The sequence below is a fragment of the Labeo rohita genome, chromosome 11 (assembly GCF_022985175.1).
Source record: "Labeo rohita strain BAU-BD-2019 chromosome 11, IGBB_LRoh.1.0, whole genome shotgun sequence".
Lineage (NCBI taxonomy): Eukaryota > Metazoa > Chordata > Actinopteri > Cypriniformes > Cyprinidae > Labeo > Labeo rohita.
Window position 1 is genome coordinate 7,948,011 of NC_066879.1, and position 288,358 is coordinate 8,236,368.

The 288,358-nt window shown below is 34.7% G+C and overlaps 8 protein-coding genes across 10 annotated transcripts; 3 read left to right on the forward strand and 5 right to left on the reverse strand.

The window, feature by feature from the left end:
* Nucleotides 1-5,828: 5,828 nt before the first annotated feature.
* Nucleotides 5,829-23,347, reverse strand: plppr3b (phospholipid phosphatase related 3b). The gene is made up of 8 exons (XM_051122777.1): nucleotides 22,727-23,347; nucleotides 15,083-15,186; nucleotides 14,511-14,696; nucleotides 13,840-13,969; nucleotides 12,716-12,911; nucleotides 12,446-12,503; nucleotides 11,821-11,994; nucleotides 5,829-9,195 (listed from the first exon to the last, which is right to left on the reverse strand). The coding sequence occupies exons 2-8, from the start codon at nucleotides 15,161-15,163 to the stop codon at nucleotides 7,924-7,926; spliced, it is 2,097 nt and encodes a 698-aa protein (XP_050978734.1). The 5' UTR covers nucleotides 15,164-15,186; nucleotides 22,727-23,347; the 3' UTR covers nucleotides 5,829-7,923.
* Nucleotides 23,348-26,222: 2,875 nt separating this feature from the next.
* On the reverse strand, nucleotides 26,223-38,167 carry med16 (mediator complex subunit 16). Of its 2 annotated transcripts, none has more exons than XM_051122776.1 (14): nucleotides 37,725-38,167; nucleotides 37,416-37,523; nucleotides 35,325-35,494; nucleotides 34,814-35,245; nucleotides 33,895-34,000; nucleotides 32,549-32,704; nucleotides 32,248-32,465; nucleotides 31,970-32,176; nucleotides 31,661-31,871; nucleotides 29,782-29,915; nucleotides 29,497-29,689; nucleotides 29,191-29,404; nucleotides 27,195-27,278; nucleotides 26,223-26,537 (listed from the first exon to the last, which is right to left on the reverse strand). In XM_051122776.1, the coding sequence occupies exons 1-14, from the start codon at nucleotides 37,864-37,866 to the stop codon at nucleotides 26,411-26,413; spliced, it is 2,502 nt and encodes an 833-aa protein (XP_050978733.1). In that variant the 5' UTR covers nucleotides 37,867-38,167; the 3' UTR covers nucleotides 26,223-26,410. The 2 variants fall into 2 exon arrangements, with proteins under 2 accessions (XP_050978733.1, XP_050978732.1); XM_051122775.1 differs by having other exon boundaries at nucleotides 37,683-38,167.
* A 3,007-nt stretch (nucleotides 38,168-41,174) lies between these two features.
* Nucleotides 41,175-57,730, forward strand: tmem259 (transmembrane protein 259). Of its 2 annotated transcripts, none has more exons than XM_051122880.1 (11): nucleotides 41,175-42,187; nucleotides 45,454-45,750; nucleotides 47,919-48,081; nucleotides 48,623-48,733; nucleotides 51,366-51,488; nucleotides 51,569-51,669; nucleotides 52,325-52,382; nucleotides 52,510-52,593; nucleotides 52,743-52,875; nucleotides 55,140-55,239; nucleotides 55,322-57,730. In XM_051122880.1, the coding sequence occupies exons 1-11, from the start codon at nucleotides 41,966-41,968 to the stop codon at nucleotides 55,991-55,993; spliced, it is 2,064 nt and encodes a 687-aa protein (XP_050978837.1). In that variant the 5' UTR covers nucleotides 41,175-41,965; the 3' UTR covers nucleotides 55,994-57,730. The 2 variants fall into 2 exon arrangements, with proteins under 2 accessions (XP_050978837.1, XP_050978838.1); XM_051122881.1 differs by having other exon boundaries at nucleotides 47,919-48,027.
* A 4,551-nt stretch (nucleotides 57,731-62,281) lies between these two features.
* grin3bb (glutamate receptor, ionotropic, N-methyl-D-aspartate 3Bb) lies at nucleotides 62,282-160,145 on the reverse strand. The gene is made up of 9 exons (XM_051123403.1): nucleotides 159,555-160,145; nucleotides 96,546-97,174; nucleotides 88,804-89,896; nucleotides 86,114-86,259; nucleotides 84,391-84,506; nucleotides 77,312-77,463; nucleotides 67,829-67,993; nucleotides 65,472-65,539; nucleotides 62,282-62,816 (listed from the first exon to the last, which is right to left on the reverse strand). Exons 1-9 carry the CDS (start codon nucleotides 160,011-160,013, stop codon nucleotides 62,282-62,284), a joined length of 3,363 nt encoding a protein of 1,120 aa, XP_050979360.1. The 5' UTR covers nucleotides 160,014-160,145.
* Nucleotides 160,146-179,950: 19,805 nt separating this feature from the next.
* On the reverse strand, nucleotides 179,951-261,884 carry wdr18 (WD repeat domain 18). Its single transcript, XM_051122300.1, has 10 exons — nucleotides 261,621-261,884; nucleotides 259,278-259,388; nucleotides 255,530-255,663; nucleotides 246,219-246,360; nucleotides 231,748-231,891; nucleotides 224,147-224,211; nucleotides 220,399-220,523; nucleotides 195,280-195,446; nucleotides 188,020-188,088; nucleotides 179,951-180,135 (listed from the first exon to the last, which is right to left on the reverse strand). The coding sequence occupies exons 1-10, from the start codon at nucleotides 261,828-261,830 to the stop codon at nucleotides 180,007-180,009; spliced, it is 1,296 nt and encodes a 431-aa protein (XP_050978257.1). The 5' UTR covers nucleotides 261,831-261,884; the 3' UTR covers nucleotides 179,951-180,006.
* Nucleotides 261,885-263,209: 1,325 nt separating this feature from the next.
* On the reverse strand, nucleotides 263,210-267,063 carry si:ch211-1a19.3 (uncharacterized). Its single transcript, XM_051122315.1, has 5 exons — nucleotides 266,634-267,063; nucleotides 266,037-266,133; nucleotides 264,140-264,293; nucleotides 263,815-263,960; nucleotides 263,210-263,732 (listed from the first exon to the last, which is right to left on the reverse strand). Coding segments are annotated over exons 1-5 (723 nt in total). The 5' UTR covers nucleotides 266,958-267,063; the 3' UTR covers nucleotides 263,210-263,730.
* A 7,561-nt stretch (nucleotides 267,064-274,624) lies between these two features.
* Nucleotides 274,625-275,483, forward strand: sid1 (secreted immunoglobulin domain 1). Its single transcript, XM_051122322.1, has 2 exons — nucleotides 274,625-274,759; nucleotides 275,079-275,483. The coding sequence occupies exons 1-2, from the start codon at nucleotides 274,699-274,701 to the stop codon at nucleotides 275,411-275,413; spliced, it is 396 nt and encodes a 131-aa protein (XP_050978279.1). The 5' UTR covers nucleotides 274,625-274,698; the 3' UTR covers nucleotides 275,414-275,483.
* Nucleotides 275,484-277,447: 1,964 nt separating this feature from the next.
* si:ch211-1a19.2 (uncharacterized protein LOC100142650 homolog) lies at nucleotides 277,448-278,587 on the forward strand. The gene is made up of 3 exons (XM_051122319.1): nucleotides 277,448-277,752; nucleotides 277,832-277,899; nucleotides 277,981-278,587. The coding sequence occupies exons 1-3, from the start codon at nucleotides 277,691-277,693 to the stop codon at nucleotides 278,328-278,330; spliced, it is 480 nt and encodes a 159-aa protein (XP_050978276.1). The 5' UTR covers nucleotides 277,448-277,690; the 3' UTR covers nucleotides 278,331-278,587.
* The last annotated feature ends 9,771 nt before the right edge of the window (nucleotides 278,588-288,358 follow it).

The following is a 288,358-nucleotide window of genomic DNA, read 5'->3' on the forward strand; positions in this document are numbered from 1 at the left end:
TTGAGCGTTGTGAAATTAGGGATTTTCCTCAAATCATCAGCCATCCAGATTTTGCTGAGTCTCAGTTTCTGTCAGGAGGAGAGGGGGCTGAAATGGCTGCGGTGTGTGTTTGAGGAGGTTTTGATGCTGTCTGTCAGGCCAACAGTGTGTATTGAAAACCCTTTTTGAAGTCAGGTTTGAGGTATTATGTGTTTTCCAATAGATCTGCAAACATGACTAGAGTGAAATTTAAGGTGGCATGCTTACATAAGACACTGTCTAGTGATTATCGCATATAGAGGACAGTAATGAGTCTGCAGTCATCAGTTCACATGCAAGCCTGAATATTTTAATTGTAATGGAAGATTTTACAGAGAATATTTAGCTGTATATAATTTGACAGCAAAAGCACTGTAAAGTGGTAGTCTTGGTCCTGGGGTTCCTGCAGTCCGCAAGACAGACAGATATTAAAAAATATTCAAAGAAATGAAAATACATATTTGTGACCCTGGACCACAAAAACAGTCATAAGGGTCCATTTTTCAAAATTGAGATTTATATATCATCTGAAACCTGCAGAAATAAGCTTTCTATTGATGGTTTGTTAGGACTGGACAATATTTAGCCAAGATATAGCTGTTTGAATATATGAAATCTGATGGTGCAAAAAAAAAAAAAAATCAAAATTGAGAAAATATTGAGAAAATTATGGGATAATTTTTGTGCCAATAAGAATGAACGTAACTTTATTAAACTGAAGGTAACTTTCCAAGAAACAATCAAAAATATGCCACTGCAAAAGAAGAAAAACACAATGAAAATGAAAAAATGAACTCAGTCGCACGAATTTAACATGCTCTTCAAATATGCTTCATTCTTTGTTAACGATTTTCAAAGAATCGTTTTCGCGAATCATGGATTCTGAATGCGTTGCCACAACTTTCGCTTACGCTTCTCAAATTTTCGTTTGCTGTTTTGGCACAAACCTCTCGTGGGGGCGGGCTTAACAGCGATCTACTCTGATTGGCTAATGAGCTTTTGATGGACAGTTGCTCTCTGACCTGGAAGCACGGACGGTGACGTCAGTGGCGCACATATTGGAAAGTTGTTGCGGTGTGCAATACGTCGTGCTTTGTTTATATTAAGTATTAATGTTATTAGTATTTCACCTATGGTCGTCTCTTAGTTTCTAAAGATGAGCTCCCAGGAAAGACACGGAGCAGCATCATCTTCCACCTCAGCTTGTCCCTCAGGGCAGCTTGAAGTAGGTTCGTGTTGCTAAAGTAACGTTAATCAATAACATCGATAAAAGTTTTATTCATGTACAGTGTGCAACAGTTCTGATAGTTTCTATAAACAAAGCACGACGTATTGCGCCACTGACGTCACCGTCCGTGCTTCCAGTTCAGAGAGCAACTGTCCATCAAAAGCTCATTAGCCAATCAGAGTAGATCGCTGTTAAGCCCGCCCCCACGAGAGGTTTGTGCCAAAACAGCAAACGAAAATTTGCGAAGCGTAAGCGAAAGTTGTGGCAACGCATTCAGAATCCATGATTCGCGAAAACGATTCTTTGAAAATCATTAACAAAGAATGAAGCATATTTGAAGAGCATGTTAAATTCGTGCGACTGAGTTCATTTTTTCATTTTCATTGTGTTTTTCTTCTTTTGCAGTGGCATATTTTTGATCGTTTATTGGAAAGTTACGTTCAGTTTTATAAAGTTACGTTCATTCTTATTGGCACAAAAATAATCCCATAGGAAAATCGCCTTAAAAGTTGTCCAAAAACAACTGAAAAGTGAAATACTTAATAATGCACGTTACTAATCAAAAATTAAGTTTTGATATATTTACAGTAGAAATTTAACAAAATATCTTCATGGAACATGATCTTTACTAAATATCCTAATGATTTTTGGCATAAAAGAAAAATCAATTATTTTTAAACCATACAATGTATTTTTGGCTATTGCTACAAATATATCCCAGCGACTTAAGACTGGTTTTGTGGTCCAGGGTCACATTTGCTATTGAAGTTTCATGATACTTGTAGGTAAAATATTAAGTGCTGCAAACTTGTCAAAATTCACACATTGAAATTCAAAATAGATAATTACATTATATAATATTATATTTTATTATTTTATATTATATTATATATTTTATAATTTATATAAAATTATAATTAATGTATGATTTTCATAATTTATATATATATATATATATATATATACACAATTTAATTTATATTATATTATATTTCATTAGTCATTTAATACCATTCAGTTTATTTTCTCTCTCTCTCTCTCTCTCTCTCTCTCTCATATATTACTAATATTAAATTATTAAAGGAAAATTAAATATAATATGAATTACATTTTACACAGAAAGAATAGATTTAATTATATTAAATTACTAAACAAACACACACACACACGCACACACATATGTATATATGTACAGTGTGTATTTATAATTTATATATAAACATTATAGAACACACAGTACACACACATATATTAGGCAAACTCAAACTTTTATTTTGTATGCGATTAATCTCAATATACATATATATATATAGTTTTATTATGATTCTCTAATATTGTGTATATATACATATATACACACATATACTTTATATTATGTAATATTTAATTTAAGAATTAAATATTTTTAATTATTTATTCACTCTCTCTCTCTCTCTCTTTATATATATATAATTTTATTTTTTATTTTATTTAATAATTTAATATGTAATAATAATAATAATAATAATAATACTTATTATTATTATTATTATTATATGCTCATGGCAGAGCTAGAATATAATTTATATTATAACATTTATTCTTTCATTTATTCTTTAATTAATGACAAAAATATATAATTTGGGAATTTTTACCACAGCTGAAAGCTGCTTCAAGGATTCTTTTGATGAATAGAAAGTTACATTTGTCACTTCTGATCAATTTAATGCAACTTTGCAGGATAAAAGTATTAATTCAGTTTAAAAAATCTTACTGACAGCAAACTAGTACATATACTGTATGATGGGATCCATTTTGAACTCCCCACATTTCATCATGACAGTTTGTCATGTCACCTTATCAACAATGCAGAAGTGGTCCACTCCTAGAAGCTGCTACAAGTCTGACATTTGGCCACTTGTGTTGGTGTAAGAGCCCAGGAAAAGTGCTTTGCAAAATAAAAGCCTTAACACCATGAGCAGTCGAAGCACCTGGAGATCAAAAGGCCGCTGTCTTCATTAAAGCTCTTGAAAATTTAATCAGGATGAGTAAACTGAATACCAGGAGGGGACGAGCGAAAGTCATCACCCACAATCTCCTGGGTTCTTACGCCAGATGACTCGTTGCGTATTTTTCTTTCTTTTTTGGATTTCTGGAGGGCAAGCTCTTGCCAGTAGATGGAGAACAGGATGGCTCATGACTAAAATCCAAAATTCATTTGATAAGAAGTTAGTAGCCAAGAAGAAATATTTCCACCCATCTCTCATCAATCAAATTGAAAATATAAAATGAATAAAGCTAAATTAAAATTTTCAGTTTAATAATATTTCCACATGACATTATTCCAAAAAAGAACTACATCGGATATCCCATAATAAACCCAGCCTCCACCTCTCACAGCTGAAAATAAAGGAAACTTCGTCAGTGCTCAAAATCCATTTCAACCTCTCATCTTTCAAAAGCATTCAACGTGATCAAATGAATCGAGTGTCTATGATTGTGAGCCCAGACCCGCCCCTATGAAACACACATATAGTTCTTATTAAAATGATAAATTGCTCCGCACTGGAGGCCCCCACTGCTCAACCCAGTCTCCATAGCAACAGCCAGAGCTCTGTTTGTGCTTTTGCAGACTTCACGATAGTTGCAGTGAATGGCGTGGGCACTGCTCATGTTTGGAGAGCGTATGTAGGCGTCAGAGTTGACTAGATGGTAGAAGCACATACTGGTGCCAGGTAGATTTCATGATACCAAAATGGGCCCAAATGCACTGCTGGCTTTCTGAGAGGTCACAACATGACACAAAAAGACTTGAAACATTATTACATATAGCTGTAAGCCAGCATAATCCTGCCTAATGTTCAGAACATTTATTCATTTCACACTCTGTTTGAAATGTAGCAGTGCAATACTGAGAGATCTGTAAACTGTAGTGTCTTAAAATGTCTAACATTCATTTTGACTGACAGCCAGCTAATTGTTGATGCCTCTAGAGGAGAAAAGAACATCTTTTGCATCTCTGCAGTACTCACTCAGAGCATTGCATGGCAACAGTATAATCAAACCCCAGGTGTGGGATGCTGTCGAGGCATCATAGATGTCTCATATATTTCATCATTCCTATTTTTTGGTAAAATCACTGCAATCATTAGTCATGAATCGCTATTTTCTATCAATCTGTCACAGATGGTGCACTTTGCAGTAGTAGAAATATCTTTTAATTTTTCTTTCTCTGTATTATTGCCACATCCTGCATCTAAAAGTTTCATATTCAGACTGCTCTTCGTATTTTTGGTTTAATTTGCGTTTAATAAGAATTTAAAGTATGACCTCAGCAAGACAGTCTTGCAAATGCTGTAAAACGCTCTGGGCTAGAAATTATCTGTGGTGGAGAGATTAAAAAATCCAGTTTTAATGAGAAACCAAGCTGTTTAAAAATCAGCTTCCAAATGCAAGCATGTCATGTTTGAATCAAACTGAAAAGCCCAGCATTTTGCAGATCTTGGTTAATGTGTTCGGTTAATTACTTGTAAATATTTGTCAGGGCTGTGCTGAGGTTAAGTGTGATCATTGAGACCTCCGGAGTCAGTGTGCTTCTGGGTGTTTGCTTACACTCTAAAAAATGCTGGGTTAAAAACAACCCAACAAGCGCTGGGTAAATATTGGACAGAACACATGCTGGGTAAAATGTTTTTACCCAATATGCTGGGTTGTTTTATATAAGTCAACTATTGTTTAAAGGGGTCATCGGATACCCATTTTACACAAGTTGATATGATTCTTTAGGGTCTTAATGAAAAGTCTATAATATACTTTGGTTAAAACTTCTCAATGGTTGTGTAAAACAACACCCAACCTGTTTTGTTGCCTGTTGCTTTAAATGCAAATGAGCTCTGCTCATCCCGCCCCTCTCTTCTAACTGTGGAGTGACGAGCTGCTTGGAGAGATTGTTTACTTTAGCCGCATTTAGCGCATTTGGCCGCTAAACTTGCTAACTAGCACGTTATTAGGAAAGGTGATTGCAGAGGTTCATAAGAAAAACGTATTTATGTAGATCGGGAGGCGCATTCCCTTCACAAACAAACATAATCTACTGCAAATGACGACCACTATGTTCATTATTACATCCAGCAAGACCTCAATCGCTCAGTCAGAGATATTCTTGTCTAACTTGCATCCCTGTTTCGGCATCAAAATAATGGAGGTTGGACTTTTACAGCTGATCTGAGGTAGTTCATGTCAATCAACTATCGTGGGAGCAGCCTCTGTCTGTGTGACGCTGCACCGACAGGCATCTGAGAATGGCTCAATTTGAAAAAGGGGATATTATTTTTACAGATTAATGAAAAACCACTGCATGGATTTTTATCATTATAGGATAAATTTGTACATACACTGCCAACACACATTAATGTTCAAACAACATGTAAAAGTGAACTTTGCATCCGATGACCCCTTAAAAAAACATTATATTGCTGGCTTAAAAAGGCCTGGAAATTAAAAATCAGACAGAACTAGAGGAGAGGCAACAGCAATAATCAAAAGATGAACATTTATTAATAAACACCCATGGACAACAATATAAGACTGAATTTATTTCGGTGAATACAGCATAGTTTACAATATTACATACCATTAAAACATATTTAACAATTGCTTTAGAAATAAAAAATGGAACATTTAAAGTAGCATTTTAATTTAAGTGTATTCATTCATTCTCTGTAATTACTTTTCACCAAAATATTGCTAATTCTCATGCCGGTGTGTTGCTGAAATCTGAGCCAGTGATGGGCTGCCTGGGGAACTGTGAACCTCAAACCGCCACCCCGCGTTTCACTCTCCGAAAAATGCTGTGACTGACTCCATAACCTGCCCATAAACAAACAGTACTGAGATTAGAAAACATATTTTAACATCAAATTAAATTAAGGTCAGTATTATAATGAATAAAATCAGTTTATGTTAAGCAAGGCAAAAGGCGTTTGCATCGTGTGAAACGACTGGCATCTCGTCCTGGTATGTTGCGTTGTTTAACATAATATAATTTACAGCACAGTCTTTATAAATTAAATAAAATATATACAAACCTTATTTCATTGAAGAAGTGCACGGCACTGAGAACCGCTCTCTCTTGTAGAGGACGGAAAAAGCCAGCACTCTGACTGTAACACAACAGCTGGGTTGTTTCGTCGGAGACAGACTCAACCCAGCGGTTGGGTAGGAAAAATAACCCAGCATTAAAAAATGACCCAGCACCTGGGTAAAAATATTAAAAACAACCCAATAAAATGACCAAAAAAGGTAAACCCAGAATTTCACCCAGAGGGTAGTGTAACAATCAAATGCTGTGTCAGTTGCGTTGCTGTCTATGCAGGGTCAGAATCAATGGTGAAACAAACGGTGAGTAATCAATGAGAGAATTTTCATTTTTGGGTGAACTATCCTTTTAAATTGAGATCATTGAAGACACCTCTCATGCACATCACTCTCAAACGTCTACCGATTGGTTTAGAATCTATATCTCCACCACTAACTGTGTTACAGATTACAATTTGCATACACTAATTTACAGCAGCTTGTTTATTGTTGTCATTTACGATGTCTTTTTCAGAAACTGCATCAACAGCACGAAGCATCCATTACGGACAACCATCTACAGAGATCCAAGAGCAGCTCAGAGCACCGTGAAGAGTGAGCTGACACACACAGAATTCAACCTGCAGTGACAGCTGCAAATGTACATTGGAACAGATTGGAATTCTTCACTGACAAGGCTTCACTTCCACCTTGACAACACTCACATAACATGCATCAAGTTCATTTAGAGGAGAACCTCTGGGAAACAGCATGACAAGGATACCGCTAACTATTACAGATAAATCCCAGAGAATCTTTTTTGTGATTTACACCAAAAATGTTCCTTTCACATAAAATGTGCGACCTGCATTGAATTCTTCACACTTTAAGGTACATGATCGATGAGAAAATACTTTCCTTGAAGAGTCCAGGTCAGTCTAATATTCCTTTGGAATACCTCACAAACAATCCAATTCATCTCACTTGTTAACACACAAAGAGATGAAGTGATTTATAAGTGCTTGTTCAAAGTGCTTCCATATTTCCACCACTTTTCACAGGGTGACTTCAGTAGATTTGCAGAATGTCCAAAACAGTTAATCAGCAATTATGTAAGTCAGATGTACAATGAAGGACGCTACCCTTTTGCAAAGCAATTATCATTCATAAAGAGCCAACAAAACATTGTTTTTCACCATGAGTGTTACAAGGCAATCAAATGTTTTCTAATATTACTGTATCACCACAACATACACTAAACAATCGTGCGTAAACACACATACACATAAATTCAACTTGACATCTCAGTCACACGTTAAGTAAAAACAAAAAGAGCAGCAATAAAAATAAACCCAAACCTTACTTTAAAATCTGCCTTGTAGGAATTTGATAATATGAAGATTACGTAAATACAACTGATGAGAATTGATGATGGAGTTTGGTTTGCCCTCAGAGGGCAAAAAACCATTGTGCTCTTAAGTCGTCAGAAGCAGCATCCCCCGAAAGCTCTACTGACTCAAAGTGTAGTGTGTCCGGTTATTCTGATATTCCTTATGGAATCAAATCAATAATTAAAACCAAAAGACCAAAAAGTGTAGTTGTGCTTATATATAAGCACATTGTCACTCTTTGAAATGCCTGCCACTTTGTAGCTTTTTGTAGTAGTTGTCCTGTTCAGTGTGGGTTAGATTGCCCTCCCTATCTAGAAGCACTAGAGGGGTCTTGCGGCGCATACTGCGACCCTCTGAGATTTGACCCACGGGTGGGAGTTGAGGGGGAAGTGGTGGCTGGGGAGGTTGAGGAGGCTGGGGCAGCCCGTGGTCAACCTCACTGGCGGAGGAACAAGGAGAGCTGCTCCTGACGTTACGGTAACTGCGGGAACCGTCGCGGTTGAGGTTTTTAAGCTCGTATGACTCGGCCATGTTTCCGTCAGAAGATCCTCTCCACTCCCAGGGGTTGTTGGGGTTGGAGGTCATGCGAACTACAGGGTGGTGGGGGGCGTGAGCATCAACGGTGATGATCCCTGAACCGCTGTCACGTTCTGAACGATTAGGCGATGACTCTGTGCCCGTGATGGATGAGGTACCAGAAGAGGACGAAGTCTCTGAGGATTTGGCCGATCCAGACAGGAGTCCCTGTTGCTTGGACATGGCAATGACCTGCATGATCCGAGGCTGATTTCCTGCCTTGAGAACTGGAATATTAGCACCACTTTTCTCTGTGATGGACAGCCATTTGGCCCGAGTGCTGGCGCTTTTAGGAGACACAGGCGGAGGGACAGAGGGCTGTGCTGGGGGACGAGGGGGCATCACTACTCTCGCACCTGCAGGTGGGTTAACCGGCTTGGCTGAGGGTTGAACAGATGAATAGACTGAAGAGTGGACGCTGTCCTCCTCTGTGGTTGTGTCGTTTCCACCATCTGAGCCTGCCTCGCTGGTGTCCTCATCGGGCAAGCTGCCACCTCGCATCTCCATTGACTTCTGCTTCCATTCGGACACTAATTGCTGTGAGCGCATGGGGTCCAGTGGTACTGGAACAGGTACTGTCACCAGACGTCTTGTTGGCTCCTCTGGAGCTGTAGCACGGGGTAATGTGTTGCTGAAGGTTACCATGGTCTCCTTGCCCATTGGGCTGCGAGGCGCCAGTAGCTCCACGTCCACACTGGCTCTCTTTAAGCTTCCCAGTGAGGTTTTCTCCCGCTGTACAGGCCGGTTTAACCCATCTAGGGATGCTGGTGATGTTATTTCCTCATTGCTTTCAGAAGCATGGCCTTTGTTATAGACAGAGTCGTGGCCTCTCTGGGCCAGAGCCCTCAAAGCATCCTTTTGCAGAGGAGGGGGTTGTGGGATGACAGCGTCTTCTGGAGATTTGAAGTTGGCAACAGCATGGAAAGCCTGGAAAGATTTCAAGTTTTAAACTAAAGTCGCTTCATTATATTATTTAGTTCACAACAATAAAGAACATTCCTATCAACCAGTTCAGTTTAGGGTTAGGCTTAGTGCTGGAGTGGGAGCTTAAACAACATTCATATCAAGCAACCTCTGATTTTAGGGGTAGTTAATGGTTAAGATTAGGGTTGGCGTTAAAGGATTAGTTTACTCCAGAATTAAAATATCCTAATTTACTCATCCCCATGTCATCCAAAATGTTCATGCCTTTCTTTCTTCAGGTGAAAAGAAATACAAGTTTTTGAGGAAAACATTCCAAGATCTTTTCCATATAGTCGACTTAAATGGAGATCAATGGGTTGAAGGTCTCTAAATGATCCCAGCCAAGAAATAAGCGTCTTATCTAGTAAAACGATCTGTCATTTTTTAAAAAAATTAAAAATGTATATACTTCTTCACCACAAATGCTCATCTTGTCGGATGATTTTGAAGTTGGACGGGAAATTGAGATGGAGTTTTTCACCCCTACCTTTTTGAACCGGAGTACACAAACGAAGAGATAACCACGTGGGACCTTTCCAACGTGATTACGTAATGCGTGAAGACATGCATGCGCATCACAGAGCTAGCTCAAGATGAGCATTTGCGGTTGAAAAGACTGTACATTTTTATATTTTTTAAAAAATGACCAATCGTTTTGCTGGGCAAGACCTTTATACTTTGGCTGGGATCATGTAGAGCCCTTTGAAGATGCATTGAAACTGCAATTTGGACCTTCAACCCGCTGATTCCCATTGAAGTCCACTATATGGAAAGAAATCCTGCAATGTTTTCATCTTAATTTCTTCTCCACTGAAGCAAGAAAGACATGAACATCTTGGATGACATGAGGCTGAGTAAATTATCTGGAAATTTAAATTTAGGCGTGAACTAATTCCTTTAAGGATAGGATAAGTAGTATGTTTGTTAAACCTGGCATGTTGTTTTTGGACCAACAAAAGTTGGCCAAATCACAGTCACTCATTTGATGGATGTTTTAATCCAAAGTGACTTATATTGCTTTCAGTGGCATTTGTATTTACTTGCAGAAGTCAGTTCCAACCCTACTTTAACACACCTGCCATTTCGAAAGGCTGCACCCTCTGGAGGTTGCATTTGTTGGCTGCATACATCATTGAGAATGTCTTGCTTCAAAAAACATTATAAAACTGACTTTTATTATTTGTGAGGTATCAATTACTGTAATTTCTGTCTTACTTTGGAATACAGTGGGCTGAAAAGAGATGTATGCAGCCAACAAATGCAATCTCCAGTGGACAGGCCTTCGAAATGAGGCACTGCAAAAGAAAACATCCAAAATGTGCTAGGGAGGCTCCTGGATATTTGTGGAAACCCCTAAGCTACACAAATGCCCAAAAATGTGATTTAGCCATGTAGGATGTGTTCCTGGATCCTGGTTCCTTGTGGTTGTAAAACAAAATTACAATCAAGCAGTGTCCATGCAGCTCAGGGGTCCAAACTCGGTCCTGGAGGGCCGGTATTCTGCAGAGTTTAGCTCCAACTTGCCTCAACACACCTGCCTGGAAATTTCTAGCATGCCTAGTGAAACCTTGATTACCTGGTTCAGTTGTGTTTAATTAGGGTTGAAGCTAAACTCTGCAGGACCTGGCCCTCCAGGACTGAGTTTGGAGATCTCTGCAGTAGCTCAAACTGTAAAGCAGTGGTTCCCAACCATGGTCCTGGACTCCCCCCAACACTGCTCATTTTCCATTTTTCTTTTTGTCTGACACACCCATTTCGGGTCTTGGAGTCTCTACTAAATAGCTGATGATCTGAATCAGGTGTGTTTGATTAAGGAAACATGGAAAATATCCAGTGTTGGGGGCCTCCTGGAAAGTGGTTGGGAACCACTGAATAAAGGGGTGTCCACCCACTTGCACAGGGGTGTCCAAGCTCAGTCCTGGAGGGCCACTGTCCTGTAGAGTTTAGCTCCAACTCCAATTAAACACACCTAAACCAGCAATCAAGGTCTTACTAGGTATACCAAAAATTTCTAGACAGGTGTGTTGAGGAAAGTTGGAGCTAAACTCTATAGGATAGTGGCCCTCCAGGACCGAATTTGGACAATTCTGCATATATATCTTGAACGCACTGTATGTTGTACACTTGTTATTTAGGATCAAATTTTCTGCCAGATGTACAGATGTACACTGTCATAGCTCTAATCCTGACACAACAGTGGTTTAAGCCCCTATCCTGAGATGTAGGCTTTGCCCAACCCCAAACCTTAAAATTTAATTAGTTGGTTATAATGTTGCTCCAGAACCAACATGGAGTTTAATGCAGGAACATCTACTTGGATAACATTAAGCTCCACAGCAAGGATGATGGCTGACCAAATAAACTACACCAGAGGTGTCCAAACTTCGTCCTGGAGGACCAGTGTCCTGCAGAGTTTAGCTCCAACTTACCTCAATGCACCTTCCTGGCTAGTAAGATCTTCAGGTGTTTAGGTGTGTTTCATTTAGGTTGGAGCTAAACTCTACAGGACACTGGCCCTCCAGGAGCAGGATTGGACACCCCTGCACCACACCACCTCATTAGAAATACATTAGCAAACCAATAACTCACCAGGTATGCAGCAATACCAGCGCCAATGCAGAACCCAACGTAAACATCGATAGGGTGACTGCGGTACTGGGTGATCTGAGTGAGTCCCGTCAACGCAGCCGCAATGGCAAAGGCAAACACCAGAACGGGTTTGAGCAGCTTGGTGCTATCAGAGATTGTTGAGTTGAAGTACATCTAGAAGAGCAGAGAGCAGTAGAGGTCTCCAGCTGTCATGTGCAAATTAATAACATGCTGCCTTGCAGCTTCTGTCAGTCTGACAAGCGCAAGGTGGGAAGCAGTAACAACTTATCTGCACGTCTGTCGCTTGAAGTGGATCTTGCCAAATAGCTAGACATGTGAAGCACTTACCTATAATTAGACTTTCTCTAATCTAGCAACTGAGCATATTAAATCACACCTTACTGTGTTGAAATTTATTACTTGTGTCAGTGCATATTATGTTTTTTTCATGCACATCTCCTATGTTGGTTGCTCATCTACAGTACAATGAGTTTAAATTTTACTAAACACTCTCTGTTTCTTTTATAAAGGAGTTTACCACAGTAGCATATTAGTTTTATATATAAAGAGTGTTTGCTGTAAACATTTAGTAAGCACGCATTGAGACGATGTCGAAGAGACTTACTGAAATATAAACAGCAGCAAAGGAAGAGAGGGTTGCATGCTGGGAAGGAAAGGTTTTCCTGTCACAAAGGAAAGCAAACATCTAGAGTAAGTCTAGACCAGATATGCAGCAGAAGTCAAAGTCAAACGTTTATAGGTTTAAAAAAAAGAGGTGAATAGGGAGTGCTCTACAGGAAGAAAACCACAAAGGGAGAAAGAAAATTGTGATTGTATAAGGTCGATCAGTTAATCACATAATCAGATGTTCTTCTGTAGCTAAACACGCAGTTACCTGGCAGACAGAATAGCATGCTGATCCTGGCCAGAGCAAATGTCTTTGGTGATGTAAGGGTTCTTGTCACAGGACACACCTGGGACAGTATAATTGGGTTTGCACACTGTGAGAAAGAACGGTGTGTGGTAGCCAGTGGCTAGCTGGATGACATCAGTAACCAGTGCTGTTGCACAAAGACCGAACACATGAACCCCTAGAAGGAGAGACAGATCATGAGGGATGAAACATTGATGACTCATCGCATCACTTTCATGCAACACTCTGTGCCTGACGCATGTTACATAATGTTCATCTGCATCACTCCTGTTCAGATTTTCAGTGTTGCAGTTTCAATAAGTGGAAGATTTCCCTAGATTTATAGTCATTTTGTATAATAAAATGCTATAGCTGTATACCATTTTACAGCACATCAAAATAAAAAATCATCTTAAAGGGATAGTTCACCTAAAAATAAAAATTACCCCAAGATTTACTCACCCTCAAGCCATCCTAGGTGGATAGGACATTCTTCTTTCAGATGAATATAATAGGAGTTATATTAACAAAAAAAATCCTGGCTCTTCCCAGCTTTGTAATGGCTTTTGAGATTTTGAAATCCAATAAAGTACATCTATCCATCATAAAAAGCACTCCACATAGCTCCGTTTTCTTACACAAACACATCAATTCACTTCAAAAGGCCTTTAACTCCTCTGAGCTGTGTGGAGTACTTTTATGATGGATGGATGCACTTTATTGGACTTCAAAATCTCAACAGCCATTCACTGCCATTATATAGCTTTGAAGAGCCAACATTTTTAAATATAACTCAGACTGTATTTGTCTGAAAGAAGAAAGTCATATATACCTAGGATGGCCTGAGGGTAAATCATGGTTTAATTTTCATTTTTGGGAGAACTATCCCCTTAAGTTGGAAAATACAATTAATTGTCATTTATTTTTAAGCTTCTACAGTAAAATTACAGTGTGCAGCCTTTAGAATTATACTAGTCTATATTATCTATATTATTTATTATATAATTATACTGTAAACTCACACTAAACTTATTAGCTTTCAGCTTTTTTATGTTTTAGCTTCAAACACTATAAAATTGATTTACAGTAAAAACAGTGTTATGTACCAACAAAACGAACGGTTCTCCGCAGGAAAGAGTTAAAATTACATCCACCAGCATTTATGCTTCCCTCAATCCCTGGACGGACCTTCAGTTTGGACTGCATACAATACAGCAGACCTTCACCTATCATGATCTAGACACAAGGAAACAAGAGAAAATTACAGAATTATACAACTGTTAATAAAAAAAAATTGACTTTGGCTTGTGTAACAGTAATTTGAGGATGATTAAATATAACTCTTATATAAGGTTTGTCTTTTCTGTGAAGAAGCAAGTTATTACATTTTGATAGAAGATAAAGAAATTTGTTTTCTTTAGAGGGATGTCATTATTTATTAACATGTTCCAAACCTGTATGAACTTCTGCTGAGCACAAAAGAAGATTTTGTAACCAAACTTTTGACGGTAGCCACTGACTTCCATAGTATGGAAAAAATACCATGGAAGCCAATGGAGACCATCAACTGTATGGTTACCAACATTCTTCAAAATATCTTCTACTGGTCTCAAGAAAATTGGGAAATTCATACAGGTGACATGACAATAAGTAAACATTGACCTCTTTTTTATTTTTGGGTGAACTATCCCTTAAACAACCCTGACTATTTAGGTCACAAACAAATATTGCAGATTCAAATGCTATAAAGTTAAATTGAAGAATGCTTTTATCTCACAGAGGCAGCAGGGCCGGCGAACGCCAGACTCAGGAGCATGAGCAGAGGGATGAGCTCATCGCCGCTGTCCACGTATGGCATGCTGAGTGAACGGTCATGGCAGCGGAATCCCACCTGTGCTGGCTGGAGCACATCCGTCAGTTCCAGGAAATACAGTGAAACCATGGAGGACGCCACAATGGGTAGCTATTTTCCCAAATGAGAAGAGTATATGCATAATGCAGGTTTTATCAATTTTAAAAAAGTACTAAATTGTCTGTCTTTCTTAAGTACAAACAGATATTAAATATTGATAATACACAAACATATCAACACCAGAGCACAGTTTAATTACTGTCAAGCAACTGTGGCAGATGGCTGTTAAATGTCAACACAGAGTACTGTACTCCAGGGCTGACAATGTGGTGGAAGGTAAACACAACAGCACACTCAAACTGACTGCTGTTACGCGTTTTCAATTATGTCTTCAAAGAAAATGAGGAAGCCCAGTTGTTTAGAGTGTGTCATCCAATTACCTGAGACATTAATTGCTCTATTGAAGTATTAAACTGGTAATAAATGATAGCACACACCTCTACGAAATAGAAGCAGGGTAGCAGCGTCAAACTGTCTTTAGGCGGTTTCTTCTTGATTTTTTCACGTGCAGTCATCATGGTGCTGGTCTTCTGAAGTTATTCTGTCAACACATGAGTTCATTTTAAAGGGATCATGACATGAGAAATCAAGTTTGCCTTGATCTTTTGGCATATAAGAGGTCTTAACATTAAAACATCCTGCAGGTTTTATAGCGTAAATAGGTTTTATAAATAAATAGCCTCATTATAAATAAAGCATTTATTTAATCAAGCTCCAAAAATGGCTCATTTGGACTGCAGGTTTTATTCTAGAAAGCATTTGATTGGACAAAAATGCTAAATTATATAAGGGCTGTGTCCGAAAGCTCTAAAGGCAGGAAGGCATCAAAGCATGTCCGAATCCAAATTCTGCTTCACTTCCTGTCTCCGAAGGTACCTTCTAATCAAATTTTGAAGGCAGCATAGATGTATCATTCGTTGCCGTTGATATCCCACAATTCTGTGCGTTCCATTCTGTGACAGTTGAGTTCAAAAAATAAAGATGGCGTCTGAAAGTTGCATTTGGTGGTCAGTTTGTGAGTAAATCTATATTTATGACTTACTTTTTGCACTTCTCATGTTATTTCTAGCGAGAAATCAGTATTATAGTAATTAAATATTTGTTTAGTTATCATCAAAACTCACTCTATTTTGTTGCAGATCATTAAACCATTAAGCTGCCTCAGAAGCCTGTCCGAAATCAGTTTCATGAGGTGACTTTGTGGAAAAACGCTGCCTGCAAAATCACTCCAAGGCTGCAAGTCAGCTGCCTAGGCTTTTGGATGCAGCCATGATATGATATATATGGCATAGGCACCATCGAACACTAAGAAGGAAATAGGTGACTTTGAATGGGTGACTTGCCTGCTTTGCAGGAGCATCTGTAACCTTAACCAAAGACTTTATATTTAGGAAGACTGTGTACTCCTATTACTTATGAATGGTAGAAAGTGCAACGCCCAATATGGCAAATAAGCCCCGCCTTCTAAATGAAAGAGCCAATCGTTGATTAGTAAAGTCATCGCGTTACTGCCCGTTAGACGTTCCAGTTCATATAGACGTTTTTCCCGAACGTGGAAGTCACGCCTGACTTTTAACTTGAAGAATGCTTTGCATTTCCGGTCTCCAGTGTTTCTAGTCAAATTAGCGTATATTCCAATCTGATAATATAATGTTAATGTAGTAAAATGTTTTTAAAATGCACATGGCTCCATAGCGCCATCACTTTGCAATGTCGCAATGACTGTCATTTGTCAGTGCCTCATTCCTCAGAGTTTAATGAGTGTGTAGATGACACGGAGCTGCCGACGTTAGAAACAGGTGGACGCTATTTGAATGGGTTCCTATGGAAACCGGAACAGAAGAGCATCCAATCGGAAGTTAGAATTCGTAATGGCGGCGCTCATCGTTTACTCAGGAAAAAAGTCTATAGAAACTGGCAGCGTTCGCAAACTTGCACTCATGACTGTGCATGTACATTGGCTGGTCTAGCATCAAAAACAAGCTGTTTTTAACAGTATTTAAACATAAGAAACAAGTTTTATGAGCCTGTTGTCATATTTCATTGGTGTTTTCAAATATAAAAATTAAATCGTAAGCTTAGTGAACAGTTTTGGAGAATTTGATGTTTCCCCACTGCTTACACAAAGCATGGTAAGACTCCATCGGCGGGGAAGAATAGTGGTTGAAAACCGAAATGATATGCACCATCGAACACTAAGATTGTGTCCAAACAACAGAGCTACTGCAGCAGAGTGACAGCAAACCTTAATATTAACTATAAAGACCCTGTTTCCACAAAAACTGACCACAGATAATTTCACAAAGCCAACATCCATGAAAGAGCTGATTTTAATCACAGATACCAATGCTTAAAAGCAAAAATAAAATGCAGTAATGATGATGAACATCTATCCTGGCCAGACAAATCATCTGACTTGAATATTTTTAAACCACTGTAAACAGTTTTGGAGAAAAGAGTGAGAAGCCGTTTTCTTCCTTCAACATCTCTAGGCAACTGGCAGATGTTTTTATAGATGATATTCAACTGGAGATAATGCCGGGCGATATAGACTACCATTTTAAACGGTAGAGCGGTTTGAATTACGCACACGGTATGAATTTTCAAAATACCGGTACAAGGAGCTGAGCAACATATACAACATTGTGAACTGAGAGGTAATCTCTGTTAACTGCATATACTTCTGACTAATGGTTGGAAAACTTTTAGAACTATTAATAATGCACAACTAATTGTTTTACTGAGCAAGTAAACAATTGGAAATGTTCATTAACGACACTTAAAGATGGATGCAAAGCGGGGAGAATATAGGCAGAGGCAGAGTGAGAAGCCGTTTCCTTCCTTCAACATCTCTAGGCAACTGGCAGATGTTTTTATAGATAATATTCAACTGGAGATAATGCCTGGCAATATAGGCTACCATTTCAGATGTGAATTACGCACACGGTATGAATTTTCAAAATACCGGTACGAGGAGCTGAGCAACACATACAGTGGGTACGGAAAGTATTCAGACCCCCTTAAATTGTTCACTCTTTGTTATATTGCAGCCATTTGCTAAAATCATTTAAGTTCTTTTTTTTTTCCTCATTAATGTACACACAGCACCCCATATTGACAGAAAAACACAGAATTGTTGACATTTTTGCAGATTTATTAAAAAAGAAAAACTGAAATATCACATGGTCCTAAGTATTCAGACCATTTGCTGTGACACTCATATTTTTAACTCAGATGCTGTCCATTTCTTCTGATCATCCTTGAGATGGTTCTACGCCTTTATTTGAGTCCAGCTGTGTTTGATTATACTGATTGGACTTGATCAGGAAAACCACACACCTGTCTGTATAAGACCTTACAGCTCACAGTGCATGTCAGAGCAAATGAGAATCATGAGGTCAAAAAAACTGCCTGAAGAGCTCAGAGACAAAATTGTGGCAAGGCACAGATCTGGCCGGGGTTACAAAAAATTTCTGCTGCACTTAAGGTTCCTAAGAGCACAGTGGCCTCCATAATCCTTAAAGACGTTTGGGACGACCAGAACCCTTCCTAGAGCTGGCCGTCCGGCCAAACTGAGCTATCGGGGGAGAAAAGCCTTGGTGAGAGAGGTAAAGAAGAACCCAAAGATCACTGTGGCTGAGCTCCAGAGATGCAGTCGGGAGATGGGAGAAAGTTGTAGAAAGTTAACCATCACTGCAGCCCTCCACCAGTTGGGGCTTTATGGCAGAGTGGCCCGACGGAAGCCTCTCCTCAGTGCAAGACACATGAAAGCCCGCATGGAGTTTGCTAAAAAACACCTGAAGGACTCCAAGATGGTGAGAAATAAGATTCTGTGGTCTGATGAGACCAAGATAGAACTTTTTGGCCTTAATTCTAAGCGGTATGTGTGGAGAAAACTGCTCATCACCTGTCCAATACAGTCCCAACAGTGAAGCATGGTGGTGGCAGCATCATGCTGTGGGGGTGTTTTTCAGCTGCATGGACAGGACGACTGGTTGCAATCGAGGGAAAGATGAATGCGGCCAAGTACAGGGATATCCTGAACGAAAACCTTCTCCAGAGTGCTCAGGACCTCAGACTGGGCCGAAGGTTTACCTTCCAACAAGACAATGACCCTAAGCACACAGCTAAAATAACGAAGGAGTGGCTTCACAACAACTCCGTGACTGTTCTTGAACGGCCCAGCCAGAGCCCTGACTTAAACCCAAATGAGCATCTCTGGAGAGACCTAAAAATGGCTGTCCACCGACGTTTACCATCCAACCTGACAGAACTGGAGAGGATCTGCAAGGAGGAACGGCAGAGGATCCCCAAATCCAGGTGTGAAAAACTTGTTGCATCTTTCCCAAAAAGACTCATGGCTGTATTAGATCAAAAGGGTGCTTCTACTAAATACTGAGCAAAGGGTCTGAATACTTAGGACCATGTGATATTTCAGTTTTTCTTTTTTTTAATAAATCTGCAAAAATGTCAACAATTCTGTGTTTTTCTGTCAATATGGGGTGCTGTGTGTACATTTAATGAGGAAAAAAAATGAACTTAAGTGATTTTAGCAAATGGCTGCAATATAACAAAGAGTGAAAAATTTAAGGGGGTCTGAATACCTTCTGTACCCACTGTACATCGTTGTGAACTTGAGGGGTAATCTCTGTATACTTCTGACTAATGGTTGGAAAACTTTTAGAACTATTAACAACACACAGCTAATTGTTTTACTGAGCAAATAAACAACTGGAAATGTTCATTAACGACGCTTGAAGATGGATGCAAAGCTGGGAGAAAATACAGAGGCAGAGCAAACTAAATAAATACTGAATTGGGGTTGTGGGTTTTTATGAATGTATCTCTGAGGGGAACATACTCTTCAGAAAAGTTTAGATGGTATTTTCTTTTCATCTTACCTCTGTATAATGCATAATATTGTAGTATTTAAAGCAGCACTGCTTTGTTTGGAGAAACCATGTATTGTGTTGTTCCATAAGCGCCACCTGCTGTCAGAGAGTGAATTTGCATTCTCAGCTCGTCTACTGAACTAAATATTTTATGTAGCATAATTTCACAAAGCTAAAGTCATAACATTCTCTTTTCGCTCTAAATTTTGAAATCATACAAAACTAATTTACATCAAAAACTGCTCATGATATATGAAGCATGTTTGTTTATTTTGTGATTAACATGCAGTGTTTCTGCAACCATTTCATTCTGATTCAAAGGCACAGTCAGGGGAAAAAAAACATGATAAACCATGATAAACCACCCAGCACTAATAGAGACTATTCAATGGGTGTATGAATCTATTCTAAGAATGTTAGAGGCTGTACTAAAGGCAAATGGTGGTAAAAGGTTAACATCTTAATGAAGAAATATTGGCTATTTGTTTACATTACTTTGTCCAACACCTACATCCACTTTATTCTCCAATGCGGCAGTGAGCCTATGGGTGAGACTTCTGGTTCATTAGCCACTATAAAATGGAAATAACGAAAAGAATAACAACGTCTAGTAAACAGTAAAACTTTTTGCACTACAAACCTGTGTGCTCATTATTAAGATAATACATTAAAATAATATGGTAAGACACACCAGTTTGCAATATCCAGCAGCAAAATTAGCTGTCTTGTACAGCTAAAAATAGGACCAGAAGCCAGACCCATAAAATTTACAAATGGCTGAGCCCACTCTTACAGGAAAAAGGTGGATATATACTAAAAATATGTGGGCTTTGGTTAAATACTATCCACAGGAAAAGGCCTGCACAAAAATATTCAAGTTATTTTTTTCTCATTTGAAACAGAATGAGGCCCTCCTGAATAAATGGATAACAGACTGTGTGCCTGAGGAAAAAAATATTAAATAAACAGCTCCTTTCAGAATATTCTCAAAAGAGCATAATGAACAAATGTTGATGTGGGCTATTGTTTGAGCAGGCATTGAGAGAATAGTGTTTCGTGCTTTCTGCCAAATCAACAGTGACTAAACAAGGCACTTGTCCTGAAGACACTCTCCCAAGTCTCGAGTGGGAGTGAGCAAGGCTCTACTGAAATTAGCAGGGAGCCTGTTTTCAAGAGTGGGAGCTCTGTTTATCTCGCAGAGCCGCATATGTCTCACAGGCAAAAGATTTCTGAGTGTGTGTGTGTGACTTTTAGGGAGGAATCCATAGGCGCTGAGTTCTCTCCAAAAAAGACAGTGTTTGTGCTCACACATACTCGCAGCGTGAGGCTTTGACTGTGGAGAAAGTTAATTAAACTTGACTGGGTTTCTCACACAATTCTGTTCCTATGAAAGTGGGGTTAAAGAGGGAGTTGTGCAACACAGCTACTTTCTGACCCTGGTTTGTCACAAGAATCCAAGCAACACTGCGGAACAATACATGGGTCGATAAAATTTTCATGTCACAATAACTAGTCAAGGCAAAATCATTATACACTTGAAGTGAAGAGACTCAGGAAAAATCAATAATGTAATCAGATAAGAATGAGATCGATCAGTCTCACTAATGTCCACACATCATGAGAAAAGTCACTGTTGATGAGAAAGATGGCGATGATTTCAATTACACTGGCAATTCTATTCAATTCAGTTGACACAATGTAACACCCTGATTATTTTTCATGGAATAGAAATGTAATATATATATACAGACATGTTACATAACATTGAACATATTCATTATTATAAAAATAAAAGTATTATTATTATACTAAATATAAATATTAAATACAGTAATATAAAATGTGATATAATAATATAAAATAACATACAATTAATATAAAATAAATATTCAAATATATGATTTTTATATAGATAATTACATTTATTATATATATATATATATAATAAACTTAATAAACATATATATTTATATATATATATATATACATATATAATATGTATTATTATATTTAACACATATTATATATTATTTAACATAAATAAATAAAATATATCATATCACCAATAAATAAAATAAACTATCAAAATAAATAAACATTAATATTATTATACTAAATATAAATAGTAAATGCAGTAATATATAACTTGATATATTAATACAAAAGAATAAAAATCTATATAAAACATTAATTCATATATAATATTATGAATTTTATATAAATAATTACATTTATTATATATATATATATATATATATATATATATATAGTAAATATAAAAACAGAGCGTTATTTTATGATATAAGATATGATAATGTATATATATTTATATTTACTATTTTTATTGCTATATACATAATTCCAATATTAGTACATTTATTAAATATAAATAGTAAATACAGTAATATAAACTTTGATATATTAATATAAAATAAATCATATAAAAGTAATATAAAATATACATTTCAATTTAATATTGTGAATTTTAGATGGATAGGCAGACGGATGGATCTATCTATCTATCTATCTATCTATCTATCTATCTATTTAAATAGATAAATAATATATGCCAATATTATTCCACGTATTAAATATAAATAGTGAATACAGTAATATAATAAATATTGGAAATTGATTAGTATAAAATAATATAACATTTATATAAAATATTAATATTCATGTGTCATATTTTACGTTTTAGCTTGGTAGTGTGATTGTCTGTGTGATTGTCATGATTGCAGTGGTGAATAGAATGACAAGAGTTTTTCAATCACCCAGGAATTGATCAGGTGTGAGTTCATTGATCAGCTGCCAGATGAACTGAGAGCTTGAGAAAATCAACTGCCCGTCGGTGCGCTGATGAGCTGCAGTCGATAACAATATCTATACACATGTTTACATAGATTTGCCTGCCCACCATCATCTTGACTCACACTGTAAAGTGAGACTGAGATGTTGTTTATTATGTAAAACTAGAATCGCTGCCGTACAGCAGAGTCACTGCGACAATCTCATGATCATTTATCGTAATTATACTGCATCTCCACTGGACGCGACGCGACCGTACCCGCGCGTGCTTTAATTCCCACACATCATTACAATGGCAGCGTTCTGGTCGCGTCGCGTCGGGAGTACGTTGTTTATTCTGCTGCTGTTCACCATGCAGGTAGAAAACCGGGCAAATCTCACCTTGACTGCAAAAACAGGCGATTCCCTGACGGAACGGGGATATCCTGAGTGAAAATTACCAGCGTATTCCTTCTTCACGAGGTTCGACTGCGGCTCCTTCAGTTCATATTCCTCTTTCTGCTCACGTTTTCCACGGAGCAATCACGCAGCCGTGGACTCCTGTTATATGCCTGACTGCTGGAGCCAACCAGTATTCCTCAACTCACTGAGCTGCTGTTCCAGCTGCTCTTCTGCAGTCAGACATCCAGTATCTAATCTTCAATAGCAGAGGGACCGCACTATCAGAGATAAAAAATGGTTTGTCAATGCTGTATGAGGCTGCGTCCATTGATCTTAATGTAAAATCGTTCCATTCTCAGCAGTCATCAGGTGTGGCAGCATTCCTGAGCATCTTCTGAGTGTGAGCTGCACTGATCTCCTCCAGCAGTGGCAACATGGTACTGCACAGGTAACTGTTTAACAGGATGGGGTGAAGAGGGAGAGGGTATGAACTGGTTTAACTTATCCCCGATAGCAGAATGAAACATGAGCACCTGTAAACCTCACAATGTCCTGAAACAAACAATTTCCCTTCCAGCCTTGCTAGGGATCACTGAATAACCAAATATGTCAATTGCTTGTGTTTTATTCCTTTAAATTGTGAAGATGGAATAAATGACACAAATCTGTTCTACAGTGTGTCATCCAATTTATATCAATTAAACACACACTGCTATTTCTATCATTATGGGAACATTCTATAGAAGTAATGGGTTTTGTACTGTACAAACTGTATTTTATCCCCTTAATCTAACCCTACCCCTTAAACTGTCCCATTGCATTTTTAGATTTTCAAACAACTTAAGCATGATTGATAAGCTTTTTTCCACAAGGGGATCAATGGAGAAAAACAACTTCTCACAAGGTCAAAATTTACTGGCATTACTATCCTTGTGGGGACATTTGGTCCCCAATAACAGAGGGAATACCAATACACACAATCAGAGATGATCCTTGGGAGGTGCCAGCAGCAGGGTTGCCATGTTTTCACATCAAAACCTGTCCAACTGCTACTCAAAAGTAGCCCAATCGCATTTTGGTGGGGGGGCCCACCATAAAAATTGTGTTATTGGGGTTGCTTAAATCCGTGGACATGATAAACAACCCACAGCAGCAGTGTAAAAGTTGTCATTAAAAATGTTTGTTGTTTGGCTCTTTGAATATGCTAGCCTTATGGTAGTATGTAATTTAACAGATATATGCTGCTAAATTACAGTTGTATACTGTAGATGACAAAACGGCATTTTGCTGTTAATTTAAAAAACAGTAGCACACCGTATTTTTACAGTAAGATGCTGGCAACCACAGCTGCCAGTAGATTACCGTTTTTTTTACAGGGAAATTTTTTACAGTGTAAGCTAGTGTGTTCCGAAACAGCAACACAATTCGCTTTTACAAGATATAAGCATTCAAAACTTAGTCTCTAACTTCCACCAATATGGATAAACAATTTTGATGACATCACCCTGCACTTCAGCTTCTCATCAAACTTTTTGTCCAGTCAAATGCTCTCTAGAATCTGAAGCGTCCCGCCCCCTACACTTTAAATAGACAATGAAGCTGCAGTTGAAAACCGTCCCTTGTTTACAGAATTAGTTCAGTAAATGACACATAGTGCACTATATAGGGGGTAGGGAACAAGACAGTGTAAATATTGTTTCCACTGGGGCAGAAGTCTGGTCTCGCGAAATACCTCAGCGCGCACACAGTCTTCTCAAGTCCAGAGAGACGATAGCACAGAGCGGATCAAATGTGTGAGTCGGCACAGACCATAAAACATATCAGAATTCTACACAAAATGCCTATTTTATAGCAATATGAATAAGATTGTGACTGTCATAAGCTGTCAAATGCAACTTCACTGCAGGGTTGCCAGGTTTTCACAACAAATAGCCCAAAAGTAGCCCAACTGTGTTTCGAGGGGGTCCCCCAGGAAAAAAAATCGCATTCTGGGGGTAAAATACACGTTTTTTTGGCTGGATAGCATACCAAATCCATTCTAAATATTACGTTATTGGGGTCGCTTTAACAGTGTTAAAGTAGCCCAATTCCACAGGAAAACCACGGACTTGGTAACACAGCTTCACTGAGCTCTGATCCAAGTGGTGAAATAATGGAAATGCTATTGGCTTTTTAAAAAGTAAAGATAATAAAGATTAAAAAATCAAGTGGGGCTGTCGACGTGATAGCCTTGTGGGCAGTGCACTGACATACAGCGTTGTTGCGCTACGGGCGTCTCGTGTTCGAATCCGACTCGAAGACCTATCCCAATCCCGCGCCCTATCTCTCCCACTTTGTTTCCTGTCCATTCTGATCTGTCCTGTCATAGTAGAGGCTAAAAATGGCAAAAAAAAAATCTTAAAAAAATATATAAATAAATAAAAATAAAGCTGCGCTGCTTGATGCCTGTCTTCCCGTTTTAGTTGAAATTACATCAACACACAGAATAACGCTGCGTGTTTCAAAGCACTTTAGTGGAGCTTAAAGTTGCCCAATTCCACGAGAAAACCGTGGACTTGGCAACACTGACTGGCAGAGTGAACGAAGCTTGAGAATCTTGTGAGTGGTGAGGGCGAGGGGCCCACCACAAGTACAAACAGTCGCTATTATGTCACAATATCACAGCAATCCTGTCACATTTATGGAAAATAACATCAAAAGCCCATTATCCATGGTGTTACTACCAAAAAAAAAAACAAAAAAAAAAACATGGTTACTATAGTTAAACCAATATGGTAGTAAAACTGTGTTCATAATTAAGGTAATACATTAAATTAATACGTAAGACACACCAATGTGCAATATCAAGCAGCAAAACCAGCTTTGTACAGCTAAAAATAGCCGGATGCGAGTCCAAACTTAATAAAAAGAGTTGAAACATTACAATTAATATAAAATAGGCTATATTTATTTTTCAATTAACTTTGGTGCATTCTGTAACCACTGATCTTGAAATGTATATTTTTATTTTGTGTGTTTTTATACGGTTTGCATATGGGGATCAACTGCGGTTTCATTGAAAGCAAAAAGTGTGAACCCCCAGCAAGCTGCTGCCGCTGAAGGCCTGGAGAGATGCCCGACAGCCCGCTGGCCATGTCTCTGCTGAGCACCCCGTGCCGTGATGACCTCTTGAATCAAAGCCAAAGAACAGTGGCTGGCCGACACACTCTTCCCCTTGATTTCCCATCGATTCCTGTGGACACATCCTCATACTGTCCCTGCAGTTAAACAGTGCTGTTATTGAAGTGGCTGTCAACAGATAAGTGATCATTCTAATGGTGTGTTGCGGACGGAATCACTAGGACATCCTTTGTATCTAATGGTGTAACATGCTGATTTGTCAGTGAATAAGAATGATGGATATATAACATGGCTGTGTTTGTCAAGTTCAGCACCTCCCTATGGTTGTCATAACACTTGAAGAACAACATTTATTTTATTACAAAAATTTTATTACGTACTACAGCATTACAAAACAAAATGCACGGTTTATATTTACAATAGGAAAAAAATAAGACATTCACTCTGTGGCTGAGAGAAAACAGGCTTGCAGGACATGTTTCTATGAAAATAAAGGTTGCTTTGTTGTTTAGATCTATACGTTGTTCACAATAAGAGATCCATGCATTTCATGCATTCTGGTCCTTATGTTAGTGTGGAGGGGATTCTTCTCCAGAGACCTCCACACAGACAGTTCTTGATCCAGCGCTGCTCCCACTGTCTCATGGCGTTGGTTTTATTTGGGGATCTCAGCATGGTGACACAGCCACACCTAAACATACCAGAGAGACAGGAACTCATTGAGGAGTGCTGCTAAATATAGTCTGTGAAGGCAGAGTCTTGGTACAGATGCCAGCATTATATGTGAAGATGAAAGATTTGCAGGCTCAAAACCCACAAAAGAACATAGCACAATGCAGTCTGTTTAAAACTCTTATTTTTGTATGAAAGGTACTTTCATTTAGCACTTTTATCCTTCACAAACTCTCTTTCTCTCTCTCTCCGATCAGTAACATTATTTTTTAAAGAAATTCATACTTTTATTCATCAAGGATGCATTAAAATTAAATGGATCAAGTGATAGTAAAAACATTTATAATGTTACAAAAATTCTATTTGAAATAAATTCTGTTCTTTTGAACTTTCTATTTATCAGAGAATCCTGAAAAATGTATCACAGTTTCCACAAAACCAATAAACAGCACAACTGATTTCAACATTGATAATTCATGTTTCTGGAGCAGCAAATCAGCATATTAGAATAATTCCTAAAGGATCATGTGACACTGAAGAGTGGAGTAACGATGCTGAAAATTCAGCTGTTCCATCACTATAGCTATAAGTTAATTCACATTTAAATTAACATTTAAATTAATAGTACTAATAGTAGTCAACAGTTTATACAAGTAAATTTCTTTTCAAGCGATACCTTGTGCAGGCTTTGCTGTCCTCTGTTGGAGAGATGCCCAGATGTAAACATCGCAGGTGGTCCATCCTCTGAGATGCTGGACTTCTGAAACAACAACACCAAAACGGAAATGAACTAACCACTGGCAACAATTAAAACTTATTATCAGACAATTTTCTGTCAAATTAGTCTGCCATTTTGGAGCTTGGCTTCCCAGTCCTCAACTTTAATTCAATTGAAATTAGTGTTGTCAAAAGCACCAGTATTTTGCTAAACTTCGTTCGATACCTGTATTGCAAAAATGTGATGATACCAGCCTTTCCACTGTGTTGAGTACCAGGTTGCTCAATACGCCAGGGTATGTTCAGTGTGAGTTTAATTATAACTATTATAACTAACAAAATGTAAACAATGTAATGAAGAAATTCATTGTGCAGATAGACAGATTGAGTTTTAGTCAGTGGGCTTGCGCTGCAGCTGGACTGAAATATCAGCATCATTGATTATAAAGGGAGCGCTTTTTGCTCAATTTCTGTATATCACTTTGCCCACTTTCTGTATGTAACCCTTTCATGATTTGAATAAAGTTTAAATTTTTCATACTGCTAAGTACACACTGCACAGTTTCATACAGTATATAAGCCTGCTTCTTTTTGTAGTTTGTTTGTATCTCGCAATTCTGACTTTTTTTCTTGTAATTCAGATTTTTTTTTCTTGCAAAATGCAAGTTTGCATCTCACAATTCTGACTTTTTTCCTTGCAATTCTGATTTTTTTTCTTGCAAATGCAAGTTTGTATCTTGCAATTCAGATTTTTTTTCTCGCAAATGCAAGTTTGTATCACAATTCTGACATTTTTTCTTGCAATTCTGACTTTTTCTCACAAATGCAAGTTTGTATCTCAAAATTCAGGCTTTTCTTGCAATTCTGAATTTTTTTCTTGCAAATGCAAGTTTGTATCTCACAATTCTGATTTTTTTTCTTGCAATTCTGATTTTTTTTCTTGCAAATGCAAGTTTGTATCTCACATTTCTGATTTTTTTTCTTGCAATTCTGACTTTTTCTCGCAAATGCAAGTTTGTATCTCGAAATTCAGACTTTCTCACAAATGCAAGTTCGTATCTCACAATTCCGACTTTTTTTCTTGCAATTCTGATTTTTTTTCTTGCAAATGCAAGTTTGTATCTCACAGTTCAGATTTTTTTCTTGCAATTCTGACTTTTTCTCACAAATGCAAGTTTGTATCTCGCAATTCTGATTTTTTTTCTTGCAATTCTGATTTTTCTTCTTTCTCGCAAATGCAAGTTTGTATCTCGCAATTCCGACTTTTTCTTGCAAATGCAAGTTTGTATCTTGCTATTCTGGCTATCTTGCAAACGCAAGTTTGTATCTCACAATTCTATTTTTTTTTCTTGGAAATGCAAGTTTGTATTTTGCGATTCTGACTGGCAATTGTGAAAAAAGTCTGAATTGCCAGTTTATGTCAATAAAAAAAAAAACTGTTTCTACTGCAGTTTTTCAAAATATTCCTTTTTCAAACTGGCTAACTTTTTGTAATATATGGGAATTTTTGCAAACTTGACGTGTTTACATTGGGCATATTTTCAGATCAATTTCAGAAGACAATTTCATTCTGTGCAATTTGAAGGGTAATGGAAACATAACTAATGACACAGCAAAAGATGGGACAAAAAAACTGATGTCAAAATAGATTTGTGCATTAAGTCTTGTAGTGCAAGTGCAATAGAGCTGATAATTGTTCTGTTACCTGTAATGCATTTCTTTGTTTTTCATTTCATTACTAACTTTTCAGTTGATATTTTTAATGTAATGTTTGTGAATAATTAAATAAAAAATATTAAAATAAAATAGTTACATTAGTCTACAGTACCAAAATTGGTATCGAGAACATTGAAATTTTACTGGTATTGGTATCAACTACTGAAATTTTGATACTGTTACAACACTTACTGAAATTTTTGGTGAACTATCCCTTGAAGAAACCCATAAAGGCTCACCTGAACACCTCCACCTGTGCATTGGGGTTGACTCCAGGCAGTGTGTACGGTTTGCCGAACTGCAGTCTGAGCGGGTGTTTGCTCTGGATCTTAGTGATGACGCCATCGTTGATGGGCAGCCAGTCCATGCTGGGTACCAGGAGCTGACTGGGCAGCAGACAGCACTCATCAATCAACGTCTCATCCGGGTCCTGCGGGTGACTCTCATCTCGAGCTGCCAGTCAAAAGGAAAACGCAAAACAGACTTAATTTTTTAATAACTCTTCTCACTTGTTGCCTCAAAGCATGACAGAGAGTCTAACTCACAGCAGAGCCAGAGTTTGGTGAGTAGACGGAAGAGCAGAAACATGCTGTCCTGGTTGTCAGATGTGGCCGTGTAGATGGGCAAACAGCCTGGTTTCAGCAGGCCCCAAATACGGATCATCACCAGCATCTCTCTGAGCATGCCCAGAGACGCACCGTCCCGCAGGAACCCAAACCCTGGACGCACAATGGAGCCCTGCAAAGATATTCAGTCATAAAGTACCATGTTAAACACAAAACCTGCAGGACAATGACTGCTAAAGGTAAAGGTCATCCAGTTGAGCTCACCTGGTTGGGCAAGTTTGCCAGCAGATAAAGAACAAAGTCTCCCACCCACTGAATGAGCTGCTGGAGGGACTGAAGGGGCGGACCATCCAAAACAAACTCCTCCGTCTTCAGGTTGATCATCACCTTATCAATGTCTAAACACATTAAATCACCAATAATTGCCACTGAGGTGCATTCACATTCAGAAAATTTCAAAAAACAGTCCGTTTTCTATTGTCAGTAGCAGTGTTGGGGGTAATGCATTACAAGTAACATGAGTTATGTAATCAGATTTTTTTTTTTTTTCAAGTAACTAGTAATGCATTACTTTTAAATATACAATGAAATATCTGAGTTACTTTTTCAAATAAGTAATGCAATTTACTTTGTTTTCCCATTTAATCACTGTTCCCGTGATGAGAGAAATTGGTATTGAGGTTCTTATTCATTTTGGTGTGAGAGGACCCTGATGGTGTGTGCACATCAAAAGCAAATTTAGTTATTTCCACGAGTAAATTACATACGAAGTCAATGCAAAGACACGGATAGACATGAATTTGTGCCAAGACAATGCAAATCATGTGATTTGGGCAACGCAATTGGCACAAACGCGTGATATCAAGTCTTCGTGTGACGCGTTGTAGCCAGTCAGAGAAGAACTTGACGGACATGTCTAGTTTGACAAGTCCAGTTGTATCAGAAAACAGAGGAAAGCATTATGCAATGATTTTATTCACGTGAGTGACAAGATAACATCCTGCGAGTAATCTATGCATTGAGAATTTTCGCTTTGCGTTTGGTGTGCACACAGCATTACAGTTGCCAAAAATATTTGAAACTTTTGGGTTTTTTGTTATTAAAAAATGCCTCCTCCAACTCTCATGCTCCTCTATTTCCCTCAGGGATCTATTTTGGGTCCTCTTTTGTTTACTATTTGCATGTTACCCTTAGGTCAAATTATGCATAGTTATGACATTGATTTCCACTGCTATGCAGACGATACGCAATTGTATGTACCGATAAAGCCTAGTATCACCAATACATACTATATAATTTCCTGCTTCACCAAGATTAAAAACTCTGTGTCGAAAAATAGTCGTAGTAGTAGAATTAATAATCTCTCCTTTAGTCTGAATGCTCCTAAAAAAACAGACTGCGAGAGGGTAACTGTAAATGCATGTGCCTGCTGTGCACTGTTTTCCTGATGCCACTGGGCCGGCAGTTGCAAATTCACGAGACCAACGCGAAAGTTAGCAAAATCTGCATGTGGAATTTTTTCGCCCTTGGACAGAACTCCCAATTGCATACATTCCTATTGCAATTAACAGAAGTTGACTGAAATTTTCAAATTAGTGGTAAAAGTGACCTAACCTTTGTGTCAATTATTGTGATTATCTTAAATCAGTGGTTCTCAAAGCGTGGTACGAGTAATACTAGTGGAACGCAGAGGAATCACTAAATTAAATATAAATTAAGGTTAAAACACAATGCAACTTAATTTAATCTTTATTTACATGTACAGTTTTTATTTAAGTTTTAGGTACAACACATTTTAATTTAATTATGATTTAAGTTTTTTATTCACCTGTTTGTCAGCACTGTGCAAAAGTTAAAGTGGATGACAACAATAAATATTCTTATTAGGAATAAAACTGCCTTGCTTTTGAACTGTGCAGAGCAGTAGCTGAATAGTTAGGCCTACTATGCTACTGTAAATTAATGCTGTCATTATGGTGGTATTTGGAGAGCCGAATATTTTCTGAGTTGGTACTTGGTATAAAAAGTTTGAGAACCACTGTCTTAAATAATTGTGATAAGATGAAATAACGACAATGTGACATTTAATTAATCATTACAAAAGGCCTACTCTGAAGCATATTTTACAGTGGCAGGTTATTACCAGTGTCAGTGTTTTTGGCACAGATCTCAGAGAGTCGGTCTCCAGGACTCTTGTCGGGGGTGTTGAGCACATGAGGTCTTAGTAAAGACTTCAGCGTGGAGCTGATGGCGATGAGGAGCAGTTTAGCATGGAAATCACAGGCTCTTGCTGCAGTGGCTGATGACAGTTTACACAGAGATGCCTTCACTGCTACAATACGGGTAGACAAAACCTTCACCGCAAGTCATAAAAGAGAGAAAAAGCACAATACAGGTTAAAAAAAACCAACTGATTTGAAGTCAAAATCTCTATAATAGCAGAATGATCTACCTGCTGGAGTGCTTGGTTTTGTCTCATGTACTCCTCGTGAAGCTTCTCCAGAAGGTTATGCACCATGCTGGGCTGAGCATGCAGCAGGACGTCCCACCAGTCGTATCCCGTCACCATGCAGTACTCCAGGAGGAACAGCAGGTGCCGGAGGGATGTGTTAATGTCCAACATTTGCCCCATGGATGGAGACACTCGGAGCATGTGCAACTGAAACCAGAAGAGATGAACTATAAGATCTGAGGGTGCTTCTGTCATCTCTAGGTGTCATGCTGTCATACCTTGCCGTGATTGTCCACTCCCACCAGAGCCAGAGATGTCCAGGAGAACTGAAGGGCTTTGAAGTGCAGCGTCGGGCCGCCGGCTCTCTGACGTTTAATGGCAGGTTCTTCTCCGACACGCTGGGAGGAACCAGACGAACCGTAGAAGACTCCCATGGTGTGCAGAGAAAGGCGATGGAGAATCTGGATGCTGCCATCGTGGAATGCAAGAGCAAGACCTGAGGACCACAAAATAATCATCAACCTAAGCCATGTTAAACCTATGTTCTTTAAAGTAGTAAAAAGGATAACATAGCCCTACCGAGGCCTGGGAAGAACTTGGTATCTGAGGCGACTTTGAGATCAGTGTTCGAGATGGAGATGGGAAGTTTAGGCAGAGCAACAGCAGACACACGGTCCAGGTCATTGGTCGCCGAGAGGATACGCCACTTCAGAATCATTGGCTGCTTTTCACCCACTAAAGATGGTGAGGAAACCAACAACAAACATTTGACTTCTGATGACATCAGCAAATTATCAGACAGAGGAACAAACTTTCACCCGAGCATGTGGATATTTTTGTTTTTCTCAGCATTAACATGCGAAACAATGTAAACACAGGCCGTCTTGAGTGCATGTATGTACATTCTGTACTGCAATTGGCACGGTTTGCTTGTATTTTCTGTTTTCTGTATATAAAGTTTATATATATATATATATATATATGTATTTTTTTTTTACACGTTTTCAACCAAAATAAAACATTGAGATATTTAACGTAACGTTGTAGAACATTGTGTATAACTGCTAATCATAAGCTTGTCCAGAAATTGTGACAAAAACATGATAATTAAAAATAACGTCTTTCTCATTAGACCTCATTTAAATAAATGCATATTTGAATATTTGATATTTGAATATTTGAGATTACGGTTTTTAAAGTTTTAAATATGGATATTTTTCTTACACAAAGGCATCGACTCACTTCAGAAGGCTTTTATTAACCCCCTGGAGCTGTGTGTACTACTTTTTATGATGGATGGATGTACTTTTTTGGACTTCAAAATCTCAACACCCATTTACTATTATAGGCTATTATAAGGTGGGCAGTCTTTAAAGAGGTTAGTTGTGGGTTTGAGTCTCGTGGGGGTGTCGGTGCTCTCTCCACCCTCAATACTACGACTGAGGTGAGACCCTTGAGCAAGTCACCGAACCCCCAACTGCTTCCTGGGTGCCGCAGCATGCTCTGGGTGTGTGTTGATGGTGTGTTTTCATGATGTGTGTTTACTACTGTGTGTGTTCACTTGGATGGGTTAAATGCAGAGCACAAATTACGAGTATGGGTCAGCATACTTGGCCACACGTCACGTCCCTTTCCTTTTTTTTTTTTAAATCTTGGAAGAGCCAGAACATTTTTTATATGTAACCTGATTGTATTCGTCTTAAAGAAGAGTCATATACACCTAGGATGGCTGAGGGTGAGTAAATCATGCGGTAATTTTCATTTTTGGGTGAAATATCCCTTTAAATTTCATTCCAATCCAAAGAACTACTGCAGAATAAAGAAGCTTAGTGTGTATATATATGTATATTAAAAACACTGCATTACAGTAATTTTAACATTTTAAAATTAAAAAACACTTCCACATCTGGTTTAATGTAACTTACCCACAGGTGATCGATGTTGGAAGATATTATTAACTGGGAGACCCTCCTTTCGCAAAGACCAGCACTCTACAATGCTGGCCATCTGACTGGATGCACAGAGAAGCACCTTCAGAAACACAGGAATCACACACACATATAAAAGAACTGGAAAACAGCTTATAGCATGAAAATTAGGGAATTAACATCTAATTTCTGACAGACATTGACCAAAAATGATACAACTTGTATACTAGATTATGACATTGCATTATATACTGTTGTAACGTTTGGGGTCAGTAAGACTTTTTTTTGGAGAGAAATTAATACTTTTATTCAGCAAGGACGCATTCAGTTGATTTAAAGTGACAATAAAGAAATAAACGCTGTTCTTTTTGAACTTTCTATTCATTAAATAATCCTGAAAAAAAGTATCTTGGTTTCCACAAAAAACGTTTTCTACTGTAATAATAAACATGTTTCTTGAGCAGCAAATCAGCATATTAGAATGATTTCTGAATGATCATATGACTGAAAATTCAGCTTTGCATCACAGGAATAAATTAGCTTATAAAATATATTTAAACAGAAAACAGTTATTTTAAATTGTAATAATATTTCACAATATTACTGATTTTACACTATTTTTTATAAAATAAATGCAGCCTTTTCTGTGCACTAAACATAAAAAAATCTTACTAATCCCAAATGTATGAAAAATAACGTATATACAATTTTATATACTAATCTATACAATTTTGTCTAAAAATTACAAAAATGAATTGTAATAAAATGAAAAACTACTTTTTTCATTTTTAATATTTACATTTTAAACAATTAATTCTTATTACTACAAGGGAACTTTACGCATCACAAGGTTATAACGTACAGTATGAAAAATGAAGTTCTTCTTTGAAAGCATGGATGATGTCGGTAATCTCACCTGTTCTGAGTTTTCACGTGTGAGGAATTTAAGGTGTGTGACTGCAGGATATTTGTCCCTCCGGACCGGGTCGGTGGTGCAGCGCATGAACAGCGAGGGCAAGAGCTCGGTGTCGATGCGGCACTTTTCGTTCACCACGCTCACGCACACTTTATAGAACTGCACCGGAGAAGAGCTGCTGCCATCGGTGGCCGCCACTACTATGTTCCCGCCGCCCGTGAAGGCGATGTCAGCCAGCGCCACACGGCCTCTCAGCCTGCACAGGCTCTCGCTGGCCGTCAGCAGAGTCCCGTTTGGCTTGAGCAGTGACACGGTCACCAGACCACTCACCGTCACTGCTAACCAGCCCTCCATGGGCTTCCCGCCAAACAACGTGAGAGAGGGAGAGAACTTCACCCGGGAAAACTTCTCTCCAAAGTTCGTAGAGCCAGACTGAAGAGAAACAAAAACATCAGGGTGTTAGTGAGTTAGTTATGTTTGCGTGTTTAGTTAAGTATGGAGATTTCCTTGCCTTTTCAACATGCAGGGCGAGTTTAACTCCGTTGTGTAACCACGAGAGGGCTACGATCGGGTCTCCGTCCACTGAGCTGCTCTGTGTGCACTCCCAGCTGTTCACCAGGTGCTCTGCCATTCCCCAACACTTGATCTGACCATCACCATCTGCGGACAACAGCCTCGAACCTGGCGTACCACAAAACACAACCACATGATCATAACAGTCAGATCTATTTAGAATCATCAAGAACATGTCTGGACCACATTTAATAGCCAATTTAAAAGAAAAAAAGAATATATATATATTTTTTGCATTATAAAAATATATATATATGTTTTTAATTATTTGCAATGTGACATATTTACTACAATAAAGCACATTATTGATGGAATTGATTATTTCTAAATAAATAGGTACATTTAATTAATTTATTACATTTAGTGTCATTTCGGGATTATTCGTATGCTATTACAGTTGTTATTAATATTTTGAATTCGCTTTAATTTATATATTTTTAGCTTTCATTTTGATTTAGTTTATTTTTGGTAATTTTGTTAGATGTTTTTGTCATTTTTATTCGTTTTTATATATTATTATTTAGGTTTAATTTTTAGGTTTTTAATTCTCATTTCAATTTTAGTTATTACTTCCAACGAGTAGTTTTAGTACATATTTCAGTTGTTGCAAAGGTGATATTTCTAACAATAAGTAACAATAATTACCGTGATTTGCAGTATTTTGGTTCTATATTTCATCATATTCTATATATTTTCTTATCCAATCATAGTTTTTATTAATTATAATTATTATTTTATTAATTATAAGTTTATTTTTTAGTAATTTTGTCAGCTGGCTGTCAATTTTATTTATTTATTTTTGTTGATAATTCTAATTTCAGTTTTAGCTATTATTTTCAATTAGTAATTTTAACGCATATTTAAATTATTTGCCATAGCAACATTTCTAATTTTTGTTTAGTTTGAGTTTTTCCATCTAATATTTATTTTGATTTATTTTAACAGTCTTAGTTTTAAATAATAATAGTCCTGATCTGCAGTATTTTGGTTCTTTATTTTACATTTCCCCTTACATTTTTCATTAATCTATAATGAAAACTTAAAGATTATTTCTGTTAAAAATACAGTAAAAATAAATTAATTAATTTAAACCTTGTTTAAACTGCAAAATATAGTAGCATCTGTCTTTTTTTGAGATTATTTGTATTGTGACATACTTACGACAATAAAGTGCATTATTTATGGATTTAATTATTTCTTATTAAAATGGTACATTTAATTATTAACTCAATTTAGTGTTATTTTAATATTATTCATATCCTATTATAGTTTTTATCAATATTTGGTATTACTTTTATTTGTTTTTTATTTTCAGATTTCATTTTAATTTTAGTTTATTTTTCAGTCATTTGTAAGGTGTTTTTGTCATTTTTATTTATTTATTTATTGTTTGTTTGTTTGTTTAATTTTTATGTTTTTTAATTCTCCTTTCAGTTTCAGTAACTATTTTCAATTTGTAATTTTAACACATTTTTTCATTTTTGTTTAGTTTGAGTTTTTCATCTAATATTTATATTTATATTATCATTTTATTTTAGATTTATTTACATAGTTTCAGATAACAAAATTACTGTGAATTACAGTATTTTGGTTCTGTATTTTACATTTTCCCTTATATTTTTCATCAATCTATAATAAAAACATGTGAAACATTTTAAAAGACATAAAAAAAACAATTAAATTAATCTTCATACATATATAATATATATCATTTATATTCTTTATATATACACAATATAATTGCATCTATTGTTCTGTCTCTAATTTATGCAGATTAAAAGAAAATGACATTGCAGTTATACACTAAAATGACTGTATTACAATAATGGAAATACAAATTTAGAATAATGAGGGGGAATAAATTAGTAAATAATAGGAACTAATAATATTTTGTAAATAATGTCACAGGCACAATGTACCTTATGCAAAATATAGTTTTCCATTTGTCCTTTTTGAGTGAAATATGATCTTGACATGTTCCAGAGGTTTCACTCATTTCATTATTAATAAATGAATCATGATAACTGACCTGACTGGTCCCATTCCAAGCAGGAAATGACCTCGGTGTGACCGGAGTTGATGGAATACACATCCCAGGGGTGATCAGTGTCAATGATGTGTATCATATGACTCAAATCTGCAGCAGAAAAAAACATTAGTTCATAAATAAAACATTCCCTTATTATTACTGTTGCGAATACAGTCTCAGATCACAAAAACACTGATGCTCCAAGTATCTCTAATTCAGAACCAACTAAAAGTGTATGCTTTTCTTCATCATTCATTTATAACTCACCAACAGGTCTGGTAATATTGGTAATAAAGGCATTGTCCAGACCTTTGTCATCCTCCTCATTCTTCAGGTCAGTGGTGAAGGCGATCAGGTTTCTACATGACCAGGCGCACACCAGAGGGATTGACGGACAGTGGTTGCTCTTGGGTCTCTTCTCCCACTCGCAAACATACGCGATCTCCATCATACAACGAATTAAACTGAAGGTTTATGAGCACAGCTAACGTTACCTTTACTGAAGAGCTTTAGTGTGTAGACAATTACTGTGCAAGTCAATAAAAGCAAACGCTTAGCATGCAAAAAACTAGACAAGAACAGAGCTAAAAGATGTGAATAACTGCTATAAAACTACATGCTCGTACTTTTAAGTTAGAAAAGAAAGAAATATGTTTGGGTAAAACTTCCCTGGCATTCCGAAATCTATTTTATTTTCAGTAATATTATCTGCACTTTGAAGCAGCACATCACTGAACGTCTATATTCGCCGCTTCTTTCCGTGTTTAGAGACTCAACTGCGATCTGTCGCCCCCTAAAGGACTGGAGGACGACTATATATATATATATATATAAAAAAAAAAATATATATATATATATATATATATATATATATATATATAGTATATATATATATATATATATATATATATATATATATATATATATATATATATATATATTGATTACTACATTAAATATTAACATGGAGGACGACTATAAATGAAAAAAAAACATGAAAAATGTAAGAGGAAATGTAAAATATAGAACCAAAATACTGCAAATTAGGGTTATTATTATCTAAAACTATTGAAATAAATCTAAAATAAAATAAATACATTTAAATATTAGACAAAAATGAGAAATGTTAAATATGAAATATTGAATAATTGATTAATAATTTAATATTGAGTACTGAATAGTTGGATAATAAATTTATTTATAATAAATAAATTGAAATATGCATTAAAATTACTAATTGAAAAACATAACTAAAAGTGAAATGATACTTATAAACCTAAAAATTAAAACAATTTTTCAAGAATGCCTGTAATATATTAAGTGATTACTACATATATATATATATATATATATATATATATATTAGTTTATAGTCGTCCTCCATGTTAATATTTAATGTAGTAATCAATATATATATATAGATTACTACATTAAATATTAACATGGAGGATGACTATAAATTAATATAAATATATATATATATATATAGTAATCTTGAAAAATTTTAACATAACATAATGAAATCTTATATTTCTATTAAAATACTTTATAAATAAATAAATAAATCTCCATAATAACCTTATTTAAATTGCAAAATATTTATACTATATAGTAGCATCTGACTAAAAGAAAAAAAACATCATATTTTGCATAATAAAACTAAAGCTTTTTTTTTACGATTGTTTGCATTGTGACTTACTTATGACAATAAGGCACATTCTTTATGGATTTAATTATTTCTTATTAAAATAGTACAATTAATTATTAACTTAATTTATTTACTTTAGTGTAATTTTAGTGTTATTCATAACTGATTATTGTTTTTATTCATATTTTATATTTGTTTTCATGTTCATTTTATTTTAGTTTATTTTTTTGTATTTTGTCAGGTGTTTTTGTCATTTATTTATTTATTGTTTTACTTTTTAGGTTTATAATTCTCATTTCATTTTTAGTTATGATTTTCAATTAGTAATTTTAATGCATATTTCAATTTATTTATTATAAATAAATTTATTATCCAATTATTCAGTACTCAATATTAAATTATTCAATATTTCATATTTAACATTTCTCATTTTTGTCTAATATTTAAATGTATTTATTTTATTTTAGATTTATTTCAATAGTTTTAGATAATAATAACCCTGATTTGCAGTATTTTGGTTCTATATTTTACATTTCCTCTTACATTTTCCATCAATCTATAATGAAAACTATAAATATTCAAAAATGTCATAAATATTAAAACTATATTACTTTATTAAATCTATCTATCTATCTATATATATATATATATAGTAATCACTTAATATATTACAGGCATTCTTGAAAAATTTTAACATAACATAATGAAACCTTATATTTCTATTAAAATACTTTATAAATGAATAAATAAATAAATCTCCATAAAAACCTTATTTAAATTGCACAATATTTATACTATATAGTAGCATCTGACTAAAAGAAAAAATACATCATATTTTGCATAATAAAACTAAAGCTTTTTTTTTTTTTACGATTGTTTGCATTGTGACTTACTTATGACAATAAGGCACATTCTTTATGGATTTAATTATTTCTTATTAAAATAGTACAATTAATTATTAACCTAATTTATTTAATTTAGTGTAATTTTAGTGTTATTCAACTGATTATTGTTTTTATTCATATTTTATATTCGTTTTCATGTTCATTTTAATTTCAGTTTATTTTTAGTACTTTTGTCAGGTGTTTTTGTCATTTATTTATTTATTGCTTTAATTTTTAGTTTTATAATTCTCATTTCACTTTTAGTTATGATTTTCAATTAGTAATTTGAATGCATATTTCAATTATCCAACTATTCAGTACTCAATATTAAATTATTCAATATTTCATATTTAACATTTCTCATTTTTGTCTAATATTTAAATGCATTTATTTTATTTTAGATTTATTTCAATAGTTTTAGATAATAATAACCCTGATTTGCAGTATTTTGGTTCTATATTTTACATTTCCTCTTACATTTTTCATCAATCTATAATGATATATATATATATATATATATAATATATATATATGTACATATATATATATATATATATATATATATACTGCCATCAGGTTCTCTCAAAACTGTACACCTGTAAAAATATTTTTTATTACTGTATTTGAGTGTATTATATCTAGTTTTGTTGCCTGTACTAGTAAATAATAATAAATAATATTTTTGTTTCACGTGTTTAAAAAACGTGTTTAAAATACTTTTTTGATCCTTTCCATTTATTTGTTTTAAATTTAATTTAAGCTTTTTTATGTATTATCTTTTCATCTGTGTCATTCGTTAACACTTTTATGTGTTTTTATTTTGTTCTCTTTATTAAGCAAATAAAATATATACATATTCTGATATGTGACCTGTGGTCATCCCACCACAACCATGCGCTATAACAAGTTTAATGTTAGAAATGATACTTCCACCGAGTGACATGTACCGTAGCTGCTGTACTGACTAGCCATTCCACTCTTGAATAGCTCGATAACGTATTTTAAAATAACTTATTTCCTCTCAAACAAGAGTAAACAGTTGGTACTTATAAACAAGGTGCTATTTTACCTTAGTACTTAAATTAAATTAAATATAGTACTGTGATTCCGCAAAAACGTATAGAAAAAAACGTGCAAATGATTTAAGTTCTCTGTTTTGCTTGGTCAAAATCACGTGACTCGATGTCATGTGACTAACCGCGGAAGCGTGGCCAGAGTGGAAACGCTTCCCTAGTTAAAAGCTTCTTTACTGCTACTCCCAAGTCCGCTGCGCTCCAGAAAATGGTTGTGTAAACAGATGGTCTGTAACACAGGTTGCGGTCGTTGCCATCGGCTGGTTCTGGCGGGATATCGTCAAGTATCTGAGGCCTTATTTAATCGAAAAGTGTCAGCGTTATAGGAGTAGTCGTTTGTTTAAAAGTAAACCGAACATACGGGTTCTTCAGGGGAAGCTCGGCTAACTTGTTAGCTTATTAGTGTTAGCAGACGTGCTGTGTGTGACATACTATTTGTTTTTCTTTTTAAACACATCTAAACCAGATTTCAGTTACAAACTCGAGTTTATATTATGTATTCAGCTGGTGTTTCTAGGAATAAATGCGTGGGTTAGCAAGTTTAGCGAGTTTGGTTGGGGTGACAGTGGATGCAAGAGGCCTGAGTCACATCTGCAGGAGATATTTAGCCTAAAAACTGAACTTAACAGTCTGAAGTGCTCCTCTGGTCTTATATAAGATACATGATCAGCAGGTGTGTCAAATGATTTAAAGCTTTAATAGTTCGCTAACTTGCTAGGTTATGACATGGTAGGAGTGGAAGGAGCCTTGCCTACCAACACCCTGACAAAATTCAGCATCTTTTGGAGCGATATTTGAAGGTCAGTCCAGTTTTGGAGAAGTTGGGTCATCATCAGTTTGTGCTGATGTTGTGTGACTGGCCTGCTCATCTGGATCTGCGCGCGTTGCTGTCTGCTTGACCCCAGCTGCTCTTTCCACTTATCAAGTTACTGAACAACGACCACCATGTCCGACAACCAGGGCAATGTGAATAACAACAACGTCCCACTGAACAACAACAATAACGGTGGGCCGAACCGGATCCGGAACCCCGCTATGAACCAGAACCCCCTGATCAACGTGAGAGACAGACTCTTCCACGCTTTATTCTTTAAGATGGCAGTCACATATGCCAGACTCTTCCCACCATCCTTCAGACGGATATTCGAGTTCCTCGTCTTGTTAAAGGTAAGCTTTGACATACTTATGATGTGTGTGTATGTATATAAAGTGTATTAATCCTTCCCAGAAGCCCTGAACACACTCTGTTTTGAATGCTTATCTGGTCTCATGCTGGTCATCAGCATCATATTTGGCATTTAACCCAGCAGTAGTGTGTGTATATATATATATATATGTGTATATATGTGTGTGTGTGTGTGTGTGTGTGTGTATATATATATATATATATATATATATATATATATTGTGTATATATATATTGTATATTTATATATTTCTGTTTTTATTTTATTTTCAATTTCGTTTAATTTGAACTTTTTTTTTTTTTCACACATTTCTTGTCATTTTTTTTGAGTATATATATATATTTTTTGGTAGTCTTTATTTATTTATTTATTATTTTTTTTTTTTAGGTGCATCAAATGAAAATCTGAAATGTTGCCTTGACCGCTGGCTGAAATATTTTGGTTTTATTTTCAGTTAAGATTTATTTTACTTCAAGTAACATTTTTTTTTACTTTAACAACGATGTAACAACCCTGTATCAAACAAAAGTGTTGTTTATACATAATAGTATAAATTATAATATTATTATTTTTTATTATTTTGTTTTACAAAAAAATTCCAGTAGTGTTTGAAGAAAAGTTTTTTTTTTTTTGCATATTAAGCTACAAATGTGCATTATCTATCGACAAAGTTGTTGGTAGAATATTGAGCTGACAGAAGTGTCGACACAAACTAATTTTTATTTATTGTTATTATTATTATTATTATTATTATTATTATTTTGTCCTACCCTTAGAGGTGGCCAAAATGACGAAATCCTATGTCATGATATGACTAATTTTACTTCACGATAACTATATATACCACAATATAGGTATTTTTGCTTTAAATAAGGACTTTAAATAAGGCATATTTAATACCATGGAAATTTCATAATTTTTGTCACCATAATTCTTGTCTTGCCTTATATACATAAGGCAAGACTAGTTTATTTATATAGCAAATTATATACACAATGGTAATAAAAAAAGTGCTTTACAAAAAGAAGATAAAACAGTAATCATAAAAAAAGAAAGTAATAATTCTGTAAATAAAATAAGAAATAATTATGTAATGTGAGTAAAATGGTATTTACTCAATCCACAAATAGCTTTATAAACATTTAAAGGAGAAGTCCACGTCCAGAACAACAATTTACAAATAATGTACTCATGTCTTTCTTTCTTCAGTCGTAAAGAAATTATTTTTTGAGGAAAACATTTCAGGATTTTTCTCCATATAATGGACTGCTATTGTGCCCCGAGTTTGAACTTCCAAAATGCAGTTTAAATGTGGCTTCAAACGATCCCAAATGCGGTTGTAAACGATCCCAGCCAAGGAAGAAGGGTCTTATCTAGTGGTTGACACGAGTTCTTCCTCGGCTGGGATCGTTTGAAGCCACATTTAAACTGCATTTTGGAAGTTCAAACTCGGGGCACCATAGCAGTCCATTATATGGAGAAAAATCCTGAAATGTTTTCCTCAAAAAACATAATTTCTTTACAACGGAATAAAGAAAGACATGTACATTTTGGATGACAAGGGTGTGAATACATTATCTGTAAATTGTTGTTCTGGAAGAGGACTTCTCTTTTAATGTTCATTGGTTAGGCTGTCATCAGACTTTGGAACTGAGACAAGGCACCAGAAAAAGGTTAGTTGGCCAAACGTTACGGTTATCAGTCAGCGTGATATTTTTAACACAGATGGGTATTGGCTGATTGATCACCCTGAACTGTCGAGCAACATGTAAATTCAGTTGTCTCATCTTGAAAACTGCAGTAGCCTGTCATTATTACTCAGTTATGACCACAGAAAGCACCGCAACAGTTGCACACAGGAATGATGGTATCTGAATGTCGTTGACGTGGATCTGCTTCAAGAATTACCTGTTAAGTTAGTGAGGAGCCTGTGTCAGCTAACCACAAAAATGTTGTTGCTGTTTATGATCGTTTAATTATAAAGCTGTAAAAGAATTGCACAAGTTGTGGGATTTGTTGTGGGAGATGAAAGTGTTTGATATTATCCAGCCAGTTTTATTTAGTGTCATTGAGATACCGTTAGTATCTAATAGCTTTTAGTAATATTTTGAGTCAGTTTGTATATTTATTTATTTCTGTTTTTATTTTATTTTCAATTTTGTTTAATTTGAATTTTTTTTTTTTCCATATTTCTTGTCATTTTTTTTTTTGTTTTTTTTTTTTTTTTTTTTTTTTTTACATATATTTTTAGTAGTCTTTATTTATTTTATTATTGTTTTTTTATTTTGGTGCATCAAATTAAAATCTGAAATGTTGCCTTGACTGCTGGATGAAATATTTTGGTTTTATTTTCAGTTAAGATTTATTTTAATTCAAGTAACAAAAAAAAAAAAAATAATAATAATAATAATAATAATAATATATAAAATATATATATATTTGTACTTTAACAACCATGTAACAACCCTGTATCCAACAAAAGTGTTGTTTATACATTTATTATTATTTTTCATTATTTTATTTTACAAAAAAATTCCAGTAGTGTTTGAAGAAAAGTTTTTTCTTTTGCATATTAAGCTACAAATGTGCATTATCTATCGACAAAGTTGTTGGTAGAATATTGAGCTGACAGAAGTGTTGACACAAACTAATATTTATTTATTGTTATTATTATTATTATTATTATTTTGTCCTACACTTAGTGGTGGCCAAAATGATGAAATCTTATGTCACGATATGAGTAATTTTACTTCACGATAACTATATATATCACAATATATGTATTTTTTTGCTTAAATGAGGACTTCAAATAAAGCATATTTAATACCATGGAAATTTCATAATTCTTGTCACCAGTGTGAATATCACAAAAACAAAAGAACTAATACTAGCCTAAATGAAAAAAAAAAAGAAAAGGTAAGCTAACTGAAGACAAATAAACAGTCAGCGATTAAATAAGAATAAGAAACTAATTACAAGCAATAGGACAAATTATAAAAGGTTTTCTGTTTTGTTGTTTGAGTAACATGAATGACAGACAGCAGGAATATTAGACTGCTGTCACTTTAAGAGCTGCCAGGATGCAACAAACTGTTGCACATGTTTTCTTTCTCAGCAGTTTGCTTTCACTTAAAGACCTAAATCACCGTGTTTACAAAAATACTTGCAAAGATTCTGTGGTTTTTGTATGTATTTCTTTGTTTTTATTCACTTTATTCAATGACTTTCATGCCATTTGATTGGCAGGCATTGTTTATGCTCTTCATCCTGGCCTACATCCACATTGCTTTCTCACGCTCTCCAATCAACTGTCTGGAGCACGTGCGGGAGAAATGGCCCCGTGACGGCATCCTGCGTGTGGAGATCCAGCGCAACTCCAGCCGTGCACCCATCTTTCTGCAGTTCTACGAGACCGAGGGAATCCAGGGCCTCGTGAAGGAACCAGAGGAGGACGGAAGTGAAACCAGACAGCCAGTGGTGCCCACAGACGCTGAAGAGGAGGAAGAGATGACCATGGAGATGTTTGACAACAGCACAGTACGGGTGAGTTTATTACACAGAAACAGGAAAACAAGGATAGGAAACCAGGCATAATTCATTTATTTATTCATATCCTGTTATGTTTTCGGGGGAACACAAAGTTAGAAATATGCAAAGCTGTCTTGCAGCTCTTTTCTATGATGATATAGAATTAAAGGAGTAGTTCACTTCCAGAACAAAAAAATTTACAGATAATATACTCTCCCCCTTGTTATCCAAGATGTCTGTGTTTTTCTTTCTTCAGTTGTAAAGAAATTGTTTTTTCTGAAGAAAAACATTTCAGGATTTCTCTCCATATAGTGGACTTCTATGGTGCCCGCAAGTTTGAACTTCCAAAATGCAGTTTAAACGCAGCATCAAAGGGCTCTAAATGATCCCAGCCAAGGAAGGAGGGTCTTATCTAGCGAAATGATCAGTTAGTTTCCAAAAAAAAATTACAGTTTATATACTTATATACGCTGGTCTTGTCTAGCTCTGTGTGAACTGTTTTTTTTCCGGTCATTAGGGTACATCTAAAAACTCCCATTTCAACTCCCATTTCAAAAATCGTTCTACATTGCTGTTTTACCTTTTCTTAATTAAAAAGTGTTTGACCTTCTTTGCATGTTCTCTTTGTAAATTCTGGGTTGGTACTTCTTCTGCGATGTAGGATGATTTTGAAGTTGGAGGAGAAAATGAGATGGGAGTTTTTAGACGTACCCTAACTGTCATGACTGTCATGAGTTCACACAAAGCTAGACAAGATGAGCGTTTGAGGTTAAAAAGTATATAAATAGTAATTTTTTTTTTTTTTTTGATAATAACTGATCGTTTTGCTAGATAAGACCCTTATTCCTCGGGTGGCATTGTTTAGAGCCCTTTGAAGCTGCATTTAAACTGCATTTTGGAAGTTCAAATTTGGGGGCACCATAGAAGTCCATTACATGGAGAGAAATCCTAAAATGTTTTCCTCAAAAAACATTCTTTCTTTAGTCATAAAGAAATTAAGACATGAACATCTTGGATGACAAGAGGGTGAGTACATTATCTGTACATTTTTGTTCTGGAAGTGAACTAATCCTTAAAGTAATTAATGTGAAAATAATAGAATTTCACCAGTAGTTGCCTAACTGTAAAATCAATATTATTAAATTTATTTATCTATATATTATATATTATATTTATATAAATGTATGCATTATAATGTATTTATATTAATATAATAATATTTTACTTTATTATTATTGTTGTTGTTATTATTATTATTATCTAAAATGTATTGTATATAATATTAACTCAGTTTCTATCGATTTTAGTTTCTTTTTTTTACTTGACAGATTTCTATAAACTGCCTTTGTATAGAGAAGATGCATTAATATTCCTGAATAATTATTTTGTGTGTGCTCTCTTCAGCTGTTTTTTTTTAAATTAGATAGAAATAATGTGAAAATAAGAATAGCATGCCGTCGCCCAATATTAAATTAATATAAATTTCTAATATTTGTTAATTCAGTATTTTTATTTCAGATAATTGTAATTGTATTAGTTTTTAAAATATAAACTGCTGCTGCTACTACTAGTAGCAATATTAATGTTTATATAGAATTAATTAATATGACAATTATCATAAAAGAATACAGTTGCCCAAGAGTAAATCAATATGAATTTTTAATTTAATTCAATATGTGTTCACTGAGGTATTGTATTAGTTCTTATAACATAATAACATATTAATTGATTGTATTATATCGTTCCTAAGTAATATATGAGGTATGTAATATTATGGAATAGAATTTATTATTTATTATATTAAATTAACAGTTTCAGCCTGGTCCTCATACAAGTTGTATGGGCTTTTACAGTGTGAGCTGTAAAAAAAATATATATATAAAATTGTCTGTTGTTTGGAATGCTTTTGCCACTAGTATTGATTATTATTATGTATTTTAATTTTTTTTAATCATGCAATTATTTTTATGCAAGTTCAGTGTTTAATGCCTTGTTGCCTATTCTATGGTTTTTGTATGAAAAAGTTACTTTTAATATTCTTAAATATTTTTTGTGTGTTGTTTGGAATGTAATGATTGTCAGTAATTTTACTGATTATTATTTTATTGTGAATTATTCCTTTAAAATGGCTCTTTTTCTCCAGATCGTTCTGACAGATTGTTCCCTTTCTCTCACACATGCAGTTTGAGCTCGACATCGAGCCACGTCTGAATCCGTCGATGAGTGGTGGTGTTCCTGGCTCCAGCCTGAATGAATCCCAGGATCTGTCCTTCAGCCAGGCCCCCTCTAAAGGTATGCAGCCGCTGAGGGAGACTGTCTCCGAGATTGAGATGCTAACTCGAGCAGGTAAACATCTCAAATACGCCCCACTCCGTAGCCATCTGGTGCACTCCTTCTCCTCCTCTTCCTCCTATGTGCATTCATTCCCTCTCCTTCCTCCATCCAATGCAGCCTTTCTCACTTCCTCTGGTCAGATTTCCTTTCTGCTCCCACACTCTTTTATTACCTTACCCTTCCCAGAGGCCACGTGTGCTGCGTCTTATAGCTTCAGAAACAATCACAATGGCCTGTTGTAAGATAAGTTGTCTGGAAGCTGTAATTTGTTACAGTTTCCAAACCTCACATCGGGATCCAAATTAGTTATTTAAAATGTCTAAAGTGAACAGAGTGTAATTTGGAGAACAGTCCCCCAAATTAAAGCTTGAAACCCCTTTTGCATATTTAATGTTTCTGTAACCACCAAAAATCTATGATGGCATAGTCAGACTGTATTTTTTAAAAAAAATACAGGAACGTTATAGAACAACTGGTTTGAAATGACAGCTTTTTAGATTAATGGTAGAATTTCTCAATTCATTTGTTAGTGTTTGTGTTTGTTTATGTGTAGTGTGGCCTCAAGAAGAGTATATTGTCGAATATTCTTTGGAATATGGTTTCCTACGGCTGTCCCAGGCCACCCGGCAGCGACTCAACATCCCTGTTATGGTGGTGACCCTGGGTGAGTACATCACACCCTCCAGGACATCAACAGAAAACCTGGCCAAAACCCACAGAAGGATAGAATATTCCATTATAGTCTAATATTCTTGAGAATATTCACCCGATAATTGTCCACTTTCAGAACAACAATTTACAAATAATTTACTCACCCCCTTGTCGTCCAAGATTTTCATGTCTTTGTGTCTTCAGTCGTAAAGAAATTATGGTTTTTGAGGAAAGCATTTCAGGACTTTTCTCCATATAATGGACTTCATTGGTGCCCCAATTTTTAACTTCCAAAATGCAGTTTAAATGCAAAAACAATCCCAGCTGAGGAAGAAGGGTCTTATCTAGCGAAACGATCTGTAATTTTTTTGCGAAAAATACAAATTTGTATACTTTTTAAGCACAAAAGCTTGTGTAGCACAGGCTCTGAGATGCGTGTCCATGATGCTACGAATTAGTAATGGGTCGTTCTTGAACGATTCTTTCATTTTGAACAAATCTTTAATATGACTCAGAACAAGTCGTCTCGGGGAGTGATTTGTTCATACACAACATCCTATTAGGTTCTGTACTGGAATTTGTTCACCTGTTTTGAGTCTTCGGGTTTTTCGAGTTGTTTGTTCATCTTATGGGCCTGTCACGTGATGAATGAACGACTCAAACCAAAAAAAAATTGTCAGATAAGAGGTGACGTGAGCTAATCATAGACTAAAGACTTTCTGTTTCTTATAGCATTAAAGTTTTGTCTTGTTTGTAGTGTGATCAACGTTTGTGTAAGCAGTAGATGTGTTAGGGAAGTAACACGTAACATTTTAAATATATTTTGCTAAAATGAACGAAATGACTCAAAAAAAAAAAAAAGATTCGTTCGTTTAGCTGAACGAGACTCAAAGGTCCGAGTCTGTAAAATTATCTGTACTTCCAATCACTACTACGAATCGCGTGTAAGTTCATCGTCTGTGTACTGAGTGTGGTGGAAAAACTCCATCTTATTTTCTCCTACAACTTGAGAGGAGGACATCGTTGTACCTTTTTGTTTGTAAACAGCGTTTACAAACTTACTTGCACTTTCTTAGTCTTTGCGTGTTTGCTTTGTAAACACTGGGTCTGTAGTTCCGCCTATGTTCCACATGACCTTTCGACATGATTCAATAGTATGTAGCATCGTGAACGTGCATCCCAGAGCCTGTGCTACACGAGCTTTTGTGCTTAAAAAGTACACAAATTTTTGTTTTCCGAAAAAAAAAAAAAGACTGACATTTTGGAAGGTAAAAATCGGGGCATCAATGAAGTCCATTATATGAAGAAATTCTAAAACGCTTTCCTCAAAAACCATAATTTCTTCACGACTGAAGACAGAAAGACATGAACATCTTGGATGACAAGAGGGTGAGTAAATTATTTGTGAATTGTTGTTCTGGAAGTGAAGTTCTCCTTTAAAACGGTGAATGTTTACTGTTCTTCATGCTGTTTTAGTCACTTAAAACTTTGCTTTTGTGTGATAAACATAAATATATATTTTTTTTATATATTTTAATAATTTATCAATTTCTGCTTCTTTCGATTTATTAAGCATAATCGTCTGGTTATTTTTCCTGAAATTGTTTAGAACATAATTAGCAATTCGCTTTATCTTGCATGTTATAAGCTTTAACAAGCTTGTATGGTTGTGGTTGCTAGATGTCAAACATTTTAAGTAGGGCTGTCAATTATTTTGGCAATCGAGTAGTCAGTCGATTATTCTGGCGATTAATCGAGTACTCATCATTTTTGTGGCAATAAAAATAGACCTAAGCAAACAATAGGCTTTAAAATGACTTAAAATGCATATATAATAGCAGTGAGGCAATAGTAATTGATTAAAATAAAATATGAAAAGCAAGTAATCAAGGTTTATTGAACAAAACAGTTAAAATACGTAATGTAATAGCACAATATAACTTGTGTACGTTATGTATTACATTAAATGCCTGCAAATGGCACCAACAGCCTGACAGCCTTGTTTAATATTGACTGAACAAAATTTAATTCAGATGCCCACTTAATCTTTAATATTTAGCCACTTATTTATGATAGAAATGCTACAGCCACTGTCATTTCTTAAACAAAAACGTGTGGACATTAAAACATGCAAACTCAGAGCGAGAGTTTAAACTTTTATTTTGAAGTCGTTATGAACTGTTAGCATTTAGAAAGATGGTATATTCTCCTGTGTTGGCATTTTTGTAACCGAGTGCTCGCGCTTTCTCTACATTACAGTAAAAGTGATTATGAGCTGAAAACATCAGCAGACATGTACATGAGTTTCGTGATCTCTATTGAGAGATTCTGCTCACATAAAAGTTTTATACAACTTAATCATCTGTTTTCTTTAAGTCATTGGCTACGACTAAATCTGTGAGCAAATCATGCGAGTTGACATTCTCTTGATTTGTTCTTATTTGAAAGTGCAGTAATTCTGATATAATGTTAAAAAAACAGTAATAATGAAATGATTAATAAATTCATTGACAGTTATTGTGCAGTTCTATAAGAAGGTCATAGAAGTTTTGAATGACAATATTTTCTTTCCCCTATAAAACCAAATGACTTCATACCGTTTTTAAAAAGGAAAGCATTAAGTGGTACTTTATCTCTCTCTGCAGACCCCATGAAGGATCAGTGCTTTGGAGACGGTTTCAGTCGCTTTCTCCTGGATGAATGCCTGGGTTATGACGATATCCTGATGTCCAGTGTGAAGGCTTTAGCAGAGAATGAGGAAAACAAAGGTAGTTTAGATCCTCTCTCTTGAGAATGCTGTTTTGTTGATACCGTAACTATGAAGTGAGCGTGATTTGTTTGTTTTTAGGATTTCTGAGAAACGTGGTCTCTGGAGAACACTACCGTTTTGTCAGTATGTGGATGGCTCGTACTTCCTACCTAGCAGCCTTTGTAATCATGGTTATCTTTGTAAGTACTTGTATTGAAAGTGTGATATTTTATTTAATCACATTAGTTCAGTTTGAGCATTTAGGTAATTAGTTCACCCAGAAATTAAAATTGAATGATTCATAAATGAAACACAAGTTTTTATTTATTTTTTTTTATAACTGTGTTCTAGTTACAATTAATGGTGACTAGAGCTTTCAGACTTGGGGAAAAAAAAAAAAAAAAAAAAAAAGTAAAATCACCCTAAAATATTCTAAACACAGCCTATGCACTATAGCCTAAAACTCATATGGGTGAGAAACGGACTGAAATTAAAGTCATTTGTGACCAAATCATTAAGTCAAGAAGTTGTGTTTGGGGAAAAAAATAAAAAGGTCTGATATTGTAAACGTGTCTTTGAGATTGATAAACTTATTGACTAAAAAGATCTGACTGAAACTTGCAGTAAATGGCTTCAACTTTGGTCTGTTTGCTCCTTTTGATGCTTTTTTAATAGCCTGGTTATTATTCACTTACATTATATTAAAAAAAAGTGACCAGAACGTTCTTGAACTTTTGGGTTTCATTAAGGAAAAGTCATACAAGTGAGTAAATGATGACAGAACTGTAATTGGGTGAACTATTCCTTGCTGAATCAAATGGAAACTCTTGAGTCACTTCTTGTTTTCTCTCTCAGACTCTGTCCGTATCCATGCTGCTGCGGTACTCGCACCACCAGATTTTTGTGTTTATAGGTAAGTTCCCATCACCCTCTTTAGTCTTGATCACTGAATAACCATTCATTATGATGTTCCAAGTCCATAAAACAGTAAAAAGCCATTATTTTAACAAGCCTCTCTCTGATGTCTTCTTTTTCCTCAGTGGACCTTCTCCAGATGTTGGAGATGAATATGACCATTGCCTTCCCTGCCGCCCCTCTCCTCACTGTCATCCTGGCTCTTGTGGGTAGGTAGAGCTCCCTGTTAGGTTTTGGAAAGATGCTCTTTACGTATCTCTTTCCACTTCTATTTTGCTGTCTTGATATATCACACAACAGTTTCTTATTAAAGTGTTTTATGAATCACCAAATACCCTCTTTTTGATCTTGTCTGCAGGGATGGAGGCCATCATGTCTGAGTTTTTCAATGACACAACCACTGCCTTCTACATTATCCTCATTGTTTGGTTGGCAGACCAGTATGATGCCATTTGCTGCCACACCAATACAAGCAAGCGCCACTGGCTCAGGTATGTTATCACATTGGTACAGATAAATGCCAGTGGTTCATGTGTCTTACCAGACTCCTCTAGTGCTTCTCTAGTTAATTTGGCAGATGCTTTTGTCCAAAGCGACTTGATTCAAGGTATACGTTTTACCAATTCATGCAAGAAGTATTTAAAAAAAAAAAAGAAAAAAAAGCCTTTTCTAGTAGTCATTGGTCAAAGAGAGTGGGACCCAAATGTTTTTTTTCAAGCTTGAAGTATCATGTTGTTAGCATCTCATTAAAAGGAAAGTTCACCCAAAAATGAAAATTCTGTCATTAATTACTTGCCCTCATGTTGTTCCAAACCCGTATAACCTTCTTTCATCTTAAGAACACAAATTAATAGTGGAGCAACGGATTACAAAACTCACGGTTCGGATCACTCACGGTTTTTGAGTCACGGATCGGACCATTTTTCGGATCAGCAAAAAAGGGGAGGAGTCAAATGTTATTTGCTTTCCATTTATAACAAGAACAGTATGGCAAGAAACTTTTGGTTTTATCAAAAATAAAATCAAGAAATAACCAGCTGAACAAATAAAATTTTTAAATAAAATTTTCAATACTTAAATACTTCAGTGCAACAATTGAAAAACAACCTAAGACCTGAAAACAGACTAAACCTTATAATGACAAATTTGCGGGGGGGTACGGTACGGTACAGCACGGTACTTTTTTTTTTGTACATTACTCTCTGTGTAATAACAAACATTTATATAAAAAATAAGTCAAAAAATCTCAATTTCAACATTTTAAACAATAGGGCCCTACAATCTTTTTTCTCTCTCTCTTTCTTTTTAGAAATTCTTGTTTTAATTTTTCTGATAATCAAATACAGGAATTAAACATTTATTTATTTTTAATGAAATGAAAATTAAACCCTTTTATTTGCTGCCAAACAAACATTTTTTCTGTTATTTCTGTTATTATTATAATTTCTGCATTTAACTGTTTGATTAAATTTGCCATAAATAGGAATATTTAAACACCTACATTATACTGTACAAAAGTAATACAAGACTAACACATTTCTGTTACATGTTAAACATTACTGCCGGTTACAGGCTGCCTGCACTGTTTTTGTGTGTATACACTATGATATGATGCTAATTTTCTCAAATGAACCGGTAAAATTTACATGAAGTGACTGGAGATTAAGTTCATGCGTTTGTGTCGTCATATAATGAGACGCAGAGGCCGAAAATAACCGCGAGCGTCACATGTGCTTCACTGTTTGTCTAGTAAAGAAAGCAGCGCTTTCGCCATTCATTCATACAGAGCGGAGCGGAACATGGAGGATTCATATTTAAACCGTCTTTTTACATTTTAATATTCACAGACACTAGTCCATATCGTGATTCGAATTAGGCGAGAGACCTACTTTTGATTTATTCATCCAAAAATTGACGAATTCTGTGGCATCCCATGCTATAGAGTAAATCTGTTTTCATGAATGGACTCTGTGATCCCGTCCGCGTTTTACCGGAGGAGAAATTGTAGACGCATGACTACGTAACGTAACGTTAGAGAGAGAAATGACATGCCGTTGTGTAAATAAGATAAATAACATAAGGCTATTTCGTTTGTTTAATAAAAGAACAAGGTATAGACCTGTTCTATAGGAAAGGTAACCTTAAATGATGTCTGTTGTGATCTGGCGCTATATCGAAAATAAAGTTTACTTGACCTCCAAAGGGGCCGGGGGCCACCCCCCCTAATATAATGGCACGGGAAACACTGTAATCTACAAGTTTTAAAAAATGAGTTAATCCGCCGGTCACGTGCGTTCTGAACCGTGGGTCGTGATCCGCACGGATCACGGATCAGCCGCGATCCATTGCACCCCTACAAATTAAGATATTTTTTATGAAATCCTAGTGCTTTCTGATCTTGCATAAACAGAAATGCAACTGACACTTTCAAGGCCCAGAAAGATAGTAAGGACATTGTTAAAGTAGTCCATGTGACATCAGTGGTTCAACCTTAATTTTATGAAGCTGCGCAAAGAAAACAAGAGAGTGAGTAATTAATGACAGAATTTTCATTTTTGGGTGAACTTTAACATTAATTTTATACAGTGTACTGAAATGCTTCCTATTGAATCACACTTAGGAGGTTCCATGTTAATGTGAGCTCCCTATGTAGGGAATGGACAGCTCACTAGGTTGTTTTGGTGGTTAATGCCACATTGTACAATTGTCACATTGAGGATAACACATCTAAAAGACCTCTTGTGCTGTTTTTCAGATTCTTTTATCTGTATCACTTTGCCTTCTATGCGTATCATTACCGCTTTAATGGCCAGTACAGCAGTCTGGCTCTGGTCACTTCCTGGCTCTTCATTCAGGTATCTCAATTTAGCTTTTTTCAGTATAACCGGGCAATCTGTGAAGTTGCATGCAGCTCATTTTCTTTTTTATCTTCCGCAGCACTCAATGATCTATTTTTTCCATCACTACGAACTACCGGCCATCTTGCAGCAGATCCGGATCCAAGAGATGCTGCTTCAGAACCAGCAGGTGGGTCAAGGAAACCAGACTGCATTGCAGGACAATCTTAACAACAACACTAGCAGTGCTGCGCCTGCCGGCCAAGCTAACGCAGCTGCTAACGCAAACACTAACGGCCAGGACCGGCAAGCTGCTCAGGACCAACCTCAGCTCGAAACCCACAACGGCTTGGTGATAAATACCGGCCTGCCCGTCGACCCATCAAACTCCGACCTTGACTGGATGGCCGAGATCGCCATTGGCCCGGACGTCTTGTCAGTTCCACACTTGAGCGACTCGCTTTTAGAACCAGGAGGGAACCAGGAACCATCGTCGTCCGGCACAGGGGTAACAGAGCTGCGTGGTCCGAGCACACCAGGAGAGAACCAAGTCGGAAACATTAGCACAGCCAGCGTTCCTGCAGGACGGGGTTGCGCTCAGGGTCTGGGTCCCCCTGGTGATGGAGGAGGGCAGAGTGAATCCGAACCTTCCTCCCCAGGGACCTCACACACAGACTGCAGAGTTGCAGAAACACTTAAAGGCACCACGGACTTGGACGACAAGACGGAGAACAGAAGCGAGAGTTCAGATTCTCACTCCGCCCCGGCTTGAGTCACGCACCCCCGTTCTGAAAGAATGAATCCACGCTCTACAGTCGCCACCCCTCTCTGTAAATTAATCCAGAAGGCATCAAGAGCAGAAGCCGTGATGGAGCTTTATGTAATTACATCCTGTAAACCTCCAACGTGAACATGAGGAAGGCCGAAGCAGATTTCCGCCGTCTAGTCATGTTCTTAAGAGTAAATTCGTATTGAATTGTCGAAATGATGCCATGTGTGAGGGTGTGATCATTTGAAGTCTTTACATGTGATTTTCTCTTTTCTTTTTTTTTTTTTTTTTTTTTTTTTTTTTTTAATGATTGAAACTTTTAATACAGGGAGTATTCAGTTTAAAATGTGATGTATCGCTTAATAATGGTACTTTTTGTTGCTCCCGATTATGGAGTTGCAGGTATCAGCGGGCCGCACTGGCGGCAATCTTCAAATCTGAATACACGTACTTTGCACATCTTGTGCAAGGGATTGTTTCGGCTTCCTTTCCATTCCTCTTATGATATAACGTTAATGCTGCCTACTTGAAGCAGTGAAAGTTTATTTAGTCATGATAACATTTTTTTTGGTCCCTACTACCTTTGTTCACTACAACGAGCTGCCAAAATGTTCCTTACGCGATTTGAAATCTAGCTCACGACCCGTTGCGTTCAGGCATGGTATTGTCATGTGTGGAGCAGCTTGACTCCTGAATCCAATGCTATTGGTGGTCATAGTGCTTTGTTGTAGTTCATTGGTGAGTGTAGTCAAAAGAAGTGGGCAGGTGACGTCAGAGCAACATTATACTCAGAGTAAGTCCTCCTTCCACATATTCTATATCAAACGTTCTGTCATGGGGTCATTTCTGTACTTTCCAATCCTCATCAAGAGACATTTTTGTAGTTAGTTTAGACGGACATGTCTTTTGCACAAACTCATCAGCAACTCGTTTGTTTTTTCTTCAGGTCAAGTCAGGCTTTGAGAGAGCAGGTGTATAGATTATTGCCTTATGCTTCTAAAACCGAACATTAACCTTTTGTTTCCGTCTTTGGCCAAGTACACTGGGGTCGATAGCCTTACCATAGGCTTCGAAGCTAGTAGAGCAAATAGCAACTGGTAGTTACTTTAGCAGAATTTCAGGTCAGAAGGTCAGACTGTGCTCAATTCACAGCTTTGCAGCCCATTCACTTAAGTCACTGATCTAGAACTCTGTTGTCTTTACATATTCTGTTTTTGTAGACGTTTCTCCATAAGTTTGACTTGGGAAGATCATGGCTGTCTAATAACAAGATTTGTTGATCTTCATGACCATGTGTAAAAACTTCACTAAATGCAACGCAAACTAAGAGAACAAAGGAAACTGTTGTGACGTATGACTGTGGATGGGGAGGGTCATTTAAAGGCTATGCAACATGGCAAGTAAAAGCCAGGCTCTGGATATTTTTTTTTTTTTTTTTTTTTTTTTTTTTTTTTAATTCAAATTGTGCAATATTTTGTAAGGCTCAGATCCATAAAGGATTCCAGGTCTGAAAGAGTGATTTATGGTTTCATGATCAGTTCCTCAATATTATTTTTTTGTGCCTATTTGCCATTGTCAGAGGAAACAGATGATTGTAGTGTTTAGATGCATCGTGTAGGATGTCTAGACAGAAACTGAAAAGAAAATAATTCTCAGTTCTGTGATAAACTCGATTCTGTCATTCAAATGTATTTAACTGTAATGTTTAAAAACTGCATAAAGAGATGAAATTAATTTCCACTTACGATTTTGTTTGTGGTTATTTCATCTTTGAGTAGCCTGTTACACAAAGCTAGTTAAACTCAGCTGGTTTAGATCAGACACTATAAACTTTTTTCAAGGTTTGAGTCAGAGTTTATGATTAACTCTAGAGCACACGCAACTGAAACATAGATCTCCTTACTTTGATTTACTTCAAACAAGAGTACACGTCTCTGATGAAGATTAACGAATTATAAAAAATATAATTAACACGTTTACAAAGTAGAAAAACCTTATGCTGCCATGAAAGTTTGAGAAGGCAGTTGAAGGAAAATATTTGACTATGTTGAAGGGATAATTCACTCAAAAATGAAAATTTGTGTTGTTCCACGGCCATACTGACTTTGTTCATCTTCAAAACACAAATTAAGATATTTTTGGTGCAATCTAAGAGCTTTCCGATCCTGCATAGACAGCAACACAACTGACACATTCAAGGCACAGAAATGTAGTGAAGATATCGATGGTTCAACTGAAATGTTATGAAGCTATAAGAATACTTTGCATGTAAAGAAAACAAAAATAACAAAATTTAACAATTTCTTCTCTTAAAGGCTTAGTTCACCAAAAAATGAAAATTCTGTCTTTAATTACTCACCCTCATATTGTTCTAAACCTCTAAGACTTTTGTTCATCTTCGGAACACAATTTAAGATATTTTTGATGAAATCCGAGAGGTCTCTGACCCTTCATAGACAGCAAGGACCACGTTCAAGGCCCAGAGAAGTACCAAAATTATCAACAAAGTAGTCCATCAGTGGTTCAACTGTAATTTTATGAAGCAATGAGAATACTTTTTTGCGGCAAGAAAACAAAAATAACTATTTTGTTCCACATTTTCGTCTCTACTGTGTCACGTGGACACGTGTTCATGGGAGTACATTAGCATGACGTATGCATGTGGCATCGCCAGCGCTGACCCAGATCTGCCGTTATGACGTTGAACACGCACGTGGAGAACGACACACGCTGTTTGAAAGCTATTGAAATCTATTGATCTGGGTAAGCACTGCCACACGCATGTGTTGGGGTGCTCTCGTGAACATGTGTCCACAAGTGACGCAATAGAGACAAAAATGTGGAATAAAGTTGTTTTTTTTCTTTGCTCAAAAAAAAAGTATTCTCGTAGCTTTGACTACTTTGTCGATCATTTTCGGTACTTCTCTGGACATTGAACGTGGTAGTACCCTTGCTGTCTATTGGAGGGTCAGAGACCTTTCGGATTTCATCAAATATATCTTAAATTGTGTTCCGAAGATGAAAGAAGGTCTTACGGGTTCGGAACAACATGAGGGTGAGTAATTAATGACAGAATTTTCATTTTTTGGGTAAACTAATTCTTTAAGTGTAAGTTTTCGCATATGTGTGGTGCTGTCATCGCAGGAGATGGCATTCTGACGTAACGTTCCAGTTGTGTTGCTCTCTATACAAGGTCTGAAAGCTATCGGATTTCATCAAAAATATCTTAATTTGTGTTCCGAAAATCAACAAACGTGTTACGGGTTTGGAACAACATGAATTTCATCATTTTTGAGTAAGCTAACCCTTTAATGTGAGTGAATCAACTATTCAATAATTTACATGGGTTAACAGGAAAGCTTAAAACGCAAGTTTAGCCATTTTAAAAGTTTTATATATTCTATAATTAATAATTATATATTCTATAAATAATTAAGTTAGCCACTGAAATAAGCTTCATGAAATAGGCCAAGGCAAATTTAATGAATAGGATAGTTTACTTAAAAAACTTTAAAATACTTCAAGTGTTAATGACAGCTAACTGTATTTTTTTTTAATATCATAATTTTCCATTAATTTTTAAAGGAAAACAGTGTTTTTTTTGTGTTACTTCAGCAACATTATTTAGACTTTTTCCACAGCATAGTGAGACAACAGTAGTTTAATATTAAAGTTAATACACATATTTTAGTGTTTACCGCATTTGTTAAACTCAAAAGTTACTGTAAGGAAAAATTAAAGAATTTAATATGGCTATGGCTAAATTTGCTTATTGTGTGGTAAGTTTATATATATATATATATATAGTTGTGCTCATAATTTTAACAAAATAGGAGGGATCAAGAAAACTTTTTTTGTTAGTACTGTCCTGAATAAACTGTTTCATAAAACACATTTATATATACTCCACAAGACAAAACAATACCTGAATTTATATAAATGACCCTGTTCAAAAGTTTACATACCCTTGAATCATAATACTGTGTGTTTCCTGGAAGATCCATGACCTTCTTCTTTTGTGATGATTGTTCATGATTTCTTTAGTTTGTCCTGAGCAGTTCATCTGCCTGCTGTTCTTGAAAAATCTTCAAGCTCCTGCACATTATTTGAACACTTTCTAAAAGTGACTGATTTTGAGATCCATCTTTTCACACTGAGAACAACTGAGGAGCTTGTAACTATTACAAAAGGTAAAAACATTCGCTGATGCTTAAGAAGGTAACACAATGCATTAAGAGCCAGGGGTTTAAACTTTTAAACAGGAATATGTGTACATTTTTCTTATTTTGTTTACAGATTTTTTTCTCCCTCATTTAGTATTGCACTTCAAAAGCTACATAAATATTTACATGTCTCACAGAAGACAAGTACAATTTACCCTGATCATCCAACTCAAAAAGTTTTCTCCCCCTGGCTCTTAATGCATTGTGTTGCTTTCCTGAGCATCAGTAAATGTTTTCATCTTTTGTAATAGTTATGTATGAGTCCCTCAGTTGTCCTCAGTGTGAGAAGATGGATCTCAAAATCATACATTTGGTTCAAATAGGGGTTCAAATATGCAGATGCTGCTGGAAAACCAAAGAATGTGTAGGAGCTGGAGGATTTTTCTGAAGGACAGAAGGCAGCTGAACTGCCCAGGACAAACAAAGGACTCGTGAACAACTATCACAAAACATAAAATCATCCAGGAAACAACACACAGTATTAAGATTCAAGGGTATGTAAACTTTTGAATGGGGTTATTTATATAAATTCAGTTATTATTTTGTCTTGTGGAGCATATATAAACATCTGTTACATGAAATAGCTTATTCAGGACAGTACTAAATAAAAAATAACATGCAATTTTCAAGATCCCCTCGTATTTTCACAAGATTCTGCAAGGGGTATGTAAACTTATGAGCACAACTGTAAATATATAGGTTGTATCATGTTGTAACCTATTCATGGAAAGTGGATTTTTTTTAATTTTTACATGAATTTACTAAAAAATACATGCATAAATAAATAAATAAAAAATCCACCATCATTAGAAAGTATTACACTGTAAAAAACAATTTGTTGAGTCAACTTAAAATAATTTGTAACCTGGCTGCCTTAATTTTAAGTTCAGTCAACTCAAAAAAAAAGTTTATTCAACTTGAAATGTTAAATTATACTAAGTGACAACTTAGATATTTGAGTTAAATCAACTTAACATTTTAAGGCAGCTGGGTTACTTACCATCTGTTAAGTTTAGCAAACACAAATATCTAAGTTGTTACTTAGTACAACTTAACATTTCAAGTTGAATAAACTTATTTTAGTTGACTGAACGTAAAATTTTAAGGCAGCAGGGTAACAAATTATTTTAAGCTGACTCAACAAAATGTGTTTTTTATTTTTTTACAGTGTACTGTCAACATCTATTAAAGTGAATATCCTAAATGTTTGCCAGCCTCATAAAAGCAATCATAAATTATAAGTGCTTTATCTAGAGCTTTAATTTCTAACTTCAATTACAGAAACAACTAGATGATGACTGTGTTTCTCTCAACTATAATAATAATATTTCTGATAAATACTTAAATGCTTTCATAATTCAGTGCAGTATTCTCTCTCTGTTTGTGCCTGTGCAACCAGCCAATGTTTGGTGGTTCATCGCTGGAAATGTAATAAAATCAGCATTACGTTTAAAGATATTATCCAGGGAACTCTGAGCTGAATGTTTTCAAGCAAGATTCCGAATGTATGACAAGATCACATTTATTTCTTGAACATCAAACGTAATTCAAACAGGCAACCTGGCCATTCATATGTCCACATGACTGTATGGAGAGGAAAATGGTCAATAACAGTAGCAGTTTCGAGACACAACCAAGCTATAAAATCATTGCCAAAGCAGCAAAGTCAGTGTTCTGTTCTACCTTTGACTCGGTGACGGGGCCTCGGGTGCAACGGGGCTTTACTCAGATCCATATCCACCAAGAAAACAACAGCCGGGCAGAGAAAGCTCCTTCTGGGATGTGAATAAACAAAGCTCTGAGAGAAAAGCAACGACTTGCTTGGTGCTTTTCAACATCCAAATGATTTGAAAAAATCCAGGGGCTCCTGCTCTTATAGCAGGGATTTAGAAAACAACCCACATGAGGCCCTATTAGCGGTATCATTAGCAAAACCGTACCAAGGATCAATGTTGCCTTAGCGTGATGATTTTAAAAGAGTCCAGGTAGATATGAAAGTTTTTCTGGGAGGAGAAAGATAGAAAAACATGTCTATTGTCATATGTGTTCACTTCAGTCCGTGTGAGCATCACCTTTTCAGATCTGCTGGCTCTTTGGTGAGGGCGGGGCAAATGGTGGCTGTGACTGTGGGCGGAGCCGTCGTAGTGGGCGGGGCGATGACTGCGGCTGCGCGTTCTTTAGCCAGTGTAGTCTGAAGCTCCGCCCTACGAGCCAGAGCGGCTTTCAAATGCTCGCGGATCTCCTCGATCTTGACCTGGAGCTCCTCCAGCTCGCTCTCTCTGGAGGGGCTCGAGGATCTCACTGAGGAGGAGGAGGAGGAGGGGGCGGGTCGCTGAACGGGGCCTCCGTTTTCACACACTCTCGCCAATAAACTCCCAGCTCCGGAGCTCAACGCTGAGGCGGAACCGGAGCTGGCCTGACTCCCCTCCGACATGACGCGCGGCAAGAGTCGGCGCGTGTTGAGGGTTTCCAGGTTGAAATGGACCCTCTTGTTGTCTTTGGGCTCCTGCACCGCTTTGGTGCTCTCGTTGTTCCATCTGGCGAAGGATCCGAGCGGAGCAGGTGGAGGTGGTGGATGCGGCTGGGCTTTCTGGATGTTGCAACTGGGAAGACAGAGCCAAGATAAGTGATTTTGTTAAAGGGATAGATGCAGATAAATCCTGTCATTGTTTATTTAAGGATATCCTTTTCTGTGTGCTCTTAAGTTTCAAACTGACAAAAAACACCATATGATCCATATGACTTGGGTGCTATATTCTTACTTTTCCTGAAGCTGAGTCACATCGACTACTTTTATGATACTTTAATTGTGCTTTTGGAGCTTCTCAGTTCCAGTTCCCATCTACTTTTATTATAGTGAAAAGAGCAGCCAAAATATTCATCAGCAATCACCATGTGAAGAGAAAGTCAGGGACATGTGGAAAAATTGTGGAAAGAAAATAAGCACATAAAATTACTAAAACTAAACAGTTAAAAACTGAAAATATAAAAATCAAAATATGAAAAAATTCTATAATAGAGCTACTCTAAAGAAACTCAACAGCACAACGTTGTTATGGTTTACTATTAAAAATGATTTTCATTAAATGAAATAAAGCTGAAATAAAATATTACATGAAATATTGAGAATATTGTCTTGGAAAATAAATAAGAATAAATATATGTCAGCTGAATTACAAAATTACTAAAAATGAAATAAAAATAAATGGGAGCTAAACAGAAATATAGAAAAAAAAATGTCAAAAGCACATACAGTTACAAAAACTAAACAACTGAAAATATAAACTGAAAATGAATTCAAAATATGAATAAATAATATAATAGAGCTACACTAAATAGTCCTTTATTACAAGATCCTCAGCTTGCTGTAATAACTTCAACAACACTAATTAAAATCATTTTCATTAACTGAAATGAAGCTTAAATAAAATATCAATATTACATGAAAATCAGTAGAAAAATAATTTTAAAATAAATATATTTTTAAAAAAATATGTCAGTTGAATTATAAAATTGCTAAAAATAAAATAAATATAAATGAAAGATAAACAAAAAAAAAAACTTAAAAATATAAACGTAGAAATATTGTAGAATATTGTCTTGGAAAATACTTAAAACAAATATGTGTCAGTTGAATTACAAAATTACTAAAAATGAAATAAAAATAAATGGAAGATAAACAGAAATATAGAAAACAAAAATAATAAAACATGAAAAAAATCACATAGAATTACTAAAACTTAAAATTAAACGAAAATAATTCAATATATTAATTCAATTATTGTCCATTATTAACAGAACTGCTGTAAAAACATCAACAGTTAACTACTAAAAAAAATAATTTTCAGTAACTGAAATAAAGCTGAAGTAAAATATAAATATTATCTGAAAACCTAAAATAAGATATATATATGAAAATAATTTAAATAAATGTGTCCGTTTAATTACAAAATTACTAAAAATGAAATAAAAATAAATGGAAGATAAACAAATAATAATATCAATGACAAAAGTACATAAAATTATTAAAACAAAATAAAATAAATGGAAGATAAACATAAATACAGAAAACAAAAAAATATATAAATGACGAAAGTACATAACTTTACTTGAGAGGCTTTACTTAATTTACTTACTTTACTTTAATTACTGAAACTTACAAGTAAAATAAAAACTGAAAACATGAAAATACAAATAATTCAAAATATTAATTAAATTGTTGTCCATCATTAAAAGATCCACTTGCTGTAAAAACATCATCAGCACAGTGTTATTGTAAACTATTAAAAATACATTTAATTAATAAAGTGAATATATAAATATTATTTATATTATATAAATAAACAGAAATAAAGCTGAAGTAAAATAAAATAGAAATATTAGATGAAAAATTAAAAAAGCAGAAATATTGCCTAAAAAATGAAAATAATTTAAATAAATTTGTCAGTTGAAATACATAATTATTACACAAAAAAAAAAAATAAATTGAAGCTAAACAAAAAATAATAAAAAAATAAAAGCACATAAAATTTCTAAAACTCAAAGTAGAATGAAAATTGAAAATACAAATATACAAATATTAATACAAAATATTATAATAATATTTTTGGATGAACTATAACTACTAAAAGAGATCCACTAAATTGTTCATTTTCAATTAAATTGGTAAAGGAATAATTTTCAATAACTGAAATAAAGCTAATTAAAATAAAATATAAATATTAGATGAAAACCTTAAAGTAGTAGTGTTGCCATGAAAATAAATTAAAACACGTTTCAGTTGAATTATAAAAATGAGTAAAACTGAAATAAAAATAAATTAATGCTAAATAGAAATATAAAAAATAAAAACTAATATAAAATCTTTATAAAACTAAAACTTAAAATTAAATTAAAATGAAAACAAAATTTTACAATACTAAAATATAAAGATAAAAAATAAAATATAGGTCTCCACGATCCACAGAAAATCACTAGTACATGAGTTTGATCAGGCTTTGAGCTGAACTCTGCAGGGCACTGATTTGAGAAACCCTGAAATACTATAACAGTATTTATTTTTGGGTGAAATATAACTATTAAAAGAGCTCCACGTTCATAACAAGATCCTCATCTTGCTATAATAACATCAGCAGCATTCAGAGTAAAAAACAATGAGACATATTTAAACCCAAGTGTATTCTTGACATTCAGAATGAAATAAGCTGCCATAAGCTGCTGTTAAAATGAATAATAGATTCATAAAACAAAGTCAAAACCTTTTCTCTGTGTTCGCCCGCTGTCGTTTCACATCCTCATAAGTCATGTTCAGAGCTCTGTGGATTTTCTGCAAAAAAAAAGAAAGAAAAAGAAAAGAAAAAAGGATTTATCTCAGCAAGGGATCAACATCACGCTTTTGATTTTAAAAATCAATATTCCAGAGATGGCAATTACTGACTCGGCTTGGCAGTAATCCCTCCACAAGCCCTCAGAGAAAGACCCGGAGAGATCAAGCACAGCTCATTTACACAGTCAAAGCTTCACCCCGTGAATTACACAGCCCTGCCATTCTTAATCTCACTTATCAGTGGAAGGAAGAAAGGAAACATTTTGATAGAATAATAAACTTGGCGACAGCTAAAATTATGCAGAAAAACCAGCACAGATAATAGGAAATATCATGAGCATTTCAAAGGAACAGTTCGTTCAACTATTAATATTTGGCCACCTACTCAGCCTCACATCGCTTCAGACATGTATGTTAGATTCAGTGTTATTATAGTATTATTTTATAACTAAAAAATATTTTGTAAATTATTTACATTTTTTATATATTATTTATATTTTTTTGAACTTCAACTTTGGTAGATTTTATTCGTTTTTTTTTCTTTCTTTTTTTTTTTGTTTTTTTTTTATATATTTTATATATTTTTAATATATTTATTTTTTATATATTATATATTTTCTAAGTACATCCGCTGGCTATTAAAAATTTAATAAAGACTAGGCTAAGTTCTGATTGTATGTATTAACTTATTACCTAAGATACCTCAGATTTAATAATTATTAAAACACGCAAGTTACAATAATTAAATAAGTAATTAAATAATAATTAAAATAAATAACACATTATTTCTTTTTTTATTTAGTATTTATTTTTATTTTACATGTTTAATGATTATACTTACTAATTACTTCAAATAAATATGTTTCAGTTGATTTACAAACTGACTAAAGATGAAATAAAAATAAATGAAAGTATAAATAGTAAGTATAAATAATAAAAATGACAAAATATTGATAAATACTATAATAGTATTTATTTTGGGGTGAACTGTAATAAACTAATAAAAATGACAGAAGCACATAAAATTACAATAACGTAAAATTAAAGTAAAAATAAAAACTGAAAATATGAAAATGAAAATAATTCCAAATATTAATAAATGCTATAATAATATTTAAAAACACATAAAATTACTATTACATAATATTTAAATAAAATAAAATAATATGAAAATAAAAATAATTTAAAATATGTATAAATACTATAATAGTATTTATTTTTGGATTAACTACAATAACCTAATAATAATGACAAAAGCACATAAAATTATTAAACTTAAAATTGAAATAAAATGAAAACTGAAAATAAAAATAATTCAAAATATTAATAAATAATAAATTCTACATTAGTGTTTATTTTTGGGTAATATATAATAAACTAATAAAAAAGACAAAAGTGCATAAAATTATTAAAACTTAAAAATTAAAGTAAAAATAAAAACTGAAAACATGAAAATGAAAATAATTCCAAATATTAATACATGCAATAATAATATTTATTTTTGGGTCAACTACAATAAACTAATAAAAATGTCAAAAGCACATAAAATTACTATAACGTAAAATTAAAATAAAATTAAAATAATATGAAAATGAAAATAATTTAAAATACGACTAAATAATATATAATAGCATTTTTGGGGTAAACTACAATAAACTAGTACAAAAGACAAAAGCACATAAAATTACTATAACTTAAAATTGAAATAAAATGAATACAAATATAAAAATAAAAAAATATAAAAATAAAAAATTCAAAATATTAATAAATAGTATTTATTTTGGGTGAACTACAATAAACTAATAAAATTACTATAACAAAATTAAAATAAAATGAAAACTAAAAATATGAAAATAAAAATAATTCAAAACATTAATAAATACTGTAATAGTATTTATTTTTGGTGAACTATAAGTAACTAATAAAAATGACAAAAGCTAAATTTTACAAAAATATCTTATTTTATTTTAGTGACCTTTTTTTTATTTACTTTTGTTTCTTTTTCCATTAACAATAATAACACTGTCAGGTTTTGTGGAACATAACAGGAGATATTTAGCTAAACTCCACACTTGACAAAAAGCATGTTTACATACAATAACAGAAGTCTAAATCTTACAGACGTGTTCACCATTTACTTTCATTATGAAAAAAAAGAGCAGCTTGGACATTCTACAAAACATCTCCTTTTGTGTTAAACAAGAGAAACAAAGTCAAACAGGTGAGTAAAGCATGGCAGAGTTTTTAGTTTTGTTTGAACCGTCCCTTTAAATCAGGCTCCCGGCTCACCTGACTGGTGTGAAGCCAGTATTTGAACTTCTGTCTGCGACGGATGTGTGGCAGAACCAGGCGATAGAAGGCGTGTTCTCCTGCCAGAGTGAGTAAGGCCCCGGTCACACCCACACACAGCAGCACGAACAACCCTGAGAAGTGTCGAATGCCCATCTGCAGCGTCTGGACAGAGACACAACCAATACAGAAGAAATGAGACATCGTAGCTTTAAGGACCAGCGCAGTGCAATGCAACACTTGCACACAGGAGGGCAGAATAATCCTGCTGACCGATATGACATTAGCCGGAGAGAAGCCCGTATCCTCCCCGCAGTGTCTTTGATGGAGAAGGATTCCTACCAACTTGAACTAATTGACATTAAAAATCATCTTATTAAAAGCGAAGCAGGAGCCACATCAATATTAGACGGGCAGAGCTAATCTGTATGTACCTCTAGAGCTAAACCACCGACTCTAAAACACACAAAAATCAATCAAATCAAAGAGCTCTACATAATAATGCTGTTTTTAATCATAAATGTAGGTTTTCAAAAGTGATTCACACTGCATTGTATAATAAAGATGACTGTAAAGAAAATGTTGAAATGTAAAGGTACAGTAAAGTGTGTAATTTAAAAAAAAAAATCCAGTTCCCTGTACTGTGTTGACTTATTTCTGGAGTTGGTAAAATGATCTGAACTTCTCATCACTAGTTCTACCTTTTTTTTTTTTTTTGGGTGAAAACTGGCTGCAGGCAACATTAGAGGCGGGACATTCTCATTCTACAGAATGCTTGATTGGATGAAATCCTGCAGTTCAGGATGAGTCATCAAAATGTTTGGTTAATTTTCCTGGAAAACAAAGACTGTAAATTTTAAATGTATACACTGGATAATAGATAATTTTAGCAGTAGAACTGGATATATACAGTGTTTTTGATGTTTTTGAAAGACGTCTCTTATAATTATTTGAACATATTTCAGATGTAATGCACTGCTGTGATGCAAATATATCCACGATACCAGAGATAAATAAATCATTTATTTAATAATAATTAATTAATTAGTAATTTATTAAAACAAACATAAATAATAATTCTTAAAACAAATATACAGATTTAACTAATATTACTTATGATTTTATTTATTAATATTTAATTAAAATAAGTTTCAGTTGAATTACAAAATTACTAAAAATGAAATAAATGGAAGCTAAACAGACATTAAAAACAAACAAAAAAAATATTAAAAATGACAGAAGCACATAAAACTAATACAACTTAAAATTAAAATGAAAACTGAAAATATGAAGATAACATTTATTTAAAAACAAATAAATATAATAACATTTATTTTTGGGTGAACTATAGTTAATAAAAATGACAAATGCACATAACACAATTAACAAAACTTAAAGAAAAAATAAAATGAAAATTAAAATATGTCAATAAAATTAATAATAAAAAAAAATTATATTTTTGGGTGAACTATATTAAATTAATTAAAATGACAAATGCACATAACAAAATTAAAATAAAATGAATACTGAAAAATTGACAATAAAATTATTTAAAAAAATAAATACAATAATAGTAAATATAAAATTAAAATAAAATAAAAACTAAATTATGCAAAATTAATTATAAAGTACATTATAAAGTATTATACAAAATAAAAAATAAAGACATTCTATAATAGTATTGTATTTATTTTGGGTGAACTATAATAAACTAATGAAAGTGACACAAGCACATTACAAAATTAATAAAACTTAAAATTAAAATAAAATGAAAAATAAAAATATGTCAATAAATATATATATATATATATATATATATATATATATATATATATTATTTTTTTATTTGTGGTAAAACTTTGGTTATACAAACGATAAACAATCCACCAAAAACCATGGTTCATTTCCATAAAGAAGTCTCCAGTGTCACATGATCCTTCAGAAATCATTTTAATATGCTGATTTGCTGCTCAAAAACATTTATTTTTTAAAAGCATTTATAAAAAGCTTAATTATTTTATGTAGAAACAGTGATAGACTTTTTAAAGTATTCTTGATGAATTCTTGATGCTCTTAAATAATTTCTCTAACTTTCTGTAGTAGCACAGTCAACCTTAACTGAACTAAATGTTTATTTACCTGAAAAGTGTAAACACTAAGACTCAAAACAGCCAGTTGTTTGAGCTATCTAAGCAGTTCTGCATAGCAACAGCAGCTCAGCCAATAAGCTGAGTCTGGGGCGGAGCTATACGTTTGTCAACCAATAGAAAATGGGGGAAACCTTTTGAAAACAGTCCCTAGTTTTGCATTTGTTCAGTGCAGATATTAAACACTTCACCTTTAATGACCTGAACACTCCTCACAGAGAATCTCTTACACCATACTGTTAACAAAAACAGCGACTCTAAAAATGAAAAAAAAAAAAGAAAGAAAAACACATGAATAAACATCTAACTCTTTCATCTGTGTGTTTAGACCGCAGGGCACAAGGCCTGCATCTTGGCAGAGAAACTTTTCGACTGCTGCACAGCTCTAGCAAACTCTTTTTCGGGTACCTCGTGTTCTCAAAAGCGATGAGAAAGCAGGTGAAGCCTGGTTCACTGTGTGTATTTTACTGATCCACGAGCGCGAATCCAATCCTGTAAATCTTTGTAAGGCCGCTGCGTACTGCCAGCAGCATTCTGGGAAATAACACATCCTATTAGCTCTGTCTCAGACATGTTCACTTGTCGGATCGATTCAAAAGCGAGTGTATCTCGCGTAGGTTTTATCCAGCTCACAATGCGTCGTCCTCGTGTTCTCGTCCTTCTGCGAGCCTCTGATGCCACAAGAGCGCCGCGATTTGAAATGGAAATGAGGAATAATCTTTTCTGCTCAGGCAATGGTAATTTTCCCCCCTGAAATTAAGAGATGGGGGAAAAAAACATGCCCTGCTGCAAGCTTAACGCGTTCGGGAGCACTGAGAAATCTGTGTTGTAGGAGGAAGGGATAGTCCGGCCTTTCTTCCTCTGGATGTCAGCCGTCAGCCGATCAGCACGCTCCAGAAGTGTCATTTACTCTGGAAATCTTCTGAGGATTGGAGCAGATCTAACGCACACCTCTGTCAGCACCGGAGATAATGACACGAGATAAGTTAGTGAAGGTACAGAGCCGAATCGACGTATGAGAACTGAAGCCCCTCTGCCGCTGATCACTAAAGCAAACATCACTTACTCATATCAGCCCGTCAGACTTAAAGGGGCTCTGTGGAAATGATAAACATTTGAGCTCTCTATTGGCGCTTTCATATGAAGAACGACAGGACGGTGTCAGCGGCGTGATCTCAGGAGCTTTGTTTGATTGGATAAAACGTCGAGTAATTAATTAAAGGAAATTGTAATTTGGTAATACATGACAGGCTGGAGATTTGGAGGTTTAATTGATTGGCACAAAGATTTTGTGTCGGAGATTTAGGAAAGGACCCCATGAAATTAGGGTGACCACCTCGACACCTGGTCAGGACTAGGGCTGAAACGATTAGTCGACATTATCGATAACGTCGGCAATAAAAAATGGTGGACATATACTTTTGTGGTCGAGTCATTTAAGCTCATATGTGACCCCTGGACCACAAAACCAAAAACAGTCTTAAAGGGGTCATCGGATGCTAAGTTCACTTTTACATGTTGTTTGGACATTAATGTGTGTTGGCAGTGTATGTACAAATCTACCCTTTGATGATAAAAATCCATGCAGTGGTTTTTAATTAATCTGTAAAAATAATATTCCCTTTTTCAAATCGAGCCATTCTCAGATGCCGTCACACCGACAGAGGCCGCTCCCACGATAGTTGATTGACATGAGCGTCTTACCTCAGATCAGCTGTAACAGTCCGTCCTGTTTGTTTCGATGCCAGAGCAGGGATGTAAGTTAGACAAGAATATCTCCGATTGAGCGATTGAGGTGTTGTGTTGCTGGATGTAATATGAAATGAAAGTAGTGGTCATCATTTACTCCTGACATCTGAGCCGCTGAAAGTGCAGTAGATTACGTTTGTTTGTGAAGGGAATGCACCTCCCGATCTACATATATCCGTCTATGTTCGCGCAAATCATTTTTGATCCAGCTTCACTTACAGCAGAAGTGAGTATAAGGTTTTTTTTTATGAATCTTTATGAATCTTTATGAATCGCCTTTCCTAATAAAGTGCTAGTTAGCAAGTTTAGCTGCTAAATGCGGCTAAAGTAAACAGGCTCGTCTTTCCACAGAGAGAAGAGAGGGGCGGGGCGATCAGAGCTCATTAACATTTAAAGCAGCCTCGACCAGAATGAGACGATTTTTGTAGAGTTGATTTTGGCAAGGTAAAAAGGGTGTGGTTTTACACTACCATTGAGAAGTTTTAACCAAAGTATATTAGAGACTTTTCATTCAATTACCCTAAAGAATCATGTCAACTTGTGGAAAATGGGCATCCGATGACCCCTTTAAGTAGCACAGGTATATTTGAAGCAATAGCCAAAAATACACTGTATGGGTCAAAATGATAGATTTTTCTTTTATGCCAAAAATCAATAGGATATTAAGTAAAGATCATGTTCCGTGAAGATAATTTTGACATTTCCTACCGTAAATATATCAAAGCATAATATTTGATTAGTAATGAGCAATATCACACTCGTAGACTTGAGATATAGCTGTATATCGGCTGTAATTCAGACGTAGGTAATTGTTTATACAACAGTTTGACGGCACGAGTATGTAAATAAACAAAATAACAACGGAGTGTCTTTAAAGGAGAAGTCCACTTCCAGAACAACAGTTTACAGATAATGTACTCACCCCCTTGTCATCCAAGATGTTCATGTCTTTCTTTCTTCAGTCGTAAAAAAATTATGTTTTTTTGAGAAAAACATTTCAGGATTTTTCTCATTATAATGGACTGATATGGTACCCCAAGTTTGAACTTTTAAAATGCAGTTTAAATGCAGCTTCAAACGATCCAAGCCAAGGAAGAAGGGTCTTATCTAGCGAAACGTTTGGTTATTTTCATAAAAATAATACAATTTATATACTTTTTAATGTCAGACGCTTATCTTGTCGTACTCTCCCTGAACTCTGTGTATTCTAGCTCAAGACAGTTAGGGTATGTCGAAAAACTCTCGTATTTCCTTGAATGGCTGCTGAAGACTTTGAATGCAACACAGCTTGTTTGTAATACTTTTATAGCACTTTGGTCAGTTTTTGCAATAAATACCTTTAAAAGTGGGTAGGTTTAGGGTAGGAGTGGGGTTGCTACAAAATATCTATGAAGGTATAAATGATATGAAATGATTTGTATTTTTAAAAATGCATGCAAACCATTAAATGCATTTTGATCTGACGCATGAGGCATACAACTAAAAGCAATGGAGTATCCTGCACATCGAAAAGTGGTACACTGAGCGTTATAAAAGTGACGCCAGATGGGTTCTGACCAAGCGTCAATACAGTATGTGATGAGTTAGGAGTGAGAATGTGTTATCATATTGCTCTGTTGCAAATTTGATTTCGCTGGGGACAATGTAGGACATGTGTGAAAGAGATAAATTTACTACTATTGTATTACGATTGATTTACATTAATTGTAAAGCTTTATTAAATTGTTTTGTATCACCAATAAGCTTTGTGACTGGCACTCTGTTTGGTTAGGTAATTTCCAGGCTCCAGGATCTTTTCAATCTACTAAATATAATGAACTACGTAACAGGCCAGTAGGTAAAAATTACATTCTATACTAAAATAAATTTCCTAGTAGCAACCAGTTTATTTTCCTTCGTCAGACTATGCAAACGTTAAAGTGCCCCTATTGTGCCATTTCGAATATTGCCTTTCATGCAGTGATCAACTGGTTCCTTTATCCCATCAGCTTCAAGTGTCTAAGTCAACTGGGCTAGATGATATTGCAGCTAGATTTTAAAGAGATGCTGCAGATATTATAGCTCCAACATTTATTGTTACATTTATTGTCAATCTTTCTCTAAAAAGCGTATAGTCCCATCTGACATGAAGTTAGCCAAAATCATTTCATTATTCAAATAAGTAAATTGATAAAAATTAGCATCCAATCTCCGTTCTTAAAGGGGTCATCGGATGTCCATTTTCCACAAGTTGATATGATTTTTTAGAGTCTTAATGAAAAGTCTATAATATGCTTTGGTTAAAAATTCTCAATGGTTGTGTAAAACAACACCCTTTTTACCCTGCCAAAATCAGCTCTGCAAAAATCATCTCATTCTGGTTGAGGGTGCTTTAAATGTTAATGAGCTCTGATCGCCCCGCCCCTCTCTTTTCGTTGTGGAAAGACGAGCCTGTTTACTTTAGCCGCATTTAGCCGCATTTAGCAGCTACACTTGCTAACTAGCACTTTATTAGGAAAGGCGATCGCAAAGATTCATAAAAAATACTTATAATTACTTCTGCTGTAAGTGAAGCTGGATCATGAATGATTCGTGTGAAAATAGATGGATATATGTAGATCGGGAGGCGCATTCTCTTCACAAACAAATGTAATCTACTGCATCTTCAGGGCTCAGATGTCAGGAGTAAATGATGACCACTGTGTTCATTATTACATCCAGCAACACAACACCTCAATCGCTCAATCGGAGATATTTTTGTCTAACTTACATCCCTGCTCCGGCATCAAAACAAAAAAGGGCAGACTGTTACAGCTGATCTGAGGTAAAACGCTCATGTCAATTAACTATCATGGAAGCGGCCTCTGCGGGTGTGACGCAACAATGACAGGCATCTGAGAATGGCTCGATTTGAAAAAGGGGATATTATTTTTACAGATTAATTAAAAACCACTGCATGGATTTTTATCATCAAAGGGTAGATTTGTACATACACTGCCAACACACATTAATGTTCAAATAACATGTAACAGTGAACTTAGCATCTGATGACCCCTTTAATGAAGCCTAAAAAGATGTTTAAATATTGCCTTTCGTGCAATGTATAATGTAGCTCTATGTGAATGCAAACGATCTACAAAGTTGTAAAGCCGAAAGTGCATGATGAATAAAGTTCTTGTCTCCCAAAAGAAAGAATCGACTCCAAACAGTGTAAACGAGTCTTCACAGAGAAACACATTCGCATAAGGCGTTGCATAAGGCCTATGCGCTATGTTGGCCAGCCGTGAACAACTTGACCTGTCCTCAAATATCACTTTACTGACGTCTGTTTCTCTAATCTTGGGGAATGCAACGTGGGATTCACAAAACGCTTGCTTTTGAAGGTTGGCTCAGTACCTAGTTTATTTGGACCAGCTGGTTCCATTGACTCACAGCCTGTATGTATGTATGATAAATGATAGATGTTTATATTTTCCGTTAAGCGTTCAGAATACATGACTATGGCCGTTTCTCAGTATGCGTTCTTATGCGATCTTGCATCCTTGTGTTCTTGCTCCACGTCATCATTAACCAAGTAACCAAAATTCAATTCCAATATTTAAGAACGCAAGTACAGAGGACACATGACAAATTTTTTTTGTGGTGTTATTGTGCATTGCATGCTGCTTTCTCGCTCCTTATAACCTGCTGGGCGTGTCAATTGAGCAGCAAGAGCACAGCGCATCTCAATTCTCACAAAGACACGTCCTGTGTTCTCGCGTCCTTCCGAGTTCTTTCAAGGAAGCCTGGCAAGACCGGTCTCCACGAGAACACAAGTCTGTTCTTTGCATTCTTGGAATTAAGAAACAGCCAATGACAATGGGTGTATCGTTTCTGACATGTGCGGTAGACAGATCACAACAGACTAGGCTATCTGACCAATCAGAGCAGAGTAGGCTCACAGAAAGGAGGGAGTTTTTTTTGACCTTGCATGGATGTGTTGCAGGAGTCTCCCAAAACAATATTAGGAATATTAGGCATCTGGCAGGTTTGTTTAGGATGTTCTCATCAAGTGTCTCTAGATGAAGTCCTGGCTGGTGTAGCAACTTTTGATGAGGTCTACACTGGTTCATTCGCTCCATCCAGGTTCAAGTGTCAAGTCAACTGGGCTGGATGATATTCCAGCTAGATTTTAAAGAGATGCTGCAGATATTATAGTGCAACTATTACATTTAATGTTAATCTTCCATTGGAAGAGGGTATAGTCCCATCTGACATGAAGTTAGCAAAAATCATTCCATTATTTAAATAAGTCAGTTGATACGATCCTGAAAAATTACCATCAATCCATTCTTAATAAGGCTTCAAAAATGTTACAAAATAAATGTGTATAAACAGATGTATGAGTATGTATGCAAGAGTACTTTAATTTATGATTTCCAATCAGATTTCTGGAGATCTCTTTCAACTGCTACTTTTTTACTTTAACAGATTTTAGAAAGAAGCAGATTGATTAAGGTAAAATGTGCGGTATGGTACTTTTGGATCTCCAAAAAGCCTTTGACTAGTAAATCGTTCAATACTCCTAAATAAATTAAGTGTTATGGGTTTTTCAAGTAAAGTGATAGCCTGGTTGAACTCGTGTTTAACTGGGAGGGTAGAAATTGATGGGGTTCTTTCTGAGGAAAGTGTTTTAGGCCATCTTTTGTTTCTGTCATACATTAATGACATGCAAGCAGTTTGCGATTGTAATTTGTTTTTATATGCTGATGATTCTGCTTTATGGATGTTGGTAGGATACAAGTGTATTTTCTAGTAAGATTTTAAACTTATTTTTTAGACCATATTACTTTTAAAAAGTGTTCAAAAATAGATAAAAATGCAATTCAGTGCACCTCTGCAATCTGTTTTACATTTCTGCTTCATTCAGACGAACTTATGAAATATTTAATTTACATTTACTTATTTATTTGATAAGTATTCCTATAATAAGTGGGATAATGTTGAGTTATAAAATAAACATTTTCCTTCATAGATTATGCATTATTTATTTTCTGTATCATTTAATGATCTCTTATTTCCCAATGATATAAGTTTGATAATGCAGTTGTAAAATAAAATGTTTAAAAAATTATAAATTATGCATTATTTTTTTAATGTATCACTTAATAATCTTCACTTCCCAACAGTGCAAGTGAGATAAAGTACAGTTAATATATATATATATATATACACACACAGATACATTAAACCTTATTTATTCACTGTATCACTTAATAATCTTCATTTCCCAACACTAAAACATTTAGGTGAAATCTAAATGTAACATACAACCACAAAAATCTAATTAACACAAGTGTACGCCATTGTCATTTACATGGCATGGATAACACCATCAAACGGCTCAAATTTATGAGATCGAAAAGTGACACCGCCAACCATGAATTTATTACATGCTTCTAATCCGGTAAAAAGGATTGAACTGATATAGGAATTATGCAAATAAATATTTAATTTGTTAATATTAAAACCAAATGATCCAGTTCTGTTTTGGGTCACCTCTGAAGATTTCTTGCACTCTACACCATTGTTCATTTTTCTTTACACTTTCAATTCAAATCCTGCTCACCTCTGTAACAGCAAAGACTCTCTTTCCGCACGGCACCACCTTGTACCACTTGTCATGCAGCATGTCCATGTAGCCGTCTGACTTGTAACGGCTGATGAATTCAGATATGTTGGAGGTGAGCGGTGAGTTCTGGGGTAGTCCGATCCCGTAACCTGAGGGGAGGAAAAACCACTCAGTCAGTCCAAGTCATCAAAACATCACCAGAACAAACAGAACGTGCTACAAAGCTTCATTAAACTGTCTGTCTCTGAATCACTAATAGAGTTTCTAACAATTTCTTTAGGAAACAATCATTACGTGCCCACTGAGCTGAAATAATGGAGGGACGAGGGAAACGAATACATGACAAACAGCAAATGTTCGCAAATTTTGTGTTTTGACAAGCTGCGTCAATAAATGGCAACTGAATCATGTTAATCTTACTGGAGTTAGTGCAACACGCTCTGGAGTCTGGAAGGTATTATTTTTCCACCATCTCATTTTCATCACTTCTTTAAAATCTCAAACAAAACATGCAAAATAGATTTTACAAATAAAAGGACATTTAGGAAAACTATGAATCAAATCACAGTTCTTAAAGGGCCAGTTCACCCCAAAATTAAAATTACCCCATTATTTACTCATTATTTACTTTAAGGTCCAATAAAGTGCATCCATCCATCGTAAAAGTGCTCCACACAGCTCCAGGGGGTTTATAATGTTACTTCTCACTGGAGCTTACGCTACGCATACGTCCTACGTCATCCGCTGGAACGCCATTCTCTCGTGAACGCATGTATGAAAGTTAGCTAGAGATTACGGTTTAGAAAGTTTTAAATATAGATATTTTTCTTACACAAACGCATTGATTCGATTCAGAAGGCCCCTATTAACCCCCCAGAACCACACTGAGTACTTTTTATAATGGATGGATGCACTTTATTGGACTACTGAATCTCAACACCCATTCACTGCTATTATAAGGCTTAGAAGAGTCAGGACATTTTTGTAATATAACTCCAATTGTATTCATCTGAAAGAAGAAGGTCATATACACCTAGGATAGCTTGAGGGTGAGTAAATCATGAGGTAATTTCCATTTTTGGGTGAACTATTCCTTTAAACTGTCAGAAAATGGATATTTGACTTCATAAATGTGGATAAAAATGGACGTAGATGTAAATGACTGCATATGTAATGTAATGACAAAAGGAGTGTATCACTCGGGACCGTCCTGTAGGTGAGTTATGATGTGGGCAGGGTTTTAAAAGTCCTATCTTTCATATATCATTTCATAGACCTGTGTTCCTAGACAAGCATGAGTTTCACTCAATTAGCACACAAGTGAAAGACGAATTGACACAGGAAATTGGACGACAGGCATACGATAATTAACACGGTCAGGAGTCCTGCACAAGCCCAGAGGAGTCTGATTACGCTGAACCTCAATTACTGTTTTAGCCCAGATAGCCAACGAAGGGTCAGGCCTGGAAATGGAGAAATTATAGCTAGGACAAAATATAGGGAAAAATCAACTAGGCGTAAATATAGCCTAATACTTGGTCCAATTCGTGGGCTGTTTTCCCTCCAGCTCTCTGCAGTAAATCTGTCACTCAGCAGCCCCCACTGGCCCCTTAGTGGCTGACAGATCACAGATATTCAAATGCTGACATCTACGCATTTCATCACTGCCAAACTGTAACATACACACACACAAACACTAATACCACTGTAGCTCTGCATTTCAGCGTTAAATGTAGACTTATATATTAAAGAGATAGTTCACCCAAAAATGAAAATTTTATCATTAATTATCACCCTCACTTCGTTCCAAACCCGTAAGACCTTCGTTCATCTTCAGAACACAAATTAAGGTACTTTTGATGAAATCTAAGAGCTTTCTGACCTTGCATAGACAGCAATGCTACTGACACGTTCAAGGCCCAGAAAGGTAGTGAGGACATTGAAAAAATAGTTTACTTAACTTACTTTACTTAAAACACGGTAATAGTAATTATAGTAATAATAACAAATATAGCTGCAAGCATTAATTACGGGCAATTACAGGTCAAGCACTAGGCAAGCAAGGCAGCGAGCAATAATTAAAGCAATTTTAAGATTTTAGTTAAAACGGTTGTAAAATCATATAAACAACCACTAGCAATATGATTTAATGGGTTATCACTTTTGGACAATAGGTGGCGCTGTTATCAAATCGATGTGGTGTGTCCAGTGTGAGGTGACAATGACATACACAAAGTTTTGGTCAATATGTTTTGCAGAGATAAAGCGTCAGTCATTTTGGCATCATGTCTCAAATTTGTTGCATTGCTATACAAAAACGGTTTCATCATTTGACACAAAATCCATAACTTTGCGTCAGCACAGTCTGAAGATGACCTGACTTGATTTTGGTGAAAATCATGGATGAGTTCGAAAAAGTAGGTTTTCAACATAAATTAAAGTGGTGGACAGGAAGTTTGGCTAACTATGGTAAAATTGTTATCTGTGTTCTCTGCATTAACCAAGGAATATTTTGAGACCAGTTTCATTACAAAAGGCTAATGCAAACAAAAATTATTAGCATTTCTGGAAATTTCATTATTAATAGTTAATGAATAACATATTACTTTTGACCAGTAGGTTACCAAATTGATGTGGTGTGGTCAGTGAGGTGACAATGGCACGTACAAAGTTTGGTGTAAATATGTCAAAGCTTTGCAGAGATACAGCCTCAGATGCAGTTTGGCATCTTTTTGGCAAATTTGTTGATGTGTTAAATGAAAACCGTTTTGTATATCAACACAAAATCCATAACTTTTTGCTAGCATGGTCTGAAGATGATCTGAGTCAAATTTGGTGAAAATCGGAGCAACAGTCTAGGAGGAGATCAAAAAAGTATGTTTTTCAAAATTAATCACAATGGTGGATAGGAAATTCTGCCAATTTAATCAAATGTTATCAGCATTTTTTGAATTACTTTATAACTTTTGGCCACAAGGTGGCACTGCCCCCAAACTTTTTTAGTACTGTCAGGGCATGGTGCCGAAGACACATACCGAGTTTTGTAACAATATGCCAATGCATTCGTAAAACATAGCATTTTACAATAAAATTCAAAATGGCCAACACCAAAAATGTCTGACATGGGAAAACTGGGTATGGTTCAACTTGAATCTATGCTCCTTCGAATCTAAAGAGACCAGTTTTGTGATATTTGGCCAAACCTTTCAGAAGTTCTAAGCATAATTTTGGTGAAAACCATCTAGGACAAGTTCGAAAAAGTAGGTTTTACAAACTATTAAAAATCGCAAAAAAAAAAAAAAAAAAAAAAAAAGAAACCTAAATCTTATGATTTTTTAAAATTCTGGTGATGATTTGACTCGGCATGAGCCAAGGAATCAGAGAAAACAAGAATTTTCCTTCTAGACCTTACGGTTCAAAAAGTTATTAGCATAAACATGAGTGAAACTTTGAACAAGTGGTGGTGGTAGAGGGTTTGAGTTAGAGACTCCAATCTTGCTATGGTTAATGTTATGACTGACCTCTATCTGTGTGCCAAATTTCACAACTTTCCCGTAAGCGGTTATATGGGCTGCCATAGACTCGAGTGGAAGATGAAATGGAAGAAGAATAATAAAAAGAACGCCAACGAATACAATAGGTGCCTTCGCACCTTTGGTGCTTGGCCCCTTTTAATATAGTACATAAAAGAAGTATTAACTCATGCAGTGGTGATTATGACAAATTTATCTTTATACTTTTTTTCCCTTAAAACTAGACAAAAATACAGATTAAGAAAATGATTTTGTGCAGCGTATCTGAGATATAATGTTTAAATATCTCCAGTGCCTCTCTGCAGTCATAAATGCTGAGCAATTTCGTGAGTGTGACAAATAATTTTGCACCATTTAAGGGCAGAACTGAAGGGCAAGACCTGTCTGTTAAATTACAGCTGATGCATGAGAGCATGCTTATTAATCCATTAAAAAAAACATGCATAACATCATCCAGCACGGACACAGAGGTATAATACGTGCTGAGGGAGAAAGAACAGACATGAGACATGTGACAACAGGCATATGATAATTAACACGACACGAGCGGGGCATGAGCTCAATTACCCTGGGCGCCCAGCTCGGGTTTTGCCTGGGAAATGAAAATATCACAGACTGGACCACAATTACTTTACCGAGTGCTCTCTTTTTCCTCCAGCGCACCTTTCAGTGCCGCCTTCAGGAAAGATCTGTGCTTCCTGTAGGCAGCTCAGGAAAACAGCCCAGGTTTGCATTTAAATTGGCTTCCCCACTAAAATGCATGACAGCAGGAGAGATCTCTGCCAAGTTGACTTCTTACTTTTTCTCCCCTTGTCAGTTATGGATTTGTTAATACATTCCAAAAAAAATGCAGATGTGAAGTTTGAATACTTCCACCCAATTTGTCTCTCATTTCTTCTCTTTATTCCCTTCAAGCACAGTTTCTACCTCCTGATTTCTAATGACAGTCATTTTGGTCAGTGAATAACATAACACAGCAGTTTTCTCTGCATCCAGAGAGAAAACATACACTATTCTGAAGCTACTTTTGCAATTTCCACTGTTCCAGTAAGTATTTGTTTAATGCTAAATGGTTTAGTGTAATTATCGAATCACAAAGAATGCTTTATAATTACATAAATATGTAATCTGATGCGCTGCATGTTTCAGACTGAAGCGCTGTGATCTTTTCATGGTTCACAGTAAATGCTGCTCCATATGAACTGCTGTGAGTCACTTATAATGTGAATTTAATAATGCAACAAGCTCATAATACTGTAATGAGAATGCATTATGAATTTGTTGTCAAAAAAAGAGAAGCAAAAGAAGCAAAGAAAAAAATATTAGTATTGTAATTGTAGTGTTATAAAGTGGCCAAGTACAACAGAAGTAAAATGAAGAGCTAATGAGCTGTATTTAATTACTCAGTAAAGACCAGTGTTGACCAGCGCTGTTCCTGGAGAGCTACCTTCCTGCAAACTTCAGTTTCAACCCTGTTTCAACACACCTGTCTGTCATTAAGTAGCCCTTAACACCTTCATTATCTGCTTCAGGTGTGTTTGATTAGGGTTGAAGCTGAAGAATTTTACTTCCAAACTCAAAGTGGCCGATGTCCAAAAAAGGCCGCCATACAATTGGAAATCGCTCAATTTAGTATGCCATTCTGAATCTTACAAGACTAATCTCATGATTTTTGGCCAAACTGGTCAGAAGTTGAAAGCAGAAATGTCAATTTTTAATATCTTTCAACCAGTAGGTGGTGCTGTTCCAAAACTATGTAATCCAGGTCATGCTTGGTATAACATGTACCAAGTCTGGTCTGAATCTGCTAAAGTGTTACAAAGACCTCATTAGCAGAAATATGACTGCAAATTTGGCCTATTGGTGGCGCTATAGAGTTTGAGTTAGAGACTCCAAATTTGCTATGGTTAATATTGAGACTGTCCACTATCTGTGTGCCAAATTTCACAACTTTCCTGCAAGTGGTTCTATGGCTGCCATAGACCCCCAGAGTGGAAGAAGGAGGGGCAGAAGAGTAAGAAGAAGAAGAAGAAAAAAAAAAAAAACAATGAATACAGTAGGTGTATTCATTGGTTGCAACCTGTATGTTTGGTCATGTGATTTCAACATGGCAACTGCCATGTCCGTACAATGACAGTCAGTGGGGTCCAAAACAACGTTTAGAAAGAAAGTCATACAGGTTTGGAATGACATGAGGGTGAGTAATCAATGACAATATTTTCAAATTTGGTTGAACTATCAGCTTAAAGGAGAACTCCACTTCCAAAACAACAATTTACAAAAAATGTACTCGTTGTCATCCAAGATGTTCATGTCTTTCTGTCTTCAGTTGTAAAGAAATTATGGTTTTTAAGGAAAACATTTCAGCATTTTTCTTCATATAATGGACTTCAGTTGTGCCCCCGATTTTGAACTTCCAAAATGTAGTTTAAATGCAGCTTCAAAGGACTCTAAATGATCCCACCCGAGGAAGAAGGGTCTTATCTAGCAAAACAATCGGTCATTTTCTTCGGGTAAAAAAACAAAAAGTGTATACTTTTTAAGCACAAAAGCTCGCGTAGCACATGCTCTCGGATTCACGTCCACAGGTCGTTCTTGAACGATTCATTCATTTTGAACGAATCTTTAATGTGACTCGTGAAGAACGAGTCGTCTCTGAGACTGATTTGTTCAGTCACGCATTCACAACATCCTATTAGGTTCTGTACTGCAATTAGTTCACCTGTTTCGAGTCTTCAGGTTTTTCGAGTCGTTCATTCAATTTATGGGGCTGTCACGTGATGCTGATTTTGCTCAAATGAACGAAATGACTCGAAAAAAGATTCGTTCATTTTGCTGAACGAGACTCAAAGGTCCAAGTCGGTAAAATGATCCGAACTTTCCATCACTACTACGAATCACGTCTAAGTTCATCATCTGTGTACTCTGGCTAAAAAAGGTAAAGTATGGCGAAAAACTCCATTTTATTTTCTCCTACAACTTCAAAATCGTCCAACACGTTGTACCTTTTTGTTTGTAAACAGCGTTTGACTTACTTGCACTTTCTTAGTCTTTGCGCGTTCGCTTTGTAAACACTGGGTCTGTAGTTCCGCGTGACCTTTCGACGTGATTCAATAGTACGTAGCCTCATGAACGTGCATGGCAGAACCTGTGCTACACAAGCTTTTGTGCTTAAAAAGTATACACATTTTTATTTTCGGAAAAAAATGACTGATCGTTTCGCTAGATAAGACCCTTCTTCCTCGGCTGGGATCATTTAGAGCCCTTTGACACTGCATTTAAACTACATTTGGAAGTTCAAAATTGGGGCACCAATCAAGTCCATTATATGAAGAAAAATGCTGAAATGTTTCCCTTAAAAACCATAATTTCTTTACGACTGAAGACAGAAAGACATGAACATCTTGGATGACAAGGGGGTGAGTAAATTATTTGTGAATTGTTGTTCTGGAAGTGGACTTCTCCTTTAATTTTAAACAGACCTATAAATCACATAATCTGTCCAGGTAAATAGTTCAAACTCAATTTGTACATTCTGCTTACCTTCAATAGCAAAGGGTTTACCAACGGTCAGCAGCTTGCAGTCGGCATCAATGGACACCTCGTAGTCCAGCAGTGCTTTGTCCATGATAAAAGCATCAAGTTGAGGCGGATCTGTCCTTCACAACATAAAAAGAGGGGGGCTACAAAACTACACACACAGGCGTGCACACGCACTTTCATTAAACATGCACAGTATGATTTTTCAGTATGAAGTCAGATTGTGCATCTCATTCTGGTGCAAATGGAACACAGATATCATTTGTCTGAGCTAAATGTTCATAAACTGCAGCAGCGGCCATAAATCAGCAGCAACGGGAACTAGATGCAAGCTGAATAGAGCCCAAAAAGGACTTTTAATGGATAGTGACACCTTAAGGGCAGCGGCCCACCCTTACTTAATATAACGATAATAAAAGATGTCATTTATCAAAAGTTCAGCCAGCAGCAAATTCCAAGTTAAACAAATTCAGCAGCACAACTTGTGGTTGATAAGAGCAGTTTCTTTTTCACATATGTTTGTCAGTACATATCAAAATGATTATTGCCAAACGAAAACTGTTAACATTTCACCACCAGTAGTTTCTTTTGAAATCTCGAGTACAAACACAACCGCATATAAACGGCATCAAAAGGCAAAAGCAGACAGACTGTGGAATAAATTTAAAAAAGCCAAATGTTTCAGAAATGAATTGCTTTGCTGCTTTCTTGCGATACATATGGTCACTGATACCTCTGATCCTCTTCTCAAAATTAAAAAAAGGATTAAAGTGTTTTCAGCCAATTCAAATACTTCATGGATCTTTGACTCTTTTGAAGACGTTTGTCTCTTTTAAGTTCTCTTCCAATTACATTCTGAATGATACATCCAAAAAATTAAATGAAGCAACTTCTATGCCATGATTTCAAGCTTAATTCTGCCATCTGTCATACAGACTCAAAACTTTACTAAGGAATTATTGAGGGAAGTGAGACGCGGCGACTCTCGAAATGTTAATATTTTCTGCAGTTCCTTCTAAATTCATCTCTGGTGTGAGTGCAAACTAGGCTAGAAGTCTAAGTCCTGCCAAAAAAAAAAAAAAAGGAAAGAAATCAAGTTTTGTGGTTTACTTTCATTGAAAAGAAACTTGTTAATTAGGCTTTAGATAAAAATCACATAGGAATTTTTAATTCTCCTCCTCGTTTTTTTTTTTTTTTTTTTTTGTATCCCAGCTCTCCTCTCTTGATATAGCCCAAAAATAAATCAATATTTAAATAAATAAACAAACAAAAACACACTCTTCACAACGTGGTATCTGTGTGACAGGCTGTGGCACCGCAGCTGGCAGGAAACAACAAACTGCTCGCCTGGCGGGCAGCAGTGAGAAGAATCTCAGAACTTCGACTCAAATACGCTGAGAGAAAAAAAATGCTTCGGGCAAACGCCTCAAGAGCGTTATTCAAAAATTGAATTCATTTGGCCGATACATTGACACCTGTATTGTAAACAACCAGCGAGTCACTAAGTAGGACTGTTAGAGAAAAGATTCAGCATACGCATTTGCATTGTAATGAACTGGGTGCAACTACCGTTTGAATTATTGATCACCATGCACAAGATTTTTTTTCCATGTGTTGTAAATTTCACTTTGCGCTAATAGGGTTTGGCAGTGTAACTACACCAGGAGAACTTGCTACCATCTGCTAGCCGATTTCATGCATTCTGTTGGGTGAATTGATCTCTTACTTGAGGGTGGCGACACCTTTGGGCGTGGTGGGCTCGTTGAATGTCCGCATGTACTCGTGCATCTCAGGAAAACTCTTTTTCATGTAATCCTCTGCACTGCTTTCCCGAACAGTGCCGAATCGAAATCCCTGAGATGGGTGGTGGAGCTGAGGCCAAAGGCAGGGAAAAACAGCAAAGCCTTAGATTAAAGTGCAACACACAAGGGCATCTGTTTTAGTGTAGTGTGTATATAACTTTAATATGTAACAGTTTATTTCTACAAAATAAACTGACTTGAAAATAAATTGACTTAAATTTTATATACATTGTTCGTTTTACTCTCTGTCAACTATGTTACCAACCTAACACATTGTTATGGTTTGCAATTATTTTCATGACTTTAATTCAAATAAATATTAAAATTTGAAGTTAACCTGATCAAGAAAATGATGTTTGGTTGACTAGACAAGGCCATTGTCATTGATTGAGTCAAAATAGTGAAACTTAAGTGTTAGGGAGTAACTAGTTACATGTTACAGTGTTACATATTTTAATTACAAAATAAATGCAACTGTAATCTGTTACAGTTACTGAGAAAAAAAAAGTGTAATTAAATTACAGTTACCTATGAAAATGTTAATGATTACAAAGAGGTTACATCTGAATACTTCTTGTTATGATTTTAAAGCTGTTTAACCTCAGAATGATCTGAAAGTAAAAGCTAAAGTCTGATTTTGTGGTGGCTGTGCTTTAAAATTCATTTATTATAATCTTAACTCAAGAGATGAAGGATTTGACCTTATTTATAAGTCGCTCTAAATAAAAGTGTCTGATAAATGACACAAGTAATCGAATGTAATTAATTACATTACTTTAATAAAGTAACTGAAATAGTTAAACTGTTTAGAAAATTGTTCAATAGGGTAACTTGTAATCTGTAACCCATTACATTTCCAAAGTAACCTTCCCAACACTGGTTACCTGTCAATCCATACAGTTTGTCCTTAACATAGTTGATAAACTTATCACCAGCAAAAACATGTAATATCAAAATGTGTTTAATGATTAAGCTTGGTGACTAGCAGATAAGTTAGCATTCAAACTAAATGCGTTTTTTCTATTCCAATGCACTACACTGTAAAAAATAAAAAGCATAAGAGTCAACTTAAAATAATTTGTTACCCTGCTGCCTTAAAATTTTAAGTTCAGACAGCTAAAATAAGTTTAGTCAACTTGAAATGTTAAGTTGTACTAAGTAACAACTTAGATATTTGTGTTTGCTAAACTTAACAGATGGGTAAGTAACCCAGCTGCCTTAAAATTTTAAGTTGATTCAACTCAAATATCTAAGTTGTCACTTAGTATAATTTAACATTTCAAGTTGAATAAACTTTTTTTGAGTTGACTGAACTTAAAATTTTAAGGCAGCCAGGTTACAAATTATTTTAAGTTGACTCAACAAATTGTTTTTTACAGTGTACTTTTCCATTTTTTTCTTTGTAAACACATGCTCGATAGACGTGTACGACAGCTGTGCTCGCGTATTTTGCAGCATTTTGCACATGAGCGCCGCATTTTTAAGATGGTGTCAAGTTAAAAAAATTTGTCAGTTCCAAAAAATTGACCAGTCAGAAGACCTGTATTTTGACGTATAATATTTTGGACTGGGGGGGCACAATTTTTTGGATGACATGAAATGGTTGTACTCGGTGAGCTACTGGAGCTACCTGTCACTATTTTTACCACAACACAACTCGGAAACTACTGAAAGAATATAAAGGTGGCAATGGATATAAATGTAGGCTTAAACCAAATCTTAAACCAAATGTCGTACCATTGATTTTTCACCAAAAGAAGTCTAAGTCTAAATGCCCCATTATCGAGTGAAATCCATGCTGAGAAACTCATTCAGTGGCTGCTGCACCATGACAAGCATTGGCATGTTTACATCTGTAAGCATCTGTTGTTTATAAGCTCTTTCAGTAGCTGTGGTCTACTAAAAGCCTCAAAGGCATCAGGGCTAAAGTGGAGAGAACAAAGATGTGGGTCTTTAGGAAGTTTTATTTGTCCACAGGCATCTTTCCATCCTTTTTTCTTCTTCTTATCACCAGGAAAGCAGTGAAGACTTACATTGCTTCTCTTGTTGCCCTTCGACTGAAAATCACAACCAAAAGCCACAAAATGTGGTCATTGTATCAGTATTTTATTTTCCGAGTTGTGTTGTGGTAAAAATAGAAACAGGTAGCACCAGTGGCTCACCGAGTACAACCATTTGATGTTACCAAAATGATTGTGCCCCCTGTAGTCCAAAATATGTATAAAACAATGTGGATTTTTTAAATAATGTAAATCTTTTATCGGCGCCAATAGCCTTGTGGGTAACGTGCCGACATATGTCGCGGTTGTGCTTTGGGTGTCCCGAGTTCAAATCCTGCCTTGTGGACCTTTCCCAATCCCATCCCCCTCTCTGTATCCCACTTGCTTTCTGTCATATCTCAACTGTCCTATCACAAAAAAGGCAAAAATGGTGATTACGACAAAAAAAAAAAATCTTTCATCGGTTTCCTACTATATATTTCAATAAGAGAGATCATTTACGCTATATTAAGCCATACAAGTCTTAATACCCAGGGTTCCCTTTAAAAAGACGAAACCAAATTCTGATTTGAAATGTACACTGAATTATAGCAAAGCATGTTAAAAGATCTCACCTTGGCATCATGTATTCCAGAGACCTCTTCGAAGGTCTTTTCCCCAACCATAACTGCAGCCAGGTTTGCTGTGTAACTAGACAAAACCAGCAAGCAGAATATGGCCCACAGGTTCATCAGGAAACGTCCAGTCCAACACTTGGGTGTCTTACTGGAGACTGTGCGGCCGAAGAGGATGGCATAGCAGAGGTTGAGGGCTGAGGAGTAGGAGAAGACCTTAACACGGTTACGTCCATGAGGCGTCATGCCGAAGGGACTCTTCCATTCATAGAGTGTAAGGAAGAGTGCTGTAATATGCAGCGCCACAAAGATGCCCATCCACATGGACCAGTGCAACGGCCACATGAACGCTCCGATGGGTGCAGCCGTGTCCTTACTGCGCACTAGTATTCCTAAACTCGTGGAAAAGAACGGACTGGTGAAGTCGATCACTTTACTGCGAGCTGAGTTGATGCTGAAGCTGGTAACAGCCATATCGGCCACCCCGCTCAGCAGGTCGCCCACCAACCCCGTCCACTGCCCATCATTGACAGCTCCGTATTTCCCATCCCCAACTATGTACAGGTCAAACTCGAAATTCATGTCTTCTGCCAGCTTCTCCAGCAGATCAATACAGTATCCATAGCAGCACTTGCTGAAATCCCGTGGCAAGAAGCTGTTGTTGCCTTGAGCCCGCTCGGTGTACAATTGGTCCAGGGTTTCCGAGCTGTTTGTCCTTGCATCTAGACAGTACTGCCCAGCGGGACAGTTCCCATCCTCATCTACCTCTCGAGTGAACACGAACGGGTGCTCCACTAGAGTGACCACCCGCAGACGATTCCCCGACACGGGGAAGCCAGCCCGCCATCTACGACCCACCTTGCTCATCTGGCCCTCGGTGCGCTGCCGAGGGGGCGAGCCCTGCCATAATCCCTGCTCCTCTACATCCAGCCTACCACCTTCCCAGCTGCCTACAGTCACCCACGTGGGCTGACCGACGGCATCACGGCGCAGACTCCAAATGTGGACCCTCTGAGAGGTGTGTACACGGGAGAGGTTGCGTTTAACGCTGACAGGGCCCGTTAACCCTACAAAGGATGTATTAGAGAGGAACCTGAGGGTGAAAGAATACAAAAGTCAGATGATGATTGGCAGAGGCCTAGATACAGCTTGTGCAAACCTGGTCCAGGACCAAGTTTGGGCACCCCTGATCTAGATGGTCTATAATACCTTGAGAAAGCTATGTATTAGCATTCCTATTCATGCTGAACCTTCCAGAATAATTAAACCATCTTTGCTGATGGGTGCCTGAATTGACATTTTGAGTGAACGAAGATGCTTTTGATGGAGCTATGGCATATACCAGCATGAGCTAATGGGCCCATGCTAATCAGGGCTGCAAAATTACTCAGACAAAGACTCTGGTTCAAGTGAGAGTAAGTAACAGGATGAGATACAGGTTAAGTTGGCTTCATTCTCTCCAGCAGCAGAGCAGACTGTACAGTAAATATGACTGCGGCAGAGGGGGGAGGCCTGGGAGAGGGATTGCCTTGCTGGACGACTGACACGGTCTGGCATCCGTCACACCATAAACTACAAATGTTGCTTTCACAGAGCAATATATTTGATTGTGAACCCCCACCCTCTCACTCTTCAGAATTACGGCCATTCTGCTGCTGCTCCGGTGTGCAGCTCGGGTCACTTAAGGAAATGCTTTGACATTGAGCTTGAAGATTAATATCTGGAGTCATAAATAATAGATATGACATTTGACTAATGCTGGGCTAGTTAATGAAAAACTGAGGAGAAAAGCTTAACATGTAATTTGTTTCTTTTATTAATGGTTTTACCTGTCACAGGAAGCAAAATGGCCCACCTCAGCCAAACAATGACTGACAGTGTATCTAAGTGACATCAGACTTACAGTATGTGTGTTTCAGCTTAATTAGAATGACATGTTGCTATATACTTAAAAGCTATCTTTGATTCTACTCTTACATTATGATCTTTCATATATAGAGAAGAGAGCTGGTGAATTGAGAATGAATGGGGGAAAGTCACATGAGAGGATTCAATGCCTTCATTGCGATTTGATTGGATATGGTTATGTTCAGCTGTGATTGGTTCATGTGATAAATCCGGCCTCTTGTGTTCATGCGTGTTCCTTGTTAACAATACAGTCTGAATGAACAATGTAATGGCGCTAATGGGAAGACTAATTAAAAAGTAAGTAAACAACTTACTCAGATAAACCACTTTGTTATGTCAAAATAAGACTTAAAATGACATGAAAACCTGATCTGTGGGAGTTTTTAGTGAGTAATCAGCTTGGTGAAATTTAAAGTAAATCTCTGTCTGTGACCAACATTTACAGAGCTTTGATGACAGATCTGAAAAAAAAGAAAAAAAGTAAAAGTTAACTATTAAAAAGAAAAGCTGAACACAAGCTCACAAATAAAATATATTGTTTATACTGCTGCTGACTCGAGTTATTATTTTGTAATAAATGCTTAAAAACACTAACTTGATGACATTACTTGGCTTTAATAAATAGAATATTGATTACATTGTTAATGTAAAAATATGAAACAATTGTGTTTTTTTAACATGTATTCACAAAACTGCACACAAAAGTCTGTCACAACTCAAAGGGTAAATTTCTTGAAGATTTTTAATTTCAGTAGTCATCCACAGTATGTGGGAACTGTCATATGTGGGTAAAATAATGTTGACTAATAATCTCCTCACTAACTCATCTCCTAAAGGTAAGACAAATGCATGCAATTGCAAAATGATTGTTAAAAGTGAAAACCTTTCCTCTTTTATAGTACTACAATGTGGCTAAAGTCTCGCCTGAGTCCTGAGCTACTATATGTATCACGCTCCTGCAGCAATGCCCTCGCAATTGTCCAGCATTATGCAGCATGGTTAGGTCTGGTTGGCAGATTTTCAGCCTTATCCTGTTGTGATGAGAGGCCCAGGCTTCCCACACAGCCACATTTCACTTCTGTTTGTTGTGAGAGATATAGTGGTGTGTGGCAGAGTGCTGGCATGATCCACACAAAATGACGGGCCTGCATGGTAGGCGGGTGCCAGAGCTTTTGATAAGAGTGATCCCTCCTCAGGGAAAGGCAACTGAGGGGAAGTCATAAATAAAGCTTAAAGCTCTAAAGCATGTCTGCATTCCAGCTGAGTGTCTGGGCAAACACCAGTAATTTGCCGCAGCATGAGAAAGTGGCCATGCGTCTGTTCTTAAGCATGACACTAGCTGTCTGGGATATCTCATCCAGATGGTAGGATGTTCTACTGATGAGTGTTTAGAATTAAACATCAAAGCAATTTAGCCTTTCCAAATATGTGACATATAATAAAACAAATGTGACAGTTTTATTCCTATTTAGCTATTATTGATGAATCTAATTCATCTATCCAATTATTTATGCATGAATTTCAGTCTATTTGAAAAAAAGCAGTTAACTTAGCACACAAATAGCAAATCCTAAAGCCTCCACCACAAAACTTGAGGAGGGACAATTGTGAGGTATTGCAGGTAAAATAATAGCAGCATCACAAATAGAAACAACATGGAGTAATTCAGCAACTGTACAGGGGGTTATTAGCACAGCAACTCAGGGAACATCCTCACAACTTTTACTATACCTTTTAGTTATAGGAATGTTAAGACAAAAATGTTCTTTTGTAATGTTTATGAAGCATTGTTATCCACCTTTTTCCTGAAGTGTCGCCCAACTGGAACAATGCTTTACATTTCCCGTCTCTGGTGTTTCTACACCCTTAAAAGTAAAGGTGTTTTAAAAGGTTCTTCACAGCGATGCCATAAAAGAACCATTTTTGGTTCCACAAAAAACATTCAGTCAAAGGTTCTTTAAAGAACCATCTCTTTCTTACCTTTTTATAATCTGGAGAACCTTCTTATGCCACAAAGAACCTTTTGTGAAACAGAAAGGTTCTTCAAATGTTAAAGGTTCTTTATGGAACCATTTAGACAAAAAAGGTTCTTCTATGGCACCACGAAACACCTTTATTTTTAAGAGTGTAGTCAAAGACGTATTTTCCGAGCCGATAACATAACGTTAAACCTATGAAAGTGGCTTTTAAAAAACACTTCACAGTGTCTCAACAACCATCCTTCTGCAGTAACTCGCCTGTCATAGTTAAGCAAGAAGATGACATGAAGTGACGCAAGGCTCATTTTGAGTAGAAGCAGAAACACGCTGTTTTTGTGTATGTCGCTTTAAATGCAAATTAGCCTCTGTTCCCCGCCCCCTTTTCCAGAACAGGGCTATACCTTTATATCTGGTTCCTCAGATACTCTGCTAAAAAACATCTGTTTGGTTTTGATTATCATGCTGAAAAGGGTTTCTGATTTGTGATTGGTCTTCTGTTTTCTCATATAGGGTCTCCTGAGAGCACACATCCGAATCATGCGCACAGAAAGCGACTGTCACACGGCATGTGAGTACTAAACTAAGTTCTCATTCATGTCTTATTTCCCTTAAACGTCAAATACACACAAGGTTTTGATAAAAACACACATGAAAAAACAGTTATAAACTGTTATGTCTGTGAAGGTAAACAGCTGGGAAATAAATTGCATGTTTACAGTAAATAAATCAGTACGTTCTGAGATCAACATTCTTGGAACATCCTTATGATGTAATTTGTACTTGATGAATATTCTAAGAAACATTTCTATAGTCTTAAAATAATGTTCTGATCATGACAAGAAAACTGGACATTTTATTGTTCTTAGAATATTAAAAATAAACGGTCAAATAACATTATACTGTATTTTGGGTAAAAATGACAGTGATAGAATGATGGTAAAAACATTTTTGTAACCTTTAAATAATGTTTAAATCACAATAAGAAAACTTCAACACTTTAGAAACATTTCAAAACAATGTTACCACAACCTTTTTATAAAATGGAAAAATGTGCCTCTGCCTAAATTTTTGCTAAACGTATCAATTAATAAAGACTTTTTCGTGCAGTTCTTTGCACAATATTACACTATGACCTCAGATCACTTTTACCATAGTGCAGGATTTGTAAACTAATACATTTTGACATTTGAAGAACATAACCAGCTCTATATGTATAGCTTTTCTGTTGTAGATATTATAGTGTATAGATATATAATAGGTAGTAAAATACCTCAATAGCGCACCTGGTACAGCACTGTATTTGCGATTGCATTGCACTCGGGTCCAATTCTTGATAAAAAAAAGCTCATAGACTTGTAATAGCAAGGAGAATTGGCTTGTTTACTTTAGAAATACAAAGTTCTGGCATGAAACTCTGTAATGACGCAGTCCAATAGGTTTAATTCAGTCTGACATAATGACAGCATTATCACATGGCACAGCTGATTGGTTCTCTCCTGTATGGGTAGCCAATGAGCTTGCTGCTCAACATCCAAATATATGACTAGTGCTTGCTGTAGCAGTTTTGTAGCTTGCTTCAGAAACCCTCCACCTTCCCCAGCTCCACCTGTATAGATCTGATACGAGGTGATTCATGTATGCTATATGGGGGTTATTTCATGTATGTTATATGTACGGCAGCAGTATTTCTTACATGCTCACAGCAGCATGTTGTGGGTGTATTGTCAGAAGCAAGTCTCAGTACTTGCTCTGCTGCAGCAGCGTAGCAGATCTATTCCGCCAAGACCAAATACATTAACATTTTCAGGTGCCTTACCATGCCAATCCCTCCAAGTATATGTTTTTATCTTAGGTTTAGTCCATGTTAGAAGTAACCTTTTAATGCTCAAACAATGTTTTTTATACTGTCACTCCACCGTGCCACTCCAATCAGCATGTATGTAATTTTCATTTTCATATTCAGTCACATGATACATTAAGTGATCTTTCCAGTTATGAGCACAGTGAGTTACTGTATAAATTACAGTTCAGTATGATTCTAACATCTAACTTTTCAGCTCAATTAACAAACCATATTCATAACAGGTGATCCATGCTTTAGTGACTTACGATTGGTTACATGTATTCCAACACTGATTTTACAGCACCATTGAAAAGAAACTGTTACTGTATCAAAGATGGCTTGGTATAAAACGGCAAATTTAGCATCTGTAACCATTCAGCCTGATGGTGGAAAAGCACTAATTGTTTATGTAATTATTTAGCTTTGGATATACACAGCTTTAAAAAGTCTTTTTATATTTGTTTTATATTTATATTTTTTACATTTTCCACTTTGATGTGGCTTCTTTGAAGAGGAAAGCACTTCTAATTTAATTCATAATCTAATTGGCTCATAATGCTGTAAGAAGGCCCCCTGCTTTGCGAGTGTGTGCTGTGCACTAATACGAACACCCTGTTCTGTTCTTTTACCTCAATTCAAAAGCTAAACAGATGTCTTGAAACATATTGTTTCGCAAAATATAATTCATTTTTTAGCTTGGGGTTCAGGGTGCATTTTTGGAAGAAACTGAACAGCTTGCTGTCTTTTCTATCAGGGTACACTATTACTGTTGACATCTACATTTGACAAGCATGTTTCAAAAAACATTCTGCAGTGTATGAATAAAGCATGTAATGCTGGCCTCACAGGAGGCAACTTCTCCCAAGAATCAATGAATAAACAGATTAATTTATATGGTGGCCCAGACTGGTGCCAGTTCAATGCGAATCTACAGTAGCTGATTGAATAATAGTGACCAGGATGAGTACCAAGACTTTTTAAACTGTTAACTGAGTTTTTCTGACATATGCAGTAAAAGTGAATGAGAAAATCCACTAGAATCCAAAGTGTATCCCAGCTAACAATTTTTAGTTCCCAGAATGTTTCCAGAACGTTAGTTTTTATGGTTTGTTTTTGGTTAGTAAGTTATGGATATGGTAAGTTTTCTTAACGTTCCCAGAACATTTGAGGAACATTATTCTAACATTCTTCAAACATTTCCAGAATGTTTTTGGTTCTCAGAAAGTTAGTTTTTGGTTTTTAGAACATTATCGTAATGTTCCCAGAACGTTAGTTTTTAGTTTGTAGAACGTTATTCAAACTTTAAAAATGACCATTAGGCAACGTTCTTTGTATGTTATTTTTAGGTTATTTAATAACAACCACCATGCAACGTTCTGGGAACGTTATTTTATGGTTACAAAAAATATAACCTAACAAGAACGTTCCCCCTAATGTTAGTATTTGGTTCCCAAAAACATACCCAAACGGGAACCAAAAACTAACGTTAGAGGAACGTTCTAATAGCGTTTTAAATTACATTCTTAGAACATTAATATAACAAGCTACTGAAATATTTTAAAAACATTTTGAATACCGTTCTTAGAACCAAACAAGAACGTTAATGCAACGTCTAAACAACTGGATGTTTTGAACGTTCTGAGAACATTCAAAAATAATGTTTTCATAACTTCATGGGAATGTTATAGGAACGTTTTTGACTATGCAGGGTCAGAAAGCTCTCAGATTTCATTAAAAAACTCTGTATTTGTGTTCTGAAGATGAACGAAGGTCTTGCGGGTTTGGAACGACATGAGGGTGAGTAATTAATGACAGAATTTTCATTTATTATCCTTTTAATAAAAAAAATACCGGCCAGCTGGTGAGTAATGCTGTTTCATGTATTCTCCAATGCTTATTTTTACTTTTGCCACTTGGCAAGTGTTGATTTTAGGCCCTGCTTATGACACAACACACCTTTTTAACAGAAAGTGTATTAAGCTGACTGATATACTGAGAGAATATGGATTTACCTGGCAATGTACTGTCCTGATGAGGGCAGCTCATGTTTGTTGGGTTTGTCAAAACAGTTTACCATATTCTGGATGAGGGCTAGATCAGGCCGTACAACCGTTGCTGCAGTAACAGCTCGGTTGACCAACTGCAGGGCATCACGAATGTAGTAGTCCAGCGGTTTGCGGTCGACCTCTCCGTAGGCTAGCAGTCCTAAAGGCAAACCAATAGAATGAAGGGCATCCGGGCTTAGGGGTTGTCCCATAATCCAATGTACAGTGGGCAATGTCAGCCCCAGGTCATGCGCACTGCGCAGAACAGAAGAGGCACACTCCGGGTCGGCCCCAAAAAGCAGAACCGAGGCGGGTGGAGAATGGTCCTGATTAAAGTGCTCGGACAGGAAGTCAGAAATATTAGCCACGTGAGGTGTGCTGTGGGAGAGGTTCAAAGCGGCCCGCATGTGCCAGTGTGAGGGTCCCCAGTCTGAGCGGCCTTGGAGTTTTAGGAGATCCAGAAGACCAGCATCCTCCCAGCCTTGGCAAAGCACCGCCATGCTCTCCTCCCAGCCACTGCGTTGCAGGACGGCCAGAAGCAGCTCCACCAGTCCTGACGAGGGGATACGGGTTGTCATCTGCAAGTGGAAGCGATTCTGAAGACAGAAGAGGCAATAGAAAACATGTTTATTAAATTATTAGACTCTGTCGTCACAATGTGACTTTATATCTCACGATTTTTCAGTTTTATTGAGTTTTACAACTTTATTTCTTGTAATTGAAATGTTAAAGCTCACAGTAGCTACTCTTTATCATAATTTCTTATAATTGTACCTTTAATTATTGTGATTTTTATCTGAATTTCTCGTAACTGCATCTTTATTGCTCACAATTGTGACTTTTTAATCTTTATATGTCAAAATTATGACTCTAGGTCTCATAATTATGACTTTTTTAAAATTTTATTTCTCATAATTGTGTCTTTAGGTCTTACAATTGTGACTTTCATTTGCATCTTTATTACTCGCAATTGCTATACTTTAGATCTCACAGTTGATACTTTTTATCTTTATCTCTCATAATTGTTACTCCGGGTCTCATAATTCTGACTTTTAATTTTTTATTTCTCATAATTGCAACTTTATTTCTTATCATTGTGACTTTAGTTCTCATAATTGTTACTTTTTGACTTTATTACTCATAACTGTGACTTTAGGTTTGGCAGTTTCTCATTACTGCATCTTTATTACTTGCAACTTAGAACTGAGACCTTAGATCCCACATTTGTGAGTTTTTGTCTTTATGTCTCATAATTGCGATTATTTCTTGTAATCTAGGTCTAGGTCGCACAATCGTGACTTTTTATTTCTTAAAATTTTGACTTTATTTCTCGTAATTGTGACTTTAGTTCTAACAATTATTTAACTTTATTACCCATAATTGTGACTTTAGGTTTGACAATTCTGATTTTTTTTTTTTATCTGAATTTTTCATTACTGTATCTTCATTATACTCACAGTTGCATCAGATCTCACATTTGTAAGTTTTCATCTTTATTTTTCATAATTTCTTGTAATTGTGAATTTACATCTCCCAGTTGTGATTTTTTTTGTTTGTTTGTTTCTCATAATTGCAGCTTAATTTTATGCAACTGTGACTTTACATCTCACAGTTGCTACTTTTTATTTTTATTTCTCATAATTGCAACTTTTTTGTTGTAACTGTGACTTTAGTCTCTCTTTTTTACTTTATTACTTATAATTGTGACTTTAGGTTTGACATTTTTTTCTCATTACTGCATCTTTAGTACTCACAATTACAACCTTAATTAGATCTCACATTTGTGAGTTTTTATCTTTATTTTTCATAATTGTGACATTATTTCTCGTAATTGTGAAATTAGATATTACAGTTGTGACTTTTTATCTTTATTTCTCGTAATTGCAACTTAATTCAATGTAATTATGATTTTAGATCTCACAACTGTGACTTTTTATCTTTATTTCTAATAATTGCATTTATTTCTTGTAATACAGACTCTAGGTTTCACAGTTGTGACTTTTTATTTCTCATAATTGTGACTTCTTTTGTAATTGTGAAATTAGGTCTCCAACTTGTGACATTTATTTCTCATAATTGCAACTGTATTTCCCGTAAGTGCGACTTTAGTTATCACAATTGTGGTTTTTCCTTTTTTTTCCTCATAATTGCAATTTAATTTCTCTTAATTGTGTAAAAGTGATTAAGAGGTCTCACAACGTCTGACTTTTTAAACCTTTATTTTTCATAGTTGCAAAAAAAAAAAAAAAAAAAAAAGAGAGAAAAACGTCACAATTTAATTTCTTTTAATTGTAATTTGAACTTCTTTTGGCTCAATTGTGCTCCCAAATGTGACTTTATAGGTCATATTGTATAAATACATTAAGATGTGTAAGAATATACCAGAACCTAGAAAGAGCAACCATGCCGCAATTACATTTTCTTTTGTAAACAAGGTCCAAGTTATTCATTAAATGGCAGTTTACCCAGGAAATTTAAGTCCCCCTTAACGTCAAAAACAGAATAAGTGCTTTGCTTTCTTTAACACAGTCCACATCCTTTCAGCTTCACTCATCCTTAAATTCCCTCCTTCCTCGTCAGTATGCCACTCACATGAAATAACACCACATTTCCCGCCATCTTGTATTCTTGGCCACAGTTCTGCATGTCCTTCCACAACACTGCTAGTTAGGCTATTGATTTTGTACTGTAAAACCAAAGGCCATAATAAATTTCCCAGTCTCTAGCATGCTCCTGACAGACAGTGCTACACCAGTAGTTTTAATGCCACGGCGAAAAAACGGCCCATAGCTCTTCAACGACTACTTATGTACCGTTAAGCACAGATCATTGCACACTCTCAGGATGTGCATCTCAGGACTGACTCATCTCGGAATCGACAATTCAAAAGGCCAACGTTTATTCCTTGACCTGTCTGACGAGTTAATGTGGCGGCCCTCCAGAGTCCAGACTGCAGTGACAGGAGCAAGAGAGAGAGACTGCTGTTCATGGTTTCTGAGTCACCTCTTTCTAAGTCTCTCAACACAACTGGAGAAAATCAGAGGTCTGATTTCAGTGATGATGCAATGCATTTCAACACAGTTTATTGAACTAAAGATCAGATACAAGGCTGGAGAACCTCCATGAAGAGTTCAGAGGGTATACTGGGAATGGGAATACTATGAGATGCATGATGAAAACATACACAGAAAATGAAGATGTAGAGCAATAAAGCGCTTTGGGGAAAAATAGTTGGGGTAAGATGTGCCATTGGGAAATCTATGGTAGCCTGTTAATCCAGCTAACTTACAAAATAGCCCTTCAATTGATTCCACACTCATCAAAGTTGCTGCAAAGTGTTTTATTATGCCAACTGCACAATTATATAATCATATAGTACACTGATTCAGTGAAACTACCCACAACTCTCACATGTGCCGATTTAGTGTATGTAACGTATATATACAGTTGCTTTATGACTGAAGCACAGAAACCAAGGCACCTGTCTCTGCATGATGAGGATAAATCGCTCTAGTGTCTAATTCAGTCTCTGCACATGCAGCTGAACTGATGGGACCCAAATCAACTCAGTCCAAGTCCCTACAGCTGTTGTGTTTAGTCACTTGAGACTCATCAACACTATCATCATCAGAAACACACACACACACACATATCATAATATCCGGTGCAGTATGTGCATATGCATGCAAAAGAGACCATGTACAATTGTTTCAAGTCTTTTGGTCATGCTAAGAATCTGTTTGCAGTTAATTACGTTGTTCCAAAGTGAAAGTCTGTCAGTCACTCACCACTCTTTCTTCTGTTAAACATAAAAAAAGCTATTTTAAAGATATTTTACCAACAGTGGTACACAACAGACAAAAAATAAAATGCTTAAACCAGCCTAAAACATTCTGCTGGTCTTCCAGACAGGCTAAGCTGGCTAGTTTACTAGTTAAGACCAGCAAAACAAATAAGTGGCAAGGATTTCTGTATTCTGAATGCATACTTTTTTTCTTTTTTCACAAATGCATCATAAAATAGGATAACGATTTATGCAGGTATTGTCCAAAACCTCAGTTTGCCTAGGGCGCTTCCAAACGTTTGGAGGACACTGTATATAAATATAATGATATATATATATTTGTTCCAAAGAGCTTAGATTTCAGGATACTCTCTTGGGAGGAACTGAACAGCGAGCTGTCTTATTCTGGCAGGATACATTTTTTCAATGCTGCCATATCATGTACATCTGACAAGCATGATTCTACATTCTTGCCATGTACTGTATGAATAAAGCATGTAACACTGGCCTTACAACATGTATGGAGCAGGAGGCAGCTTTGCTCAATGAAAGATTCAGTACTGTTGGAACTGATTCAACACACAAGCATTGATCTTCACCAGTACAGTAGCCCGTATGCTGGGTTTTTAAAGCCGATGGTCTGGTGTCCCTATAGGAATCTTAACTAGCATAACCAGCTTTTACAGAAAATCCATGTTTATGTATTAGAGTATTAAAAAAATATGTTTTATTAGTGTCTCTAATTTTAATGTTACAATGTGGTATGTGCGCACCAAAAGCGAATATTTAATTATTCGCACAAATAGATTACATACAATGCAAAGTCAATGCGAAGATGCATAGACGCAAATTTGCACTGGACGACACAGATTGGGCAACGTGATTGCCGCGAACGCGCGATATCGGATCTTCCAAAATAGAAAAATTTCAACTTGAGCAGAAAATACACATGACACGTCCAGTTTGACACATCTGGTTGTATCAGAAACTGGAGGAAAGCATTACACAATGATTGTATTTATGCGAGTGACATGAAAACATCCAGTGAGTAACTCAAGCGAATAAAAAAAAAAAAAAAAATTCTGATAGAACCAGACGTGTGCTAAGATCTTCAGTAATTGACCTACGTGACAATGCGTCATGCAAAATTCGCGCTCCAGCTAAAAAATTAGGATTCCGCATTGAATTGTATATCGCGCCCTCGTAGGAATTGCGTCGCCCAATTTGCGCCGCCCAATTTGCGCCGCCCTGCACAAATTTGCGTCTATTCACGTCTTTGCATTGACTTTGTATGCAATCCACTATGCACACACCATATGGAAAGACTGAATAATTTTTATGAATCAGTTCAAACTGTCTGTTTTAATTAATCGATTCAGAGTGAGAAGTCTTTCTTCTCATTTTACACACACCAAATGCGAAGCAAATATTTTCATCAGGTTATGGCTCTAGATTACTCACTGGATTTTTTTTTTTTTTTTTTTTTTTGAACGTGTCGAGTTTTTTTTTACAGTCTATTGTTTGCAGCAATTGCGCCGCTCAATTCGCGTCTATTTGCGTAAATGAATTGACTTTGTATGTAATCTACTCGAGCAAATAATTAAATTCGCTTTTGTTGTGCACACACCATTACTTGCTCTAGTTTACTCACAGGATGTTTTTCGCGTCACTCGCACAATAAAAACATAAAAACAATTTTATAAAAAGACGCGATTAAAACGTTGCCTCGGTGCATCTTTCACATAAGTTCAGACAACCAAGTCGCCCCACGCGAATTTGCGTCTGTTTGCGTCTTTGCATTTACAATGTATGTAATCTACTCGCGCATATAATTAAATTAGATTTTGGTATGAACACACCATTTTATTTATTTGAAGCGTTGTTGTTTTTTTTACACCCGCTCAACCAATTACAGCGCACCATTCCACGCATTGTAAACAGTAAAGGCGGCACTTTGAATACACCTGGCATCCTAGTTTTCCTCATCTACTTCGTACTTTATGATCAACAAGCAAAAAAAAAATAAAAAAATAAAACAAAATAAAATAAATAATAATAATAATAATAATAATAATAATTTTGACGGCACTGATGAACCTGTGGTGGTTTCTGCAGTGGGGGATAAACGTAAGCAGTTTAAGAAGACTAGGCACTCATTTTATTGCATATGCATGATTTATTGCATTTTGAAAAAAAGTGTCATGGATTTAATGCATTTTGGGAGAGAAAAAAATCGTTTTTATAATAAATCTTTGAAAATCTAAATCTGGCTTTGAATTTTTTATGTTATTGTAACCTAAAGATTAAAGTTTGAAACAGAAAATAGTGGTTTTTCATCTTGCCACTTTCTTGGTAAAAAACAACAACACATTTTTACTCAAATGAATCAAAATGGATTTATAGTGTTTTGGAACCAAACTCTTCATTTATTGTTTGTTTGTACATAAACATGTCTAAACTGCTTGTTTTAAAGTTCCTTTTTAGATGCATGACTATGCAAAAATCCTTCATGTTTTCCAGCACTTATGAGTTCATCTTGCCTTAAAAGGATGATTTACCAATGAAACCTAGAACAAACTTTGGAGATGGATGCTTAGCAGATGCCTTTCGGTTTGGTGTTTATTGGAGGTGATTCATTAATCTTAAAGGAGGCAGGAATCCAAAATGCATATAACAAAACCAGCCATAAATTTCAATTTCTCCCGTGTCAGACACCTGCATTATTCTGAGGATGTCTCTTGTTATATTGTTGTGGCCACTTGAATGTTGCAGTAAAATAAGAGGATGTTCACCAAAAAATACAACAGACTTCTACAGGAACAGACTGTATTCAAAGCATTAGTGTTTGTTTTGATGGATAAATGTAAACATAAGAGACGACAGAATGTTTACTTTCAATTTATAGCTGTCTGGGGAGATGTATTTGTTTCTATGTTGAACACAGTGCCATTTTCAATAATGATCATTGATATATTATACACTAAAAACACATCTGAGGCTATCAAAACTCATTCTGCTTTCTGTTCATTTGCTCTGTCCTTCTTACATAGAGTGATATATTCAGCCCCAGCCGCAGCAGTTCCCTGAGGCTCTGTGGTATAAATGTTTGAAATTACTAATGTCCAGATAGATACTCAAAGAGCCAAATTACGCAACTATTTCACATGCAATTCAGCTTAAAGGCAGCAGCAAAAACAGCTAGGGCTTCTGTCTACATGTGACTTCGTCAGTCAAACCTGTGAATATGTAAGCAAAAACTTTTTGTAAAGTGAGATTTCTACGGTAATTGACAGAGAAAGGGGAATATTTTAATACCGCAGGCTGCCATCATAATGTAAAGTGCTGGCATCATAACGGCAGCTAATCAACATTTATGAAGCTTTACGGCTAATGCCGACTCTGCATAAGAGGGACATTCTTGTCTCATTTCCCTAGGAAGTAAAAGCATAAATTGTCCCTAAACCTCCATAAAGCTCTGTTTTAAAATTCATAAGATGGTGAAGGCAGCCACAAGAAATGGACAAGATGTTTTTTTGTATTGATTATCACGAGGATGATGTATCGAGGAGATTTTCCTTCAAGGAACAGGAAATACTCATCAATGGGTCAAAGACGCGATGTCCCATTTTGGCGTCTGCATCAAATTTAATTTACAAAAGTGATTTTATATACATAGAAAGCATATTAAATGCAATTAAAAACTCTAATTTATTGTTTCATGTTCCATCATCATTCAGCGTAACAGATATATTTTCGTAAAAACGAAACAACAGTTAAATATCAGTCAGACGGTCTTTTCCAGTCTAAGCAAGCTTTCTTGGCTCAAATTCGCTGCAGTGTGAACCAGACCTTTTGCCATTCAGTCAAACCTACGCAAGACTAACTTGTAAGTAGTTTTTTTGGTATGAAGCGTTTGCCAGAAACATAAATGTGAATGTAAATGTAAATGAGTTTCTCTCTGCCAGACGCCATCCTTCTTAATGCATCATTGTGATTATAAGAACGCAACCCCTAGAGGGAGAAAAGTTTAATCAGCAAATACACTTGGATCAAATATTTTTAGTCTCCAGCTAATTGGGTATGTCATGAAAATACATTATTTGGAACACAATCCCTGGAACCATGCCCGGCTCCACAGACAGAAGCTCGGCCCACCCTGGCCCCACACTACATAGCCTAACAGCCAATCACAAAATTGAAGCGATATTCAGTTGAGCAAGATTTTAATTTTTTTCTTTTTTTTCTTACCGCTTGCACCCCGAAACATTTTAATATTGTATATAGTTTTCGCGCTATTAATACGCAGGGTGTTGAAATAGCTTTTGCACTGTTTACTTTCACTTTCGATGAGCCCCAGAGACGGATCCACATTAAAGACCACATCACCTAGACGGCTGTCGGCACAAGACCACGGGAACTTTGGCCAGAGGAGAACTGGCCCCCCGACTGAGCCTGGTTTCTCCCAAGGTTTTTTTTCTCCATTTGTCACCGATGGAGTTTTGGTTCCTTGCCGCTGTCGCCTCTGGCTTGCTTAGTTGGGGACACTTTCTCTTAACACAATATTGCATTTTATTTTATTGTTTTTGATTAACTACCTTTACCTATAATGTGAGTGTTTAATGTTGCCTTTGGCATTGTTGATGTACTGTTTCCTATTTAATACTGTACAGCCGCCTTGTCACAATTCTGTATTGTTAAAGGCGGTATATAAATAAAGGTGACTTGACTTGACTTGACTTGACCTTCGTGATTAACCCGCACTCCCCGTTTTATACCTAATATAAAAGGATATAAAACGTAACTGACCAAAATATGCAGGAAAATGCCTATTTTAATAACAATAGCATAAAAATATTTTTACAGATGCTAATCCCACTCCTACCTCTAAACCTAACCATAACTCTCTCTGTACAGTAGTACAGAAAAACATGACAGATAAGTGCAATCACAATCATTTATTTATTGCAAAAATGTCAAGCAGTACCAAAAGCAGTCCAAATGACGTTGCGTTGCAGCCGCAGTCCTCTCTGGCTGAATACAGTATGTTTGTGAGGTGCAGAGCAGAATTTAGATTGTTAATCGCTGAAAATATTATCCAGATCATTTCCCTATTCATTCCGTGACACCTCATTTGAGACGAATGCAAGCGAGAGCCAATGAGCGTTCGATTTTCCTGCTGTAAAACCTGTAGTTTCTTGATGCGGCAATATTTGAGCTTGTAAAATGCACTTCAGCGCGGGTTTATTGCTGTTGCCTACGGTCGCTGGACTGGCTGCTCGGGATGGAGATGAAGATCGTCAGATAAAGGCTTGAATTTGGGCCTGTTCCTCGCAGTCGTATGGATTCTGAATGTTTGGAGTACAGCGTGTTTTAACAAATAATGCTACCTGTCAGATTGTGCTACCAACACTGTGTTTTTCATACTGTAATGTTATGTTTAGGGTTGGGGTAGGTGTACACGTTAATAAAGCCTCACACAATATTAATATCATGCTGGAAGCAAAATCTGATAGGTAGCATTTTCCGCTGTCGAATTATGCTACCATCTGTTTTAATGGGAGGTAGCAAAATCTGACAGGGTAGCACAAATTAGGGTAGAACACGTGTTAATCGCTTAATTTTGTAATTATGTTGCGCTTTGGTGTATTGTATGGTTCTATTGTTAGTCACAGCATGTCGGAGCCCTGGTGAAAAAACCAGCATATGCTGGTAGGTATGTTTTGATGCTGGGATGCTGGTTAGGTATGTTTTGATGCTGGTTTAAGATGGTCCTTTGCTGGTTTATGCTGGTCCTTAGCTGGTTTATGCTGGTTCATGCTGGTCCTTGACCAGCAACATGACCAGCAAAAACCAGCAAAGGACCAGCTTAAACCAGCATCAAAACCTACCTAACCAGCATCCCAGCATCAAAACCTACCTAACCAGCATCCCAGCATCAAAACATACCTACCAGCATATGCTGATTTTTTCACCAGGGAGAAAACGCCTTTTGCGTTCCACCACGGCAAGCAAAGTAAATATTACATGAATGGTTAAACGATTGCTGAAATGTTATTTATTTTAAGGGTTTACAGTGTAGGTGTAACTTGTTTAACATGCGTCTTGGAAACGAGCTGGCAGCAGAAATCACACAGAACGAAATATCATTTCACATTGAGTAAACGATTAAACAATTTAATAATGCAATTGAAAACATAAGGCCATATGACAACTAAAAACGGCAATAATAATGAAATTAATACCGTGATTTTAATATTCATAAGGATTCAATTTTTGGAGTCGTCAATACGTCAGTATTGTACGTTTAAATGCTGAAAATACGTCAGTATTGTACGTTTTTGTGTCCGGAATAACGTAAGCAAATGCACGTTTTATAGAACCACTTTTTATGTAAAAATACATACGAATTATCATGAGATAACGTTGGTACAGCAGATGCTCAGTTTAGAATTGTAGGGTATATTTTCCAACTAAACTAAATGATTTCAACGTCACTGAAGGTGGTGCAGCGGTGGTCAAGTAATGTAATCAGTGTTTGACCATACACTGTGTAACACCAATTACCCCAGGTGAAAAAAATGTGCAGTTCCATAATGTATAGTGCTCTATTTTCACACTATTTCACACTAATTTTGTACTTAATATACTAAAATTATTCTTTAGTAAGATAATCTTAAGAACATCTATAGTGTACTCAGCTGTGCTATTTTGAGACACTATGAATAGGCCCTATAAACTAAAATGTGCTTTTAACACACTAAAATAATGTATGTATTTACCACTACTTTTTTTACCACTATTTACTGGTCTTGCAGATGGATCCACAATCAGAAGACCTGCTGCAAAACTCTTGTCATGTCTAAACCAGAGTTGTTGGCCAATGTCTTCATGACCTTGAGCAGTAAACAGAACAAGATCCAGATAAGGACCTGATACCTAGACCAATACCAGACACCATTTGATCCAGATCAGGCCCAGATCTGCACGAGTTCTGAACACTTCTATCTCCACTCATTCAGAAAATCCTTCACTAATAGCCAGTGAGTGATTGTGGAATGATCTTCCCAATGCTTATCTGAGCAGCTGAGTTTGTCTAAAGAAACATCGAAATGTAAAAGTCTAAAACATTGGAGCCTGAGTCTACGCAGTAGTGATTCATTTGGAGCCTGAATCTGTGCAGTATAGTGATTCATTTGGAGCCAGAGTCTGCAAAATATTGATATATTTGGAGCCTGAGTCTGCTCAGTAGTGAGAGATTTGCACATAAGTTTTTGCACAGTAGTGATTCATTCAGAGCCTGAGGCTGCGCAGTAGTGATTCTTTTGGAACTGATTTTTGCACAGTAGTGATTTATTTGGAGCCTGAGTCTACGCAGCAGTGATTCATTTGGAGCCAGATTTTTCACAGTAGTGATTCATTTGGAGGCTGCACAGCAGTGATTCATTTGGAGCCAGATTTTGCACAGCTGTGATTCATTTGGAGTCTAAGGCTGTGCAGTAGTGATTCATTTGGAGCAGGGGTGGCGAACTCCGGTCCCGGAGAGCCACAGCCCTGCAGAGTTCAGCTCCAACCCCAATTAAAACTCACCTGCCTGTTGCTTTCTAGTAACCCTTCAGACCTTGATTAGCTTGTTCAGGTGCGTTTGATTAGGGTTGAAGCAAAACTATACAGGGCTGCGACTTTCCAGGGCCAACGTTCGCCACCCCTGATTTGGATGCTGAGGCTGCGCAGTAGTGATTAATTTGGAGCCTGAGTTTGCGCAGCAGTGATTCATTTGGAGCCTGAGTCTGCGCAGCAGTGATTCATTTGAAGCCTGAACAGTAGTGATTCATTTGGAGCCAGATTCTGCACAGTAGTGATTCATTTGGAGGCAGATTTTTTGCAGTAGTGATTCATTTGGTGCCTGAGGCTGTGCAGTAGTGATTCATTAGGAGCAGAGTTTGTGCAGCAGTGATTCATTTGGAGTCAAATTTTGCACAATAGTGATTCATTTGGAGGTAGATTTTGCAAAGTAGTGATTCATTTGAAACCTGAGGCTGCGCAGTAGTGATTCATTAGGAGCCTGAGTTTGCAAAATAGTGATTGATTTGGAGCCCAAATCTGTGCAGTATATAGTAATTCATTTAGAGCAAAATATTGATATATTTAGAGCATGAGTCTGCTCAATAGTGACTGATTTGGAGCCTGAGACTGTGCAGTAGTTATTCATTCAGATTTTCCACAGTAGTGATTCATTTGGAATCATTTGAAAAAATTTAATAATTTAGCCTAAAGCCCAAAGCATACGTTCACAATCCGTGCACTGTCCATGTGCTTGAGACAAAACGGAAAGCGGAAAAAGTATTTTACCCAGTCCTTTAAGGTTTAATTACATTACAGAAATTCTGACAAAATTTCACGAACAAAAAAGTTGCCTATTGTCAGTATTGTTGTGATGAATGAAGCACAGCTCACAGAAGTCACTTTAAGAACTCCCCTTTCGTGCAGATTCCTATTGAAATCCCTGGACTGTGCCTACAAAATCTGTCAGAGCAAGGGTAAACCTGCAGTCACATTAGCGAAATTTCAGCAAAATTTGGCGAACAAAAAAATCCATCGCCTATTGCCAATAGTGTAACAATGTATGAAGCACAGCTCACACTATCAAACCAAGCAAGTTTCTGTTGATAAACATGACCAAATTGACCAACTGTGCAGGGAACTTTTTCACCCTCATATGAAACTCCCAATCACAGAGTACAATCACAGTAGAAATGAATGAACTTTGCCCACAAAATCTTAAAAATTATACTTTTACTTTTTGCCACTGTCATTTCAATCAGCACATTTTAGTACGGTTGTTGATTCTGTGTCTACAAGCATCTTTTGGGTCTAAAATAAACATTCAACACTCACAAAGCACCAAATGTGAGTATAAAGTTGCAATGTCACCAGGACAAAAATTATATTTTTAGATAAAATTGATGCTAAATAAATGAAGAAATACGTTTTTGGAAACTAGTCTGTACCTGCATCCCCCTAGCCCCAATGCTCACAAGTCTATGCTTAACGGACAGTAGACATTTCGTCCTGTGGATTTCAGTTGGAGGTCATGATAGTTAAAGTGCGCAGCGAAGATTCAGGGTGACAGGATGCAGAGGGCAGCTGATCTCCAGAGACTTCTAATGATTGCTGCGATGACTCTGGAGCTGGGCGTCCCGCGGGTCTGACCGGCACTGATTGAATTCCTCTGATCTCTGCTCAGTTCAGGCTCAGCTGAGTGCATCCGTGAGACAGTGTTACTGGAGTCAGGAATGAAGTATTGATCAAGGCGTGGGCTTCTCTTTCTGTCCTCTATCGACTGAGACGCTGGCGTTCCTGTTTGTGCAAGTCATTACTTTCATTTTGAGCAAAAAATTACTAAACGGCCATGACTGACAACTCAACTTTGCGTGGTGCAATGCTGTAAAAACACACATGAGTGAAAAAAAAATAAAAAATAGAATAAATCAGACTTTTACTTTATGTGGCAAGCTTCCACATCAAAGTGCAAGAAAGATGGACCTGGAGTTTTCTGATGTTTCAGAAAAAAAAAATATTGCTCTCTGTCTTATGTGTGTCTGAACTCTGTCTTTGTATATTTTCTACAGAGTAAGCTTACTCAGACCGCATACATCACCATGTCAAACATCTCTGAAGCCTGAAACTTCAAGGTTTTTACAGAACCTTAGCAGCAAAGTAAAAAACCCATTCCTATACCTACAACTTCCTCACCACACACTTTAGTTATATTATATTCTTTATATTATTTTTATAAATATGTAAATAAATAAAATAATCATTAAAAACAAATTTAAAACATTTTTTATTATTATTGTTATAATTATGTTATGTTATGTTGAGTTTTGTGTTTGCATAAATTGTTTTATATTTTATATATAAATAATTATTTCAATGAATTCTAAATAAATAATGTACACAAATTATTAAATAATAAATAAATAAATAAATAAAAACAAATTAAAATATACTTTTATTATTATTGTTGTTATTTTTTATATTTGTATTTTTATAATTTATATATTTATATTACATTTATGTATTTTAATAATATTATATTTTCCTTACACTATTATTTTATATTTTTATACATAAATGAGTCATATAAATACTTTTAAATTAATTATAAATAAAGAAATCATTAAAAACGAATGAAAAAATATAAAACAAATATTTTATTATGGTTAATATTATTTTTATTTTTATTATTTATATCTGTACAATTATTATATTTTAAATATACTATTATAAAAATATCTATGAGAGATTTGTGTTTGCATAAATTGTTTTATATTTTTTAGAAATAAATAATATAATTTAAATAAAGTGGTGTAAATAAATAATTACCTTAAAAGAATTCTAATTAAATAAATTAATAAATCAAATTAAAAATATACTTTTATTATGTTATTGTTGTTATTATTTAGATTTTATAATTATTATATTTTTATATATACTATTATAAAATATTTTGCAAATTATAAAAATAGTTTGCATAAATTATTTTATATTTTTGTAAGTAAATGAGTGATACAAATACATACTTTAAACGAATTATACATAAATAAAATCATAAAAAAAATAAAAAATATACTTTTATTATGCTTAATATCATTATTATTATTATCTTTTAAATATGCTATTATGAATATATTTTTGATAAATTATTTTATCTTTCTATAAATACATAAGTAGTATAAATACTATATAAATAAAATTATATATATATATATATATATATATATACTTTTATTACTGTTATTGTTATATTATTATTTATATTTTATAATTATATTTTACATACACTATTATAAAAACTGGTTTTGTGAGTTTTGCATTTGCATCATTTGTTTTATATTTTTATAAATAAGTGATATAAATAAATAATGCAATATAAATAAATGTTTAATTTAAATTAATTTAAAATAAAACATTTACATGAATTATTTAATTATAAACAAACAAACAGACAAACATAAATATATTCTTCCCATTAGCAAAGAACTAAAGTAATTTGACAGAAGTAATCCTACAGCCCACTTATCTGGCTTTCAGCAAATCAGGTAAGATTATTAGGTCAGTGTTACATCACCTAATTAATATTCATGACCCAAGCTGATAAATTTTATATGTGCCCCACGGAAGCCCCGTCACCGCCCAAGGGTGCCAGCACTTCCAGCCCACTCTGCCAACGTTAGTCGGCTGATATTAAAATATGCACCTCTTCAGGCTCACATTCAAAACACATTTCTTATCCAGACTATAAATTGCAATAATTTTCGCCCTCGATTTTGTTTCAAAACCGTTAAATGTGCCTTTTCGCTTCAAAGATCTGAGCACCTGCTCACAGACCTAATAAATTCCCAGTCAATGCCATGTCAATCATCAGCTACTTAATATTCATGAGAGTGTTTTCAATGCAATGACATCATAACCCCACTGGTCTCTGCCCAGTGTAAAACTTTCTTCAGCACTACTGCCCACACACACACACTATGCTTCTGCCATGGTTTGAGAGGCCTACATTTCCTTTATTCGCCCTTTCTCTTCCCAATAATTACCTGTCATTCTCTACTATATATGTTAAGTTAAAAGAAGCAAAAGCACAAAATAAAAAGTTAAGGCACCACCTGAGCTCATCTAAACTCACTTGTAACTGAGGACAGAATGAGACAGACTGCCGCAGAGACTGGGCCTGCAGACACTGAGGGTCTGTCCCACACGACTCCCTCAGCATCTCTGTTTTATTTGGTACCTGACAGATTATTTGTGACCAACCACCTGCCACTGGCGCAGATGTCCGACTGAAAATGTTTAAAACACGGAGTATAATAAAGAAGACCTCCTCATCGTGACTAAACAGGACATGACTTTTCATGGCGATGCTCTGCAGTAATAAAGTATCTTTTCTGTTGTGCCAACACTTCTTTTACTTTCTTCTTCACTTATATTTGGAGTATATGAGAAATGTAATACATAGTATATATTGCCCTATACCAATGACAATATATGAACCTGTTCCATTTTCTAATAATCTTCATGTACGTTTTTACGTTTCACACTTTAGTTTGGAGACCAATTCTCTCTATGAACTCTTAAAGCGATACTTCACCCAAAAATGAAAATTACCCCATGATTTCCTCACCCTCAAGTCATCCTAGGTGTATATGACTTTCTTCTTTCAGATGAATACAATCGGAGTTATATTAATAAATGTCCTGGCTCTTCCAAGTTTTATAATGGCAGTGAATGGCTGTTGAGATTTTAAAGCCAGATAAAGTGCATCCATCCAACATTAAAAGTACTCCACGCAGCTCCAGGGAGTTAATAAAGGTCTTCTGAAGTGAATCGATGCGTTTGTGTAAGAAAAATATCTATATTTAAAACTTTATAAAATGTAATCTCTAGCGTTCCAGTAGATGAGAATATGCTAGTCTCACAAGAATCAAGTTTTGTTTACAGCTAAGGAAAACCAGTCTCCTTTTGGCTTACATTTACATAATCCAATATTTTTCTTTACAAATCCTTGTTTTGTGCTTCTAATTCATGACCGGTGTTTTGTTCCCCTACATTCTATTAGAACGCCAGTTAGAAATGTAATCATCAATGTAATCATGGTAATCATCCGTTAGAACGCCACTCTCTCGTGAATGCATGTACGACAGTTAGCATAAGATACAGATTACACTTTATAAAGTATTAAATATGGATATTTTTCTTACACAAATGCATCGATTTATTTTATTAACCCCCTGTAGCTGTGTGAAGTACTTTTTATGATGGATGGATGCACTTTATTGGATTATTTAATCCCAACACCCATTCACCGCCATTATAACACTTTGAAGAGCCAGGACATTTTTTAATATAACTCTGATTGTATTAGTCTGAAAGAAAAAAGTCATATACACCTAGGATGGCTTGAGGGTGAGTAAATAATGGGGTAATTTTCATTTTGAGGTGAACTATCCCTTTAAGTATGACTTTTGCCTCAATAAACTGCTAATTTGATGAGTATTAATAGTTAGTAAGGTAGTTGGCGCCTTTGATATTATTTTCCTCTAAACCACAAGATGGCAGAAAAACTTAGCGTAGCACTGTCCAAAACATTCGTTTTTCAAGATGTACGTGCAAATTTGTCTGATCCTTGATGCGATCACTGGCAGCAGCGCAAAGTCGATTCTGTGCTTACTTGATCTAATATTTGATGTTTTTAAAAATGTTGTAGATTTAAGTAGCAAATGAGAATCGCTAAAATTACTGAATAATTTTTTAGACAAAAGTCTTCTTGATGGTTTTCAGTTTTGTTTAAGATAATTAAAGCAACAGTTTTTAAATAACAAAAGAATGTGTAAAAGTGGTATTTGGGGTAAAAAAGCACCCCTGCTGTTGGGGCTAAAAGGCACAATAATTAACATAATAATTACTAGAAGGCTAACTTTTCCATTTGTTGACATGACCTTTTTTAGATTCAGATGGTAAATATTATATATTATGTTGGGTGTCTTAGAGACAATCATCATGTTTAGAATGAAACCATCATATTTAAAAACATTATATTAATCATATCATATAATACAATATCATTTGTTATTACTGTAAATCTATATCAAATAATTATGGGATCTCCTTTAATACTTTCAGAATCTTTACTTTTTAAAATGATTTTGTTTCTGTACTTTAAAAATATATTTTTTATACTGACATATTTTAATGACAGTATATTTATTGAACAAAAATCAATTATTTTATTTATCAAAATAAGCAGAAAATAATACAAACTTTGCTAAAGTGCTTTTTTGAACAAGTATTAATTTAGACATTATTTAAAAAACAACAACATTATTTTAGCTAAAGTATTTGTGTCAATACTGTGTGCCTTTTGCCCCATGTGTGCGGTAAAAGCCCTCCTTGCCACCTCATACATTTATAAGATTATTAAACAAAATAAAACACTTGTATAATTTGTTTTCACACAAAATCTGTTGCTCAATAAATGTTCAATACAAATGTGTATTTTTTCTGCAATCTTACATTTTGGGTGCAGTGAAAAGCACAGTTTTTTCTTAAGGTGTGCCCTAATATTCATGTTAATAAACAAGTAATTAATACTGAGAATTGGACCTTAAAATAAAGTGTTGCCATTTTTACTTCATATGGCATTATATTTCATATATGGAATTTGAATATTCGTACATATGGGATACACGCTAGCAGAAAAAATGATGGGAAGAATACAGTGGCGGTACTAACAAATATCCTGATTTAATTAATATTACATACAAAGTGAACATAAGGCATTTTTTAGATCAACTTTTTGCTTCAGTGCTGAAATATAAAACTTTTAAATGTTGGCTGTAATAACTTGTTTTCATGGCAGCTTTATCAAACATACATTACATAAAGAGGACAACGAGTTTATTAAAAAATATATAATAAACAATATATATTTTGGGAAAATGCTCCTCTCTTCTTGTCTTTGACACCATCAAAAGGAGAAGCGCTAATTAAAAATCCTCATTTGGTAAATGATTTCAGCCCTCCAAAACTTTTGGCTAAACATTTTCATTGCTGAAACTCGCTCATAACTAGTTTTTAGCATAATTATTTGAGCTAAAGGCTTTACATTCTCTCATCTTTGTTCCACGCTCAGCACGCACACCAACCAAAGGGGAGCACAATCATTTGATGAAAACAAAATGATGGCCTATACGTGACGGCAGTAACGACAGAACAGTAATTATAACAGGATTAATGAAAAATGTAAGAGTAGCCCCCTTCATTAGCTCATTACAGTTACAGTAATGTGATTAGTGTAATGCATCACACCCAACAGCACAGTTACACATCAAAACTACCAGAATATAGTTTTATAATCTAAAACAATAATATAAAAACGTGCAATAAAATGTAATTTCATAATGTAATGACTATATATATATATACATACACATATAACCTTATTTAAAGTGGTCCTATTATGCCATTTTAAAGGTTGCTAATATTGTTTTATGAGTCTTCTAAAAGGTTTACATGTATGCAAGGTCAAAAAACACTTTAGTTTTCTCCAAAAATAGATTTAATTTTACTAATTTCTAAATGATTCATAAACGACTTGTGCAAAGCAGTGAATATAATATCTTGATGAGAGCTATCCCAGTTGGCTTAACCCAGTTAATTAGAAATCACCTTAAATTCAGTAAAGGCAATAGTGTTTATCCAGCTTTATGTTCGGGTGGTATCGATATTTTAGACCGAAAATGCAATAACAGACATATTCGCAAAATATTTCAGACAAAGAGAAAGATTACTCCAAGAGGTTAAGGAGATTCATTATAAAATTCTTCATAAAATTTATCCTGTTAATTAGTCTGTTTCTAAATATTCTGATATTGATGAGTCTTGCTCGTTTTGTGGTTTTGTTGAGGAAAAAGCTACCCATTTATTTTCTGATTGTGGTGTAACCAACGAATTATGGGTTGATTTAAGCACCTATGTTTTTAGCCTTACAAATGTGACCCATACCTTCGTTCTCAAAGATGTTATTTTTTATTATGAAAATCCAAAACTTATACCTGTTAAATATCCGGTTAAATTTTCTTATATTGAATGCAAAATTCTTCATTCATAAGCAAAAATGGCTTAAATGTCCTCTGTCTTTTCCCCTTTTTCTTGCTGAACTTGATTGTGCCAAATTCTTGTTGCATTATGACATTTTTTCTAAAAGAAGGTAATTTTTTTTCTATACTTTTCTGTATGGATAGTGCCATAATTTGATGTATGCAAATCCAGAATTTTCTGTCTTTTTCTCTATGATTGTTCCTTGTAGGAATTATCAATGTCTAATTTTCCTGTTCTTGTACGTCTTTTTTTACAAGTTCTGCAAAAAAAACTGACACTGTGCATTAAAGGTCATATTTGAAAAGCCATAATATGAGCACTTTAAGTTATTACTGCATTCCTATTGAAAAGGATACTTTTATGACAATTAGAATGAACAATGACGTACGCATAAAAAATACGAACTGGAGCCAAATGTGTTACAGATGATTCATTTTATCTAATGATTTCTTAACTCGGAAAACAAAGCATAACAATCCCGTCAGTGTGATCTAGGAGAACCCAAATCTGAAGGGCAAACAGAATAATGCGTTTCACTGAACTGATGGATATTTGCCTCATGCATTAGCTTAAAATCTCTTTAGTCAGGGACACAATTTCGACTTTCCATCTGAGAATCTAACCAGACGCATCAACCAAGGACTGTGCAAGAGATGAACAATAAAGGGCGAGAGAAGAGGGACTGCTTTCTTAAGGATGCTCCTGTAGGTCTTCTAATGCTCGTGGAGAGGGTAACGGAAGTTCAGACTTAATAAGATCGTTAGCGTAGCTTTGTGGTGCTTACAGTTATTGGGGCTAAACGACTATTTCATTATGCTTTGAATCATTTGCTGTTAGTTCGTCAGATAATGTTTAGGCTACTGCAGTACTGGTGATTTCAGTCAGAACTCAGTCAGTATACTGAAGTGTAATAATAGCGGTTTTATTGATGTTTATAATTATGAATGTTCAAAAACTGACAGAAATAAGATGAAACAGAGAATTCTAAATGAGCCCATGACAAATATAAATGTCCACAATAAAGAAAGAAAACCAGCTTGTTTAAAACATTGTATACATGTTGGTTTCAAATAAAAACATGCAAATAAAAACATTATTAATTATATTTATAATATAATATATAATATAATATAATTCATATTAATATTATAATTAAAATTAATAAGGGCATATTTGAACATTTTAAATACATGACTTTTAAATTGAATTATTATAATATAATATTATATAATAAATATTAATTGTTTAATTGACATTATTAATTATAAGATCATATGGCAAAAATGTAAACATCACTTTTAGATTAATTAAATTATTAGAATTATTAATAACCAACAATACAATTAATAATCAATACTATGAATAATAGTAAAAATGTTACATAATAAATTCTAATATTTTAATTGAAATGATTAATTATAAGGTCATATGGCAAAAAAATTAAACATCACTTTTAGATTAATTTAAATGATGATGATGATGAGTATTATTATTATTATTATGAATAATTAATAATAATAATAATAATATCTAATAAATATTAATATTTTATTGACATTATTAATTATAAGGTCATATGGCAAAAAGTTAAACATGCCTTTTAGATTAATATTAATTTTTATTATAATAATTATTAACCAACATTACAAACAACAATAAATATTATTAATAATATTATATAATAAATATGAATGTTTGAATATGACAAGGTTATATGACAAAAAAATTAAACATCACTTTTAGATTACTTTAATTATTATAATTATTAATAACCAACAATACAAATAATAATCAATATTATTAATAATATTTATAATAATATATAATAAATAGTAATATTTTAATTTATATTATTAATTGTAGGGTCATATGGCAAAAAATTAAACATCACTTTTAGATTAATTTAAATTATTATTCATATTATATTATTAATAATAATAATAATAATAATAATAATAATAATAATAAATATTTATATTTTACTGACATTATTAATTATAAGGTCATATGGCAAAAAGCTAAACATTTTAGATTAATTTAATTATTATAATTATTAATAACCAACATTACAAATAATAATCAATATTATTAATAATGTTATATAATAAATATTAATATTTTAATTTACATAATTATAAGGTCAGTCAAAAAGTTAAACATCACTTTTAGATGAATTTAATTATTATTAGTATTAATAACCACCAATAATTTACATTATTAATAATTTTTTATTTAATTTTATTTAGATTAAATAATTAGATTAATTTCAATTATTATAATTATTAATAACCAACAATACAAATGATAATCAATAATAATAATACATAATAATATTTATTATATATAAAAAATATTTTTTAAATTGACATTATTAATTATAAGGTCATATGGCAAAAAATAAACATCATCTTTGGATTTCAATTACTATTAATAATAATAATAATAATAATAATACAAATGTAATAAAAATACAAGTTTACTTTTTTTTTCTTAGAAAAAAGCATGAATTCATAAATACCATTCAGTTTCTGGGGAGTCGCATCACATGACATTTTACAAATTGAACCTTGACATTATCTGATATTTAAAGAAACTTGCTGACCTTGACACACAGTCATAAGGGTCTCTGGGGGTCTCAAATGAGTTTCTTTTTTCTCTCTCTCTCTTTTTTAAAATGACATCATGTCATTTACCTAGAAATACAGCCCATTAACCATTAGGACAGTCAGTTCTTTTGATCCTCATTTAATGAAGTACAGCTGTCATGATCAAAGATCAGACATGCCTTTTAAACAACAGTTTAACACCTGCTTTCTGCAGACAGTAATCAGCAAACATTAATTGCAGGAGGCAAAAATACAGCAGCGAGTGGATTCATGAGCTTGCGTGAGCTGCCTGTGTTACAGTACACCAGACTTTGGACACAGCAGAGCAACTTTTGTCTGTTTACCAGGGAGAGAAACACTTGATAATGAAATATATGTGAGAAAAAAAATCTAATCTGCAATGGCATTTGCCTGAAAGATATTTTTAGGCAGTAGACCAAACAAACCCCTGCGGTCTCTCCTGCCTGATGCTCAGATCTTCCTACTTCACATCCCATGCTCAATCCTAAATCTACACTCCCCACATGCTGTCATCTAAGACAGAAATGTGCTCCTGAAGGGACAGTGTTCTGCAGTTTAACTGCAACCAGCTTCAACACACTTGGATGTTTCTAGAGAGTCTGAAGAACTTGATTAACTGATTCAATTGTGTTTAATTAGACTGGAGCTCAACTCTGCAAGACAGCAGCCCTTCAGGAACAGGTTTGGACAGCCCTGATCTATGAGACGATACGCTCTCTCGTCAGAGGCAGCACCCTGCATGCTCTGCTTTTCAAGAAGGATGAACGTCTGGTGATGTGCTACAGATGTATTTCTGTGGGTGGCTACATCACATCTCTTCCTGTTATATAATTTAGTTTAATTCATTTATGAGATCAAATGCACATAAAAATATCAGACAGTGTTTATTAATCCAGTACTGTCATGCTATTTCTGGTCGACACATTGTTAATTTAAAAGTAACAGTTGATTGCCGTTTAAAAAAAAAAAAAAAACACTGTCTGGGAGTTATAATAATTGATTTGTTTTTGCAAAAGTGCATAACTAACATTAAGTCATGGATTGTGTTTTATATTGAGCACAGTGCTACTTTTCTCTTATAGGATCGCAGTTACCAGTCACTCAGGAAAAACAGATATGCATGGTGAGACTTTACATAGTAAAGTACAACGTAGCAGAGTGGGATTTGAGAGGAATCTAAATCCTGTGAGATGTGGATTACTGGCATTGACAGTTCAAATCAAAGTTAGGAAATGCCTATAGAAAGACATACAGCACAAGAAGAGAGAATGAATGACCAGCAGAGACTGAGACCAAGGCAAAGAGAGAGAAAACAGTTGATCTGATGCAGGCTGCTGAGGGTTTGCAGGTTGTTCGCTGTACTCAGCCTGTCAAATTTTACCCTCGGAGACCCAAGGTGGCATATGCAGAACACACTGTGAAATGTATCATAGCAAGGAATGCCAACACACTACCTAACCACCCCATTGCACTTTATATATGAGCAATATCACACGAGTGGACGTGAGATATGGCTGTAATTTGGGCACGGCTGTGATTCGTCCGTAGGTGATCACGGTGTGCCGATATACACCATATCACATGGCTACTCGCGTGTTATTGCGTTTATACAACAGTTTGACAACACGAGTGTGTAAATACATAAGTAACAACAACAGTGTTTTTAAAAGCCTCTTTTGTGCAGAGCTACTTTCTTCTGCCACAGATTCAAATCTCAGTTTAACAGCTGAGCCCAAGCCTCCATTACTAATTCAAAAACGCCACTTTAGAACTAGTAACGTTGGTTACACTTTATTTTGATAGTCCACTTTAGACATTCTACTAACAATAGGTACTTCTGCAACTACATGTCAACTAATTCTCATTCATTTGCAACTACATCTACTAACTCTCAGAGCAGACTGTTAGGTTAGGGTTAGTAGAATAAGTTGACATATACTTGCAAAGTTAAGAAGAGTGTTAGAAGATATTAAGCAGACAGTCTACTAATACTCTAATGACTAGTTGACATGCAGTTGCAAAGTTACTTACATAAAATTTCTCTAGAGTAATTTTTGAAGGGGACACAAATAATACAGCCAAAATTGTTCTTGTAAGGACAGCATGTGTACATAACATGAAGACTGTTTAAATATGAGTTCGGTACATAGGTTCACCACACGGTCATATTATAATTAATGAATTATTTTGCATCCTCCACATAGTATTTTAGGTTTCGTCTGGGACTGAGGACATCTCTTATTAAGATATTCAACCACAGCAAGCCCACTGATCTGCTACTTAACACCATATTGAGCATATTGAATTTCGAAACTCCCTTGTTTAAAATAAAGGAATATGAAGTCAGGAATCTGCTGTGGAAGCAGAACAGCAGAAAGGTAGCAGGCCCTTACTCAATATCATCTGCAACATTGAAGTGGTGTGTGTTCATCTTCCTTGCCCCAGTATTTACTGATATATATATTCAACTAATCATTAAGAGTATGCAGAGTCCCCACATGTATGAAAGCAGCTGTTATAAATCTAGTGGCAAAAATGTTGAATATTAGTTGCTTAGATGATTATAGACCAGTGGCCCTAACTTCAGCTGCTATGAAAATCTTCAAGCAATTGGTGCTTAGGTATTTCATTTTGAGAATTTGTCTTGATTCTCACCAATTCACCTATAAGGCTAAGAGGTAGGTTGATGACGCTGTGGCTCTGTCTCCATTCAATTGTGCAACATCTTGAAGCCCCCAATACTTATGTCAAGGCCCTTTTTGTAGTCTACAAATTTGCATTGAATACAGTTATTCCAGTTAAACTTTTTGATAAGTTAAAACATTTGGGGATTCAACACTCCCTTGCTCTTTGGATTTTGGATTTTTTGCAGAAAAGATCACGAGTAGTTAAAATCAATAATACATTTTCAAGCCCTAACACAATTAGTGTGGGGGCCTCACAGATGATACTACATTGATTGGTTTAATAACAGATAATAATGAGTCAGACTATAGAAGGGAGGTTTCTACACTGTGTGAATGGAGTTGTACTCATAATCTAAAGCTTATTGTCCTAAAAACAAAGGTTTTGAGTTCCGACGGAGGACAAATGCTGTTTTACCAATGACGATTATTGGTCAGGACATTGAAAATGTTCAATGTTTTTTCCAAAACAAAAATTTACAGATAATGTGACCCTTTGTCATCCAAGATGTTCATGTCTTTCTTTCTTCAGCCATAAAGAAATTATGTTTTTTGAGGAAAACATTTCAGGATTTTTCTCCATATAATGGACTGATATGGTGCCCCGATTTTGAACTTCCAAAATGCAGTTTAAATGCGGCTTCAAACGATCCAGATGCAGTTGTAAACAATCCCAGCCAAGGAAGAAGGGTCTTATCTAGTGAAATGATTTGTTATTTTCATAAAAAAAAAAAAAAAACTATTTAAATACTTTTTAATCTCAAACACTCATCTTGTCTTGCTCTGCCTGAACTCTGTGTATTATGGTTCAAGACAGTTAGGGTATGTTGAAAAACTCGTATTTTCTCCCTCAACTTCAAAAATCATTTCAAAATCATCCTACATCGCTGCAGAAGTACCGACCCAGTCTTTGCAAAGTGAACATGCAAAGAAGATCAAACACCCTTTACAAAAAAGGTAAAACAGCGATATAAGATGATTTTGAAATTGAGGGAGAACATGAGATGGGAATTTTTCGACATACCCTAACTCTCATGAACCGGAAGACAAACAGTTCAGGCAGAGCAAGGCAAGATGAGCATTTGACATTAAAAAGTATATAAATTGCATGATTTTTATGAAAATAACCGACTGTTTTGCTAGATAAGACCCTTCTTCCTCGGCTGGGATCGTTTACAACCGCATTTGGGATCGTTTGAAGCTGCCTTTAAACTGCATTTTCAAAGTTCAAAATCGGGGCACCATATCAGTCCATTATATGGAGAAAAATCCTGAAATGTTGCCCTCAAAAAACAATTTCTTTACTGCTGAAGAAAGAAAGACATGAACATCTTGGATGACAAGGTGGTGTCTACACGCTTTCTGAACGGCACTTATTGTAGGATTGTTCATTGTCTTAATTCCTCTAGTATTTATGGATCTGAATTTCATTCCTTATAATTGATAGGACATATATGTATAGTTGTATTTATGTATGAATTTTAATGTATGTTATTATTGTTGATGAGCTCACTAAGCAAATTCCAACCAACTAGGTTGTTATGGCACTAAATAATTAAATAAATTTATTAATTAACAATGCATAAAACTCATGAAATGCATTGAAAAAGTCATAAGGGTCAATTTTTTGTTTATGTAAGCTGAATAAATAAGTGTTAGGATAGGACAATATTTAGCCGAGATACAACTACTTGAAAATCTATAATCTGAGGGTGCAAAAAAAGTAAAGTATCGATAAAATCGCCTTTAAAGTTATCCAAATCAAGTACTTAGCAATGCATATAACTAATGAAAAATTACATTTACAGTAAGAAATTTACAAAATATCTTCATGGAACATGATCTTTACTTAATATCCTAATGAGTTTTGGCATAAAAGAAAAATCAATAATTTTGACCTATACAATGTATATTTGCCTATTACTACCAATATACCCATGCTACTTATGACTGGTTTTGTGGTCCAAATGAAAATCACTAATGAACTCCAACTTGCCTGTTTCATGATGTTTGCAGTTTATCAGCACTTTTTCAATAATATAGACAGAGAATGCATGCGCATGGTTGCCAGGTTGGGAAGATTAAGTAAACCGATTAAGTAAACATACTGATTTTTTTAAAAAAAACTTTAATTGGTAGATTTAAACTCTTGCAATCTGGCAACTGCAACCATGAAAGTTTGTGGAGGCCTGTTACCAATGCAAGACAACACAATCGCCAAATAAAAATGCCATGCTTTCAGGTAAAATAACCAGTGATGATTATGCTTAATAAGTCAAAGGAAGCAGAAAAACTTAATCATGATTAAAATATGATATACCTTTTATATGGTTAAACAATTTTGGTACATTGTTGGGTCGTCACTTGATGTAAAATCTGGGTTCTGAAGCAATACTAGTTGAGAAGCACTGCTTTAACTGTCCAAAACTCAAAACTAAACCTGTCGGTGAAGTCTGCCATTTCTAGACCCTGTTCGAACAAACAAAGGCAAGTTCATTAGCGTCTGCCTTTCCCGTTTGGAAAAGCGGATCAGTGGTGAATGCTATCTGCCCTCTGACTGCTGCAGCCGCAGAATCAAAACACGCCGAGATTAGTGTGTCTGTTCCCCGGTTCTGAGAGACCATCATTCAGAGAACATTCGTCACAGAGCCACCGTAATGATAATGAAAATGAAAATGGCACCTTTTTTATGGATTAAGCAATTCATGGCTCCACCAGTGCGGCATAACTACATTTCAAAATATTCATAATTATAAAACCCTACCGAAAGCCAATGTATCAACACGCCTCATCAAAATCCATGAGGCTCAGGTGATTTCAGATGTAAATTGAGGTCAGAATCATGAGCACATTAACATTTATATATTAACTCTCAGTGTTTATTACACAGTTGGAGTAGCTGAATATTAAACATTCTTGTATGTTGAAGATAGCAAAGATTATTCACATATAACTATCCTAAAACTAGCCCACTGAAAGGGGACTAATGACATACGACATTTAAAAAAAACTGTGTAATATATTCTTTTTTGCTCATACACCTGTAAAGATATTTGATTGATATGATTTTAATTAAAAAGTACATGCACCTGACAGAGTCTATTTTCTTGGAAATGCAATGAAGGAAAAATGCTCTATATACATGAACCAAGACTTGGAAATTTCATCACATAAGGCTGGTAATTTGTCACAGAATTTGCTGTCATGCTATGAAAAATGGGCAATTAATATTTTATGAGATTAAATGACATCCAAAAAATAACCTGTGGTGATGTACTGCACCTACAGTAGCAATCAAGGGAAAACTTAATGACAAACAAGACAGACGATACCTGCTCTATAGAGTTAAAGCTAAATGACACGTCTGTTCAGTAAGTGCAGAGGAGGAGAAAAAGACTCTTTCATCAATTTTTAAAAGCATTGTTTTAGTGCTAAACTGATAAAGCTAATTTTCAGAATATCAGCAATGGCTTTAATATATATATATATATATACTACATAAGCATAATAGTTTAAAAAGGCCATATCATGAGGAATTAATTATGTAAGATGTGTGTTTTTTAAAAGTTTTTTATAGCTTTACATGCTATGAAAACAATGTAACTTCAGTACAAAAAGAGCATTTATTGAAACTAAGCATCAGAAATTACCTGTTTTGAACTTGTGGAACTATATCGCTGAGATAAATGCATCAACACTGTCAACATGAATGTCCTGGGCGGTTGTTAGAAACGCAGCCCATCCAGTCACGGTAAGATAATAATAATAATAAAAAAAAGCACAAAGGAATGCATTATTCTTAAATGCAGGAAGCAGAACTATTAATAATATGAGGAAATTTCATCAAACCTTGTGCTGTCCTAGGCTCTGGGTAGCACGTACAGCTCTACAGAACCTTCTGTGAGCCTTCTATAATAATAATAATAATAATATAACATTTTTTGTCTCTTAGAAATACACATTTGATAATAGCTTGAGTTAGGATGCAGATGCAGATTTGTGTTCATTATCAAAATCAGTAATATCTGTAAAAATTGTAGCAACCTCATTTTTATATGGTGAAATTTAATTATTCTGACTGTTTGAGTTTTTTTTCTCCCATATCATCAATAGATCATGATAATAACAGTTAAAACCACAATACAGCACCTCAGTACCATGGTAAAAATGTAATATTGTTCATAGGTATTTGTATGAAAAACAGTATAGATAGAGTATATTATACATATACTCAGTATATTTATACAGGTATAAATGCATAAAGCTATAGCTTAATCACAAAAATATTGCAATTATATTCCATTACTCCTTCTTCAATTCATTTAATACATGTCTACATTAATACATTTCTACACAAATTGACCCACGTTTCTGACACAATACCACTATAAAGTTAGTGCTACTATGGTAAATGATGGCGATTTGTAGATTTAAAAGCCTTCTGACTGTATTGTTGCGCACTGTGTTTCTCTTGTTTGTCAGCGCTGTTTCATCTGGCTATAAACTGAGTTATTTGTGTTCTCCACTTAATTTAAGCGCTTTACACTGGTGTTGTTTAGTGACCGAGACTTATCAGCGAGTAAGTTCTTTGTAGTAAGTTCGCACCGTGCCGCTGTTTGAACTTTGAGCCGTGTAGCATCTGGACCAATCAGACATACAGTTATTTGTTGCATTTAACAAATAGTCTTTAAACCCAACAAGCCAGCTATATGCTGGAGTTCTGGAGACAACCCCACAAAGCAACTAACACCCCAAAAGGGCTCAGTTGCCAGGGCGACCATCTGATAATGGGTTTTATTGCCCCAAAGGAATGCACATTTGCCCATGCTACATTTGCCCATAGGAAAGACACAATGCCTATAGAAATGGGCTCTTTCCTATTAATTCACAGATAAACCTATCCTGCCCGTGTGGAGGAACCCACGGGAGCCTGAGCCGGCACAAGGCGTGCCCGGCGGGCCCGACAGGCCCCAACATATAGAGCTGTGGCTTTGACCACAAAGAACCAGACATTTTAACTCAACCCTGGAATTCATCTTCATGGAAATGTCCTCGAACAGACATTTCTCTCTTCAGCGTTTTTTTTTTAGTTTTCTTTACTTCACTTCACATGAGTTCTTTTAGAACCTAAGAGAATGAGGAGGATGAGCTAAAACTCGTCTGGACTTCTCTAAGTTCCATTCCCCAAAGATCACAGGACTTCAGCTGGGTCCCTCTCAGCTCTTGGTTCTTCTACACTTTTTACATGGGAAGAAACTCCCAGTCCCCATCGAGTCAGAACATCTTTGGAGTTCATCACTCTTCAGACCCGGAAGAACGTGATCGCAATTCCAAAACCACCACTGCTCCAAACCATCAAGACTTTCACCCGAGACTGCATTCGGACACTTGTTCAACGACCAAGGCAATGCAAGTATTGTACATTTAACCAAACAAAACAGAGGTTTAGTATAAGCTGTAGACAGCACTAATGGTTTCACTCAGGTGGTTAACTGACTCTTCTCATAGCTACATTTTCTTGTCTCTCTAACTGCTTCTCATTTGCCCTTCTCCCATGTATGAGTGATTTCATGTTTGTTTGTTTAGATTAGTTATGTGTTAGTCCTTTGCTAATAAAACTCTTGTGTACAAATTACATGAGTGTTGATTCTGATTCTGCCTTGTAAATTAATGTCCCTTTATGATTCCGATTCGAGCTACATGCTCTAATGCAATAGCACTTTAAGAAAGTTATTTTCTGTGGCCAAGAAAATATCCTGTCTTAGAGTTGATATTAAAATTATACTGAATGTTCGCTGGACGAACAGATTAGTTGATGGAAAATGAATCCTGCTACAGTTACTACTGGCAGCTGATATAAATAATTGTAATTAATCATAATTAATTGTAATTATTTATATACATTTCCCTTTTGAGCTAAATCGCGACATCCGAGTGGATAAACGGTCCGAATGGCGCACTTTGACTAGCGCTCTTTTGTTCCACCTTTGCCGCATGAACAATATATTGAACATTTAGCCAACTCTTGTTATCGTTTATCAAGGAAATTCTTATCGCGCGATAATTACTGTTATCGATTTATCGCCCAGCCTTAAATCAAAGTTAAAATAAAAAATGTCCTGGCTGTTCTAAGCTTTATAATGGCAGTGAATGGCTGTTGACATTGGTGTCACTAGGCCATTTTTGGAGGAGCTATAGCCCCCTAAACTGACTACTCAAGCCCCCTAAAATTTTGCGATTAGCTCCGTAAACTGTACATGAATTTGTGATCGCCTCAGTCCCCTTTAAATTTCATATGAAAATTCTTCAATACGCAGAACACAGAGCAAAAAACAAAGGACAAGGTTTGCGTTTATCAGTAGATTGTTATAATATCTGCATCTGTGCAGTTTGATACAGTAGATTAAAAATCATGAGGGAGCAATCGGTTCCCCATCTACAAAAACGATCATGTTGCCATTTTCATTTGAAAATTTAACTTTCAATAGTTTCTAGTACATGTGGCAAAGAGGTTTGCACACTTCCGCTAAGGAAAGAGGCTTTTACTAGAAATGCAAACAGTAAAATTTTGTATTTGTACAGTAAAGAGGTGTGTGTGTGAGATCAGAAAGACTTGTATTTGGCTTATTCAGTGGAATATTGCAGTAAGTATAGTATACCACCCCTATTAGTCAAACATTTTTTATTTTATTTATTTATTTATTTGTTTATTTTTTGTTATTATACCCTCATGAGCCCCCCTAAAATGAAAATCCTAGAATCGCCCATGGTTGTTGAGATTTTAAAGTCCAATAAAGTGCATCCATCCATCATAAAAAGTACTCCACACGGGTTAATAAAGGACTTCTGAAGCGAATCAATGCATTTGTGTAAGAAAAATATCCATTTTAAAACTTTATAAACTATAATCTCTAGCTTCCTTTAACTGTCGTACATACGATCACAAGAGAGGTGTTTTAGTGGATGACGTAGGAAATAGGCATAGCGTAGCTCTGGTGAGAATATGCTAGTGTCACGAGAACCAAATTTTGTTTACAGCAAAGGAAAACCAGTCTCCTACGTCATCGATTGGAATGCCACTATCTTGTGAACACATTAGTGTAAGCTAGAGATTGTGGCTTGTAAAGTTGTAAATATGGATAAACACATCAATTTGCTTTAGAGGGACTTTATTATCCCCCCGGAGCCTTGTGGAGTGCTTTTTACACTTCATTGGACTTCAAAATCTTAAACCCTATTCACTGCTATTGCAATAGAACCAGGACATTTTTTTAATATAATTGATTGTATTCGTCTGAAAGAAGAAAGATTATACTCATCACACAGCAGCCAAATATGCTGCTCTATATATATTGTTTAAAGTCAAAGATACGTGGCTGTGGCCTTAGATGAATCATGAGCAAACACAACTATTTAGAGTCTCATCAGGACCTTTCTAGTCCCACAATCAAAAGCTGCAGTGGGCCACAAAGTAAAGGAGTCATTTGAGGCTCTTTCTTTCCTTCCTAAGAACTCATCAGCTGGGACTGACTTTAAAAACCTTGCTTTCATGCAAAGCGAGCAGGACACATGGACAGATTGAGATGATGACTTTTTCTTTTTCACTTTTCTTAAATTATCTTTCTTGGATTGAGTGCGCTCATCCCTCAATGCCAGCGCTGACATTCTGGGAGATAAAAGAGATTTAATGGTAGATTCCACACCTTTTTCTCCTTCTCCCCTTTTTTTTTTTAATCGGAATGACTATGCTGAAGTGTAAATCCTTTGATATTCCCACAGACGCTGAACACAGGGGTTCAAGGACAGAAGGGCGAGAAAAAGAAATAGAGACTTAAAGCCCTGAACGCAAATACTGGATCCAGAGAAAGCCGCAAACACAGCAGAGAAGAATAAAGAGTTTTGCTGGATTATAGATGAGGTGTGTGTGTGTGTGCGTTTGTTTGTTTGTGTGCTGTTATGGATTATGATAAGTGTTTTGGAAATCTCAGTCAGGACGACGTGAAGTGAAGAGGAAACATTTTCAAGCATTTTTAGTCGTTACACCAAAGAAGCATCAACACCAAATAAGCACAATTGAAAAGCATACATAAAATCATTCATAACATTCACACAAAAGCCTTGTTTTAATATTTATTTAGACAGCAATACTTCCAGCAATAATAGTTCGCTCAAAAATGAACATTTTGTCATTTTTAATCTCCGTCATCTTGTTCCAAAACTGTATGAGTTCTGCTGAACACAAAAGAAGATATTTTTAAGAATGTTAACCAAACAGCTGACGGTAGCCATTGACGTCCATAGTAATTTTTTCCATACTATGGAGGTCAGTGGCTACCGTTGATGGCTTAACATTCTTCAAAATATCTTCTTTTGTGTTCAGCAGAAGTAAGAAACTCATACAAGTTTGGACCAACTTTTTGGGGGTGAATTATCCCTTTAACTAAAATGTGGGAATAAATCATTTAATCTTTTTCCCAAATACAAGTAATCTAATGAAAACGCCTTTCACCTCAAAACTGCCTGATCATGTCTCTTCTTTTACTCATCTGAGGAAATGTTTAATCTTAATTAATCCACTTTCTAGGCATTAATGATTAAACAGGTGCAAACAGCAGCCACGGTTTACAGGCCAATCAGAGCCAATTAACCACAAACTAATATTTGACCCAAGGACCTGGAAAGATAAAGAGAACGCCAGAGCCAGCTTTCCTAAAAACAATCTTCCGCTACAGTGATGCTGCTAATTCAAGGTGAAGGTTAATGACCGCAGAAGTTTTGGGAAACATGTCGTCACTGAAGTGTGTTAATGTGCTCCAGTGGAAGAGCAGTTTTTTACACCACTGGAGATGACACACGTTTGGATGAAAAACATACAACATGTTTTTTAGAAAGTAGTACAAATTTTAAAACATATTGCAAATGTACTCTTTGTATTTACGTTGGTTTCATATGGTTTTACCAAAAACTTTAATACTTTCTTCAAAAAAAGAGTCGATTTAATGATTCTAAAAAATGTCATGCAGTCAAGTAATAACATATTTTCCTCTATTTTCCATAATACCTTAAGGGTGACCAGACACACTACACAATTGGATCATTCCTGGGATTCAGTACCTTTTGTGTCCCCAGTAAAGATCATGATATTATTGCCTTAAAATTTTCAACAACTATTTTAAAATAGTCTTTGACATAAATAAAATAGCATTATTTAAAGGAGAAGTTCACTTCCAGAACAAAAATGTACAGATAATTTACTCACCCCCTTGTCATCCAAGATGTTCATGTCTTTCTTTCTTCAGTCGATAAGAAATTCTGTTTCTTGAGAAAAACATTTCAGGATTTCTCTCCAAACACTGAACATCCAAAATGCAGTTTAAATGGAAGAAGGAAGGAAATATATGAACATAAATATAAAAATAAATATATATGCTTATAGTTTGAAAGGTGTTATTTATGTCAAAGACAACTTTAAAATTGATGTTGTTGAAAATTCTAAGGCAATAACATCACGATCCTTACTGGGGACACAAAAGGCACCGAATCCCAAGAATGACCCAGTTCTCATTGCACCTGAATTATCAAGTACTCACACAGTTGTCAAAATATCCAACGTGTGAAGTATCTTACGTAAATACAGTCGGTTATGGTTTAAGTGAACATAAACAAGTGAGTGAAAACCATATATGTCCATATATATGGATTACATCCATGCATTCGGGACAACAGCCTAATTAAATACCTGTCTGTCATTATGTTAATCAAACAACAAAAGATGTTAAATAAATGTATACATGTTAAATAAATCTGCATTTAACTGTATTTAACTGTATTCTTTATCGTATTTGTCTTATGGTTTGTAATTTGCTTCTTTGTTCTTTTTTATGCAACAAAAATAACTATATATATGAATATGCAATACTATCTTACGATCACTTCATACTTTACGAGGTGGCTAAATCGTATGACTTTGTACGACCTCACTTGTATGATTTTGTACAATTTGTCTAGACCCCAGTGAAGGTCAGGCTGAGGGATGAGGTACTCCTAAAATACGTACGGTTTAGCAAAAAATCATATGAATTAGCCACCTCGTAAAATATGAACAAACTGCCATGAGATTGGGTTGAAATATAATATAGATATCATGAAATAAAATTTCTCATATCTTGTCCACCCATCCCCGTATTCCACCATGAGAAATCTGGTCACCCTATTAATCTTTTTTTTTTTTTTTTTCATAAGACTAAACGAACTGTTTACAAATATCATGAATTATTAATTCATAAATATTAATAAGTCTTTGGGGAGTAGCACCACATGACATTTTACAACCTTAAATAAACTGATAAAAACTGGGATTTAAAATGTGATTCTTATTTTTCTTAAGATTTTTTTAACAAAATTGCTTGGGGAAAAAAGAAAAAAGAATGCAAAGGACAATAAATAAGTAAATATTTACTTTTGGCATCGTAAACTTTCTTCTTTAGAAAACACATTCAAGACATCACATGTCTTAATTTCTTCATTGATGGGCTCAATGTCAATGCATTAACTGCAAATCAAAACACTCAGAAACACCGAAAACACTGGCTCATGTGCTTGTGTGTAAAAAAAAAACACAATGCTTTGCTCTCAAACACAGTGCGTATAAATATTATATTATTTAATAAAATTGGAGCCTTTTTGATTAGATAGTTTTGGTTTTATTAATTGTGAAACCATAATTTTAAGAGACCTACTGACCTTGACACAGTTTTGAGGATCTGTAGGGCCTTTATGATGTTATTTTCTGTTATTTTCAGGCTTTTTTCTGTAGTGTGATATCAAGACGGTTGTGTCACTCTGACACTTCTGACTTTGTACCGCCGGTGTTCTTTGTGGTGTTTTCTAGCCTTCACAATGAGTGTGCGCAGCCAATGTCACTGTACTGACACTGTGATTGATGAGACCAAAGATCAACCCCTGCAGCCCAACGCTTCATTAGACAAAAGGCGAATCAATCACGACAGACGCAAACCCTGTACCACAGTAGAATGAGAAAGAACCATGTCAAAATCTGATGTAAAGTTTGTCTTAATCAAAGTTCAGTTCAAAGAGGTGAATGATGATTCTGACTTGTGGAGAATAAAAAATTCATTGATTAGTGAAGGAATCTGCCAGAACCCATGAGGCTCAGACATATTGCATTTGCTGTCATCACTGGTACGGCCTTGACTTGCATCACAACGTAGAAAGGAAATAACAAGCGTTCAGTGGACAAGCAACAATGCTTCAGCATCGATAACAATAGTAGGATGCTCGGCTGTTATCAGGCATTTATGAAGTAAAATGAATTATGTTGCTAGCTTTTGGCATCAACAAAATCAAGAAAAACGTGTAAAATGAATTTATTACACATGTAAACTGACAACTGATGCTAAGAGAACAGAGATTGTGACTGCTGAACAGGATTTCATGCCTGCTTCATGAACAGAATACAAAATAGGACCAGAAACTGTTCAAAAGTTCACAAAGAGAAAATGGATTATTTAAAATGTTAAATTATTTACTTGAACTTTTTGTTATGCCGTAGAGAGGCTCCAAATACTTCTACATTATTCACATAAAAATGTTACATTTATTTATAAAATGTTACAGTTTTGATAATTAAAGATTTTATTACAATAAATGGGATACAAACTGAGCAGATTGTATGCATCTGTATGCACACAGAATCTATATTATTTGCATGCAAAATGTTACATTTATTTATAAAATATTACATAATTTGCAAATCGGTTTGGATAAAACTGTCTGCTAAATGAGTAAATGTATATGTAAAATGTAATATTTGGTCATTTTTCATAATTATTATTATTTTTCTTTTAATCACAGTGAATCAGATACCAGCTCATCAGATTATATGCATATGCATAAAGCATAAGAAAAACATATCTCAATAAAAAGTAATACTGTAAATCAGCTCATAATAATAATAATAATAATAATAATAATAAAATATATATTTTAAAAGATCAACAAGAACACTACTTTTCAAAAGGGGCCATATGTTTTTTATTATTTTTTTTTATTTTTATTTTTTTTTATTAATACTTTATTTATCAAGGAAGCATTAAATGAATCAATGTGGCATTAAACATATTTACAAAATATTTCTATTTCAAATAAATGTTGATTTTTATGGAAGCCTGTTTCTGCCACCAAATTAAAACAAAAAAAAAAGTTTATTGCACCTTTTTATCTCACAGTTCTGACTCTTTTTTTTCAGAATTGCATATGATAAGTTTGCAATTCAGACTTCTTTCCACACAATTGTGTTCTATAAACTCACAATTGCGAGTTTCTATCACGCAATTCTGAGAAAAAAGTCATAATTGCAAACTTGCAATTCAGACTTTTTTTCTCAGAATTGTGTGTTAAACTTGCTAGCAGTTGCGAGTTTACATCTCAAAATTCTCTGACTTTATAACAAAATTGCGAGTTATTATCTCACAATTCCGAGACAAATACCTTGCAATTCTGACTTTATAACTTGCTATTGTGAGTTTACAGTATATCTCACAATTCTGAGAAAAAAAGCCAGAATTGTGAGTTTGTATCATGCAATTCTGAGAAAAAGTCAGATTTGTGAGTTTATATCTCGAAATTCTGACCTTTTTCGCAGTTGCGAGTTTATACACTGACCAAAATTATAAACGCAACGCTTAGGCTGGCCACAATAAAAGGCCACTCTAAAATGTGCAGTTTTATCACACAGCACAATGCAACAGATATCGCAAGTTTTGAGGGAATGTGCAATTGGCATGCTGACTGCAGGAACGTCCACCAGAGCTGTTGCCCGAGAATTGAATGTTCATTTGCAGACCACGTGTAACCACACCAGCCCAGGACCTCCACATCCAGCATCTTCACCTCCAAGATCGTCTGAGACCAGCCACCCAGACAGCTGCTGCAACAATTGGTTTGCATAACCAAAGAATTTCTGCACAAACTGTCAGAAACCGTCTCAGGGAAGCTCATCTGAACGCTTGTCATCCTCATCGGGCTCTCGACCTGACTGCAGTTTGTTGTTGTAACCGACTTGAGTGGGCAAATGCTCACCTTTGGAGAGGTGTTCTCTTCACGGATGAATCCCGGTTTTCACCGTACAGGGCAGATGGTGGACAGCGTGTATGGGATCGTGTGGGTGAGCGGTTTGCTGATGTCAGTGTTGTGGATCGAGTGGTCATGGTGCCGGTTTTGGTATGGGCAGGCGTATGTTATGGACAACGAACACAGGTCCATTTTATTGATGGCTTTTTTAATGCACAGAGATACCGTGACGAGATCCTAAGGCCCATTGTTGTGCCATTCATTCACGACCATCACCTCACGTTGCAGCATGATAATGCACGGCCCCATGTTGCAAGGATCTGTACACAATTCCTGGAAGCTGAAAACATCCCAGTTCTTGCATGGCCAGCATACTCACCCATTGAGCATGTTTGGGATGCTCTGGATCGGCGTATACGACAGCGTGTTCCAGTTCTGCCAATATCCAGCAACTTCACACAGCCATTGAAGAGGAGTGGACCAACATTCCACAGGCCACAATCAACAACCTGATCAACTCTATGTGAAGTAGATGTGTTGCAATACGTGGGGCAAATTGTGGTCACACCAGATACTGACTGTTTTTCGGACCCCTGTGTTGCGTTTATAATTTTGGTCAGTGTATTTTACAATTTTGACTTAACAACTCGCAATCAGAATTAAGTCAGAATAAAGAATAAAGTCAGAATTGTGAGATATAAACTCACAATTCTGAGAAAAGTAAGAATTGTGTTTATATCTCGCATTTCTGACTTTATTTCTCAAAAAAAAAAGTCAGATTTGCGAGTTTATATTAGAGTTATTAATTTTGTTATAAAGTCAGAATTGTAAGATATAAACTCACAATTCTGTGAAAAAAGTCAGAATTGTAAGATATAAATGTGTAAATTGTTAAATTATAGTAATATTTCACAATAAAACTGTATAACTGTAATTTTTACTGTACTTTCAAATCAAATGAATGCAGCCTTGGTGAGAATAAGTGACTTCTTTAAAAAATATTAATATCTTACATAAACATTGTGATGCTCTCAATGTGCATCACAAACATATGCAGAAGATAAAAGCAAACCAGACCTAGAAGAGCTTCCATTGTCAGACGATCCAGTCTGTTGACATGAAAAGAGATTCTGCTTCAGAATAAATGAATTAATTAAAGAAATTATGAATGAATTTCAGGTATAAAAAACACAGTGAATGCTTAGTACATTCTTAATATAGCTCAAGTGAGTTCAAAAAGGATTTGACTTCATTTACATTTATTTCTTCTTAGCTGAATGCTTTCTTCCCACAGCAGAACAGTTTGAGAGGTCATTTTATCATCTTTGCTAAGGGCTTAAACATCTATGGAGGAGTTCTATAATATCTGCAGGAAACTATGCATTAGCTTTCACATTGATCTCATGGCAATTGTTCGGATGGCTCAGACCCCTTTATCTGAACAGAAGAAAGACAATAAGAGTGCACGACTGTATCAGAGGCTGTAGGCAGCAGGAGGGTCAGGGAGAAGTCAGTTGCTCTAGTTTAATAAAGAGAACTAAAGAGCAAATTAGGAGCTATTTGTAATAAGGTCTGGATTTTCTTGGCTTCAGCTGTGTTAACAATAAACCCTAAATAAGATGTGTCTGTGTTCCCCATCATTATGTGGACTCCTAAGGATGTAGTAGATGTGGTATCAGAGGACTGCCGGCTCTGATGTGCTTTCATTATCATTGCTGTTGGGCTCTTGAGTAATCCTGGCTGCTCCACAGCTGCTGCGACATGGCAGTATCTGTGTTTCCCTCGACCTCTCGCATTTGGACAAGGTACAGTGGTGTTTCCAAAGAGCTTAAAGAGGGCTTGTGGAATAAGAACACCAGATTTAGAGTCCAAAGACCCTGTTATTAGGCTCTTGAACAGAAGTGTAGCATGCAGTTGGCAACTTGTAAGGGCTTTTTAACAGCAAATAATAGCGACTCTGTTTAGAATGTATTGAAAAAAAAAATAAAACAGATTTTTTTTTTAAATGTTCTTTAATATGGTCCTGTTCATCATGAAGGAGTTATATTGAATAAATAAAAAATGTAATTTTAGCTAAACGTAGACTTGCTTTCATCTTGCTTTCATAAAAAAAAGTATGAATTTCAAGATATAAACTTGCAATCATGAGGGGAAAAAAAGTCATAATTCCAAGATATAAACTCGCAACTGTAAGAAAAAATGAGGAATTCAGAAATATAAACTTGCAAATGCAAGGGAAAAAAAGACAGAATTTTGAGATGTAAACTCACAATTTTGAGAAAAAAGTCAGAATTCCAAGATATAAACTCGCAACTGTGAGAAAAATTCGGAATTCTGAGATATAAACTTGCAATTGTCAGAAAAAAAAAGTCTAAATTTCAAGATGTAAACTTGCAATTTTGAGAGAAAAGTCAGGATTCTGAGATATAAAATTGCAATCATGAGGAAAAAAAGTGAGAATTTTGAGATATAAACTCGCAATTGCGAGGAAAAAAGTCATAATTGCGAGAAAAAAAATTCTGAATTCCGAGATATAAACTCGCAAATGCAAGGGAAAAAATTCAGAATTCCAAGATATATACTCGCAATTGTGAGAAAAAAAAGTCAGAACTGAGAGTTTACTTCTCAGAATTCTGAGTAAAAAAAGTCCAGATTCCAAGATATAAACTCGCAATTGCGAGAGAAAAAAAGTCAAAATTCTAAGATATAAAATAGCAATTGCAAGAGCAAAAGTCAAAATTCCGAGATATAATTTTGCAGTTGCAGGAACAAAGGTCAAAATTGTGAGTTTACCACTCTGAATTCTGAGGAAAAAAGGTCAGAATTCCAAGATATAAACCAAGAGAGAAAAAAGTCAAAATTCCGAGCTATAAACTCGCAATTGCAAGAAAAGTCATAATTGCAAGTTATAAAACAAATAGTTCCAGTCCTTGATTCTGATTGGTTGAGCTGTGATCAAAGCTGTTGCAAATTACTCTACAGACAAACACCTTTGTTTGCTTCTGTGTGTTGCTTGGCAACCACTTTTTTACAACCACAACTGGTTCTGAGGAACTACATTGTTTGGTGGAAGAATACTGTTTTTATTTATATCATTACACTTTATTTGCTCTGTTTTATTTTGTGAAAACTTACTACATATATGGAATAACTCTGCTTTGCAGTGTAACTCTGCACTGTAAACTATGGCTTCTTGGGGGTTATTGCTTTAATATAAACTCGCAATTGCGAGAAAAAATTCTGAATTCCGAGATATAAACTTGCAATTGTAAGAAAAATTCTGAATTCCAAAATATAAACTCGCAAATGCAGGGGAAAAAAGTCAGAATTCCAAGATATAAACTTACAATTGCAAGAAAAAAGTCAGAATTCCGAGATATAAACTTGCAATCGCAAGAAAAAAAGTTATAATTGTGAGTTTACATTTCGGGAATTCTGAGAAGTCAGATTTGTTTGATTAAAAAGTAGCAATTACCTTTTTTCATTCTTCATTCAGTGGTGGAAACAGGCTTCCATAGTTAATGGTATTACATTATATTATATAATATATCAACCTTCAAGCTTTTAACAAAAATGTTTTTAAAAGAGAATGTTGTGGATTAACTGTGTATGACACATTACAAGCTATAATGTGTTATTGTGAGTGTAACAAACCCAAATTTGCTGACCGTTGATCAGTATTTTACATGATGGTCATGACCCTGCTATACTTAAAGCCTAATACCAGAAAAAAAACATGATCAATGTTTAATGAAGTTTAATCATTCTTCTGTTAATCATCCAACTGGCATGTGTAACAGAGGATGCCAATAATCTCAATTTGCCAAATATTTTCTGATCGTCTAGCCTAGCCAATAAATTTCTGTAATATCTGTTGGTAAATCTGCTGGCTTATTGTGTTTACCTAATTAGCTTTGCAATGAGAAGAGGGAGACTGCAGATAAATATGCTTTGAGTAAAGCCTGTGGTCTGGTGAGGAGAGCTAAAAAGACTCATAGCCACAAACCTTTCATTAAAAACCACAACAAACTGTTATAAAGCAATAAACAAACTGTTGTAGTGCCACAGAGCGTAACTCGCAATAAACATCTCATCGTCGAATGGCTCCATCTTCTAAATTAGAAGTTATATATCGCATTATACAGTACACACAGCACACTAAATTGCACAAGATCGTACTACACAGACAGAAGTGAGCACAAAACAAAATAAAACACATTGACTGGGTTTTTCCTGAGCTGGGTTTTCCCCCAGGCCGCACTGTGCTATTTTCTGCTGTTAATTTAGTTTGAGGTGATAGGTGTAAGCTTAATTAAAATGATCACCCATCATGATTTTATACTGAAAGATCATTTTAGGTCCTTCCATTTATGGATGAGACTTTCTGCCTCATTGCTGGGTTGTATTAATGGAATATTCTAGATTCAAAGTCGAACTTAATAGACAGCTAAACTTGTTGTATATTTTTGATTACTACAAAAATTATTTAGATGTTTCCCTCTATTATTTTCATATTATTTTATCATTTATAACATTTTTTATAGCCTTATAGAATAAAAAAACAGTCCCAGCAAACACAGAATATTCCCTTAACAATAGATTTTAGTTCTTTTTTTGGGAACCAAATACTAACGTTAGGGGAATGTTCTTTTTAGGATATATATATATATATATATTTTAGTAACCATAAAATAACTTTCCCAGAAAGTTCCATGGTGGCTATTATTAAATAACCTAAAAATAAGCTATAGAGAACTTTAAATAAAATAACCATAAAATAACGTTCCCAGAATGTTGCAGGGTGGTTGTTTTTGAAATAACCTAAAAATCACATACAGAGAACATCCCCTTATGGTTATTTTTAATTTATTATTATTTATTTTTTTTTGCAACCATAAAATAATGTTTCCAGAACATTGTCTGGTGGTTGTATTTAAATTAATCTAAGAATAACTTACAGAGAACGTTCCCTTATGTTTTTTTTGCAACCATAAAATAACATTCCCAGAATGTTGCAGGGTGGTTATTTTTGAAATAACCTAAAAATAACTTACAGAGAATGTTCTCTAATGGTTATTTTTAGTTTTGTTTTTTTTTGCAACCATAAAATAACGTTCCCAGAACATTGTCTGGTGGTTGTTTTTAAAATAACCCAAAAATAACTTACAGAGAATGTTCTCTAATTGTTATTTTTAGATTTTTATTTTAGTTTTAATTTTTTTGCAACCATAACATAACATTTCCAGAACGTTGCAGAGTGGTTGTTTTTTAAATAACCTAAAAATAACTTGGAGAACATTCCCTTATGTTTTTTTTGCAACCATAAAATAATGTTCCCAGAACGTTGCAGGGTGGTTGTTTTTTAAATAACCTAAAAATAACTTACAGAGAATGTTCCCTAATGTTTTTTTTGCAACCATAAAATAACGTTCTCAGAACGCTGCAGGGTGGTTGTTTTTTAAATAACCTAAAAATAACTTACAGAGAATGTTCCCTAATGTTTTTTTTTTTTGCAACCATAAAATAACGTTCCCAGAACGCTGCAGGATGGTTGTTTTTTAAATAACCTAAAAATAACTTACAGAGAATGTTCTGACTGACTCGTTTATCAATCTCTTTATTGAACGATTACTAGACACGAGGCCGCAGGTAATCACAACGTGCTGATATACAATTATATCGCACTGCTACGAGTGTGATATTGCATTTATACAACAGTTCAACGGCATGAGTGTGTAAATACATAAGAAAAAACAACAAAATATCTTTAAAACTCTCTTTTGTGCAGAACTACTTCTTTCAGCCACGGATCTAAATCTCAGTTTGACAGTTTAACAGCTGAGCCCAAGCCTCCATCACTAACTCGAAAACGTCACTTTAGGACTAGTAACGAAAGAACGTTGAGTTGCTTCATTGAAAGTTTATTATATCACTGTATTAAAAGCTTGCTGTATTGTGTAGAAGAGTATTATGAGACAGAGCTGGACTGATCGAGTATGAATACCTGCATCTGATACAGCATTCATTTTTCAGCTCAATCTTATATTCACAATATGAAGAATTTCAATCTGCTGAGCAATATCTTTGTTCAAAGTACAAAGGCAGCACTCTTATATACAGCATTAAAGTTACATAAAATATAATGTGATGAGATTTTGCCCTCAGCCAGAACTATTTGCTCTGGAACAAATAATAGATTAATGAAACCCTGCCCATTAGATTTACCAGTAATGAATTGCATCTCATGTCTAACCACTATAGAGACATCAAAGTCAGTAGCAAATTCCAGAAGATCTGGCCGAGGTTATCTTCGCATATCTTCACAAACGTCAAAGCAAATTTTCAAATAGACATTATCTTTATATTTAAAGTCTACACAAGTACATTCTTGCCTAAAAAAAACTCTTAAAACTACATTCCGTCATTAAAATAAGTGTAATTTTTATCCTTCTAGTCAAATATTGTGCTGCAAACATTATTAACAAAGCTGACCATGGTATAAATGCTGTTGCTGAAGCTCAACTCATATCGAACCTGCAATATTCCTTAAGAAGCACTGAAAATAAACAGCTATTTTAGTGGTATGATATACCAGTGGCATTTTCTAGCTCTTCGCACGTCAAATTTCTAAGGGGGTCCTTGTCAGCTGTATACCTTTGCTATGGTGTTAGGTCCACCCCTGCTGCTACATCGGTCAGTGAGAAGTGGCTGGTTTGAAATGCGCGTCACAAGCATCTGTCATCAGCCCCTTTATCCTGACAGTCTATTACAACAACTGGGTCAGAGCTGCCCCAGTTTAGCACAGCCTCTGTCAAGACCCCTGGCAGACGACAGCCGAAGGCACGCAGGCGACCCAGACTTCGGCGCATCAGAACAGAGGCTCAGACAGAGCGGTGTTCAGAAAATGGCGGTCACGACCCAAACAGTAGGAGCACAACATGACAAAGAATTGGCTAATATCAGAGCGCTGTGTTGGGAAGACGAAGCTTTGGCAGGCGCCTCTGCCCTGCTAGAATCCAATGAGGCTGTCGCCTGCCAAAAGATAGTTTGCAGTCAGAGTGAAAAACAAAGGATTAGTTTTAAAGGAGGGCAAAAATGCAGAGCCCATCTCACGCTTCAACCTGCCAAAGCCTACTCAGCGGAACTCATTCATAGAGAAAGCACAAGTACATGAATAAGAAAGGGAATCAATGGGTAATGGAGTAGATGAACAAAGAAGAAGAAGAGATCAGAAAAGGCTCAGAACAGAATCAAATGTACAGATTTAAAAATTTAAAGCAGTCCTTCCTTGTGTTTACAGAATAAGAATTAAAATGCAGGATCAATCCTTAAAAAGGTGAAATTCATTACGTCTTTCACTTGCAGCAAGTTTTATTCCATATTCTTATTTTATTCTTATTTTTTATTTTTTTTGGACTTATAAGGACTTCAAAATATATTTTTCTGGGTGACAAAAAGTCTTGTTGTGGAACAACATGAGGGCGAGTAAATGATAATAAAATGTTTGTTTCTGGGTGAATTAGTTCAGAAAAAGCAAGCATTTATTTAAAGAATATATTATGTATTCACTTATTGAGTCACTTGCTTTTATTCTAATTGTTACCCAGTTACCAGAATTCAAGTTACTAGCCCATTCAAGTATTGTAAATCACTGCTTCAATTAAAGACTAAATAGCTATCATTGATAAACATTTACTCTCTCATGGCCAGACACTTAAAATCGATTCTAGTGCTTAATCTGAGCAAAAAGCAGCACTGTGGTAGACAAATGTTTCTTTTGCTCTTGGGTCTTTTAATGGTATTATCAAGACTAAAGTATTAAGCTTGTAGACAGCAGTGGGTAAGCAGCCAAATTAAGGACTTTTTTCCCTTTCATTTAGCACATGGGTAGTATATCATGGTCATTACAAATCACTTTAATGGCTGAAGTGAAGCCACTTTAAACCCCAAGAAATGTCAAGTCATCAACGAGCAGGTAACGAAACAACATGTTTCCAATGAACACACACACACACACACATACATACACACAAAAGAGGCTCTTGAAGGAATATTCCTTGTACAAGTTTAGCTTAAATGATAGCATTTGTTGCGTGTTGATGAACACACAAAAAAGGAATTTTGACTTTTCTTAACATGTAGTTAAGAAATGAGGTAGTTAAAATGAGTCAAATCATAAATGTTAGTTTGGAAAATAATCACTTACTGTACTAAACCTTTCTCCATTGCCATGATAATGAAATAAAACGACTATAAAATCACAAGAACCCCTTGCATTAAAAAACAAACAAACAATAAAAAAAAGAAGAAAAAACATGAAATGTTATTTTGTGGTAAGTATACTATAAATACATTTACAGATTTATGTTTACATATTTACATTTATTTAATTTATATTATTGTACTTTTGGTATACTAAATTGGTATACTTAAAGTCATATAGTAACAACTAATTTTGTGCTTATTGCACTTGAATTGCACAGAAATAGTGCTGAGGTTCAACTAAAGATATGCTGAAGCATATTTGATTGTGCAAAAGCAGAACTATTGCAAGTATACTCTAGGTACACTTTAAATATCTTGCATTTAAAGACTGATATTATACAGAGATCATACAATCCTTATTAATAGTGATATTAAAACACATTTAGGCATAATATTAAGAAATGTGCATTATGCAATAAAGACATACTCCAAATAAAGTTTAATTATAATTTTATATCAGTAAGTCTTAAGCGATGTGTCAATAAATATGCTAATGGATTTGAAGCATACTTAGTATGAAATAAATGTATTTTAAATAAATTATGGCTTAGGATTTTTTTTTTTTACGAGGGACAACTTCACAGCTTGCAAGTTTTAACAAATTAATTTATAAAAAAGAATTTAATTAAATTAAAAAGATAAACGTAATATTTCTGCTTTCAAATCTACAAAAATGTAATAATTTTGATTTTAATCATTTTAATCGAGTGAGATTTAAAACACTGTTGTGTATCAAGGCATCAACACTGTTGTTTCTATTGTTAAATTTTGTATTTTATTTATTATGTGAGATTGTCAAATCTGGTCAACTATGAGGTAATAATTGTGAACAAGTATGTTGTCATGCAAGAAAAGTTTTTATATTTATACATTTCAAAATTGTCCAGATATGCTTATATTTTAAATGTCCCACTTTGCTTCTTTAAAAGAAAACGAAAGACAGTTTTTTTTATATATATATGTTATAAGAATGATCGTTTCTTTTTGCTATTTTCCTGTATTGCACTGTGTTGCTTTTATTCTCTCTTTTTTCCTCATAGGTTGAATGATGCTGGGGTGTTGGCGTGTTATTGGTCGCTCGATTAAGGCGGGGTCTTTTTTAAGGAAGCCGGTTGCAAGCAGCCGGCGAGCTCATTGTTGGTGCGAACGTGTTCGAGTTCGGAGCTCCTGGATTCCTCTTCCAGCCAGCGGCCAAACCAATGTTAACACTAATGTTTTGTGGCTTAAAGTTAGCTTTTACTCTTTGCTAAAGTTATAGCACACCTCGTGAAACAGAGCAAAGGGGTGTCCTGCCTTTTTCTTTTGTGTAAATCTGTTGGGCTTTGTTTTTGGTTAGGCAGTTAGGTAAGCTGGCTGTATTTTATTTTTTCCAATGTAATTAGGTTATTTAGTTTTTCGTTTTTCTTTTCTAGGTTCCTTTTGTTTGTTATGTTGGCCTGTGGCCACCCTGAAGAGATGCTCTCTATGTTTCACGTGTAATCTCTAATAAACATCACAATTTTGTACTTAACTGGTGTGCTTGTTTGGTCCCTGACCGGAGTGATTTTTTGGGGAATCCAGCACCACAACCGTTCTTTTATTATGCCCTTAACGTACCCTAGACGCGGGGTGTAATAATATAATCAACAAAATCGTCACTATTGCTCTCATTAGAGGTTAAAGCTGTGATAAAACAGAACTTTTTTTCCAATTGTTATGTATGTCCAATTAATGAAAAGAAAAAAAAATTATGGCAGAGACTTGGTTCTGTGCACTGACTATTCAACTGTATTTTAGATGTGGGCAATGCAATAAAAAATAAATGCAAAGAGTCCAACACCGTTGTATAACAAGCACACTAATGCCCCAAAAGACAGCAGCCCAGAAAATTAGAGGTATTTCATTTTGCATGGAGGGAAAGTACTTCAACCTACAGAAAAGCCTTAAAAACTGCTATATCTGTTTACTCTTTATATTTTTTTTAAAGAAAACAAACACAAACCCAAGGTATTTATTCAACACAGTGGCTAAATTAATAACAAATAAAGCATTAGCAGGTGGAGACATTTCCCATACGCATAGCAATAATGACTTTATGAACTTCTTTACTTCCAAAATCAATACTATTAGAGATAAAATTATTACCGTCAGCTATAGTATCGCATCAGATAGATCTCCCGAAGAACAATTCAGCTCATTCTCTGCTGTAGAAGAGGAAGAATTGTATAAACTTGTTAAATCATCTAAACCAACAACATACATATTAGACTCTACTAAAAGCTACTAAATAAGGTGCTTCTAGAAGTCATAGATCCTCTTCTAAATATAATTCATTTGTCATTGTCTTTAGGATATGTCTCAAAAACCTTCAAACTGGCTGTTATTAAACCTCTCATTAAAAAAAAAAAACACACACACACACACAAAACTAATCCTGGAGAATGATTTAATTTCACACTGATCTCAATTCTCCCTTTTCTGTCAAAGATATAGCATATATATAATATAATGTATTATTTATATAGTGTCTTTCAAAAACCCAAGGACGCGTTACATAAAGCTGACAGATAACACGAACACAAATACAAATATACAGCAGACAGAGATCACCTAATGTACCAGATAAGTAATAAAAGCAAGCATGGAACTGAAAAATGAAGCAGACAATCAATTACATTCAAAACATATTGTAAATAAGTTTTGAGATCAGTTTTAAAGGTCTGGAGTGTAGAGACAGCACAAAAGTTTTGAGGAAGTTTGTTCCAGAGTGAAAGAGCTAAAAGACACTAGAAAAGGCAGTCTCTACGCAACTATATTCTTTCAGTTATCTGCTTTTGTTTAGCCAAGAGGGAATCGTTCTTTTGACAGTTAAGCCAAACATTTAACAAGCATATGCTCTTACAAAGATTCATGCTAATTCGCACATGTGTTAGGGGAGTTAAAGGAAATCACTGTTAAACTGGCCCTTTGGGTTTCCTCATAGTGCTGGTATATGGTTAGTACAGGCCAGAACATTCCCACAGAGGCCAGACTGTCACTTCCAAACGTCAGGGGTGAAAATCTCCCGCAGAAGTCTTGTACCCAGGAGGCAATGCTGCCTATCACTGTCTCACACCTGTGCACCGTTATAACTTATCTCTCTACGCCTCTACAGCCTTCTTTTCTGGGACTCCTTCAATTTTTTACTTATCAAGTCACTGCTCATCAAGTCTGCCTCGCTCTGACACAGCGAGCGGTCGCCACAGATCCAGACAGGAGACAGAGCATCAGGTAGAGGGGAATTACACAACCGCAACGGTCTGAGGATGTCAAGGGCACAGACGGTAATTCGAAGGCCGGTCTAGAGGCGTTACAGCAGCATGTCTCAGTTTGCTGATGTTAAATCTGTGTTTCTATTTAAATATTGAGTATTTAATGAACAGTTGTTAAAGGAAGTCTATTGTCATTTACTCACTCATGTTGTTCCAGACAATGTTTTTTATATTAACTATTTTGTATTTAGTAAAATAATAATCCATCCTACAAAATAGAGAGTGAATAATTATAAAACACCATCAAAGTACAAATCTAATTTGTTCAATCCAAGAATTTTCAAACTAGGGTCTGATAAAGTACAATTTTACAAAATGTATTTGATGTCTGTCAAATTTAACATGTTATAAATTAAACATCTTTAAATATCTTGCAAAAATAAAAACAAATCTGACATTAATACTATTTAAAATATCATTCAGAGGGTCTGGGAATCATGAGATTCACTATGATTATTTTATTCTATATATTCTATCTACAGCCTTAGTTTTTACTGGTACACTTTACCACCCAAAAAACTCAAAAAACTGCATCGATCTGTCATAAAAAGTGCTCCACACAGGTCCGTGGGGTTAATTAACGCCCTCAGAAGCGAATCAAAGCATCTGTATAAGAAAAATATACACATTTAAAACTTTATAAACCATAATCTCTACTTATCTAGAGATTATGGTTTATAAAGTTTTAAATATGGATATTTTTCCTACACAAACTCATTGATTTGCCTCAGAAGGCCTGTATTAACCCCTGGAGCTGTGTGGAGTACTCTTTATGATGGATGGATGCACTTTATTGGACTATTGAATCTCAACACCCATTCACTGGCATTATGAAGCTTGGAAGAGCCAGGACTTTTTTTTTTTTTTTTTTTAATTTAACTTCGATTGTATTCGTCTAAAAGAAGAAAGTTGTATACACATAGCATGGTTTGAGGGCGAGTAATTCATGGGGTAATTTTCATTTTTGGATGAACTATCCTTTTAACTTTGTAAACAACATGTTGTCTAATTAATATGAGGTTTAATATTTTTCAAAACAGTATGGGTTTTAAATAATATATCCTGCAGGGATGACATATTTTTGAAGGCCAAAACCCAGAAACAAGTTTGCATTTTAGCAACAAGTTTTTTGTATGAGTTTTTAGTTAAATGCCCGAAATAATGCCTGTGGCAACAGAAAGTTTGACTCGTGTAATTCTTTCCGAGGTCTCTGTCTTCTGCTGCTCCATTGATGGCCATTCATCAACAGCTGTGTACTGATCACATAAAACCATATGAATCAAAAATTCATTATACTACGTGTTTCACCAGTGTCCGATTTTAGAGGGTTTTAAAAGCATGAAATAGACTTATGTTTTTCCCCGTCTGCTGCTTTTCACGTCACAGCTCACGCATAAGCCTGGAGCAAGAGATCTAACGCTCCGCTAGTGAAGGACTGGAGACTGTTCTCATGGTGCCATCAGTCAGTCAGATCTGTCAGGACGTCATTTTCCGGCAGCTCAAGTCGCATGGCATGTAGGTCATGTACTCCCAGGCCGGCTTGTGCCAGCCGAGCAGCTCTCTTTGAGATTAACGGGAATGTTAACACATAACTCTCTCCAGGTATTTTAGACCTCCTTGATCACTTGCTTGTCGAGTTTTAGGTAAGACAGTGGATTGAGAGAGGCTGGATGTAAACATACTTAAAAGTGTATAAACATCTCAGACAATCTCTGAAGGATTCGTGTAGTGAATCAGTTCCCGTGCTGAGATACAGGTAGAGTTTGCTCACTTTACACTGAGGTCATGGAGTGTGTATATCGCCCCAAATTAACAGCTAGTAAAATAGCACGCTTTCTTCAACACACCGTATCATTTCACCCAACAACTGGCTCCTGGAATTTTGATTAAATTCATATCGATTTTTGCGTTCCGCTGATCTCTGTGTCACAAATAACTCCTGACTCTATTGCAACATACATTGAAATTGGGGGTGTCAATTAAGAAAGATAATTCAGTTAGAACTGAAAATAAGATTCAAGTGTTAAAGTCTGGCATTGTGTTGCTCGAGAACAGCTCTCACTTGAAACAATTGTAACATTATGAAAAAATATCTTTAAAGCCAGTATATAAACAGTCTCACACTATCGAAAAGCCAAAAAGTTAACTGTAACACTTTACAATAAGGTGTTACTTGTTAACATAAGTTAATGTATTACCTAACATGAACAAACAGTGAATAATAAATTTATTACACTATTTATTAATCTTTAATTTTAGTTAAAATACAGTCGTTCATTGTTTGTTCATGTTTGTTCACAGAGCATTAGCTAATGTTAACAAGGTCATTCTGGATTTTGCTTTTTATAATGCATTAGTAAATGCTGAAATTAACATTAACTAAGATTAATAAATGCTGTAGACGCATTGTTAATTCTTAGTTCATGTTAACTAATGTTGTTAACCAATGTTAACTAATAAACCTTAATGTAAACTTGTAAATAAAATGATACTTGTGGTAAACCATAACAAGTAATATGTAAAGTGGCATCAAACCATATCTACAAGCATTATAAAAAAAACAAAAACAAAATAAATAAATAAATAAAATATTTAATTTAATATAATAATTTAATTAAATTTTTATTTAATTAGTCATTTTAAACTCATATTTTATATGATCCATTATATTCCACAGAAAAAGTACATAAATTGTTTAGAGTTTTTCAATTATTTCCCTTTATAATAATATTTCCTTATATAATGATTTTCCAATAAAATAATAAAATAAAATAAAATAACCCCCAAAATAAAAACTTTTTATATACACTTCAAAATAACAAAAACTAATAAAATCTACGAAAACACAACATTTTCTTTTAAAACATAACTAAATTTAACACAAAAGCAGAAAAAAATAAAAATAAAACTGAATTCAAAATATTAACAAAAACTAGTATCACAATGATACTAAAATAACACTGGTAGTATCATTCAGTTATAACTAATAACGAATTGAAACTACAAGATGTTGTTTAAATATAACAAGATATTCTAATAAACCATTTGTGTATAAAATTCAGTAGCAATTTTGTTTTAGCTGTTAAACATAAAATAAGGGAAATCATTGAAAAACCCAAAACAATTTAAACTACATTTTAAATTACATTTTAAAGCACATCATGAGATATTTTAAATTATTCATAACATACTAACATTTTTCAGTTTTAATCTACGTGAAGTGTTAATAAATGGTCTGGTGAAAGGTTTTATGGGAGTGAGATTAAAATAAACAGTAAATATTTGTATGAATAACAATCTACTTGCAACCTGTCATTAATATCAAAGTGGATTTGATGCTATTTCTAAAACAAATGGAAATTAAAGATATAGGACATGTTTTTCCTCTCTAGAATTAGAGAACAACATTACCCATTATTGTAACAATGATAAGCAACATTACTTTTATCTAAAAGCCTCCAGAGTACAGCAATCACAGGGTCAGTCCCTCTGGACCAGCATGAAGTTAAGCGCTTTGTTCAAGGTCACAACAGTGAAAAGATTGTGATCTTAGTAATTACAGTAGTTAGGTAGCGCATGGGATTCACCTCTGCCTGGGATTGATTTGTATTAACAGCCTCGATTTTTATCCACCAGGCAATCCATGGAGGGTATTTCTTGGAATGGGGAAGTTTAGTACAAAACATCAGAGTCACAGTCTTTGAATATTAAGTTCAAATGTAGTGATATTTATGAATCTTTCACATTAAACAATTGTGAAACATTTCAACAAAATGGTAGAACAGCAGGAAGGTGCATCTATAAGCTCCTGGGACAAGATATCATTGTATCCACAACTAGCTAACAATATGTTACCTGATAAATGTTCACCTTGCAATTCTGGTGTTAAAACAACACCTAATTCATAATAATTAATGACCACTAGATTGCTGAACTTTGAACAATCAGCAAAACACAAAGCAAAACGCTTGCGCTTACTGGCCATTCGTGTCGTCAAAAGAAGCTGATTCTGTTAACTGAAATTTCTTGAACTGTTCAGCAGCAAAAACTCCTTGAACTGCACACCTTTTCTTATTAAAGTACCTAGAGTCCTTTGCAATTTCTGGATCAATTTTGTGCTGTTTCAGAAAAGACCTGGATTTTATGATCTATAAATTCATGGAGCAAGTAATAGTCTTGAGTTCTGCCCAAGGGTGACCTTTAAAATCTCACATATTTTGTTAAGCAAACTAAACGTGTGGCCTTTCACACACACACACACAGTGAGGATTGGGGTAAAATATTTAGATGGCTTTGGCTTAATAATATTTGCTGCAGAGACGGTTTCTAATCAAACGCACTTGAACGCTGCCCATTTAGCAACTGCCAGTTTAACAATTCTCTTACTGGATTGCGATAAATTTTATGGTGTTGTGATAAACTGTGATAAAATAAAGTGACGTTTTTATGAGCTCTGCAACAGTCAATGGAAGCTCCTTTTATTGTGTAGGTCTTTATAGCACACTTCCGCAGCATGACATTGCTACAGCTGTACAGATATAGACTCCAGCTTTGCGTTTGGGGGTTTTCTATGCACTGGGTTTCTCTTTCATTTTATGGCATCCCCTCTGGTCATTCTTTTACATTTCTACTGCAAATTAGAGACAAGAAAGAACATTTGTTGTTTTAATCGAGTTCATGGAGGCAGAGCTGGTTGCGAGGACATGAGACAAAGAGCAAATATATCTGTAATATAAATGTCCTTGGACTGCTGAAGCCTGTTAATCATACCAGTCAAACATTTGGATTAATTAAGATTTTGTTCATGTTAATGTTTCAGAATGATTTCTAAAGGAACGCATATGTGATAATTAAGGATGTAACGATTAACTCAGCTTTCAGTTCTCTCGCAATTTTTCTTTTTTTTAACAAAATGAAATTTAAGACAAATTATAAATGAAAAAGTGTCATTTCATAATTGCTGCGACAAAATGCTGCATATTTGGCTGTGGTCTTTTTCCATTTGAAGCAAAAACAGAATGGACTTTGTGAAATTTAGTGAAACTATATTACATATCAAATGAAACAAAAACAGCAGATCGGCTAAAATAAAATGTGAATTCACTCTCTGACAGCTTATGGAACAGCAGCAATATAGCTTTTCATTGGTTACAGCTGTAAACAAAGCTGTGCTGTGCTTATGAAAATTACTGCTGTGTCCCAATTCGCATACTGTGTGCCCTAAATAGTATTTGAAAATAAAATTAATGTTTTAAAAAGTATGCCAAAATTTCCCGGATGGTTTACTACTTCTGGTTAGAATTCGGAGTGCAGATAAACGTGCTCTCTAATGGTTAATATCGCCCACAACACATTTCACAGTACACTGTAAAAAATAAAAAACACAATTTGTTGAGTCAACTTAAAATTATTTGTTACCCTGCTGCCTTAAAATTTTAAGTTCAGTCAACTAAAATAAGTTTAGTCAACTTGAAATGTTAAGTTGTACTAAGTAACAACTTAGATATTTGTGTTTGCTAAACTTAACAGATGGGTAAGTAACCCAGCTGCCTTAAAATTTTAAGTTGATTCAAATCAAATATCTAAGTTGTCACTTAGTATAATTTAACATTTCAAGTTGAATAAACTTTTTTTGAGTTGACTGAACTTAAAATTTTAAGGCAGCCAGGTTACAGATTATTTTAAGTTGACTCAACAAATTGTTTTTTACAGTGTAGGAAAGGATTCGATTATAACTACAAACATGGTGGATATGTGCAACCAATGGACAGGTAGAGAAAGACGTTTGAGTGATAAATAATAAATGTCTAACCTGTTAAAAAAAAAAAAAATATTTAATGTTATCCGCATTATATTTCATTTGCAGCAACACCATGAACTTTTATAATGATATGTTTGGTCATTAACTTTTAAATGCATCATTATGCAAACACATGAGCAGAGTTTCCCGTTTCTCCCACTGAATAAAAAATACAAAAAATTCTGTTCTCAGAATTGTGGAATATAGACTTGCAGAATTGCCTAATATAAATTTACAATTGCAATTCACAATTTAAATAAAGTTGCAATTCTGAGAAATAAACTTACAATTCTGATGTTTTTCTCAGAATTGCACGTTTATATCTCGCAATTGTGACTTGTCACATTTTATTTTAACGTCCAGTTCTCGCTATTAACAAACCATTAACTACTGTTTTTGCCCCAATAAACTCAGACGTTTTTCTCAGAATTGTGTGATATATACTCGCAATTCTAAGAAATATAAGGTCGCAATTCTAACAAGCAATTGCGAGTTATTAAGTCAGAACTGTGAGATATAAACTCGCAATTCTAAGAAAATATCAGTCTTTTTCTCCCATTAAAAAATGAATCTTTATAACTCGCAATTTATATCTCACATTGCATGGAAAAAGTCAGAATTGTGAGATACAAACTTGCAATAGTAAGAAAAAAAAATGCTGGAATCGCAAGATACAAACTCATATTTGTGAGAAAAATGTCAGAACTGTGAATTTATATCTTGCAGATCTCACTTTACAACTCGCAATTGCATGTTTATATCTCACAATTCTGAGAAAAAAAGTCAGAACTGTGAGTCTGTATCACACAATTCTGCTAAAAATCAGAATTGTGAGACAAAAAGTCGGAATAACCTTTTTTACATTTTTTATTTAGTGCTGGAAATAGGCTTCCATACTATAGATAAATAAAGATCTCTTTTAAGATTTTGTTGCGGATTTGAAATCTGTACTTTAATTGTGAGTTTCGCAAGCAGTCTTTGAAATATCGGAATTTCCTCATTCTTTTAGGACTTGGTCTTGAATGCCAGAAATAGCTGCCCGGAGGTGTTGCAAATATGGCTGCCGAGTAAAGGGTCTTAAATTATATGGAGACAAAATGAAAAGAAAATACCTTCTAAACTTTTATGAAGACTCAAGATACATTCATATAAAGTCCTACCTCTACGATTCGTTCAACATCTCAACCTATTTGAATCATCATATATTTGTATTGATTTTCAACCAGCTCGGGGTGCATTGTTTACATCCCTATAGTGAAAATTCAGTTTCGCCATCACAAAAATAAGTTAGATTTTAAAATATAACAAAATAGAAAACAGGTATTTTACTCTATCAAATATATCAAAGTTTTTACTTTATTTTTTTACTGCAGCCTTGGTACTTCTTTTAAAAACATTTTTTAAAAATCATAACTAATCCCAACCTTTGACCAGTAGTGCATATAGAAGACATTCAGTCTGCCAAGTCAACCACATGGTGTGACCAACATGCAGAAAAATGTAAGAGGAAATTATATTATGTAAACCCTCTCTTAAATAAGTCTTTTAAAATATAGTCATTTAATAGATAATTTGACCAAGCCAATCAGTGTTGCCAAGTCAATGATTTCCCCTCGTAATTAGGCTACTTTAACACTGTTGCTGTGGGTTGTTTTTCATGTCTGCGGGTTGAAGTGACCCCAATAACGTGATATTTTATCCCTGGAATGTGAATTTTACCAGGGGAACCCCTGCAAAAAATAATTTGTATTTTATCCCCAGAATGTGGTTTTTACCAGGGGACCCCCTTCAAAACACGATTGAGCTAGATTTGAGAAGCAGTTGGGCAGGTTTTGTTGTGAAACCCTGGCAACCCTGGAGCCAAGGTTATTTCAGGTTGTAGAAAGTCAGGTGGTGTGACTTTTCAAATGTACTGAACAAAAATTTGGTGTAGAAACAATCTCCACTCAGAAACTGCTGGTAAATTTCACAAAGAAACCAAAGAAACACACTGAATATAATATGAAATCTAAGTAAAGTAGAACTTTGAAAAATCATAATCATATTTTGTAAAATATTTTTGAATATAATAATCAAGATTCAAATGTATCCAAGGTGTAAGGAAATCTTATTACTTTTTACTGATGATTACATCACATTTTAGAGGTATAAAAATTGCTATTTATTGTATTAAACCTTCAGATTGCAATGCTGCGTCTGCTACTAATAATAGAAATAGTTCTCCCAAAAATGCAAATTCTGTCATCATTTACTCAGTTGTAATCTGAACACAAAAGCAGATTTTTGAAGAATGTTGGTCACTAAGCAGTTGCTGCTTCCCATAGACCTCTACAGTTTTGTGAAAAAAACAGTGTTTGGTTACCAACATTCTTCAAAATATCTTCTTTTGAGTTCATTAAACCATAACTTGAAAGTGAGTAACTAATGACAGAACTTTCATTTTTGTGTCTCTATCTAATTCTTTTATGATGTTCCTCTAATCTAACTGAAACCCAGCTAAGATTATTGAAGCTTTCCTTTTCTGTGAGGCATGCACTCTATCAGAAAGCCACTGTCACCCACTATGGTAACATTGTTTCTGTTTGGGGTCAGTTAAAAAGGCTTTCAGGTCCTCTAACAAAACATGAGAGTTAAAGTTTCAAAGCTGATGTGCTAGAACTGCAACATCCTCCACAAAGCAAACTGTGAGGAACAAAACAATGAGAGAAAAAAAACAACCTCACACTGCATCACTGCCCTGTGTGCATCTCCGCATGGAGCTCCAACAATTGATGAACAGAACACAAGGCAAAAACCAGCCTACTGAAGAACACACATTTCTCCTCAAACAGCAAGATTAGCAGATCAAGTGAAGCCGCATCCAAGCGGCCCGGAGCTCCAGAGCGTCCCATAAGCATTACAGCAGCAGCCAGTTCACAAGCCCTATTATCAGCCTGCCTTTATTTTTGCCTGAGCGACGTTACACACGAGAGCAGAGCACCGTGAGCTTTCACACTGATTGGCAGATTGCAGAAGGACATAGATGGAGGTTTACAGCCTACACAATGAGATCTGTCAACGTCTGATCTCCCTGTGACACTTGTCCGATGTCAGCATCATGACTCAAGCGTGTAATAATCATTCAACTGACAGTGGACAACATCTTTAGGAGGTATGGCCCAACCCCAAATAATGGCCTTGGTGAGGCCTAAGTCTTTATATTTAGGAAGAATGATTCAGTCTGGTCTCATTGTTTACACGTCCAAATGGTGATGTGCTGCGGTCACAATCCACTCTGGTGAACAATAGTTTAACGTGTGCGCATTTCTCAGTCAAACGCAAATCCCTCGAAACAATGAATTTCATAATCTGCGACAAAGCAGGCGAGAACCAATGAGAGTTTGATACTGCTGCCTTAAATGCTGTCGGAAATCTTCTTCAGGTGCCAGTTTTTGAATTTGTAACAAGGTTGGGTATTTCTAATCAGTGTTATGGGTAACGCATGACAAGTAACTCCAGTTATAAAATCAGATTACTTTTTCAAGTAACTAGTAAAGTAATGCATTACCTTTACATTTACAACAAAGTATCAGAGTTACTTTTTCAAATAAGTAACGCAAGTTATTTTGTTTTCCCATTCATTCACTGACAGCTGTCATGGGGAAATCAGGAGTGAGCTGCAGAGACACTTGAGCCTCAGGCTTATTCATTTCACTTTTTGGTGTGAAAGGGCCTTTACAGTTGCCAAAAATAAAACCTTTGGGTTTTTTGTTATTGAAAACAAATAAGCAACCTCAGCCCAGGTGACAAAAAGCAATGCAAGTAATGTAATGCATTACTTTTTATAAAAAGTAACTGAGTAATGCAAAATTGTAATGCATTACTTTTAAAAAGTAACTTTTCAATACTCAATACTGTTGATAACCAGTTCCTAAAATTACCAGCACCAAATTAGCTGCTCGTACTGCCTTGTCATCTATCCTCTGCTCTCTTTGCACCTGCATCTGTCCTTCCTTAGCCATATATTCACGAAAAAAAAAAACTGTTTGCCATTGGTTGTGAGAATTTGAAAGCGATATCTTTGTCTGTGTATTCTTTCAAAGATAAACATTAAGTAGCATAAAATGGTTTTTAAATTAAATATATTAGTTTATCGTGATTATTTCTGGGTCAAAAGATTGCCCAGAAATAAACAATTATTGAGACATGGTTACAAGTTGGATCCGTGCATTCGGTCTTAAAGTCCCCGTGTAATCAATATGGGCGTTTTTTGGCTTTTAATTAAGATTATCTATAAGCTAGTGTGCTCCAAAACAATGATAAAATTCACATTTACAAGATATAGGAATTCAAAACTTACAGTCTCTAACTCTCTAACTATGGATCAGTGATTTTGATGACATCACCCTGCACTTAAGCTTCTCAAAACACTTTCTGTCCAATCAAATGCTCTCTAGAATCCAAAGCGTCCCATCCCCTACACTATAAATAGACGCTGAAGCTGAAATCAGTCACTTGTTCACAGAATTTGTATTTTCTGTATAGTGAATGGCACGTAGTGCACTATATAGAGGATAGGAAATGTAAATGTGCTTTCCATTGGGGCGAAAGAAGTCTGTGTCACGTGAACCACAGCAGCGCGCATACGGTCTGCCCTGGTCCAGAGACACAATAGCATGGAGCAAATCATATGTACGAGTTGGCACAGACCACGCAACCTATCAGACCCATTTGAATTCTACACAGAATGTTATATTTTACAGAGATATGGGTGAGATTGTGGCTGTCATATGCTGCTTTATTGAGCTCAATGGCTTAGTTCCAAACTGTGATATAAATGAAACACTATTGGCTGTTTAAAAAAGGGGACTGTAGTGCTTGATATCTCCCACCCTCTCTTCCGGTTTCAGTTGAAATACATACAACAATGCAGCGTATTTTAAAGCACTTCAGTGGATTTTTAAAGTGACAGCAGTTTAATATTCCTGCTGCTACCTGTGTCATTAATGTTAATCAATACATTTAATTTCAGTACCTGAACTTATTTGTGCTATTGGTCATTTATTTGTTATTATTTCATTACCTACTGTTTACTTGACTTCAATAATGTTTGAAATCTAAATTAGTCTAGTTGTTCTGTTATTTTTGTTAAAAACACAAGCAAGATAGGTTTTCTTTAGGCTGCTGATATTTTGCAAAAAAGGCATGAATAAATATGTTTGATGTGTAAACGTTTGGCTTGATTTTTTTAATACATGCATTGAAATCGAAACTAGGAATTTATTATGAACTGAAACTGATGAGCAGGAATCTAAATCACAATCACCAAAATTCAAATGATAACCCACCTTAGTAACAAGTGCTGTATTTGACATTTACAGTTACTGAAAAAAAGACATAGATGCTGAAGACTGCTGAATAATACAGTGCATGAATAAAAACTGATTAATTTTGTGATTTTATGTTGTATTTTTGGTGCATTTTATGCCTCTGTTGTCAGTCATTGCATGTCTCCCATGGCAAAGAAAATAAATATTACTTCACAAGTAAACGATTACATAAATGTTGCTCATTTTGTAGTCCTGTTTAACATTATGTAATCCTTCAAGACGAGTTGACAGCAAAGTCACACAGAGCAGAACAAAATGTTATCATTTCATATTAAGTTCATGAATATACTGTTTAATAAACTTTACTTTTTAGATGCTGTCAATATGTTTGTATTAAATGTTTTACTGTCTAACGTAAGTAAATGTACATGTGGTAGAAGCACATTTTACATAAAAATCCATTCGAATAGATCATGTTAAATTAGATGTGAAGAATTTCACTGGATTTTCACTGAATATTTGTACAGATGTTAAGAAGCCTCTGAAGTGATTTTAATGGATGGATATTAGGCAAGACAAATGTATGCGTTTCCCCTGCTGGCTGTAAGATTTACAGTATTTTTCCCCCCTTTTAATTTCTTAAAGTACCTTGTGAAGTAAGCACTTTTCAGCCAATGCTGCATGCCAAATACACCAGCACATGAAGCTTCCCTCCGCAGCCAAGACAGGTGCAAAATATCCAATACACTCAAATGAACGCCATAATATATCATTATGTATGCCAATGATTCAGAATCAAACATGACAATAAACAAACAAGAGAAAACACAATTATATGCAAACGGCACAGCTGCTTCATGCAAATGTCATTTTAACCATCTAATGTATTCTAGGCCATATCATTAACTCCAGCATTTTAGCAGAACGTCTCATTTGACACTGATGTCTGTGAAACTGTCTCAGCCTATGACATACTTGACTGAGAGTAATGCAATGTGGCATGTGTTTCTGCTTGAGAAAACACACCTGTCAGAGAAACATTTTTCTCTTATAGAGCAGGTGCCTCATAACAGTTCAAACGCAAACCTAACACACAGGCTGAGGAGATCTGTTGTGACCTGAGGGAAAGATCAGCTAGTCCGCATCAAGCTGCATCTCAGAGCCAAGCCAAAATCTACACAAAAATGAATCTGCATTGACATCAAAGAGAGTGAAGAAATAAAATAAATCACTGAATTGTATAGGCCATTTCGGGTGGCGCATAAATTGAGGGCATGGTGGTTAATTAGTTGGTCTTACATAAATTGTTTTACAAGCACCTTGATTTGCTGATTATAATAAGCCTGCCACCTTCGGAACTTTGTCTTGTGTTGTGTATCTAATTACTCATCTAGATTTCTATAATTAATATGTTAGGTATTATTTTGTTAAGTCGATTTCTGTCCAGTCTGGTGGATACAAATTATACACAGGTGACACATTTTCAATGTCAAGGACGAGCAAAAATATATAATCGTATAAAAATGCATTTAAATACATGTTGAGATGTAGCTATGTCTTAAACATAACAGGGATGACAGTAACATAATGAATTACACAGGATATTATGAGCTTAATGCTCAAGGTCATGACACTAGAAGGTGTTTATTATAAAAATTATATAATGATGAGATTTCTATACAACCAATTATTTACTGTACATGCGTATTGCTATTTAAGATTGTCCCATAGTGATAAATCAAGCTAAATTTGCAATACAGTAATTGTAAAAAAGAGGAGAAGCTTGTCCTTGAAGGATTCACATATTTTCACTCACATATTACAGATCAGTGCTGAAAAAAAATTTTTTTTTTTCAATAGAATTATCCAATAGCCACTACTTTTGTTGTCACAATTATCACATCTCAAAACTATTTTAAAAACGCAATACATAAAACACACAAAAAAAGTGATATATTTTGTGTGCATCTATATGGATAATGTTTTTTCGAATCCGTCCAATAGTAATGTCAATGGAAAGTGCTGGAGCAGCGAACTGTTGCTATGGTTACCGAATCAGGCAAACGCGATTTCGGTTTTGCAGCGTAAAATTAACGCATTCTGGAAAACTTTTTTTGTTAGTCTACTGAAACGTTGTTGGGAGACAGTGCGTATGTTACATAATTGTAATAATAACAAAAACATGTATATAGCCTCAAGAAGTGTTTTGATCACCTTAAGGGTGGGAGTATTTATTTGGGGGGGGCTGTTCAAGGTTTAATTAGTGGGGAATTCAATCCTTTATTAGTCTTTGCCTTAAAACATCTCTTAACTCACACCGATTCCTGTGTGTCTGAAGCCAGTCAACAGATGCATGAAAGTCGCGTTTAAAACGCACGTAAGTTGCAAGCGTTAAAAAGTAAAGAAATAAAAAAAGACACGAGTACAAACAGGAGCAGGTTTGCTGCTTAAATGAAACGCGTTACCTGAGTTCTGAGGGGTTCTCCGTGCTCAATGATGCTTATAAAAGGAATTTCCAAAAAAGAGGACATAAATTCCATTTGTACTATTTCCTCCTGCGTCTGAGGGAAGGCGAGCACAGCCGAGACCCCCTGGACCACTATATCCTGACACACACACCTGAAGAGCGACTCGGGGTCTCCGCTCGGGGCTTCCCGAGCCACCACGTCCAGGCTCAAGTTGTACGGAAGAAAGTTGTTGCCGCTTTCGGCGAGACCGCTGAGGGCGCGGTGGAGAGCCGCCCGCACCCGGACCGACTGGCGGGGAGGCAGGAGGGCACCCAGGCGCACGGTGTGTCCTATCCGCGCTAGGATGTGGCAGGGCTGCGGGTGAGAGTGAGCGGGCTGGACGAGCAGGGTATTGAGAAGGAATATTTGCGATCCCAAATAAAAGTATGCCAAGAATGTGAGGAAGACGAAATTCATCCTGCTTCACTCTCAAAGGTGGTGATGAGGCATTGTCAGAAGATAGCATTGCTCGCCTTGTTGTCTGGTCTTTTCTTTAACGTCCTTTTTTGTTTCTTTTTTTTTAGTGCAGGATGGTGTATGAGGAGTGATCTATGGAGTTACTGTGTGAATGTGATACTCTGCTCAGGAGAGGAGGGGGTTTCGCGAAAGGCGGAGATGTCATTGCGTTCACACCCAAAGAAGCGCTGGAGAGGCGTAATGCTATCATTAGGAAAACAGCGCGACTATAGAGCGTAAATTCATGAACCCTTTTATTAAAACCTCTTTTTACCCAAAAGCGTGTTTTTTACACTTCAGTCCTCATGTTGTTCGGGATATCAGAGAGGCAGCCTCAAATGTATCTGATTATAAACAAGATTACAACTTCGTTAAGAACTTAACTAAAGTCCTTCAGGTACACACACACTTAGAATTTTCTATGCCATTCCTTAAAGGAATAGCTCGCTAAAAAATGAAAAATTAAGTTATGATTACACTAAAAGTCTTTCTCTCCGGTGCAGCTCTAAAATGTCAGTCAGCACTTTCAAAATGAGTGTTAATATAGAAAATGTTGGTGGATTTACAAAACTTGGAAGTGCCATAAGTTTTTGGAAGCTTGGCAGATAACGCTTTTAAAAATTAAAAGGTTCCAAAACGGGGTTTTCAAAACATTTTTGGTTCCACAAAGAACCTTTCAGTGAGCAGTTCTTAGAACCTTTTTAAGTGTGCAGAACATTTTAAAAATCTGAAGAACGTTAAGAATCTCTTGTGGAATGGAAAGGTTCCATGGATGTTGAAGGTTCTTCATGGAACAATCAATGCCAATAAAGAACCTTTTAATTTTAAGAGTGTATGGTGTGCAAACAAATAGGTAAACAAAGAATTTTGGGAACAATGAACAGTGGGTGAATATATCCAATGCATTTTTACATGTTAAGTTACTTATCCTTATTAAGTAGTTTTACACAAACATTACAACAGTGGAGACTAGAGTAAGCTGGCAGAAAAATAATAGAGAAGCGAGAGATAACAGAAGGCAGGTGATGGTAAGTGGGTCACTGTTTTGGACCCGAGTATCAGGGATTCGATACGGGCCAGTCATGCGGTAAAATGGAATCTGATGAAGGTGGGCTGAAGCCTCAGCCAATCACACACCCTGTTATACGCTATGAAGAACTAGAGCAGGATGGAATGTGAGACTAATGTAGAATTTCCCGTAATTACTAATATTAAGCACTGAAGGATAAATAGAACAAAGTCACTGTTCATGTTTGTCTGCTGGTTATTCAGTAAGTGTGGTGAATGAAATGTCAGTGTAAAGCAAAATCTTAGGATTTAAAGCAACACAAAAAAAAATGAGAGTCAGCAAATATGCTCAACTGTTTGAACCTGGATCCCTTTTTGAGTTCTGAATTGCAGAAGTAAACAATAGCAGGGAAAATGCTACAGCTGGTATACAAAGATATATTTTGCTCCAGCAGCAAAATGAGAAAAATCCACTATTAATATTCTATCACTTTCCCAAAAAAGTATGAAATATGAAACATGGATTACCTCAGTCAGAGGAGAGAAAGGTGCAAATTTAATGTCACCCCCATCCGCTGTATTTGAAAGTAAGTAAAAGCGGTAAGTAATCATTATGCGATGTACTAAATTCTTGTCAACATTATGGAACGCCACAATTAGCATATTGCATTTCTCCCGAAACATTAAATAAGACTGCTTATTCATTCAGCAAACAAAATATAACAAAAAAATATATATTACACTCAGCCTCATAACTAAAGATGGATCATTCATAATAGTAAACTTTTTATAATATACACTGTAAAAAATAAATAGTTGAGAAAACTTTAAAAAGTAAGGCACCTTGATGCAGTAAGACTTTTGAGTTCTCTCAACAATAGTTTTTTAATTTTTCACAGTAAAGATACTTTGTTTAGCCAACATAAATTTGTTGGTTCATGCAATGCTGACTGTCTTATTTTGCTAATAAAAAAAGTCTTGCCACAGCAACTAAAACAACAATTACTGTTGAACAGTAAGTACAGTGAATTGTTATAGAAACCTTAATGGATAACTTATCTAATACATCTAATATATAGACAACATTGTCTTTGTCTGTAAAACATCTTACAAGACTAAGATATCCAGCAAACAGATACAAGTGGTTGAATATATACTCTTAAGTATAAAGGTGCTTTAAAAGGTTCTTCACAGTGATGCCATAGAAAAACCATTTTGGTTCCACAAAGAACCATTCAGTCAAACAGTAACTTGGATAATTTAGTCATGCTGCAATGCATGCTGGGAACACACAAAGCCTTAAAGGGGTCATCGGATGCTAAGTTCACTTTTACATGTTGTTTGAACATTAATGTGTGTTGGCAGTGTATGCACAAATCTACAATATAATGATACAAATCCATGCAGTGGTTTTTAATTAATCTGTAAAAATAATATCCCCTTTTTCAAATCGAGCCATTCTCAGATACCTGTTAGTGTGGCCTCACACGATAGTTGATTGACATGAGCGTTTTACCTCAGATCAGTTGTAATAGTCTGACTTCCATTGTTTTGATGCCCGAGCAGGGATGTAAATTAGACAAGAATATCTCCGACTGAGGTGTTGTGTTGCTGGATGTAATAATGAACATAGTTGAAGCCTTATACTCCCGACATCTGAGCTACTGAAGATGCAGTGGATTACGTTTGTTTGTGAAGGGAATGCGCCTCCCGATCTACATATATCCGTCTATGTTCGCGCAAATCATCCATGATCCAGCTTCAGTTACAGCAGAAGTGAGTATAAGGTTTTTTGAATGAATCTTTGCGATCGGCTTTCCTAATAACATGCTAGTTAGCAAGTTTAGCGGCTTAACGCGGCTAATGTAAACAGGCTCGTCACTCCACAGAAAGAAGAGAGGAGCAGGGCCAGCAGAGCTCATTAACATTTAAAGCAGCCTCGACCAGAGCAGAATGATTTTTGCAGAGCTGATTTTCGCAAGGTAAAAAGGGTGTTGTTTTACACTACCATTGAGAATTTTTAACCAAAGTATATTATAGACTTTTCATTAAGACCCAAAAGAATAATATCAACTTGTGGAAAATGGGCATCCGATGACCCCTTTAAGATTCCAACAATATGGAATTCTTTGTTCAGACAAGTGTTTGAGTTGGGACAACATTTGGGCAATTTTATTGGTCTGACAAGGGTTTTTATGTCGTTTCAAAAAAAGAGCATTTTTTGTATTTGAGACTCAAAATGTTTCATAAACTTGAAAATATCCATTTGCATTTTTTACAGTGTAGATAGATATTTAGTATATATTTTTAATTTATTAAAACTATATTGAATTGAATATTAATTATACAGAGAGATCCTATCCTTAATAATAATAATATATACAAGGGGCATTTCTGACGAGGAGGCAAGGGTGGCAGTGTACATAAAATACTGGATTAAAAAAAAACAAAAAAACAAACAAACAAAAAAAAAATAGTACTACAAAAATAAAACAACACCAATATTACAAAATATATCATTAAAAAGTGTATACACCACTCGTTTTTCTAAGGAAACATTGTCCAACAGTGACACCAGCAGGTGAAGTTACAGCAGAAGTTTGTTTCTCTCTCATTTCCCCCGAACCCACTGAGTTTTAACAGACCCCCAAAAGCAAATCTGGGAGTTGGTGGGGGGTAATTGAGAATGAATGGGCTGAAAGTCACATTAAAGGAGGCAATGCTTCTGTTGCGTTATGATTGGATATCACTGGTTATGTTCGGCTGTGATTGGTTCATGCAATAGATCCCACGTCTTGTGTTCATGCACGAATCAGTCTTAATGAACAATATAATGGCATTAATGGAAAGACTAATAAATTAAAAAAAATCTCACAACTCCTAGTTACACACTTAGATATAACCACTTTGTTATGTCCAACTTAGACTTAAAATGACAAGAAAACATGTGGAAGTTTTTAGTGTGTAATCCGCTTGGTGAAATTTAAAGTAAATCTCAGTGTCTGCGACCAACAGAGCTTTGATGAATGATGATCTGAAAAATTAAAAAAATAGTTAACTATTAAAAGAGAAGCTGAACATAAGCTCACAAATAAAATATATTGATTAAATTGTTACTTATTGTCTTGAGTTATTATTTTGGAATAAATACTTAAAAACACTAACTTGATGAGATCCATACTTTGCTTTAATTACATTGTTTTCTTTCTTTTTCTGACAGTGTAAGTAATGTTTATTTAACTAAGAAAATGTGACATGTCAATTAAAATGTAATTTATTATATAATATTAATTTTCACAACTCCGCAGCTTCTTTGTAAAACCACAAGCAAAACTAATTGGAAAGTGATAAACTCATAGCACCTATTACATCTTGTTTTTTTCAACAGGGCATCCTCGAAGTATTTAATCGGGTTGGTGTGAAACATCACCCAGCTTGCACGAACACTCAGCCTCATTAGGAGCCCCTCAGTCACAGCTGTCAGCTGAAGCTTTTTCTGTAGCGCAACTACCCCAGCCAATTTCCTCGAGACTGTATATTGATCAGATTGCGTGATCAACTGATCTGAGCTTCTCTTTGCTCATGGCTAATACACACCAGAGAGGAATCCTTGTCTCTAAAGGTGATAATAGGTGAACATCCACTGTCCTTTCAACTGCACTGTGTGTTTTAACAGCAGAGGAAATGAGGTGAGATTAACAGCGAGTCTGTGCTGTGATACAAAAGCCAACACAGGACAACACCAATTAAATGAAAGACTTTATCTTCAAGATGAAAAAAAAAAGCAAAAGCAAATATGCAGACTTTGTCATTGTTTAAATCATGTCTGCACCTAACAGATAACTCCCTGGCTATTCAGTGCCCTTGTTCATTGTCAATTTCACAAACATTTGATACTCAGCAGAGAACATAAGCAGTCTCAAGAGGCTCAGGAGGGTGTGCTAATTCCTGAAAGAAATGAGGGTTATAAATTACCTGTAAGTAACTTTCAGAAGGTGACACAAGACTGCAGCTGAAATGTGTGAGTGTTAAAAGGGCTGATGAAAAATAAGGGTTTGTCATAAAAGGGAAAAATCTTTACTTTTAAACTTAAACAAATGTACTGATTTTGAACTTCCAAAATGTAGTTTAAATGCAGCTTCAAAGGGCTCTAAATGATCCCAGTCGAGGAAGAAGTGTCTTATCTAGCGAAACGATCAGTCATTGTTTTCGGAAAATAAAAATGTGTATACTTTAAGCACAAAAGCTCACGTAGCACAGGCTCTCGGATGCGCGTCCACGGGTTGTTCTTGAACGATTTGTTCATTTTGAAGTAATTTTTAATGTGACTCGTGAAGAACGAGTCATCTCAGTCGTTCAGTTGTGCATGCGCAACATCCTATTAGGTTCTGTAGGGGAATTAGTTCCACTGTTTTGAGTCTTCGGGTTTTTCGAGTCGTCTGTTCATCTTATGGGGCGATCTGTCATGTGATTTTGCTAAAATGAATGAAATGACTCGAAAAAAGATTTGTTCATTTTGCTGAACGAGACTCAAAGGTCAGAGTCGGTAAAATGATCTGAACTTCCCATCATTACTACGAATCACGTCTAAGTTCATCATCTGTGTACTCCGGCTAAAAAAGGTAGTATGGTGAAAAACTCCATCTTATTTTCTCCTACAACTTCAGAACTGTCCGACACGTTGTACCTTTTTGTTTGTAAACAGCATTTGACTTACTTGCGCTTTCTTAGTTTTTGCATGTTCGCTTTGTAAACACTGGGTCTGTGGTTCAGCCTACATTTGGCGTGACCTTTCATTATGATTCAATAGTACGTAGCGTGATGAACGTGCATGCCAGAACCTGTGCTACACAACCTTTTGTGCTTAAAAAGAATACACATTTTTATTTTCCGAAAACAATGACTGATCATTTCGCTAGATAAAACCCTTCTTCCTCAGCTGGGATCATTTAGAGCCCTTTGAAGCTGCATTTAAACTACATTTTGAAAGTTCAAAATCGGGGGCACAATTGAAGTCCATTATATGAAGAAAAAAACAAAAAACATAATTTCTTTACAACTGAAGACAGAAAGACATGAACATCTTGGATGACAAGGGGGTGAGTAAATTATTTGTGAATTGCTGTTCTGGAAGTGGACTTCTCCTTCAATCTGCACGTTTTCACCCACGACACCACCATTTTCCAGTTCTAACGCCATGGCAAAAGTTCGAGCAAAGCATGCTACTTGTTCTGTCGTTGGCTGCACAGACAAGCACAGAACACTATTACGAGCCCCAGCCTCAGAGGAGACAAGAGACAAATGGATTTATTGATTTATTTACTGTGTAAATTATGCTGCTGCCACACAGATCTAATATAAACATGCTGTTTACCTTCACAGAAATAACCAACTGTTTTTGTAACTTGTGTGTTTTTAACATAAAATTTGCGTTTGACAGTTTAAGCGCAATAAGACATTAGAACTTAGTTTAGTACTTACATGCTGTGTGACAGATGCTTTGTGTGCGCATGCTTCGGATGTGTGCGCTCAGAAAACCCTGTATCAGAAGTTTAAACTAATATGGCCTTAAAACGCATGATTTCAGTGCGACAGACATGATCATCAAAAACAAACAGATGATTTTTGGCAGAGCATCTGGAGTACGAGCTGATAAGGCACAGTTCTGTCCTGGAAAAGGGGGTGTGGAGCAGCAGCTTACTTTTTAGTAAAGAGACGTGCACGAAAACAGCATGTTTCTGCTTCCACTTAAAGTAGCCATTTTCGAAAAGATATAATAAATGATCTAAGTATTTTGAACTGAATTTTTACAGACACATTCTGGGGACATCTGAGACTTATGATACATCTTGTAAAAAGGGGCAAAATAGGTCTTCTTTAAAACACTATATATATATATATATATATAAAAAATATAACATATATAATATATAAGACTTTGATTTTTGTAAGACTTTTGATTTTTTTAAGGTTCCTCTCGATAAACCATTTCTTAATAAATGTATTTATTTAGCCTATATAGTTCTGCATGTTGGCTGCACCAAGTGTCTTTGATTGTAGATATATATATATATATATATATATATATATATTAAATATTAAAAGCAGTTCTGTATTGTTTCCTTTAAGAAATAATAATATAAGATTATGGCAAACTACATAAAGTTGAACCCTCCAAAACAAATCACGCAGTGGTAAAATAAAATAAAATAAATATAAGTAAAGTATTAAGACTTGTATGGCTTAATATAACATAAATTATGATATGTAGTAGAAAACCCATAAAAGATTTACATTAAAAAAAAAAAACAAAATCACATCAATTTATTCATATTTTGGCTTTTGTGGCTTTGTTTACATCCTGTCAAGATAGCATCTAGCGTTTCTTGTCTCTGCCATTTGTAAGCTCTTTTAGTAGCTGTGGTCTACTAAAAGCCATCAGGGCTAAAGTGGAGAGAACAAAGACATGGGTCTTTAGGAAGTTTTATTCATCCACAGGCATCTTCCCATTCTTTTCTCCTCGCTAGGAAAGTCTCTTGTTGCCCTTCGACTGAAAATTACAACAATGTGGCATTGTATTAGTAGTTTTTCATTTTTCCGAGTTGTGTATTCCGAGTTGTGTTGCGGTAAAAATAGCAACAGGTATCAGCAGTGGCTCACCCAGTGCAACCTTTTAATGTGAACAAAATAATAATGGCACCACCTATAGTCCAAAATATGTATAAAATGACGTGTATTTTTTTAAATAACGTAAATCTTTTGTTGGTTTTCTGCTACATATTTCAGTAGGAGAGGTCATTTATGTTATATTAAGCCATGCACGTCTTAATAACTGTGGTTCCTACAGTATGAAGGTTCATTCTTTAAAGGCAATGGCAATGCTGTGAAAACATTTATATTTTAATTCCAACTCTAAAATCATCAACTGCAGGTGACGGAGATAAATTACCTCAAACAATCCACCAGAATCTAAAGGCTGGATGGCCAGGCAGCCACATTTGTGAAAAGATCCCATTTTTTGAGTTTCTTGAGTTTTGATGTGAAGCAGAACCCCGTCTTACCCTTCTGTTTTCTGTCAGAGAATCGTGATAATGCAGTAAGGCGGTCAGCTTTTAAATGTCATGCTGCCGTTTCAACATTCCTGAGACGTCCGCGGTTCCACATGAGCGTGAAATGTAACAGGGTATGAAGGGGGGTGCTTTGTACACTGTTCAAGCCAGGTGACTGAAGCAAGGAGAATCACAAATCTTCAAAGCTTATGAAAAGAAAGGGGATTTTCCACAAATGCCACCGTGTTTAAATGACTCGAGCAGTTCTTTGGGGGCGACAGATGTAGATAATGGTTTTTAAATGAACTGACATGTAAATGCTTTTTTATTGCCTACAATGTGGTAAGTTACTTCACTGGTATCAAGCTGTGTAATGTCAAGGTCAATTTATCATTCACAATGTATGAATGATTCAAAATACAGTAAGGATGTCACTATTGTCATATACCTCTGCAAGAAGTAAATACATTGCTTTTGCTGAATCGCCTATGCCGGATGAGTCCCGCTCGCAGCCTATTCATTATCCTCTCAGATAGCACTGAATGTTTCTTTCTCTCTTTCTCGCTCTGTTTGAAAACTCTCATTCACTGCGCATCTGTCAGATTCTTCCATCCTTAATAAACAACCTGTCAGTTGGTTGAACCACCTCAGGTATTTAAGAGCCTTGAGAATTTGGCAAGCAATCATGAATATGCTGGAATCTACAAACTGGGTTATTCAGTATCAGCATATGGTTCGTTCAGAAAATGCCCTGAAATGCACAGTCAACTAAAAATACATGAATGTCACTATATTAGACTATCAAAACAAACAGAATTTACTTGGAAACATAGAAACTTTTCATTCAAAATAGTTCGAACGCCTGTTGATGTTAAAGCTCAAGTAAAAATCACCTTTATACCTTTACAGTTCAGTAAATGTAACTGCAAAAATTGCATTTGTTGGCAGAAACTTTTCATTCAAAATAGGGCATAAAATGTACTGTGAAGCTCTCAGCTTCCGGCTTCCCATATATGGACATCCTTCTTCAGGACAGCGTCTCAAAAGCATTCTGATTGGCTACCAAGAAAATGACAGTAATGACGTTTTGTTCTACTTTTTACACAGAGATCAGTTAGATTTCTTGGACAGTTATTTACAGTTGTTTTTAAGAAACATTAATTTCTGTATCCACCTGCTTCTTCAATGTGGAAGTAAACCTGTGGGCGAGACTTAGAGTTTATTAGCCACTATACAGAAATAAGGAGAGGAATAACAATTTGTAGTAAACATAAAACAGTTTGCACTACAAACCAGTGTGCTCATAATTAAGATAATAAATTAAAATAATATGGTGAGACATATTATTTGCAATATCAAGCAGCAAAATGAGCTGTTTTGTACAGCTAAACCGGAAGCCAGACCCATAAAATTTACAAATGGCCCACTTTTACGGGAAAATAAGGTGGATATTATTTCGTAAGATTGCTTACAGCAGGTTTTAGCGGTGAGGAATTAATTTTTAAAGATTCTTTCTGCAGGCTACATCATTACGCCGGTAGGTGAAGTCAATTAATCACTTATTCAATGCATTCCCTAAAAAAAAACGATGATTCATTCAGAAACTAAACAAGTTACACTTCATGTGCAGTGCTGGGTGCATTACTAATAAATTATAAATCATATTTATAACTTTATTTTTCATCATTTGTTTCATTATTTTCATGTTTTCATCTTAATTGAGGCTGTGATTGATTTTGATGTCTCGTCGATGCATTTGAAGCATGTGCTTAATGCGTTGCACTTCCCTTTAACAGAAAAGAAAAGAAGGGCGAAAACACACTGTTTAAAGACCATTTTATGTGTTATCAGATTAATGAGTCGACCGTCAGTTGATGTCCGTCTGGTTACTACGCTGAGAGAAAAGAAGAAAAAACACAGCGCAGACAACACTGGTTACACAAGCCCACTTCTATTAATATTTATTCCAATCCATCCCATGCGTCCTGTCATGATCTGAACTCCAATATCTCCTTACTGCTGAGGTAATTTCAGAAACGTCCCCTTGTTTGTGTTTATGCAGTAGTTCATTTATAAGTTAACTGTATCTGCTCCCTCCAGCCATTCATTTAAAAACAGCAGCGAGGCACAGTAGTTCTCATCCTTTGGGCATAAACTTCATTTAGCACCAAAACCTTTTACCCTTAAAAACAAACCTCTCTCTCACTCGTCTGATTTGAGCCAATTGCCTAAAAATTGGACTTTAGTCCTTAGCGAAACTAGACTGGGACCAGGGGAGTTTGACGCAGATCTCAGTAATGTGAACTTGTTGGCAGGTCTTTCCTTCCTAATTTTCTACCTCATTACGTGGGAAACTAACAAGACAAAAAGCATGAGACCAAAAAGGTCTAGACACCTGGACACCCGTGACAGCGGCGAGAACCTATGGAGATAAAGGGTAAGCCCAAAATAATGAGCCACGCGGGAAAGAAAGTTAGCACAAATAAGACCAGCCTCTGAAATATCAATGCAGGTGTTGCAGGCGGAGAAAAATCTTTAAATGCTGCAATAGCACACATTTCATTCAAAGCATTTGTCCTCTTTGTTTTAGCTTGTTTTGCCTAAGTTTTTCTCCTTAAACGCAAAGTAAAGCTGAGATATTCAATCTAAGTTTTACAGCAGGCCTCTTATTTTAGTGTCTCTCTGCTTTATAAAATATAAGAAATTGGAACTTGAAACAAAGTTATTATAGTTAAGACTAAAACCATAAGTCCTCGAATCTGATTGGCTGAGAGGAGTGTGATATTCTAGTGATAACAGAACTCCGTTTCACCATTTGTATCACTACATTTGTGGGGGTTTTTTACAGCGAGTGTCAGAAAGAAATGATACAGTGTCATGGAATGTAGTTTTAAGAGTTTTTCAGGTTAGAACATACTTCTTTAGACTTCAAATATGTGGTTTGTTAATAAAGATAAAGTCTGTTTGAAAATTAGCTTCAATATTTTTGTAGATGTGAGGTTCAGTGGCCGCTCAGCGCTCTTATAAAAAAATAAACTAATAAAAAAAAAAAAAAAAATACTAAAGTGTTAAACAGAATTAAACTAAAAACAGAAAAAATAAAATTAAAACTAATTAAAACTATAACTTAAAACTGTAAAATAACACTGGCTTGAAATAAACTTTGTCTGTAACAAAAACCTAAACATTCCCATTCAGAAGACTGACATATTCTGCTCACCCGCTGTGCTTTTGACATGCATTATAAAAGATAAATCTGACCAGCAACGAAACTACATTCACTCTCTCTTACTGGCCTCTTGTAAATGTCACAGTAGGATTCAGGCTGGAGAATTCCCGTCACGATCAGGCCGCGCTGTAAGAAACTCAACCAAAGCGTAGTAGAACAGGTGGATTTGTCTCTTTTGTGTGAGCTCCAGAGTCTGGATTAACCCCTTTATTATACAGTAGATTCACATCCCACTGCGCTGCCCAAGCTGCTGAACCACACGGTAAACTTACCATGCGATGAACACCACACAATTTACCACATCCCTCATACGATTATATTCATTCATTTATTGTCCATCCTACGACATACAAATGAGAGTACATACCATACCAATGCTTCCAAAACAAGTCTCTTATATACACGAAGGCTGCATTTTTCAAAAATGCAGTATAAACAGTAACATTGTGGAGTATCAGTTTTAACAGCAGTCTTAGACTCATCATGAGACCATTAACCAAGCCTCATGGGTCGTTTGCTTTACACTAGCTATGCATAATCCACTTTATGGAAGTTTTTTTTTATTCAATTTTAAGAGTCAGAAATAAAACAGACATCTGAAATGTTGTGATAAAATAGTCCCCTGAAATACCCCTATAAATGCCAAAAATAGGCTGAATGGACAGAATGCACTGTGAGAGTGTGGACAGAAGTGTCCTCTAGTCCTGACTGTATTTCAGAGCCTTAGGGTAAAAAATCTTTTATGCATCCTATCCTAATTGTCCATAACATTAATGCGAGTACCTCGATTCATTAATAGCAGACTCTCTCAAACATCTTTCATAAGCCCAAACTGTCCACAGTCAGTTATTTGAATATTTTATCTTATTTTAACATCGAAAATACTGTATTATATTTTATACTTATATAAATTATAAAGGAAAATATATTTTTTTTAATCATTACTAATTTTATTTGCAATACTTTATTAGCATTCCTTCACCCTTTTATAGGATATTAAATCTCTTTGCTTTATTCAGCCTCTCTGTTTTTGGGGGGCTTTTTGTTGTGTTTTTGTTAGTTGTAAATGTCTATATAGCTTTTTGATTGTACAATTTTATATTTATTATAATTAGTTTATTATAATTAGTTTATATGTATATATATATATATATATATATATATATATATATACACTGACCAAAATTATAAATGCAACACTTTTTTTACCCCCATTTTTCATGAGCTGAACTCAAAGATCTCAGACTTTTTCTATATACACAAAAGGCCTATTTCTTTCAAATATTGTTCACAAATCTGTCTAAATCTATGTTAGTGAGCACTTCACCTTTGCCGAGATAATCCATCCACCTCACAGGTGTGGCATATCAAGATGCTGATTAGACAGCATGATTATTGCATAGGTGTGTAATAAAACAATAAAAGGCCACTCTAAAATGTGCAGTTTTACTGTATTGGGGGGGGGTCCGGGGTGATCCGAAACCAGTCAGTATCTGGTGTGTCCACCATTTGCCTCATGCAGTGCAACAAATCTCCTTCACATAGAGTGGATCAGGTTGCTGATTGTGGACTGTGGAATGTTGGTCCACTCCTCTTCAATGGCTGTGCGAAGTTGCTGGATATTGGCAGGAACTGGAACACGCTGTTGTATATGCCGATCTGGTATATGCTGGTCATGCAAGAACTGGGATGTTTTCAGCTTCTAGGAATTGTGTACAGATCCTTTCAACATGGGGCCGTGCATTATCATGCTGCAACATGAGGTGATGGTCGTGGATGAATGGCACAACAATGGGCCTCAGGATCTCATCACGGTATCTCTGTGCATTCAAAATGCCATCAATAAAATGCACCTGTGTTCATTGGCCATAACATACGCCTGCCCATACCATAACCCCACCGCCACCATGGGCCACTCGATCTACAACATTGACATCAGCAAACCGCTCTCCCACACGACGCCATACATGCTGTCTGCGTAAATGAAAATGTAAAACGTTGCCTTTGCAGATAGTTAAGTATAACGTTGATTTGATGTATAAAAATGTATATTAAAAATGTTTTATCAAGACAGTATTATAAACAATAGAGCTAATGTACATTACGTATTATAACAAATGACTGCAGAAGGCGCCAACGGCCTGACAATTGTTTTTACATTTTACTGCACATCTAATCCTAGTTTAATATTGACTAACCAACATTTAAGTCAAATGTCCACTTAATCTTAAATATTTGGTCATTTCTTTGCGACAGAAATGCTGCAGCCACTGTAATTACTTGAATATGTGGATGTCAAAATGTCTAAACTAAGAGCGAACTTTTGAACTTTCACTTTGAAATCACGATGAAAAGTTAACATTTTGAGAAGGATACTAATGTATTCTCCTGTGTTGCATAGCTTTATAAATGACATACCTTACAAATCTGACAAAATGGCATTCCCAGATGGATGTTACTATACACCCAAACTCACAACAATATGCAGAAATGGAGTTTGAGACGCTTCACAGATGCGTCTCAAAAAAATGATAACAGTTTGTGTGGGTCATGTTCCTGCACGTAACCTACATGCATGTAAATAAATAAAGCGAATATATTAAACCTGCATATATTTATTTAATTGAATCGAAGCGTTTGTAAATTCACAACATTATGCAATATTATTATTTTTAAATGGGTTTAATATATCATGCAGCCTTGGAAAACAATCCAATAATGCGTTTCCTGGATTCTCTTCTGTGGAATTCGCCACTTTCAGTATTTTGCCAGTTACTCAAGGATTTTTTTTTTTTTTTTTTAATTAAGCACTCGAATTGAATTGAAGAATCGTGACAGCAGTACTTAAAAGCGAAAACAAAATGTTCATATTCAGTACTAACCTGTATTTATTTACCACATGAGGACCCAGCCTTCAGCGACTGACATTTGAAAGCAAGCCAACCAAAAGGACATCAGATCCATTACCTTTTCCTTTATTTATTTATTTATTTTGCTCACTTGTTTACCAAAAAACATTGATATATGGATTTGGAGACTACATGACATTTAGTGTTTCAAAGAAAGAGCACAAGACAGACTTCTACTTAACACATGGCAGCAAATCCTCTAAATCTCTTGACATTAAATAAGCGAAGTTTGTAAATAAGGACACAAGCTGGCATTGAAATGATCGCTCTGCTTGAAAGGGAAACAGCTCTCGGTGGTAAACACAAGCGCTGACTGTTTTCTCCTCACATCGTCTTCAGCCTTCATATGCAGCTGTGACAAATTTCCCAGCAGCCCAGATGGGTCATCTCACCGCAACATTAGCAGTTTAACAGAGGCCATTTAAATTATTCACGTCCTTCTTGAGAACATGTTGAAATTCGAGGGCTGTATTTGCATAGGACATTTTGAAAAACATTTGATTTGGTCAGCAAGCAGAAACCAGTGGAGACCAAAGAAAATTGAAGTATTCTGCAGCGCTGATGACAAATATGCCAAATGACAGCTGCACAGAGCGCCACGGCAATCAACACAGATTTGAGTGCTATAACGATTAAGCGATATTGTAATTAAGACTCGAGTCACCTTGCATACTGCTCTTGTAATTTAGGATAAGCTCAATAACCATTGGCTCATGTGTAATGCCACTAAAGCTGACAAATGGTCCAACTGTTTCTGTCAGTGGGGTTAAAAACAGAACTTTTTCAAAACATCTTTTGTGTTCCACAGCATAAAGAAAGTCTTAGTTTAGAATGACACGTGGGTAACATTAAATGTCAGAATTTTCTTTTTTGGGTGAGCTATTCATTTAATAGACTTAATAGCATTGTACTGATAAGGCGATTTTAAAATCAACTTGTCTCAGAGCACATTTCAAGATATCAAAACCACATCTGCTGATCTGGAAAATATATAAGTGAGCTAGTCAACTGAATATTTGAGTAGGATGTCTATCTTTAGGTAGAAATTAAATTGTAAAAATGCATGTAACTGATTAAATATACTGCTTTCAACTGCTCCATAAAACAGCATCTTAATTCTTTCAACCAGACAGTCTTCACACAAAGGATTGTGGGATATCATAGGCAGTGAATTATATATGATATATAGGTTACCAAAAAGACAAGTTCATTAAATGAAGATAATCACACCATGCCGATATACAGCTATAGCAAACAGCTACGAGTGTGATATTGCATTTATACAACAGTTCGACAGCACAAGTGTGTAAAAACATAAGAAAAAATCTTTTTTGTGCAGAACTACTTCTACCACGGATTCAAATCTCCTTTTGACAGCTGAACAGCTGTGCCCAGGCCTCCGTTACTAACTCAAAAACATCACCTTAAAACTACTGACGAAGAACATTGAGTTGCTTCATTAAAAGCTTATCGTATTACTGTATTAAAAGCTCACTGTGTTAAGGATTATGAGAGAGAGGAGTAAACAAATGTGATTAACTGCATCTGATACAGAATTCATTCTTCAGCTCAAACTCATTCACAATAAAACATTAGTTTGAATGTCTGCTGAGGAAAGCGATATCTTTGTCATACTATCCATTCATCTGTTATGGGTGATTTCCGATGACAGCGCTGCTCAGTGCATTTGTTGGCTGTGTTTTACAAGCTGTAGAAACTAAAAATAACTTCCTTGTTTACAACAGCGTTTCAGTGTCTTTCAATATAAAGGTCTTTATTGCTGACTCACTTCATTGTCACCATCTAACGGCGGAACAATGTAACTAAAATCACCATCAAGAACACACACCGTGTTTCTCAATAATAAATACTATTATTAAACACTACCACTATTATTTTATAAAATAATATTTAATAAACAACAACAACAGCAGCCATCATAGCTGCTAGGTAATTCAGTTAACACAATTAAAGTACAAAGGCAGTGCTCTGATATACAGCAGTGAAGTTACATAAAATATAACTATGAGATTTTGCCCTCAGCCAAAGCTATTTGTTCTGGAACAAATAATAGATAAAGACTGCCTGTTAGATTTACCCAAAACCATTTATCTCTCGTTTAATCATTACTGAGATATCAGAGCCAGCGGCAAATTCCAGAAGATCTGGCTGAGGTAAAGCTGGAGCTCACATCTCCGAAAACACAGAAGCAAATTTTCAAAATTGACGTTATCTTTATTAACAAACCACATATTTGAAATCTAAACAAGTACATTCACACCTAAAAACAAATCTTAAAACTACATTCCGTGACACAAAAACTGTATTAGTGTGTAATTATAGCAGATTTGGGAGTCAGGCATGACACTTGCTTTGAAAAATACCGCAAACGGAGTGATAGAAATGGTGAAACAGTTGGAGTGCTGTTATCACTAGAATATCGCACTCCTGGAAAAAGCTCTTAGCCAATTAGGTTCGAGAACCAGAAAGAACTGGATATTTGTGTTCAACAGAAGAAAGAAACTCATACAGGTATGCAGCAAACTTTCATTGTTTGCCTGAACTATCTCTTTAAAGAAACACACAGAGCTGAGGGAGCAGGTGATTCACGTCACACACTCAAAGCACACCTTTCCTTCTCAACTACAGCAACAAAATAAGCTCTTAAGAAGCTGTTCCTCCATGAGCCGCCTGCCTACAATGCTTCCCGCAGCTGAGGGCTACAGAACGACTCTGTCAAGGTGAGGGAATGAGTTTCCACACGATGATTGGAGCGTGTGTGTGTGTGTGCGGCTATGGAACTGTTTCTCCCTCTTGTGAGCAGGAACAGCTGAAGTAGAACAATCTTCAAAGAGGAAGTGCTGAGAGGTAGTTGTAATTGTTATCAGTGGCGCTTCCTCTCGCTCTCTCTGTCTGTGTCTCCATCCTAAGACGATGATACTCAGATGGGTCTTATCTGCATCACATGGTCTAATTGAGTTAACTAGATAGAAATCAAGCATTCTCTGCATTCACAACAGAATGCCGCTGGAATGCTGATGACTTTTCCCCACTCTTTTCTTGTTGATTTATTTATTTATTTGACTTTTTAAAAGCTAGATGATTTTCTCTTTAAGATTCTGCGGATGTTTCCAGAATGTTAATCCTGGGAGACGTCTGCGAGGGTCACAGCGAGGGCAGCTTTACTCTCCTGTAACAAGGGATGGGAAATAAGCCGCTGTGCTGGGGAAAGGTGTTTATGAAGTTTTAGGCTGTACTGCAAAGCAGAGGAGAGGCACACGTGGAGGGAGCCGGATCGAAAGTGTCATTTGAACAAGAACATGGTGTGAACACGGCTAATCTGATCTTTCTGGCCAGCTGCAAATTACAAGACAATAACTTTGCTGACAGCTGCTAGATGTACAAAAAGGACACTGCAGATGAACTAAGTTCAGAGCATAGATCAAAGACTGTTTTCTGATGATGAAGTCTATGAGAGTCTGAATTCTCCATCACTTGATTGTAAATATTCACATTATCTAATACATTTGTTTAGTGCACAAATTGAAATAAATATTTGAAATGTTTTTTTTTTTTTTTTTAATGCTGAGCATTTTGTGAAAAAAAAATCTTAATTGTTCAGCCCTGTTTTGCTGACATTTCCCCCTTAAAAAATAAATGGTAGGATATTTTTATATATTATTGTGCAGTTTACATTTTACTAAGCACACCAAAACTGAGCAATATTCTGTTCAACCCTGTTGACATTTTTTGCCTTATATATTAATTGTGTGATTTACATTTTAGAGAGAACAACAAAATTAAGCGATACTGGGACTATCTATCCAATAAATATATAATTTCCTAACTGGGTTCCTAACTGGGTTGAACTAAAGTAACACTTAGTAACAAATTAAAAAAATACACTTACAATTTGTGAGAAAAGTCTTAATTTGACTTTGTTCAACCCTGTTATGCTCTGACGTTTCTGCCTTACATATTGTGTGATTTACATTTTAGAGACCAAAACTAAGCAATACTGCAGCTATCTATTCAATAAGTATAATTTCCTAATTTAAGTGATAGGGTTGAACTAAAGTAACACTTTAGTGTTAGTAACAATTTAAAACACACACACACACACTTGCAATTTGTGAGAAAATTCTTAATTTGACTTTCAATTCAACCCTGTTATGCTCTGACATTTTCACCTGACATATTAATTGTCCGATTTACATTTTAGAGAGCACACCAAAACTGATCGATACTGCAGCTATCTATCTAATAAATATATAATTTCCACATTTCAGTGACAGGGTTGAACTAAAGTAACACTTTAGTAACAATGTACAGGTAACAATGATAGTAGCAATTAAAACACACACACACACACACACGCTCTATTTGTGACAAAATTCTTAATTTGACTTTCTGTTCAACGCTGCTATGCTCGTATATTTTTTATTTCGGCTTGTATATTAATTGTGTAATTTACATTTTAGAGAGCACACCATGGTAGTAACAATTAAAACACTCACACGCAATTTGTGAGAAAATTCTTCATTTTACTTTCTGTTCAACCCTGTTATGCTCTAACATTTTCACCTTATATATTAATTGTGTGATTTATATTTTAGAAAGCACACCAAAACGGAGTGATAATGCAGCTATCTATCCAATAAGTACATAATTTCCTAATTTAAGTGGCAGGGTTGGACTAAAGAAACACTTAAATGTTAATAACAACTGCAAAAAGCAAACACAAACACACAATTGCAATCTGTGAGAAAATTCTTAGTGACTTTCTGTTCAACCCTGTTATGTTTTGACATTTTCACCTTATATATTAAATGTGTGATTTACATTTAGAAAAATGTTAGTAACGTAGAAAAACTAAGACGCACACTTAAAATTTGTGAGAAAATTCTTTCTGTTCAACCCTGTTATGATCTGACATTTTTGCCTCTATAATATTATATGCTTTACATTTTAGAGATACTGCAGCTATCTATCCAAGAAGAATATAATTTCCTAATTTAAGTGACAGGGTTAAACTAAATGTTAGTACCAATTAAAAAAAAAAAATGCTTGCAATTTGTGAGAAAAATTCTTAATTTGACTTAAGCCATGTTATGCTTTCACATTTGCTCCTTAAAATTTACATTTTTCACAGCACAAAAACCAAGAAATACTGCAGTTTCCTATCAAATTATCAGTATATAATTTCTGAATTTACCGTGATGGGCTTGAAGTCCAGCAGTCAAAGTTTGGTATTAATAATAAATAATTTTTTTAAACTCTTGAATTTTGAGGTAGATGCATCCCCTAATTTTTATTAATATTTTTTATAAAAAAATAAATAAAATGGAAATGAATTTCTCTATGTAGGTTATTTAGACTTCCTTTCCTTTCCCTACTGTCGAATGATAATGAAGAGGCTGAAAAATGATTCAAAGGTCACATGGGTGAATTTTTTGGCAGCTTTTTTTTTTAATGAAGTGTACAGGTCAAATTTATTATTACATAAACAGCAAATATTTCAAGTTTAGGCCTACAATAATACAAAAAGTAAATGTCACCACATAAGCATACTAGAAATATACCCCCGGTCCTTGAGCTTATGTTGAGGTGGATGTGAAAAATAAAATCCTGCCCTCAGGATATAAAAATAGGGCAGGAAAGAACAGTTGGTATTTTTCAGTCCATTTTATGCATTTTTCTCTCTTGTTCTCGTACTGATCCGACTGTTCCGAGGACCTGATCCGCAGCTGACAGCTCTTCTAGTTGGGTTTGGTCAGGAGCTGAGTGGAGAACTCATACAGATCTTTATTGATCTTCTTCAGGGTCTTCACCTCCTCCTCTAGTTCAGACACTCGTACCTTAGTGTTCTCCCCATCACCAAACACACTCTGACAGAGAAGAGAAACACACTTATCATCAAAATGTTGTTTGACAGACAGAGTTCCCACATTTCTGACCAATGAATCTTGATGACTTTCACATGACCTTTCTAGTCGTTGTAGAAGTATTCTTATACACTATTTTCTAGTAATTGTTTGGATGTATATTAATTTGTATATGAAGCACCAATATTGATATGCATTTTCTGCTGTTAGACCTTTTATTGAGAGGTGTGTGCCCTTCCAAATCATACTCATTCAAATGAATTTTCCACAGGTTAACTCCATTCGAAGTGTAGTAACATCTACAGGTGACATGAATGCTCCTGAGCTCATTTTCAAGTATCCCAGAAAAGGGTATGAACACTTATCCAATGGAATCATTTCAGCTTTTTATTTCTAAGAAATCTGCAAAGTTGTTACAAACCTGTTATTAAGTTATTTAAGGCATTTTAACATAAGGCTGCAAACATAACACAACAAAACATGAAAAAACAGGTATGAATACTTTCGCAAGGCACTGTATGATATACAATACGAGAAGATAGGAGATATAATACATATGATACGATATAAGATAGTATCAAATATTTTATTTCTGTGACTAGAGCAGTGGTTTTCGATGAGTTGAATCAGGTGTGTTAGATGAGGGAGACATACAAAATGTGCAGGGCAGGGGTTTCCAGGACCTGTTTGAAAACCACTGGACTAGAGCAACGACAGTTCATTATATTATATTATATTATATTACATTACATTACATTATATTATATTATATTATATTTTATGACTGGAGCAACCATGATAAGATATGATAAGATATGATAAGATATGATATATGATATGATATATGATGAGATGACATGATTGTATTTTTGTGACCAGAGCAACCACGGCTTATTCTATTCTATTACATTACATTACATTACATTACATTTCAATAATATATATTATATTTTGTGACTGGAACAACCACAGATATGATATATGATATGATATAATATATGATATATGATATGATATATGAGATATGACATGACATGACATGACATGACATATATGATATATGACATGACATGATATATGATATGATATATATGATATGAGATGAGATATGACGTATGATATAATTGTATATTTGTGACCAGAGCAACCATGCTTTATTGTATTATATTATATTATTTAAGATTATAATATATTATATTATATTATATTATATAATGAAGATTTTTTTAATATATATTTTTTAAATATTTATTTTATTTTTGTGACTGAAATGACCACAGCACTATTTTATGATACATGATATGATATATGATGTAATATGATAAAACAGTATGAAATATTTTATTTTTGTGACTGGATCCACCACCAGTCAACACTATTTTATTTTATTTTTGTGACTGAAGTGACCACATCATTATTTTATGATATATGATATGATATGATATGATGAGTAAAACTGTGTTTTTGTGACCAAAGCAACCATGGTTCATTATTATATTATATTATATTATATTATATTGTGAAGTATTTTATAATATATATATATTTCATATTTTATTTTATTTTAGTGACTGAGCCACCACAACTCAACACTATTATATTATATTATATTATATTATATTATATTATATTTATTGTATTTTATTATATATTTTTTATATTTTATTTTATTTTTGTGACTGAAGTGACCACATCATTATTTTATGACATATGATATATTATATGATATGATACGATATATGACATATGATATAACATATGATATGATATGATATATGATAGTATAACATTGTATTTTTGTGACCACAGCAACCATGGTTCATTATCATATATTATCATATATTATATTATATTATATTATATGTCTTTGTACAGTATTTTGGCTCATATACTTCAACAGTAGGAGCATTACCATAAAAACGATGTGTGTTTGTTTTAAAGAACTTGGTGAAGAGTCTCATTATTTTCTGTGGTTATCGACAAAATGTCCCAGATGTCGATTGCGCTTACTTGTACTGAACCCTAAACATTCCTTTAATCTAAAAGAGCTAAAATCACAAGCATACCTAAGCCAGAACATGAACTGTGTAAATGAGGAGGAGAGGTTGTTCCATGCAGAAAAAAAAACCCTGCACCTGGATCTAAGAATTCAAGTTCCATCATAGATTTTGGCTGAGGTCATCAAATCCCGTTTTAGAACATCCCTAATCTAGCAGAGAAAATATTGACATTCCCTTTGTGCTCAATTCCCCAGTGCAGGCAAACGGTGGGTGACAGCGATGCACATTTTCCCCAGATTAAGTCGGAAGGGAGGGTTAAAAAAAAAAACTTTGCTCTCCAGTTATATATTTATTTACATACATCTCCTGAATAAACACAGCGGGCTCTGAGCTCGCCGGCAGGATCCAACTCCCTTTTGAGTGAGTGAAACTAATCCACTTAATGGTCCTGCCAGAGCCGGACTCACTTTAAAAGCGTCAGGAGATCCACGAGGAAGCAGGAACAACCTCTATGGTGACCTGAACAGAGACGGATAACGACAACGAACCCCGAAACACCCGTCGGTCCCTCCAGATGGACGGGATAGCGGGCACCATCTGGCCTCACTGTACTTTGACATTTTAAGGAGGCTAAAATAATGTATTTGGACAGAGTTATGAGGTACGCAGCTTGTGTTTAATTCCCTGAACAACTGATGTTCAATAGGCCACAAGTATACAGACACCCCCTCTTAATTACGGAGGCTCATAAAACCAAGAATACAGCAATTCGGTCTCCCATTTTCAGTAGAATGAGGTACTAAAGACCCTCCTCTACTCTACAGGCTTGAGCTGAAGGAAAATAAACTCTCTCTTAGGCTTTATGTGTTAATCAGTTCAGCTTCAAGCCCAGGCTGATGGCGTTCTCCTCTGCTGGCTCTCAAATATACTTTCAACATCCTGTGGAGAGAGTCTGAACTCTGGGATAAGAGCGGCCCGGTGGAGCTGCTCTATCAGCGGTGTAAATCAGCCGAGACTCTGATAGACGTGTGCAAGTGGCTCATTTCCTGCAGGAGGAAGCGAGTGAGATGCTCTATATGAAAGATTGCAGTTTTGTATCGATCGTCTCTGTAAATCACAGCATGCTGCAGTCAAATATTTTGTTTAAGTGACTTGTTCCAGGCAACTCTTTACTAACACTCTGCTGTCTGTTCTCACATTGTCAATTCAAGTACTCATTCAATCATTCATTACTCACTGAATGCGAGCCTATGTTATATTTGCTCAGTTTACAGTCTACCAGTCGAATTGTAACATAGATCACATCAAAAATTAAAGAATAAATTCACTTCCAAAATAAAAATTTGCTGATAATTTATGCACTCCCATGTGATCCAAGATGTTCATGTCTTTCTGTCGTCAGTCACAAAGAAATTAAGGTTTTTGAGGAAAACATTCCAGGATTTTTCTCTATATAGTGGACTTCAGTGGGGATCAGTTGGTTGAAGGTTCAAATAGCAGTTTCAATGCAGCTTCAAAGGGCTCTACACGACCCAAGGTAAGGAATAAGGGTCTCGTCTAACGAAACAATCGGTCATTTTCTAAAAAAAATATAATAATATAAAATAATTTCTATACTTTTACTGACTTTTTAAATGTTCATCTTGCACTAGCTCTGCAAAGCGCATGCATAAATCACAGTGGAAATCTTATTTTCTCCTCCAACTTCAAAATCGTCCCCTAAAATTGTGTTTTACCCTTTTTTTGTAAAGGGTGTTTGACTTTATTTGCACGTTCGCTTTGTAAACACTGGGTCGGTACTTCCACCTACTTAACGTGTGACCTTTTCAACATGATTACGTAATGTGTGAAGTCCAACTGCGAGCATTTGTGGTTAAAAAGTATATACATTTTTATTTTTTTAAGAAAATGCCATGTAGAGCCTTTTGAAGCTGTACTGAAACTGCAATTTGAACTTTCAACCTGTTGGACTTCATTGAAGTCCACTATATAGAGAAAAATCCCAGAATGTTTTCCTCAAAAATCTTAATTTCTTTGCGACTGAAGACCGAAAGACATGAACATCTTAGATCACATGGGGGTGAGTAAATTATCAGGAAATTTTTTATTCTGGAAGTGAACTTATCCTTTTTTAGTCCGAAAAATGACTTGGCCGCCTTAAAGACCACATATTATTAGGGATGCACCAATGCATCAGCCAATAATCTGTATTAACTGCTAAAAGCAATCATCTGCTTTTATAAAAAGGGGTTCAAGCCAGGCTTTATTGACAATATTGACAATAAAAAACTAAAAAACTAAAATGTTTGTTGTCGAATAGTTCAATCTCATATGACCTACTGCAAGGGCTTGCAATCACCAGTGTTGGGCATGTTACTTTAAAAAAGTAATTAGTTATAGTTACTAGTTAGTTAACGGAGTTAGTAACTGAGTTACATCATCATAAATGTAACTAATTACCAGGAAAATGCATATATTGTGTTACTTAAAAAAAAAAAAAAAAAGTTCAAATGTGTCAAATAACTTGGAAACCCCCAATATTAAATATTTCAATTTTGCTGTGGGACAATGTGAGAGACACCTTCCAGGGGCTAAAAATCACGTTATTAAGGGCCGCTTCAACCCACGAACATGAAAAACATCCCACAGATAAGAATAGGTATTGTTTGAAGCTGCAAAAGGTCTACTTTTATTTGTGTATAGTCATAATGACAACAAAACAATGTACTTTTTTAAAATAAAGAAAATAAACAGGGTGCACTCGGGTGCCGTCTCGGTCTCAGTCACCTCTCTTCACAGGCACGTAAATAAAACAATCTGAATCTCAGCGAACACCTACTTAACAGATATGAGAAATATATATGTGTAGAAAGCTTGAAATGTCTAGTTTTAAATGATACAGGTCGCTTCGAAAACAAATATTCTCTGATAATGTAAAGTTTTTACTGTAGTCACTATCTCTAATGTAATCACACCCATGAGCGGCTCTGCTTTTCAAATGTGACCCTGGACCGCAAAGGCAGTCTTAAAGTCACTGGGGTATATTTGTAGAAACAGCCAAAAATACATTGTATGGGTCAAAATTACAGATTTTTCTTTTATGCCAAAAAATTATTAGGAAATTAAGTAAAGATCATGTTCCATGAAGATAATTTGTAAATTTCCTACTGTAAATATATCAAAACTTAATTTTTGATTAGTAATATAAAGAACTAAATTTGGAGAACTTAATTTAGACAACTTTAAAGGCCATTTTCTCAATATTTTTATTTTTGTATCCTCAGATTCCATATACTGAAATAGTTGTATCTCAGCCAAATATTGTTCTATCCTAACAAACCATACATCAATGGAAAGCTTATTTATTCAGCTTCCGGGTGATGTATAAAGCTTAATTTCGAAAAAAATTTACCCTTATGACAGGTTTTGTGGTCCAGGGTCACAATGTTAAATGTGAGACGCGTGGACATGTAGGTAACCTCCGTAAATAAACGTGAATATTCACCAAGTTCATCTCGGCTACTTTTCGTTTCTGGAAGAAAGCAGCACTGAGAGGAATAAGCCAGAATTTACCTCAGAAGAAGAACGCAATGCAATGTGATACATAGCTTTGCAGGTCCAATGGCTGAGAGAGAGCCTACTGGGATGAAAACCACTTCAGTGAGATCAATTATAGTCAGTGTTGCCAAGTCCGTGGTAATCCAGTGGAATTGGGCTACATTGATACTGTTGCCACGGGTTGTTTGATGTCCGTGGGTTGAATCGACCCCAATAATGTCATATTTAGCCACTGAAATGTGAATTTACCAGGAGAACCCTGACAAAAAAACTTGTATTTTAACCCCCCAAATGCGATTTTTAATGGGGGATCCCCCTTCGAATCGCGATTGGGCAGTTATGGACTAGCTTTGAGTAGCAATTGGGCAGGTTTTGTTGTGAAAACCTCGCAACCCTGATTATAGTAACGCTGAATTTTATTGTCAGTAACAGTAACAGCGTTGTAATGGGGAAACAGTAATTCGTTTGATTACTCGTTACTGAAAAAAGTAATGCCGTTAGTAACAGTGTTTATTTATAATGCTGTTATTCCCATCACTGGCAATAACGGGTTTTGACCAGTGTGGCACCGTAGAGCAGGACTGTAATTCAGTTTTTTCCAGATCCAGTTCAAGAGAAGATGACACAAAAGGCATGAAATAAACGCACAACAAATGAAAGCGGAGAAAAAAAAGAGCAATTAAGAAAGCATTTGATAATAACGATGTGGATAAGTTAGCTAGCTCTGGCACTCCAGTCACATCAGGTTTATTTATATAGCACTTTATACAATGGATTGATTTAAACCAAGCAGCTTTATAGTATTAAACATGAAAAAAAGGTGCCAGTGTCACTTTCAGTTACAATTACAACTTGATTTTCTGTTATTAAGCAGCTCTCCGTTGAGGAGCTAGCTAATGATTGTTTTTATTAGTGAATGCAAATAAATAAATAATCATACTACATTAAAGTGATAGTTTGGTTTGCATAGATTAAAGCTTAATGTTTTGATTTTCATACAGTTGATTAAATGGTAAATGAGAAAGTCTTTCTATCATCTCACTTTGTGGCAAATATATTTATTTGCATTGTATAAAATCAATAATGTACAATACCAACATGATTATTTAATATTCACTGAATGCAGAAATGATTACCTTGTTTTATTTATTAGTTAGAGTATATCTAACTCAATATTTTAACTAATTGTAAAACCTGAATAATAGAACAAAGCCTACTGATTACCTAGTGAAATAATCGATGATTAGTCAATTAATGGTTGTAATAATCATTAGATTAATTGATTACCAAAATAATCGTTTGTTGAAGCCCTATTGCCAAGACCACGTTTTTTCCTTCTCCAAACATTTGTAGCGCACTTCCTGTCCAGTAATTGCAAAGAGCTTTGTGCTTTGTTACAAAATACAAACAGTGCATCCAAAATCGCATACTCTGTGAGTACTTACTTTGCAACCGTTAAAAGAAGAAGGTACTATATAGTATGAATATGGGGAGTTTGAATGAAATTCAGAAGTACTACATCCGCCATGTTGTTCACATGACTTACTAGGTCATCCAGGTACTTTTTCGTTTACGAATTTGGACATACTACTCTTTTGGCACAGTTTTAGTAGGGAAGTATTTGATTTCGGAAGCAGCGAAAGTCTCAATGCTCTAATTTTGCCACTTTTATCACAAAATTCAAACAATAAATGCCATTTTGAAGCTCTTATAGCTCACTGAAAAATTAAAATTCTGTCATTAATTACTCACCCTCATGTAGTTGCATTGCTTTCCACGCAGGGTCAGAAAGCTCTCTGATTTAATGAAAAACGTCTTAATTTGTATTCCGAAGATGATCAATGGTCTTACGGGTTTGGAACGACATGAGTGTTAGTAATTAATGAAAGAATTTTTATTGGTTTTAAGAAAACCAAACTATTCGTATCGCTATTCCAAATAATCGGCTATTGGTATCTGCAGAGAAATTCAGCATGAGTGCATCCCTACTTATTATAGCAAAGAGCTAAATTAAATTAACAAACCTTAAATTGCTGAACATTTCATTGAAACAATTTTTAATCACAATTTATATAAAAAGGTTGCGTTAATTACCCAGGTGGGAACAGTTATTAGCCATCTTAAAATGGCAATTACGGGTTGATTACTCTGCCCGGCTGAGCACTAGTCCACACTACTTGTGACAAGTGCTCCATCTCCGCTCTCTTCACTGATCATCAGAAAAATCAAAGCCAGCAGCTTACAAACCATCCCGCTTTGAAAGCCTTGCTAAAATTCAGCTCACAGTAATGATTGAATCCCGACAGCAGCGGTGAACTTCCCCACTTACCTTGTCTGTGACGGCACACATCAGAGAGTAGAGCTCATCTGCTTTCTCCAAATGCGTCCCCTCTGGCTCCTGAAAGTGTCAAAAGACAAAGCGAAACACTTTAAACATCAACATAATCGTATGTTAAGCTACAATAATGATCGATTGTGTCAATAAGGAGTTTGTGTGTAGCCATTTCCCAGGATACAAGCGTCCGGAAGAGGCTGTGCCAACTGTGAGAGGGTCAATTACAAACAAGGTCTAATCATGGCTGTCTCCTGCAGGCTGATCGCTGCTGACAGTGAGTAAGTGGCTGGGGGTTTGCGGAGGGGATGACGTTGTTCCAAGGGTCCAACGAGATTATTAAGGCTGACAATGAAAATCTCAGCAAGGTCAATCTCTTTTTAACAGCCCTTCCCAGATCCTGCCATCTTACTCTGCTGATTTACGGACCATCAGTGCCCATCTGTGGGAATTTACTGTTCCTGCCTCGATGGATACAGTAAAGCTGCTGATTTCACAGAAAGATGAGTAAAGCAGGTGCTGCTGCCCAGCACAGTAGCTTGGTTGTACTCACAAAAACACCCACAAAAGCTCACAAACTTGAAATATTGTACTCGTAATAATGTAATAGTACATAATTTTCTTAATGTGGAAGCTTTGCTTACATAAAAGAATGGGTTCAGCAAGGTTTTTTTGCAATCAATACTACTATTACTAGGAAGAAAGGACAAATTAAATAGACAGTAAATAAATTTACATCGCTGCAGAAGTAGTGACCCAGTGTTTACAAAGTGGACATGCAAAGAAAGTCAAACGCTCTTTACAAAAAATGTTTAAAAAAAGAAAAGTAAAACAGTGATGTAGAATGATTTTAAAGTTGGAGGAGAAAATGAGATGGGAGTTTTTCGACACACCCTAACTGTATTGACCCGGATTACACAGAGTAGGCATGCGCATCACAGAGCTAGACAAGACGAGCATTTGAGGTTAAAAAAAAAAAGTATATTTTTTAGAAAATGACTGGTCGTTTCACTAGATATGACCCTTATTCCTCGGCGGGGATTGTTTAGAGCCCTTTGAAGTTGCATTGAAACTGCATTTTGGATGTTCAAACTAGGGATGTAACGGTATGAAAATTCCTTATCATGATTATAGTGACCAAAATTATCACGGTTATCAGTATTATCACGGTATTGTTAAAATGTACTGGAAATGTACAAAAAGTACTACACATAAATCACTCCACCAAGTTTTACATTTAAAATCAACAAACAACAAATAAAAGGACTTTTCGTTTTCATAATCACTAAAACAACAACAGTAGCCTACCAATGATGTCCGGATTTTAAATGACAACATGACTCACAACAGTTTAACTAATGGCATGTTCAAATATCTAATGTAAATTTTCAAATAAAGCTTTGAAAAAGTTTCATAAAAAGATAAACCTCACATTTCAGCCTTTAAATAAATAAAAGGGTTAAGTCAAAATGATAACTGATTTAATCAATTATTATATGTATTTTATCTGTTCCATAAATAATCTAGATAATTTATCTGAATTGTTTAAATCTTATTTTTCATCAACTGGTCAAAATTTTGTCTACAGCAGGGCATGCAAATTCGGTCCGTTTTTTGGCCAGACAAAAACTGCACACAATGTAAATGCAAGTCTCTTTAAATCCACTGTATGACACTAGATGATGCTTATGGAAAAGCTGAATTACAGCTGTTTCCGTGAACTCCGTGAATAAAGCAGCATTGCGATTAAGAACAGTACTTTAGATATTACATGGAGTGAAGGTGAAAACAAATGCCATCGAATCTTCTTTAAAGACAGTCCTAAACTTCAGAGGTACTGTACCACTGAAGTTTAGGACTGTCTTCAGAAAAGATTCGATGGCATTTTGTTTTCACCTTCACTGATGAATATATGAATGAATTAATTTTATGAATGTACCTCAGGAAGCCGCTGCAAGCCGAGAGATTCGTGCTGGCACCCTCTCATACAGTAATGCATTCTTGACATTTACCATTAAAATAACGCCAAAAACGGCTTCAAATGAACTATGAAAACTAGAATAAAGTCGTAAAAGCTGCAATGAATTTCTTATTGCTTAAAATGAACGGGCTATCTCGTGTTTTTCCGTGGATGCTTGATTATTTTCGTGAGGAACGAAACATCTTGGATGACAACTGGGTGAGTACATCATCTGTAAACTTTAATAAAGAACTGTCTCAAAATTGTCTATAACTGTCAACATCTGCAGCTCCCGCAACAACCTTGAGCCCACCACCATGAGTTGCCTAATTCAGGGCCGAATAATAGCTTTCTCATCTCTATGCAAAGTTAAGGGCCGTAACCCATCCGTCCTCAAGCTCCACTCCATTAGCACAGAGCGGAGCAGACCGGAGCTCCTCTAGGATGGCAACAGGTCGGACAGAAACCCATCTTACCGCTGACCTCTATCTGAATAGATTCAGCCAGGCTGCTAATAGACTTCCTCTCGAGTTGTGATTATTTAGGGGAGGTCGCACGGTTCAATTCAGGCTGGGTTTCGCAGCGAACCCCTCCCAGAGGGGTCCTCGCTTCGCCTTCCAAGCGAATAACGAAAACAATTCCGAACGAGAAATTAATTTTCTCAGAGCAGCTTTAATTTACACGCCGCGTGGAACGCCAATCATGCCAAATGTGTGATGTTGGGTGCAGCCTCTGGGTCGCGGTTGCAACGTGTTATTTTTTGCTTCCTGGTAGAAGCATTAATGCACTTATCTAAACATTTGTTTTAGGTTTCCTCTCACTGTGCAGAGGTGAAAGAAGTGTGTTTTCCAGATAGCATGTGCTCTCCCAGAGGCTGGAAGATTAGCCGCTCTGTAAATAAGCTGAGGAGGAGGGGAAGGAAAAGGAAAACAGCAGATATGCAGAACGAAGGAATGATAAAAAAAAAAGGTTGGACACAGAGAGCAGGTGGTGGGCAAATGTAAGACTTTATAAGCATTTCATTTATAGGTCTATAATTGATTTGGACGTGGAAGGAATTACGGTCAGGCCGCTAACAGCTGTAAACATTCATCATGTTTGAACTGTGCTGGTAGTGAGGAGGCAGATCCGTATGTGCAACCTGCAAAACACCTTTGACCTAATCGTATCACCCACATGCAGCTGTTACACCTTATACAAGTGTTAGTGAAACTGAAACATCTGAATTAAAGATAAATTATGCACTTGAGGATGGCTGGATGATACTGTATATTCATGACAGATTTGCAATGATTTTGTTGCCAATTTTTATTATTGTATTATTTTAGGATGTATACAGTGAAAGTTGGCATTGTGTCTTCTACAAAAAATTTGACAAATTATTGTGAAACCTTGCTAGTAAGGGATGTAGCGACAGATCTTTTCTTTCTTTTCGTTTTGTTTATGGCATATACTGCTTTAACAAAGCCTTCGTAAAATCCATATGGGAAAAAATTATTAAAAGCTAGTGCTGTCAATCCATTTAAAAAAAAAAAAAAAATATAAATTAATTGCACATTTTTTCCCTGAAATTAATCACGATTAATCCCACCTAACCTATATTGCAATAACTTCACATTCAATCTTCAAAATAATGTAGAAACAATGTACAGTAAAGTATATTTGTAATGTGTTTAATATTTCTTTTTATGACTGAAGGTAAGTATCACTGACACCAATATTACTGATGTCTCTATGAAATTGTTTTTTCCCCTAATATTTAACCACTGACTAAAGCCATTCAACATTACAGTATAATTGAGAGCTATCAATTTTAACATTTATTAGACTTTGTCTTTCACAATATTTTTAATATTTGTTATATATTTTTATGACTGAAGGTGAGTATCACTGATACCAACGTTACTGATGTCTCTTGGAAATATATATTTTTTCTCTAATATTTAACCGTTGATTATAGCCATTCAACATTACAGTATAATAATCGAGAGCTATCAATTTTAACATTTATTAGACTTCGTCTTTCACAATATTTTTAATATTTGTTATATATTTGAGTATCACTGAGACCAACATTACTGATGTCTCTTGGAAATATATATTTTCTCTAATAAAACTTAAAACAATCTTCACATAAATCCATTATTTACCTGTGCCCTTCAGCAAGTAGGAAATATACAGAAATTGAATTTGAAGTTATCAAACACTAAATACTGCTTTAAATATAGATGAATCCTTAAAGGTACAAATGTTATTGATTTCAACTTTTTTCTTTTATTCTTTTTAAAACAGACATCACACAAGCTGGGTTATTAGCTTATTTGGCTGCTATTACTTTAAGAGCTACCGCTGCTGAACGTGACATGGATCTGACATGCATGCTATGAAATGATGAAATGATAACCCATACCAGCACAGTATAGCGGCTGACAGGACAGGAAAACTAGTGTTTACAGACATATTTTACTGACATCTTTTCCGTAGTTCACTGACAAGCTACGCAATATATCGGAGGTGATACATATCAGATGATGAACGCGATATGTGTAGTAAACGCCGCTCCATCTGACAGCACGTGATGGAGATTTACGACTAATCACAGAACCGGCATTACTGACGAGATGTGCATGATAATCGCATCTGATTATTTACACAGCCCTAGGTTCTGCGACTAAACAAATGCACTTCTTGTCAAGAAAAAAGAGACAGAAGCAGAAGTTGTGAGTGGGGTGGCCAACCCTAACCCTGCCCCTGCGTTAAATACTTTTAACGCCGTTAAACTGGAAAAATTAATCACCTGCATAAACACGCTAATTTTGACAGCACTATTAAAATATTTTCTGAATATTTTTAAATATTTAAAATGTAAAAATAATTCTGGAACCAGTTGTTTAGAAAGAAAGACACTAATACATTTATTCCGTTTCTGATTTAGTAGGAAAAATAACTATGTTAATTTCTGCAAATCAACTTCTTCAAGAAAACTATTATTTTTTCTCCATATAACTGTAAATGATACAATTTTATAATTACTACTGTAGTTCATCCAAGGATTAGTTCACCCAAAAACAAAAATTGTGTCATTAATTACTCAGCCTTAATGTCGTTTCAAACCCATAAGACAACATAAATAAAGATATTTTTGATGAAATCTGAAAGCTTTCTGACCCTGCATAGACAACAACACAACTGACACGTTTAAGACCCAGAAAGGTAGTAAAGACATTGTTAAAATAGTCCATGTGAAATCAGTGGTTCAACTGTAATGTTATGAAACCACAAGAATACATTCAGCAATGCAAAAAAACAAAACAAAACAAAAAAATAATTTATTAAACAATTTCTTCTCTTATGTGTCAATCTCTGCCATACTACCATACGTTCATGAGTATCACAACACATGAACGTGTCAGTTGCATTGCTGTCTATGCAGGGTCAGAAAGCTCTCAAATATCTTTATTATAGTGGTGTCAAAATTAGCGTGTTAACGTAGGCGATTAATTTTTTCAGTTCAACGTATAAAAAATATATAACACAATTAATGAAGGAGCGGGTTTTGCTAGGTTTGGCCATCTCACTCACAACTGCTAAAGAATTGCCTTTATTTAGACGCAGAACATCTTTACGAGCACATCAAACAGGAGATGTATCAGATGCACGCTCCAACTTCACCTCAGCAACGGGAGCGAGTCAAACGAGCACGGAAACTGTACCGGTGACGAGAAGCTTCAGTAAAACAACAGTGATCTGTGGTCAGATGAGATGTTGTCAGGCCATATGTCAGTAAAAACAAACCTTCCTGTTCTGTCAGCTGTTATACTGCGCTCCTCAAGTGCACTCACAAATGTGCTGACGCATGCTGTATTAGGCTATATTAAAGAGCTGTATCATATTCAAACCCAAATGAAACTATGAGCATGCAAAGTAGTAGTTATGTCATCAGTTAAGTCAAGACGTTACAAAAAAGGCGATTAAAGCTGCGCATTTAAGTATTTATTATATTTATAAGGTCACATTTAAAGCAGTATCAGATCTGCTCAAGTTCGTCAGCGGCAGCTATTAAAGTGACAGCAGCCAAAATATCCTAATAACCAGCTGCTGTGATGTCTGTTACTCAAAGAAGAAAATTAAAAAGAGGAAATCACTAACTTCTGTAATTTTAAGCTTTATCTTTATCTTTATTTAATTTAGAATTTAGTGTTTGATAACTTTATTAAATTAGGCTATATTTTCTTGCTGAAAGGCACAGGTAGCTATATGACATTTATTATCATGTGGTTTATGTGAAGACTGTGTTAAGTTCACTTAAATCAGAAGTTATTTTTTTAAGTCTAATAAATGTTAAAGCGATAGCTCTCAATTATACTGTAATGTTGAATGGCTATAATCAATGGTTAAATAATGGGAAAAAAAAAATCATCAGTTGGTATCAGTGATACTTGCATTCAGTCATAAAAAAAGATGCCATTAAACAAACATGGAAAATATACGCTCTTTATTTTGTTTCTACATTAATTTGAAGATTGAATGTGAAATCATTGCAATATGAAGTATAATTAAAAACGTAATGTTTTATTATATATGTTTTATTATAAACTTTAATTAATCGCAATTAATTTCAGAAAAAAAAGTGCAATTAATGAGTTTTTTTTTTTTTTTTAATCGATTGACACCACTACTTTATTATTATTTATTATTAAAATATCTTAATTTGTGTTATGAAGATGAACAAATTTCTTACAGGTTTGGAAAGACATGAGGATGAGTAATTAATGACAAAATTTTCATTTTTGTTGAACTATCCCTTTAAATAAGTTAAACTAGATTTTTACAGTATTTTACTTGCATTATGTGCATTTAAAGAATAATTTTAGAGCACAAATTATTTTATAAACCATTTAAAAATAAGAAAATCAACAAATAATTGAAAAACTCTGAGATATACATTACATTATAAACTACCAAATTTTCTTGCTATATAGTCCAGCTATATATAGCAAATTCTTCATTACGTCAGATTTGTAAAAGCATAGCTTTGTTAAATAAGAATGATTTTGCTTCTGCATCAAGACTTCTCTATGTAAATGACCTCTGGTCTTGACTAAACTTTTGCATGTGACCTTTAGCATTTCTCAGGGTAGGCTAAGTTCCTGCATACTGAATATGAATTAATAAGTAAATATAATACCGCTACTCTAAATGAGCAATTCTGACATCTCATAAATAGTCTCAGTGGACCTTATCCTATTATCCATGATACGTGCCCTTTAAAACGTAAGCGATGTTTCAGGTGTTACCTGTGTGTTGGCTCCCAGTCTCAGACACACGCCTCCTGAGCCCATACCGTCACCCTGCTCGGAGGGGTTCAGGTGGCGACTGAACCGTGGCAGCGGGATGGCTGGATGACTGTCAGCGAGGAACATGTTGGCAGGTGCTGGGATGATAGCAGCATTGGTCACAGGACCTGTCAGAGAGACAAGATGAATAAAAAAATGTTAGTTCTCCTTGAAAACGAAATCCTGAGGTGAATACAGTTCATTTTAACATGAACCTTTTCTTCAGTCGGCCTTGAAAACAATGAAATATGCAAGAACTTTGTGTCTGAAGGAGCTAAACAAAACTCTCTGCATCTCTCATGTGTTCAAGGCTTCACATGATTAGTTATAAACTTCTTTCCACTTCACTTTTCTCCCTGCTGAGTGGAATTGGATTGGAAACTGAGGAGATAAAACCAGCAGATAATCTTTTACAACTCCAGCACTCCGAGGCACTAAAGAGCTCTTCACCTCCCGCTTACAATGTTGGACATTTTTATTTGCCCATTACTGTCAGTGTAGAACATACCAGCACCAAATCACTGCAGATTCTGAAGCCCGTCTTTCATACTGACCGAAATCCACTGGCAGGAGAAAGTTTGTTTGCTTTCACTGAGCTGACGCAGTGTCTGCACACTCTCAGGAATATCACAGCGTTCCAGCAGTTCACCTGAGATTAATTAACAACAACCAGGTCCAACTGAGCTTCTGGCGTCTGCTGTCTACTGTCTACTATAAAAGAGCTAAACAAATCATCTGCACTGGTGAGAGCTGTGAGACTCAACTGAACTACATTAGCTGATGTACAAATGTTCGTGCGAACCAGATGATCATGTTCAGCATGATCTGAGAAGGATCTAAGGAGCATTTCTGAGCTTCAGTACAAAGAAACTCACATGGACAATATCACATATTTACGTTTCTGATTAGTAAATAAAAAAACCCACAATTTATATTTATAAAACATTACAAACATACAGTGCTGTGAAAAAGTTTTTGCCCCCTTCCTGTTTATTTTTTAAATTTATTATTAATTTTTTTTGCATATTTGTCACAGTTGAATGATCCAGATCAAACAAATTTTAATATTACACAAAGATAACCCAAGTAAATGCAAAATGCAGTTTTAAAATAATGATTTCATCTATTAAGGGAAAAAAGCTGTCCAAACCTGCCTAGCCCTACGTGAAAAAGTAATTGCCCCCTAAACCTAATAACTAGTTGTGCCACCAGCATTTGCGATAACTGGCAACGAGTCTTTCGCATCGCTGTGGAGGAATTTTGGCTCCCTCTTCTTTGCAGAATTGTTTTAATTCAGCCACATTGGAGGGTTTTTGAGCATGAATGGACTGTTTAAGGTCATGCCATAGCATCTCAACTGGATTTAAGTCCGGACTTCCCAACCCTTAATTTTGTTTTTCTTGAGCCATTCAGAGGTGGACTTGCTGGTGTGTTTCAGATCACTATCCTGCTGCATAACCCAAGCTGCACTTGGGCTTGAGGTCACAAACTGATGGCTGGACATTCTCCTTCAGGATTTTCTGATATGGTGCAGAATTCATGGTTTCATCAATTATGGCAAGTCGTCTAGGTCCTGGAGCTGCAAAGCAGCCCCAGACCATCACACTACCACTACCACGTTTGACTGTTGGTATGACGTGCTTTTTATGAAATGCTGTGCTGGTTTTACACTAGATTTAATAGGATGCACACCTTCCAAAAGTTTAACTTTTGTCTCATCAGTCCACAAATTTGCCCAAAAGTCTTGGGGATAATCTAGATATTTTTGGGCAAATGTGAGATGAGCCTTTGTGTTGTTTTTGGTCAGCAGTGGCTTTTGCCTTGGAACTCTCCCATGGATGTCATTTTTGCCCAGTCTCTTTCTTATTGTTGAATTATGAACACTGACCTTAACTGATTCAAGTGAGGCCTGCAGATTTTTAGATGTTGTTCTGGGTTCTTTTATGACCTCCTAGGTGAGTCATTGTTGCGCTCTTGGAGTAATATTGGTAGGCCGGCCACTTCTGGGCAGGTTCACCACTGTTTCATGCTTTCTCCATTTGTTAATAATGGCTCTCACCGTGGTTCGCTGGAGTCCGAAAGCCTTAGGAATGGCTTTGTAACTTTTTCCAGACTGATACATGTCAACTACTTTGTTTCTCATTTGTTCTTTAGATTGCAGTATGATGTGTTGCATTTTAAGATCTTTTAGCCTGCTTCACTTGGTCAGACAGGTTCTATTTAAGCGATTTCTTAATTCAACAGGTCTGGCAGTATGTGTGGCTAGTGAAATTTAATTCGACTTTCTAAAATAATGTGGTTAATCAGAGGTTTTTCATTATTTAACAGAAGGGGGCAATTAATTTTTTTAACGTAGGGCCAGGTAAGTTTGAACAGCTTTTTTTCCCTTAATAAATGAAATCACCATTTAAAAACTGCATTTGGTATTTACTTGCATTATCTTTGTGTAATATTAAAATTAGTTTGATGATCTGAATCTTTTGAGTGTGACAAATATGCAAAAAATTTAAACAACAGGAAGGGGGCAAAAACTTTTTCACAGCACTGTATTACATTAAATGTTTACAGTTTTTTTTTTTTTTTTTTTTTTTTTTTTTTTTTTTAAGAAAAAACATTTATTCAGCAAGAGCCTGTTAAACTGATCAAAATGAGAGAAGACGACATTTATAATGTCAAATAAACGCTTTTCTTCTAAACTTGCTATCCATAAAATAATCCAGAATTCTACTAAATTATTAAGCAGCAATACGGTTATCAACATTGATAATAAGAAAACTTTGAATGACTTCTAAAGGATCATGTGGCACACAAACTTTTAAACATTTTTATGTACAAAATGCACTGTGGGACTCTATTATTTTATCGATGTCCTTACTACATTTCTGGGCCTTGAAGGTGGTATTTTCTATCTAAGGAAGGTCAGAAAGCTCTCGGATTTCATAAAATATCTTAATTTGCGTTTCAAAGATAACCGAAGGTCTTACGGGTTTGGAACAACATGAGGGCAAGTAATTATGAGGGTGAGAAATTTTTATTTTCGGGTGAAATATCCCCTTAACCTTTTGTTTTAAACAATGAAAAAAATAAATAAATAAAAAAAAAAAAAAAAAAAAAAAAAAAAAAATCACACCACCGTGAGATCAGACACGCACCAACAAGAGCTCAAAGTTTCCATAACAGCGCAGAAAATGCCAGTGATTTTCCATCACAAACAGATGAAACCCCAGCAAACGTAATTAAGGTAAGTATCCACACTTCAAAGACGCTCTGGAGTAACTGTTTTCTACTGCACAATTTTGTCCTGTCACCCTGATATCCTCTAAAGATTAATCATTGCATAATTTCACAGAAAGAGACAGAGTGAGGAGATCTATCACGCAGAAGAGTCTGTTGGCAGATTAGATTAGACTCATAAACTGTGTTGGCGTTTGATAGAAAAATTAAAAAATGAGTTCCATCACTCACACGGACTGAGTCACTGCAGACGCTGATGACATCAAAAGTTAAAACCGGCCACACGGGAAGCATCTCGCTGGCTTTAAATTGTTTGTAAAGGGGTTTTCAGTTCCCCTGACACACATCGCAGGACATCATTACATTAAAATAAGATAATGAAATAATAATCATTTAAAAAAAAAAAAACGCATGAGTGTGTGCCCATGTGGTCTAATTAAAAGCGCAATAGCTGCTCTCTGCTGTAAGCATGAGAACAGAGATGGAGATCAACTTCAGGCTGCCTTCAGTTTTGCTTCGACGCCATTAAAATAAGTGACTCGACTCCTCTGATTTCACTGAAATCTTTCGATTCAGAAATGTTGATTTATTGAGGCCAATCAAATTAACACAAAGCCACTTCTGCAATCAGAGCTTCCCTGTGCTTTCCGCGAAAAGGGAAGACGGTGATAAATAGGTTTTTTTGCAGAGCAGTGGCTCAGTGAACTGTGCGTACATTAATCCCTGTTTCTGAATGATGCCAAAACAATTATGATAAAACAGGTAAGCAGCGATGCAGCGGCAGACGCCCGGAGGATGGGCTGGTCTCTCGGCAGTGCGGATTTGGCGGGAGAAACGCACCGCTTCTCTCCAAACCCAATTAAATTATATGGGTCTTTTCATCAATTCAACCTGGATCAGAATGGTTGAGAAAAGATGCAAAGCTCGTGTTTTATACAAGCCTGCTTTCAGGTGTACAATACCACCATCTTGCTTGTGGAACTAATGCGTCCACTAACTAGGCCTAGATGGAAACTGCTGACTTTTACATTTTCTGCACTTTTTAGAGTGAAATCTGTAGAATGATGTGGAATGGATTTAAATTCCATGTGTGGAATGGAATGTAAGCTATATTATATATATATATATATATATATACACATAAATAATACATTTTTGTGTCACAGAATGTAGTTTTAAGACTTTTTAGGTGAGAATATACCTACTTTAGACTTTAAATATGAGGTTTGCTAATAAAGACAACGTCTATTTAAAAATTTGCTTCAATGTTTTCGGAGATGTGAGCTCCATGGTGTCAGCGGCTGTTTAGTGCTCATGATTTAGTGCCGAGAGCAGCTTTACCTCGGCCAGATCATCTGGATTTTGCCGCTGACTCTGATGTCTCTACAGTGGTTAAACATGAGATATAATTCATTTTGGGTAAATCTAACAGGTAGTATTTGGTCTCAATCTATTATTTGCTTCAGAGCAAAAATATTGGCCCTCAGCCAAAACTTTCATATTATATTTTATGTAAATTTAATGGTGTTTATCAGATTGCTGCCTTTGTACTTGTTACTGAATTGCCTAGGAACTTCCATGATGGCTGCTGTTGTTTATTAAATATTATTAAAAAATATATATTTTAAATAACTAATAGTGCCATTTAATAATAGTATTTAGTATTAAGAAATAGTGTCTTTTTGTGATGGTGATTTTAGTTACATTACTCTGCCATTAGAGACTATTTTTATGAGTGAGTCAGCAGTTAAGACTTTTATATTGAAAGTGCCTAAAACAGTGTTGTAAACAAAGAAGTCATTTTTTCTTTCAACAACACCTTGTAAAATGCAGCCAACAATTGCGCTGAGTGATTGGTCATTGGAAATCCCCCTTAACACATGAAAGGATAAAACGACAAAGATATTGCTTTCCTCAACGGACATTCAAACTAATGTTTTATTGTGAATATGAGATTGATCTGAAGAATGAATGCTGTATCAAATGCAGGTAATCACACTCGTTCAGTCCATCTCTCTCTCATAAGACTCTACAGTAAGCATTTAATACAGTTATACGTTTTCAATGAAGGAACTCAATGTTCCTCCATTACTAGTTCTAAAGTGACGTTTCTGAATTCGTAACAGAGGCTTGGGCTCAGCTGTTATACTGCGATTACCAGCAATGCCGATATACAACCATATCACTGTTTTTACAACAGATTACATAAACGTACACAAAAAAAAAAAAAAAAAAAACGTACACATACAATTAGAAATAGAAAATGGAAGCATTTTTACTTGTAGACCCCAGTGTATGCGTAACAAATTACATCAGTTAATGGCAACCCATAACATTTATCAAAATCAAAGAATTTAATAACTGGCACTGGGATGTTTATAACTTTATGAATGATGACACTCAAACAATGAAAATCTGTGGGTGCAGATTCCACGTCAGTCTGCTAATAAGTACATAATGAATGAATGCAATGAATTTCTATAGCCTACAGAACTTCCTCAGAAGGTGCATATAATATGCTGTGAAGAAATGAGTTTGATGTAATGACAGCAGTCATCTCAAATATAATAATGACAAATATTCCAAATCAAGTAAATCCCCTTTGAAAGACCGCTGTGAAAACGTTTGGCGTATTTGAACGTACTGAAACACAGTGAAGCTCCACGATTGTTTGGTTTTTCAGACATTCAGACATGGGAACGCGCAAGAATGTTTAGTTCAGATGGGATTTGAGAAATGATTGATTCCCTTCAAATTTTAATTATTCATTTGTTCGAGACTTTGATTTATATTTAGTCCGCTTCCCGGTTTGCATTTCTTGAGTGTTGGAGTAATCAAAAAGGGGAAACTGTGATGACCTCCAAAAGCTTTACTGACTGTACAATGCAATGCAAATACAATGCAAAAATCACAGATATTTACCCACCCACACACACACAATAAAATAAAGATTACAGTACGTCTGTTTGGCACATTAATGCACCTACACGTAAATGTGTGATCATGATCTAAATATGAAATGAACAATTTTCAGCTTGAGATTTTGCTGGCAAGTTCAATTAACACTGGATTAATATTTTAAAATGACAATACTAGAGATGAAACAGATTGTTTGGTGGATCCCACATCTTGTGTCACGCTGTATTATGTTCAATGTCACTCTTCTGGATCAAAAGATAACATACATGCAGTAGACATTTCAAACCAAGCCGGGCTGATGCTTCATTATTTTTGGTAGAGTATGCGGGAGGCATAACATGAATGCTAATGAGGGTTTTAAGACCACCTGTAGTAAAATTAAAAATGCCTGTGGGTGGATTTACAGCATTCAAACATGGAAATGCTGAAGGAACTCCCCTCATCATATATTCCCTTGGCACAACTCCAGTTCGCTCACTGAAATTAATCACAATTATTTTATTTGACTGCTGCTATAGAGAAATATCAAAGATGTCACAAGTGAACTGTACTTACAAGGATAGTTCACCCAAAAATTATAATCAGAATTTAAATCTGTAACATTACAGTAATGTACTAAATAAAAGGGGTTCTATGTATAGTTTGCAGCATTATTGGGAGAGATTTTTTCCCTTAAGTAAACCAAACTATCGGGAAGATTCATCAGCAGATTTCATTCTGAATCGGATATCCGTATTGGTGGAAAACTTTAGTATCAGGTTACCTCTAAATACAATGAATTTTGAAGAAAATACAGTGTTAGTTTCTCTTTCATTTGTCACTAGTACTCGTTCATTTTAAGCAATAGTCAACTTTTAGTTGCATGTTTATTAATAAACCATATAAATCACAATAATCAGCCTTTATTTGCAAACACAGCATAATAAGCGCTCATGTGCACACAAAAAAAGCTTGCCACAGCGCACCAGGCAGATATAATAATTCTAAATTTATTAAAGTTTTAATAATTTATTGATAAACTAGTGCTTTCTTTGTTTTTCGGCTTAAGAAATAAAGTCGCGACACTGACTCGTCATCTCCGCAGTAGTGGATGCACCTGTATGCATGTTTCATACGGATTACATAATTTGAGAATATTTGTTTTCTATTTGAATTGGTTCATTTAAAAGTAGACATTTCATTCTCTATAAATATATATTTTTTTATGTCTGTAACGCAAGTGTACTCAGAGTTTCGAAGTTTCGCGCTCATGTTCAAAGAGACTGAGACAGCAGAGAGTGCATCCTGTCTGCTTTCATTATTTTACAAAAGCGCAACGTTGTTGTTATTCTGAGTGCACACAAATAAACGTATAATGGCTGCACCGGCACCTCCATCTGTCATGCAGTGAGCGCGCTACTATTTGAATAGTGCACATTTTTCTATATTAACATTAGATTGAGTGACTATGTAAAGTTGCTACTACTTATATATTTCAAATGAAAAGCCATATTTGAAGTCGATGAATGATAGGCGAGCATTTGGATGTCTTGTACGATGTATTATCACACAGACCAGCCGTTAACGATCTGTATGTTGTGGACTGTGTGACTTCGCCACTTCCTGTGGATTTTTACATTTTTTTCTTTGACTAAGTGACAAATACATTTTTGGTCAACCAAGCCACTTCTCGTCGACTATTAGGGGACACGGCTATAAATGAATGGCTATAGTCAATGGTTAAATATTAGGGAAAAAATAATAATTTCCAAGAGACATCAGTAATATTGGTATCACTGATACTCACCTTCAGTCACAAAAATATTTAACAAATCTAAAAAATATACTGTCTTTATGCAGTTTCTACATGAATCTGAAGACTGAATGTGGAATTACTGCAATATAAAAGTATATTTAAAAACTTGAATGTTAAGTGGGATTAATCTCAAATAATTTTACAAAGTGTGATTAAATAGTTTATATTTTTTCATCGATTGACAGCACTATTTTAAAGTTAATACACTAACTAAAATGTAAATATGTTGCTATCTGGTATCTTTATTTATGTTCCAAGTTTTGCAATACAACATCCAAAATAGTGATATCGTTAACAAAAATTATGAGGAAAAATGTTTGTTGACTTGCTTTTTCCCCATGACTAAAACTAGATGACGAGATGACAATAAGGTAAGTAAATGATAACTGTGACTATAAAATGTGTTTTAAAAAATAAAAACTATACCAAAATTTTTATTTTCATCAGAAAAAAAAATATTATTGCAGACCGCTGTACATGGCTCTATGTGACTCAACGTGAGCTTACATGTGTGCGGTTGCCAGATATTAAGAGTTTAAATCCCCAACTCAGAGCTTCTCTATTAAAGGGATTCATCTGCCTGATGTTTTGCTTAATTTCTGCAATCTGGCAACCATGCACACACGCTCGCTCTTCATTGCAGAAGCACTGACAAAGATCTGAAAACGATGACAAACAATTAAGCTGACGTTTAGCGATCTCCACGTGAGACTAGATCTCGACTATATTGTTTGCGATTATAGTTGCAGAAGAAATGCTTACTCAACCGATTTGGAATTATTGGAATTACTACTAGTATTATAATATTTTTTGTTTTTATAATGTAGAAAGAGAGAGTGTATATATAAGTCTTCTATATTAATATATATATTAAATAGCCTATAATAAATCAGTACACTAGATGAGGTAAAATAAACCATGTGTTTATTTTTATGCAAAATAATAATTTTTATCAGTTTAACCATTATACACCATGACAAAAATTTAGTTCTCATTGACTAAAACGCTTAGACATTTAGTTGACTAAAACTCGACCAAACAAAAACAGGCCAAGGCTGACTAAATTTGATAACTAAAAAGTACATTTGACACAGGACTAAGACTAACTTAAAAGACTAAGACCAAAGTAACACTAATTGTTAGTTTCCAAAGTCATTTTAGTTTTTTCCATTTGTTAGTTTTTCTTTCTTTTAACAAACGTACTTTTCGTTAATGATAATACTGCATGAAAAGTGCCATAAAAGTATCATCATTCTTACAGCTCTGTTTTGATGTATACGACTCTGTTATTATAAAGCAAAGTGCAGCAGAACGAGCAGCGCCGCAGCAGGGATCTGAACACGTGAACGGCCTCAACCCATTTATGAAGCATTTTGTGAATTATACACACCACTGAAGACATGATGGCAACTTCCGCTGATGGCCTTGTAATAATGCATTGCATTATGTTACTAGCCATTCAGCCGTGCAGTCTGTTCAGTCTCATCAGCTCAAATACAGCGTCAAATGCCTTTTAAGAAAAACACCTGGAAGCAGGTTGGCTGAACAAAGCGTGACGAGGCTACTCGGGAGTAATGCTTTAAACATCTGTCTCTGGAAAAGCACCAGACTGGAAGTGACATTTCTAAGATTCTTCAAAGGTTGTCACTCGGCAAAATGAGAGAGACAAATATACCACTGCTACAAAAGTGGAAACGTTTTTATAACATTTTAAGCCCCATCAAATGCTGGCCGGTGAAGAGTAGGCAACCTCCACAAAACTGCTTACGGCCACTAGATTTGAAAAATCATGATAAATGTGCCAATTTCTGTTTTTGTTTTTTTTTTTCATTCGTTGACAAGGGAGTTGAATAATGCATCCACTTCAGGAGGAATCTCAAGTAGAACAAGAAGAATTTTTGGTTTGTTTGTGGGTGCGTTAGACGGATGGATGAGAGAAAGAGAAAATGAAAGATAAGCAGAGATATGCACATCTACGTAATATGCTTCGATCAGTCTAGCGCAAAGGTTGTTTTTGTTGTGTTAAAAAATGCAATCTGCTAAGTCAAATAAAGCATTTGGAAAACAAATAGCTAATGAATAATCATGAACTCAGAAAAAAAAAAAGAAAAAGAAATTAGCTCCATTCCAAACAAGAAAACAAACACACTTAACACAAATTTTGAGTTAAGTCAGCTCTTAATTATTTAAAAATAAAAAACTTTTTGTTTTTGATAAATATTAATATTGATTGATTTTTATGGCAAGTACATTTATAACATTTCTCTCATTTTGTGTTTTTTTTATTTTTTTTTTAAATGAGCATTTTTTTTATGTGCATTCCAGGATCTATCCAAGATAGAAGATAAAATGACAGAAGTGCTGATTAAAAATATAATCATTCCTCACATGTATTTAATTAAAAACAAAACGTTCTAAAGGTTGAAGTGGACTCCAACCCGTTAACATATGTTATATTGTTGTCTTTTGTGAGGTATGTAACGCTAAGTGACTATTCACAAGCTGTATATTCACGGTATAATACAGTAAATAACTGAACATAATATTCAACGTATTCCATTCATTATTTGCAGCGCGCCAGCCACCCAGTAATCACAATAATCTTGTGCTTTGTTGCTTTTAATATATCACAGCTCAGCTTTCAAATTCAGATTTCAGTCAGTTTGATCACAAAATACAAATTATGAATGTGCTTTTCCTCTTTATTTCAAATTCATAGCAAGATAAAAGTGAAAGGAACATCAGAAGGCATGAAAAAAAAACAGTACAGCCTAATTTAATGAAACAAATGTCTCATTATTGTAATTGGAAAGATGATTGATTCACATGCCGCTTAAACTGAGGGCGAATACAGCGATCTGTCATGCCACATTAAAGAGCGTGAAAAACACCTTATTATAATAGACATTGTTTGTATTTTGCAGAGGTGGGACTTTGAAATTTCTGCCGGTGCCATATCCGGGCCATTTGCATGCACAATACTCTCAAAATATTATAACTTTAATCTCATAATTGCTATGAATTAATTTTGTAATTTCAACTTTATTCTCGAAACATTTTGACATTGACTTTATTTGCATAGTATTTTGTCTTTATTCAAGTAGTATTTCAACTTTATTCGCGTAGTATTTCGACTTTATTCGTGTAGTATTTCGCCTTTATTCGCTTAGTATTTCGTCTTTATTCAAGTAGTATTTCGACTTAATTCGCGTAGTATTTTGTCGTTATTCGCTTAGTATTTCATCTTTATTCAAGTAGTATTTCGCCTTTATTCGCTTAATATTTCATCTTTATTCAAGTAGTATTTCGACTTCATTCGCGTAGTATTTTGCCTTTATTCGCGTAGTATTTCATCTTTAAGTAGTATTTCGACTTTATTCAAGTAGTATTTTGACTTCATTGGCGTAGTATTTTGCCTTTATTCGCGTAGTATTTCATCTTTATTTAAGCAGTATTTCGCCTTTATTCGCTTAGTATTTTGCCTTTTCACTTAGTATTTCGCCTTTATTCGCGTAGTATTTCGACTTAATTCGCGTAGTATTTTGTCGTTATTCGCTTAGTATTTCATCTTTATTCAAGTAGTATTTCGCCTTTATTCGCTTAATATTTCATCTTTATTCAAGTAGTATTTCGACTTCATTCGCGTAGTATTTTGCCTTTATTCGCGTAGTATTTCATCTTTAAGTAGTATTTCGACTTTATTCAAGTAGTATTTTGACTTCATTGGCGTAGTATTTTGCCTTTATTCGCGTAGTATTTCATCTTTATTTAAGCAGTATTTCGCCTTTATTCGCTTAGTATTTTGCCTTTTCACTTAGTATTTCGCCTTTATTCGCGTAGTATTTCGACTTAATTCGCGTAGTATTTCGCCGTTATTCGCTTAGTATTTCATCTTTATTCAAGTGGTATTTCGCCTTTATTCGCTTAGTATTTCGTCTTTATTCAAGTAGTATTTCGACTTCATTCGCGTAGTATTTTGCCTTTATTCGCGTAGTATTTCATCTTTAAGTAGTATTTCGACTTTATTCAAGTAGTATTTTGACTTCATTGGCGTAGTATTTTGCCTTTATTCGCGTAGTATTTCATCTTTAAGTAGTATTTCGACTTTATTCAAGTAGTATTTTGACTTCATTGGCGTAGTATTTTGCCTTTATTCGCGTCAAGTAGTATTTCGTTCATTTCGTATTTTGCTTTATTCGCGTTATTTCGCGTAGTATTTTTGCGCCGTTTATTCGCGTATTTCATCTTTTCGCCGTTAGTAGTTTTCGTCTTTATTCAAGTAGTATTTCGACTTCATTCGCGTAGTATTTCGCCGTTATTCGCTTAGTATTTCGTCTTTAAGTAGTATTTCAACTTTATTCAAGTAGTATTTTGACTTCATTGGCGTAGTATTTTGCCTTTATTCGCGTAGTATTTCATCTTTATTTAAGCAGTATTTCGCCTTTATTCGCTTAGTATTTTGCCTTTTCACTTAGTATTTCGCCTTTATTCGCTTAATATTTCGTCTTTATTCAAGTAGTATTTCGACTTTATTCGCGTAGTATTTCGCCTTTATTCACTTAGTATTTCGCCTTTATTCGCTTAGTATTTCGCCTTTATTCGCTTAGTATTTCGCCTTTATTCGCGTAGTATTTCGTCTTTATTCAAGTAGTATTTCTACTTTACTCGCGCAACATGGCGACTTTACTCGTGCAACTTTTTTTCGACTTCTTACTTTTCCGACATTTCGACTTTCACGTAGTATTTTGACTTTATTTTCATAGTATTTCGACTTTATTTTCAAAATATTACAACTTTATTTTCATAGTATTTCGACTTTATTTTCAAAATATTACAACTTTATTTTCATAGTATTTCGACTTTATTTTCAAAATATTACAACTTTATTTTTGTAGTATTTCGACTTTATTCTTGTAATTTCAACTTTATTCTTGTAATTTCGACTTTATTCTCGGAATGTTACGACTTTATTCTCGAAATATTATGACTTTAATCTCGTAATCTTAGTTTTGTTTTTGTTTTTTGACGTGGAACTAAAACGCCGTCGTACTGGTCCCAATGGACTTCCATTTTTTTATACTATGAAACTCAATAGACCGTCAACTGTTTGTTTACCAACATTCTTCAAAATATCTTTTTTTTTGTGTTCAACAGAAGAAACTCATCCAGGTTCTTAATTTTTTGGGTGAGCAAACTCTAACATCTATAAAAAGCATTAGTTTTTGTTAGCTAATGCATTAAAAAATGTAAACTAATGAGACCTTCTTATAAAGAGTTAACATGAAATAGTCTATTTTACCTACCGTAAAATGTGCATGTGCTATGCATCAGTAACATGTTATCAGCTTAGCAACATGCTAACACTTAACTGCGCTTCGCCTGAGCAGCATAATTTGTTCCAAATCACTTAATTTCTTTGTCAGATAGACGTGGTGTTAAAAGGCAGCTCACAAGGTTTTGTAGCAATAAACACTCTCGAATTAAACTCCACTGATTCATGAAATGTAGTTTGTGTGCTGCGTACTTAGGCGAAAGTATTATTCTTTGTTGTGGGCAATCAGGGCCGGCTAATTATCTCCCACTCAATCATGGCAATTGATTCACGGGATACTGGCTCCATTCCTAGAATTACACTAATGGCGCAGGCTACTCCGACACGCGGTCATAAATCGTGTGTGCCGGCTTTCCGGGTCAAATACCACGGCGGTAGGGAGTGACAGGGAGAGACGCAAGGAGGTGGGTAACATGCACATGCTGCCAGCTCACTGCAGAGACTCCTGGCATGAGGACACCCTGGAGGGAACGGGGCGGAATGGATGTAAAATTTGTGGCTGTAATTCTGCCAAATGTCCAAGAGGTTTCCTTCCCAAAGGCTTTGAGCTTTTTCTTTAATCTTGCTTTTGGACCCAACCTGATTTGAATGCCAGGGTTGCCAGGTCCACAGTTTTCCCTTCACAAAACATCATTTGCGGTGCACCTCTAATCGAATTATCAGAATGAGCTTTGTTACTTTACCACATAATTCAAATATTAAATGTTGTTGTGATGCTCTTAAATGTGGCGTGACAGATCGCTGTAGCAGCTTCAGTTCAAGCGGCAGTGCAGACCACAAGTCTCTTCCACTTTAATGTAGGGCCCTATTAATTATTGTTTTAATTTTAAACATGAACAGAATCATGGTTAGTACAATTAAAAAGCAATATGGACTAGTGTCTGTGAATATTAAGGTGCAAAAATACTATTTAAATATGAATTCTGCAAAAATACTATTTAAATTTCACCATTCTTTAACAAAAAAAAAAAAAAAAAAAAACCATGAATTCTGCATGTTCAAACAGAATCTCCTGGAGAACCCATCAAAATTTATTGAAGCATTTTACCAATTCTTTAACAAAAATTATAAAAACATAAAAAATCATATCAAAATATTTAAAATTATTTATTTAAAAAAAAAAGAAAATAATACTCACTTAAAAAAATAAATAAAATAAAATTAAATTAAATTAATTAATTACAAATGCTTTTGATTATTCAATTCTAACAGAACCATTAAAATGGAAACCAGAAAATTAATAAAAAATTAACAATAACAAACAGAATTTGGTAAAAATACAATTGAATTTGAGGGGAAAATAAACATTTCATAAGGCCTCAAAAATGTAATTTTTGTTAAGCTATAATAAATTGTCGTTAAATTGTGTTTTTTTATTAATATTTTTTAATTTAACCTATAAAATGGTCTAAACAATTGTATAAAACACAATTAGCAAAAAAAAAAACAGATTTCATAGTGCCCTAAGTTTAAACATTAAACACTAGACAAAGGTTATTTACTGTTAATTATATATGTATGTTTCAATAAATCTGACATTTTCATGAGTTTTCATGTTAGTTGATTTTTAACTGGAAACAACAGATTAAGTAAAACATAATAAATATGTAACAATGCAAATGTTCAGCAAAATGCACCTCTCTTAGGGTTTCAGCAGGTTTTTAAAGGTAAAATTAAAACGTATTAAACAAAGTAAAGATAATTTAGGGAATAAATTGAATGGAACACAGTACATCAATATGTTCTCTAGATGTTAATAGGGAACGTCTAGCAAGCACACAATCTCTTCAGAGTTTTAAAATACAACTTCCAATAGATTTCCATTATGTTCAAATCATTCATTAATTCATTCATTAAAAAATATCTTACAATTAGAACAGCTCTGATCCAAACCACTAGAATACAACAAAGCTTTTCATGTACCTTCTGATCACACTGCAAGAAAAAAAGGAAGCCCTTTATCTGTATTTTTGTCTTGTTTTCCAACATAAACGTCTAGAGATTTTTAAATTGAGGTACATTTACTTGAGAAGCAAAATGGCATGAGACAGGAAATCTTTTTACGTTAATATGATTAAACAAGAATAAATATCTTCCAATGGGCTCAGAAAAATCAACTTAATTCGAAGAGAAAACAAGTGTTCATTCCCCAATGACAAATGTTGTTTTTGTTTGAAGCATAATTTTCAGTTTTTTCAAGTTCAATTTCTCAGAAACAAGACCTGCACCTTAAGTAAATCTATCTTGATTTAAAGATGTTCAGATGTTTGTACTAGAAACAGGACTAAAATACTAAGGAAGATATTTTTAGTGCGTGCAACATTTAATGCCAGGACTTAATGAAATTAAGATTTTCTCTTTTGATTTAAGACCCGCTTAAAGCCTTAATATGGACTGCAATCATATGAGACATGATATATTTTGTTTCTTTCATCACATCTTCTGATGTCCATTCATGTTTATTTCATGTTGTACTTAATCTAAATACCTAAAAGAAATCAGGATGGAAATCAGAATTCTTTTTTGGCAAACTGAATAAAAATATTTGCGATAATCTGGTCTATTACAGACAACCGTTCAACATATATTTAAGACATATATATCACCAAGTCAGGAAACATGAACTCAGTTTGAGGTTGTGTCTAATAAAAACCGAAAAGTACATCCCATCTGATAATCCAGTGCCAGTCAGACGGCCAGAGAGCAGGAAACAAGATTGGAATAGAGCGGTTCTGACATCTCCATTTGGTTTTCAGTCGTCTGAGTGTTCTCTAAACCCTCTTTTCTTTCAGAGTGCTCTTGTCTTTAGGTCAGATGGGATTAAGAGATTAGATGAGGAGTAGTTAATTGCCAGTGCTGTGTAATTAACCCAGGGGTCAACAAACCTGACCTCTTCCGCATGACACAGCGACTTTTGAACTAATCAATCGGTGTCTGGGGAGTAAGTAACTAAAACTTTTATTCGTGTGATAGTTATTCTCAACTGATTCCAAAATAGTCTTGCTTTTCCAGCTACTTGTGGTGTAGTATGACAACTGACCTTTAAAAGTCTTTTTCTGTTTTTTAAAAGAATCCTCCTATGCTTACCAAGGCTGCATTTATTAAATACAAAATACTGTAAAATCAGTAATAGTGTGAAATATTATTATAATTTAAAATGACTGTTTTCTATTGTAATATATTTAAAATCTAATATATTCTTGTGATGCAAAGCTGAATTTGCAGCATCATTACTCCAGTTTTTAGTGTCACATGATCCTTCAAAAATCATTCTAATATGCTGTAATATTCCTTATTATTATTAATGTTGAAAACACCTGGAAAATGGTACTTTTTCAGGATTCTTTGATGAACAGAATTTATTTTTATTTAAAATAGATTTTAGCTTGTAATCTGCCTAGTGAAAAATAAATATACTAAAATTATGTAAAATGTACTTAAAGGAACACTCCACTTTTTTTTGATAATAGGCTCATTTTCTAACTCCCCTAAACAGTTGAGTTTCACCGTTTTCGAATCCATTCAGCCGATTTCCGGGTCTGGCGGTAGCACTTTTAGCATAGCTTAGCATAGATCATTGAATCCGATTAGACTGTTAGCATCTTGCTTAAAAATGACCAAAGAGTTTTGATATTTTTCCTATTTAAAACTGGACACTTCTGTAGTTACATCGTGTACAAAGACGGATGAAAAATTAATATTTGTGATTTTCTAGGTCGATATGGCTAGGAACTGTACTTTCATTCCGGCGTAATAATCAAGGAATTTTGCTGCCATACCATGGGTGCAGCAGGCGCAATGATATTACGCAGTGCCTGAAAGTGACCGGCACTAAGTTTGTGTAGATGCAGAGTGGGCGGCTGCGTAATATCATTGCGCCTGCTGCACTTATGGTTCGGCAGCAAAGTTCCTTGATTATTACGCCAGAATAACGCCAGAAATCGCAACTTTTCATTTCCGTCAGTCTTAGTACATGATGTAACTACAGAAGAGTCAAGTTTTAAATAGGAAGAATATCGTCATTATATATGGTCATTTTTGAGCAAGATGCTATCGGTCGAATCAGATTCAATGATCTATGCTAAAAGTGCTACCGCCAGACCCGGAGATCGGCTGAATGGATTTGAAAATGGTAAATTAACTGATTAACTCTAGAGGAGTTGGACAATGAGCCTATTTTCAAAAAAGTGGATTGTTCCATTAATAAAAAATACCCTACAATTGTACTTTTAGTGTACTAAACTGGTATATTTAAAGTCTGCTAAATTGGAACTAACTTTGTACTTAATGCACTTCAACTATGCAGAAGTAGTGCTGAAGTGCAACCAAAGATATACTTAAGTATATTTGATTGTGCTAAAGTGGAAGTATTGCAAGTAAAAATGTGCATTGTGCACAAGTAGTACTCCAAATAAAGTTTAATTGCAATTTTATATCATATATAAAATACTTAGTATGAAAAAACTTGTTCTTTTAAACTTGTGCTTATAAAGGTCTTCACTGTCACATTTGATCTATTCATTGCATCCTCGCTGAATAAAAGTATTATTTTCTGCACAGAGACCAAGATTTAAAATTTTTGAATGTTAGTGGGGGGGGCAGATGTTGAGTGGACATGGCAGATGTTGAGTGGACATGGCAGAGAAATAAGTGTACAACCCAAGTTGCCGAAAATATGAACACACTAAATACTTCAATTAGTCAAAAGAAAATAGTTTCATGTGCTAGGATTGTCATGTCAAGTTGTTTGATAGATTGCCTTCGCCGTTTAATGAGGTTGAAACCAATTTATCGGCAGGACACTACATTTTGCTGTAATATTCTCATCTGTAAGTGACAAATTGAAAGTAATATGTTTCCATTATGCAAAACAGCACAACTTAACAGCAAGGGAGCAATTTAATGTCATAGCCTTCAAATATTCAAATAAAAACTCACTGAAGCCATTAACCTGGCAAAAGCTTGGCAAATTTTGTAATTACTTGACTCGACCTGGTAGCTTGTTCTCATAACATTGTTTCCTGGCAGACATATTGAAAACCCTGTGCGTTCTTACTCCCAGGAATTATGTAAAGTCAGCCAATCATGGTGTTTCCACAGAGTATTCACACTGTGTGTAGCAGCCCGAAACTCCTTGTCACAAGTTACATCAAACAACCAGGGCCAGTTAAATCTGTTGCAGTAACTTTCGCCATAGAACATTCCCATTAACTTATTACAGGGAAAATCCCCATGGAGCAACCTGAGATAAGTGCCTTGCTCAAGGCCACAACAGTGAGCCTCATGGCTCGCTCCTTGCAGGTATTGAACCAGCAGCCCTTTCAATTTCCTCCTGCGCCTTAACCACTACAACATCCCATCCTTACAAAAGTAAGTTCAAGAATAAAGGTTAAAATTTTTTTTTAAAAAATCTGCATTACAAACTGTATCTTTGTAGGTTAGGCGTTAAACAATATCAAAGACAGGGAGATATAATTAATGTCGTCAACAATCATAAGTTCTGGCCATTTTTACTCAGTATGGATCTAAAAGCCATTCACACAGCAGAAATAAATGTGACAACAGTCAGGCAGTGAATGTCACTATAAATCTGCATGTCCTGTGTGTCTCTGATGAAGGTTTCATCTACTATACAAATCCAAACATACGTGACAGTCAGTGTTTTCAGCGTTTGGCTGTTACAAAATATGAGACATTTAGACGTTAACATCTCCAGAGCTGCTCCAAGAGTCACTTCACCAGCTTAACACTGTTTCATTTGAGAAAAACTACCATCAAACAAACACTGAAACTTAAAGATCTTCACGACAAATCAACAAAAGAAAAGTTCGGTTTAACTTGAAGAAATTATGACAGAAATATATTACTATTATGTACTAAAGTGTACTGTGTCATTTGAGAAAAACACTTTAAATATTTTGCATTTAAAGACCAAAATTATATAAGATTCTACAATCCATAGTGATATTACAAATGACACCAGCTTAATACTGTGTAATTTAAGAAAAACTACCGTCAAACACACACTGAACTCAAAGATCTTCACGACAAACTGACAAAAAGTTTGGTTTAACTTGAAGAAATTATGACAAATATATTACTATTGTATGCGAAAATGTACTTCTCAATACAATTACAATATTACTACTATTTTTAAGGAATATCAAACAAGATATTTCTTTCATCTATGTTATTTATAAAGTTCTGCAGCATCTTGTTTTACAATAAATAAATAAATGTAATTTTTGTTGTAAACTAATCGTTTTTTTATTTTAGCTACAATCTATAAATAGACTGATTAAACTGTTATAGTTTAATGTGCAACATGTCAAAAGCATTGCCTTTCCTATTAATTGTAAATGAATACCGTTAATATCTTGTGATATGGAAAGAAATATCATGATAATATTTTTCACCATATGGCTGAGTTCCATCCATGTCAATTTCTGAACTTCCTTAAGAGGGACTTAATATTAGCCCGTACATGAAGTAAACCGAACAATTATGCCCTTCAGACTTCTGAGCACGAAATGTCTGTAAATGACACTTCAGTTCTAGGAGTTTTGGCTGAGGCATTTGTTTGGGTCGCTCTCTTCGCTCTGTCATTTGACAGGCCGCCTGCTGGCTTTAATGAAGACAGATAAAAGGAGGAGTGGGGGTATCAGCTGCGTCTGGGGATGAGGCGTGAAACTGGGTTTAATTGACTCCATGATCAAGAGCCTTGAGGAGAGAATCGTTGCCCCTCGTCCAGCAACAGTGAGTACACAGGACCCACTTTGCTCAGAGACGCATCTCCTTGTGAAGTTCTGTCGACATGTTTGCACTCTGTCCTGATTGCCAACAGACCCATGAGAGTGGATCTGTGTCACAAACTCAAATAAAGAGTCATGACATGTAAGACTAAAAGAAATGCAACTTATGGCCAAATACAACAGAAACAATGCTTCAAATGTGTATATACATTTCTAAAAATAAACCAATAACTAGTTTGACCTACTTTTTTTTTTAATCATTATTAACACTTCTTTTGTCTTAATCATGTTTTTATACTTAAATTCCAGGTTTACTAGAACATTTTGGCATCTAAAACAATGACTTTCATATGTTAATAGAGACGTAACAGAAATTCTTAGTTTTTTCCATAAATAGTGCCACTGAAAACAGTCAAAAATTTATGAATGATAGTAGTGACAGACAATAATCGGATTTACCATTTTTTTTTTTTAAATAATATTAATTTTTTTTTCACAAAATATATTATCAGTTATAAAATATCAGATTTATCTATAAATGGTGCTACTAAAAACTATTCATGCATAATAGTAGCGATACACAATAATCTGATTGACCGCTATTTTTACCGGTATCAATTATTTTTTATTTTTATTTTTTCACAAAATCTGTTATTAGTTATAAAATATCAGGTTTACCCATAAATGGAGCTACCGAAAACGTTTTTTAAATTCATGCATAATAGTAAAGATGGACAACTATCAGATTGACCTTTTTGTACCGATATTAACATTTTTTCACACAATCTGTTATCGGTTCTTAAATATCAGATTTCCCCTTAAATGGTGCCATTAAAAACAGTGTTGCAAATGCATGCATAGTAACAGAGATAGACAGTAATCAGATTGATGGTTATTATTTTATTCATTTTTTTTTACCTATATTAACATTTTTTTCACACAATCAGTGTTTAAAATTCATGTATAATAATATAGACAATAATCGGACTGACAGTTGTTATTTTGTTTGCCTATATTTTTTGCCATCAAAACCAGTGCTTCAAATTCATGCATAATAGTAGAGATGGACAATATTTTTTTTATTCCATACTTAATACTTTTCGCATAAACATTATCGGTTCTTAAATATCAGGTTTATCTATTAATGGTGCCATCGAAACCAGCGTTTCAAATTCATGTATAATAGTACAGACAGACAATAATCAAATTGACTTTTTTTTTTTTTTTTAAATCGATACTAAATTTTTTTTCCACATAAACATGTTATTGGTTCTTAAATACCACGTCTTACAATCGAAATTACCTTTTTTTTTAACCGATATTAACATGTTTCACATAAACGTTATCGGTTATTAAATATCAGGTTTATCTAATAGACATAAACAGTGTTTTAAATCCATGCATAATAGCAGACATAGACTACAATCGAATTTACTGTTATTTTTTAACCGATATAACACTTTTTCCACATAAACATGCTATCGGTTATTAAAAATTTGATTTATCTATTAATGGTGCCATCGCAACCAGCGTTTCAAATGCATGCATAATAGTACAGATAGACAATAATCAAACTGACTTGCTTTTTAACCGATTTGAACATTTTTCCATAAACATGTTGTTGGTTTTAAATACCAGGTCTTACAACTGAAGTTACCTTTTTTTTTTTTTTTTTTTTTTTTAACCAACATTAACACTGTTTCGCATAAACATGTTATCGGTTCTTGAATATCAGGTTTACCTATAAATACACATCAAAACCAGTGTTTTTAATCCATGCATAATAGTAGACATAGACTATAATCGAATTTACTCATTTTTTAACCGATATTAACACTTTCCACATAAACATGCTATCGGTTCTTAAATATCAGGTGATGGTGCCATCTACTGATCTATTGATGGTGCCATCGAAACCAGCGTTTCAAATGCATGCATAATAGTACAATCAAATTGACATTTTTTTAACCGATATTAACATTTTTTTTTATAAACATGTTATTGGTTATTAAATAACAGGTCTTTTTTACCGATATTAACACTGTTTCACATAAACGTTATCGGTTCTTAAATATCAGGTTTACCTATAAACAGACATCAAAACCAGTGTTTTTAATCCATGCATAATAGTAGACATAGACTAGAATCTAATTTACTGTTATTTTTTAACCGATATTAATATTAACACTTTTTTTTTAAACACACATAAACATGCTATCAGTTCGTAAATATCAGGTTTTACAATAAATGCTGCTATTAAAAACAGTGTTTTAAATTCTTACACATTAGTAAAGATAGACCAGTACTGTTTACTGATATAGACAGTTTTGCCTAATTAATTCTTAAATATCAGGTTAACCACTCCATGCCATCTGGTAAAGCTTGGTGCACCTTCTGTAATTGTTGCAGTAAGATATGATCCCAATGAGATACACATTTAGGCTGGTTTCACGGTTCACCTCATCCCAACTAGGCATGTTTCTTACATAAGACACATAGCTAGATTGGACTGGTTGTTGGACAACTTCTTGATTAGTCGACCATCATGGCCCATCCCTAGCAGGGATTTGGGTAGATTGCACAAAACCTTTGAACCACCATGAGATCATTTATTTCTCAGAAAAAGCAATTCTAACAACACAAAATTCTGAGAATCAGTGAGTCAGTCTGACACATAGCTCATTGGTTATTAACTAAAACCTTTAAACCCCTCAGAGCTGTTTAATTACAGCAGGTATTTGATCAAAGGCCCTCAAAGTCAACGAGGTAATTTAGCCTGCATCAATCTGACAACACAGGAAACAAAATCTGCTTCAACCCTACAGCCCCACTCACTCACTTGCCCTCTTTTTCTCACCCTCCCTTTCTCTAAATTGAGAGTACAGATAATGAACTAGAGGCTAGGGGTTATCACAATAATTCAGTGCTAATTTGCTCAATTCAAGAGCCCTCAATGGCCTTTAAAAAGCTCTAGACTGCTCAAAGGGACCTGACATCTGTGGTCCTTTAGCCCTCATTGACCGCCAGGGCAACAATGGCGAAGCGAAAACTAATTCATCAGCTTGATTTTTCAGATTGCAATAACGTTTGCCCTTCGCCTCCACATTTGACAAATTACCTTGAGTTTTCTAGCAATAGATTTTTTTTCTTCAACCAAAATAATTTATCAAGCACAGAAAAGCGTAGAGCATGAAGCAATTGTGTTGAGAAACGGCTCAATAGCAATACTGAAAAATAACACAACGTGTTGAGGACTGCTGGCCGTGCAATGCAATCTGGCAACGTGAGTTTCTCTAGAGTCTGTCGGAATGAAATTAATGGAAAAATTCTTTCATCCTCCTGCCCGTAACCCAGGACGACCAAAGCTCATCTGTATGTTGAAAGAGTGAAGCGAGCTAATTAGTGATTTCACCTCACGGGAGAAAAATGAGAGAGAATTCAGTAGTCCATCACAACTGCCAAAGTCTTCACACTGACTCATCCAAAGGCTGAAGGATATGTGGAGTACCGAAGGAGTGTTATTAATACAGTATCAGGAACACAGATTCATAGTTTTTCAGCTGTTAGTTAAAAATCTAATTCAAAGTAAAAATAAGAAATTAAAGACAATATGAAATAGCATCTGCAACTCATTTTGCATTCAGAAAATTATATTTTCTAGTCAAACCAGATTTGTAGAGCGATTTTTTTTAACATAACATTTAAATTTGTATTTTTATAGCAGCTGTTTTGCAGTTTCTATGTTTCGGAGTCTTAAAATCTTAAATATAACATGAGCATTAGACATGATGTTTATTTTTTGTCCATATTTGTTTATACCAAAAATTATTATTTAAAAAAATGTAAATGCATTAAAAAAAATAAAAAAAATCACGCATAGACCTGCTCTATGATGAATCTTGGTCAGAATAAAAAAAAAAAAAAAAAAAAAAAAAAAAATCTAATTAAGACGAATATACTAACACATATATATATATATATATATATATATATATATATACACATACACACACACCAACACATACACATACATATATATATATATATATATATATATATATATATATATATATATATATATATATATATATATATATGTATATGTATATGTATATGTATATATATATATATATATATATATATATATATATAAATATATTTCTATGTATACGTATATATATATATATATATAAAATAGAAGATTATAAAAATATAAACATATAATAACATATAATAATAATATAAAATAATATATATATAATTATATAATAATATATAATTAACATATAATAAACGTTCAGGAAGAACAGTTTAATGCCAAATTCCAGGGTTTTTTTTTTTAAACTTGGATACATTTATATGTCACTGACCTATTAAATAAAGCCATAATACCAATTTGGCATTAACAAATATAAGCTGAAAAGACAAGTTTCTTCAGGGTAAAAGCTTATTTTTTTATTTTGAAGAAATACTGTGCACTGGTGAACTATGTGCAAAAAGAAACAAGAAATAGAAAGCTAACAGGGCCCAAAAGTGACTTCATGGTGACTTTAAAATTGCTTAAATTGGATACTCAAGTGTCCTAGAATTTTTCCATATTCCACTTTCGCACTGTTTCCATAATTGACAGAAAGAAAAAGAGTGAAAAATCTAACCCTGGGAACCCAAACAGGAAAATGAGGTTGTTTCGTGTTCCTCGGAGGGTGAACTACTGTCAAACCCGAGCGGCGCTGACAGAACATATTCACGGATCAGAACCAAAACAGAGCACGCTGTGTCACCATCACTGCAGAATCTCATCATTCCTGCGCTACTGCCAGCCAGTCACACCCGGAGCGCCAGAGATCAGACACCTAAACTGAAAAAGACGCAGGTGTCTAATGGCACGTCAGACTGGTCAAGCTGCCAGAGAGGAAGGAAGAGTCAGCGAGCCTGGCTGAGCACTGAAGGATGCTGGGATGCCTGACGGGTGATTGTACATACAGCAGATCTAGCCTGTTGACAAGGGAATCATGCAGAGAGAAAGAGAGAAGGAGCTTGATGCTTACCTTTGTGGTTGATGGACCATATGCACTGCTTGCTCTGAACGTCCCACATTCTGACAGTCTCGTCATTGGAGCCGGACAGCAGGAGGGTCCCGTCCATGGACACAGACAGACATGTCACCAGATTTCTGTACAGGAGGAGAGAGACTGTTATAGAGGAGACTGTAGGTGCAGACCTGTACAGGTTTATCTGCTCTACAAACTAACAAGTCTGGATGTATAATACTGTACATTGTGTATGAAAAAAATAAATGAAATCATGGATTCACGGAAATCATGGAAAAAGTTTCTTTAAGCTGAATTTTCAATAATAAATAATATTTTTGTGGAAAGTATATTTTTTCAAGATTCTTCAACGAACAAACTTTAAAAAGCATTTATTTGAAAAAGCAATATTTTGTAAAAATAAAATATATAAAATTTAATTCTTATAAATATCTAAATATCTCATATTTAAATAAATAATAAATAGATACTTCCTATTCTACTTCAAATAACTAATGTCTTTACATAACTATAAAAAAAAAGATTAATAATAGTATTATATTTTATTTTATTTAAAACAAAATAATAAACGTGTGACAATACTATTATAGCTCAAAATAAAAAAACAATATTTTATAGTACTTTAATGCTTTATATTTCAATGCTAATATTTACATTTTCTTTCTTCGTTTTTACTTTTTTATAAACAATCTAAACGTGTGTGTGCATAATATAAATATCTAAGTGTGTGTGTGTGAATAAAAAATAAAAAGTCATCTTTTGTATTCCGTTTCTATTAATACAATAATTGTATTTATTTTTTTTAATTTTTTTTTTTTTTTTTTTTCAACTTGGATACATTTATATGTCACTGACCTATTAAATAAAGCCATAATACCTATTTGGCATTAAGAAATATAAGCTGAAAAGACAAGTTTCTTCAGGGGAAAAGCTTGTTTTTTTTATTTTGAAGAAATACTGTGCACTGGTGAACCATGTGCAAAAAGAATATTTTATAGTACTTTAATGTTTTATACTTCGATGCTAATATTTACATTTTCTTTCTTCGTTTTTTCTTTTTTATAAACAATCTAAATGTGTGTGTGCATAATATAAATATCTAAGTGTGTGTGTGTGAACAAAAAATAAAAAAAGTCATCTTTTGTATTCCGTTTCTATTAATACAATAATTGTATTTCTTTTTTTTAATTATTAGTATTTTTTTTTCAACTTGGATACATTTATATGTCACTGACCTATTAAATAAAGCCATAATACCTATTTGGCATTAACAAATATAAGCTGAAAAGATAAGTTTCTTCAGGGGAAAAGTTTGCTTTTTTATTTTGAAGAAATACTGTGCACTGGTGAACTATGTGCAAAAAGAAACAAGAAATAGAAAGCTAACATATATGCAATTTTTATTTAAATACATACAAAAAAAATTATGTAATGTTAAATGAATAAAACCATATATATATATATATATATAGATAGATAGATAGATAGATAGACAGATAGATATAGACATATAGAGAGACAGACAGACAGGGCTGCACATAACTATAAAAAAAATTATATAACTTTAAAAAAAATTACATTATTATTGCACTTAATTGAAATAACAAATAAACTGTGATAATACTGTTATATTTTAAAATTAAAAATAGCATTAAATAAAAACAATTATTTTAAAGTACAGTTTAAGGTAAATGTTTACATTTTCTTTTTTAGTTTTTTATAAATATAACAATCTAAACGTGTATGTGTACAATATGGATATCTATGGGTGTGTATGTGTGTGTAAATAAAAAAAATATTAATAAAAAGCCATCTTTTGTATTCTTTCTATTAATAAAAAATCATAATAGTATATGCAATTTTATTTATATACATATATATATATATGAATAAAAGTATTATATATCATGTTAAATTAACATCATTATATACACTGACTAAAATTATAAACGTAAAGTTGCCGGATATTGGCAGGAACTGGAACACACTGTCGTATATGCCGATCCAGGGCATCCCAAACATGCTCAATGTCCGGTGAGTATGCTGGCCATGCAAGAACTGGGATGTTTTCAGCTTCCAGGAATTGTGTACAGATCCTTGCAACATGGGGCCGTGCATTATCATGCTGCAACATGAGGTGACAGTCGTGGTTGAATGGCACAACAATGGGCCTCAAGATCTAGTCACGGTATCTCTGTGCATTCAAAATGGCATCAATAAAATGCACCTGTGTTTCTTGTCCATAACATACGCCTGCCCATACCATAACCCCACCGCGACAATGGGCCACTCCATCCACAACGTTGACATCAGCAAACCGCTCACCCACACGACGCCATACACACTGTCTGCCATCTGCCCTGTACAGTGAAAACCGGGATTCACCCGCGAGGAGAACACCTCTCCAAAGTGCCAGACGCCATCAAGTCGGTTACGACTTGTCAAGTCAAGTCAAGTGCACAGTTATGCAGTCAAGTCGAGACCCCGATGAGAACGACGAACATGCAGATGAGCTTCCCTGAGACGGTTTCTGACAATTTGTGCAGAAATTCTTTGGTTATGCAAACCGATTGTTGCAGCAGCTGTCCGGGTGGCTGGTCTCAGACGATCTTGGAGGTGAAGATGCTGGATGTGGAGGTGCTGGGCTGTAGTGGATACACGTGGACTGTGATTGTGAGGCCGGTTGGATGTAGTGCCAAATTCTCTGAAATGCCTTTGGAGACGGCTTATGGTAGAGAAATTAACATTTAATTCACGGGCAACAGCTCTGGTGGACATTCCTGCAGTCAGCATGCCAATTGCACGCTCCCTCAAACTTGCAACATCTGTGGCATTGAGCTGTGTGCTAAAACTGCACATTTTAGAGTGGCCTTTTATTGTGACCAGCCTAAGGCACACCTGTGCAATAATCATGCTGTCTAATCAGCATCTTGATATGCCACACCTGTGAGGTGGATGGATTATCTCGGCAAAGGAGAAGTGCTCACTAACACAGATTTAGACAGATTTGTGAACAATATTTGAGAGAAATAAGCCTTTTGTATATATACAAAAAGTCTTAGATCTTTGAGTTCAGCTCATGAAAAATGGGGGCAAAAACAAAAGCGTTGCATTTATAATTTTGGTCAGTATATATATATATATATATATATATATATATATATATATATATATATATATATATATATATATATATATATATATATGTATTCAAATGATAAAAGATCTTTTTTTTTTTTCAAGATTCCCAAGAATTCTCAAAAGAATTCTCAATTTTTGTACAAAAAATATTTTTACTGTCACTGTTGATCTATTCTTACTGAACAAAATTATTTTATTTAACAGATACAGAGTCTACAGACTGTATAGTCAAAGCCACATTAAGTTGTCACATAAATGAACATGTATTTGTTACAGTACAATGCCAAAATGACACCCTTTCTGCCACCAGAATCCGCCAATTCTGCGCTTCTCGCTGTGTGTAACCTGAAAACACCACAGCAAATGGAGGCTGTGATTACACCTCCTGCCTGCACCGCTTCACAGGCAGAGCTTCAGCACAAAGCACAGAAAGAAGGAATTTAATCCAAAATGAGTTCGCTCCAGAGCAGAAGGCAGAAACTTTCACCTTTCTTCCTTTCACGGACTGAACTTTGGGCTCCGGCACAAAAATGCAAGTCTTTCCTGAAGTAATGACCGAGGACAGACACATGGGTCACAAAAAAAAGGTGCAGACAACCCTCACCTGTGTCCTTTGAACACCTGATTGCCGTCGCTGTCCGTCTGGAAGGTTTTATCCCGGCTTAAACTCTGCCAAGCAGGAAAGAAAGAGAGAAAAAGAACAAAAGAGAAGGAAAAACATTTATAACAATGTGGAGAAAACATTATAAGTGCTAACAGGGGTCAACAATAACGACAGCCTGCTGGTTTGGGGTCAGTGTGAGAGTTTCTCACTGCATGTACATGTTTTTATGCCAACTAGGGCAGCTGAAAAAAAAAAAAAATCTTGTAGTTGATCACTGGCTAGAGCAAATTAGCTTACAGTCCACACACAATCACGCATCGTCCCGCAGTCTCCATTAGGTAGCAGGGGATTTAGCCCGACTGTCTCCTAAACGGTCTGATCGATTGACTTAATGGCATTAATTAAGGAAGAGGCTGTAGGAGAAGTACGGTGGCCTGGACTGGACCACTGCTGACTCAAATCATTACATCACCTCTTTAAAGGCTGGGCCATGAGGAGCATCAATAATACATGACAGGAAGAGTTAAAGCCAGCAGGAGTCCTCTGGCCATTCTGGAAGGAAACGCATGTCTTTCATATTCAGATTTGCACATTAAATACAGACAGACATCGCAGTGGTCCGGAAATAAAATCCATGAGATTAGGAGGAGGAAATAGTTTTGAGAGACCTTGTTATAATTCAAATAATAGAGCTGTTCGGTTTGTAGTCGTGAAACTCTGAAAAGAATTGGCAATTTCAAGCCATGAGTTCCCTCTGGAATATCTAATAGGGTTTTAGAATAGCAGCTTTTGATTTGATTAAAGGAAGGCCTGTGCTTAAAATTACTTGAAGAGACTGTGTTAAAAAAAAAAAAAAAGTCAGTTATGCATGGTAGATTCCAAACAGTGCACCGAATCATATCTGAAAGCATTGTGTGCTACTGCTACCACAAGGATTTGAGTTCAAGTCCATTAAAATTGTCATCCATGAGTCTTTAAACAGTAATATTGGTAACATTGTTAAAAGTTAAAAATAATGTAGAATGTAATTTATTCCTGTGATGCAAAGCTGAATTTACTCCAGTCTTCAGTGTCACATGATTCTTCAGAAATCATTCTAATATGCTGATTTGCTACTCAAGAAACATTTATTTTTATTATTAGCAGTGTTGAAAACAGTGTGCTGATTCATACTTGTGTAGAAACTTATAATGGGAAGTTCAAAAGAACAGCATTTATTTGAAATCTTTTGTAACATTTTACATCTACTTTAGAAGCTTTAATGTTAAAGTACACTGCCAGTCAAAAGTTTTTGAACAGTAAGATTTTTAATGTTTTTAAAGAATTCTCTTCTGCTCACCAAGCCTGCATGTATTTGATCCAAAAAAAAAACAGCAAAAGCAGTAATATTGTGAAATATTTTAAATAATTTTTTTAAAAACTTTTCTATTTGAATATATTTTAAAATGTAATTTATTCCTGTGATCAAAGCTAAATTTTCAGCATCATTACTCCAGTCACATGATCATTCAGAAATCATTCTAATATTTTCTGCCTTCCATTTTAATGGTTTTATTAAATCAGAATAATCAAAAGCATGATAATTAATTGATTTTATTAAAATATATGAAGTTCAGATGCAAAAGCCCCTAAATCCATCTGACGTCTTTGTAGTATAGTTTGTATACATGTGACCCTGGACCACATAACCAGTCATAAGGGTCAATTTTTCGAAACTGAGCTTTATACATCATCTTAAAGCTAAATAAACAAGCTTTCCATTGATGTATGGTTTGTTGGTATGGGACAATAAAAATATTGAGAAAATCACCTTTAAAGTTGTCCAAATAAAGCTCTTACTAATGCATATTACTAATCAAAAATTACGTGATATATTTACAGTAGGAATTTTACTAAATGTCTTCATGAAACATGATCTTTACTTAATTTTGTAATGATTTCTGGCATAAAAGAGAAATCAATAATTTTGCCCCATACAATGTATTTTTGGCCATTGCTACAAATATACCCCAGCGACTTAAGACTGGTTTTGTGGTCCAGGGTCACATATGACATGATAGTTTTTCTCAAAAGAAATGGTAAAATGCTCATGAAGTGACTCTTAGAGCAGTTCCAGTGATCGTTTATGTGTTACATTTACTCAAATACTGAGGCAGTAAAGGCTGAAAACATAGTGAGCATCACACGCACTTCAGTATGTGTGTAGTAAACAAAACCGTGCGTCTGCGCCATTCATTCACAAAGAGACACGCAGAACATGCAGGACACATATTTAAATAGTATTTTGCACCTTAATATTCACAGACACTAGTCCATATCACTGTCTGATGTAAGTGTACTGACCTACTTTTGGCTTATTCATCCAAAATTTGGCAAATTCCGTGACACTCCGCATTATACAGTAAATTCCATTTTTATGACTGGATTCTGCTATTCCGTTCGCATTTTCTGTATCGTGGAAATAGGGCACTACATCCTAGCCCAGTGTTTAAATTGTGAACAATTTCCGTACGATGACTTCAGAAAACTTGGGAAATATGACATTAACAGGAGAAAATAAAACTAGATATTGATATAGGTGTCCATGAGTTATATAGTTTCCATGTTTTAGTGGCAACATTGTACTAATATGTTCAGTCATTTTAATTGTGCAACATGGCTAAAATTTGACAAACTTTTTTTTTTATGTATATGACTATTCTGTGGTGCTTTTTTCCTTTTCAAAGCTTGATAGTTTGAGTTCTGTTTAACAACATGGCAAAGAGCAATCAGCACAGTGCTTCTTGTTTTTAAAGTTGACGGTGAGTAAATAATGATAAGATAAGATTTTTTTTTTGTTTAAACCGTTCCTTTAACCTAACCTTGATGGAAAAAAACTGAACTCTAAGCAAGTTAAACCGCTATAATCAAGCGTTTGTATACAGCAGGGCTGTTTGGAGCAAGCGTTTAAGTTAAACAGATGTCTTTCTGAGGCAGAAAGCCTTGACAGGATTAGATTTCCAAAACCTTCAGCACTAACACACTTTCTCACTCTGTATTTCTCTCTTTGCGTCTTTTTATTTTCCTCTCTGTCTTTCGTCTTCAAGCAGGCAGGGAGTTCTGAGCTTTGCTGTCAGAAGGTCTTTTTCTATCTAAATATGACAAATTCAACTCTCGTTCATCACTGACGAGACAATCCCGACAACAAGGGGAAAGAAACAGAGCTGAGGATGCACTTTCAACAGGGTGAAGAGGTCAATAAAACCTGGACTGAAAAGAGCAGCTTAAGAGAAGTGTATAAGGTCAAAGCTGCATAATAAATAATGCTTTTTGAGATGAAATCCAATCACTGAACACCATAAAGGCACATCATCTAGTCCTGAGAGGAGGATTTTTTTTTTTGTCTTCCACAAATTCCACTGGCAAGTGATTGTATGCTGTTCAAAGGGAAACGTCTAAACCAATCAGAATGCAAAGATCGAGGCCGATGTTTTGGAAAGAAGTCAGGACGCCACGTTCGAAGCCTCCTTACGTTTCCTATATCCCACCAATTAATCTAACTGTGAAATCAACAGTAGACTGAAATTAAGTGTAAAAACCTGCCTTAGAAGTCAAAGAGATACGAGTCTATCAATGAATCGCCTTTGAACATCTTGAAAGGTTTTAGAGACATGAAAAAATAAATAAATCAGGAAACCCTGTAGACTAATAAGGCTGGCTGAGATTTCAGATGAGAGGAGCAGAATGAAAAACCGAGAGGCTGAGAAAGCACGTCAGTAGCAGCTCATTAATGCCCTGATTAATGTTTAAGAATGATGATGAATGTATCTGGACAGATTGGGAATGAATCGCACACAGTTTCACCTCAGTTTAAAGGCATTTAGAAACACATGCAGAAACACATGCTGCCTCTCTCTCTCACATACGCCGCTGAATTTAAAACACGCATTCAGACAAATAAAAAGAAGAAAGAAATCTTCAATCGCAAAACATCGCCTCAAGAAGAAATGTGTTTATTCATGAAAAATTCTGCCTCAGGCATCTCCTGTTAGATTTGCAGTTCTCAATATGAGCTCAGGAACACTTTAATTATCATATGGGGAGAGCTAGAAGTTTAATCTCTTTATTAAGTGCTGATCAGAAAATGTCGGGTCTTCAAAATGTTTCTTCTTATGATTTAAGAGAGTTTTTAAAGGGGTCATCGGATGCCCATTTTCCACAAGCTGATATGATTCTTTAGGGTCTTAATGAGAAGTCTATAACATACTTTGGTTAAAACTTTTCAGTGGTAGTGTACAAAACACCCTTTTTACCTTCAAAATCAAAATCAGCCCTGTTCAGAGCGAGTCATTCTATTGCATGTTCCTTTAAATGCTAATGAGCTCTGCTCACCCCACCTCTCTCTTCTGTGGGGTGACGAAGCCAGTCTGTTTAAGTTAGCTGCGTTTTGCTGCTAAACTTGCTAACCAGCACATGAACTAGAATGATTTGCGCGAACGCAGACGCATTTATGTAGGTTGCCGGGCGCATTTTGTTCTAAAATGAAAGTAATGTTAATCCTCTGCGTCTTCAATGGCCCGATGACGGGAGTAAATGATGACTGCTATGATTATTAATACATCCAATAACAGAACACCTCAAATGCTCAATCATAGACATTCTTGTCTTCCCCTGCACCTGAGTAGATCCAACAGCTGTCGATGCCGGACTGTTACAGCTCAGTCAAGGCGGGTCTAAGGTAAGACGGTCGTAGGATCGACCTTTGTCGGTGTGATGTCACACCAACAAGAAGCTGAGAATGGCTTGATTTGAAAAAGAGGATATTTCTTATAAAGATTACAAAAATACCACTGGGTGGATTTTTATCATAATAGGGTGGTTGTGTAAACACACTGCCAACACACATTTCTGTTCAAACAACATGTAAAATTGAGTTTTGCATCTGATGACCCCTTTAACCGTTGTGGATGCTTTTCTCATTTCCAGGGTTCTCACAAGCAGAACATTGTTGGGTAAACTATTTTAGATGAAATAGAGCAAACCCAGGAACTTGTGTTAAAAATGTAAGTCAATATTAACTTCTTAACTTCTAACTCACACTAGCAATCGTACTGATATTTGGAGAAAAAAAAAAACTATTCTCTTTGTGTGTTTATCTAGGGGCATGTTTGCCCCATTATTTTGAATTTTGGGGGAATTCTAAATGTAATTTAATAGACTAAATCATGCAGTGAAAGCGTGACTCTAAATGTGCCCTCGCAGTAGTCTAACCTAAATCTATATCTAAATAGTTTATGCGTGCACTCCCTATGTTTGTTTTTGTTTGGTTGTCACGATATACTCAAGGTGAAATTGCATATCATTTAAACCATGATTACGATATATTTGTTTTATGCAAAAGTTTAGGAACCCCTTGCAGAATAATTTTAACAAAATATGAGAGATCATACAAAACGTATGTACTTTTTTATTTATTACTGTCCTGAGTAAGATATTTTACATAAAATACATTTACATATAGTCCACAAGACCAAAAAAAAAAAAAAAAAAAAAAAAAAAACAGATGAAATTTTTTAAATAACCCCCTGCAAAAGTTTGGAAACCCTTTGTTCTTAATACTGTGTGTGGTTACCTGGATGATCCAGGATGTCTCTTGTTTGTTCTGAACAGTTAAACTGAGCACTGTTAGTCAGAAAAAAATTCTCCAGGTCCTGCAGATTCTTCAGTTTTTTTTAGCATCTTTTGCATATTTTAACCCTTTCCAGCAGTGTCTATATGATTTTGAGATCCATCTTTTCACACTGAGGACAACTGGGGGACTCAAATACAACTATTAAAAAAGTTCAAACATTCACTGATGCTCCAAAAAGAAACGCGATGCATTAAGAGCCGGAGGGTGAAAACTTTTTGAATTTGAAGATCAAGGTAAATTGTACTTAATTTGTCTTTCGGGAAACATGCAGGTATCTTCTGTTGCTTCCGAAGGGCAGTCCTTCTGTCTGGCAATCTTCCTGTTCAAAAGTTTTCACCCCCCAGATCTTAAAGCATCATGTTTCCTTCCAGAGCATCAGTGAATGTTTGAACCTTTTTTAATAGTTGTGTTTGAGTCCCTCAATTGTCCTCAGTGTGAAAGGATGGATCTCAAAACCATACATTCACTGCTGGAAAGGGTTCAAATATGCAAAAGATGCTGGGAAACCAAAGAACCTGCAGGACCTAGAGGATTTTTCTGAAGAATAGTGCAAAACAAAACAAAAACAGTCGTAGATCATCCAGGTCACCACACAGTATTAAGAACCAAGGGTTCCCAAATTTTGCAGGGGCTTATTTTAATAATTTCAGCTATTTTTTGGTCATGTGGACTATATGTAAACATCTTGTAAAATATCTTATTTAGGACAGTACTAAATAAAAAAAATAACATGCATTTTGTATGATCTCTCTTATTTTGTTAAAATTATTCATATTTTCACAGATCCCATAAGGGGTTCCCAAACTTTTTGCATAAAACTGTATATAACACACACCCCTTGAATCCTTAGGGGGGAAAAAAAAAAAAAGTCATGATAATCCACAGCTGAATACATATGCAAACGTAAATGAGTGAATAAAGACTTATCTGTATGTTTCTCTGCATAAAGCTATCATATGACTTTGAATATAGTGCATGAGACACGTGGACTACTCTTCCGACACGTTTATGGTGGTTTTTGTCTTACAGTGTATTTGTAAGCCCCTGGTAACTTACATTACATTGAAAAAAGCACCATGGAAATTCTGCGAAACATCTCCTTGTGCTCCACAGAAGAAATTTAAACATGTTTGTAACAAGAGATTTGAGATCTCTTTAAAAATACAATCATTTCAACGAACTATTCCCAAAACCAATGTTCTCCGTAAACAGTTGTTTCCGCTGGTTGAGCCTCACGTCTTCTCATAGCCCTGAGCACCTGCTGGGGAATAACCTACTTCCAATGATCCAGCAAAACTACATAGGCTTTAAGTAAAACTGACAATGGCCATGACACCTGCATACGTTTCATCTGAAATTCCCTTTGAGATGAGTGCAAAGGTGAAGCGAGGCGAGAATGTGAGGAAACAGGCTGGTTTCACATCCACTTTTGCCTTCCAGCACTGAGCGCTTTTCTCTAAGATGCCCTGACCTGGACTGAAATGGACAGCTCACAAGAAAAATAAAAAAATAAATCACTCACTTCAGTTCTCAGCAGTGCTGAGGAGACATATGAAGGATCAGGACAGAGGATCACAAAGATCAGCATATAAACGCTTCACACCAGGAATTGAAATTGACTAAGTTTACTCTGAGGACTGTGTGAAAGAAAAGAAATGAAGATTTGACGGAAAATGACTCGACACTATTTATATCTAATCGCTGCCAAGCAGGAGTCCAGTTAAAATGACTGTAATCTTCTCTGTCTAATGCAGCGAAGATAAGACAGGGTCCATCATTGCTTAGGAAGCCACAACAGGCTGCTTGTCCATGTGCTATCAGCCAATTAAAATGTCTCATAAACAACTTCACAACGGTGTCAAAAACTCTATTACAAAGGTCGGACTGCTTTTAGAATAAATGTACTGATCAGGAAATTCCGCCATCTTACCGTGCTGCAGAGAGACACCTGAAAAATATTGCCGTCACTGCCTCCGCAGAAGAGGAAATACTCGCAAGGGTCAAAGGTCACCGACATGATGCCGACATCGAAGAGGACGGACAGGAGCATCTCCCCAGAGGAAATTTCCCAGACCTGTGACAAGAGAGAAACACGTATGATCAATGAAAAATAAGGATGTCCAAGACAATGAAAACAATTTTTTAAAAAGCCAAGTTCTATCCGTTAGAACATGCCTTTCATATATTTTTAAAAGAGTTTCAAATTTAACTAGTAATTCAACAAGTTTTGACTGAATGTATCTAAAATAGTCAAGTGTATATTTACAGGCAATTAGTCTATAAATTCCAGTCATATTTAATTTGTAATTTTTTATACAATTAATTTGTGTGCTTTTAATATTAAGGTTAATAAAAAAAGTTTTTTATTCACTTTAAAAATGTAAAATTTTAAACATTTATAGACAGTTATTGTAAAAAGTGCTGTTTTTATACAAATAATTTTTATATACTTTTTTCTTTTTATATGACGTTATAAGTAAAATTATCTGATTAAAAGTGTTTTTTTGTTGTTTACAAATAATTTATGTAATTTCTGCTTTTTATATTATGTTCACTTTAAAAATGTACAATTTTCAGATTTTTAAACATGTTATGTTAAAAAGTATTTTTTTCTTACAAATTACATTAATTTGTGATTTTATACAAATATTTTTGTGCTTTTTATATTAGGATTAGTATGAAAATACAGAATTACCTGATTACCTGAAGTGTTAGGGTGAAATTTTTATTTTGTTACAAACAATACATTTATATATATTATTTTATATTAAGTTTACTATAAACAAGTAAAATTATCAGATTAAAAGCATTTATGCTGAAGTTTTTATTTTTTGTTACAAATAAATACATTTTATGTAATTGTTGCTTTATATTATGTTCAATTGAAAAATGTAAAATTATCTGATTTTTATACATGTTAGGGTTTTTTTTTGCTACAAATAACACATTTACATATATATTTTTCTTTTTATATTAAGTTTACTGGAAAAAAGTAAAAGTAAAATTATTTGACTAAAAAGCATTCATGGTGATTTTCTTATTACATACATTTTGCTTTTTATATTGCATTCACTTTAAAAATGTAAAATTATCTGATTTTTAAACATGTTATTGTGAAAAGTCCTTGTTTTAACAAATGACATTAATTTGTAACTTTTTATTTTAATTTTTGTGCTTTTTATATTAAGTTTAGTATAAAAATGTAGAATTATCTGATTTGTGATTTATGGTGGAAAGTTTTTTTTTTGTTTGTTTTACAAATAACATTTACATATATTTTTTTCTTTTCTTTAACAAATAACATACATTTTTATGCAATTTCTGCTTTTTAAAATATAAAATAAATTAAAATATAAATAATTAAAATACATGCATTTTTTTAAATATTGTTTTTACTATGAGAAAGTAAAATGATCTGATTTTAAAACATTTATGGTGAAAAGTGTTTATGACAGAAACAGTCCAAAACAAAACAGTCCAAAAAAAAAAAAAAAAAAAAAAAAAAAAAATTGTCCTCTGTTAATGAGAGAAGTGAACAGACTGAGATTTGTGAACAAATCTTTCAGTGAATCAGGTGATTTATACTTTCATCATAGACAGAGTTTTTGCAAGTTTTATGAAGGTATACATTTAAGACCTTTTCAAGACCAAAGGAAGAAACTTTAAGAAATATCTTGGAATAAAGGAACACAATAAGTCAACACGTTCTCTAAATGTCCTGTAAGTTCAAAACGGTCGAAGAGCAAAAATCAAATGATCAAAATTTCTGCTCTGGTTTAAGACCTTTTAATTTATGAAAAGCACAAATTAAGACTTTTAAAGACCTTTTTAAGACCTGCAGAAACCCTGCAAAGGAGAGTTGTATTAAAGATTTATTTTCTTTTTTTTTTTTTTTAATAATTTATTTGTGTACTGCTAAATAAATAACTATGTAAAATCGTTAGGTTTTCTGGCATTGCATTGATTAATCTGTAAAAAAATAATGACACAAAGAAAGGCAGACAGAGAAAAGAATAAAGAGACAGATAAGAGTGAATACAAAAAGACTTCTCAGTAATCGTTACTCTGTCTAGGTCAGGACTGTGCTTCCCTCAGGATGATAAAATCCACAAAGACCTCTGTCTCTCCAGCATCTGCACACTTCCGCTCCAGCTTTCCAGCTTAATGGTAACACTTTTGCCAAAAAGTCTGATGGTCTCTCATTGGTTGGCGGGTAATGCAGTGCTATCGTCTCAGAGAAAGTGCTGAAGTGGACATTAGACAGCTCAGAAGCTCAGTGTTGGAAAGCTCAAGTTCTCTGCAGTGAGTTTGCTGAGCCAACAACACAAACTTTTAGTCCAAGTGAAAGGTCTATTCTTGCAGAGCTTGTAGGGAGGAGAACAACCATTATTCTCAAATTTACAGCCGCTTTGTAAAAGATCTTCAATCAATAGAAATATAAAGTTAAAGTAGAAGTTTTTTTTACTTAGCGAGCAAGAACATGCTGCTTGTGAGCTTGTACAACGAGAATTTAACCGAGGAGCACCGCTGCCCTTCCCTGCACAGGTTCAGCGTGATTGATGCCACATCATAAAGAAGACAAACTGACCGTAAAATAATTTTGGCTGAAGAGGATCAATGCCCATGACCCTGTAATAAAATGAAAAGAGTGAAAGGAAACTGCCCATTATCACATAGCCACTTTTACTGAAATTAGAAAAGATATGCAGAACAGAAACCATATCATTTAATCTTTTAATAATTTATGCACATTTTAGGAAAATGTGCATAAATGATGGCGGTATCTAGAGAGGAAAAAAACTTGGGATCTAGTCACGGTATCTCATAAAATGCACCTGTGTTCGTTGTCCATAACATACATCTGCCCATACCATAACCCCACCGCCACCATGGACCACTCGATCCACATCGTTGACATCAGCAAACCGCTCACCCACACGACGCCATACACGCTGTCTGCCATATAGTTATCATCCATTGCTGATTTTCTAAATGCTCAAATACAAACCAATGAACATGCCCGGCCAGTACAGTCAGTCACAATTGAAACCTCGAAAACTGCGTAAGCCCTCATGAGAAACCACAGGCATGAAAGCTTCCTTCTAAGCAAGTAGAGCAAAGGTCATGTGATGTTCAACAAAATTAATTGACCATTTAATAAATCAGGCTGTCCAATGCACTGGTCAAAGGTCAAGCGGTGCATCTGTGTGGGCAGCTCCTGGCTGAACTCTGGTCTAGTTTGTCAATCCATGCAGACGTCAGACGTTTTTAACCATCATTAAACACCCAAAAGTGATCACTCTGCAGTTTGACACAGAGACACCTCTCCATCCCTCTTGCGCTAACAAGCCCGTTTCTTCGTGCGACATGACCTCCCAGAATCCCCTCGCAACAACGACAGACGGAATAATTCATCTGCGATGACTGACAGGCTGTAATCCACTGTAGCCGATGCTATTGAGCTCAGATGACTAATGAACAACAGTGGGACGGATTAAACATCAAAATGATCAACGTGATTGATGGGAATCTGATGGCCACCACTTTGTCTAAAGGAGACAGAGCACAAACGGGAAGGAGTGACTGAAGTCAACAAATACCAGAAAAAGCTATTCTGTTTAGAGCTTCATAGCACTGATAAGTGGCGTTTGAGCTTCTATATGTCTGAAACGCAACAGTTTCCACTGGTTTAAAAGGAGTTTAATTAAAAAGTACGCAAGAAATGCTGATAAACAAACAAAAAGCCTATTCACTTGTTGACACATTCAAAAATTGGCCTTTAAATTCTGTCAAGACTGCACTTTCAATGCCATTTCCTAAATTTTCTACATAGCTTATTCATTTCACATACCTTTAGGCTGTATTTATTTATATATATAAAATGCAATATACTGCATGAGTCAAGCCACTATCCATTAAAATGAAGACGAACTCCATTCAAGGCCAGCAGAAATCAGTTTTCTGACCTCATATAAACCTATATGAAATTCATAAACAGCCTTGGTTCAAACAGAGAAGGAAGCCGGGGCAGGAATCAGACGTTTGACTTGAAAGCAAAACCACTTTGACATTGAACCTGCATCAACAATCTTCACCCTATCTCTTTCATTTAGTAGATAGATATGTAGTGATTTTTGAGGTTGTTGTACAAAAGCAACAAGAAGCTCTATGTCTGTTCCTGTCCTGTGCCTATAATTTGGAAAAACCCACTAGTTTATTTAGCATTATTTCCTAATTTGGTTTTCAGTTTTAGTGAAGTTAACCCTCTGGTCGTCTTCATTTGGGAGTCACACTAGGCTCCTTCGCAGTCAAAAGTGACCGAAGCCTTGAAATGTAACGTTTTTTTTTTGTTTTTTTTTCCAGGAAAATCATCGTAAAATATTTTTCAATAATATTTTTTGATTATTATTTAGAATTTTTAAGAGGATTTTATGACAATATGCAGTATTTATAAATTTTTTTAATGGGCTATTTTTCTAAATCATTAGAATTAATATATGTTTATTTATATAATTTTTTTTATTATTATTTTTCAATAAATGCAACATTTCACATTAAAACAGAGTGAACGCTTTTAAAATCCATTTTTTTGAAGTGATAATTGTGCCATTTGGTGTCATTAAAAAATAAAAATTTTGGTAATGTCGTGTAAGCTCCTGTGTAGTATACACAACATTATACATATATACAGAGGCTTTTGGATTACCTTTTCTTTTTTTTCTTAACATATTTTATTAGGTTTTGCTTTTAGATATACATTTAGACATTCTAAAAGACTACTTTTTGCCAAGGTTTAGATATTTTTGGTTAGATAAATGTCAGGTTGCATTATGATTACAATGAAACATTAAAATACAAGAAAATTGCTCTCCCCATCTCACATATTCTCAAAATTTGCTCTGCTGCATTTTTATCAGTTAATTTCTATGTGTGTCTGTGTGTTTCTGTCTGTGTGTGTGTACACGGGTGTCTATTTTGCATTCTTGATATTTTAGAGTGTCACCCCTTGATTGCTGTGTACTTTTTTTCTGCACAGCAGCTGATTTGTAGTTGGTACCACCAAAAGATTCTCTGAGTTTTCGTATTTTTCCTATTCATTTCCTATGTCGGTCATTTTTGACCACGAAGGAGTCAAGTGTGATTTTTTTTTTTTTTTTGGGACCCTTTAACATATCCGAATCATGTCCATGTCCAAAAGTCACCAAGTGTCATCTAATTCCGATGAAGCTACAATTTTTAAAATTTCAAAATATGAATTTTTCGGTCAAAAATGACCAAAGAGGCCCAGAGGGTTAAAGGGATAGTTCACCCAAAAATGAAAATTCTGTTATTAATTACTCACTCTTATGTCATTCCAAACCCATAAGACCTTCGTTCATTTTCAGAACACAAATTAACATATTTTTGATCAAATCTGAGAGCTTTCTGACCCTGCATACACAGCAACTGACACACTCAAGGCGCAGAAAGGGCGCAAGGACATTGTTAAAATAGTCCATGTGACATCAGTGGTTCAACCGTGTTTTGTGCGCAAAGGAAACAAAAATAACGACTTTATTCAAGAACTTCATCAAAAATATCTTAATTTGTGTTTTGAAGGTCTTACAGTTTGGAATGACACGAGAGTGAGCAATTAATGAATTAAGGATTCATTTGTGTTTTATTTTTTGTTAATGATAAAAACTTTGATGGACAGATTGGCACACTAACAGCTTACAAGCTTACAATGACTAATGAAAGCTAAGTTGGTAACAAGACCACTTCAAGTGCAAATGAATCTATCCCAAAATCAAATGAAGGACTATTGCATTTGAATGCTTTCCAGAAGATTTTGGCTGCATTTCAATCTAATTTAGAAGGGATCTTCAGAACTCTTTGGTTCAGCTAACAGAAAGGTTTCCCTGTCGTTCACAGGCCAGTAAAGTGGCGGATGGATGGAAGGACTGAATGCAGATGACAAAGTTTAAGTTCTCTTAGCACCTTGCTGCCTTGTGTTGTCTTTGAAAAAGCTCATCAGCACTTAGGGAACTGTTGCAGACTCACTCTTACGTTGCAAACTAGTTTACAACAGTCATTTTTAAAACAACAACAAATCCTGCAGTCACAGTGTTCTACGGGTTCATAACAATGGCAATTAAATTAATCAGACAAGGTAAATAGTGTACATAGTTTAGAAGTAAATGGTTTAACCCAAACTATAGATATTGTGATCCTTATTGATTAGGGGTGGGCGATATGACCAAAATCTGATATCACAATATGAATAATTTTACTTGTCTTTTTAGGAGCACAGTCAAAATTTCTAATCAAAAATCAAAAAATCTGATAAAACATTAGACTTCCCATTACGAGGTGATATTTGACCCAAACTGATTTATAGGAGAGTTTTGTTTTTAACTTTGTAATGGAATTTTTATGGAACTTTATTAAAAGTATGTCATCTTTTATGTCAATTTTTTTCAAAAATATACATTTTATATGCTTTTTAAAACTTCTAATTAAAACAACAGAATAAGTACAAGTAGAAAAAGTTACCAATCAAATGAAATCAGTATTAACAAAATTTCTACTACCGAGGTGGCACAGAAGAACACAAAAGTGTATTTTCACATTTAATGAGGCTCTGAGATGGCAAGGGTGCAATCAAATTCATAAATTTATGTTGAGATGAAAGTTTTAAATATAAAATTTTGAATATAGAAAAATTAAATGATTTAAATAATTAAAAAGATACTTTAAAAATGAAACTAAAGTAGCAACTACCAGTAGGTGGTGGCAAGTCACTAATTGAATTACTGAATCATTCATTCATTTGATTTGCTTTAATGGGTGATTTACTCAGGAAAAGCAAGTGAATGGGAAATTGAATCATTGACTCACTAAATTTGTTTAAAAACGCACGTTCATTCCTAAACAAAACACTGCTGTGTTTGAATGGAGATGAGCAGCGGCTCAGTTGTGATTTGTTTCAAACGATTTTTGATGATGAAATAGACCGAAATCAGGTAATAGTGTTATATTCAGACAATGTAAGTCAATTAATATTAACTTCTTGTTTATTTAACTGTTGTGTTAAATCAATATCTCATTTACTAACTCCCTTAAAAATCATTAAAAGCGGTCACTCATCTTAGTTCATTGCAATCTCACAAAGTTCCATTATAATCAATGAAGCTCTCTACACTGCACAATGAATCTCTTATTTACACTCTCTCCACACTGTTTATGAAAGGATTTGTGAGATATGTCTGCGATACATATTTTTTCAGTTGCACGCAGTAGTTTTTAGTCACAAATGCGGCTGAAATGGTTACACTGTAGAGCCCTGAATGGTATATCACAATATAGTTATTTTTGATACCATAGAAATTTCATAATTCTTGTCACCAGTGTTAAGATCACAAAAAATATTAATACTAGTCTAAATTAAAGGAGAAGTCCACTTCCAGAACAACAATTTACAAATAATGTACTCACCCCCTTTTCATCCAAGATGTTCATGTCTTTCTGTCTTCAGTCGTAAAGAAATTATGGTTTTTGAGGAAAGCATTTCGGGATTTTTCTCCATATAATGGACTTCATTGGTGCCCTGATTTTGAACTTCCAAAATGTAGTTTAAATGCAGCTTCAAGGGACTCTAAAGGATCCCAGCCGAGGAAGAAGGGTCTTATCTAGTGAAACGATTGCCCTTTTTTTTTTTTTTTTTTCTTTCTTTTTTCTTTTGACAAATAAAAATTTGTATACTTTTTAAGCACAAACGTTTGTGTAGCACAGGCTCTGGGATGCGCGTCCACGATGCTACGAATTAGTAATTGGTCGTTCTTGAACGATTAGTTCATTTTGAACTAATCTTTAATGTGACTCTGGAAAAACGAGTTGTCTCGGGGAGTGATTTGTTCAATCGCGCATGCGCAACATCCTATTAGGTTCTGTACTGGAATTAGTTCACCTGTTTTGAGTCTTTGAGTTTTTCGAGTCGTTCGTTCATCTTATGGGGCTGTCACGTGATGAACGAATGACTCAAACCCAAAAAATTGTCAGATAAGAGGTGAGGTGAACTAATCATAGACTAAAGACCCAGGTAAACAATTAATTAATCTTTTCTGTTTCTTATAGCATTATAGTTTTGTCTTGTTTGTAGTGTGATCAACGTTTGTGTAAGCAGTAGATGTGTTAGGGAAGTAACACGTAACATTTTAATTATATTTTGCTAAAATGAACGAAATGACTCGAAAAAAAAGATTTGTTAATTTTGCTGAATGAGACTCAAAGGTCAGAGTCGGTAAAATGATCCGAACTTCCCATCACTACTACGAATCACGTGTAAGTTCATTGTCTGTGTACTGAGTATGGCGAAAAACTCCATCTTATTTTCTCCTACAACTTGAGAGGAGGACATTGTTGTTCCTTTTTTTTTGGAAACAGTGTTTACAAACTTACTTGCATTTCCTTAGTCTTCACGCATTCGCTTTGTAAACACTGGGTCTGTAGTTTCACCTACGTTCCACATGACCTTTTGATGTGATTCAATAGTACGTAGCGTCGTGAACGTGCATCCCAGAGCCTGTGCTACATGAGCTTTTGTGCTTAAATTATTTTCTGAAAAAAATGACCAATCGTTTCGCTACATAAGACCCTTCTTCTTTGGCTGGGACCGTTTAGAGCCCTTTGAAACTGCTTTTAAACTACATTTTGGAAGTTCAAAATCTGGGCACCAATGAAGTCCATTTATATGGAGAAAAAAAACTTTAAATGCTTTCCTCAAAAACCATAATTCACGACTGAAGACAGAAAGACACAAACATCTTGGATGACAAGAGGGTGAGTATATTATTTGTGAATTGTTGTTCTGGAAGTGGAGTTCTCCTTTAAGCAAATTAAGTAAACAGTCAGCAATTAAATAAGAATAAGAAACTAATTACAAGCAATAGGACAAAAGAGTACAGTAGAACAAATAAGAAATGCTACATACATTGTACATACAAGTAATCAAATATATATAAAAACACTGTATATTCTACACTGTGTAAATTCAATATATATATTTTTCAATATATATATTTTATCTTTTTTTGTTGTTTGATTAAAATTAATGACAGAAACAGGAATATCAGGCTGCTGTCACTTTAGGAGCTGCCCGGATCCAATATACTGTTACATGTTTTCAAGCCTATAAAGCAGCAAAAATAACTCTCTGTTATAGCGCTCTGTGCCTCTCTAACAGTGCTCAGAAACTGTCAGAGTCTCTTTGAGACCACGGGCATACAGCGAAATGAGTTCTCTTTTACTGCTGATTGCATTTCAACGATTTAAAATCACTTGTTTTTAAACCACAATGCTTGAAACTGCATGTAAATGATACATGTCATGACCATGCAGCACAGCAACATCACTTAAGCGTGTAACCGTGATAGAGATGATAGTCCAAAATTTCTACCGGTTTAGAAAATTTCTACCCATTATTGTGTCTATCGTTATATCGCCCACCCCATGTAATGGCTGATTAAGCGGCCATTTAACCAATGAATGGCCAATATTATAATTCTATAAAACTTTCTTTTCTTTTTTGAATAAAGAAAATTAAAACAAAAAAGGTAAAATTACCACTAAGGCTGCATTTATTTAATCAAAAATACAGTAAAAACTGTAAAATTGTGAAATATTATTACAATTTAAAATAACTGTTTTATATTTTAATGTATTTTAAAATACAATTTATTCCTGTGATGCAAAGCTGAATTTTCAGCATTTCTTCAGTTTTCAGTGGCACATGAACCTTCAGAAATCATATGGTGATTTGATGCTCAAGAATACATTTGATTATTATCAATGTTAAAAACAGTTGTGCTACTTAATATCTTTGTGGAAACTGATTTTCACGATTTTCTAAAGATTAGAAAGTAAAAAAAAAAAAAACTGAAATATAAATCTTTTGTAACATTGTCAGTTTAAAGCATCCTTGCTGAATAAAAATGCTTATATTTTTATTCATCAAAACAGTAGATAAAACAGCATTCTGTATGCCAAAACATAATGCAAAAAAACTTGAACCTGTGACCGCACATCAGTTGGATTCTATATTAATGCACCAAGTTGTTTGGCAACTGTTGACAGTCTACAATTAGACTAATGAACTATACTACTTGGCAGAAGAAATGCTTATTCTGATTTATTATTTATAAATGTTGGGGGTATCACGCTCATTTTCGGATGCGCTCACATCCACATCCAGCTGTCTAGAACAAGACGACGGCTGATGAATAGTGTCAAAATACCGCAACCCGCTGCTATCTTCCACAGCAGCAGCAAGCCGATAAAGATCAGCCTTAAACCAGCCATGACAATATCTACACGGGAAGCCCAAGACACAAGCATCACTCAAAACAGCCGAGAGCAGAACGTGTCACAGCCTCGGCTCAATTAAACAGCGCGAGATGCGTTCCCACGGATAACACAAACAAATTTTTAAATCGCTGGCTCCTTGGGTGGGGCGGATGATCGATTCGGGTATAGATCGGTCGCGAGACCCTGACGGCAGCCACAGCTTTCAAATGGCTTCGGACAGCGTGAGACGAGGCTGATTATACGAGACCTACGAGCATGTTTTGTCAGGACATTCATCCTGACAACAATCTTGGAAACGGTTCACGGTCCTGGGAAAAACAGGGTTGAGTTACCCTGAGGTAACCTCCTCACCCACACCCCGTTCACCCATTTCTCCTCACTAGAACTCTGCGATGACAGCAAGCAGTCCTGCAAAAGCCCCGTGGGGGACTGTGGGTAATGAGAGAGTGCAGCGAGTGTGACATTGAACGCCGTGGCGCCGCGGGCACACCTCCAGCTTAAACAAAGACTAAGCAGCCAGTCGTTCATGACAGATCCTCAGAGCATGTAGCCTGTAGATCAGTCATGCCCGTGGCTTCTTTATAATGGGCTTGATTATTGGCGTAATCCTGTCAAAGCAATGTCAATGACAACAGGAATAAAGACTCATCCAAAATCAGACCGGAATTTCGTTAGACGTGACGAGTAGATCGGCGGCGAGAGCTGAAGTGTTACTCGGGCTTGAAGATCAAATAAGTCCTCCACTTCTTCAGTGTATCAATATAAAGGACTGGAAATTATTCATCGCTGAGGTTCAATGATCACACAGGAAACACTCAAAGCGAGTACACAGGGCGATCTCCGGATGACCTTGGAGGGACGCTCTGCTGCTGGTGCCTTCTTTGATATTTTGATGCTTCTGGTTTGGAGTTTCTCATCCTGGAGTTTGATCTGAAAAGTGCAGTTTATACTCTGGATTTGAAAATAAGCTCTGAGAGGCTTCCATAAAATAGAACGGATTTTATGGCCCTATTTTATTCACCAAAGACATAATAATTCAATTGAAACAGAGTAAAGATGACTAATTTAAAAAAAAAAATCAGTTTCAAATACATTTAACTTTCTATTCATCAAATAAAACTGAAAAAAAAAGTAGCACGGTTTACGCAATAATGTTAAATAAAATGTTTTCAATATAATATGTAATAATATTTATAATAATAATAAGATGATGATGATGATGATGATAATGATGAAAGAAATATTTATTGAAATATTTATAATAATAATAATAATAATAATAATAATAATATGATGATGAATGATGAAAGAAATATTTATTTTATTCACCAAAGACATAATAATTTTATTGACACAGAGTAAAGATGACTAATTAAAAAAAAAACAAAAAAATCAGTTTTGAATACATTTGTTTCTATTCATCAAATAAAACTGAAAAAAAGTAGCACGGTTTACGCAATAATGTTAAACAAAATGTTTTCAATATAATATATAACATAATATTTATAATAATAATAATAATAATAATAATATGATGATGATGATGAAGATGATGAAAGAAATATTTATTGAGCATGTTTATAAGGATCATGTGCCACTGAAAACTGAAGTAATGATGCTAAAAATTAAGCTTTGTATCACAGAAATAAATTATATTTTCATTTATATTCAAACAGATAACTTATTTAATAGTTATTATTAATATTTAGTTATTTAAATTGTAATAATATTTCATAATATTGCAACCTTGGAGAGCATAAGAGACTTCTTTCCATATTATTTAAAAAAAATATTACCAATCCCAAACTTATAAATATCTGTATCTGGATGTAATAAATAAATTCATTCAATTAATCAATTTTAACAATTACATTGGTGTGAGGCGCTAATAAACAGCAACTCAAAAAAACAAAAAAAACAAACACACAAATAACAAATAAAAACACGCACCTAGGACTGCAAAATAAATTAGTGTGGATTATACCTAACTCATTAAGTTTAACAAAATGCAAGAATTATTTTGCAATGGCAGTTTTTGAAATGTCTATTTAATTATGATGTAATGCCTTCAAGTCAAGCAATATAAATTCTGTCATCATTTACTCACTCTCAAGTTGTTCCAAACCCGTATGAATTTTTTTCTTCTGTTGAACACAAAAGAAAATATTTTGAAGAATGTTGATAACCAAACTTTTTTTGGTCCCTACGGCCTTCCATAGTATGGAAAAAATACTATGGAAGTCTATGGGGAACAGAAAATTCCATTTGGACCAACGTGAGGGTAAGCAAGCGAACACAGAATGTTAATTTTGGGGTAAACTCACTTTAACCTTTTTAATTTACTAGCCAATCAACACCATTTATCAGTCGACCCTAGTATGGTTTTAAACTTGTGTGAACCATCAGATCATCAGTGTCTAATACTGAATGGGTCTTCTTAGTCAAAGCAACCATGTTGCCTAAACAGCAGCACAGGGACTAGCATCTGCAGCATATACACTTTACATCATGGCCAGACACTTACTGACCCTATGTCACATTCATTAGCAGGAAAATCACATTTCAGCAAAGTTTTGAACTTGAGGAAGGAGAAGCGCGCATTATTGTCCATTTAAAACAAAATTACCCCGTTTTAAGTGTTTTAGCTGGAAGACAGGAGGCTTGTAAATGCCTAACAAGGTCTATAAAAAGTGCACATCGACAAAGAACAAGCGCAAATGGAATGCAAACCTTCCCCTGAATGACAATCCAAGGTCTCATCACAGCAAACATTAATTTAAGAGCATCTTCCCACATGAAACAAGGAAGAAAAGACAGCACATCATCTCAAGCCAAGTACCCCATTCATGACCCGATTTTCGTGATGCCATTACGAGAGTTTAGCAAGTTAAATAAGCTACAAACTGGATTACAAGTGAGACAGCTTTAGGTGCGTACGACAGAGAAATATGAATTCATAAATATTTATGCTTTTCAAGTGATTTTTCAAAAACTGAACAGAACCGATGAAGACATCAGCATATTAAATTAGCCTTCTATGCAAGATAAAACAGCATTCCCATATGAAGAATGAGAAAAACACAAAGATGTGTAGGTGGTAGATGTGGAGATGCATTTTAAAGTGCTCTGGCATTTACAGTAAACGCTATTTAGAACAACAAATGGACACAAACAGATGGATTAAACAACTCTAACTATGTTAAGATGAACAGTGAAGCATATATTTAATTTATTTATTGATCTATGATTGATTTACACGCTACACAAAAATAAAAAACAATGAATTGCATTAGGAAAACCTTGCTGCATCATTAAATTAAGGCTTGTTTGAACAGTCTGTACAATCACTCAATGTTCCTTTGCTCTATTTTAACAAGAATTTGAAATATTTGCACATTACATTTTTTTTTTATATACATATTTTTAATACATTTCTACAGTTCAAACAATTTTTACCAAACAATGGCTATTATAGTTTTATATTGATTTTATTTTTCTATTGTTTTTAATTATTTAATTGTATTATATGCATTTCATATAATTACATAATGTTACATTATGTTGTGTTTATATAGTGAACTCAGAAAATATTGCCAAAATATAACATAATATAAACATATGTTGCAGTAGCTCATTTAATTAACTAAACTGTACAAGCAGCAAAAATTCATTTTCCATTAATCTCACTATTAAGATTTTAAATTGAATTGAAAGCAAACAATCAATTATGTGCCTCTTTGTTATGGAGGTTAACATGGTCATAACAGGTGTATAAAAATGCATAAAAAACGTATGCATTGATCTTGCACTGAAATTAAAAGATTATAATTGCTATAACTTAAATTAGTGCTGTCAAATTGAATAATCGCATCCAAAATATATACACACACACGCAGTACACACACATATAATATATAAACACAAACTTTTATTTTGGACGCGATTAATCGCGGTTATTCTATTTAATAGCGCTAACATACATATAAATTTCAGCTTTTGTAATGAATGTCATTTACATCCTTCACGCCATACTTGGAGAGACCGAGAGAAACTCACCTTAACGGTTTGGTCCAGGGATGCGGTGGCAACACGGGCTTGCGGTCCCATTAGGCCACAGTGGATGTCGGTGATGGGGAGGGAGTGACGAGAAAGAATGTGACGCGGTTCTGGTGTGCGGGACGAATCCAACTGAACAACGCTGAAACACAATACACAATTTTTCATTAGCACGCCGTTATGAAGTCTTTTATAAACGATACGCTCAGGACAACAACAATTAATCACGAGTGCCATCATATCTACCTCATATTATTTGTGCTATGATGAGTTAATTAAAAATTGATGAATGTGAAATATTAAAATATAACACACTGGGTGTAAGTGAAATATTAAGATTGATATTCAGTTTCTCTCTAAACAAAAATCAATGGCAACCCAGTGCCTTGACCTTGAAAGTACCAGTTTATAAGGATATTCAATAATTCTTGATATTACACCACATCCTACAATTTTATCTATATCTATATGGATATATCTCTCTATCTCTATCTATCCATCTATCCATCCATCTCTCCATCTATATAAGCCTCTAAAAGCTATCTTGGTTAAAAAAATTAGATAATGATACTGAGCTCCCCACATACAGTATATGTTCATCAAGTACTTTCACTTCTATATTTATATTTATTTATTAACTATAAACAGTAAATCAATAGCATTTTTTAAAATGACTAGTTACTAGTTTATATAATATAATATAATATAATATATAAACACACACACACACACATACATATATACATATATATATATATATATATATATAGTAACTAGTCATTTTAAAAAATGCTAATGATTTACTGTTAGATGCAATGAAAACAATTTAGTAATCATTTTGCAAGTTAATGGCATAACAGCAACAATAATTTTTGTTTTTTCCATCAATTATTCACGTAACATATTAAGTACATTATCAATCATGTAATAATAAAAAATTGGCTCCACGTACTGGATGACTGCTTCTGACATCCACTATTCTTGGAAATAACTCTAAAATGCACAAACAATAACATTTTGGTGACAAAAAAAAATAATGATATATTTATAAAAAATTGCAAACGTCTGTCTTTAACAACTCAAATGTAATAAACAACATATTAATTAGCGAATGATGATTTTAATGCTGTTTTTTGCTTTTTTTTTTTCCTTCTCGCACCGCCCCCCCCCACCCCCTTACCTTTCCTATAGCACAGGTCTATACAGGTCTATAATCTTTTATTAAACAAACTAAATAACCTTATGGTATGCTTCTTATTTACACAACGGCATATCATTCCTGTCTATACTTGGACGCGCGTCTATATTTTCTCCACTGTAAAAACACAGACGGGATCACAAGTCCATTCATAAACAGAATTTACTCCAAGGAATTCGCCGATTTTTGGACATAAAAACTGACGCACGCATGATTTTTGGCCTCTGCTTCTCACTATATGACGACATGAACACATAAATTTAATCTTGCTGTAAGAGTGAATTTCACTGATTCATTTGAGAAAACTAGCATCATATTATACTGTATACACACAGAAACTAAACTGCAACCAGTTAAAATAAAAGCACAGTTTAACATGTAACAGAAATATATAAGTTTTGTATTATTTTTGTACAGTAAAACGTAGGTCTTTATATATTCCTATTTTTGCCGAATTTAAATAAAACAACTAAATCATAAAAGTAAATATTACTACAAGATTAACCACTTAATTGTAGAAAAAAAATACTACAATTATTATTAAAACTTTTCTAATTTATTCAGGAAGAGTTCGTTATCTTCAGTTTTAGATGATAACTTCAATTTTCTTAAAAATTGGTTTTCAAACATTTAGTCAGTAAACTCAACTTGTTAGAAATTACAGTTTACACATCTGGCCAAACAATCAGCTTCAAGAAAAAGACGATAGGATGAGAGAGATGCAGAGAGGAGAAGTAGATCCAGACGGAAACACAAGGACAGATAACGTGACATGAGACAGAATTGAACCCCATTCTGTCAGCACCGCTGCATGCCGTGGCACCGCTGGGTGAGCTCTGGGGCCGACCTGTCTCAGACAACATCTGTGATACACATCTGCGGTTTTATGTCTGAGAGAGCGAGGATAATTTCTGATTTGTACTGAAACTTACATTTGCATTAATTGGGTTTCATGGTTCTGGGTGAGCAGCCATGTCTCCCCTTCTGCCCACAGTTCACTTCTGCTGTTTTCATGCAAGTTATTATAGCAGGCTAAAGTTCTTTAAACTTCTGGTTTCACAAAGTGAATCGAGGTTAATTAATGTATTATATGTACACTCCTAGGTTCTTTCAACTAAAAAACTGAATACAAGCAGCTTTGTCATAACCATATAATGGGGGACAATAGGGCTTCTTTGTTCCAGAAGAACCACTGGTCTCAAGTCAAAACAGTTCACACCTGATCCTAGTCTCAAAAGTTCACCCAAAACTGAAAATTACCCCATGATTTACTCCCCCTCAAGCCGTCCTACACTGTAAAAAATAAAAAACACAATTTGTTAAGTCAGCTTAAAATTTTAAGTTCAGTCAGCTAAAATAAGTTTAGTCAACTTGCAATGTTAAGTTGTACTAAGTAACAACTTGGATATTTGTGTTTGCTAAACTAGATGGGTAAGTAACCCAGCTGCCCTAAAATTTTAAGTTGATTCAACTCAAATATCTAAGTTGTCATTTAGTATAATTTAACATTTCAAGTTGAATAAACTGTTTTTGAGTATACTGAACTTAAAATTTTAAGGCAGCCAGGTTACAAATTATTTTAAATTGACTCAACAAATTGTTTTTTACAGTGTAGGTGTATATAACTTTTTTCTTTAAGACAAAAGTCATTTAAGGTTACCTTTCCTATAGAACAGGTCTATACCTTGTTCTTTTATTAAACAAACCAAATGGTCTTATGTTATTTATCTTATTTACACGACGGCATGTCATTTCTGTCTCTACATGGACGCGCGTCTACAATTTTTCCTCCGCGAAAACGCGGACGGGAGTCCATTCATAAAAACTAAATTTACTCTATAGCGTGGAATGCTGCGGAATTCATCAATTTTTGGATGAGTAAGTCAAAACTGGGTCTGTCACTTAATTAGAATCGCGATATGGACTAGTGTCTGTGTATATTAAAATGCAAAAAGTGTAGATATGAATCCTGCATGTTCCGCTTAGCTCTGTATGTATGAATGGCGGAAACACAGTTTTGTTTACTACACAAATACTGAAGCACACGAGGCTCGTGGTGACACCAAAAATCATCACCACAGCTGTAGCTTCTCTGTGACATCTTAATAGTGACGCAGATAGGGTTGGGTATCCAGAATCGGATGCTTAAGGTCAGGAATCGGATACTTCTTGTGAAATTAAAATTTTGATTCAGCCTATCGATTCCTACATTTATGAATGAAAGTGCATTTTTAAACAAATCTAGTGAGTCAGTGCTTCAATTAGCCATTCATAAAGACAGTCACTTGCTTCATTCCTGAATAAATAAGCCATTCGAATGAATCAATTGAATGAATGATTCAGTGATCAAACCAGTGACTTGCCGCCACCTACTGGCAGTTTTAGTGTCATTTTTAAAATATAATTTCAGTTTAATTATTTAATATTTCTATATTCAATTTTTTATATTTAAAACATTACTCTCAATACGAATTTATGAATTTAATTGCACTAATGCCACCTGAATGTCTGAAAATGTACCTACAAGCCAATTTTGTTTTTCTGTGCCATCTCTGTAGTACAAATTAATTTTTTATTAATACTAATTTAATATGATTGGTAACCTATCCTTCTTATTGTACTACTTCTTATATTGTTTTAACCAGACATTTTAAAAAGCTTATAAATATACATTTTTGAATTTCACATAGAAGATTACATACTTATAATCTTGAAATTTGAAAAATTCCATTATAAATGTAAAAAAAATGCCCCTGTTAATCAGTTTAAGGAGTCAAATATCACCTCATATTAGGAAGGCAATTTTTTTGTTGTTGTTCTAATTTTATTACTTATCATTTACTTGCGTTTTTTAGCTAAAATAAATTCAATTCTACGTTTGCGCACACGTAATTCCTGGGTGGGAAGGGGGAAACACTGCTATATGTCCATTTTTAAATCAGATTTAAAAAGGCTCATAAATTAAATTATTAGTTTGAATCTGTCAGATAAATCACTTACTGAATGAACTATGAAAATAAAATGAAACATGTATATTTTGGTGAGTATTGTTATAAGTACATAATGGTCTTTTTAATGTGTTTGAAAAGTGTCTTCTGTTCACCAAGGCTGCAGTAAAACTGTAATACTGTGAAATATTATTACAATTTGCAATAACTGTCTACACTATATATAACATTCAATACATTTATAACGTTACAAAACATTTATTTCAAATAAATGCTGTTTATCATCAATGTTGAAAACAGCTGTGCTGCTTAATATTTTTGTGGAATCCATGATTAATTTTTTCAGGATTCTTTGAGGAAAAAAAATGTTTAATAAGAAATGTTCAGCAAATCAGCATAGAAACCAGTCAATTTAAACTGTAATAACATTTCACAATATTACTGTTTCTACAATATTTCGATCAAATAAATGCAGCCCTGGTGAGCATAAAGGTGTGCTATATAGGTGTGTCCATTATGATTGGATAAAGCTCTGGCTCTGTCCTGCATCTATCAGTGAGCCTGTGTCCCTCTCACACTTTAGATTCCCCTCGTTATTCACAGCGCTTCATTCTTCATGCTGCGCTGCACTTAGCATCGCTCCTTCAGCAGCAAGGTCACAGTCTACACAAACGGGCACGATTCAACTTACAGCAGAAACCCGAGTGCAGAAGAGGGCCCATGTTTACGGGCAAACACGATTAAGCTGGTGACAACACGCGCTTAAGGAATCAATAAGAGCCCAGACTGGTGCTGTTACGAATAACCGTAAATGCAACCGGCAAACAAGAAAACGTGATCCAAATGAAGTCATGTAGTTCCAGAGGTGAATGCTCCAGCTAAACAACTGCCATTTACATAGAAGAAGCTCTTTACAAATATTTCCAGATGTTTAACAAATTTTAATTATTGTTTTGTTTTTTTCCTTCAAATTATATGTTGATAGGGTTGGAAGTAACCTTAAAATAGTTTGATTAATTATTAAATTAATTTAATTATTATTACTTTTGATGCAAATTAGCATATGTTATACTCTCTATGTACAATGCATATTTTTCAGCTTCTTCTGGCTGGAATCATGATTTTTGTACCATCCCTATCTAAACAGGCCAATAAATAATAAAAAAAATAATAATTAAAAATCAAAAGTAGTTTGTTTCTTATTTCAGAAAAAAAAAAATGTTTTTAATGTCATGCGTTGTAACCAAATCAAAAAGTAACAAGATATTACTTTCTAAATATTCATCAATACCATTTTTGGAAAGTCGTGCCACATGACATCAGTGATATTTTTGAATTATTAAACTATGGTATTTATTATTTTATTTATTTTTTATACAATATTATATACATTTAATTTGTATTTCATTTTAATTTTAGTTGTAATATTGGTATTTATTTATTTATTTATTTATTTATTTATCATTTAGTTATTTTTGGGATTATTGAATTATAATATTTATTATTTCATTTATTTTTATACAATATATATATAATTTTTTATTTCATTTTAATTTTAGTTTAAGTTTTAACATTGTTATTTATTTATTTATTTATTTAGCTTTAGTTTATTTTTATTTTAGTTTTAGTACTTCTTCAACCTACTTTTTTGTTATTTGCCAAGGCAACAATTTTTGTTTTTTCATCTGATATTTATATTTTACTTTTTATTTCAAATTGTCAATTTACTTTATTTTAATTAATACAATGATTTATTTAAATTATTTTTAATAGTTTAAATCTCAGTTTTAAATCATAGTAACATCACTAAATGATATTTTACAACCCAAACTAACCATGCTGTCTAAAATGAAATAGTCTAAAATGTCTTTTAAAGTTGTTATTTTCAGTTTTTAGTTCTTAAACTTTATTTCAGTTGTTTGCCAAGGCAACAATTTTTCGTTTTTTATCTGATATTTCTATTTTATTTATTTCAGCTTTATTTAAATGAATTCAAACTAATTTAGTCTCAGTTCTACAGATCATTAACATCACTAAACAACAATTTACAACCTGTGTCATCAAAATATCAAATGATCTGCTAGTTTAATAGGCATGACTTTGAATAACAAAATAATGTCAAACTAATTCAATTTTTTAAAAAACATCATTAAATTTATTTTAATAAGAGTTTTTTTTTCTGGAGAGTTTTTTGAGTTTTAGTACTGTTATTCTGGATGCGATTAATCCACAATAAAAGTTTGTGTTTACATAATTTTTGTGTGTAATGCATATATTTATATGTATACAATACACATATTAAGTAAACACAAACTTTTATTTTGGATGCAGTTAATCGCGTTTAGTTGATTTGACAGCACTAGTTTAAATTCATTAAAAATAAATAAAAGTAAACTTTAAATCAGAAATAAAAACATACTCAAATGAAGAGTGTATTTATGTGTGTATGGGCTGCATTTTTATGTATTTTTAAATATATAAATAAATTAGAGAAAAAAAAAAGAGCATCATTAACCCATAATAGACCTCCCATGTTCTATGCTGACAAAGGTTCCCGAGAAATGTGACATTTACTGCAGAGTCAAGCATATTTTGACATCACGGGCACGTTCAAAAGAATTTTATGCAATTCTGGGCTCTGAACTGCCATCTAGATAGTCGGCTCACTATAGGTGAAACGGAGCACAGTGAACTCACGCATCTGTGTGTGATTTCTGAAGTCGAGACCTCTCAGCAGCATGTGAGGGTCAGGCAATGCTGATTATAGTGATGGCTGAGAGGTTATTCTGTCGAGCGGTACAGATACAGAATAATAGATGCGCGTCATCTCCTTTCAAAACTCAGAGACAGACGCTGAATTATTCATCCTGGTTTGATGGCTGTGCAGCTCTCTCCTGCCTCCTGCTTTCATATATTGCAGCCTGTGGGCCTGGTTTACCTTAACTAATGCCATCAAACAAACATGATTGCCAGATATCACTGATCTTCTCCTTCAACCTTCAGCTGTTACGTCAGTAAAATACAGCAGGGAGCCTCAAACTGCAAGCCTTCAAAAACACACCACAAGTTTGGGCATTTCTCATAATTGATCGTGCTCGGAAAGCCTTGAGGTAAACGTCTTTGCTCATCAGTCTCACCTCTACGGCTTCAAAGTACGTTATTTCAGATCGATAACAATAACAGCACAGCACAATAGAGACGGACAGATCGGCTGAACACAAACAGTTTGGAAGCTGAATTGAAGCATTGTATCTGAAAGCAGTGAAAAAACGCCTGAGATTAGAGAAACGAGAGCTGCAGCCAATCGAAAGTCGTTTTTCACATGCTTTATATCTTAATTACTCTGGTTGAGATGTTCTTAAAACCATCTTGAAACAAAGTGGAGATGTATGGCTGTTTATCTAGATTTATTTCACCATCTGCACCTGTTGGAAAATATTGAAAATACTCACGGCGCCATCTACTGGACGTAATGTGGAAGAAGCCCTGTTTTAGAAAGCCTGAGAAAGGACATGCCTTAGTCATTTCATAACAAAAATCAAAAGAACAACAACAAAAAAGATTTTTCCATATATATATATATATATATATATATATATATATATATATAAAAAAAAAAAAAAAGATATCACACAATACACCAGACACATATTTGGTGTACTGTCTTGTTAAAAACTGGCATGTTAAAATAAAAAAAATAAAAATGTATACAAGTATACATTATATATATATATATATATATATATATATATACACACATATATATTTTTTTATTTAAATTTTTACATTTAAATTTTAAAAATACAATAAATTATAAAAAATACATATATAAAATATAATTTATTTAGCTTTAATTTATTTTAGCTTTAGTACTTCAACCTACTTTAGTTCTTTGTTTTTCATATGATATTTATATTTTATTTTATTTCAGCTTTATTTAAATTAATGAACTATTTTCATAGTTTTAGATAACAACATCAATAATATTTTACAACCTAAACTAACCATGCTGTGTCATAAAAATCAGAAATGAAAAAAAGAAAATTATATAATATATGCATATACACACACACACATATACTCACAAACATATATATATATAAATATATATATATATATATATATATATTTTTTTTTTTTTTTAAATACAGTTAATTTAATGAATACATTTAAAATTCAAATTACATTTTTAAAATAATTATCATGTCAGGATAGGACAGGATGATTTTCATTACTGTATAACAAGCCCAGAAGTAAAACATATGTTTTACATATTAAAATAATTAAAATAATGTCAGCATGCAAAAAATAAATACATAAACAAACAAACAAAGTTTACACTTTTATTTTTAAATGAAATATTAAATGGATAGTTGCTGTATAAAAAATTATTGTGTATATATTGTAATAGTTTATTGACCAGCTTTTCCATTTACTAATTAATTTTAAATGCTTCTGCAGTATGAGAAACTATTTTCATTATATTCAATTTTCTAAATTAATGAAACTGATGCATAATTACAAAAGCATTAGCTATTAATTATAAGAATATTTATTTCACAGTATATATATATATATATATATATATATATATATATATATATATATATATATGCGCATCTTATATATACACACAACAAAAAATATATATAAATAAAAAAATAACTGATTTGTTTTTGATCTCAGAGGCCAAACTAAAACCACTTGCTTTGTTTTCTATTCACTGTTTTGCATTAATATTCTAGTCTCATCTCTCAATATTCCCGAGGTTCAGATGGAGTTCCACAACACACTCCTGCCAAACACTGAATATTAGAAGATGAGCAGCAATTTAACAATGTCACCTTTAAAACTTTTTAAGTCTTTACCTAATTGTATTATGTCACTTAAAGGGCTTGGTGTATTATGGGAGAAGAGCAAGCTAAAGTATTAAAATAAATGCTTTTTTTGGACTTCACCACTTTTCTATAAATCAGCCAAGTTCTAGACAGTTCATTACTCAAGTCAAACAGACAAAAACATACTTCAATACAACTTCCTGCATGTGTAACTGTGATAACCGAGGAAACCTCTATAGATTTGCAGTCACTCATTAGGGTCAAGACACATAACCACAATTAACGTTGAAAACAAAAGAGAAATGATGATTGAAGCTTTTAACACACCTGGAGAGATTCCAAATGAGAGCCAGATTGTCCTTCCCTCCCGACACAAAATGACTGCTGTCATCAGTGAAACGGACGCAACTCACGTCCTGATAGTGTCGACTCAAAATGGCCAGCAAATTTCCTGTTGACATCTGTTAGAATAGATTAAAAGTTAAAGTTCATGATGAAAATAAATATTGCCCCTGTCCTAGGAGTCAATGACAAATAAGCGCATCCACAATAAATTTTAGTTTAAAAGATATGTGCAAAGTTCATATAAATATACTTTTTCAGGGCTCAACGCTAAGGATTTTTTTCTACTGGCCCAGTAGGGCAAGTGGTTCAACTTTTACTTGCCCGGTCAAAACTGCCACTGGCCCTACAACAAAAAAGTTCAATAGCTATCATTGTTTTTGACTCATGTTATCTTTTATTTTAATAAATAAGCTTATATGACACCAAAATTTTACATACCAAATAAAACTGTACAATTCTCGATTCCAATTTCGATATCACACCTAAACCTATTAGCCTAAATAAAGTCCTAAAATGCTGCCTTCGCAGGCAATATTCCAAGGCAGGAAGGCATCAAGGAACGTCCGATTCCAAATTCTGCTTCGCTTCCTGTCTCCGGAGGTACCTTCTTTTGATTGAATATTGAAGGCAGCATAGATGTATCCTTCGCTGCCTTCGATTTTCCACAATCCTGTGCGTGTGCATCATATAGGCTATATAGCTAAAGATATTCTGGTGAAATTAAACTTGTTACTTTATATAATAGATGAGATCTTCACCATGATATACTTTATGAATAGTAATAGTGTAAAAAGCATAATAAATAATATGGTTTGTAATAACAGAATTTAAAAAAAATGTTAAAAGGGTTTAAATGAGTAGTAAATAAGAATAATATTTACAATATTCTACCAATAACAACGAAACAGCCACTAAAAAATGTCACTCTCTTTTCTGACGCACAGACTTTCAATGACAATGACACTGCGGTCTTTAAGTATTATGTATTTAAGTATTATTAAATCATTTATACTGTTTAAGATAGTTTTTCTACAAAATGTACAACTTAACCGTTAGGTAGTAACTGCCTGATAGGGCAGCGAGGTAGCAAGTCAGCTGACTAGGCTTTCGGACGCGGCCATTATTTGTTTGTTCAAAAAAAACATTTATTATTATTAATATTTTATTAAAAATGAAAAGATGATTTAAGGAAAAACAGCACACAGACTGAAAGAGCACAAACTCAGTCTTTGCCAGCAGGTGGCGCTTATGGAATAAGAGTGATATTACGTTTCTATGGTTACCACTGTAAACAAAGCAGCTCTGTGCTTATGAAGGCTTCTTTAAAGGGGTCATCGGATGCTAAGTTCACTTTTTCATGTTGTTTGAACATTAATGTGTGTTGGCAGTGTATGTACAAATCTACCCTATAATGATACAAATCCATGCAGTGGTTTTTAATGAATCTGTAAAAATAATATCACCTTTTTCAAATCGAGCCATTCTCAGATGCCTGACAGAGGCCACTCCCACAATAGTTGATTGACATGAGCTCTTACCTTAGACCAGCTGTCACAGTCCAGTAATTTTCCATGTTTTGATGCCAGAGCAGGGATGTAAATTAGACAAGAATATCTCAGATTGAGTGATTGAGGTGTTGTGTTGCTGGATGTAATAATGAACATAGTGGTCGTCATTTACTCCCGACATCTGAGCCGCTGAAGATGCAGTGGATTACGTTTGTTTGTGAAGGGAATGCGCCTCCCGATCTACATATATCCGTCTGTGTTCATGCGAATCATTCATGATCCAGCTTCACTAACAGCAGAAGTGAGTATAAGGGTTTTTTTAGGAATCTTTGCGATCGCCTTTCCTTATAACGTGGTAGTTAGGAAGTTTAGCGGCTAAATGTGGCTAATGTAAACAAAATCGTCATTCCACAGAGAGAAGAGAGGGGTGGGGTGAGCAGAGCTCATTTGCATTTAAAGGAACAATCCCTTAGAATGAGATGATTTTTGCAGAGCTGATTTTGGCAAGGAAAAAAGGGTGTTGTTTTACAAAACCATTGAGAATTTTTAATCAAAGTATATTAGAGACTTTTCATTAAGATCCTAAAGAATCATATCAACCTGTGGAAAATGGTCATCCGATGACCCCTTTAAATACATCATACATGGGCAAATGAAAAGAAAACGCTATGTAAGCAGTCAGTTCCCCTCAGATAAATTCTCATAAACCACAGATTCAATATTTAGGATAATATTTCGCGCACTGTGCACCGTGATCTTGTTCTGCCTGCTACAGTATTTTTTTTCTCTTTGCATTCGTTTTTTCTCTTTGTGAGTCTTTGGCCTCTGTTAACGGATGTCTAAAGAGTTCGTCATATTTCTACACACACATGACTTTTTGAAAGAAGATTGCATGCAGTTTGTGTGCAAGCCCAGAACAAGAGATCGATTGAAATATATATCCGGTTGATCGGTGCATCTGTCTCCACTGTATAAATTGTTTTGATCATTGTTAAAGGATAAGTCCACTTCCGAAACAAAGATTCACATATAATGTACTCACCCCCATGTCATCCAAGATGTTCATGTCTTTCTTTCTTCATTCGTAAAGAAATTATGTTTTTTGAGGAAAACATTTCTGCATTTTCCTCCATATAATGGACTTCATTGGTGCCCCGATTCTGAACTTTCAAAATGCAGTTTAAATGCGGCTTCAAACAATCCCAGCCGAGAAAGAAGCATCTTATCTAGTAAAACGATCAGTTATTTTCATTTTAAAAAAATACAATTTAAATACTTTTTAATCTCAAACGCTCGTCTTGCCTTTCTCTCCCTGAACTCTGTGTATTCTGACTCAAAACAATATATTTTCTCCCTCAACTTCAAAAATCATTTCAAAATCATCCTACATCGCTGCAGAAGTTCCGAGCCAGACTTTGCAAAGTGAACATGCAAAGAAGATCAAACACTCTTAACAAAAAAGGTAAAACAGTGATATAGGACGATTTTGAAGTTATGGGAGAACATGCGATGGGAGTTTGCAACATATCCTAACTGTCCTGAACAGGAACAAAAACAGTCCAGGCAGCGTAAGACAAGATGAGCGTTTGGCATTAAAAAGTATATAAATTGTATTATTTTTATGAAAATAACCGATCGTTATGCTGGATAAGACGCTGCTTTCTCGGCTGGGATCGTTTACAACTGCATTTGGGATCGTTTGAAGCCGCATTTAAACTGCATTTTGGAAAATCGGGGCACCATATTAGTCCATTATATGGAGAAAAATGCTGAAATGTTTCCTCAAAAAACATAATTTATTTACGACTGAAGAAAGAAAGACATGAACATCAAGAATGACAAGGGGGTGAGTAAATTATTTGTAAATTGTCGTTCTGTAAGTGGACTTCTCCTTTAAAGCTACAAAGCTAATATTTTTGTAGGTTATTTGTCCATTAGAGATGCGTCTCACTGTGATCGCTTAAAATTTCAAAATCATCAAGGTTAAAAAACACGTGCAAATAATAAACTATCGTGACAACGCGGCGGTGGCCCGATCAGTATTATAAGATATTGCCAGAAATTATTACATTTTTTGAGGAATCACATTATTTGACATTTTACAACCTGAACTAACATCTCTAAATAATTTCATATTACACAATCAGTCTTTCTTCAGTTATGAATTTTTTATTTATCGCCCCAAAAATAATACAGTGTAATATTCCTTGATGTCTCCTCACCTCCCACAGGTATATAGTTTCAGCAATGCCTGCCAGTACATGGAGTCCATCAGGAGATGCACAGAGACACGTAACGATCCCGGGACACACAATCTTCTGCTGCAGCTGGTCCTGAAAGATAGTGATGTGCAGAATTAGAGTTTTTCCCAAGCAGAATTCAGAGCATTCAGAAGTGCTCACACAATATTTTCAATCTGAAACCCACAAACAACAACTAGTAACAACTATAACAGACTGTCACAGATTCATTAAACTTACTTAGATCTGAAGTTTAAATACTGCAGGTAGCAGAGTAATGAGTTACATTTGAGCACATATTTCTGGCTGTAAAAAGTTTTATATTCTTCACATCTTTACATTTTTGACAGGTGCCTTTTCAGCTTCATTTACAAGTACTTGTAATTAGAATAAATTACATTTTAAAATACTCATAATCAGACTACAGTTACTTTATTATGAATTACATGATTACATATTATTTACACAATAGCAATACTTTATTTATAATTTGGTTCTCCCTAACTCCTCTTTTTCATTGTTTAAATGTTCCCTTCTAAAGTAGCCTACTACATAAATATACAGAAAGTCTTCCATTTTTGTGGACATTCACGCAAAGACCTATCATTAGTCAGATGGTGACACTTCATTTGACCACTGGATTTACAAAAATCATTTAGGTTTAAGAAGTGTTTTAACATTATATCAACTACTGATGAACACATTAATTTTTATTTGAATTATCACACCGTATGTAAATAAACCATGTATTTCTATGTCTTTCAAACATACTAAAATGCAGAAATTCACGAATTCACCAGCTGTTTTGTCATCTGATCGTCTTTCTCCTAATATATTTAAATATTCATGAGATTTTAAAATAAATATTTTAAAAGTTAAGAATCACATTTGCACATTCACAGTTCGCTGACATTGGTTATGGTCACATGACGTAGGTAAACAATAAAATTAAATTTTTAAGTAAGTGTTTTATTTTGATTTGAATTTTAAAATGACTTATTTTAATTTAACATTTGTATGATTTATTTAACTATTAGCTTTTAATTAAACTCATAACCACCCTCGGCAGCTCCTTCACAAACCCCAATTTTGGAAACCTTGATGTAATATAAATGTTTAATGTTTAATTAATAAATTCATGTTGTAAATAACAATTACTCTTTGTATCTTATATCAGTGTGGTACAAGATTATCCTATTTAAATCAATGTGATAAACAAGTTCAAAAGTAATCCAACAGTTGTCTGATAATATTACATAAAATGTGTAACATAATGGATCACGTCACTAACTTCTCTCATGTAATTTGGAATCTAAATAAATAACTGGAATATAAATACACACAAATTAATGTATATATTTAAGAGAAATTTGTCATTTATGTACAAAAAAAAGATTTATTTTATTTATATACTTTTAAATATTTCTTAAATATATACACGAATGTGTTTGTATTTATATATACATCATAATTACACACAGCACACACACATATTAGGCAAAGTCAAACTTTTATTTTATATGCAATGAACCATGATTAACCCTTTGACAGCCCTAATTTAAATAATGCTATTAGTGTTTGTATGTTTGTTTGTTTGTTTTTTAACACCATGCCAGCTTTCATGGCTATTTTTTGCAGAGAAAATGTAATATTATAACTACATAATCTATTTTTGCTTAAAAACTCTAAAAGTATATTTGGTTTAACACTGTTAAACATTTCTTTAAAAGTGTTAACTGGGTAAAAAAAAGGTTTCTTGCAGGGTTAAAACCAGCATAATCTAATAAAACATGCTTAATTCATGGACAAGGGGTTTTGACAGAAAGACCATACTAGTGGATCTTCTTAAATTACAATCCTGGAATGACCTATATAGCATAAAACTTATTAAAATATGATGAGCTGGACTTTATATTGCCAGTGATGACTGCACGGTGCACAATATGCTGACAAATAACACGCTTGTGATTTATGATGTGATTTAAGTTAATACTTGTATTTATTTTTATTTATTTTTCACAATTTCAACCTTTTTTACTTTCACTTATATGCTAGTACAATGTAACAGATTGTAAAAAGTACTTACATGTAATATTTTAATAGGATCATAAAATGCATGTACACTAATTATACAAAAACTATAAATTCTTCGCTGTCACAGCTTGACAGTTTGTTCATTAACAAACAAAGCTCTTTATGTATTTACTTTTCTAAATAAACTGAAAAACGCTTGTTCTGAAAAACTCTATTTATCACTTATTGATTGAGTGTAACATCAGTGATGCGTATTTATTAGTAATAACTACATGCAGCAGCTCTACCCACCTTTCTTTGGATCTCCCACACGTTGATGAAGTTCTTGCCGAGTTGAGCTCCTAATATGTATTCTCCGTTCAGGACTGTTAAAGACCTGGAGGAAGTGTTACCCCCGCGATAGGACAAGAATTCTGACCCGGAATGAGGGTCGTAAACCGCGCAGTTAAACAGCTGACCCGCTGAATCCGCAGACAGAACTACCTCCACGGGCGCCGACATGTTGGATACACAAAGCGCGATTATTTTGGAAGGCGACGAGGGGCGGGTCTGCGCAACGTCATTTCCCATAAAGCAAGGGACGCTGGGTTTTGATGTTTTACGCTGTCAACTGTGTTTATGTCGTGTTTGCGTATATTACGCTGTAAAATCGCCTCGTTAAATGTTCCCCTAATTTGAAGGAACTTTCACCACTGTATCAGCTTTTAAACTTAAATAAAAAATACTTTTAAAATGGCTTAAATGGACATTAATAAGAGAACACTTAAAAACAGTAGTCTATATATTATAATTTACATGGGAGCGGGTCGCCCCTTCAGGGTGGCCTAAATGTGGCCTACAACGTGCAGTAAACGGTAAAACCGTTTGGACTACAAACAAGTGTGTTCATAATTAAATCATACATTAAAATAACATGGTAAGACCCTGGTGAAAAAACCAGCATATGCTGGTAGGTATGTTTTGATGCTGGGATGCTGGTTAGGTAGGTTTTGATGCTGGTTTAAGCTGGTCCTTTGCTGGTTCATGCTAGTCCTTGACCAGCAAAAACCAGCAAAGGACCAGCTTAAACCAGCTAAGGACCAGCATAAACCAGCATCAAATCCTACCTAACCAGCATCCCAGCATCAAAACATACCTACCAGCATATGCTGGTTTTTTCACCAGGGGAGACACAAATTTGCAATATCAAGCAGCAAAACGAGCTGTTTTGTACAGCTAAAAATAGCTGGACATGGATGACACCAGAAGCCTGACCCATAAAATTAACAAATGGCTGCTCTCACACTTATACAAGAAGAAAAAGGTGAATAGCTTTCACGAAAAAAAAAAAGACCTCATTTTAATCACAGATGCGTTATAAGTTACCGTATTTTTATGGCGTATTTTTATGAATTTAAAGGTAGACTATCCACCTTTTTCTTTAACAGCAGAAGTAAACCTATGGGTGAGACTTCCGGTTCATTATCCGCTATAGGGAAATAACGAGAAGAATGACAACATGCAGTAAACAGTAAAACTGAAGTAAGCCTATAGATGAGACTTCCTGTTCATTAACCATCAATAATGTGAAGAATAACAACGTGCAGTAAATGGTAAAACTGTTTGCACTGTAAACCAGTGTGTTTATAATTAAAAGAATACTTTAAAATAATACAGTAAGACACACCAATTTGCAATATTAAGCAGCAAAACAAGCTGTTTTGTAGGTGGATAGTATATACATTTTGTTGTTGTTCTGCTTGTGTGTACAGGTGAGTGCGTGTTACTCCTTTCCTTTCTAGTCAGTTTGTTCTCTTTCAACAGATTATTGTTAAGAAGGTTGACATAGTGCTGATGGAAAGGTTACACACATTAAAAGGCTGTCTTTTATCAAGTAAAAATTAGAGAGTCAACATTGTAACTTTATTCACAAATAGCTATTAAAAGGTTTTCATGAATTTCTTTAAAAAAAACAAAACAAAAAAAAAACAGACAGTGGTAAAACAGTGTGATGAAATTTCTGAATAGCTCTTAATGTTAATATCTCATTGGCATATTAGCCTGGTTATTCCAAACAAAAAAATAAATACAATTCTGAAACATCTAAACCCAAAATTCATATACTTTTTCCAAATAAAAAATAACTAAAGAGAACCAAAAAAAAAGTTACCACCAATGAAGTACAGCATATGTTTGTTGAATAAGGCGAAGAAATTCTCCATGCTTTCAACCGGGCCACCAAAAATGTTTGCAACACAAATACCTTCATTACAAATGATCAAAAATTTTGCATCAGCACTTCCAAATGAAGATTTAATTGTGCTTCAAGTCCAGGGTTACAAGTGCACCTGAGCGGCGTCCTCAGAACAGTGTTGCACCGGAACATGTACCCAAATACTCCATCATCCAGCCTTCCCCTCGTCTCTGAGAACAAACATGAGTCTCGTTATCAACACAGACAAAACAGAGACTGTTATCAACTTGATTACTCTGAAAAAGCACTTACATGGTACCAAAAGCAGGCTAAGGCAACCAATCACGGCCAGTGTAACACTATTCATGGTGATTCCTTGGCCTCCGCTGTCATTGAGCTCAAGATGATATTCATGTTCAGGTTCATTTTCATGTTTTTCCACTTCTTTGCACTTCATGCTGTGGTGAAACAACAGAAATCAAAGTCTGAGATATAATCAGCAACTACAAAGGTAATGCAATGTACGATTTTGCAGGATATTTTCACATGCATGCTTTATAACCTAATTTAGGCATGCTTAAAACCAAAACTCTTTCAAAATTGATGAAATAGAGTTGTAAGATGCTGTATGACTTACAGCTGCTTTTGTAAATATTGCCTGGTGGTCTCGCAAGCCTGTTTCTGTTTCTCTGCAGCCGTTTGGAGCTGTTTAGCAGCGATGCGCAAAGCCTCGCATGATGCCAACTCCTGGGCCTTCAGAGTCAAATTGTGCTCCAGAGCTTCAATCTGGTCTGAAATGATAATGAAAAACTCTCTTCAGACAATGTAACTCATAACGTTTTATAAGCTTCTCACAACGTTAGCGCTCCTCTTCAAACATTCTTAACAATATTCCAAACATTCTTTGAGGAAAAAAGGTTTATAAGTCCATTGGCTTATAAGGCAATGTCTAGGTACGCCGTAACTTATCAGTTCGTTTCTTAAAGGACCTCGCTGATGTCAGAGCACTATTTTGGGTCGTAGCTGGTAGCTGGCTGGTGTTGTTCGCTTGCTGCTTTGTCTCAAATTCGACACTGGTGTTAAAGTATGGTCTTGGTGTGAAACGTTTTTCTAGACATCACACCTAACCTGTTTTGTGAAAAGGGTTTCCAAAGCCAGCTAGCTTTTTTTTTTCAGATAACCTGTTTATCAGCGGGGCAAAAGGGCTGAGCGAGGTGATTTAATCTTTAGTCTCTCTCGCTCTTGTATTCCCTGTTATTTTCATATCTCATGCATTCAGGGGTCATTTCCTGCAGTTGTTTAGTGAGCCAGGAAATCCTTTGCAAATTAAACAATATTCTGGCTTTGAAATGTTCAGTATAAATTTGGATAAACAGTACTGTTCCCTGCTGGAAAAAACAATGACTTTTGGTGGATTTATGGTCTTAACAGCTTGGTTTGAGTTGGTTTTGGCTGACTTAAGTTTGTATTAGCTGGTTTGAGATGATCTTATCTAGGTCAGGATGCTCTCCCACCTGGGGAAGCAGATTTCATCTGCTCTAGGTGATCTCGAGACTGTTTTAGATCATTTAAATGGTTTCCCATTGGTCATTTAGGTTGTAGACAATGTTGAAAACCAACCAACAAACCAGTCCAGGCAGGCTGGGAGACCAGTTGAGGCCAGAAAACCGTAAGCCGGATTAAGCTTCTTTTCAGTTGGGTTTGGCAGCTATACAAAAATTGTGCTTTTTAGAAAAAAAGCCCTTTAAATTGTTATACAATTATAGAATACATACACACTACCATTTAAATGGTTAGCGGCCGGTATTTATTTTTTAAGAGAAACTGATATTTTTATTTAGCAAGGATGTATTATATTGATCAAAAGTGACAGTAAAGACTTTTTTACAGAAAATGATTTCAAATAAATACTGTTCTTGAACTTTTCATCAAAGAAATGTTTGAAAGTATATTCAAAATGTTTCCATTATTAACATTCTAAGTCCAAAAATGTTTCTTGAGCAGTAAATCCGCATATTAGAATGATTTCTGAAGGATCATGTGACACTGAAGACTAAAGTAATGATGAAAATTCATATTTGCATCCATAACAGAAAACAGTTCTTCTAATATTTCACAATATTCCTGTATTGTTAATCAAATAAATCCAGTCTTGGTTAGCAGAAGATACTTCTTTCAAAAAAGTTAAAGTTCCAAACTTTTGAACAGCTCTGTAATGCAATACTTGTATTGAACTTGACAACCTTTTCTGTAAATATAATACATAAAAGCACATAAATAGACAGGGCAAAGAAATCTGACCAAAAATAGACGAGTTTTATAGGAACGGTACCGCTAGTTACCGCTAGCTTCATGTTATTGCAACAACCACTGTAGAGAATTCCATGTGACAAACAAGCCTTTCCTATTTGTTGTCTCTTCCGAGTTTCTATGGTTACATGGGAAAATGCATCTAAGAATATCGTCAGAGAGAGAGAGCGCTCCTTTCATGGCTGCTCTGAAGAGAGGAAAATCTCTGACGTGAATTTTCCTACCTTTCTGCAGGGTGACTTCAGCAGTGAGATTTTCCTCCATGATCTTGTATTGTTCAATTTTGCCTTGCAAAATCGTGATGTTTTCATTCAGGATAGCCTGTGGAGACGTAGAATGTTCATTAAACTCAAGTTAATAACCAGGGTGAGGTTTAGCTGTGGACATTCACACTTGGACATTAAGGTGTGGCTGTCAGACCTCACGGGCGTGTGAGTGAACGCCATCACCTCCAAAGGTCAAACCCAGCATTTGGACACAAAAAAGCTTTTTTAGTGCAATCCAACACCCATGATAACGCTAAGAACAATGTGAAGATTATCAGGACAGTTTTTTCCAGGAAGAGCTGTGATTGATATCCTGCCCCCTCAATGGGCAGGAGATGTGTTTAATGTTTGGATCACTGGATTTGGAATATATTTGCATAACAGTTTAGATTTTACTTAACCTAATCTGTTCACCACTTCCCGTTGGGTCTCTTTATGTAAAACAAACCCAGTTTCATATCTGGGTTTCAACAAATATGAAACTCAAAGGCATGCTTTTTTATATCTCAATGTCATTATAGGCTAGAAGAAACCCAAACAAAAAGATAAACTCACGTTTTCTTGCTGGCTGGTGTTCAAAGAGACGTTCAGAGACTGTATTTGGTTCTTCTGCTCGTCGATTTGCTTCTGTAGAGCAGTCTGGTTCCTCCATCCCTGTCTCACCAGCTCCTCAAGAGCTTTTCGGTCTTTGTTCCACACCACTTTTGCTCCTTCGTGCCTCTCCCTGAGGGCTTGCATCTCTGTCCGACACTGACTGGCTCCCTTCATCTCAGGCGAAGTGGCCCATACCACAATAATGATAAGAGAGATGATCGACCACAGGGCCAGGCAGGCGATCACTATGTTTCGTGTAGTCTGAGAAGATTTGGAGCTTGTCATTATTGATTTCAGGTCGGAGGTGTCCGAGAAGAACGGGCTGGTGGGTGTGAGTCAGGCGAGAGACTGTCTTCTAAGTGAAACGAAACTTTTAAAGTCTGGGCTTCCCCTCCAAGCTCAGCTCAGGAAAGGGGAGTGGCTCTGCTACTGCGATGGGACCTGCTGTCCACCTCCTCAGCCCTCCAAACACATGGATTGCTGCAACGTGACATCAGCTCGAGGTTATCCTTTGCCGTTACTGGGAAAACCAATAGTCACCTCACTCCTGTTTTTAATGAAAGCGAGTGTTTCAGTTTCCATTCCTCTAACCTGGGGAGTGTCCTGGCAGGAGTCCCAGATCTTAGGAGAGCGTGTTACCTCTGCTAGGTCTGAGCGGTTTTTTAACAGGAGCAACTCAGTGTTTCCTGAACTTTTGCCAAGCACAGAATGTCCATGCCCCTTTGAGTCACACCAACACACACATACAGGAGCTTTTAGCAGGACTGACTGCATGAAATCACCTGTTTTTATATAGATAATATGGTTATTTGTTTACTTTATGTAGATAGATAAGCTGGTATATAAATATTAAATCTTTACAGACTTTGTATAACGCCTCAAGCGTCCTCTACTGGATAAAGAGCAGCGGTTCAGAGCTGGTTCGAATTAGAATGGACCTTCGAAATTCTGCTGCTCAATGTTTCCTGCGAGTGATGAGTCAGTTGCGGGGGGGGGGGTCAATTACATAATGCTGAAGGGTGGTGGCTGCTTCCATGGGCCGTGGCCCCCTTGAATTGAATTCCTGAGTTTAAATTATGAACTCTTGCAAGATTCTGGTACATTGTGAAATATATTTTGTCAGACTTGAGGTGATTAAATAGCATCAGGCAGTTTTGAACAGTTCTGGGGTGGAAGATTATTCATTGTTGCATCCATTCATGCATCCATCCATTTAAATGTTTCATATGATGTTGCTAAAAAGAACATTATTTTGTGTATTTGGTGTAATGCAATGCGTTTACGTGGTTTGAGGTTCAAAAAACGTATAAAAACACTATTTTCTACATACTGTACATTATTGTTGCTCCTCTCTGCTCTGCCTTTCTGAAACACGTTGATTTTTGCAAAGCTCATCGTTATGAAAAGCGCGGTGTGCTCTGATTGGCCAGCTATTCAGTTCGTTGAGATTGGCCAAATACCTCATCCCTGTGACGGAAATGTTACGCCCCTTACTGTGTTGTGGTTCTGTGTCCTGGTGCGATGAGACAAAAACAATAAAACCCATTATAAATGAGGCATTTGTTGCATCCAGTGAGGACATAATTACTGATTATAATTGTCTTTTTACATGTTGCGATTTTACACTATGTAAACATTACACCATGTCTGCATGTGTGATTGTAAAAACAACAAACAAGCACTACTCTACACTGCTCAAAACTCACGTTTGAATAGCCAGTAGCAAATTCTTTACATATGAAAACGTACTTACAGGCTGTGAGTCAGAAGCATCAGACTGTCCTTGCAACGTTGGAATTGCCCCACTTTATAGTGTGCACAGCCAGCATTGTAGGCTACTCTCCCAGTATCAGGAAACAGTACTTCGTAAAATGCGCTACACACACCTGAATATTTATAATATTCTTTTATAATATACTGCGTGGACACACCCTACAATGATACAAAACCATTCACTTCTTTTTTATCCCCCAAAACCTAAAGAGTCTCAATTATCAAGCCGCTTTGATTTTCTGCCCACAACCGCTGATGGACTGTCCTGTATTAGCATATTTCCACCTCAGCCAGTTGTACACTGTCTGCCATTTTCTCTGCACTCAAGCAGTTGTAGTAACTACGTCTCGCAAGCAACACAGGTGTTTTGTAGTTAGATGTAAAAGTGAACATAAGAGTCCTTATTTTCTTCCGACATCAGAACCACTGTGGATTAGTTTTGTTTTTGATGGTAACTTGCCACTGAATAAACAAAAAATGGAAGAGAGGGGCGGGGTGAGCAGTAGCTCATTATTATTTAAAGAGACATGCACCGAAACGAGTCACTGTGAACAGAGCTGTTTTTGATGAGGTAAGTCAAAGGTAAATTTTAACCAAAGTATGTTGTTTTTAAGTATGTTTTAATGACGACCCTAAACACACATACCAACTTGTGGAAAGTCGACATCTGATGTCCTCTTTAAGTTTTTAATTGGAATTGTTCCAATTCTTCTTCTTCTCCATAATGAATCACATTTTTGAGGGCCTAAACATGCTCAAAAACTCATGAAAGAAACATGTAACACACCAAATACATACAAAAAAGTCTGATGGTACGAAGACCGAAACCCAACAGGAAGTATTTTATTTAGAATTTTCTTGGCAAGTTTCGTGCCATTTTTGACATTTTCAAGCATTCTATTTAAACAAACTCCTCCTAGAGATTTAAACATATCAACACTAAATTTGGTCAGTGTAATCTAAAGCCCTTTGTGCCCTTTGCTAAGGTCTTGAGTTTTCATTAAGGGGCGTGTCCGTGGTGGCCTGACAAACTTCGATGTCACGCCATGAAAAGGAAGTTGTTATAATTCAGCCATGACTGATCTGCACCAAAATTCACATCTGATAAGAATCCTGTCCTGTACACATGCCCATGACCATATTCAGTTATAGTCATAGCGCCACCTGCTGGCAACAGGAAGTTGCATGTTTTATGCTCTAACAAACTCCTCATAGAGATTTAATGACATCAACATTATATTTGTTCAATCTACACTAAAGGCCTTTTGCAATGTTAAATTGCGAAGATCGTAAGTTTTCGTTTAAGGGCGTGCCTGTGGCGGCCTGACACAGTTCAGTGTTTCACCATGGGAATAGAAGGTGCTGGACAATGTCCAATCTGCCCCAAACTACACATGCTCGATAAGAGTCCTGGCTTGAACACATCTAAAGGCCAATATTCTGTTATAATCATAGCACCACCTGCTGGCAACTCGAAATGACACTAACTTAAACATGCAATGTCCAATCTGCACCAAACTTCATATGTTTGGTAAGAGTCCTGACCTGAAGACATCTGCATGCTAATATTTAGTTATAGTCATAGCGCCACCACCTGGTAGCAGGAAGTTTGGCACATATAAATGACTCTGACATATTCCTTCTATATTTACCACTTTAAACGCATATTGCCCACTGTTCGCTGTTTTCCTAAAGCCCCCAGGTGGTGGTGAGCCGGGTGTGAGGGCCCTTTCAACGGTGTTTGCAGCTTTAATACTGAAGTTGTACTTTTACTTTTCATCTTACTAAAACATATTATTGCTAGATATAGAGTTACAACTAATATTTATAACACTTATAACTGATTTATATTACAAGCACAACTTCATCATACCTTTTGTCCATACAAATATCAGCAACTGCATCAGATTGCTTTTTTTTTTTTCTCAGTGTAGGTCTAAAATTTGGAATGAAACTGAGGTCTTTTTCTTCCTTGAGTATGAGATCCATATTCTCCTATATAAAACTTCATGAGTCATAAAAGCCTGGCATATGATACTCAATAAAAACTATGCCCAGTAAAAAACCAAACTGCTCTATTTCAAAAAGAAAAGTAACATTTTTCAGACTATTATGTCAGGCTTTACAGGGTTAATAAACGAAACGTTGGCAGTCTCTCAGCACCCCACCAGCGTTCCGCATTACTCTTGTTCTTTGTTTGAATTGAAAATTTGCATGTGTACATTGACAACGTCAAGATCCTCCGCTGTAAATCTAGCCAGCAATAACAAAGCACTGTGACAGGCATTTTGCACCAGGGCTCTGACTCACTCACTAACCTAATGAATTTGAACTCCACATCTCAAGATTCCGTTTGTATCTATTCTGGGCAGAAAACCTCAGGTTCAGATTCCAGATTGAGAAACTCACAGTGAGAAATACAAGAACTGGTGCGTTTACAAAACATACAGAGAAGGCAGAATGTGTTTGTATCACTCCCTTTTTTGTTCTAAATCATTTTTTTTTAGTCAGGGATAAAATATTAATAACTGGTACATGCCAGAAATGTGAAGAATTGACAGAAATGTTCTATAGTGTGACATATAGCCCAACATTTCTAATTTTTTATAATTACTATACTTTTTAAATAGATTTATTTAAATGAACAGCAATAAAACTGAAAGTATGTAAGCCAGCTCTAGCATGTCCTTGATGTGATATGATCCAGGTTTAATTAAATTTCAAGCAAACAATGACTGATGATGGTAGGTGATATGTTGACAGTAACAAGGTCGCACTTGTTTACAGTCATGACGCGCACCGTTTTTTTTGTGGTCAGACTCTTAGAGGATCCAAACAAACGCAAAAAAAATAAAATAAAGTAAAATAAAATAAAATAATTAGACAATAAATTAGCAATAATTACAAAATTTAGTTAGCACCTATTTGTGTTCTTTGGTTGGACATTTACTTCCAATCAACCCCAGAAATGAAATCGCTTTCTGGGTTATTAGATTTGACACATGAATAGAGAGTGTTTATCTGCACTTGTGCAGAAGGTACAAGTCTGTAAGTGTAATTCTGGTACTAAAGAACATACTACCTTTCCATTAGCAAAGCTAAACAACAATAATAATAATATGGTAACACTTTATTTCAAGGACCAGTTCTCACTATTAACTAGCATACATATCAATAGCATATTGGCTGTTTATTAGAACTTAAAAAGCACATATTAATGGCTTTTTCTTAATCCTACCCCATACCTAAACATAAAGGAGAAGTCCACTTCCATAACAAAGATTCACATATAATGTACCCCCTTGTCATCCAAGATGTTCATGTCTTTCTTTCTTCAGTCGTAAAGAAGGAAAACATTTCATGATTTTTCTCCATATAATGGACTGATATAGTGCCCTGATTTTGAACTTCCAAAATGCAGTTTAAATGCAGCTTCAAACGATCCCAAATGCGGTTGTAAACAATCCCAGCCGAGGAAGAAGGGTCTTATCTAGTGAAATGATTGGTTATTTTCATTACAATTATACAATTTAAATACTTTTTAATCTCAAACACTCGTCTTGTCTTGCTTTCCCTGAACTCTGTGTATTCTGACTCAAGTTAGGGTATGTCGAAAAACTCCAATGGTATTTTCTCCCTCAACTTCAAAATTCATTTCAAAATCATCCTACATCGCTGCAGAAGTACCGATCCAGTCTTTTCAAAGTGAACATGCAAAGAAGAAAAAACACCCTTAACAAAAAAGGTAAAACAGCGATATAGGACGATTTCGAAGTTGAGGGAGAACATGAGATGGGACTTTCTCGACATACCCTAACTGTCATGAACCAGAAAAAAAAACAGTGCAGGCAGAGTAAGACAAGACGAGCGTTTGACATTAAAAAGTATATAAATTGTATTATTTTTAAGAAAATAACCGATCGTTACGCTAGATAAGACCCTGCTTTCTCGGCTGGGATTGTTTGAAGCCGCATTTAAACTGCATTTTGGAAGTTCAAAATTGGGGCACCATATCAGTCCATTATATGGAGAAAAATGCTGAAATGTTTTCCTCAAAAAACATAATTTCTTTACGACTGAAGAAAGAAAGACCTACAAAATCAAGATCTTCAAAATCGTCCTACATGTTTTACCTTTTTTTTGTAAAGGGCGTTTGATCTTTGCACGTTCACTTTCTTTGTCCTTGTCTGCAACTAGAATACACAGAGTTCACTAAGAGCTAGACAAGATGAGCATTCGAGGTTAAAAAGTATATAAATCGTCATTTTTTTAGAAAATAACCGATTGTTTCGCTAGATAATCTTTCTTCCTCGGCTGGGATCGTTTGGAGCCCTTTGAAGCTGCATTTAAACTACATTTCGCAAGTTCAAACTCAGGGGCACCATTGAACAACACTATGGAGAGAAATCCTGAAATGTTTTCCTCAGAAACCATAATTTCTTTACGACTGAAGATAGAAAGACATGAACATCTTGGATGACAAGGGGGTGAGCAAATTATTTGTAAATTTTTGTTCTGAAAGTGAACTTCTCCATTAACAACTCCCTCAATAACTATTAATTATCAGCAAATTAGGGGTTTATTGAGGCAAAAGTATTTAACAGTTGAGAACTGGACCTTAACATAAAGTGTGACCAAGTGTACAATTGTACTTGATTGCATATTCTTAAAGGGATAGCTCATCAAAAAATGAAAATTCAGTTATCATTTACTCACACTCATGTTATTCCAAACTCGTATGAGATTCTTTCTTCTGTTGAACATTTTTTGGGTGAAATATACTTTAAGCAATTTTTACATCGACAAAGATATAAAAGATGCTGTATTGTCCAGCATTTTAAGATGCTGAAACCTAGTGATGCCATCTGAAGGAAAAACAAGTCAATAATCACTTATAGCAATATATAGGCTATATATAAAAAGATCAACATAGATAGACATTGTATAATTCTAAATAATCTTTGTCAGTTTTCTGCTCAGTGTGTCCAGTTTTTTTTTTTTTTTTTAGTCGAGAATTTTAATTTCGGTGGTCATTACAAGACATTAGACCTAAACCAAGTGTGTCACACAAGTCATGAAAAGTGAAGCCAAAATGTTTCGATCACCCCCAGGTGGCTGGTCCCAGTATAGGTCATAAACCCTGCCCTCTCCATGTAATCTAATGGCATGTGAGACAAACTAAATCATTATATTACACTTTTTTCCAAAGATGTTTTTTTGTAATTTTATGAAGTTTTTACCATGCTGATGTATGTTTGAAGGATTAGTTCACTTCCAAAACAAAAAATTTACACATAATTTACACACCCCCTTGTCATCCAAGATGTTCATGTCTTTCTTTCTTCAGTCGTAAAGAAATTATGAGGAAAACATTTCAAGATTTCTCTGTAGTGGACTTCTATGATGCCCGTGAGTTTAAAGTTTAAATGCAGCTTCAAAGGGCTCTAAACAACCCCAGTCGAGGAAGAAGGGTCTTATCTAGTGAAATGATTGGTTATTTTCTAAATAAAAATTACAGTTAATATGTTTTTTAACCTCGAAAGCTTGTCTTGTCTAGCTCTGTGATGTGCATGCGTAGTCTGTGTAATCCGGGTCAGTACAGTTAGGGTATGTCGAAAAACTAACGTAGGATGATTTTGAAGTTGGAGAAGAAAACGAGATGGGAGTTTTTCAACCTACCCTAACTGTATTGACCCAGATTACACAGACTACGCATGCACATCTCAAAGCTACTCAAGACTAGCATTTAAGGTTAAAAAGCATAGATAAGACCCTCTTCCTCGGCTGGGATCATTTAGAGCCCTTTAAAGCCGCATTTAAACTGCATTTTGGAAGTTCAAACTCATGGGAACCATAGAAGTCCACTATATGGAGTTAACTCCTGAAATGTTTTCCTCAAGAAACATAATTTCTTTACGACTGAAGAAAGAAAGACATGAACGTCTTGGATGACAAGGGGGTAAGTAAATTATCAGGAGTAATCCTTTAATACCAACATACTGTAGTTTGAATGGATGCACAGCATTACTCAAAAGTAAAAGATACTTTTCCGGTTTATTGCATTATTATTATCTACACGTGTAATTTTTGGGGTCATGACCCTATCATTTGCACCCTCCCTAAAGCAGTTTGATTTCTCCTGAGAGACTCTTGTGACTGTATAGGACTGAACTCACCGTCCTACAGGAAGCAGCTTCATACAGACAGCCAAACTTCAACAGCTCTCACTCAAGTTCATTTTAGACATAAAAGAATGGATTTTCACATAAGCTGCAACGTAAAGCTGTTCACACTCCTGTATCTCGCACTGCAGTGTAAGTGTTTTCAACTCCTATTTTCTTCTCAAATATTTGTTATTTAGTGTTTAAATAAACATACTGCTGATTTATTTTTTTCCTTTTAATTATTTTTTAAATGATTTTTTAAATTGTTAATTTTTTACTAACCTACTTTTAATGGATATATAATATTCATGAGTTTATTTTTTTTTAAATCTAAGAAAAAAAACTAATATGTCATATTAATGCAAATATTTTTAATACAACTAAATATTAAAAAATAATAATATTAAAATTAATTCATTATTTACATTTCTACTCTTTTCTAAGCTTTTCCTTGTGCATGTAATTTCAGGTTTTTTATGGAAGTCGTCATTGACTGTCTCTGTGCAGCAGGGGCAAAACGTCACGCTGAGCTGCCCGCTTATACCCAACAGCAGTTATGGGGTTTTGAGCTGGTATAAACAGACTTCATGGCACGGGCCACGGCTGATCCTCTCCTACAATATCACCAACACCTCACTGGTGCGCTACGGCGCGGGACTGGATCACAGCAGATATGCCGTCTTTACCAGCGAAGGGTTAAACACCTGTCACCTCCTACAAATCATCAAAACTTTAAGAAATGACACTGGCACTTACTATTGCGGGTTTTCGGACAAAAACCAAACGAAAATGCTCGACAAGTGAATGCAAATGCTGTATTATAGATTATGTTTTAGATATTCTACTGATCTTAAATGCATCCTTGTGCAAACTTAACTCTATTTATAGAAGACAATAAACTTTCTTTTACTATATCATGCAGTTTTCCATCAGTGCCTATTTCATGCGTTTTTTTAATGTTGAAATATTTCTGGCTTGCGTTGCAAAACTTGCAAACTTTGCTCAAATTGGATTAGCTGGTTCCCAGGAGATCTGTGCAGAAGTGCTGGCAGTGTTGTGACAGAGCAAGCATCTGTCTCTGCCAGTAAACCAACGGCTCTTTCCTGTTTTTATGTCCCTCTTAACCGAATAACAGTCAGATATGTTTTTAACACACTGATGCTTTAACGTGTTTAACGAAATAGAATAACATCGTTCTCTTATCATGCAAAAATATTCATAAACATGATGGCAATTGTGTAGTTTACATGCAGGGAACAGTTCATCTAATATCTGTCTGTTTAATGTCTTATTTACATTCTATTATATTACAGAAGTCAAACTAATAAAGCACTATAGGATAAAAAGAAAGCATACTGATGCTCACACATAGCAGAAACTATGAAATATAAATGATTCTGCGCAATTTTCAAAAGCGCATAATTCCATAAAACGGCATAAAGTAATGATTAAAATAAAAGAATAAAAAGTAATCGATTACAAAAACACAATAATAACTGAGATTTAAAAAAAAAGTTTAAAAACATTCTCAATTTTTATTTAGTTTAACTTGTACTAAAAACTGAAATAAGTAATAAACAAAAATAAAAAATGAATAAATAAACACAAATAAAAATAATAAATAAATTAAAAAATTCAGTGATAGTAAAATGAAACATTTATTAACATTTATTTAAAATTGCTTTTTTAATTTTAACATTTTACATATTAAAATAATTTCGTAAAGATTTCAGTGTCATAGAATATTTCTATTATTAACAAAAAATATGAATAATAAAAAAAATACAAAAAACAACAAAATGACTAAAATATGTTATTTATAAAATAAAAATTAATTAAAAAAAGTATGATATCTCAGTGATGGTAAAATGAAACTGCTGCAAACATTTATTCATATTTATTTAAAATTACATTTTTAATTTTAAAATATAGTTTACATTTTTTGAAAGATTAAATTGTGCTAAAATATTTCTATTAATATAAAAAATATGAATCATATAAATAATAAAAATTATTTATTATTTATAATTAATAAATGATTCTACAAAATAAAATGAATAATTTATTAACATTTATTTAAGATAGCATTTTTCATTTTAACATTTTTTATATTCAAATAATGATTAAAGATAATCATAATATATTATCAAAATATGAATAATAAAAAAATACAAAACAACAAAAAGACTAAATATCTATATAAAATTCAAATGAAAACTATATGAAAATAATAAAAAAATATTAAGTATAACATCTCAGTGATAGTAAAATAAACTGCTGCAAACATTTATTAACATTTATTTAAAATACATTTTCAATTTTAAAATAGTTTACATTTTTTTAAAGATTTCATTGTGATCAAATATTTCTATTAATATTACAAATTTGATTAATATAAATAATAAAAATAAATAATAAAAATGACCAAAAATTACTAAATCTTTAACATTAAAATTTAAATGAAAACTATAAAATAAAACAAATTAAAATTAATGAATATTTATTTAAAATAACATTTTAAAATATATTTTAAATTCATTGTGATAAAATATTTCTATTAATATTAAAATATGAATTATATATATATATTATAAATACTAAAAAAAAATACAAAACACAACAAAATTTCTAAATCGGTAAACTAAAATAAAAATGAAATTGGAAACTAAAAAATAAAAACTAATTTAAAAATATTAAGTATAATAATATCTCAGTGATTGTAAAATGAAACTGGTGCAAACATTTATTAAAAAATATATATATTTTAAAGATTTCATTGTAATAAAATATTTCTATTAATATTAAAAAAGATGAATAATTTCCTAAAACCTGATTCGTTATAGCCTGTGAAGGAATCAGAAGTGTAATGCTTGATCGCTTTTAAATGGACCATCTGCACACGGCATATGAGCACATGGGACGTTCTTCCCTCAACCGTCAACCTCTGTGACAGCTTTATAAGAGTCAACACTGAATCAAATCAAGCTTCAGTGGCTCTGGAGGGAAATTACATTGCAGCCAACATTTGCTGATGCACAATAAAATAAGCCATATAAACAAACTTACTGAAACAGAAAAGAAATGAACAATAATAGAAAGGCACTTGGTGTGATCATCATTATTCTCTCTCTTCTTCTGCTACGGTGAGATTTTAAAGCCAAAATCGATGAAATCAATCAACGTCTTCTTGATCATGTAGCTCATTACAGATTTCTATTCCAGCACTGTTTCAGGTGAGAAGGGCCAAATAAACCAGATGTTCAGCAGAGGACTTCGTCTTATTGTTGAAGGTAAGAGATGCGTTCAGGAAATCCAGAAATGTGGTTTTGCTCATTTTCTACTCATCATGACCTCACTAACATGTTGCTCAGTTCCTCATGTCCGTGTGGATCACCTGCTGACTCCGAAGGTGCATGTTCTTCTGCCTGCTGGAGTTGAGATGCAGCGTTCGAAGCGAGTGACGCTGGCGTGTGTCATCACTGGGTTACAGTCTAAAGAGGTGAGGATCACATGGAGAGTCAACGGAGCAACAGTTCTCAAAAAACATGCCAGTTCTGCACAAGTGCACCAGGAGCCTGGCGGTACGTTCTCTGCTGTGGGACTGTACTCGGTTCTCCCTCATCAGTGGGGGCATGGGAACTTTTACAGGTGTGAGGTGACTTACAAAACGTCATTTTACTATGAAAAGGCAGAGTCTTCTCTCTGCAGTTCTCCAGAGTGACTGTAACTGTGTCCTGCGGTAGAAACTCTTTAAATACTATGAGATACATCAGCTGACCTCTGAGCTGGAACTCTTATTTCATTTCGATATCTAAGAGGAAGAAAATATATTTTCTAAAGAAATGTGTATACTCCTGTGAAATTCTGAATTCTATATTTATGTATCATCACACTGTTTTCATGACATTTTCCTAAATTCTTATTAGAGCTGATGCATTTAGATGTTTTAGTATTTTAACATTTTTAAACTGCAAAAAAATAAATACTACAATGATATATGAGCATGTTATTATTATTATTATTATTATTATTATTATTATTATTATTTCCTTCAATTTGGCATGAAAACTGTATATACTGTTTTTTCAGCTTTTATGTGATGCAAACAAAATATGAGTGTTTCAATTAAAAATCAACGGGGGAAAATGTTAATATATTTCCAAACAAAAAAATTTTTTTTTTGCTTTTTTAGCTTTTATGTGATACAAACAAAATATGACATTTAACTAAAAATGTTGTCTGAAAATACTTTTGTTTTATTTGTTTTGTTTTGTTTGTTTGTACATTTATTTTGTTTTTCAGCTTTTATGTTATGCAAACTAAATATGACTGTTTAAAATAAAAATCAAAAAGGGAAAAAGGACAACATATTTAAAAAAAAAAACTTTTGTTTTGTTTTTGTTTGTTCATTTAAACAAACAAAATCTGACTGTTTCAATTAAAAATCAAAGGGAAAAAAGGACAATATATTTTCTAAAAAAATACTTTTGTTTTATTTGTTTGTACATTTATTTTGTTTTTCAGCTTTTATGTGATACAAACAAAATATGAAATTCAACTAAAAATTAGAGGGGGAAAAAGGACAATATGTTGTCTAAAAATACTTTTGTTTTATTTGTTTTGTTTTGTTTGTTTGTACATTTATTTTGTTTTTCAGCTTTTATGTGATACAAACAAAATATGAAATTCAACTAAAAATTAGAGGGGGAAAAAGGACAATATGTTGTCTAAAAATACTTTTGTTTTATTTGTTTTGTTTTGTTTGTTTGTACATTTATTTTGTTTTTCAGCTTTTATGTGATGCAAACAAAATATGACTGTTTCAAAATAAAAATCAAAAAGGGGAAAAGGACAACATATTTAAAAAAAAAACTTTCGTTTTGTTTTTGTTTGTTCATTTGTTTTGTGTTTCAGCTTTTATGTGAGGCAAACAAAATCTGACTGTTTCAATTAAAAATCAAAGCGAAAAAAAGGACAATATATTTTCTAAAAAAATACTTTTGTTTTGTTTGTTTGTTTTGTTTTTATGTTTTTAAGTAAAGCAAACAAAATATGATTTTTAATTAAAAATAAAAGGGGGGAAAGGATAATATATTGTCTAAAAAATACTTTAGCTTTGTTTTGTTTGTTTTGTTTTTCAGCTGTAATGTGAAGTAAACAAAAGACTGTTTCAATTAAAAATCAAAAGGGAAAAATATTAAGATTTTTTCCTAAAAATACTTTTTGTTTTGTTTTGTTTTGTTTGTTCGTTTGTTTTGTTTTTCAGCTTTTATGTGAAGCAAACAAAATATGGGGAAAAAAGGATAATATATTTTCTAAAAAAAAAAAAAGTTTTGTTTTGTTTTTAAGTTTTTATGTAAAGCCAACAAAACTAAAAGCCAACTTTCAACTAAAAATTAAAGGGGAAAAAAGGACAATATATTGTCTAAAAATACCTTTGTTTTATTTGTTTTGTTTTGTTTTGTACATTTATTTTGGTTTTCAGCTTTTATGTGAAGCAAACAAAATATGAATGTTTCAATTAAAAATCAAAGGGGAAAAAAGGACAATATATTTTCTAAAAAAATATATATATATATATATTGTTTGTTTTGTTTTTGTTCATTTGTTTTGTTTTTCAGCTTTTATGTGAAGCAAACAATATAAAACTGTTTCAATTAAAAAAAAAAGGGGGAAAAGAACAATATATTTTCTAAAAAAAATACTTTTGTTTTATTTGTTTTGTTTTGTTTGTATATTTATTTTGTTTTTCAGCTTTTATGAGAAGCAAACAAAATATGAATGTTTCAATTAAAAATCAAAGGGGAAAAAAGGACAATATATTTTATAAAAAAAAAAAAAACTTTTATATTGTTTGATTTGTTTTTGTTCATTTGTTTTGTTTTTCAGCTTTTATGTGAAGCAAACAAAATATGACTCTTTCGATTAAAAATCAAAGGGGGAAAAAGGACAATATATTTCCTAAAAATACTTTTGTTTTATTTTGTTTTTCAGCTTTTATGTGAAGCAAACAAATATGACTGTTTCAATAAAAAATCAAAAGGGAAAAAGGACTATATTTTCTTAAAAAAAAAATTTTTTTCACCTTTTAATATTAAGCATAGCAAATTTTCAACAGTTTTTAAAGGAATGCAAAATATTTGTATTGTCACATTATTTTAATATTTTCTCATTACTGCTAATGAATTTTGACATTTTCCTTGTGTAGTTCTTATTATTGTAAATGATTTTAATGATTTTAATTAGACTCTAATTACGCAGAAAAAAAAACTAAATTAGTAAGGGTTCAAAAACAATAGGCTTTATTTTATAGTACTAATTACTATTTATGCAATACAAAAAAAAAATTCTAATATTTTATATAACTTTTTTATTAAGGCAGCATTTCATGTTAAAATAGAGAAAATCCCTTTAAAATCCAGTTTTTGAAGGCAGATTAGTGCCATCTGGTGGGAGTAAAAAGAAAACGATCTGCAATTCCATGGTTTAGCCACTAGATTCCTGTATAGCTCTATAAGAGTTTTATAAATTCTCTAGTTTTTAGACATAAATATTTATTTCATAAGTTATGGATTTGGATGTAAGTTTTGACATTCTCAAAGACAACTTTTTTGTAAAGCTTTAGATGTTTTTTTACTTTTTTTTTTTACTTTTGAAATGTAAGTTTTTTTGCATTAATTTTACTAACATCAAATTTCAACAAAAATATAACAAAAATAAACAGGAATGCTTTATCGACAGTTAATCAACCTGTTACACTGTAAAAAATAAAAAACAATTTGTTGAGTCAGCTTAAAATTATTTGTTACCCTGCTGCCTTAAAATTTTAAGTTGATTCAAATCAAATATCTAAGTTGTCACTTAGTATAATTTAACATTTCAAATTGAATAAACTTTTTTTGAGTTGACTGAACTTAAAATTTTAAGGCAGCCAGGTTACAAATTATTTTAAGTTGAATCAACAAATTGTTTTTTACAGTGTATTTGAGTCGTCTGCCTAAATTTCACCCCTTCATTGCTGTGCACTTTTTTCTGCATTGTGAATGATTTGTGGATTGCACAAACAAAAGATTCACTGTATTTTCATATTTCCAATTCATTTTCAATGGTGGTCATTTCTGACCACGAACAACACACGCTTTCTTTTACAACCATTTAGCTTTTTTGAATCAAGTCCACAATTTTTTTATGATGCAAAAATGCTACAAAACTATTTTATCGCTCAGTGCCTCATTTGCAGACATCAGTGTGAAGTTGGTGTGCAGTTACTACAGCTGATAAATCACAAGAGGGCGCTAGAGGTTTAATGTAAGACCTGTTTACTGAAATCCTCACTAACAGGTCATGAGAAGGGCAGTTCAGAGACACGGACACATCTTGAGTTCAGTAACAGTTGACATGCCACATGCTCCTTTCTGTTCTTTTTAAAAATTATTCAACTCTAACTCAAATATTATTACTAATATAATAAACATGCCTAACCGCGTCCTCTTTTGACTGCAATGCCAGTAATGTTCCTAATGCGAGCTGGAAAACATGAAAACAGATTTTTGAGCTTTATTCTTTGTAATCAACTGTCCAATTACATTTGTTTAAATGGAAAACAACACATGTCAGTATGCTTTTGTAGAAAATCTGAGTCATGAGTCCAGCCCTTGTTGATAAATAACACAGATATTTATGAAAGCTAGAAAATTAAACTCATGTGTGTCCAGAGCTGTATGTTACAAAAACACAAGGGATTTCAGATATAATGAATATGAGATGTGTTAAAGTTCATTTTCTAACTAAATATCGAGGTTAAGGACACTGAATGTCTTTCCTGAGGTAAACGTGATGTTACGCCATATTGTTTTTTAACAAGCTTTTTTATTGACGTCTTCCCGCGGTCGAAACACTGACTAAGCGATTACATGAGACATTTTATTGAGGTGTTATGTTTCTTTTAACATACCTTCTGATGTTCATTCATGTTTACTTAATGCTGTAACTAGAAAAGATGAAGACATGATCGGGACACGTGCAGATTCAACTGAGGCGCTACCGCAGTCTGTCACGTCACATTAAAGAGCGCCAAAACGTATTTATTCTTTGAATTTCGAAATAAAACTGACTGAATTTGAAAAGCTGAGGCTTTGTTTAATGTAAGAAGCAACAGAACAAAATGTATCATGTTTTAGTGGACAGTCATACATCAAATGAAAACCCTGTAAAAAACAATAAAACCATCACAAAAAATTCTAATCCTGGCTGAAAAAAACAGCATATGCTGGTAGCTATGTTTTGATGCTGGGATGCTGGTTAGGTAGGTTTTGGTGCTGGTTTATGCTGGTCATGTTGCTGGTCAAGGACCAGCATAAACCAGCAAAGGACCAGCATAAACCAGCTAAGGACTGGCACAGACCAGCAAAGGACCATCTTAAACCAGCACCAAAACATACCTAACCAGCATCCCAGCATCAAAACATAGCTACCAGCATATGCTGTTTTTTTCAGCAGGGATGGTTTCCACTATAAATACCATTACAAACATGAACTTTTAACCATTAAAACCATTAACAAATGTTTTCTGTAGTGTGTTTTGGGACATATTCCATTAGGATTTCTTGGTTTTAACAAGCCATCAATGGAAGCTGACCAATTACCAGTAGAGACCAACAGGGTCCAGTACAGTTATAACCATTAAAACCAATAATAGTCCCATTATAACGAGTAAAACCGTTACACATTTTGTGATGGTGTCTATTGTTTTTTTTTTTTTAGCAGGGAAGCATCAATTCTTGTCAAGAATCCATATTGGTTCATAAAACCCTGGTGAAAAAAACAGCATATGCTGGGTATGTTTTGATGCTGGGATGCTGGTTAGGTATGTTTTGATGCTGGTTTAAGCTGGTCCTTTGCTGGTTTATGCTGGTCCTTTGCTGGTTTTTGCTGGTCCTTTGCTGGTTTATGCTCGTCATGTTGCTGGTCAAGGACCAGCATAAACCAGCAAAGGATGCTGGTTAGGTATGTTTTGGTGCTGGTTTAAGCTGGTCCTTTGCTGGTTTTTGCTGGTCCTTTGCTGGTTTATGCTCGTCATGTTGCTGGTCAAGGACCAGCATAAACCAGCAAAGGATGCTGGTTAGGTATGTTTTGGTGCTGGTTTAAGCTGGTCCTTTGCTGGTTTATGCTGGTCATGTTGCTGGTCAAGGACCAGCATAAACCAGCAAAGGACCAGCTTAAACCAGCACCAAAACATACCTAACCAGCATCCCAGCATCAAAACATACCCAGCATATGCTGTTTTTTTCACCAGGGTTTTATGAACCAATATGGATTCTTAACAAGAATCGATGCTTCCCTGCTGAAAAAAACAATAAACACCTACCAGCATATGCTGTTTTTTTCACCAGGAAAATAAGAATTGATTCAAATCTAGTGATCAATTCAGCCTTAAAAGCTTTTTTCTGAGCATAGTTTTATAAATGAATGCATCAGTGGGAACATCTAATAGATACAGTATGTACCATATGGAGTTGAGGAATCCCATAGGAATGAATTGGTGTCTATGGAGGCTGGTCTGGGAAGTAGGGCAGTAGTTCTGAGTATGTATGCTATAGACAGTTCTGCTGACTACACTGGAGTGTGACATGGCACACTTTCTGTCTCCTGCGCACATATACACTTGTGTACCAGCACTTCATGTGAATCATAAAGAATGTCTATTAAATGTTGCAAACATTGATGTTTGTTTACTTTGAGCATATGAATAAATGTAAATTAGTCTTTACCCAAGGCTTCTGTGCTGCTGTGCACGTTCTTGTTCTGATGCACTTGGGGAAAACCTACTGTACAAACTGTACAGACTAGAAAAGTGTTTAAATATTTGCATGGCCGGAGGAACAATAGCTGATGGTACTTGTTTACAGTCTAACTGACTAATCTGCAGCACATCAGTGGCGTAGCGAGTTAGAAATGTTGTCAGATCAGTGAAGACTTAGCAGAGGTCCTGTTCAACAGGTTCCTCTTTCTGTTTTGAAGGATAGGCCTCGACATGCCTCAGAGGTGAAGTTGGGTTAACCTTTAAAATAAATCTGACCAGCACACCAAATCACTTCTAATTCACTGTCAACATGTCAAACAAAAACATCAATCACTGGAATGATGAAAATAAGAAGTTTTATCTCTCCATCAGGCAATACACAACAAAAATGGCTGATATTTTGTTTATATAAATCACTAAACCTGTTATTATTTTCATTATCGTTAAAGTGGCGCCTAATATTTTTGTGGAAACTGTAACCAATTGTTTTTCAGGGATTTTTAAATATAAAGTTCAAAAGAACAGCATTTATTTTAAACAGAATGCTTTTGTAACATTGTCTGTACTGTTACTTTTGATCAATTTAATGAATTATTGCTGACACATAATGTAAAATATAAAACCCTATTATTAAGTTATTAAATAATATTTTATAAAATAATTAAATAATAATGAAAAACATTATATTTAATATATAAATATATTTATATATTTTTAAATTATATTTAAGACAATATATTATTTTAAAGATATTTTTTATTATATTTAAGATATATTTTTAATAAATTATATATATATATATATATATATATATATATATATATATATTTTTTTTAATAATGCACAGAAGTCTCAAAAACAGAGTGAAAGAATAAAAGAGTGAAGTTAACCTTATTTTCACAAAACTATCTTTAATAAAGTTTTCCAAACAAGTATTGAACTTGATCTGACCATTTCTTCCTATGAACATGTAAAATTAAGATTAATATTTTCCACAAGCCGTGTTATTTTACTGAGATATTATTATATTTTATTATTATTTTTAATCAATTTTATTTCTAGATTTTCCATTTTTTCATTTCATTTTATGATAAGTGATAGTAAATTTGTTTTTTATATTTGTATAGTTATTATGTTACTTTTAGGATATTTTTATTATTATATTTAAGATATAATAATATTTTCATATGAATTGGTTTTTAATATATATATATATATATATATTAGTTAAAGTTCTAGTAGTTTTGTTTTGTAATTTTAAGTAATTTTAGATTTCTGTGTTTTTTAACTCAAGTTTTTATTCATTTGTGTTTCTGTTTTAGTTTATATATATATATATATATATATATATATATATATATATATGTTTAGGATATTTTTATTATTATATTTAAGATATCATGTGGATTTTTTTTCTTTATTATTATTATTATCATTATTATTATTCTTTTTTTTTTTCATTTTAATTTTAGTTAAAATTATAGTAATTTTGTTTTGTAATTTTCTGATGTCTGTTTTTTTGTTTGTTTGTTTTTTACTTATTTTTATAAAAAGTATTTATTAATTTGTATTTTGTTTTAGTTTTAGTTATTTTAAGTTAGACTAAATAAAATTAGAAATGCAACTGGGTAAACATAAAAAGTTTTTTATACAGATATGATATTATTTTAAAGATAGTTTTATGATATTATATTTAAAATATTATATTCTTTTAAAGACATTTTTTTATTAGATATCATATGAATTGTTTTTTTGTTTGTTTTTTTTGCAGTTCTCCATAACACGTCAGTCCCAATAAAGCACAAAAGCGCATCTGCACAAAATTCCCAATAGTTTAATGTCATTTAAAGCATCCTTGTAAATTGTGTAAATCGGGTTTTCTTCACAAAAAAATACACAGCGTTATATCAGATCAAATCAGTCCTCCGTATGAGCTCATATCAGCACACAGACATACAGTATCAGCATCTGACAGCGTGTGTGTGACACACAGACTGATGGACTCTGGGAAGCGTCAGCGGGCTCACACTCATTTCCCCTCTCTCTCGCTCTCTTTAGCCCTTAAGAAAGAATGGTGAGTAATGCTGGCGGCTTTCCAGGCCGCTATTTACATGTCTGCACTGTGGAAGAGAAACCGGTCTGAACCAGTGCATACCGACTCGCAGGGCCTTTCCAGAAGTCCGTTCACTCACACTGTCTCTCTCTCTCTATGTCATTGATTCAGATGTAGGAGCGCATGAACTTCCCTCAAGTGCTCCGGTGACATTCTGTCTCCTGGAAGGGTCTATGATACAGATTCCTGGGAAGTGTAAGAGGATCCCCCCTTAATCCCAGCTGACTGAGGGCTTGTGGAGTCCAGGTGTCTTTTTTACGTTGTGTAATATATAATGTGTCATGGGGTGTCACAGGTCTCCATTAGCACAAGCACATCTCAAAGATTTTTGAGATTGCATGACTCAGTCACATCCATGTCAGGAAAGGAAGGAATAGTCCAGACTATCACTTTTATTTTAGTGTCATTAATTATACGCTGCTGATATGCAACTGAATTAGAATACACTGGTATTGAATGTGCTGAGTGTGGAAGAAACCATATCTGATTTGTGAATAAATCACTTTTTTGAATCGGTTCCTTTTAGTGATTTGGTCAAAATGATTTGCAAAAGCAACTGGCAAAACAAAAAACTGCTTGTACAGTATTGTTGTTTTATTTTATAACTATTATAATGTTAAACAGGCTATTTAAATAATAACTATAAAAAATAGATTTACGCATTCATTCACAAACCTATCTTTAATAACAAACAAGTGAACTTGCTCTGATCATTTCTCCTTATGAACATGAAAAATGAATATGAATGTTTTTCCACAAATAGTGTTATTTTAGTATTGTTGAGATATTATTATAGTTTAATTAACATTGTGAATCCATTTTTATTTCTGTATTTTCAATTTTTATTTTAGTTAAAGTTATAGTAATTTTGTTTAGTTTTGTAATTTTAAGTCATTTCTGATTTTTTTCATGTATTTCTATATTTTTATCATTTTGTATTTCAGTATTAAGTTAGACTAAATAAAATTAGAAATATAACTAGGTAAAAATAAAAAAAGTTTTTAATACTTTTTTTTTCATACTAAAGGTTTCTTATAATGCTTGGAGTTCCCTTATTGATTTATTATATTTAACATATTTAATGTAGTAACATTACGCTTTATTTTGTAATTTTAAGTAATTTCTGTTTTTTTTTTTTTTTGTTGTTGTTGTTTTTTTGTTAGTTAGTTTTTTTTTTTTTGTTATAAAGTTATTAATTTGTATTTCAGTTTGTTACAGTTAGACTAGGTAACTGCAACTAGGTAAAAAAAAAATCTTTTTTTAAATATCTAAAATATCCAAAATATCTTATAGTGCTTGGTGATTCTTTATTCATTTATTATTTTTTACCGTAGTAAAAATAACTGAGACTGTGGTATTTCAAGGCAGCTTGACAATGAATATAAAAACCCAGAAAAACATAATAGGTTCATAAAGAGAAATAATTAAGTTATAATAATAAAATAATTTAGGTTATTGACACTACTTTTAATGATAAACAATATGCCCACAATATTTTATTTATACAAATTATTATTATATAATATTTAATACTTTAATACCATTTTCAGCCAGTTTTAATTTAATGACTCTAAAAATGTCATATTAAGTAAAAATTATAACAAATTTTCTTATCTTAATAATTTTTACCAAAGGTGAACTAGTATTATTGAAAAAATATTACTGATTCACAAATATTATTTATATTGTTATATTGTTATTTATATTGTTATATTGTGAAAATTAAAACATTTTTACATGAAATAATCTACATTTTTTTTTACCCAAACAGTGTTTTGTATTGTTGGGATATTCTTATAATTTTAATATTTAAAATCCATTTATATTTCTAGAT

Bases quoted from the DNA above. Each gene is read 5' to 3' on its own strand.
- plppr3b (XM_051122777.1), bottom strand. From the start codon at position 15,163: ATGATGACTGCACGTGAAAAAATCAAGAAGAAACCGCCTAAAGACAGT. The intron at 13,970-14,510 runs GTGAGATAAAAG...CCTTGTGTCTAG, and splicing joins TCGCCGGCCCTGCTGCCTCT to ATCATGATAGGTGAAGGTCT. The intron at 12,912-13,839 runs GTACATAACACT...CTCTCCTTCTAG, and splicing joins GAGAACCGTTCGTTTTGTTG to GGGTTCATGTGTTCGGTCTT.
- med16 (XM_051122775.1), bottom strand. From the start codon at position 37,866: ATGATGGAGATCGCGTATGTTTGCGAGTGGGAGAAGAGACCCAAGAGC. The intron at 29,690-29,781 runs GTGAGCTCAACT...ATATCTTTGCAG, and splicing joins TGGCAAACTTGCCCAACCAG to GGCTCCATTGTGCGTCCAGG. The intron at 26,538-27,194 runs GTATCGCTTGAA...TGGTATGTTTAG, and splicing joins GACAGCAAAGCCTGCACAAG to GTGTGGCTGTGTCACCATGC.
- tmem259 (XM_051122880.1), top strand. From the start codon at position 41,966: ATGTCCGACAACCAGGGCAATGTGAATAACAACAACGTCCCACTGAAC. The intron at 51,489-51,568 runs GTAGTTTAGATC...GTTTGTTTTTAG, and splicing joins AGAGAATGAGGAAAACAAAG to GATTTCTGAGAAACGTGGTC. The intron at 52,876-55,139 runs GTATGTTATCAC...GCTGTTTTTCAG, and splicing joins AGCAAGCGCCACTGGCTCAG to ATTCTTTTATCTGTATCACT.
- grin3bb (XM_051123403.1), bottom strand. From the start codon at position 160,013: ATGAATTTCGTCTTCCTCACATTCTTGGCATACTTTTATTTGGGATCG. The intron at 89,897-96,545 runs GTAAATCCATAT...TTTCACCCTCAG, and splicing joins TCAGGACAGTACATTGCCAG to GTTCCTCTCTAATACATCCT. The intron at 62,817-65,471 runs GTTTTGACTTTG...CTGTCTTCCCAG, and splicing joins CGGGCGAACACAGAGAAAAG to TTGCAACATCCAGAAAGCCC.
- wdr18 (XM_051122300.1), bottom strand. From the start codon at position 261,830: ATGTCGGCGCCCGTGGAGGTAGTTCTGTCTGCGGATTCAGCGGGTCAG. The intron at 195,447-220,398 runs GTAAGCATCAAG...TCTCTCTGACAG, and splicing joins ATGGTCCATCAACCACAAAG to GTCCTGTGACCAATGCTGCT. The intron at 188,089-195,279 runs GTAACACCTGAA...TGACACTTTCAG, and splicing joins GACTGGGAGCCAACACACAG to GAGCCAGAGGGGACGCATTT.
- si:ch211-1a19.3 (XM_051122315.1), bottom strand. From the start codon at position 266,957: ATGACAAGCTCCAAATCTTCTCAGACTACACGAAACATAGTGATCGCC. The intron at 266,134-266,633 runs GTGAGTTTATCT...ACGTCTCCACAG, and splicing joins ACACCAGCCAGCAAGAAAAC to GCTATCCTGAATGAAAACAT. The intron at 264,294-266,036 runs GTAGGAAAATTC...TTATCATTTCAG, and splicing joins TGAAGTCACCCTGCAGAAAG to ACCAGATTGAAGCTCTGGAG.
- sid1 (XM_051122322.1), top strand. From the start codon at position 274,699: ATGGATTTTCACATAAGCTGCAACGTAAAGCTGTTCACACTCCTGTAT. The intron at 274,760-275,078 runs GTAAGTGTTTTC...ATGTAATTTCAG, and splicing joins CCTGTATCTCGCACTGCAGT to GTTTTTTATGGAAGTCGTCA.
- si:ch211-1a19.2 (XM_051122319.1), top strand. From the start codon at position 277,691: ATGAACAATAATAGAAAGGCACTTGGTGTGATCATCATTATTCTCTCT. The intron at 277,753-277,831 runs GTGAGATTTTAA...TTTCTATTCCAG, and splicing joins CTCTCTCTTCTTCTGCTACG to CACTGTTTCAGGTGAGAAGG. The intron at 277,900-277,980 runs GTAAGAGATGCG...CATGTTGCTCAG, and splicing joins ACTTCGTCTTATTGTTGAAG to TTCCTCATGTCCGTGTGGAT.